At 51.6% G+C, this 281,411-nt stretch overlaps 6 protein-coding genes, 4 long non-coding RNA genes and 1 other non-coding gene across 29 annotated transcripts; 6 read left to right on the top strand and 5 right to left on the bottom strand.

Annotated features, from left to right (window-relative positions):
• The first annotated feature begins 24,655 nt into the window (after window positions 1-24,655).
• A4GALT (alpha 1,4-galactosyltransferase (P blood group)) lies at window positions 24,656-51,578 on the top strand. 7 transcript variants are annotated; one of them, XM_042247837.2, is made up of 5 exons: window positions 26,764-26,797; window positions 43,219-43,479; window positions 44,852-45,093; window positions 48,165-48,306; window positions 49,725-51,578. In XM_042247837.2, the coding sequence occupies exon 5, from the start codon at window positions 49,765-49,767 to the stop codon at window positions 50,830-50,832; it is 1,068 nt and encodes a 355-aa protein (XP_042103771.1). In that variant the 5' UTR covers window positions 26,764-26,797; window positions 43,219-43,479; window positions 44,852-45,093; window positions 48,165-48,306; window positions 49,725-49,764; the 3' UTR covers window positions 50,833-51,578. The 7 variants fall into 7 exon arrangements, with proteins under 7 accessions (XP_060269599.1, XP_042103771.1, XP_027823977.1 ...); XM_060413615.1 differs by lacking the exon at window positions 26,764-26,797 and adding an exon at window positions 27,715-28,329 and having other exon boundaries at window positions 37,374-43,479; XM_042247836.2 differs by lacking the exon at window positions 26,764-26,797 and having other exon boundaries at window positions 35,336-43,479; window positions 44,809-45,093.
• Window positions 51,579-73,998: 22,420 nt separating this feature from the next.
• Window positions 73,999-89,119, bottom strand: LOC132659506 (uncharacterized). Its single transcript, XR_009600044.1, has 2 exons — window positions 88,629-89,119; window positions 73,999-83,641 (listed from the first exon to the last, which is right to left on the bottom strand). It is a non-coding gene; the product is annotated as an uncharacterized LOC132659506 (long non-coding RNA).
• Window positions 87,261-112,542, top strand: LOC101106419 (NADH-cytochrome b5 reductase 3). Of its 3 annotated transcripts, none has more exons than XM_015095053.3 (9): window positions 87,261-87,334; window positions 96,871-97,002; window positions 100,771-100,843; window positions 101,214-101,320; window positions 103,441-103,570; window positions 104,020-104,103; window positions 104,306-104,391; window positions 107,728-107,827; window positions 111,425-112,542. In XM_015095053.3, the coding sequence occupies exons 1-9, from the start codon at window positions 87,314-87,316 to the stop codon at window positions 111,595-111,597; spliced, it is 906 nt and encodes a 301-aa protein (XP_014950539.2). In that variant the 5' UTR covers window positions 87,261-87,313; the 3' UTR covers window positions 111,598-112,542. The 3 variants fall into 3 exon arrangements, with proteins under 3 accessions (XP_014950539.2, XP_060269600.1, XP_027823976.1); XM_060413617.1 differs by lacking the exon at window positions 87,261-87,334 and adding an exon at window positions 89,229-89,339; XM_027968175.3 differs by lacking the exon at window positions 87,261-87,334 and adding an exon at window positions 89,600-94,383.
• Window positions 106,859-115,444, bottom strand: LOC114114089 (uncharacterized). Its single transcript, XR_003588951.3, has 2 exons — window positions 114,077-115,444; window positions 106,859-113,110 (listed from the first exon to the last, which is right to left on the bottom strand). It is a non-coding gene; the product is annotated as an uncharacterized LOC114114089 (long non-coding RNA).
• On the bottom strand, window positions 115,295-115,444 carry LOC114114287 (U12 minor spliceosomal RNA). Its single transcript, XR_003589113.1, has one exon. It is a non-coding gene; the product is annotated as a U12 minor spliceosomal RNA (small nuclear RNA).
• A 302-nt stretch (window positions 115,445-115,746) lies between these two features.
• Window positions 115,747-137,706, top strand: POLDIP3 (DNA polymerase delta interacting protein 3). 7 transcript variants are annotated; one of them, XM_004007028.4, is made up of 9 exons: window positions 115,747-115,885; window positions 126,786-127,176; window positions 127,929-128,015; window positions 128,999-129,094; window positions 130,883-131,062; window positions 131,649-131,726; window positions 133,248-133,377; window positions 134,447-134,513; window positions 135,483-137,706. In XM_004007028.4, exons 1-9 carry the CDS (start codon window positions 115,827-115,829, stop codon window positions 135,658-135,660), a joined length of 1,266 nt encoding a protein of 421 aa, XP_004007077.1. In that variant the 5' UTR covers window positions 115,747-115,826; the 3' UTR covers window positions 135,661-137,706. The 7 variants fall into 7 exon arrangements, with proteins under 7 accessions (XP_004007077.1, XP_004007078.1, XP_060269596.1 ...); XM_042247832.1 differs by lacking the exon at window positions 115,747-115,885 and adding an exon at window positions 116,064-116,334; XM_004007029.4 differs by lacking the exon at window positions 127,929-128,015.
• A 3,482-nt stretch (window positions 137,707-141,188) lies between these two features.
• Window positions 141,189-149,164, top strand: RRP7A (ribosomal RNA processing 7 homolog A). Its single transcript, XM_004007027.4, has 7 exons — window positions 141,189-141,280; window positions 143,170-143,312; window positions 145,281-145,406; window positions 146,088-146,205; window positions 146,389-146,486; window positions 146,765-146,963; window positions 147,647-149,164. Exons 1-7 carry the CDS (start codon window positions 141,208-141,210, stop codon window positions 147,730-147,732), a joined length of 843 nt encoding a protein of 280 aa, XP_004007076.1. The 5' UTR covers window positions 141,189-141,207; the 3' UTR covers window positions 147,733-149,164.
• Window positions 148,116-168,145, bottom strand: SERHL2 (serine hydrolase like 2). 2 transcript variants are annotated; one of them, XM_027968173.2, is made up of 12 exons: window positions 168,067-168,145; window positions 167,209-167,358; window positions 166,984-167,097; window positions 166,604-166,645; window positions 166,185-166,204; window positions 165,702-165,776; window positions 163,972-164,081; window positions 163,488-163,567; window positions 156,864-156,898; window positions 151,003-151,085; window positions 149,359-149,455; window positions 148,116-148,551 (listed from the first exon to the last, which is right to left on the bottom strand). In XM_027968173.2, exons 1-12 carry the CDS (start codon window positions 168,068-168,070, stop codon window positions 148,432-148,434), a joined length of 930 nt encoding a protein of 309 aa, XP_027823974.1. In that variant the 5' UTR covers window positions 168,071-168,145; the 3' UTR covers window positions 148,116-148,431. The 2 variants fall into 2 exon arrangements, with proteins under 2 accessions (XP_027823974.1, XP_027823975.1); XM_027968174.3 differs by lacking the exons at window positions 148,116-148,551; window positions 149,359-149,455 and adding an exon at window positions 149,726-150,260.
• Window positions 168,146-168,413: 268 nt separating this feature from the next.
• Window positions 168,414-215,923, top strand: LOC132659507 (uncharacterized). Of its 3 annotated transcripts, none has more exons than XR_009600046.1 (3): window positions 168,414-168,750; window positions 202,790-214,921; window positions 215,730-215,923. It is a non-coding gene; the product is annotated as an uncharacterized LOC132659507 (long non-coding RNA). The 3 variants fall into 3 exon arrangements; XR_009600047.1 differs by having other exon boundaries at window positions 179,901-214,921; XR_009600045.1 differs by having other exon boundaries at window positions 168,414-214,921.
• Window positions 215,924-237,659: 21,736 nt separating this feature from the next.
• NFAM1 (NFAT activating protein with ITAM motif 1) lies at window positions 237,660-274,055 on the top strand. The gene is made up of 6 exons (XM_027966003.3): window positions 237,660-237,784; window positions 256,775-257,104; window positions 258,260-258,372; window positions 263,642-263,740; window positions 272,145-272,231; window positions 273,597-274,055. Exons 1-6 carry the CDS (start codon window positions 237,679-237,681, stop codon window positions 273,654-273,656), a joined length of 795 nt encoding a protein of 264 aa, XP_027821804.2. The 5' UTR covers window positions 237,660-237,678; the 3' UTR covers window positions 273,657-274,055.
• Window positions 258,790-263,268, bottom strand: LOC121819237 (uncharacterized). 2 transcript variants are annotated; one of them, XR_006059495.2, is made up of 3 exons: window positions 261,221-263,268; window positions 260,032-261,067; window positions 258,790-259,305 (listed from the first exon to the last, which is right to left on the bottom strand). It is a non-coding gene; the product is annotated as an uncharacterized LOC121819237 (long non-coding RNA). The 2 variants fall into 2 exon arrangements; XR_009600304.1 differs by having other exon boundaries at window positions 258,790-261,067.
• Window positions 274,056-281,411: the final 7,356 nt, after the last annotated feature.

Below are 281,411 nucleotides of genomic sequence, written 5' to 3'. Positions count from 1 at the left end.
AGGAGCCGAGTGCAGGGAGGGGCAGGCCTGAGTCAGTCACACCCCAGCCCCACCTCCATCCTGGGACAGTCTGAAGGGCGGGGACAGTGACCTCCGGCTCACCTGCCTCCTGGGCTGACCTGTAGGTCAGGTGACGGGTAAGACTCCATCATTTCATGGGAGCAGCGTGGTTTCTCTTTCTTGGACACCTTGAAGTGAAATGAAGTGAAGTTGCTCAGTCGTGTCCGACTCTTCGCAACCCCATGGACTGTAGCCTACCAGGCTCCTCCGCCCATGGGATTTTTCCAGGCAAGAGTACTGGAGTGGGTTGCCATTTCCTTCTCCAGTTGGACACCTTAATGGGGGTCAAAACCAACCCACTTAGAAGTAAAAAGGCACTTTGAGCTGAGATTTTTGGAGAAGCCTTACTTCATTTATTCACTCATTCATTCATTTATTATTCAGTCGTCCAACACTGCCTGAGTGTCTAGCACCTTCCAGGCCCTGGGTTTGAATGAAACCTGGGCCTGCCCTCCAGAAGCCCTTGGTCAGTGGGGCCAAGAGGGAAAAAAGGGACTAAATCCCTACCCTGTCACCAGGCTGAGTTGGGGCAGGAAGAGGCCAGGCAGGGCAGAGAACCAAAACCCCTGGGGATCCCAAGAAGAACTTTGGCGCTGGCCCACTGCCATCCGCATATTGGGAGGCAGAGCAGGAACACAGAGCCAAGCTTCGCCTCCTGACCCAGAGCTGCCCGAGGCAGGGGCCTTCCCGGCACTGCTTCCAGCAGTGGCCCATCTCCCGGGGCCAGGAGCGCTCTGGGCAGAAGAGGATGACGAGGCTACGAGGCCTCAAGGTTACAGCAGAAGAGGAGTCAGGCTTTCGGGTCCCCATCTGATGGGGAAGCGTCCACACTAGGCAGCAGCCGGGACAGGGTAAGGGTGGAAGCTGCCAGTCCCCTGTGCTGCCCACTACCCTCCTCGGACAGAGCAAACAGGTGCCCCAGGAATGGGCGCCATCATCGTCTCTATTTCTGGGGTGACCAAGGTCAGCGTGAGCTGCGGGCAGGCTTTTGAGACCAGAGTTCATGCATGAGCGCTCAACCGCATCAGTCGTGTCTGACACTTCGTGACCCTAGGGACTGCAACCCACCAGGCTCCTCTGTCCATGGCGATTCTGCACGCAAGAACACTGCAGTGGGCGGCCATACCCTTGTCTAGGGGATCTTCCCAACCCAGGGATCAAACCCCCAGCTCCTGTGTCTCCTGCACGGCAGGTGGATTCTTTGCCCACTGAGCCACCTCGGAAGCCCCAGGCCAGAGCCCAGCCTTGCCCAGTGCCAGGCTGCTGACGCCGGTATGAACCAAAAGACCACTCCAGGGCTTCTCAAAATGGACTTCTCAGATCAGCAGCAGCAGCACCTCCTGTGGGAAATGCAGATTCTCAGGCCCTGCTCCAGACCTGCCAAGTCGGAAACTCCAGGGATGGAGTCCAGCCACCTGTGTTGTTACAAGCCCACCCAGGGATCCTGGTGCCCTCTCGTCCGAGAGTCCAGAGGACTGTCCACGGAGATGGTGATCAATGTCTGCTATGTGCTGGGCATTCTGCCTGCATCGTCTCATACAACTCCTCCAACAACACACGCAGAGGGGCCAGCATGGCCTGCAGAGGCTGGGGAGGGTCACGTAGTCAGCTCAGGGCTGTGTGATCACTCAACTCTGGTGGCTGATGGCTTCGACTTCCAGGCAAACTGTGCAGGACTCAGCACGCACGCAGCAATGGGCAGGCTTGCAAATGCCCTTTCCGTGCCTCTGCGGCTGTTCTCTACACCTCTAGGTGCTCCAGCGAGGCAGACACCTCTATGCTCTGCTGGACTGATTAACAAATTAGTCCTAATTAGGGGCTGCTGAGCAAACTCAAAAAAGGAAGCAGATAGATTTGGTACCATGTCTGGTACACTGTGCAGTCTCAAAAACAACAGAATGATCTCTGTTAATTTCTAAGGCAAACCATTCAATATCACAGTAATCCAAGCCTATGCCTAAACTAGTAATGCTGAATAAGCTGAAGTTGAACGGTTTTATGAAGACCTACAAGACCTTTTAGAACTAACACCCAAAAAGATGTCCTTTTCATTATAGGGAACAGGAATGCAAAAATAGGAAGTCAAGAAACGCCTGGAGTAACAGGCAAATTTGGCCTTGGAATACGGAATGAAGTAGGGCAAAGGCTAATAGAGTTTTGCCAAGAGAAGGCACTGGTCATAGCAAATGCCCTCATCCAACAACACAAGAGAAGACTCTACATGTGGACATCACCAGATGGTCAACACCAAAATCAGATTGGTTATATCCTTTGCAGCCAAAGATGGAGAAGCTCTATACAGTCAGCAAAAACAAGACTGGGAGCTGACTGTGGCTCAGATCATGAACTCCTTATTGCCAAATTCAGACTTAAATTGAAGAAAGTAGGGAAAATCACTAGACCATTCAAGTATGACCAAAATCAAATCCCTTGTGATTATACAGTGAAAGTGAGAAATAGATTTAAGGGACTAGATCTGATAGACAGAATACCTGATGAACTATGGACAGAGGTTCGTGACATTGTACAGGAGACAGGGATCAAGACCATCCCCATGGAAAAGAAATGCAAAAAAGCAAAATGGCTGTCTGGGGAGGGCTTACAAATAGTTGTGAAAAGAAGAGAAGTGAAAAGCATAGGAGAAAAGGAAAGGTATAAGCATCTGTATGCAAAGCTCCAAAGAATAGTAAGGAGAGATAAGAAAGCCTTCCTCAGTTAGTATCAATGCAAAGAAATAGAGAAAAACAACAGAATAGGAAGGACTAGAGATCTCTTCAAGAAAATTAGAGATACCAAGGGAACATTTCATGCAAAGATGGGCTCGATAAAGGACAGAAATTGTCTGGACCTAACAGAAGCAGAAGATATTAAGAAGAGGTGGCAAGAATACACAGAAGAGCTATACAAAAAAGATCCTCATGACCCAGATAATCACAATGGCGTGATCACTCACCTAGAGCCAGACATCCTGGAATGTGAAGTCAAGTGGGCCTTAGAAAGCATCACTACGAACAAAGCTAGTGGAGGTGATGGAATTCCAGTTGAGCTATTTCAAATCCTGAAAGATGATGCTGTGAAAATGCTGCACTCAATATGCCAGCAAATTTGGAAAACTCAGCAGTGGCCACAGGACTGGAAAGGGTCAGTGTTCATTCCAATCCCAAAGAAAGGCAGTGCCAAAGAATGCTCATACTACCGCACAATTGCACTCATCTCACACGCTAGTAAAGTAATGCTCAAAATTCTTCAAGCGGGGCTTCAGCAATACGTGAACTGTGAACTTCCAAATGTTCAAGCTGGTTTTTGAAAAGGTAGAGGAACCAGAGATCAAATTGCCAACATCCTCTGGATCATGGAAAAAGCAAGAGAGTTCCAGAAAAACATCTGTTTCTGCTTTATTGACTATGCCAAAGCCTTTGACTGTGTGGATCACAACAAACTGTGGAAGATTCTGAAAGAGATGGGAATACCAGACCACCTGACCTGCCTCTTGAGAAACCTGTATGCAGGTCAGGAAGCAACAGTGAGAACTGGACATGGAACAACAGACTGGCTCCAGATTGGGAAAGGAGTACGTCAAGGCTGTATATTGTCACCCTGCTTATTTAACTTCTATGCAGAGTACATCATGAGAAACGCTGGGCTGGAAGAAACACAAGCTGGAATCAAGATTGCCTGGAGAAATATCAATAACCTCAGATATGCAGATGACATCACCCTTATGGCAGAAAGTGAAGAGGAGCTAAAAAGCCTCTTGATGAAAGTGAAAGAGGAGAGTGAACAGTTGGCTTAAAGCTCAACATTCAGAAAATGAAGATCATGGCATCTGGTCCCATCACTTCATGGGAAATAGATGGGGAAACAGTGGAAACAGAGGCTGACTTTCTTTTTCTGGGCTCCAAAATCACAGCAGATGGTGATTGCAGCCATGAAATTAAAAGACGCTTACTCCTTGGAAGGAAAGTTATGACCAACCTAGATAGCATATTCAAAAGCAGAGACATTACTTTGCCAACAAAAGTCCATCTAGACAAGGCTATGGTTTTTCCAGTGGTCATGTATGGATGTGAAGAAAGCTGAGCACCAAAGAATTGATGCTTTTGAACTGTGGTGTTTGAGAAGACTCTTGAGAGTCCCCTGGACTGCAAGGAGGTCCAACCAGTCCATCCTAAAGGAGGTCAGTTCTGGCTGTTCTTTGGAAGGACCTATGCTAAAGCTGAAACTCCAGTACTTTGGCCACCTCATGTGAAGAGTTGACTCATTGGAAAAGACCCTGATGCTGGCAGGGATTAGGGGCAGAGGAGCAGGGAACGACAGAGGATGAGATTGCTGGATGGCATCACCGACTCGATGGACTTGAGTTTGAGTGAACTCCGGGAGATGGTGATGGACAGGGAGGCCTGGCGTGCTGCGATTCATGGGGTTGCAAACAGTTGGACATGACTGAGCGACTGTAATGAACTGAACTGAACTGGCACACTCACCTCAACACGTCCAGCAATTTCTTTGAGGTTCAATTTCTTCATCTGTAAAACAAGATGATAACCCTTCCTACATAGCCTGGCAGCAAGGTTCAGATCTTATGTTAAAGAACGACATCTACCTTCTTACAAATCTCAACCAAAATGACAGAAAACAGATGTTTTTCGAGGTGTAAATTCTCAAGGACAGAAGGGAAAATAGGAAAGAGATGGTGATAACACTTTGGAAGCTGAATGGCAGGTAGATGAGACGAACTCATTGAACAGACCCAGAGAAGATGAACCCTAAGCGGATGTGGCCGGGTCCGGAAGCTGTAGAATCCAGAGAGGTTGACACCTCAGAAGAAACTCAGGGGGACGGTGGTTGGAGGTCCACTTGACAAGGAGTTGTGAGGATTTCTCTCTCTAGCTCTGATAGAGAAGTTTACAGGGCATCGATGATCCTGCCAAGATCTGTGATCTGGAAAAGCCGGATGTAATGCCCAGTCAAACAAATGAAACCACAAAAGCAATGTGTTTGAAGGCATTAAAAGCTCTGGAAGAAATCGAGTTTAAGGGGGACTTTCCTGGCAGTCCAGGGGTTAAGTCTTTGTCTCCCAGTGCAGGGGGCCCAGGTTCATCCCCTGGCCAGGGAGCCAAGATCCTGCATGCTCTTAGGTGCAGGGGAACCGCCTTCGAGAGAAGCTTTGCCCTCTGGCTGTCTGCTCATTTGGGAGTCTGGCAAGAAGCCCAGAATTGGGACAGCTGGAACAGACGGCCTCGGCAGAAGGCTACAGAGAAGACAGCAAAGCTTCTGATCATCTTGTGAGGCTGGTGAGAAGAACCTGGAGCCACAAGGGCTAGGATCTCAGACAGAAGGGAAGGATAGAGAACTGAGCCCAACATCCCCTATCTCCCCCAGATATTTGCAGAATTCTGCATATAAAATACGAGGTGCAGAACCCCTGATAAGCAGAGTAGAGGTTGGGTAGGCAGGGGAAAGGAGACTGGATACTGGGGGAAAGGAAGGGAGTTAAATCCTCAGCTTCCGAAAGTTATCTGTAGCTTAAAAAATTAAGAAATGGCAGTATACATTTATAATTTTAAGTTATGAGGGATGTATCAGTTAGAAAGACCTTTGCCTTTTAAAAAAAATAACAACAAAATCATAAATGCTAATTTCAAAGGCTTAAACTGTTTCTCTTCCTTTCTCTGCTTCATATAACAAGAATTATGGAAGTATGCAGCTGCTAGGATTAGCTTAGAGGCTCAATGCTGTGACAGCCGTCGTTGAAATTCTCCTCGCCCTTTATGCTTGATACCTCAAGTTACAAACTGACAGGTGCAGCTCCAACCACCACATCCATATTCCAGCAGGAAGAAAACGAAGAGGCAACATCTGTATCAGGAAAGAAACCATCTTTTCAGGAACGTCATGGCAGACTTCTCCCTGTGTCTGCTGGCCGCTTGCCCACCCTAGCTGGAGTAGCGCGAAAGAAAAGAGAGTTAGAAATGGGAGTTGGGTGAGCCGGCCGCAGTATTTACCACAGAGCCTCAGAGATAAATATCAAAGGAAACAGTTGAAAACGTCTGCTTCTGGGGAGCAACTACAGAAGACTGGTGTTTTAAATTATAAGTCTTATAGGAGGAATTTCCTTTAAGCTATGTATACATGTAACTTATGTATGTAACATGTAACTTAAAAAATGAAAATTAAATTTCACAAAAGAAAGGGCACACACACACACACACACACACACACACACACACAAGAAAGAGTAAATTGTGTCCCAGGAAAAACTGATGCAGAATTCTCATCTTACCAAAGTTCAGTTCAGTTTAGTTCAGTCGCTCAGTCGTGTCCGACTCTTTTCAGCCCCATGAATCGCAGCACGCCAGGCCTCCCTGTGCATCACCAACTCCTGGAGTTTACTCAGACTCACGTCCATCGAGTCAGTGATGCCATCCAGCCATCTCATCCTCTGTCGTCCCCTTCTCCTCCTGCCCCCAATCCCTCCCAGCAGCAGAGTCTTTTCCAATTAGTCAACTCTTCGCATGAGGTGGCCAAAGTACTGGAGTTTCAGCTTTAGCATCAGTCCTTCCAATGAACATTCAGGGTTGATTTCCTTTAGGGTAGACTGGTTTGATCTCCTTGCAGTCCAAGGGACTCTCGAGAGTCTTCTCCAGCACCACAGTTCAAAAGCATCAATTCTTTGGCGCTCAGCTTTCTTCACAGTCCAACTCTCACATCCATGCATGACCACTGGAAAAACCATAGCCTTGACTAGACGGACCTTTGGCAGCAAAGTAACGTCTCTGCTTTTCAATATGTTATCTAGGTTGGTTACTGAACTTTAATAAAAGAATTCTTTGAACGTCCTGGCAAAAGGCTACTGTCACCCATAAGGATGACCTTAGAATTCTCCATAGCAACATCTGGTGCTGGACTGAGCTGACACTGTCCTCCAGGAGAGAAAGCCGGATCCAAGAAGATTCTAGCCAGCCTGAGTGATTTAAAGTATAAAGGCCATGGACACATATTTTGAAGCATGCTAGAATGCAAGGAGTATGGTTTCCATGGTCTCTTCTTGTGTGTGTGTGTGTATGTGTTTATTGAAGTATGGTTGATTTACAATGTTGGGCCAGTCTCTGCCATACAGCAAATTGACTCAGTTATACACATATATAGATGCTTCTTAAAATATTTTTTCCATTATGATATACCCCAGGAGACTGGATAGAGTTCCCTGGGCTGTATAGGAGGACCTTGTTGTTTATCCATTCTAAATGTAATAGTCTGACTTTCTATAATGGCTGCTTCCTTGAAGTAGGCACTATCACGTGGAATCTCTTAGCCTCAGCATCCGGAGCTGCTGGACGGGAGTCAGATAGAATTCAGTACCGCCTTCTTTGAGATCTTCATCCTTCAAGAACCAGCCACATCATGATCTCAGTTTCAGGGTTGTTCCTAGCCCTCTTTTCACCGCTTTTGGTGCTGCCTGTTGTTGAAGCAGTAGAAGCCGGAGATGCACCTGCTCTCTTGTTGGGTGTGATTCTCAGCATGACAGGCACTTGTGCTTGTTTGGGGGTGTATGCACGAAAAAGAAATGGGCAGATGTGACTTCGAAGGGCCTCCTGAATCAAACCTTCCTCTGAAAACCTTTGTGCTATTGAGTTTCAGAACTGAGCTTTGGTGTCTGAAAGTTCCCAAGAAACAGTTAATAGAGAAGTTTCCTATTATTGGTTATTTTCCTATAAAAAGGAACAAATTGATATAGTCTGTGAAAAGGAAAACAACATGTTTTTGTCACAACAGATAATGCGCTGGAAAATGCCATCTGTAATTTGCATTTGCTGAAATTTGCATAAGTAATGTTTCATAGTTTCAGAATTCTCAGTAGGAAGAAGGAAACTCTTGCCCAGAATCCTAGGAAATTGCCACTGTTCAGTTATAATCACTGCCTCCTGCATCATTGAGGAATTTTTTCTCCATATTTTTATTGGATTTCTGTTTTGTTATCTCCCAGGTTAGTACTGTACCTAGACATTAAATACAGTTGGTCAGAAATTAAAACTTATCTCTGTTTGGGAAAAAGTTCAGAAAATGTATTCAATGTATCTAACATTGAAATGGAGAGAGTTAATGTAAAAAAAAATACTTTATATTGACATTGAAATGGAGAAGAGATCTATTGTTTAACAAAAACAAAAAATGTTTATATTAACTGAGTAACATCTCCATAGTGAGAAGTACTATGTCAAGTATAAACCTATTATGTAAGTTAAAAGTAAATAAATAAATAAATGTAATAGTCTGCATCCACCAGCCCCAAACTCCAGGTCCACCCCTCTCCCTCCCCGCTTCCCCTTGGCAACCACACAGCTGATCTCTACGTTTTTGTTGTCATTCCATCAAGTTGTGTCTGACTCTTTGCGACTCCATGTTCCGCAGCATGCGAGGCTCCGCTGCCCTCCACTACCTCCTGGAGTGTGCTTAAATTCAAGCCCGCGCAGTCAGTGATGCTATCGTACCACCTCGTCCTCTGCCACCCCCTTCTCCTTCTGCCTGATCCCTATGAGCGTGGGTCTGTTTCTGTTTGGTAGGCACGTTCACTTGGGCCACATTTTAGGTTCTACCTATAAGTGATGTTGTACGGTACTGGTCTTTCTCCTTCTGACTTAGTTCACTCAGCATGGTCACCTCTAGCGGCATCCCTGTTTGTGCAAACGGCATTATTTGGTCCCGTTTTTGTTTTGATGACTAGTGTTCCACTGTGTGTACAGGCCACGTCTTCATCCGCTCACCCACTGGTGGACATTTAGGCTGCTCACATGTCTTGGCTGTTGCGGACAGTCCTGCTGTCAGCCTAGAGGCGTGTGTATCTTTTGGGATTAGAGCTTTAATTCTGTATAATGTGTACGTGTCCCAGTATATGCCCAGGGGTGGGGTCGCTGGATCATATGGCAATTCCATTTTTAGTTTTCTGCAGAACCTCCATAATATTTTCCATAGTGGCTGCGGCAACTCATATTCCCACCAAGAGTATAGGAGCGTTTCCTCTTTTCCACACCCTCTCCAGCATTTGTTATGTGTAGACTTTTCAGTGATGGCCATTCGTTTTCATTTTTAACTTTTTATTCTGTATTGGGACATAGTCGATTAAGGATGTTGTGATAGTTCTAGGTGAACAGCAAAGGAACTCAGCCGTACAATGATGGCCATTCTGACCAGCGTGAGCTGGTACCTCACTGTAGTTGTCATTTGCATTTCTCTAATAATTAGTGACACTGAGCATCTTTTCGTGTGTGTCTTCTTTGGAGAAATGTCTATTTAAGTTTTCTACCCACTTTTTGATTGAGTTGGTTGGTTTCTTTTGTTGTTATTGTTGAGTTGTATGAGTGGACTGTGTATTTTGGAGATTAAGCCCTTGTTAATCACATCATTGGGAGAGCGCAATGGCACCCCACTCCAGTACTCTTGCCTGGAAAATGCCATGGACGGAGGAGCTTGGTAGGCTGCAGTCCGTGGGGTCTCTAAGAGTCGGACACAACTGAGCGACTTCACTTTCACTTTTCACTTTCATGCATTTGGGAAGAACATGGCAACCCACTCCGGTGTTCTTGCCTGGAGAATCCCTGGGACGGGGGAGCCTGGTGGGCTGCTGTCTCTGGGGTCACACAGAGTCAGACGCGACTGAAGCAACTTAGCAGCAGCAGCAGTCATATCATTGGAAAAGACCCTGATGCTGGGAGGGATTGGGGGCAGGAGGAGAAGGGGACGACCGAGGATGAGATGGCTGGATGGCATCACCGATTCGATGGACGTGAGTTTGAGTGAACTCCGGGAGTTGGTAATGGACAGGGAGGCCTGAGTGCTGCGATTCATGGGGTCACAAAGAGTCGGACATGACTGAGCGACTGAACTGAACTGAACTGAGTCACATCATTTGCAAATGTTTTCTCCCATTTCTTTCCTTTTCTTTTTTTTTTATGGTTTCCTTTGCTGATCAAAAGCTTGTAAGTTTACTTAGATCCCATTTGTTTATTTTTTGTTATATTTCCATTGCCTTGGGGGACAGTAAAATGCATCCCTCAAAGGTCCTTTCAGAAAAGTTTAAACAATACTTGAGGGAAGCAAGGCCTTCTCCGATGACCCAGCAGTAGAGAATCCTCCTGCAATGCAGGAGATGCAGGTTCGATCCCTGGGTTAGGGAGGTCCCCTGGAGAGGGAAATGGCAACCCACTCCACTATTCTTGCCTGGAGAATCCTATGGACAGAGGAGTCTGACAGGCTGCAGTCCATGAGGTCGCTTAAGAGTTGAACATGACTAAGCAGATGATGGATGGATGGATGGATGAGGTAAAAAAGGAAATCAAAATTCAAGCTGCAGAACATTTAGGAAAAAAACAATAAAATCATATGTCAGAACCTCTGGGATATGGGATGAAGCAATGCTCTACACATATCAAAGGACAGGACTTGTTTATGTTAACAAACTAGAAAGAATGAAAGAAAAGAAATCAAAGCACAAAGAAGTTATAGAACATGCCTAAGATCACAGCCAGTACAGAGCAGAGGTAGGATCTGAACTCAGTCTGGCTTCAGTTCAGTTCAGTTCAGTCGCTCAGTCATGTCTGACTCTTTGCGACCCCATGAATCGCAGCACGCCAGGCCTCCCTGTGCATCACCAACTCCCGGAGTTTACTCAGACTCACGTCCATCGAGTCAGTGATGCCATCCAGCCATCTCATCCTTGGTCGTCCCCTTCTCCTCCTGCCCCCAATCCCTCCCAGCATCAGAGTCTCTTCCAAAGAGTCAACTCTTCGCATGAGGTGGCCAAAGTACTGGAGCTTCAGCTTTAGCATCATTCCTTCCAAAGAAATCTCAGAGTTGATCTCCCTCAGAATGGACTGGTTGGATCTCCTTGCAGTCCAACGGACTCTCAAGAGTCTTCTCCAACACCACAGTTCAAAAGCATCAATTCTTCTGCGCTCAGCTTTCTTCACAGTCTAAATCTCACATCCATACATGACTACTGGAAAAACCATAGCCTTGACTAGATGGACCTTAGTCGGCAAAGTAATGTCTCTGCTTTTGAATATACTATCTGGGTTGGTCATAACTTTTCTTCCAAGGAGTAAGCGTCTTTTAATTTCATGGCTGCAGTCACCATCTGCAGTGATTTTGGAGCCCAAAAAATAAAGTCTGACACTGTTTCCACTGTTTCCCCGTCTGTTTCCCATGAAGTGATGGGACCGGATGCCATGATCTTCGTTTTCTGAATGTTGAGCTTTAAGCCAATTTTCTCACTCTCCTCTTTCACTTTCCTCAAGAGGCTTTTTAACTCCTCTTCACTTTCTGCCATCAGGGTGGTGTTATCTGCATATCTGAGGTTATTGATATTTCTCTCGGCAATCTTGATTCCAGCTTGTGTTTCTTCCAGTCCAGTGTTTCTCAGTCTGGTTTAATATGCACAAATATTGTAATTACAGCTGTTTGTAAGAGCCACTCTCTCAGGGTTAAAAAAAAAAAAAGGAAAAAAAAATTAAAAGGGTGTCCAGCATAATTTAAGTAACCGTAACACAGCCATGCCAGGAGACAGGCACACAGGAGAGAGTGTGTGCCTCACCAGTCTCTAGCACTGTGAACATGAATTAGCTTCTCTCCTGGGCACTTAGAAAGTATAGGCTACTTCCCATCATGGGGACCATTGAGAAAGTAGCCCTCCACCTCACAGTCACGTCCTCAAATCTCAAATCTCTCAGTGAACCTGGCTGGGAACCTGGTTGTTCGCTGTGCCATAGAAAAGCCTCCAAGATATATTGTTAAAGGGAAAAGGCAAAATGCAGAACAGTGCATCTGGGTGTGTGTGTGTGTGTGTGTGTGTGCACACGCGCTAAGAAGAGAGGCCACTGGAGAGGGAACTGGGGAATAGGGGCAGGAAGGAGACTCACTGTTTCTCTCCCCTTCTTTTGCATTTTATACCATGTACAAGTATAACCCACCCCAATAAACCATCACATATATATTTTTGGCTTTTTTTTTTTAAACAGAATTTTTAACCCAACAGACTCTATTTCTCAGAGCAGCTGTGAGTTTTCTGAGAATTTAGCTGTCATTAGATGGTGTTTATCAAGATGAATCAGTTCCTGGGAATTCCGCGGTTGCCCAGTGGTTAGAACTGTATGCTTTCATTGCTAAACATCTGGTAGGAGAACTAGAAAATCTCCCAGAGCAGCCGAAAAAAGGAAAGGGGGCGTTCCTATGTATGCCGGTGGGTGCTGGGTTTTGCCAAGTGCTTCTCCAAAGTATTTAGATGCGATTGCATCTGATGTGATTGCGTGATTCTTTTCAGCCTGTTCATGTGATTATACTTTCCTGATGGCGTGAGCAGTAAAGAATCTGCCTGCCAATGCAGGAGACACAAGAGACATGGACTCAGTCCCTGGGCCAGGAAGATCCCCTGGAGAAGGAAATGGCAACCCACGCCAGTAGTCTTGCTTGGGAAGTCCTAGGCACAAAGGAGCCTGGTGGGCTACAATGCACGGGGTCGCAAAGAACCAGACATGAGTTAGCACGTGATAGATTGTAATAATTGATTTTTGAATGCAACCAGTCTTGCTTACCTGAAATAAATCTCACTTGATCATGGTGAATATGAGTTTTTCAAATTCTTTTCCATTATAGGTTATTGTAAGATAGTGAATATAGTTCTCTGTGCTATACAGTAAATCCTTGCTGTTTGTTTATTATATATATAGTGATGTGTAGCTGTTTATCCCAAACTCCTAACTTATCTTTCCATAGTAGCTGTATCAATTTACATTCCTACCAACAGAGCAGGAGGGTTCGTTTTTCTGCACACCCGCTCTAGCATTTATTATTTGTAGACTTTTTGATGACGGCTATTCTGACTGGCGTGGAGTGATCCTGACAGGAAGAGAATAGGATAGTTATACAGATAGTTGTAGCAGTCCCAGCAGGGGACTGTAGATAGAGAAGGAAACCTAGGAAACTTTTTGGGAACCACTGTAAGTTAATGATGGCTCAAGAAAGCTATTGGAACACTGTTCGGTGAAGTAGGCTTGCTTAATGATAAAAGCATAAGCAAAACCACAAGATACGCCTGAAGCCATTAGATGGAAGAAAAATGTCACCACCCTTCTACTAATATAATAATCCTAGTTTGACCTCATAGGGTCAGACACTTTCCTGCCTACTATGAAGTGGAAGCGAGTGATGTATGTCTATACCTGCGTCCACTTGAAAGTGAGACTGGAAAGAATTGGTGCCATTTCTTTTCCAGATGATTGGTAGAATCCACCAGTGATCCACTCTGGGCCCAGCGCTTCCTGTTTGGGAAGGTTAGGAAGGAGAAACTTTCTATAAGCTTTTATTTAAATCGCTATGGTTGTTGTTTTTATTTTTGGTAGGCCAGAGTCCCTGGGCTGTGACCTTCAGAAGAGTTTCATGGCCCGTTTTTCTTCCCTTTTGTAAGACCAGAAGGTTAGAGTGAGTGGAATTGACTAATTTCCCTTTCCTGGGTGGGATAAGGCTCTGGCTCCCCACCAAAGGCTGCCTTCTTACTGAAGGGGCTCAGGACATCCGCCCCGCCCGGCCCCCCCACCTCACCACCGAACTTGCCACACTGACATGCTATTTTGACTTCAAAGCTCTTGAGAAACAGCATTTGAATGAAGGGTACATTCTGACTTTCCTTTTCTTTCTTAAAACAGGAGGCAAAATTTCCAAGTGAAAGATGTCCTCTCTGTTCCAGGAAGAGAAAGCATTCCTATCACCAGAGGCAGGGAGTTAAGAGAAATCTGTGCAAACAGACCCTATTATCAATACAGCATCTCTCATCTCCCTATAGTCCTCCCACGTAATCTCGCTGTGCTTTGTCGCTCAGTCGTGTCCGACTCTTTGCGACCCCAAGGACCATAGCCCACCAGGCTCCTCGGTCCATGGGGACTCTTCAGGCAAGAATTACTGGGTTACTTGTCCGCAGTTGCTGCTCCTTCTTTAACCGAGTATGAAGAGCACTTGGATCTCATCACTTCTCTGGGCCTTTTTGCTGTGAGGGCTCCAACTCTGCTTTGCCGCTGTTACTCTGTTTTATGCCAGTTCAGCTGGCACCTTAAGAGGGTAGATGGACCGTTCTTACTTTCCCTACACTGCAGATGGAATGTATTTCAACATGGCTCGTGTATTTCAGAATGTGTTTCAAAATGGTTGGTTTCCTCTCTCCCTGCCCAAAGCACCGTGTGAGTTCCTCTGAGTCTTTAACTCCCAGGCTTGGCTACGCCGAGCTGTCTGCAGTGTCCGGCTCCAGCTGCAGGATTCTGCTCATGTACAGCTGGGATCCTCTGCACCTGCCTCTCCCTCCAGTTTTCAGGCCGCTGCTTTGCCCTGAAACCTCAGTTCTCTGACGGATCTGAGAAGAGCTACTGATTTTCAGCTTGTTCCGATATTTTTTTCTTGTTGTGAGAATGGGAATGATGACTTCGAAGTTCTTTACTTGCTTGACCCCAAAACTGGAAGTTCTCATTATTTCTAACAGAAAAAAAAAACAAAACAAAACATGTTATCACCCTGATGGCAAACATCTGGCAACTCTCCTGACGGACCTTGAACCTAATGCCCCTCAGGGCTCTGCCAAGGTGTCCATCACTCTAAGCCAGTGACCTCCGACAGCCCAGACCCAAGCTTGGGGCTCTAGCACCAAGGTCCCTCTGCCTTTGCCCCCCACCTGGATGGCACCGGTGCCTCAAACACACCTCACACACGCGTTAACTTGAATTCACCATCTTTCTCCCCCAGACTAATCCACAGCTTGGGTTTCCTGTCTCAAGTGGCCGGCACAAATCTCAGCTTCCTTTTGGATGCTCGTCTCTCCCCATCCCCACAGTACCTGCAAGCCACTGGGTTTCATGGAGTTTGCAGCGGCTGGCTCGCCGACAGCCGCTCCCAGGGGGCTCTCTTAGAGTCCTCAACACCTCTTCGGGGGATGTCTCAGACATCTCCTCATCAACCCCTCTCAGACATCCTCTATTGCTACTCACTGCTCCCTTCGGAGAGGGGAGATTTTCAGCGGAGATCTTCCCCCCAAAACGTTCACTGGGTGCCTCTCCTGCCTGCGCACAGCCAGTGGCCTCCAAGTATATGCGGGATAAACTCTGCTTCTCCCTGCTGGCAACACAAGGTCAGGTGACCCTTGCACCTGCTCGGTCCTCCCACCAGAATCCCTTCTGCACTCCCAGCATTCTTCTCCTCTGAAACCACTTACTTCCTTTCTAGGATAGACCAAGGGTTCTTGCTCACTTCTGAGTGAGCTGTAAGCAGCAGGCAGGTCGAATGTTCCAGGTGAATGTAACATTTGCCCACCCCTCCCCCCACTCATTCTGCCAGGGTCAGCTCGGATGTCGTCGCTTCCAGGAGGCTGTCTCCATCTCCCAGACCTGGGTGAGCTGCAGCCGCATGTTAACCACTTGCTCTGCAGGGAGTCCTGATCTGCAGCCTTTGCCAGTTTCCGTGGTGTAAATATTCCCAGCTTAGCCGATTTCACGCTACCAATGTGATATCACTGAACTTGAGCTGGGAAGAGATGTTGACATCCGTCAGCTCAAGCTCGTACCAAGTGGATGAGCCTCTTGGGGGCTCACATCACACCTTGTATAACCCTCCATCAAAGCAGGGCTCACGGGTTACCCCAGCTGCTCAGTGGTCAAGAATCCTGCAATACAGGAGACACTGTTTCCATCCCTAGGTTGGGAAGATCCCCTGGAGGAAGGTATGACAACCCACTCATTTTCTTGCCTGGAGAATCCCATGGACGGAGGACCCTCACGGATTACAGTTCACAGGGTCGCAAAGAGTCAGACACGACTGAGCAAATGAACATACATGCGTGCTAAGTCGCTCAGTCATGTCCGACTCTTTGCAACCCTGTGAACTGTAACCCACGAGGGTTCTCTGTCCATGGGATCCTCCAGGCAGGAATACACACACACACACACACACACACACACACACACACACACACACACGAAGTATGGCTCACAAGAAAATGCTCAAAAACAAAAACTATGGTGGTCCAACAGAAGGATAGGTCAAAAGGCTTAGCTCTAATCCCCACTCAATGCCTTCCTGGCTGTGTGACCAGAGGTAAGTAACCAAGCCTCTCCGAGCCTCAGATTTGTTGTCTATAAAATGGACAACATAACATGCTTTTCCTAAACTTGTATAGAAATTAAATGAATGTAAACACTGCAAAATCCTAAGAAGTTAGAGGGTCAGTCAAGGAGTAGGGAGGGACATTCACGGGGTGACGACCAGCAGGAGAGCAGAGAAGCAGGATGTACTATCTTAGATGGAGCCGACCTGGGAACCCTGGGTGGGAAGGCAGTGGGGAAGCCCAGGAGGGTGGTGTTTGGAGGGCAGTGTAAAGGGGCTGGGATTCATCCTTAGCCCTGGGAGCTTTGGGAAGCTCAGAAGAAAAATTAAATCGGCCGTCTTAGAAGCAGGAGACCATTCGGGAGCTGCTGGTGGGCGAGGGGCACAGGGCTGGTCAGGCCAAGGCCCTTTCAGAGGTTGGAGTGGATGCCATGGGAGGGAAAGGGGTTGAGGGCCGCAGTGTTTTTCCTCTCCGGAAATGGGGTAAAAGCCTCACGCACCTTAGTTATCAAGCTCAGGAGGCAAGAGGCTCACTAAGCATCATGGGAAATTCCCCTATCCAGCCTGGAATAGGAGAAGAACCCTGTCCTAGGGAAGATGATTTGATGAAATAACCCAGATGACTGCATTTGCCCTGGAGACCTTAACTGGGTCAGAAGAACTCTTCCCCCTGGGCCTCCATGGCCCTCTGCCCACACTCTTTAGCAAGACTCAAAACCCCTGTGTAACCCAGGACCTTGTTAGTCAAAGAATAGGTCTGGAATCACTAGCAGCAGCAGCAGTACCTGGGAGCCTCTTAGAAATGCACAGTCACAGGCCCCAACTCAGACCAGTAGCACCAAAATTTGCATTTTAACCAGTCCCCCGGAACTGGTGTGCTCCGTGAAGCTTGAGAAGGGCTGGCATAGGCTCCAAATGGCAGGGCCTGGTCCACCTTATGCTTCTAGGACCTTAAACACTCAGAGAGTACCAAGGGACAGACTGACAGCTGTCTGAGGGCTATTGTAGGGGAAAAGAAAGGAGAAGGCATGTTTGAAAGAGTGAGAAGGTGAGTTCAGCAAGACTGGGTGGTTGATTGGTGAAGGGAGTGGGAGAGACAAGACGAGGGCCCAAGAGGGTTGATGCTGCCGTTTCACGAGGTTGACCAAGTGGTTGCTCTGAGTACCTACAACTCCTTTGCAGTCTGAACAAAGTTTCAGCTTTGGAAGGAGGCCAGGGTGAGATGGAGGTCAGGCCACAGCTGTAGGAGACACCTGGGCAGTGTGCCGGGCCAAGGGAGAAGGGGCTAGAAAAGGGCCCAGGGGCTCCGGTGTGTGGCAGGGGTAGGTTGAGAAAGAAAAGTCCACCAGAAGATGACCAGTCCAAGGGGCAGGATGCCAAGGGCACGGATAATTCATGGTCAGCTGTCAAATGCCACCAGGAGAATCAGAGAGGCAGCCTATAAACCACCCGCTGCATTTACTGATGCAGTTGTTGCTATCAAGACGTCTCACTCCCCGGATCTAGGCAGACCTGAAAGCTCTTCTATCTCACAAATAAAATTTAAAAATCCAATTTTTCTTGAGTATCAAATGTGATTACAAACTTGAGTAAGTAACCCTCTGTCGATTTAAAGGGCAATTACACCTTTTTTTATGGCGGCATCCAAGAACACTGTTATAACAGTTATACTTAAAACTCTTGTAAAATGTCAAGACCACGAGCATCATTTCCATCCTGGCTTTTATTCTTCTTAGGGATTTTGCCATACTTGTGGTTTCTCTCCAGGGCTTTGCTGATGAAATCTGGATACCCTCTCATGTTTGTGATAATCTTCCAAAACTAACTGAGGTCACTGTATCCGGATATTTGACCTTGGTCTTTGGCTGGGACACTAGGGCTTGACTGCCTTTCCTGGAGAGTGTGCGTGTGTGCATGTGTGTGTGTGTGTGTGTGTTCAGTCGCCAAGTCATGTCCGACTCTTTGTGACCCCATGGACTGCAATATGCCAGCCCTCCCTGTCCCTCACCATCTCCTGGAGTTTGCCCAAGTTCATGTCTATTGAGTTGGTGATGTCATCCAATCCTCTCATCCTCTGTTGTCCTCTTCTCCTTCTGCCTTCAATCTTTCCCAGGATCAGGGTCACTTCTAATGAGTTGGCTGTTTGCAATAGGTGGCCAAAGTATTGGAGCTTCAGCTTCAGCATCAGCCCTTCCAATGAGTATTGAGGGTTGATTTCCTTTAGGATCGGCTGGTTTGATCTCCTTGCTGTCCAAGGGACTCTCAAGAGTCTTCTCTAGAATTCAAAAGCGTCACTTCTCCTCGGAGTTACACTTGGCTAATTAATCATTGTGGATATTTTCTGTGAACCCTTCTTTCCCGGGACAACTGAGACTGACCCCATGTTGTGAACCTAAAGGAGCCTCACCTGCCTGAGGTTCTGTGCGGTCACCATAAGTTACCCCTGTTTCTGCCTCCCCCATTCCTTCAAGATAATTACAATTACCTTGTAATTGCGCATACAAAGCAAACATGTCTCTCCAACTAGTTAACACTAATAAAAGAAAGAAGATACACAAAGTAACACATCCCATTTAATAAGCTCCATAAAAATCCAAACAAGTCATACAGCAGTCATCTTTCTTATACTACAAGCCCCTTTGAAGGTGTTATGGTCATGTTTCATTTTAAAGTGTCATTATAGCCATGGCTTTTCACGGAGTGAATTTATTCAAATTAACTATAATTGTTTCCATTAACAACTTTGATGCCTGTATTGCTACGGGTTGACTAGCACTGGGGGAGACTTCTAATTGTTCCTTCATCTTAGCCTTGCTTCCCTAATATTTCTGAGAGTGGCCTCCCTTCCTGCCACAACAGGGCGTTCTGGATCATTAATATATACATATATATATATATATATGTATACATTTACTTATTTGGGCTTCGGTTGTGGCTCAGCTGGTAAAGAATCCTCCTGCAATGCACAAGACCTGGGTTCAATCAATGGGTTGGGAAGATTCCCTGGAGAAGGAAAAGGCTACCCACTCCAGTATTCTGGCCTAGAGAATTCCATGGACTGTATAGTCCATGGGATTGCAAAGGGTCACATATGACTGAGTGACTTTCACTTCCATATATTTATTTATGTTCCAAGGAATCCATTTTCCTTTGGTGGAGAAGGTCTTAGAAACCAAAGTCTCAGCACTGGGGTGCCCCCTGAGACTTGGGGTTGGCAGACCAGAGGCTACTGTGGCTTTTGGGTCACTCTTGTCAGAAACAAGGCTGGAAATATTTTTTAATTTTGAGATCTTAATTTGACAGTAAATTCTTTCAGCTTGTTGTTTTGTGAACAAAAGTTAAGGATACTGTTGTTGATCCTGTCTTGATGGGACTGGGCCACAAGCAGGAGCCTCCATCCTCAGCAGGAGTTCAGTTCAGTTCAGTCGCTCAGTCGTGTCCGACTCTTTGCAACCCCATGAATCACAGCACGCCAGGCCTCCCTGTCCATCACCAACTCCCGGAGTTCACTCAAACTCACGTCCATCGAGTTGGTGATGCCATCCAGCCATCTCATCCTCCGTCATTCCCTTCTCCTCCTCCCCCTAATCCCTCCCAGCATCAGGGTCTTTTCCAATAAGTCAACTCTTCGCATGAGGTGGCCAAAGTATTGGAGTTTCAGCTTTAGCATCAGTCCTACCAATGAACACCCAGGACTGATCTCCTTTAGGATGGACTGGTTGGATCTCCTTGCAGTCCAAGGGACTCTTAAGAGTCTTCTCCAACACCACAGTTCAAAAGCATCAATTCTTTGGCACTCAGCTTTCTTCACAGTCCAACTCTCACATCCATACATGACTACTGGAAAAACCATAGCTTTGACTAGACGGACCTTAGTTGGCAAAGTAATGTCTCTGCTTTTGAATATGCTGTCTAGGTTGGTCATAACTTTCCTTCCAAGGAGTAAAGGTCTTTTAATTTCATGGCTGCAATCACTATCTGCAGTGATTTTGGAGCCCCAAAAAGTAAAGTCTGACACTGTTTCCCCATCTATTTGCCATGAAGTGATGGGACCAGATGCCATGATCTTAGTTTTCTGAATGTTGAGCTTTAAGCCAACTTTTTCACTCTCTTCTTTCACTTTCATCAAGAGGCTCTTTAGCTCCTCTTCACTTTCCCATAAGGGTGGTGTTATCTGCATATCTGAGGTTACTGATATTTCTCCCGGCAATCTTGATTCCAGCTTGTGCTTCTTCCAGCCCAGTGTTTCTCATGATGTACTCTGCATAGAAGTTAAATAAGCAGGGTGACAATATACAGCCTTGATGGACTCCTTTTCCTATTTCGAACCAGTCTGTTCTTCCATGTCCAGTTCTCATTGTTGCTTCCTGACCTGCATACAGGTTTCTCAAGAGGCAGGTCAGGTGGTCTGGTATTCCCATCTCTTTCAGAATTTTCCATAGTTTATTGTGATCCACACAGTCAAAGGCTTTGGCATAGTCAATAAAGCAGAAATAGATGTTTTTCTGGAACTCTCTTGCTTTTTTCATGATCCAGAGGATGTTGGCAATTTGATCTCTGGTTCCTCTGCCTTTTTGAAAACCAGCTTGAACATCTGGAAGTTCACAGTTCACATATTGCTGAAGCCTGGCTTGGATATTTTGAGCATTACTTTACTAGCGTGTGAGATGAGTGCAATTGTGCGGTAGTTTGAGCATTCTTTGGCATTGCCTTTCTATGGGATTGCAATGAAAACTGACCTTTTCCAGTCCTGTGGCCACTGCTGAGTTTTCCAAATGTGCTGGCATATTGAGTGCAGCACTTTCACAGCATCATCTTTCAGGATTTGAAATAGCTCAACTGGAATTCCATCACCTCCACTAGCTTTGTTCGTAGTGATGCTTTCTAAGGCCCACTTGACTTCACATTCCAGGATGTCTGGCTCTAGGTGAGTGATCACACCATCGTGATTATCTGGGTCATGAAGATCTTTTTTGTACAACTCTTCTGTGTATTCTTGCCACCTCTTCTTAATACCTTCTTAATATCTTAATATCTTAGGTCCATACCATTTCTGTCTATCGAACCCATCTTTGCATGAAATGTTCCCTTGGTATCTTTAATTTTCTTGAAGAGATTTCTAGTCTTTCCCATTCTGTTGTTTTCCTCTATTTCTTTGCATTGATGATAACTGAGGAAGGCTTTCTTATCTCTCCTTGCTATTCTTTGGAACTCTGCATTCAGATGCTTATATCTTTCCTTTTCTCCTTTGCTTTTTGCTTCTCTTCTTTTCACAGCTATTTGTAAGGCCTCCTCAGACAGCCATTTTGCTTTTTTGCATTTCTTTTCCATGGGGATGGTCTTGATCCCTGTCTCCTGTACAATGTCACGAACCTCCGTCCATAGTTCATCAGGCACTCTGTCTATCAGATCTAGGCCCTTAAATCTATTTCTCACTTTCACTGTATAATCATAAGGGATTTGATTTAGGTCATACATGAATGGTCTAGTGGTTTTCCTACTTTCTTCAATTTAAGTCTGAATTTGGCAATAAGGAGTTCATGATCTATGAGCCACAGTCAGCTCCCAGTCTTGTTTTTGCTGACTGTATAGAGCTTCTCCATCTTTGGCTGCAAAGGATATAACCAATCTGATTTTGGTGTTGACCATCTGGTGATGTCCATGTGTAGAGTCTTCTCTTGTGTTGTTGGAAGAGGACATTTGCTATGACCAGTGCGTTCTCTTGGCAAAACTCTATTAGCCTTTGCCCTACTTCATTCCGTATTCCAAGGCCAAATTTGCCTGTTACCCTAGGTGTTTCTTGACTTCCTACTTTTGCATTCCAGTCCCCTATAATGAAAAGGACATCTTTTTTGGGTGTTAGTTCTAAAAGATCTTGTAGGTCTTCATAGAACCATTCAATTTCAGCTTCTTCAGTGTTACTGGTTGGGGCATAGGCTTGGATTACTGTGATATTGAATGGTTTGCCTTGGAAACAAACAGAGATCATTCTGTCGTTTTGAGATTGCATCCAAGTACTGCATTTTTGCGGGGGGCGGGGAGGGAGGCTTCCCTGATAAAGGGTAAAGCGTCTGCCTGCAGTGCAGGAGACCTGGGTTGGATCCCTGGGTCAGGAAGATCCCCTGGAGAAGGAAATGGCAACCTACTCCAGTACTCTTGCCTGGAAAATCCCATAGACAGAGAAGCCTGGTAGACTACAGTCCATGGGATCGCAAAAAGTTGGACCCAACTGAGCGACTTCACTTTCTTTCAGTTTCACTGCATTTTGGACTCTTTTGTTGACTATGATGGCTACTCCATTTCTTCTAAGGGATTCCTGCCCACAGTAGTAGAAATAATGGTCATCTGAGTTAAATTAACCCATTCCAGTCCATTTTAGTTCGCTGATTCCTAAATGTCAATGTTCACTCTTGCCATCTCCTGTTTGACCACTTCCAATTTGCCTTGATTCTTGGACCTAACATTCCAGGTTCCTATGCAATATTGCTCTTTACAGCATCGGACCTTGCTTCTATCACCAGCCACATCCACAACTGGGTGTTGTTTTTGCTTTGGCTCCATCCCTTCATTCTTTCTGGAGTTATTTCTCTGCTGATCTCCAGTAGCATAGTGGGCACCTACCAACCTGGGGAGTTCCTCTTTCAGTATCCTATCATTTTGCCTTCTCATACTGTTCATGGGGCTCTCAAGGCAAGAATACTGAAGTGGTTTGCCATTCCCTTCTCCAGTGGACCACATTCTGTCAGGAGGAGAGGAAGCAGAAAACAAGCTAGGGAGACTGGGAAGGGCAGGATCAGAAACAGCATGAGGAGGTGACTCTTGGGACAAACCTGTTTGGAGGCAGGAGAGAACTGGAGGTAACGGCGCAAGGGGCGGGGGCAGACTTGGCTTTTTGTTTTCTGCTCCTTTTTATTAGAATGGGAGAGGCTCCGGGTGGAGTGGAAAGTGCTGCAGTGAGAGCTGTATCAACTAGGATTCTTCTGTGTTCAAGTGGAAAAGAATCCAGCCCATCTGGTTAAACCAAGCTGCATAAAGGGGAAGCCGAGGGCCAATCAGATCAAGCCCTGAAGGACGCAGAGGCGCCAGGGATGCTCCCCAGCCTGTGTCTAGCCTCCCTGGGGGTGGGCTCTGTTCTGAGACGGGCCCTCCCTTCTTGTGGTGGCCAGGCAGCAACACAGCTCTGGTCTCCCCACTCCTCCTGAAGAAAGAGAGTACACCACACACCCACCCTTCTCTCCCAGACTTCAACAAAAGTCCCTGGGCGGCCAGGCTGTGCTTCTCAGGTAGCACTTTATAGATGGGTAAACTGTGGCCAGCCCCCTCAGACTCCCCCAATAGCTGCGCCAGCAGCCAGGCCAGCTCAAATGAGAGGAGGCTTGGCCTCAGAGGCCGCTGAGGACTTGGGATCTGGCAAACTCAAATCCCAGTCTCTGCCCATCTTAATATGTCCTGTGAGCTTGGGCTGGCTTCCACCTCAGCCTCAGCGTTCTCCTCTATAAGATGGGGAGGTGATGACTACATGATCTCAGAGGGTTGCTGTTCAATTAGCCAAGCTGAGAGGCGGTAGATTCCCTGGGGACATCTGAGCACAGCACTGGAGATGGCTTCCAGGAGAAAGCCATTGCCCTCTCGATTCTGGATTTTTTTTTTTTTTTCCAGTTCTCTGCTAAGGTCCAGGTCCAGAGTTGGTCTCTACTGGGTGCTGGCCTGCCTTCACCACCTTTCTACACCTTGTGAATCTCACTCTTTCACAGGAAAAGGGCAGGAAGTGGCTCAGCCCTTAGACAGGCGATGGGACCCCCACAGCCTTAGAACACTTTCATTCTCATGTTTAAGCTAGTGATAGCGGTGCTCCGCCTAGGGCAGTAACATAAAGTTTCCTTTTAAAATACATTTATTAGAATCAAATAGCCAACATAAGGGGCTTTCCAGGTGGCGGCAGAGGTAAAGAACTCGCCTGCCAATGCAGGAGACATAAGAGACGCAGCAGGTTCTATCCTTGGTTCAGGAAGATCCCCTGGAGGAGGGCATGGCCACCCATTCCGGTATTCTTGCCTGGAGAATCCCCATGGACAGAGGAGCCTGGCGGCTATAGTCCATGGGGTCGCAGAGTCGGACACAACTGAAGCGACTCAGCGCACACACACAGCCAACATAAAGGGAAAGTATTGTAACATCAGCAGCAGTGAAGGGGTATGGGCTGATCCATTCCACAGATGTTTACTGAGTTGCCCACTTACTGTTCCAGACACTGTTTCAGGAGGAAATCATAGCAGGGAACAAGTATAATAAGTCAGCAGGAACCCCCTGCCCTGGGAACTCACATTCTAGGGCAGGGGGTTGGCAATAAAGTGAGTGCCCGAGAGAAACAAGAAGCAAGTCACATGCGGTGATGCTGATAATCGTGGGGGTGGGGGAGTCAAGGAAGGAAGGAGGTGGGGAGTGCAAGACAGGCATGTCTGGAGGCCATGCACGTCTCACAGAGGAGCTGAGCCCAAAGCTTGAACCTGGAGAGAAGTAGCTGCAAGGGTATGTGGTCAAGGCTGTTCCAGGCAGGGGAGTGGCACTAGCAAAGGCCCTGAACCGGGAGAGAGCCAGCAGGGAGGCCAGCGTGACTAACCCGGCCCACGGAGAGGAAGGGGATGCGGCTAGAGGACAGGGGTGAGGTTTTTCTTCTGAGTTCAGTGAGGAGCCTGAGTTTCCTAAGGAGACTGAATTCTCTGGAGCAGGTGGGGCAGAGGAGAGGTGTGAGCTGGATCTCGTTCTGCCTCCATCCCTCTGGCTGCTGTTTGACCATGGTGCTGAGGGAGACAGGGAGAGCAGGGAGAAGAGGCCCCTGCACTTGGCCTGGGGAGGGGCAGGTGGCTTGGACAAGAGGGAGGGGTGAGAATGTCAGTTTCTAGGTGTGTTCTCAAGGCGGAGCCCATGGGATTAGCTGTTGGAGAGGATGTGTGGTGTGCGGTGGTGGGTAGAGCGAGGAAGCCAGGGGTTTTGTTGTTCAGTTGCTCAGTCGTGTCCGATTCTTTGCCACCCCATGGACTGCATGCATCCCTATCCTTCACCATTTCCCAGAGCTGGAGTACCTAGAAAACGGGCTTCCCAGGTGGCTCAGGGGTAAAGAATCCTCCTGTCAATGCTGGAGACGTGGGTTCAATCCCTGGGTTGGGAAATGGAGAGGGAAATGGCAATCCACTCCAGTATTCTTGGCTGGAGAATCCCATAGACATAGGAGCCTGGCGGGCTCCAGTCCACTGGGTCACCCAAGAGTTGGGCAGAACTTAGCAATTAGACAACCACCACCTAGAAAATGGAGCTCTCATTAACTGAGAGGAAGATGCAGGATGCCAACTCTGGGGAAGGAAGACAGGGACATTGGATGGAGCGAGATAAGGGAGGTCTCCAGCACACAGATCTGTGAGCTTTGGAAGAGGGCCAGGCCGCCGGGTGTCCTCAGCAGATAGAAGCCGCAGGTTGGGGTGACATTCAGAAGCTGGGGGCTGCTACAGAGGAGAATGGGGGTCACCGAGGAGCAGGAGGAGAACCAGGCAAATGTGGTATTAGGGCAGCCAAGAGAAGAGGGTGCATCGGAGAAGAGGGAGTGGGCAGCAGCGTCACATCCTGCTGGAGGGACCAGGAGGACAAAACGGAGACTTAGCACTGTATCCAGTGACTGTATATCACCGGAGCCCCAGCATGACGGTTCTGGGGGATCAGTGGGAAGAGGGACAAGAGCCCGATTAGATGGGTTTTTAAGGAGAATGGAAGGAGGGAGAGTGAAGAGAGCCTGGAGAAACAGCTCTTGGAGGGCTTTTGCATAAAGGGAAGGGGAAATGAGACAGCAGTAGCTGGAGCGGGCAGAGGGATCCTAAGAGAGTTTTTGGTGGTTTTTATCTACCCTCCCTCTGGTTTGGGTTTTAGGATAGAAGTAACCTTGTGTGAACAGATGGGAATGACTGGAGAGAGGGAAAAGAGGGCAGAATCACGTGATCAGCATCGGCTTGAAGGGTGGGACCTTGCGGACAAGTGGAAAGGGCTTCCCCTGGCCCTCCAGAGTGAGAGGATGGGTGAGGAGGAAGTGAGCACACCTCGGCACGTGCGCAGTGGACCAGAGGGTGAGAGGGAAAAGGACAGGGCACGAAGGCTGTGCAACACGGGGTGGATGCAGGCAAAACGTTTAGCACCGGTCGCACGGCGATGGAGGAAGGAGGTCCAGAGGCAACAGTCAGGCCCGAGTTCAAATGCCGCTACTGCCCTTGCCCAGCTGCTTGACGTGGAAGTCACTTACGGCCCTGAGCCTCGTTTGGCTCATCTGTTAAATGGGGGGAAAGGGATCGTAAAGCCACAGACTACGCGGCAGGGAGGCACGGGGAGTGCTCCGTACCTGTGGGCCCGCGGGCTGATCGGGTCCAGCCCCGGGCGCTGGGAGCGGTGTGGACTCACAGGACCCCCTCGGGGCGGGGCGGGGCGGGGCGGCGCTGACCCCGCCCCGGGCTGAGGAGCGGCGCTCCGCCCGCCGGTCTCCCGGCCCTGCCCGCCCGCCGCCTGCCGCCCGCCTGCCGCCCGCGGGCCGCGTTGTCCGCCGGCCGGAGTCGCAGGAGCAGAGGTACGAGTGGCCGGGCTCCGCGGCACAGGCCGGGGGGCGCCCCGGGCCCGGGCGGGGAGGCGCGCTCCGAGAGAAGGCAGGGGTGGGGGCTGCGGAGGGCTCGGCCGCCGCCCGCCGGGACCACCTGTTCGGGAGGGTCGCTCGCGTGCGCACCGACTGTGCGCGCTGCTTCCCTGACCGCCGCCTCCGCCCCAGAGGCACCCAAAGTTGAGCGCGGCGGCTGGGCTGGGAGCCCAGCTCGAGAAAGGAGGGCGCGCCCCGCCCGGGAGCCCTCCGGGCAGCGCCGCCCGGGCGGGGGTCCCCATGGCAGGAGCAGAGCGGCCGTGGGGGCGAGAAGCCCGGGTCCGAGGGCCGGCTCCCCCGGCCCGCGCTGCGCCCTTGGGCGAGCCGCGCCGCTCTGCCTGGGGGCGCGTAAAAGTCCCGGAGGCCTCGCCGCCCGCCGCGATCGCCCCTGGCCCCGAGGGGCGCCGCTGGGGAGAGGGGTCGGGGGGAGCGGCCGGCTGCGGGCGGAGACTGCCCGGGGATGGGAGGCGTCCCCCTGGGCCTTTGAGGATGCTGAGGTTTTGGACGGCGAAGAGGGGAAAGGCTCTCTCCAGGTGGAGGGACCGCCCGGGTCGGAACTGGAAAGTGGGGAGAGCCGGGTCTAAGCGCTCCGTCCTGGGGATCCGGATCCGCAGACCACCCCCTCTTTCCGGCGTGCTTCTCTCCTCCAGATGGGAAGCGTCGAGTCCCAGCGGGAGCTGCGGTGCGCTGGCAGAGGCTCTTTCCGGGGATGTCCAGTCTCAGTCCACGCCCCTTGGAGTTAGCCGAGTCCCCGGCCTCAGTTTCCGCTTCTGACACGTGCCGGGCCGAGGTTCCCACCTCCCGGCCAGACGCAGCCGAGCCCCCAGCTCTGAGAGGGTTAGGACCTCCCCTGACCTCGCGGCCCTCTCTCTGGAGGACACCCTTTTGGTCTCCGCCAAATATGGAGTGAGCCGCGGCTCCGTGGTGGCCCTTTGAGGGTCTCTGGACTCCTTCGTGCCCTCCTCCGTTAAACCACCCGGGGCACCTGGTGTGCTACCCCTCTGGCAGCCCCTCCAGCCCCACCCCAGCTGCCCAAGGACTCCTCCTTTGTTACCACCTCCCCAAGATGGGGGAATCACCCTGCCCAGAGGGACAAAGCAGGGCCCAGAGCTGGCCCCGACGGTCCCCTCCTGCTCGCATCCCTGTTCCCACAGCCAAAGAGCCTGGCAGCCAAATCAGGCCCAAATGAAAAATAAGAAAGGAGAGTCAAGCTGGAACCTTCTCAGTTGCTCCTTTTCCTTCCAAGCCTGTTTCCAGTGCCCCTCGTGCCTGTCCCTGCTTGTCCGCTGTGGCCGCTCCATATTAGAGCGCAAACACCGAAATGGAAGTTCTTTACCATTTTGTTTTGCTTCCTTGTACCTGTTGAAGCCCTAGAACTGCCTAGGCCAGTGGACTTGCTCTGCTGTGTGCGAGGGCTGGCAGCATCTTTCAGAGTGACTTGTGCTGAGTCGCTCAGCCGGGTCCGACTCGTTGCGACCCCCATGGACTGTAGCCCGCCAGGCTCCTCTGTCCATGGGGATTCTCCAGACAAGAATACTGGAGTGGATAGCTTGTCCCTTCTCCAGGGGAGCTTCCCGACCCAGGAACTGAACCAGGGTCTCCTGCATTGCAGGCTGATTCTTTATCAGCTGAGCTGCCTTGGCAAGGTGACTTACTTGGAACTTAAGGAGCTGTGACACACCGCAGCATCAGGTTGGCCTCCGTCAGCGCCTTCCACGGGGCCATGGAGGTCTAGCTCTTCAGGGACCCAGGGCAGCCGAGAATGCTGTTCCCCGTGGGTCTGAGTTGGTACCAGGGCAGGGTGAGACAAGGTGGCTGCCGGGGGCATTTGTAACCAGATGGGAAGAGGAGTGGATGAGCAAAGAGAAGCTTAATCTGTGAAAACAGCTCCTCCCGGCCCCAGCTTCCCACCCTCACCCCCACCGGCTGCTGCACCTCCTGGTGGGGGCAGTTCCACCTTCAATCTGGCCACCCAAGCTGTGCTCATTACTACGCTCCTAGCGCGCTCTTACCTCCTGTTGACTGCCCTGCCCTGCATTCTGTTGCCTTCCTCCTTCTCTCCAGATTGGAAGCTCCTGGAGGGAGGAAACTTGCAAGCCTGACATAGTAGGTGTTTACTGCCTTTTGCTTGAATGAATGAACTGAAAGTGGGGGGGGGGGGAGGGATTTCATATTCACATCACTTGAAGATGTGCTGTGCTTAGTCACTCAGTCATGTCTGACTCTGTGACCCCATGGACCGTATATACGCCAAGCTCCTCTGTCCACAAGGATTCTCCAGACAAGAATACTGGAGTGGGTTGCCATGCCCTCCTCCAGGAGATCTTCCAACCCAGAGATCGAATGACTGTCTGAGCCACCAGTTATCACTTGGAGATAACTATTGTTAAAATTTGCCAGACTTTTTAAAAAACACATTGGAACATATTGGAATGGGCTTCTCTGGTGGCTCAGTGATAAGGAACCCACCTGCCAATGCAGGAGACTCAGGCTCCATCCCTGGGTCGGGAGGATCCCCTGGAGAAGGAAATGGAAACCCACTCTAGTACTCTTGCCTGGGAAATCTCACAGACAGGGGAGCCTGGTGGGCTACAGTCTATGGGGTCATAAAGAATCAGACATGACTGAGCAACTAAACAACAGCAATATATTTGGATACCTTGTTTATACAAATGTTGCAAATTCCTTGTCTTTCCCTAATTCTTTTTTCATATTTTTCAATGCTTAGACATTGTGACATCATATTTAGTTAATGAGTTTCATTTGACATTTGGGTTTTGTTGGGTGTTTTTTTTTTTAATATTTGGCTCTTTTAGATCGTGTTACATTGAGTTCATAGATAAGTTTATGCATTGCCGGATATTTTTTTCTGGAGAGGGAATTACCTGGTAGTCAGTGTAGCATCAGCTGGCTCTCCAGAGGAACTGTGCCGTTGTGTACTTCCTTAGGCTGTGAACGTGCATTTCCTGTTATTTCCTGGAAATGAAATTACTGGGGTCAAAGAGCATGAACATCTAGTATCTTTAAGTAAAAGTAAGTAAGTAAGTAAAGTCACTCAGTCGTGTCCGACTCTTTGTGACCCCGTGGACTGCGGCCCACCAGGCTCCTCAGTCCATGGGATTCTCCAGGCAAGAATACTGGAGTGGGGTGCCATTTCCTTCTCCAGGGGATCTTCCCGACCCAGGGATCGAACCCGAGTCTCCAGCATTGGAAGCAGATGCCTTAACCTCTGAGCCACCAGGGAAGATTCTTATTCATTTGTTTGAGTTCATCAGTGAGATGCTTGCCCCTTGTCTGGTCTCTTGGTGGCAAAGATCTTCTCCCAGGTTATGACTAGGCTATTACTATTTTTGCTGCTGATGGTGTGTGCATTTGAGCAACACATTTAAAATTTTTATTTTACTGTATCTGTGCTTTGGGATAAGGGAGACTTGGCTGCATTTATAAGCTGATGGGAAAGAGCCAGGCGAGGGAGTGGCTGAAGTCCCTGAAGAGGGAGGGGCAGGTCGGTAGATGAAGTCCCAGAGGATGCTGGAGGTGGGAGAGGGCTGGAACTGGTCTAGAGGGGGGCCTTCTGAGCTGGTGAGGACAGGAGGTGTGAGGGAGGGGATGGGAGGGCATCTTATGAATCGGCTTTGATCTTCCCAGAAAAGAAAGTAAAAAAAGCATCAGCAGGTTCTGGACCTGAGGCCCCCAGCACCCTATGCTGTTTACCAACCTCATTTCCCCTGAGTCCTCCTTGTTTCCCTGGGAGGTGGGAGGTAGAAGGTGTTATCACCCCCATCGACAGACTCCAGAGGGAGGGGAAGCACCTTGAAGAGTTTCCGCCTGCCCTTGAGCGTCCTCTCCGACCTCCATCTCTAGTAGCTAGCAAGAAACAGTACCCATCTTCTGTGTCTAGAGCTTGGTGAGTGAGCATCCCTTCCTCTCCTGCCTGCCTCTGTTTGTCTTCCCTCTGGACAGACCCCAGTGGGGCCAGGAGCTTCCAGTTCTGCAGAGCTGGCCGCAGGGACTAGGAGGGCCCCTTCCATTCAGGGCAGTGCCCCAAACACTCCTCTCACCCAGCAGGAACCAAGTGCTGCAGGGGCAGCAGGGCCTTCAGGATGTCACACCTGTGCAAAGTCTGAGTTGCTGGGTAGACGTGAAAGTAAAACAGAAAAGTGGTCCTTACATTCCATGAACAGCTTGATTTGAAAGTGCAGACGCCATTGTCCCAGATACAGATATGGAGCCCAGAGACACCCTCACCCTACCCTGGGTGTCTGTAGTCTTCGATTGCTTTTTTCCAGAAGCTTCCAAGGCAATCTCCTGATTTGAGGACGGGCTTCTGGCTCAGACAGTAAAGAATCCGCCTTCAGTGCAGGAGACCTGGGTTCGATCCCTGTGTCCAGAAGATCCCCTGGAAAAGGGAACAGCAACCCACTCCAGTATCCTTGCCTGGAGAATTCCATGGACAGAGGAGCCTGGTGGGCTACAGTCTATGAGGTCGCAAAGAGTCGGACACAACTAACACTTTCACTTTTCTTTCCATTGATCAAGCCCCTACCTGATTTCAGGGCTTTTGTTAACCTGATCTTTTTTTTTAAACCCCCTCAGCCCTCTTGAGCTGTCAGTCCCATCTTACAGATGAGAAACTGAGTCAGCCACCTCCTCTTGACCACAGCAAGATCTGAGACCCTGGCCACAGTGCAGTCCCAGTTGAATGGGACTGGGCTACAGACAGAGTTATTTCACCTGGCTATTTGAATCCCAGGGTGTTTGAATCCCAGCTGGGCCTCAGTTTCCAATCTTAAACTGTAATTGATAATAAGAGGACCTGCCTCAGGCAGCTACTGGGAAGATTACATGAGTTACTGAAGGAGAAACCGCTCTAACCAGTGGCTGTGCATGGTAAGCCCTCAGGAAATATGCACCGTTGCTGTTATTAAACCACATAGCTCCATTCCTGACAGGCAGCTTTTAATAAACGCGAACTTGGCCACACCTGTCTCTCTTCCGATGAGAGGATGGGAAGGAGGACCAGCCCTGATGCTGGAGAGAACTTGGACTTTTTAAGTTCTCGAGACCAGTGATGACCTGTATCGAGAACAGATTGGCATTTCCTTTGGCCTAAGCCGTTCATTTCTAGGAAGGGTCCTGAAGAAGTAATTAAGGATGTGTTGAGAGATCTAAGTGCTAAGATACCACAGTGTTGTCTATAAAAGCAAAAAGCCACATTTCCAGCAGTCAAAGTGCAAAGTGAAAGTCGCTCAGTTGAGTCTGACTTTGTGTGACTCCATGGACTGTACAGTCCATGGAATTCTCCAGGCCAGATTACTGGAGTGGGAAGTGTTTCTCTTCTCCAGGGGATCTTCCCAACCCAGAGATCGAACCTGGGTCTGTGCATTGCAGGTGGATGCTTTACCAGCAGAGCCACGGGGGGCTCAGCCACAGAGGGGCTCACAGGGGGAAGCCCCTCCAGCAGTCAAGGTGGGCTACCCTGGAGAGGTAGGGCGTGGCGCTGTGTCTGCTGACTTGATAGAGGCGCAGCGTGTGTTTCCAAAGAGTTTAATTTAGGTAGAATTTACAGCCTGTTGCGCACGTCCAGTTTGAAGAGTTTTAGGAAATGGGTCTGGTTATATAACCACCACCACCTGGTTTCAGGAGACAGAGGCCCCGCATATTTTTAAGTGAAAAATAAAACAAGGTGTAGAGCAGTGTGGGTAAGGATCACTTTCTGTGCGTCTCCTGGACACAGCCTGCGTAAACACTGCTCCGTGTGAGTGGAGGCGGCCGAAAAGGACTGGAAAGCGTATGCCAAAATGCTGACGCGTCACATACCCTCACCTCAGACCTTCAAGATAAGGAGCAAAGCAAGAGCTGTTCACTGAGAGTGGTGACTGGACGTCCCCTGCCCTGCCCCCCAGGCATGTACGCACACATACACACACATTCCTCTAGAAAAGCTGGGAGCCCCACCAACCATGATCCCACTGTTGGCTAAGTGTCTGTGTATACGCACTGTGGAAACACAGAGGCAATACTCAAAGGTATGAAGAAAACCATGACAGTATTTTGATGGATTCTTGGCAAATGGCAGCTCGTCTTCCCTACGATGACTGAGAGGTTGCTGGGTCGGGAAGGTGGAGGGACATTTTGGGAAGAAGGAAGAGCTTGTTTCAGAAACTTGGTGTTCCCAGAGCCTAGTGCCTTGAGCGAAAGAGAAGAGCTGGGTTTTCTTGAAGCTTTTAACCATCATTTTCAAAGGCATTGAGGATATATCGGGATGGCTGTCGTGTCATCACGCACTTATCGTGCACCTGCTGTATGCCAGGCCCTCCCTGATTTAATATCAGGCTGAGTGGGCAGCGTCTGGCTTGGTGCCCACTTTCCTGCAATCCCAGTTCACTCCAAGGCCAAATTCACCCTGGTGGATCCCCCATGGGACTTGCTCAGGGGCTCTGAAGGTCTGCCAGGGGTCTGGGCTAAGGGGAGCACAGGGTTTGGGGTGAGTGCTGTTCACACTCCTTTGGAAGGTAGCCACGAGCTCCTCCTGGTGTGAATGTGTGCAGAAATGGGGGCCCAGCCACAGTAAGCGTCAATATCTGGGTGGCTTCCTAGGTGAGGAGAGACTTGGGGGCACACATACCTGGGTGGTGCCCATCCCGCCTCCCCCCTTCACTAACCCAGCAGCCCCTTTGCTCTGCACCTGAGTTTTTCATTGGTAAGACGGGCCACCGCGGTGGACATGGAGACCCAGGGCCCGTGGTGTTCAGTGGGGTGCCTGGTAGGCAGTGTGTTCCAGACAGATGGCAAAACTTGCTTCGTACCTTTTCTGCTCAGGAAGTTCCTGGGCAGGGGAGTGTGGAGGGATGTTTTGAGAAGAGGAAAGAGTGGGTTGCAGAGGCTTGGAAATTCCAGAGCCTGGTGGCTTGAGCAATAGAGCAGACGTCAGCTCGGCTAGTCTGGCGGTCATGCGCCGGGAGCAGGCAGGGCTGGGGAGGCAGAGCTTGCCGGACCCCAGCACTAGAGGGTCTGCGGGCTTGTGTGGGGCTGCAGCAGAAGGCGGCTGGGGTGGCGCATCGCAGGACAGGGACCGAGACATGGAGAGAGCTGGGCTGGGCTGGGGGGAGGGAAGGAGGGGTAGAGCGGAAATCTGTTTGGCGGAGCTGTGCCCCCAATTCCCTCTCTCCGCTTCCCTCTCCCCAGATCATCACAGTAGCCTTGTAACACATTCCTGTTGCTTGCTACACATCCCCTGTGACTTAGACCCATAAAGCAGCCAGATCTTAAAGATTTCTTTAAGACATAAGTCACACTAGGGAATTCCCTGTCAGTCCAGTGGTTAGGATTTGGGGCTCTCACTGCGAAGGTGGGGAGCTAGGATTCCACAAGCCACACAGGGTGACCCCCCCCCCAAAAAAAAAGTCACGCTGTAACCTTTTCCTCCTCAAAATTGCCCACTGGCACCCCCTGCCAATCAGTTGTCAAGTCTTCCCTGTGGCCCTCAAGCCCGCTCCCCAGCCCAGCCCAGCGTCCCCTCTATCTCTCTAGCCTCTCCTGGTGGTGACTCCACGGTCAGTCCCTCAGGTACACATGCCTGAGGGCCTTTGCACTCACTGACTTTCTTCCCTGGGCACCCTTTCCCCAGAAATCCATCCAGCTGGTGCCTCACCTCCTTCTGGCGTCTGCACACATGTCAGCTTTTCTAGAGAAGCCATCCATAACCATTCCACACCCCCGCCCCTGGTCCTCCCAGTGCAGGGTCGCTAAAAGCAGATGTCTGGGTGTCCAGATCCGTGGTGAGTTATCACTCCCTGCCTGAGCAGAAGGTGACTTCACCCTGATCCTGAGAGCTGGAGCCCAGGCTCTACTGCAGAGTGACCTTGGGGGGCTGGGATGGCCTCAGGGAAGATAAAAGCCTCTGAGACTTTCAGATGCAGACATACCTGAGAGGAGATCCTGGCGCCACCCCCCTCGACCCCTCCCCCCCACCAGGTACTAGCCATGTAGTGTTGGGAAGGTCACCTTTCTCTCCCGGGCCAGGTGCACGCTCGGGTACTTGAATATGAAGGGACGCGGCATGCGACCATATTTTGTGCCCTTGGATGGTGAGGCGGGAACATGTCACTTACACCTTCTGACTGTTCTCGTCTGCGCGGGCTCAGGGTTTGCCGGTTTGCAGATGGCACTCCCCTAGATTAGTTGCTCATTTCATCCTGCCTTTCTGGGCAGTTTAGGGATGCATTTAGAATGCATTCTTTCAGAAAATATGTATTAAGCACCTTCAATATGCTAGGGTCTGTGCTGGCCCTGTGATGAGTCAGAGTGACCTTGTTCCTGGGCCCCTGGGAGCGGGCATTGTTTTCCAAGATATGAGTGTCACTGTGTGTTTAACCAGTCCCTTCAAGGAAGACCTTGGGTTGTTTCTAATCATTTGTGGTTGCAAACAAACCTGTGAGCAGTACAAATATCACTTATCTGTAGGATAAATTCACAGAATGAGACTGTAAGGCGAAAGGGTACGTGAATGTGTAATTTTGATAGATGTTGGTCAGTTACTCTCCACCCCTACCAGCACTGTACGGATGCCCGTTTCCTCAGAGCCTTGCCTAAAGGATGTGTCGAAGTTTTAGATTCTTGCAAATCTGATGGGTGAGAGATGGTATCTGACTGTTTTGACCTGCATTTTTCTTCCTTACAAAAAGCTCCCCCATCTTGCTTATCTGTTTAAGCATCTGTGTGTGTGTGTGTGTGTGTGTGTGTGTGTGTGTGTGTGTGTGTGTGTGATGTGACCTTGGCTCATTTTCTTTTGGATTGTTCATTTTTTCTCCTTGATTTGTGGGATTGCTTTCTAAGTTAGAAAAATGAGATGTCTGGTATCTGAGAGAAACAAAAGCCATCCCAAGTTGTCACTTGTATTTTTTACTTTCTCAGTATTTTGCGAAAGGTTGCAGGGAAATTTTTTCTTTTCATGACTTCTGGATTCCATGCATAATTAAGAAAACCTTCCCAACCCCGTTTACTAAGGAATTGACTCGTGTTTTGTCTGAAACATTTATTATTCCATTTGGGGTTTATCCTGGGCATATTCTGAGCTATCTGCTCATCTGGTTCTTTTTCCCTACTGGCTTCCCTGCTTGCCCAACAGCTGTATTAAAAGATCTGTTTTCACTCGCGCATTTGTAGATGCTGCCCGTGTTGGATATGCAAATACCATACTCTTTCTGTGATGTGTTTCATTGCCCTGTTTATACGCAACAACTAGGTTCTTTTAATTATTGGTGCTTCGTGTGTCAGTCTCTGAAAGACCCGTCCTTCTTCATGTCTTCCTTTCCTCAGAGTTTTCCTGTAGGTTTTTGCTTACTTTTCTTTTTTAAATTTAATTTTATTTCTCCACTTGGCTGGGTGAGTCTTCGTTTCTCTAGTTGCAGCGAGTGGGGACTGCTCTCTAGTTGTTGGGCTTCTCCTGTTGCAGAACACAGGCTCTGGGTGCACGGGTTTCAGGAGTTGTGGCTCACGGGCTTAGCTGCCCGGTGCTATGTGATCTTCCCAGACCAGGGACTGAATCTATGTCCCCTGCATGAGCAGGCAGATTCTTTACCACTGTACCGCCAGGGAAGTCCCTTGCTTATTTTTCTAAATAAACTTTAGAATCAGTTTGTTGAACTGCAGACCCGAGTGCAGTTTATACGTGGGCTAAGAGAACATCGACGTCTTTAAAAAGCTGAATCTTCATCCAAAAACACAGTGCAAGTTCCCACTTGTTCAATCGTACTTTGCATTGTCAGCGGCTTTAAATTGTTGTTCACATGAATGTTGAATATCTTTTGTTAAGTTTAACCCTAAGTACTGTGATGGTGGTTGTGAGTAGGAGTCTTTTCATTATGTCTTCTGCTTCCAGCTGCTTTTTTACATTTGTGTATGTGTCTGTCTGTTTCCTATCACCTTATGGTATTTTTTTATCAGTAGGAGTTTTTCAACAGTTTCTCTTGACTTTTCTAGGTATATAGTAGTATTGTATAAAAATAGCAGTAATTTTAGCTTTTTCTATTTGACTTTTGGTGGGGGTTGCCCCCTGTTTGGAGAAGGCAATGGCACCCCACACCAGTACTCTTGCCTGGAAAATCTTATGGACGGAGGAGCCTGGTAGGCTGCAGTCCATGGGGTCGCTAAGAGTCGGACACGACTGAGAGACTTCACTTTCACCTTTCACTTTCATGCATTGAAGAAGGAAATGGCAGCCCACTCCAGTGTTCTTGCCTGGAGAATTCCAGGGATGGGGGAGCCTGGTGGGCTGCCATCTATGGGGTCTCACAAAGTCGGACACGACTGAAGTGACTTAGCAGCAGCAGCAGCAGCAGCCCCCTGTTTGTATCATAGCTTCACTGGTAGCTCAGACAGTAAAGAATCTGCCTGCAATGTCAGAGACCCAGGTTCGATCCCTGGGTCAGGAAGACCTCCTGGAAAAGGGAATGGCAACCCACTCCAGTATTCTTGCCTGGAGTATTCCATGGACAGAGGAGCCTGGCAGGCTGCAGTCCATGGGGTGGCAGAGTCAGACATGACTGAGCAACTTTCACTTTCATTCAGTTTTTATAGCTCTAATTTCTCTTGTCAAGTTGCTTTGATGAACACCTCCAGTGCCCATGAGGGTGCTGGACACTTTGTCCTTTTCCTGTCTTCAGCAAGAGTTCCCTCATGTATGAAGCTGAGTGTTCACACTCCTGTATGAAGCTGGCTCTTGGCTTTGATGTTGATATACATAATTTTCTTAAGGAAGTATCCATTGATTCTTAAAATTTATCCAGAAAGTGTTGGAAACCTTGTCAAATTACTTTAGCATTTCTGGGGATAATAGTATGGTTTTTCTCCTTAGATGTATGAATTTGGTGAATTATATTAAAGACATCCTAATATTGAACCATCCTTGCATTCCAAGAATAAAACCCACTTGGTTTTATTTTGTTTTGTTATGACCAGGGACTGACCCAGGGCCCCCTGCGTTGGGAGTGTGGAGTCTTAGCCACTGGACCACCTAGGAAGTCCAAACCCACATGGTTTTGATTGTTCATTCTTTTGATGTGCTGTTGAGTTCTATTTGCTTTTTTTGTTTAGGATTTTTAATTCATAAGTGATATTGGTCAGTAGAGTGTCTTGTGCCATCTTTCTCAGGTTTTGATGTCTATATTATACTAATTTCAATTCTTTATACTTAACTTAGACTTATCGGTGGCTCAGTCAGTAAAGAATCCATCCGCCTGTGATGCAGGAGACCTAAATTCCATCCCTGGGTCAGGAAGGTACCCTGGAGAAGGAAGTGACAATCGACTCCAGATTCTTGCCTGGAAAATCCCGTGGATGGAGGAGCCTGGTGGGCTACAGTCCACGGGATTGCAAGAGTCCAATATGACTTAGTGAATAAACCACCATACTTAATTTTTTTTTCAAGTGTTCCCTCTAATATTTTGCTATTTAACACCTTTAAAAGCATTGAGATCTTCTGTTATGTAAATTCGTAAAATTCCTCTCTAAAAATGTCTTGTTGCTTTTGTTCCTTAATGATCTTGTATAATTCTATTTCTTATGTAAAAGTTGGCCTGTCTAGACTGACTGTTCTGGCAACAGTCTTGATTTATTACATTTGTCTAGAAATTATTTTTTTCAGGTTTCAAATGTTATTTGCAAAGTACTATCTTACGATTAAAAAAGTTTCCCTCTGCTTCTTTGGTTCCTTTCCCATTTGGCATGACTTAGTTTGCACTGGGTGCTCACTCCTCATCTCCTCAGTTCTCGTGTTTTCTTAATTAGGTTAATTGTGATTTATATATTTCATTGAATTTTTTCCAAAGAGCCCGTTTTTTTGGCCTTATGTCTTAGTTCTACTGCTTATCTGCTTCCTGACTTTTTTCTACTGTAATTTTTCTTTCCCTGGTCTTCTTGTTTATTTTCTAATATTTTAAGAAAATGTTTAGGTTCTTTTTCTACCATTTTTCGCCTGCTGGTTTCTTTCTTCTTATCAGTCCTGTTTTACTTGTCACATGTATTGGAGGCTATAAACATTCTTCTGATAAATCTGCAGCTGTGTCTTATAGATTCAGATTCTGAAGTATTTTGATATGGTTGTTTTCTAGAAATGCCATAGATCCCATTTGTACTTCCTTTTGACTCAAGAATTGTCCAAGAGAGGTTTTGTTTTTAAAAAAATCTTCCTAACTTTACGTTAATTTCTAGTCATACTGCTTTGTATTTATAAAATATATGTTTTATGCTTATGGGTTTTGTTGAGGTTTTCAATTTTCAGAAATGTTCCATCTGCTCTTGAAAGTGAATTATTTATTATTATGTCAAGAATTTGATATAGAGTAGTACTTTTTGATTATTTTGTAGATCTTCTGAATTATTTTGTGTTTGATCTACTTGTTTCTTGGACTCAGAAAGGTGAATTACAGTCTGTTATTAGTGTATTACCATCTGTTTATCCTGACATCCCTGTAATCTCTTCTTCCTGAAAATTGTTGCAGTGTGTTTGACGCCTTGTGAATTATACCACTTGGCATTATAAGTGGCCTTCCCTTGGCTCGTTTAGAGATGCCTGGCCTTAATTCCCATTGTCAGATACTAAGATTATGGCTTCAGCTTTGTTTTTGTTTGTACGTGTCTTTAAACGTTTGCTCATTCTTTTACTTTTAACCTTCTAAATCACTTTTTTGATGTTTGTGTCTCAAGTACAAGATAGAGTTGGAATTTGCTTGGATCTAAACTAAAAAAGCCTTTTCCTTTGTATAGATAAGTTAAATCTGTTTATGTGTATTGATATGGCTGATGTCTATGACCTGCTGTGTTCATATGTGCGCATGCCTTTGTGCTTGTGGGAGGGCTACATTCCTCTTTGTGTATAATACACACACATATGTACTTACTGTTTGGCTGTACTGGGTCTTAGTTGCAGCATGTGGGATCTTCCATTGTGACATGTGGAATCTAGTTCCCTAATCAGGGGCTGAACCCAGGCCCCCTGCCTCGGGAGCACAGAGTCTCAGCCACTGGACCACGGGGGAAGCCCCTGGGAGGGCTATGTTCTGATGAAAACAAACAAACAAACAACCCAAAACAAAAAATAGGAATCTTTCCGATATTTGGGAAAGCTTGTAATTTGTTCGAGTGGCTCCATTTTTTAATATTTATCCTTCATATCATACTCTGAGTCCCTTCTTTCTTGAGGTAGTGTCCGTTGTTTCTCTTCTATGAACAACAGTACATTTAACTTGCTTCTTCTCCATCCTCCCCGTTCTCTAGTCACTACTCATCTCAGCTGATACTGTGCTGAGTGCGGCGTATAGTGTTTCCATCTAGTGCTTCTGGAAGCGCTCCGTCAGGCAGTGTTCCTGGCGTTTGCCGCTTCCTGCTCATTCAGTGATATGACTACCTGAAGAGATGTCCGCAGCTCGGAAAAAACCTCCTGAGGCAGGAGCGAAGCGCTCTGAAGAAGGGCTGCGCCACCCGCAGTCGGTGCAAAGTGTGAGCCAAAGGTTAATACATGGTTGTCCCTTAGTATCCACGCAGGGAACCCCCACAGCTACCAAAATCCTCCCGCACTCAAGTTCAAGAATGTAAACTGGACTTGATGCTGCCGTGTAGGAAAACGCAGACAGTGACACTGAGGAGAAATCACTCAGAAGAGTCGGGCTTTACGTGTGGTGAACCTTCAGGAACACCTCACTCAATTTATTTCACGTATATTCCTTCCTAGGGAGTTCCTTCCTTCCTTCCTTGCATCCTATGTATACACAGACGTGATAGGTGATTTTAAAATCTAACTTTAAAAAAAATTCTTGCAAAAGAAAAATCCTACATAATAAGAAAGCAGAGTGGCTTTGCTTGATTGGCAGCGTTTTTATTTTTTAGTGGTTCATGATGGTGCGTCTTATTAGATGCAGTAACATTGGATGGTGTTACCCTTCTTCGTATCCCTTTGCACTCTAAATATGCTCAAGCTTTTCCCGCTTTAGTTTTTACCCCCAGCAGTTAGGGGTGAGGCCACCAGAGCTTGCTCTACTTTCCACCTTCTTTTTGCCTGTCCTACCAATTTTTTGTTTACATTTTTACGTTGTCTGACTAGACACCACTGTCGTTCCATCCTGTCATCCTTATTCCTACCTCTTTGGTGGGCGGAGAGGAGCTGAAGTTAAATATATTCAGTCCTGTTAATAAAGTTAGCCCAATCGCCATTCGGTTTTCTGTACTTATTACTCATAATCCATTATTGCCCAAGTCCTTATATTTTGAAACTTGGTGTGTAACCTTAATATTTAAAGAACAGCTTGGCTATACACTCAACCCTCCACATCTCTGGATTCCGCAGCCACAGAGTCAACCAACTCAGAGTCTAACTTATTAAAAGGAAAAGAAATTCCAGAACATTCCAAAAAGGAAAACCTGACTGTGCTGCACACTTGCAGCTATTAATGTAGCATTTACATTCCTGAGCAACTAACACTTTCACTTTTCCCTTTATATTGGGTATTATAGATAATCTAGAGATGATTTGGAGAATTTGGGGAATGTGTCTAGCTATATGCAAATACTACACCATTTTATGTGATGGACGAGCATCTGTGGATTTTGGTGGCTGTGGGAGTCCTGGAACCACTTCCCTTCGTGGACACGGACTGATGACATATATTAATTTTTGGCTCACAATTTCTTTCCTTGAGTATCCTGTAGGTATTGCTCCACTATCTGCCATTGAGTGTCTGCTGAGAAATCTAATACCAGCCTGACTCTGTTTCCTTCATAGGTCTTTCTGTGTGCGTGCTCAATCGCTCAATCATGTCTGACTCTTTGTGACCCTACGATACTGTAGCCCACTAGGCTCCTTGGTCCCTGGAATTCTCCAGGCAAGAATACTGGAGGGGGTAGCCATTCCCTCCTCCAGGGGGTCTTCCCAACTCAGAGGTCCAACCTGGGTCTCCTATATTGCAGGCAGATTCTTTACCATCTGAGCCACAGGTAGCTGCCCAAAGATTTACTTTTGTGTCTTTATAAAGTTCATTCATCTAAAAAAATAATAATAAAGTTCATTCATTTTGCTAGAAAATGTCTTGGGACTTAACCATTCTGGGTCACTAATCTCCAGTACTACATGGAGTCCTGTTTCAATTCATGAAATGAAATCGTCCCTTATTTCAGAAAAGTTTTCCTGCATTATAATTTTAAATATTTATTCTGGCCCATTGTTTCCACCTTCTTTAGAACCCCTAGTTATGCATTTGTTGTATCTTCTTTACGTCTTTTCTCCATCTTCTTGAATTCTTTCATCTCTTTCTTTCTATTTGGTTTTGTCCCCTTTCCTCATTTTGATCCCTGTACCTCTTACTGTACTTCATGCCTGCTCTCCCTGGGTTTCGTGTAGTTTGGTCTTCATTTCTGAAATGGTTTTGTCTTTTTCTTCTAGTTCTTTCCTGAGGTCTATCAGTTCTCACTTACTGTCTTCGTATCTTTTTCAAGAACTTCTCCCGTTCTTGTGTTTCTGCTTTCTGGTCTTCCTTCAAGTAGGAATTACTTTTTTCTCAGGGTTTTTTATTTTACTTGTTTTCAGTTCATGCTGCCATTCTGGATTAGAATTTTTGTTTGTTTTGTGGCGATGTTTTTATAGTGACTCATCTTATAAGGGAACACCAGTGCTCCTTTCCCTCTTCATTCATGTCGCATCTTTGGATGGATGTTGTGTTTATGCCTTTAACAATTTTTTTTCCCCCTCTATTTGAATTAGCAGGATTTTCCTGGACCAGCAACTAATAGGAGGTTTTGATGGAAATTGGGAGACAGGCCAGGATCGTTCTCTAGATTTCTCTCCTGAAAGACTCCCTCTGTTTTTGCAAGAATGGATTGTTCCTTTAATATACGGTCTTCCCCTGCAGCTTCCCTTCTGTTGCCTCTCAGAACCCAGCCTGACTGAAGAAGCCACCGCCTCCAGCCTTGAACCCTCCTGGTTCATTAAGCCCTTGGCTCCTGTCTTATTCGTCTTCCTTTTTTTAATTTGTTTATTTTTTGGCCACACCCCATGGCATGTGGGATCTTAGTTCCCCAACCAGAGATCACACCCATGCCCCCTGCATTGGAAGCACAGTCTTACCTACTGGACCAACAGGGCAGTCCCTCGTCTTCCTTTCAGAAGTGGTGATTGCTGTGGTCCTGCACTGCTGGGCACCCCCGGTCCCACGCTCTTCCCCACCCCCACTGCCGCATCTGCTGGTTTCAGGTGCCTTGTGCCACACTTGCATGTGACTTGGAGTTTATGAGTTTGTCCTGCTCCTGGTTTCTTTCCCTGATGCTGTAGCTTGTGGTTTATTTTTTTCCTTTCCCTCATGGCTCAGTCTGACATCAGTAGAAGAGGGGAGACTCAGAACTAAGAATGTGCCTCGTTCCGCTTGGAGACAGAGGGCTTCTCCTCCTATTTTTCCGTCTGTCGTAACCCCTCCAAGAGCAAGCCGCTGCCTGCTAGATTCTGGCTTCAGGAATTTCTGTCCTCGGAACAACTTACAGGCTTTGGAGGGGGAACATTTTGTAACCTCGGCTCTGAAAACAGCCACTTGTACCAGGATCGCTGCCTTTTAATATCCGTCAGTCTTAATCAGGTATGCCCTGAAAGAGTGGGGATGGGGTCCGTGGGAGGACCGGACAGCAGCTCCTCCAAGTAGGGTTTGGAAGCTGGAGATACTGATTTTTCACACCAAGGAGGGTCTGAATTCTAAGACCAAAAGCCCACCCCCCTTAATTTTATTAAGGTACAGGGCATGGGGGCAGGCCCAGGCCCAAGGTCACAGAGCCAATCAGTGGCGGAACAGAAGCTGTCAGCAGGGACCTGGGACTGAATTCTATACTCCATTTCCTGGCTGGGTGACCTGCCCCGGGATCCCTCAGTGTATAGCCTCCATATCTGCTCAGCCATTAACTTATCAGGGAGGTAGATCAGCACAGGCCCTGTGTTCCCACAGTTAGAACTTTCGGTTAGTCCGGCTCTCCCTTCCCCATGGTGCAGAAGGGATCTGAGGCCCAACAAAGGAAAGGGAGTTGCCTAAAGTCACAGAGCAATTCGAGTGGGGCTGGGCAGACCTGCAAGCACCCTCCAGCCCCCGTGCCACTAGCACGGACCCTTGGACAAGTCACTTATGTTTTCTGAACGTTAAACAGGGGAGCGGGTGCAGGAATGAGCTGGAATAATCCTACAGCCCTCACTGGGGATCAGGCTGAACTGAGAAACGCGCTGACCCCAGCCAGGGCCGGTCGGGGCCTCCTGACCCCCACGAGATGCGTCATCCTCAAGCAGGAGGATGCAGTCGACTCTCTGATCTTTTTTTTTAATTAACCATTTTATTTTATTTATTTGTATTTTGGCTGTGCCTTTTTGTCATGTGGGATCTTATTCCCCGACCAGAGATGGAACCCCAACCCCCTGTGATGGAGGGGCCGTCTTAAGCCCTGGACCACAAGGGAAGTCCTCCCCTATCTCTCTGTCACCCATGGCACCCCCACCTCCACCAGGTCCCCAGCCCTAAGTCTCCTGGTACTTAATGAATCCCTGTGTCTTTGACTTGATATGGGGCACAGGTGCCAATTGGGGCCTTTGGGTTCCTAGCTTGGGGAAGAGCTTCCTTGGGGTGAGGGGAGGCAGCTGCTTATCCAGTCCTTTGAATGCTGTCAACCTGGCCTTTGGCCCCTGTCTGTCTCTGTGTCCTCCCACTGCACCCCTGCCCCTATGCAGAATCATGGGGTCAAGGGCCAGAAAGGGCACCCCAGGGTTGTTTGAGAGGGAAGGAGATGGAGAGAGAGACAGACCTGGTGGGGCAGCAGGGGAGAGGAAGGGGTAGGAGGGGCCAGGGACAGAAAGGAGAAGAGAGGAAGAGGCGGGTGGGGTTGCAGCGTCGATGGATTGCCGATTGGTTGATTGGAGAAATCTTTGGAAGGTACCATCCTTTGCTTCGAGGCTCTTCTCTCCTCTCCGGTCAGGGTCCTCCCTCCACGTCTGAGAACAAGGTTCCGCCAGCTGCTACCTCTGCAGTCCTAGGGGTCTCCAGGAAGGAGAAGGACCCTCTGGCAGTGTCTCCTCCATCCTTCCTATGCATATCTGCGCACAGGCATTGGTTTCCAAACCCTACACTGCCCCCAGCCGATAGCAGAGCCAGCAAGGGCCACGTGCAGGTCAAGATGCACGCAGTACCCAGGACAGCCTCTGCACTCCCCTCCCACAGGTGAGGAAACTGAGGCCCCCGGTCTTACGTGACCTGTCAGGGGCTTCCCTGGTGGTCCAGTGGCTAAGACTCCACACTCCCGATGCAGGGGGCCCAGGTTTGATCCCTGGTCATAGAACTAGATCTCACAGGCCACAGTGAAGATCAAAGACCCCACACGCTGTAACCGAGACCCAGCACGGCCAAATGAATAAATGAATAAAATAAATCAATGAAAAGAAGAGAGGATTTCCCTGGCAGTCCGGTGGTTAAGACTCCTCACTTCCACTGCAGGTGACTTGAGTATGATCCCTGGTCAGGGAACTAAGATCCTGCAGGTCATGGGGCAAGGCCAAGAAAAATTATTTTAAAATTTTTAAACCATTTTTTAAAAATTAAGTGACTGTCACAGAGGTGGAGGACAGGTAGTTGCTCGCATCTGCTGAGTCCAGAGCTGGGTCCTGGCTCCCAGGGCCCGTGGGAGGGAAACACTGGAGAAATTGCAACCCTGACGTCTGGTTGCATGTGGGCTGGTGTGAGAGCTGAGTTCTAGTCCCACCTCGACTGTGATTCTCTGTGTGGGACTGGGCATCACTAAGCCTCCATTTCTTCCCCTCTCGTGTGAGGGGCTGGGCAAGTCGCCTCTAGTTTGGGACAGTCGGTGGCTCCTAAGCCCAGTAGTTGCCAGAGAGCTCCCGTCCCACGTTTACCAGGTCTCGTCTTCATCCTTCCCTGATGAGCAGGCCACCAGCATCCATGGTGCCTTCTGCGCTCTGGGAGCAGAGTGTGGGGCCATCACTGTGGCTGGCGAGCACTGCACAGCCAGTGCCCAGACCTGAATCCGTGCCCACCCCCAGAGTTACGAGTAGAGTGTATGCAAAGGAAATCAGGGTGCAGTTATCAGAAGTGGGAATGGGTGATGGACCACCCAGACCAGCAGACGGCCACCCTGTCTCCCCTGGGGACCCCAGTTACATGTGACTTATAACCCTTTTCTCTGCCATGGGCTGGACCCAGGAGCCCAGCGAGGGTCAGAGGTGGAGGCTCCCTAATGGGGGGCAGGGATGGGTGTAGGCCATGGTCAAGGATGAGGTCCCAGAGCCAGGTCCCAGCCTTTTCTAGACCTATGAGCTTGATGCCCTTGATGCCGTGCTCCTGAGGTGGGAGCCACAGAGCCAGTGCCAAGGGCCAGCTCGGAAGGGGACTGGCCAGACCTTCAGCCTTCAGTCTCTGCCAGCCCTGCACTTCGTACCCTTCCTTCCTCCCTGAGCTGGACACGGCGCGTCTTGATGATGGGAAGCCACAGAAGGACTTAGAGCGGGATGTGACTGCAGTTAGGTGCCAACAGGGAGTACCTCCCCAGGGCAGGGCTGGAGATGGTGGCCGGGAGACAGGAGAAGGTGGCAGGAACGTGCCAGTCTGGACTGACAAAGGCCAGGACTTGGGCTGTGAGGCTCTCCCGGGGACTGGAGAGTGCTTTGGGCCTGAGGTCACACGGCTACTGGGCTGCGGCCAGCTTCACGTCATAAACCGTTTCCATTCCCGGGTCTTGGGCTCCGGCACCAAATACGGTGCTGCTGCTCGCGTCTGGCTCCTTCAGCCACGGCCAGCACATCCTGCCTCCTCTACAGGCTCCTATCCCCACCCCAAAAGCACAGCCCATGGGAGAGCCAGGACCCTCCGGGCCCCCACACAGCCCCGGCCTCGCTCCATCCACCGCCCGTCTGTGTGCACTCAGCAGAGTGGTTCACAGAGGATTAAAAATACTCAGGACCAAAATAGCCTCTCTCCCTGTAGGGGAAAACCAGGGCCCAGGAGCACAAGGTTATGGGTTGACATCAGCGGCTCTGCCACTCACAGCCCGGCTGGGGCATCCCAGGCAGCTCTCTCTGACCCCCCAGTTTCCTCCCCTCATGTGCTCACTGACTATTTCCTCACTTGTTGACTTGCTAACTCATTCATCTGCTGATTCATTCATTCACTGATCACTCACTGATTGGCCCCTTCATTCACTCGCGTGCTCCTTTACGAAAGTACAGACCCACACGCTGAGTCACTCACTTACTCAGTATTTATTTATTACATATCAAGACCCAGGCAGTATCCTAGACACTGAAAAAATAAATAAACCTACACCAGACATACCTGTCCTCATAGGGGTTCTGTTCCAAATAAATAACCAAAACAGACAAGTACACAAACATACAGTGTATTAGAATAAGGACTAGAGCGAACAGACCAGAGGCGGAGGCTGTGGGGTGTGGGGGAAGCTGAGATCTTGGAGGGGCCGGGGCCGGGAGGACGTGGGAAGATGAAGGAGCCAGCCCTGCGAACATCTGCAGAAAGCATTCCAAGCAGAGGGAACAGCCAGTGCGGAGGTCCGGAGTCGGCAGCCTGGCGGGGTGGGTTTAAGGAAGAACCGGGAAGCCAGGTGGTGATGGGGAGAGAAGAGGGTGTGAGGTCAGGGTGGGGGGACGTGCCACCCCCTCATGAACTAGGCCTCCCACCTCACTCATCCTCTGAGCAGAGGAGCAGCCTGGCCAGATTCGCGTTTTTAAATCGTTACCTTGGCTGTTGCCTGAAAAATCCCATGGACAGAGGAGCATAGTAGCTTACAATCCATGGGGTCGCAAGAGTCGGACGCGACTGAGCGACTTCACTTTCTTTCTCTTCTCTTCTGGCTGTTGAGTGAGTGAATCAGGCCGTGAGTCCGTTTCCTGTGTGACTGCCGTGTACCCAGAGCTGAGCCAGGCCCTGGGGAGAGAGAGGTGTGCAGGTCTCCTCCACGCCCATGGCTGACTCCCTTCTCATTGAGTGTCACCTCCTCCAGGAAGCTGCCTGCTCCCGCTTTGCTGGCCCCTTGGCTCCAGTTCTGCCATCATCGGGTTGATTGCCTCTCTCCACGTGGTCTCCCCTTGAAGCCGAGCGCTCCTCCAGGGCAGAGCTGTGCCTAACTCTTCTCTTCTCCCCAGCATGTTCCCCCAGGGGCCAAGAGAGTGGAGGACAGAATGAGCAAGTGAGCTGCAGGCCCGGCCTGCCTGGCCTGTGTGGCTGGGAACCAGCCTCACCCTGTCTCTCGCCATCTTTTGCAGATGGATTTGCGGGCATGGAGAGCGTAGGGAAGGACCCGGTTCCTGCTGGCAGAGAAGGCTGGCTGCTGACCCAGGGCGTGTCTCCAGGAGGCCGGCCAGGCTGCCCGGTTCGCCACCTCGCCGCCATGGGCCACCCAGGCTGGTCAGTTTCCAGCCCATGCCGTGGCCACGGTTCCTGGCCTCAGCCTTGGGGAGGGACGGGCCCCACTGGGCAAGTCACAGCCTCCTGGGACCCTGCTGTGACCACAAGACCCCTCTCTGTCCTGGGGAAGGGTTGACTATGGCTCCCCCAGGCTGCACCCAGTGCCCCGCCACTTGCACCCAAGCTTCCTGGCCTCTAAAGTAGAAACTATGCAACTGTGCCCTGGCGTTACTGAGGCCTGGATGGATGTGGATTCAGGAGAGTAAGCACTGGCCAGGATTCTGTTCATAGGACTGTCTGGGTCAATGTGTCCCGAGTCCCCAGGCAGCATGTCTCAGTGGTGAGAGCACAGACCTGGAGCCAGGTGGCCTGAGTTCAAACCCCCTGCCCTGCTCCTGGCCAAGCAGAGGACTCTGCATGAGTTACTGGACCTCTCTGTGCCTCAGTGTTCTCACCATGTGAAAGGAGGATGATTCCCGCCCCACAGGGTGGCTGTGTTTAATGACTTAATATGTTTGAAGTGCTGAGAAGGCCCCCTGACATGAGCATGGTGGGCAGTCAGTATTCACTGAGTGAATGAATATAATCCTTGCTCCAGTATGACCATCCTGCAGCTGGTTCAGGCAGACACAGGTCCCAGGTGTCCCAGGATTCACACGGTCCCACCACAAGCCTCTCCTGTTCCTCCCAGCCTCCTGCAAGGCACCCGGGAATGTTCCTGCTGCCGGCCAGCCACAGCCTGGGCATCAAGAGAGAGTGTGGGTCCGAGGGCAGCCGTGCTAGTCAGCTGTCAGAGTGACAGCTTATATAGCACAACCTCCCTGTCCCCCTCCCTCCAAGCAAGGGCTGGGAAAGCCAGGGGCCCGGGAGATTCTGTCATGTCCACCCCAAGGGCTTGGGGACCCAGCAAGCATGCCCACATGCCTGGAGTCTGCCCGTCCTGCCTCTGAGTCAGCTTGCATGCTGGCACCCAGCCCCCCAGGCCTCCTGCTGAAAGTCCCTGTGGCTGCAGGCAGCCCTTCCTCTTATTCCAGCTCCAGGCCCAGCAGGTGGAACCGAATGGGGCTGAGAGATGCCTGCACTGGGTCTCACATCACAGGCTGGCAGTTCAAAGGAGACAGACCTTGCAGAGAGGCCAGAGCCTGCGCTGGGCCCATGCTGGCCTCACATTGTGGGTGGCACTGGCCCAGCCCTTGGGGAGCTCGCCAGTATATCACAGAGTGGAAGGGCCTCTGCCCACATCTCAGCCCATGGCCTGCTGCTCCCACTGTAGAGCTGAGGTCAGAGAGGGGTTCCTGAGCACCTGGCCGGCCCGTGGGGTCTGGAAGCCGGGCTCAGCCATGGCTGGTGTCTGTGGGCAGTGTTCTTGAGCCGGGGAACCCAGCAGGCTGCCTGAGTGTGGTGCTCATCTCTTACAGACCAGCCAATTCCTGCTGGAGGCTCCTGACATTTGGGGAGATGACGTCGGCGCCCCCCGACTGCCTGCTGCGGCTGCTCCGGGGCACCCCGAGGCAGCGGGTCTGTACCCTGTTCATCATCGGCTTCAAGTTCACCTTCTTCGTCTCTGTCATGGTCTACTGGCATGTTGTGGGAGAGCCCAGGGGCCAAGGACAGCTCTCTAACCTGCCTGTGGACGTCCCCTGCCCCCACGTGGTCCCCCCAACTCCCCCGCCCCCCGGCACCCTGCCTCCAGGCAACATCTTCTTCCTGGAGACCTCTGACCGGACGAACCCCAACTTCCTGTTCATGTGCTCCGTGGAGTCAGCCGCCAGGGCACACCCCGAGTCCCCGGTGGTGGTCCTGATGAAGGGGCTGCCTGGCGGGAACGCCTCCCGCCCGCGGCACCTGGGCCTCTCGCTCCTGGGCTGCTTCCCCAACGTCCAGATGCGCCCCCTGGACCTGGAGGAGCTCTTCCGGGAGACACCCCTGGCCGCCTGGTACGCGGCCGTGCAGCGGCGCTGGGAGCCCTACCTGCTGCCGGTGCTCTCAGATGCCTCCAGGATCGCGCTGCTGTGGAAGTTCGGCGGCATCTACCTGGACACGGACTTCATCGTCCTCAAGGACCTGAGGAACCTGACCAACGCGCTGGGCACCCAGTCCCGCTACGTCCTCAATGGCGCCTTCCTGGCCTTCGAGCGGCACCACGAGTTCATGGCGCAGTGCATGCGTGACTTCGTGGCCCACTACAACGGCTGGATCTGGGGCCACCAGGGCCCGCAGCTGCTCACGCGGGTCTTCAAGAAATGGTGCTCCATCCGCAGCCTGAGCGAGAGCCGCGCCTGCCGCGGCGTCACCACCCTGCCCCCCGAGGCCTTCTACCCCATCCCCTGGCAGAACTGGAAGAAGTACTTCGAAGACATCAGTCCCCAGGAGCTGACCCGGCTACTCAATGCCACCTTCGCGGTCCACGTGTGGAACAAGAAGAGCCAGGGCACGCACTTTGAGGCCACGTCCAGGGCCCTCCTGGCCCAGCTCCACGCCCGATACTGCCCCACGACGCACAAGGCCATGAAGATGTACTTGTGAGGGGGCCTGCCAGCTCACCTCCCTGCACGTGGCAGAGAGGAGCTCTGGAGCCCGCCTTCCCAGGGGAGGCTAGATGGGAGGGCTAGAGATGGGGAGGCTCGGCCTCTGCAGCCCCAGGGTCTGGGGCAGGTGGTGGGGAGGATAGGGAACTGTTGGCCAGAGAGCTGTTACTGGAGGGCGCACTGCGGCCCCTGGGGCCTGCTCTGGTGGGCCACCCCCTGGGCCCGCCTACCATCACAGGGTTGAGACGACCAGTGGTGGGGGGAGCGTCTCCAGACAGAATGAGCTGGAGTGAGCTGGCTGAGCTCACCTGGGTCTTGTTCACAATGGGCAAGCCTGGTGAATATGAAAGCACCTCGCAGAGTGGCAGGCTGGGCTGAAGTGCCCACGAGGTTGGGGGTGCGGGGCCGGGGGGGCGGAAAGGAGCGGGTAGGAAGGAGGGGGAGGAGGCAGCTGGTGGGGGAGCTGGGCGGCAGACCCAGTTTCAAGAGCCCAAGGGATGGGGCGCTTTCAGGGTTTGGTTTCTTTTTTCCAGGGTGGGCAGCCAGCAGAGTTGGCCTGGGAAGCTCTTTGGGGAAGGCCCTGCCTGTCCACCCCATCCTTTCTCCCAGAGACGTTGCAGGAGTGACACGGGCCAGCTGCCCACTCGGGCAAGGGGCCTGGAGTCCTTTTGGCTCAGGAAAAACATTTTAAAGAAAATACCCCCTACCCTGCCCGCAGTAAACAAATAAAGTGAGTCACCCACATCCAGCGCTTTCTGGTGGCTGAAATGCATTCATTCGCACCGCTCTTGTGAGCTCCACCCTGCAGCTGTGGGCAGGCATCTGGGCGGGCAGTGGTGGTGACTCGCCTGAGCGCACACAGCCTGCCTTGGTCAGAGGGGTCCAGGGCTGCTGGGTGGGCTCTGGGCCTGGGTGCTGGAGAATGACTGTGGTGGGCAAGGGGAGGAGCCTGTCTTCCCACCTCATTTTTCAAGGCTCAGACAGCCTTGGTTGGGTCCCCCCAGTGCCCCCACCTCCACCCCATAATCAGCCTGATTCTGTTCTGGCCTGAACTGAGCCAGATGAGGAACCCACCACCCGGGTATATGCCTCCTAGGTTAGAGGAGCCCCAGGGAGAGAGGTGCGAGGCCTATGGGGTCCTTCCTGGCTCACACTGGCTGGCTGGCTGAGAACCTTGGAGAGACTGCAGTGCCATGCTGGCAGCGCAGGGATGGGCCAGAGGAAAATCTCGCAGGGTGAGGCTCCAGCTGGTTTGTATTGAGGAAGAAGGCTTTCTGTGAGAGCTGGGCCTTCAGCAGGCTGGAGAACCCCTCCCTGTAGGGCAGAGGACTGGGGATACTGTCAGGAACTCAGGCTCAGCAGGCTGCTCTTTGGCAGCCAAGGCAGAGGTGTTTAGAGGCCTCTGGATCCTGCCAGTAGAAGATCGTGGGCAGCCTGGTAAGGAGGTGAGGTCCCTGGCTCTAGGGGTAATCAAGAGCAGGTGATGTTTTTGATTAAAACAATGATTGTATGAGGTAGTTCTCCAGCCACAGCATCATCTCACCTTTTTTTAAAATCTTTTGAAAATGAGTAGATTTTAGTTTAATGGTACAGCCTGGCGTGAGAGCTTGCCCTCATCACCTGTGGGTGCAACACCCACAGTCCAGAGCCCTTCCTGGGCCCCTGGGCCTGGACTGGATTCCAGAAAGATCCTCTGCTTCCTTCTGCCCCATCCCAAGTTCACCGTCGCCTGATGCCTGGCAGCGTCAGTCTGCTGACCCTGTCAGAACCTTTGTTGGGCATTCACTGTTAAATTCTCGGAAAGGAGAAGGAAGAGAGGGGTGGGCTCCCGTGGAAGCCTGCCCTGGCGACAGTAATCAGATCCTAGGAATCCTGTTGTTTGTTTCTGGCCAATGTTTTTACAGATATTTTTGTCTGGAGGAGATGAGGTCCCATCCCTCCACTGCGGGGCAGTGTGTGGTCCTGCAGGGGGCCCGTGGCAGGTTTCCTGTCAATTATCTAATGAGCCCTCCAAGCCGACCAGTCACAGGCAAGCAAGGAGGTAGCATTTCCAGCAGCTCTGGGGTAGGGGAATAATTCCCCCTTGCTGTTGTATCAATATTCGACTAGTTTAAACATTAAATTGGAATGTCCTCTATCCGAGAAAAAAGATGGAGGATAATTTAGGATGCTGTTCCTGGAAGTCTGGTTTCATGGTTCACTTGTTCCTAAATCTCTGTTTGCCCTGAAGTGGACCAGCCAGCGCAAGGCATGCTGGAAAGTCTGCTGTGAGGTGGACAGGGCTGGACAGGCCTTCAGGACCTGACAATGGACAGAAGACTCAAGTGCAATCTAGGCTCCACAGTGGGGGTCGGGGAGGTCATCCCCTTCCCTGGGCTAGGAGCAGGAGGGGAAGGTGGTAGGTGAGACTAGACTTGGTGGGATCTCGGGAGGAGGCACCCTCAAACAGGAAGACATTCCTTGCAGATATAGTCCACCACCAACAAAAACTGGAACTCAGCATCAGCACCCACCAACTTCCAAGGAAGAAAGATCAGAGAGGAGGTCCTGGCTGCTAGAAACAACTCAGGTGGCTGAAATCAGGAGGGCACTCATTTTTTTTTTTAACAGAGTGTTTATTTATTTGTCTGTTTGGCTGCATCAGGTCTTAGTTGCAACACTAGACATCCTCGTTGTGGCATGTGGGATCTTTCTCTGCCGCACACAGACTCTCTAGTTGTGGTACACGGGCTTTGCTGCTCCAAGGCAACTAAGGCAACTATGGGATCTTAGTTCCCCGACCAGGGATCAAACCCAAACACCCTGCATTGCCAGGTGGATTCTTAACCACTGGACCACCAGGTAAGTCCCAAGAGGGCATTTATTATCCCACATGATATATTGGCTAAGGTACTTGAGAAGCTACTGTAACAAAAAGACCCCAAAATAAAGTCACTTAAATAAAGTAAAAGATTGTTTCTCTCTCAAATCATTGCTCCAAGGTGAGCGTGCCAAGGCCGATGGGGCTTCCAAAAGACTACATGTGTGCTAAGTCGCTCCAGTCAATGTCTGACTCTGCGACCCCATGGACTGTAGCCCACCAGGCTCTTCTGTCCATGGGATTCTCCAGGCAAGAATAGTGGAGTGGGTTGCCATTTCCTCCTCCAGGAGATCTTCCCTACCCAGGGATCAAACCTGTGATTCCTGCATTGCAGGCGGATTCTTTACCACTGAGGTTCCAAAGGACTCTAGCTGTTGCAATCTTCCAGCTAGTGGGAACAAGGGAAGAGAGTGCCCAAGGCAAATGTCTTTTTTTCTTTTTTTGAAGTATAGTTGGTTTACAATGCTGTGTTAGTTTCTGCCTGCTAAGTCTATTCAGTGGTGTCTGACTCTTTGCGACCCCATGGACTGTAGTCCTCCAGGTTCCTCCGTCCAAGGGATTCTCCAGGCAAGAATACTGGAGTGGGTTGCCATGCTCTCCTCCAGGGGATCTTCCTGACCCAGGGATCAAACCTGCATCTCTTATGTATCCGCACTGGCAGGCAGATTCTTCACCACTAGAGCCACCTAGGAAGTGGTTTTACTGCGCAGCAAAGTGAATGAGTCGTATACATAAACAGGAAAAGTGAAAGTGATTCTTTACTGTCTGAACCACGAGGGAAACCCACATATACATACATCCACTCTTAGATTCTTTTCCTGTGTAGGTCATTACAGAATATTGAGTAGAGCACAATAGGTCCTTATCAGTTATCTATGTTATATATAGTCATCTGAAGGCAAACATCCTTAAGGAAATAGTACAGAAATTGTAGGTATCACTTCTGTTTATGTCCCATTGGCCTGGACTTAGTCACACGGCCACACCCAACTGCCTAGGATGCTAGAAAGAGTCATCTGCAACTACTGGGGCTCCCAGATGTCCAACTAAAACTCAATAAGTTTTATTACTAGAAGGATGACAAGAAGAATAGCCACTAGAGGACAGTTAATGCCAACCACAAGCAGCAAGGAGTCTGGTGATAGGGTTTCTCCAAGGTGGATTAATTCAGTAGCTCACCAATGTCTTCAAGGATCCAGTATAGTCTCAAGCCTGTTCTCTCATGGCCTCAAGATGGCTGCCACTACTCCAGCATCACACCCTTAGGCACTAAAGCAAAAAGGCAGAAAAGAGAATGTTCCTTCCTTGCATCTGTGAAAACTCAGAAATCCCCTTCTCCAGCTGACTTCCTCTAACTCTCCTTGGCCAGAATAGCATTACATGTCCATTTCTGCTCCAATTACTAGCAAAGAGAGTGGAATGACCAAAACTGGCCCAGGACCTGTTGAGAATCGCCCTCAGGGCATGCGATATTTCTGCTTCATAATCATTTCTAAGAACGGAGAGGACAACCTAACTAAAGGAGAAGCTGAACTGTGATGCAGTCTCTTTACAAGGCTCAGGCAACTCCCTGATGCTGAGATGGACTTGCACAGCTGTCCTGAGCTGGGGCAAGTTCCTAGGTCCTTATGGTCCACATTGATCTGTCACTGGAGACAGGCTGTCCCTGAAGAAATGACCTGGGATGAGCCGGTTTCTTCAGCCCAGGCAAATGAGCTCTTCTGGTGTTTCTGCCTCAGGAGCTTGGAGGAACGATCCCATTGTCTCAGCCCCAGGCCTCTGAAGATGGGCCGCCAGTCAGCTGAGGCCAGAGTCTCTGAGGAGGTGGGATGCAAAGTGTGGAGAAAAATCTGCAACTGGGACGAAGTGTCACTGCTGCCTGAAGAGCCCAGAAATAAACCCTTATACTTATGGTCAATTATTTTTACATGCGTAGCAAGACAATTCAATGGGGGAAAATAGTTTTCTCAACACGTGGTGCTAGAAAACTGGATATCCACATGCAAACAAATGAAGCTGGACCTCCCCACACACATCATATTTGAAAACCAATTCAAAATGTATTGTCATGTAAGGGTTAAAACTATAAGGCTCATAAGGAAACATAGGATTTACTCCTCACCAGTTTGGATTAAGCAGTGGTTTAAATATGACAGTCAAAGCACAAGTGACTAAAGAAAAAAATAGTTGAATTGGACTCCATTAAAATTAAATTTGTTTTTATGTTTCAAAAGGACAGCATCAATGAAGAGAAAAGACCAAATTCCCTGGTAGTCCAGTGGTTAGTCAGGACTCTGCACTTTCACTGCTGAGGTCCCTGGTCAAGGAACTAAGATCCCACAAGCTGCCGGGTGCAGCATACATGCAAAAAGAGAACCCACAGAATGGAATAATTTATTTCCTCAGTGGAGGTGGGGGCAGTGCTTGTAGGATCCTACTGCATGGTTTGTAGGATCTTAGTTCCTCGACCAGGAAGGGAACTCTGTGCCCTGTGCAGTGGAAGTGCAACTATTGGACCACCATGGAATTAATAAAAATTATTAATTTTTATCAATCATATATCTGATAAGGGACTTGTATCTGGAAGATATAAAGAATTCTTACAACTAAAAAGCAACAACAAAAAGCAATTAAAAATGGACAATGGAATTAAAACATTTCTCCAAGGAAGATATACAATGACCAAAAAGGACATAAAAAGATGTTCAGCATCATTAATCATGGGGAATGGAACCAAAGCCACAGTGAGACACCAACTTCACACCCACTTCAGTTCAGTTCAGTCGCTCAGTCGTGTCAGACTCTTTGCGACCCATGAACCGCAGCATGCCAGGCCTCCCTGTCCATCACCAACTCCTGGAGTCCACCCAAACCCATGTCCATTGAGTCGGTGATGCCATCCAACCATCTCATCCTCTGTCATCCCCTTCTCCTGCCCTCAATCTTTCCCAGCATCAGGGTCTTTTCAAATGAGTCAGTTCTTCACATCAGGTGACCAAAGTATTGGAGTTTCAGTTTCAACATCAGTCCTTCCAGTGAAGACCCAGGACTGATCTCCTTTAGGATAGACTGGTTGGATCTCCTTGCCGTCCAAGGGACTCTCAAGAATCTTTTCCAACACCACAGTTCAAAAATATCAATTCTTTGGTGCTCAGCTTTCTTCACAGTCCAACTCTCACATCCATACATGACCACTGGAAAAACCATAGCCTTGACTAGACGAACCTTTGTTGACAAAGTAATGTCTCTGCTTTTTACCATGCTGTCTAGGTTGGTCATAACCTTCCTTCCAAGGAGTAAGCATCTTTTAATTTCATGGCTGCAATCATCATCCGCAGTAATTTTGGAGCCCAGAAAAATAAAATCAGCCACTGTTTCCACTGTTTCCCCATCTATTTGCCATGAAGTGATGGGACCGGATGCCATGATCTTCGTTTTCTGAATGTTGAGCTTTAAGCCAACTTTTTCACTCTCCTCTTTCACATTCATCAAGAGGCTTTTAGTTCCTCTTCACTTTCTGCCATAAGGGTGGTGTCATCTGCATATCTGAGGTTACTGATATTTCTCCCGGCAATCTCGATTCCAGCTTGTGCTTCCTCCAGCCCAGCATTTTTCATGATGTACTCTGCATATAAGTTAAATAAGCAAGGTGACAATATATAGCCTTGACGAACTCCTTTCCCAATTCGGAACCAGTCTGTTGTTCCATGTCCAGTTCCAACTGCTGCTTCCTGACCTGCATACAAGTTTCTCAAGAGGCAGGTCAGGTGGTCTGTATTCCCATCTCTTTCAGAATTTTCCACAGTTTATTGTGATCCACACAGTCAAAGGCTCTGGCACAGTCAATAAAGCAGAAATAGATGTTTTTCTGGAAACCCACAAGGATGGCTATCATCAGCTGAGACAATGACAAGTGTCAGAGAGACGTCATACACGGCTGGGGGACGTAAAATGGTGCAGCCACTTAGGAAAACAGTCGGGCAATTCCTCAAGAAGCTAAGCATGGAGTTACCTCGTGACCCAGAAACTCCCTTTACCTGTATATATCCGAGAAAAGCATGTATCCACACAAAAACACGTATATGAATGTTCTTTTTTTTGGCTGTGCTGGATCTTAGTTGCAGCACGTGGGATCTAGTTCCCCAACCAGACATATAACCCAGGCCCCAGGCACTGGGAGCACAGAGTCTTAGCCACTGGACCCCCAGGGAAGTCCCACGTACATGAGTGTTTATAGCAGTATTATTATAGCCAAAGGCGATAGCAACCCAAATATCCACCGACTGATGAATGTCCATACAATGGAATATTATTCCGCAATAAAATGGAAGGAAGTACTGCCACATGATATAACACAGATGAACTTTGAAAACATGAGGAGTGAAAAGAGCCAGACAGAAACGGCTTTAGAATCGTTATGAATAGATTCATACGATTCTAATAGAATCACATGATACTATTTATATAGACTGTACCAAACAGGCAAATCCATAGAGACAGAAAGCAGATTAGTGGTTGCCAGGGGCTGGAGGGAGTGAGGAAGGGAGGGACTGCTAATAGGAACAGCGGTTCTTTTGGGAATGATGAAAATGTTCTAAAATTAGTAATGATGGCTGCCTAGTTCTGCGAATATACTTAAAAAAAAAACAATGGGGCAAATGCTATGGTAATAATATTTTTAAATATATAATTTATATTTTATATGTTATATGTGTTTACTTTATCTGTTTACCTTGGTCCCAGGGATAAGCAGACTAGCATGGCCTTGTGGCAGTCCCAGCTTCCAATTCAGTGAAACCATTGATCTGTCCACGGTTGGAAACATTCCCCCTCCAAGTTTCAGCAAAAGCAAACAAAAATTCTGTGAGCAATCGCCGGTACAGTCCTGATTCCTGGCTGTGTTTTGTTACAGGCTATGTTGGTCTCTGATTCACAGACAGTGTCGCCTCTAAAGTCAGGACACCATTTTTCAGGTGTTGCTTCCCAACTAGTCATCCCTTGAGTCTTCATGGTATGGGTCATGCCCCCACTGTCTTTGACCAGCTGTTTCTTTTATTTTTTTTTTTTTTAAATATTTATTTATTTTTGGCCATGCTGGGTCTTTGCTGCCGTGCCCGGGCTTTCTCTGGTTGCAGCGAGTGGGGGCTTCTTACTGCAGAGGCTTCTCTTGCTGCAGAGCATGGGCTATAGAGTATGCAGGCACCAGAACATGGCACACAGGTTTAGCTGCCCCCGGGATGTGGGATCTTCCTGAACCAGGGAGCGAACCTGTGTTCCCTGCATTGGCAGCTGTATTCTTAGCCACTGGACCACCCGGGAAGTCCCGAACCAGCTGCTTCTGAGTGGCAAAGCATCTTAGAGACAACAGGTTACTAAGGGCCCACTCCGCCCTGGCTTGCAGATGTCGTGTGCCCAGTCGTGGTCGCCCAGCTGTCAAGTAGGACAGGGGCAGGGGAGCGGCAGCTCTGACCCCAGCTTGCTTTAAAGTCATGAGTGAGACGGGAACCCCATCCCCACCTCACCCCAGCCCCCGCCCCAGCTGAAATGTTTAGGAAGAGTTCATTTTACTGGAAAGGAAACAAGGATTGAATAGTGATGGCTGAGAGAGAGAGAATTTTACCATCAAGATCGCTGCAAGATAATATTCAAAATGGAAATGATGAATGGACTGAAAACAATGTGAATGGACTGAAAAGTTATTGTTGCTATTGTTTGAAAACAATGTGAATGGACTGAAAAGTTATTGTTGCTATTGTTTGGTTGCTGAGTCGTATCTGAGTCGTTTGCAACCCCATGGACTGACGGCCACCAGGCAAGCTCCCCTGTCCATGGGATTTTCCAGGCAAGAATATTGGAGGGGGTTGCCATTTCCTTCTCCAAGGGATCTTCCTGACCCAGGGATTGAACCTGAACCTCCTGCATTGGCAGGTGGGTTCTTTACCACTGAGCCACCTGGGAAGCCTATACCAAAGACCACTGAACTTTATCCTTAAAAATGCCTGAGAGGGGACTTCTCTGGTGGGCCAGTTGTCAAGACTCCACGATTCCAATGCAGAGGTAGTGGGTTCAATCCTTGGTCCAGGAACTAAGACCCCCATATGCCTTGTGCCAAAAAAAAAATTATTTTTAAATGAGAGGATACTTTATATGTTATACATATTTTACCATAGTTAAGTTTTTTAAAATGATAATAAAAAGGAGATGGGAAGTGTGAGGCCAGGTCAGGAAGCACTATGGCAAAGTCAGTGGCTCGAATTTGAAAGCCATCCAACAGATATGTGTCAAGGCTGACTTGTGCTTAAAAGCCAGAAGTCCCAAACCAGAAGGTCCTCAGACTTCAGGGAAATTGAAACAGCTCACTATTTGCCTTTAGCAATTCACTGTTTTTAAAGCAGCATGGACCTCTCTCATGACAAAACTTTCTTGGTCTGAAAGGCCACAGCTGACTCCAGTGAATAACCGTCTGTTTAAACGGGGGCAGGGGGAAGGAAGGATGATGACAATGATAATGGTATGATTGACGATGGTAGTGGCAGTGGCTGCTAACATTTTCCAGCCCTTATTCTCAGCCAAGCACTATCATGGCATGCTAAGCCACTTCAGTTGTGTTCCGACTCTGTACAATCCTATGGACTGTAGTCCTCTAGGCTCCTCTGTCCGTGGGATTCTTCACACAAGAATACCGGAGTGGGTTGCCAATCCCACGGACGGAGGAGCCTGGTGGGCTGCAGTCCACGGGGTCGCTACGAGTCGGACACGACTGAGCGACTTCACTTTCACTTTGATGCATTGGAGGAGGAAATGGCAATCCACTCCAGTATTCTTGCTTGGAGAATCCCAGGGACAGGGGAGCCTGATGGACTGCCGTCTCTGTGGTCGCACAGGGTCAGACATGACTGAAGCGACTTAGCAGTAGCAGTGCCACCTAAGCACTTTTTATACGCTAACTCATTTACTCCACATTCAGCCTTTGAGGAAAGGTGTATATTGACCCCACTTCGCAAGATCTGGAAACACCTAAGTCAGGATGATTCGTTTGTAGTCAATGTCATTTTGACATTGGTCTTTCCACTTCCGTGTTTGGCCAGTCTGACTCCTGATGAAGCATGCGAGGTGAGTCCCCCTGGATAAGATCAGAGAGAGGCCAGCATGGGGACTGTGCCCCTGGAACCAGCCACCTGGCTTCCCTGCCCTCAGACCTCTGTTCTCAGCCAATGCTTCCCGGTCACCCTCTCTTCCGTTTCTGCCTCTGCCTTAGCCTCACCATGCTGGGGCTCCAGGCTCCATCTCCTGGCAACCCCGCCTCCCCTTTCACGTCTGTATTTGTCTCCCCCAACCCCTGAGCCTCCCCATTCTGTTCCCTGTCCCAGGAAAGCCCCCGCATAACCAGAAGCCTAAGAGAAGCCAAATAAACCTGAATTATTTCTTCACCTGGAAACTCCACATCCTAGCCATACTGGAAAAACAAGCTTTTTTTTTTTTTAATCAGTGTTCATGAAACCTCCAATTACTTTGCAAGTGGCAGAGAACAAAACAAACAAAAACCAGCATTTCACGAAATGGATTTCTGGCTCTTGCAGAATGATCATCAACTGTCCCTACTTCCCAGAGAGACTGAAAGGAAGATTCATTTGCAAACAGCTTCTTACTTTCCATTTGGGTTTTAAATATATTCTGACCCCTAGTTCAATTACAGAAGGTCAGAACTGAGGTTGGAAAATATTCACACAAAGAAAAGGAAGACAAGATCAGCATCCAGTCCAGAGCCAAGAAACTGCTGGAAGCCCTCAGCCCAGCCCAACCCTTTTCCATCAAAAAGCCACAGAATTTCAGGACTGAGAGTTACTGTAGACCTACTGGCCCAGCTGTTACATCCCTGGACAAGCATTTTCCCTTCCATTTGGATTGTCTATAAATTACCATGATTTGATATGTGAAAACAAACACTGGCGTTAACAATGGCTTAAAGAAGGTAGACTCTTGAGAAACACTGGGACAGCAAGGAGATCAAACCAGTCCGTCCTAAAGGAAATCAACCCTGAATATTCATTGGAAGAATTGATGCTGAAGCAGAAGCTCCAATACTTGGGCCACCTGATGTGAAGAGCTGACTCACTGGAAAAGACCCTGATGCTGGGAAAGATTGAGGGCAGGAGGAGAAGGGGACGACAGAGGATGAGATGATTGGGTGGCATCACCGATTCAATGGACATGAGTTTGAGCAAACTCTGGAAGATGGTGGAGGACAGGGAAGCCTGGCATGGTGCAGTCCACAGGGTCACAAAGAGCTGGACACAACTGAGTGACTGAACAGCAAATGAAGGCAGAATTATTTCTCTTTTCTCTTAGGTAAGACGCCAGAGGTGGGAAGTTAGGGCTCAAGGATTTATCCACTCCCGAGACTCATTCAAACACCCCAGGCTTTGGCTACTCTGTCTGTCCATTCACACTCAGTTTTCACTCATGGTCCAAAGCAGTTGCTCCAGCTCCTGCCATTGCACCCATACTCAGCCAGCAGACCTGACCCAGAGATCACTTTCATCACGTCTGCTCTCAAGGGGAACTGGGGGGAAAAAAAACACAAAAACAGTTGTTAGTTGGGAAGCCAGGTGCCCAACCAAAAAATCTGTTACTATATAAGACAGAGAAATGGTTATTAGGGAGGAACTGGCCATGTCTGCCACAGAGGGCTCCTATGGAAAAATGCAAGTCATTTTGTGACACAAATTTCCAGAATTCATTGTGCTGAAGCATGAAGAATGTCACATTTTGTTTTATTTGGAACTCGCTAGCATCTTGGGCACAGTTCCACTTTGTTGTTAATGCCAAAATCACATCTCAAGAAAAAAATGTAATGGCTTTTGGACTTGGCTGCTGGTGGACTCTGGACTGCTTAGGCTTGATTCTGGGCTCTCTTCTCACAAGGCAAATGGCTTTGGGCAAGTTACCTACCTGCTTGTGACTCAGTTTCCTCATCTGTAAAATCAGGGATGTGGTAGTCTCCAAAGATGACCCCAAACAGTCCCAGCCCCCTATACACACAGGTCCCTCCTCCATCAAGACCTGAAGCTTACATCTAACCCTTGAGTCTGGGATGAGACTAGGACCCAGCAAAAGTGCTGGGCGTGCCACTCTGGGCCTGACGTTTAAGAAAACAGGCAGTTTCTACTTCTTCCCTCTTGTACCTGAATGCCATGCTGTGAGGAAGCCTAAGCAGCTGCCTGGACAGGCCCACATGGAAGATAACTAGGCTCCTAGTTCATCCAACAGTTTCCACTGAGCTCCCAGCCTTGTGAGGGAGCCCTGTGGGAAGGGAATTTTCCGGGCAGCCAGCTATCCCTGTTGATGCCATGTATAGCTGAGGGATGATCCCGCTGAGTCTATGAAACTGCAAACTGTGAGCAAGAAATGATAGTTGTTTTAAGCTGCTAAATATGGGGATGGCTTTTAATGCAGCAACAGATGTCGTTTAAGTACTAAGTTGTGTCTGCCTCTTTTGTGACCCCATGGACTGTAGCCTGCCAGGCTTGCCAGCTTGCCATTTCCTTATCCAGGGCATCTTCCTGACCTAGGGATCGAATCCCCATCTCCTGCATTGTAGGCAGATTCTTTACCACGGAGCCACCAGTGAAACGCACAGCAGTAGATGACCAGAAGGCAAATTGATAGGTACAACTAGGAAGCTGTTGAAATAAAAACTTTATACATGTGGCACTGGTTTGGGAACCAGATGGTAGGAAGGGCCTTGAGGAAACTGTTAGTGAAGCTTAAAGAACCGTGAGGAGATTGCTATTGGATGCTGAAGAAAATAGGACCCCAAGAAAAATAAACATCATATATTAACACATACATGTGGAGTCTAGAAAAAAGATGTAGATGAACTTATTTGCAAAGCAGAAATAGAGACACAGACATAGAGAACAAGCATATGGACACCAAGAGGAAAAGGAGCAGGGGGAAAGAATTGGGAGATCGGGGTTGACAGATATACAATACTGTGTAAAAAACAATGAGTAAGAACGGACTGTACAGCATGGGGACCTCTACCCAGCTCTGCGGTGACCTCGATGGGAAGGAAATCCAAATAAGGGGATATATGTATACGCAGAGCTGTACAGCAGAAACTAACACACTGTAAAGCAACTATAATCCAATAAAAATAAAAAATAATTAACTGAAAATAAAGTTTGAAGAAAAAACTGGGACCCCAGTAGGTAGCCAAGGTTGGATAAAAGCAGGCACTTGTGAGTAGACACTGGGTGAGTAGGTGGCCTGCTTCCTCATCTGCGGAATGGTGGTGATACAGACATCTCCCTCCCAGAGTGGTCGAAGGAATGGATGAGTTACGGTGTGTGCACAGTGTCAGGCAAATAGGAAACATTCTCCTTTCATCATCAGCTGAATCATCTAATGAACAGATGAACGGAATTCATTGTAAAACCATAAGGTAGACAGAAAAGGCTATAATTAACCTCATTTTACAGATGAGAAAATTGAAGCTCAGAGGCATTAAAAAGGTTGCCAGAGACAGTTCAGTTCAGTCGCTCAGTCGTGTCCAACTCTTCAGCCAGAAACAGAATGGGTACAATTATTCTCATTTTACAGGTGAGGAAACTGAGGCTCAGGAAGTTAAGTAACAAACTCAAGGTCAAAGGCAGTGTCAAAGGCAGGCCCAGGCTTCCTCTCTGTTCTCAGTCACATCCCCCTCTTTAGGACTCTGCCCTAACCCAGCAGGATTTCACAGAAGGCACAAGTGGCCGCCGTCACCAATGGCCAGGAAGACAAGTGGCCTGAGATAATGGGAGGTTCTGCAGTAGCTTGAACCTTCCGGTTCAGGTCTCACCTGCTCAAGCTGCAGGGAGTCCCGTGGGAAATGCTGGCTCAGGAACGCCCCACCCCCCTCCCAGTGGGCTCAGCACCTGAGCCTGCCTAGGAGGATGGAGGTGGGGGCAAGGGGGAGGGCTGGACTTGGAGACCCTCAGGACCTCACCCCCAGCTGGCTGGTGCACCATTATTGGGTCCCTTGGGTTTAAGGTGCTATGCGGCTGGAACTTCCTCAAGAAACAGAAATTGCCGGGAAGGGAGTGTTAAGAGTTCCTAATGGGTGGCAGACAGCAAGGGCTGGGTGTCTTTCTGGATTTTTAGTCAAAGGATGTAGTCTGTTTGGAAGGAAGGAAAGTGGGAAAGCATGGAAGAAAAGTCCAGAGTGTGGAAGTCAGAGGCGGGGTGGACTGGCACCTACGGGAGGTTTTGGGGCGGGGGTGTAGACTGCAGTTCGTAAAAGCTCACGCGGATGAAGAACGTTCTTTGTGCCCGGCTCTGAGCTCCATGAACCCACCAGGTGGGGACGCCCAAAGGCGAGCCGTCCGCGGACCCCAGCGAGGCCTCCATGCAAGCTCTCCATCCCACCGACCTCTGGAGAACCAGGGGCGCAGGAGAACTAGGGGGACCCGGCTAGACGAGCTGAGCGCAGCGGGGCAATAAACCGGAGAAAGGCCAACGCAGGAAGGAGCTGGAGGGGGACAGGAGGAGGATTTTTGTCTTGAGCGCTGGGGGGCTCGGTGCTGCCTCCTGGGAGGCAGATGAGGGGTTTCGGAGGCGCCCTCGACGACGGCCGCGGGGCGGGGGACGCAGGCCTAGGCAGGTGGACCCCTGCCCCTCACTGGCTCCCCAGCCGGCCTCTCCCACCCTGGCTTAGGGTCCCCCGACCCCCAGATCTCGCAACCTCAGGGCTGTGCCCCCGGCCTGGAACCCTTCCTCCACGCATTTAACCCGCGTCCTGCCAGGCCTCCCCGCAGCCTCCCTCGGCAGTGCACCCCGCCCAGGGACAGTTTCCCCAGAGCCCCAGAGCCCCACAGCCCCACAGCCCCACAGCCCTCGGGTCCAGCGTCCTATCCCCTCCCCATCGAGGGGTCCGCAGGCTCCTACAGACAGACGCCGAACGAACCGGAACAGCTGGAGCGGCGGGGACCCGGGGCGTGGCGGGTCAGCCCCCTCCCGGGCCATGGACCCCCCACGCCTGCCTCCCAGGGGAGGCCACGTGGGTGAAGGCAGAGACCGCGGGACCGGCGCAGCCGCGGGGACCCCTTTCCTGGCCCGAGGCCGCCCCCTGCAGACCAGAGCCTCCCAGCGGGCACCTTCCCTGGCTCGAAGCGCCCCCTAAGTCTGATCTCTGGCCGGGTGCGCTCCTGAGAGTCCCCCCCAACCTCTCCCCAGAATCCACGACTGTAGGTCTCTGAATCAGACCGGGCGCCCCCTGGTGAACACTGGAGAGGAGCGGCCCGGAGGGCAGATCTGAATCCGCCAAGACCCGGCCTTTCGTCTCTGACCGCCCCCCCCCCCCCCCCCCCCCGCCCCCCGCCCCATTCCCCTGGGTGACAAGCGCACACCCTGGGCACCCACAACTCGCGCTCACACACGTTCACCTGAGCCTGCTCAAACTCGCGTCCACAGCGCCCTGTCTGGAAGTATGGTCCACCCTTCTGCCCACCTCACCTCCCTGAGTCATCCCCAGATGGTGGTACCCAGGTCTGGCCTCCCCCCTCAATCCCTCTTGCTGCCCAGGTTAGCTGCAGGGCAGGGGTGCGTGGCTGCTCAGTCCCTCTGTCCTGTCTGACCCCAGGGACTGTAGCCCACCAGGCTCCTCCAACCAGGGGATTTCCCAGACAAACATACTGGAGTGGGTTGCCCTTTCCCCCTCCAGGGGAATCTTCCTGACCCAGGGATATCATCAGTCTCCTGTATCTCCTGTACTGGCAGGTTCTTTACCCCTGAGCCACCTGGGAAGCGAGGGCAGGGGTAGTGTTGGTATTTCCCAGAACCCCTCAGGGATGCCCAGCTTCCAGACGAGGCCCTTCCACTGCCTACTCACACATAACCCACTCATGAGCCAGGCCCCTGGGAACAGACTACGGAATAAGTTAGCACTGCTCTAAGAGTGGGGTTGATAATGACTAGCGAGAGGGGCTATGTTGGGTGGAATTTTAGGTCATGTGACAGACGGTGGTGGGGGAGGAGATCTCAGTAATCTCCCCCAACCTCGTTACTGACTAACTCATCATCTTTCCTCCTCGATTTGAAATGCCACCTGTATCCTTTGGTCTGTTTCTGGACTCTCAAATGGTTCCATTGATGTCCACCCTGCGCTGGACAGGGCTTCCCAGGTGGCGCTAGTGGGAAAGAGCCCACCTGCCAATGCAGGAGACGTAATGAGACGCAGGCTCGATCCCGGGGTGGGAAGATCCCCTGGAGGAGGTCATCGCAACCCACTCCAGTGTTCTTGCCTGGAGAGTCTCAGGGACAGAAGAACCTGGAGACCTAGAGTCCATAGGGTTGCAAAGAGTCGGACACGACTGAGTGACTGAGCATGCGCACACACACATAAACACAATTTACAAGAGTCCACACTTGGTGTCGCACAGGGCTGAGCTAGACAAACGCACGTCAGGGGGCCACCATTACGGAATCACACGGAATAATTTCACTGCTCTGAACATCCGCTGTTCATCCTCCTCCCTGCTCCCCTAGGACCCCAGGCATTGATCTTTTTACTGTCTGTGTAGTTTTGCCTTTTCCAGAATGTCATATAGCTGGAATCACACAGCCTTTCCAGACTGACCTCTTTAGCTAATTGATAGTTTGAAGTTACTCAATATCTTTTTTGTGGCTTGATAGCCACATTTCATTTTAGTGCTGAATAATATTCCGCTTTATGGGTGTATATTTCACTATCCATTCACCTATGGAAGGACATCATGGCTGCCTTTTTAGGTTTTAGCAATTATGAAAACATTATGAAAGTAATCATTTAATATTAATAAATTATGAAATCATAAAACTGCTATACATATCCATGTACAGGTTTTTGTGTGGACATAAGTTTTCAAGTCCTTTGAGTAAATACCTTGGAGTGTGATTGCTGGGGCTGCTTTGCATCTCCACCAGCAATGAATGAGACTTCCTGTTGCTCCACCTCCACATCGGTATTTGGAGCTGTGGGCTTTGTTTTGTTTTTCTGTTTCCTTGGATCTTAGCCATTTGGATTTTAATAGGTATGTAGTGGTATCTCACTATTTTAATTTGCAATTGCCTAAACTGAGCGACTGAGCTGAACTGAGCATGTATTGTATTGGCCATCTTTTCCTCTGCTTATGTGCTATATGTATACGTCTTTGGTGATGTGTCTGCCTAGATCTTTAAACCATTTTAAACTGGGTCATTCTTTTTTTTTTCTCATTGCTGAGTTAGAAGTGTTCTTTGTATATTTCGCATATAAGTTATCAGATATGTGTTTTTCAAATATTTTCTCCCAGTGTCTGACTTGTCTGTTTATTCCCTTGATGGAGTTCTACTTTGAAAAGCCCCTGGTGGCTCAGTGGTACAGAATTCGCCTGTCCATGCAAGAGACAGGGGTTCAGTTTCTGATCTGGGAAGATTTCACATGCCGTGGAGCAACTAAGCCCGTGAACCACAACCATTCAGCCTGTGCTCTCGAGCTCAGGGGCTGCAACTACTAAGGCCACACGCCCTAGAGCCCCCACCCCACAAGAAAAGCCACCACAGTGAGAACCTCAAAGAAGAGTGGCCCCCACTCGCCACAACTAGAGAAAACCCATGCACAGCAACAGACACCCACCACAGTAAAAGAAAAACATATCTTAAAAAAAAAAAACCCAAACGCCGAGACTTCCCTGGTGATCGAGTGGCTAGACTTCATGCTCCCAATGCTGCCTGAGTTCAGTCGCTGATCAGGGATCTAGATCCCATATGCCAAAACTAAGGCCCAGTGCAGTCACATAAATAAATAGTAAAGAAAAAAGAAGCCCATTGTTGGCCCTGCCTCTGCCTTAGCCTCTAATCCAGCTTCTATCAGTAGTAAGGATATATTGATCCCTGACTTCCTTGTCTTCCTCTCAGTGGATCTGAACCTTTGCAGGAGAAAAGGGTCGCTGTATTAAGCCCCTACTTCCACAAGTGTTGTAATGAAGATTGAATGCTTTTGTTAACAGGGCCTGAAACATATTAAGTGCTCAACTGCTGTGGAAAATTACAATAACAAGCACCGCATCTTTTAACAGCGAATAGAGTCAGTCCTTCCCTTCCTCATTACTCTTCCTTTTCAGAATTTTCCTAGCTATTTTCATTTACTCTTCTAGGTGAGTCATTTGACTAGTTTTTAAATATCCTATTTAGATTTTTTAAATGAGTAAGTGATTCAGGAAAAGGAAAAGGGCATTTAAACAATGTTGATTAGATTTCTCATTCAAGAATAAAGGCTGTCTTTTTATTTAAGTCTTTCTTCACATAGGACTTACACAGTCCTTACCTGGGGTTATCCAGGGGGGTGGTGGTGAAGGAGGAAACAGAACAGGCTCCCTCTTGAAAGCAGGACTCCAGCTTGGGCCAGACTGTGGACTTTGAGCTATATGCCCAGTATCCATGGAAACGACTTACCAACGGGAAAACCAGAACCCCCCCTCTCTCCTGCAACATGGAAGAGCCCCAGGGCTCATACCTAGACTCTCTGTCACCTATAAGAATACCCTAATTATCTGCGTAACTGAATAGAATCATACATTCTATTATGCTTATTGGGGTATGACCACAGGCCTATTGATAATTGTCCACTGTTAACTACCTGGGCTTAAGGCATGTGAATCACAGGTTAACTTTGTATCTTTCTTTTCCTTTGTTCAGATTAGTTTCAGGGAATTTGGGGAGGTGGGTTTGGGCACGTACACTTAGGGTATATAAGCTTTTCACAAAAACTGGGGTCCTTGGCTAAGAGGAGACTCTGCCTTGGGCCCGCCAGTGTAATAAACTGCACTCGCTCTCTGCATTGTCCTTCTGAGTGAGTTTGTTTCCCTGAACACGTGGCTACAACAGTGTCAGGGGTGTTAGTATTCCAGCCTTCTGCAGACTTTCTGGGACCTGAAAGGTCACCTTTTTCGTCCTGTCCACACCAGTGAAAACACGGTGTCAGGGGGCGGGGAGGGATAGCCAATTATCTGATGACCTCCTGGGATTGAATCCCACTTTACAAGTGACAAAACTGAGAATTCCAGTGGGCTGCCTAAGACCCACAGCAGGTAAGAGGTGGAGGGATTCAGATGGGGTTGCCTGTGGCTGTTCGACCTGGGAAGGGAGGGCAATGCTGGTTTCCTCGCCTTTATTTTTAGGATTTTCTGTCATTCTCATATTGTCCACCTGGGGGCGCCGGATAACAAGGTTGAGAAAGGAGCTTGCAGAGAGCTCTGGGCACCCCCTGTTCCCTCTTGCTTCCGCTCACCAGCTCCTCCTCCACGCCGCCTGCCCAGACGCCCCAGGTGACATCTTTTGCTCGCCCTCCCCAGCCGTGAATGCGAGAGGCCTGGCCTGTGCTGCTCAAGGTCACACATCAAGACGCGGGCGGTCTAGCTCTATCACTGGGCTCTCAACGGGCCAGCCAGGCCTTGGGCCCTGCCCCCTCACCTCCTGCACCACCAGAACTCCTTTTTCTTCTCCCCTTTTCTCCTGCCGTTCCTTCTCCATCTTTGCCTTAAAGCCGAGGCCCCACACAGGTGGCCTCCCGTGGCTGCCTGGCCTTCCCTCCTCCTTGGTGCCCCCTCTGCCATCTCCCTCTGCCACCCCTGTTTCTGGGCCTGCACCCCATCCCTGCAGCTCCCGAAGGCAGGCCCGCAGGGGCCGCCATGCAGTGTGCAGGGCACACCAACAGCACGAGGTCCCCTGGGGTAGAGAAGTGTTTTCCCACAGGACAGGGCTCTGCAGGACCATACCTCAGGGGGGCTGCCCTGGGGTCCTCTGCCCCTGGCATTCCCGGCAGGGAAGGACTATGGGACTTGACTTTCTATTAACCAGACCCCAGGCAACTGACCAAGAACCCAGAGCGGCCAGGTCTTAGTCTACAGAGAGGACACACCTTAGTTTACACAGAGGGACTCACCTGAGTGGGGGCGTGTCCCACTGGGGCCAGGGGGTCCTTGAGTCAGAATCTAAACTGTGTATTAAAAAGCAGAAACATCACCTTGCTAGCAAAGGTCCGTATAATCAAAGCTATGGTTTTTCCAGTGGCTATGGATGGATGTGAGAGTTGGACTGTGAAGAAAGCTGAGCGCCGAAGAACTGATGCTTTTGAACTGTAGTGTTGGAGAAGACTCTTGAGGGTCCCTTGGACTGCAAGGAGATCCAACCAGTCCATCCTAAAGGAGATCAGTCCTGGGTGTTCATTGGAAGGACTGATGCTGGAGCTGAAACTCCAATACTTTGGCCACCTGATGCGAAGAACTGACTCATTGGAAAAGACCCTAATGCTGGGAAAGATTGAGGGCAGGAGGAGAAGGAGACGACAGAGGATGAGATGGTTGGTTGGCATCACCGACTCAATGGACATGGGTTTGAGCCAACTCTGGGAGATGGTGAAGGACAGGGAGGCCTGGCATGCTGCAATCCGTGGGGTCGCAAGGAGTCAGACACGACTGAGTGATTGATGGACAGGGAAGCCTGGCGTGCTGCAGTCCGTGGGGTCGCAAAGAATCAGACACGACTGAGCAACTGAACAACCACAAGGTGTGGCAGGCATTCACTAATGTGGACTGTCAAGGAGAGAAAGCGCCCGCCTTTTCAAGTCTCTTTCCCACCTTTTCTGTGGAGAAGAGAGCTCAGTTCAGGGCAAGGACACCTGGCCGCCTCTGAGCACCTTCTGTCGAGAGGACAGTGAGCCCCCATCGGGCCTCTGGTCATCCCAGCGCACAGCTAGAATGTGGTCCCATAATCTCCACTGTGCTTATCTTTATGGTTACTTTCTATTTCTGACAAGAGATCCTTGTCCTCTACTAGTGATGACATAGTTTCTTTTATAAGGAAAAAGTCAGTCAGTTCAGTTGCTCAGTCGAGTCCAGCTCCTTGCGACCCCATGAACCTCAGCACGCCAGGCCTCCCCGTCCATCACCAACTCCCAGAGTCCACCCACATCCATGTACATCGAGTTGATGATGCCATCCAACCATCTCATCCTCTGTTGTCTCCTTCTCCTCCTGCCCTCAATCTTTCTCAGCATCAGGGTTTTTTCCAATGAGTCAGTTCTTCACATGAGGTGGCCAAAGTAGTGGAGTTTCAGCTTTAGCATCAATCCTTCCAGAGAACACCCAGGACTGATCTCCTTTAGAATGGACTGGTTGGACCTCCTTGCAGTCCAAGGGACTCTCAAGAGCCTTCTCCAACAGCACAGTTCAAAAGCATCAATTCTTCAGCACTCAGCTTTCTTTATAGTCCAACTCTCACCTCCATACATGACCACAGGAAAAACCATAGCCTTGATTAGATGGACCTTTGTTGGCAAAGTAATGTCTCTGCTTTTTAATATGCTGTCTAGGTTGGTCATAACTTTTCCTTCCAAGGAGTAAGCTTCTTTTAATTTCATGGCTGCAGTCACCAACCATCTGCAGTGATTTTGGAACCCAGAAAATTAAAGTCAGCCACTTTTCCACTGTTTCCCCATCTATATGCCATGAAGGAAAAAAGCGAATGGATTTAAGGACTTAACAGAGGAGGTGGAGCTCAAGGGAGCAAACCTGTCACCAGCCCTGGGATGGCTGGGGTTTGGGAAATCCAAGGCATGCTCTTCTGAGCCTCCCAACCACCAGGTAGGTGGTGTCATCCCCTTGCACGGATGAGGAGACTGAGGCCCGGAGCAGGGAAGTGACTGTGACAGTGAAAGTCCTTTGGGTGGGAGTGTGCTCCCCTCTTTCCCCCACTGCCACACCTGGCATCCCAGAGCCTGGGCCCCTTCTCATGGTGCCAGGAGCCCACACCTTGGCTGGTGCCTAGGCTTGGGGGCTGGGATGGCAAAGCCCTGGGGCGTCGAGGGCCTGAGCAGCAGTTCTGTTACCAAAGCCCTGGGCTCCTGAGAGGTACCCCTGGTGGAGGAGGGAGCACAGACCCACGAGAGAGGTGTGTCCCACAGAGGATGCGTGTGTATCATTGTCTCCATGCTGCAGTGGGGGAAACAGACTCCAGCCTGGCCACGCAGCCAGTGCGTGGAGAGGGCGGGCCTTGAAGCCGGGTCTGTTGGACGCCAGACCTGAGTTCTTTCCTGTGCCCAAGCCCCAGCTGTACTGAGGCTCTGAATCCTGGAGACCATGTCCTGGGGGACCCAAACCCCTGGGCTTTCTCTAGACTCATTTCTAAATTTTTTTAAAAATTTTATTTCGTTATTTATTTATTTTTGGTTGGGCTGCGCACGGGCTTTCTCTAGTTGTGGCGAGTAGGGTCTGCTCTTCGTCGCGGTGCGACGGTGGCCTGGGCTGTGGGTAAGCGGGCTCCAGTAGCTGCAGCCCTTGGGCTCAGTAGTGGCGCATGGGCTTAGTTAGGTGGGATCCTCCCGGACCAGGAATCGAACCCGTGCCCTCTGCACCGGCAGGTGGATTCTCAACCACTGGACCACCAGGAAAGCCTGGACTCATTTCTTTATGCCCTGCTTGTCCCCATGGGCTTGGGGCCAGACCCAGAAGCATAAAGAGCCCCGAAATCCAGTCCACACACTGGCCGTGGGGCCACTTCTGCCCCGCTGTGGGCATGTCATGGCCTCCGGGAAATGGGGCTGTTAACTCTGCCTGGAGCCCGCCCAGGGCTGCAGTGGGGGCCCAGGGACATGGTAGGCAAGCTGAGACTGAAGCCCGGCCCTCGCCGAGCTCCTCCCCTCTCCCGGACCTTGGGTGTCTCCCGTCCATCTCCCCACACAGGATGCCGTCATGTGGTCAGGCTCCCTCTTCTCCCTGGTGGGACAGTTATGGTCAGTTAGTGAAGGAGCTCGTGGACTCAGAGGCGCATGCGTGCCTTAAGCAGCTTGCCTTAACTGCTGTGAGAGGACATCCCCTCAGAATTTGCTGATGAGGAGCCCAGACGTCTCTGGAGGTTGGAGCTGCTGCCTGGAAACAGGCCCTTGCTTTTGCCCTAACCCACCCCCACCCAGTGGGCCTCCCTGGTGACTCCGTGGCCGAGAATCTGCCTGCCAGCGGAGGAGATGCGGGTTCAATCCCTGGGTCAGGAAAGTCCCCTAGAGAAGGAAACGATAACCCATTCCACTATTCTTGTCTGGGAAATCCCACGGACAGAGGTGCCTGGCGGGCTACAGTCCGTGGGGTTGCAAAAGGGTCAGACACGACTGAGCAACTAAGCAATAACCCCCACCAGGCCGTATCTGGGGCTTCCGGGCTTGGCTCCCAGGGAGAGCTCGAATCTTCAGAGATTTGAGAAGCCATCCGAGTGCAGAATCAAGCAGTCATTTCACCCACCTAATTTGCAGGGTTTTGGTTTTTTTTTTTCGGCTGCACCGTACAGTGTCTTCATTCCCCAAGCAGGGTTCGAACCCACGCCGTCTGCAGTGGAAGCATGGAGTCTTAACCACTGGGCCAGGAGGGAGGTTCCCGTCCTGCGGAAACCTTTTAAGCAAGTTGCCTATATCAAACTTTTACATGGGATTCAAGTTCGTTTTCACAGAAACTCCCACAATTCTTCTGTTAGCCCTCAAGTTTCAGCAGCTTATGTAACACTGTATTACTTGAAGGGTTACAGTAGAAAGGACACAACAGGCACAAACCGGTTTGGGGACAAACACCCTGGAGCTGGCTCAGCTGGGGGTGACCTGGGGAGGCGCAGAGCAAGGCTCCTGCAGGCATGGAGGGACAGGGGTGTCGGAGAAGCGAGCAGGTTGTGCCTGTTTTATGTCAGCTCTTCAAGCCCAGATACCCTGATAGTTCCCACTCCTTTTCTAGGGGCCAAGCAAGCCCTCCAGTGCTCCTGACCCCCACACCCACCAGGGCATCCAACCCCACCGGAGTTGGGACGCCTCATCCCTGTGGCTGCCACATTCTCATCGTACATCTGATAAGCAAAACTTCTGGGAATTGATAACACGCCCCCTCACTAAAGTCCACTGCCCCCCATTCATTTCTTTAAAACTAAGGTCAGGACTGGGTGAAGCCAGAGAGGCTGTCTCCTCAGGCCCCAAAATGAAGGGGTGCCCAAAAGCAGTGATTAAGACAACCCAATTAACAGTGGGCAATTCTCTGTAGCTCATGTGGCAAAAAAATCTGCCTCCAATGCAAGAGACCCAGGTTCAGTCCCTGGGCTGGGAAGATTCTCTGGAGAAGGAAATGGCTACCCACTCCAGTATTCTTGTCTGGAGAATCTCATGGAGAGAGGAGCCTGGCGGGCTATAGTCTGTGGGGTTGCAAAGAGTCAGACACGACTTAGCAACTAACACCACCCATAGGGTCTGAATGGACATTTCTCCGAGGTACACAGAAGTCCAACAAGCATATAAAAAGATGCCCTTGAGATCATCAGCTCTTAGGGAAATACAAGTCAATACCACATCACACCCACTAGCATGGCTATAATCAAAAAGACAGATGATAACAAGCATTGGTGAGAAGATGGAGAAATTGGAACCCTCCTACACTGCTGGTGGTTGTGGAAAATGGTGCAGCTGCTTTAGCTAACTGGTGGCTCCTCAGTAAGATAAACCCAGAATTATATGACCCAGGAATTCTGCCCCTAGGTATGCCACCAGGGGAAATGAAAACATGCCCACACACAAATTTGTACACAAATCTGTACACAGATGCTGCTCATAGTAGCATTACTCATAATAGCCAATGAGTGGAAAACAGCCCAAATATCCATAAATAGATGGATGGATGTATTTATCCATACAATGGAGTATCATGCAGCCAGATCTTGGCTTCTAATGCCATTCTCCAATAAAAGGAACCTGGTCTCCTTGGAGAAATGCCTGATTCTAGAACTAGGGCAGGGATTATACAGAATGTCTGGACTTGTCTGGGCTTCCTGTGTAGCTCCTGTGTCGGCAAAGCATCTGCCTGCAACGCGGGAGACCTGGGTTCAATTCTTGGGTAGGGAGGTTCCCCTGGAGAAGGAAATGGCAACCCACTCTGGTATTCTTGCCTGGAGAATCCCAAGGACAGAGGTGCCTGGCAGGCTACAGTTTATGGGACTGCAAGAGTTGGACACAACTTAGCACTGAATTTCTTCTTTCTTATGCAGAATGAGCCTGGAGCATTTTGTAATGCCAGAAACTTCGGAAAGACTCACACACATACACACACGTATACTGTGTTAAAGGGACATGGACCAACTAACTGACAGAGCTCCCAGTAAGCAAAGGTTTAACAATCTGAAAGAAGATAAGAAAGGAAGAAAGGGAGGGAGGAAGTTTGAAGAGGAGTTGGGTGGGGCTAGCCTCGGTCACCAGTCCTCAGAGGCTTCTGCTAGTCATGTGTCTTCACAAATCAGCATGGGGGGCTGAAACCAAGCAGCTCTTTGCTTCTCCCCCACCTCTGTGTGCCCCAGAGGCTTCTCTGGGAGACTGCCTGGGCCCCAGCGGCCCATGAACACCGGGAGGACCCCTGTGCTATGGCAATATAGCCCACTGGGAAGCAGGTGCAGTCAGAACCACCTTGTCTTGTTGTGCAGGAACCCAGTAGAGGCGCGAGTGGACACCCAGCTCGACACCCAGTGTGGTCACTCACCAAGCCCTGGATCCCAGCGTGAGGCCGAGGTGGGGGCCTCTCCCAAAGAGGTGCCTTTCCCTAACTCACACAAGGCGTCCCGTGGGCCGGCACTAGTGCTGGACGCAGACCCCTCGGCCTTTAGCCTCTCCCCTCTTGGTGCAGCCCTGGGTCCATCTCTCCAAGCAGGGTTGGGAGCCTTCCCTCCTCCACGTGTCCTCAGGGAGCCCTGTGCATGCCAGGAACCCTCCCCCTGGCCCAGACTGCTGGCTTTCCGCTATCCCGGCCTTTCTGCTGGGGCAGTGAGCACATGAAAAGGGAAGGAGAAAAATGCAGGGGAAATGAGAGAAAGCAGAGCCCCGATCGACGTCTCGGATCCTGTCTCTCCACACAGGCAAAGTGCCTGGCACTGGGGGCTGGCCCCCTTCCCCCTTGGTTTGCACAAAATCACAGCGGTCTTTGGTTTTTTAATTTACTGACTGATTGTATTTGGCTGTGCTGGGTCTTTGCTGCTGTGTGTGGTCAGTCTCTAGTCGCAGCAAGCAGGGGCTACTCCTCACTGCAGCCTCCAGGCTTCTCGTGCCGATGGCTTCTCTTGCTTCTGATGGATGGTGGGCTGTAGGTGCTCAGGCTTCAGGAGTTGTGGCCCGTGGGCTTAGCATATGGGATCTTCGCGGATCAGAGCTCAAACCCGTGTCTCTTGCACTGGCGCTGGCGTCTTTACCGCTGAGCCACCGGGGAAGCCCAACAACAATAGTCTTTTAATTTGCTTATGGATGTGAAATTTGAGCAGGGCTTGTGGGGGGCGGCTCATCTGCTCCCCAGGTGTCAGCGGGGGTTGGGGGGTGGGGGCTGGAGGTCCTGCCTCCGGGATGACACACTCACACGGCTGGCAAATTGGCAAATCGCTATTGACTGTTGGCTGGGGAGCTCAGCTGAGCTGAGGGTCAGAGACCTCAGTTCTTCTCCACAAGGACCTCTCTATGGACTGCTTGGGCTTCCTCACAGCAGGGAGGCTGGGTTTCAAGAGCTAGCTCCCGAGGGGTGGTGGCAGGGGTGGAGGGATACATTGGAAGATTGGGATTGACAGAAACACATGATTATATATAAAACTTATAATTAATCAGGACCTGCTGTATAACACAGGGAACTCTACTCAATACTCTGTAATAGTCTATATGGGAAAAGAATCTTAAAAAAAGTGCACGTATGTGTACGCATAACAGACTCACTTTGCTGCGCACCCGAAACGAACACAAAGCTGTAAACCAAGTAACCGAGATAAGAATCTAAAAAAAGAGCAAGCATCCCAAGAGACTGGAAGTGGAAGCCACCAATCTCTTATGGTCTGGCCCCCACCCAAACGGCAGCATGTCACTCAGTCAACAGAGCTTCGATTGGTCGAGAAGTCACAGAACCCAGATTCAAGGGGAGGGGACACACTCCCATCTATCAACGGATGGAAAATCAAAGAATTTACAGATCCGTTTTAAAACTGCTTTAGGGCTGCTACGAGAATTGAGTCAAATCATGTAATCACTGTCTCAAAAGACCACTCCATGGATGACATTAAATACAAAGAAGGGGGGGAAAAAGACCTTTATAGGGAGAAGCCTAGTAGACATGGCTGGGCAAGTGATCAAAGGTGGCCTCACAGTCAAGGAACAAACTGACATCATTGCTGCTTCTTAAAGGAGCCAAGCACCCTCCCGCCGCAGGGCCTTTGCACTTGCTGTTCTCACTGTGTGGAATGCTCTTTCCCCCTTTATCCACAGGGCTTACTTGTTGAATTCCTGCAGGTCTCTGCTTTAATAGCATCACCTCTGGAAGGCCTCCCTGGCTCCTAAATAAAACAGCAACTCTCCTGCTACTACCTGTGTCCCTGTGACTCTGGTCTGCTGTTCCTTTTCCCAGTGAAGTCACATGTCTATTTTTAAAACTTATTTTTTATTTACTCTCCACCTACCACCAATGTCAGCTCTTCCAAGGCACTTTTGTCTGTCTTGTTCACTGCTCCAGCACCTAGAATAGTGCCTGAAACAGAGAAGGGACACAGTAAAGATACGGGGAAGGAGGGAATTCCCTGATGGTCCAGTGGCCCAAAAGCTCCACGCTTTTGCTGCTGAAGGCACGGGTTCAATCTCTGATTGGGAACTCAGATCCTGTAAGCCACACAGTATAGCTCCCCGCACTCAAAAAAAGATATGAGAAATGAATGAATGAATCTGGTGGCAGCAGCTCAATGTCACCTCCTTGATGAGGTCTCCCTTGATTTCACTCATAAGTGAAAGACCCAGACCCAGGGTTCCTCCCCACTGTTCTCAGCTCGGTCCTTCTGTGTCTCTCAGGGGACGAAGCCTCATTCAGTTGGGATTCTTCAGCCTAGTGTTCAGCATAACATAAACACTCAGGTAATGATGCTTCTAGTTTCCACCTGTCGATAGAACTTGTTTTGTAAAGCAGGTTGACACCTGACACCTCAGTTCACCCTTCCCATAGACTTCTGAGATGGGTGTGTCACCCCTGTTTACAGCTACGGCCTGGAGAGGGCTGCTGACTGGCTCAAGATCAGACAGCTGATTAGGAGCTGAGCCGTGCCTAGAACCCATCTCCCGGTTCCCCGGAAGTAAAGAGTACTGAAATTACACTGTGGGAGCACCTCGGGAGGATCTTAGAATCAGCTGCACCAGAGGTTGCGACCCCAGCACCTGCAAGGCCTGCAGCTGGGAGCTGGTGTGGCAGGAGCCTCAGATTTGTCACAAGAAGCCAGAAATCCTAACTTGGCAATTGACTCAAATGAAGCTCAAACCCAGAGCAGACTCTTATGTGGGCAGGATGCCGACCTTCAGCCAACAATTTGCAACCTTTGCTCTATCGGATTCTACTAGATTTTAGATAATCCCTCACTTTACAGCCGATAAAACTGTAAGGCCCAGAAGGGAGAGGAATTTGCCCAAGGTCACACAGCAAGAGTCAAGATTTGAAAATCTCTGATCCGGAGAAGGCAAGCTTTGGAGGAAGTAACACAGACCCCGCAACCCCTAGTCAGTCTCTGCCCTTCTCTGGAAGATGGCTCAGGCCAGCAGGGAATAGGAATACAGATGCCTGATTCCAGGGGCGGGAGGCTGTGGGGAGAACTGAGCTTCAGAAGCCAATAGACTTGGGTTCAAACTCCATTCCCAACCCTTGCCAGCTTTGTGACATCGGGCCAGGCTCTTCCCTCTCTGAGCCACGGCCTCTCCTCTGTAAGATGGAGACAGGATGCCCTGATGACTCACTCTCAGCCTCGCTGGTCCAGGGGTGCTGACCAGATGCCACTGGCTCTGTGGGGTTTGGGACCCTGCCGGCGGGGCCTGTGCTGTGAATACCTCTGGAGAACTTGGCGCGGTTGCCACAGCACACGCAGGGCACCAGTTCCTGTTGCATCAACATTCCAGCTCCGCTGGCACAGAGACTGCACCAGAGCAGACTGTGCGGCTTCCAGAAAGGCCTCCGCAGGACAGACTTGGTGACACCAGAGCCGCCTTCCGGTCCCAGCGCCCCCTCCCTGCTGAAGCCTGTTCGCAGCCTGAACAGGTGATTAATTCTACCAGTAAAGCCTCGGTCACTGGCTAAAAAGCGATTCCAGTCCCTGCTGCTCCTTCCATCTTTAAAAAAAAAAAAAACACCTCTCTCCATGGACAGAGGAGCCTGCGGGGCTACAGTCCCTGGGGTGGCAAAGAGTTGGACACGACTGAGCGACTGAGCCCCCACGTTCTCTTCGGATTGCGAAATGCGCAAGGGGATTAATAACATCAGCTCCCAACATATCTCACCGGTCTCTCCAGGCACTCAGCTCTGAGTGCAGATAGGCGGGTTGTGAGGCTGGTTCTGGCTGCACCCGCTCCCGCCTCCAGGAGCCAGGAGACACAGCCCTCCTCTCCCAGGGCCCTTAGGTCCAGCCAGCTCCTCCCATTGCAGAAACGTGGCAGGGGAACACTTTGGGCAGAAATGCTTCCTGGGCAGTCACTCCACCGTCCACTACCTGCGCTAGCTCCGTGTCCCTCCTTCCCTGCTGCAGGGCCACTCTCTCCTCCTTCTGAACTTCGGATTCTGGTCTCTACTGCCTCTCAGACTTTCCCCGCCCCTCCCAAAGTCCCCCCAAAACTTGCCCCCTTAGCATGCCAGGCCAGATGCCTCCTGCCTACTTGCCCCAGCTGGGGGACCCCAGGCCCCATCAGTCCTGCCTCCTGAGTGTTCTCTGCATCCACTGGCCACTGGCCTGGGCCTCACAGCATGTCGCCAGCCACTGCAGTCTCCCCTGACTGGTCCTGGACTTTAGTTTTGCTCCCCTCTGCCCATGCTCCATAGTCAGAGAACTTTCTAGAACTGTTTGGCAATGGACCTCCAAGGTTTCATCCTTTCTTTCAAAGCTGTCAGCTACTATCAGAAGCGCAGCTCAGCCCAGCATTCAAGGCCCCCACTGACTTTACCTGCCTTATTTCCTACACGTGGTAACAAGCGCTATACATTTTTTAAATTTACTTATTTATTTTACCAAAATTTATGAGATCACCTTCTGCCCCTTTTGAAAGTGCTGCTTTTTTTTTTTTTTAAAGGAAAATAAATTTATTTGGCTTTCTTGGGTCTTAGTTACAGCACGTGGGATCTTTCATTGCAGCGTGTGGACCGAGCAGTTGTGGCAAGCAGGCTTGCTCCTTCACAAAATGTGGAATCTTGGTTCCCCGACCAGGGATTGAACCTGCGTCTCCTGCATTTCAAGGCAGGTTCCTAATCACTGGGCCGCTGGGGAGGTTCCTTGAAAGTGCTTTTGACTCTGATTTCTTCCTGATGATTTTCTTTCTTTCTTTCTTTTTAAACTGAGGTATTGTTGCTTTACAATGTTGTATTCGTTTCTGCTGTGTAACTAAGTGAATCAGCTCTAAGTGCCATACAGTATTTATGTATTTATTCATGTGGCCATTTCACCCAGCATGTGGAACCTTACTTCCCCATCCAGGGGTCAACCCATGCCCCCTGCAGCGGAAGCCTGGAGTTTTAACCACTGGACTTCCCATATGGGCCATAAGTAAGTAAAGTCACTCAGTCGTGTCCGACTCTTTGTGACCCCGTGGACTGCAGCCCACCAGGCTTCTCCGTCCATGGGATTCTCCAGGCAAGAATACTGGAGTGGGTTGCCATTTCCTTCTCCAGGGGATCTTCCCGACCCAGGGATCGAACCCTGGTCTCCCGCATTGGAGGCAGACGCTTTAACCTCTGAGCCACCAGGAAAGCCCTCATATGGGCCATATGTTTTTTAAATTCCCCATACCCGGGTGAAAAAATTATTCACTGTTTCTTTGAAATTAAATTTGAACTGTGTCCCATATTTTACCTGGCAACCCTAATGTTAGTCCACACACCCTGGACATCTTGAGGTTTTAGTTTAATTTTTTTTTAATATAGGTATGTTTAAGTGCATAGGTATGTATAGGTATGTTTAAGAATTCCCAGGTGGTGCTAGTGGTAAAGAACCCGCCTGCCAATGCAGGAGACATAAGAGACTCAGGTTTGATCCCTGGGTCAGGAAGATCCCCTGGAGGAGGAAATGGCAACCCACTCCAATATTCTTTCCTGGAGAATCCCATGGACAGAGGAGCCTGGTGGGCTGCGGTCCACGGGGGTCTCAAACGAGTCAGACATGACAGCGACTTTCACTTCACGTATAAGTGCAATATCTTGGAATACTTGAACCAAAAAATGACTCATCCTGTCACTGAAATTCAAATCTAACTGGGCATCCTGAAATTTTATTTGCCAAATCTGACAACCTAGGTCCTACATAGGTAACAGAGACCAAGGGGGCTGGCAGGGGTTGGATAGTTCCAACCTGGACCCTGATGCTCTGCCCGCAGTTGGCCTGAAAGCCTCCTTTCCAGACTCTTGCCCTGGTCCATGGAACGGACGGGAACCCAGAGACTCTTGGGAGGAATTATTCCACAGCTTCCCACTTCTCTCCTCTCTCTGGACCTAGTTTCCTCCTATATAAAAGGTTCCTTCTATACAAAAAGAAACTCATGGTTTCTCTGCCCTATTCCCCCGCTTCTCCCAGGGATCTGAGACTTGAGTAGGCAGGGGATTCTCAGCCTACCCTAAAGGCAAACAGGCTTGTGGGAGTTTCTGTTCTTTGACTCACTGAAGGGCCTTGAGGAATAACTAAGACAAAGGTCTTCCCCCCCCCCCCCCGACCTCGCGCAAAGTACCTTGTAGACCTGGCTTCCCAGGTGGCTTAGTGGTCAAGAATCCATCTGCCAAGCAAGAGTCGTGGGTTCGATCCGTGGGTAGGGAAGATCCCCTAGAGGAGGAAATGGCAACCCACTCCAGTATTCTTGCCTGAGAATCCCATGGACAGAGGAGCCTGGTGGGCTACAGTCCATGGGGTCAAAAAGAGTCGGACATGATTTGGCGACTAAACGACAACCTTGTAAACCAATTAAACCACCTTGATGAGAATTGTTTCAGACAAAGACCATCAACGGATGCTAAAACCATTGGATGGAAGTTTGTTGGGAATTAGGACATTCATACGGCATCAAAGGAAAAGTTACTTTAACAATAGGGAGACCAGGCAGGCGCCAACAGAGCCATCGCCTGCCCTGTGATCCAATCTGTCTGCTGGTTAAAGGAGACTAAAGACACCTGCCAAGTAAACTTGCCAAGCCTGACCTGCAGTTAGAGCCTGGGCCAGAAAAAACAATGGCTAGAAAGGACAATATGGAGCAACTGGGACGAGTGGAATGCAGACTGGAGATAAGATATCTGCGCTGTTTCAGTGTTACATTCCCTGAATTTGATGCTTGCATAGTGGTATGTAGGAGAATGGCCTCGTTCTTGGGAGAAGCATGGTGAACGGTTCAGAGGTGAAGGGCCATTTGTCTGCAGCTAACTCTCCATGGTTCAGCCAAAGCAAACAGATAGACAGGGAAGAAAGAAGGAAGACGTCAGATGATGTTGTTGTTGTCATTCAGTTGCTAAGCTGTGCCCAACTCTTTTTGACCCTGTAAGCTGTAGCACACCAGGCTCCTCTGTCTGCCACTATCTCCCAGGGTTCACTCAAATTCATATCCATTGAGTCAGTGATGGCATCCAACCATCTTATCTGTCACCCCTTTCTTTTCCTGCCCTCAATCTTTCTCAGCATCAGGATCTTTTCCACTGAGTCAGATCTTTGAACCAAATGGCCAAAGTATTGGAATTTCAGCTTCAGCATCAGTCCTTCCAATGAACATTCAGGGTTGATTTCCTTTAGAGTGGACTGGTTTGATCTCCTTGCAGTCCAAGGGACTCTAAAGAGTCTTCTCCAGCACCACAATTTGAAAGCATTGATTCTCTGGCGATCAGTCTTCTTTTGGACCAACTCTCACATCCATACACGACTACTGGAAAAACCATGTAATAACAGTTGGTGAATCTGACAGTTCATCATACTGTTCTTGCAACTTCTCTGTACAGTGGACATTTTTCCAAGTACAAAGCCTGAAGGAGGACTTCCCTGGTGGTCCAATGGTTAAGGATCTTCCTGCCAACACGGGGGACATGGGTTTGATCCCTGCTCCGGGAAGATTCCAATTGTCCCGGGGCAACTAAGCCAGCGTGCCACAACTACTGAAGCCAGCTTTCCCTTCGTGCTCTGCAGCAAAAGAATCTGCTGCAAGGAAAAGCCTGCGCACCACAGCGAAGAGTAGCTCCCATTCACCTCAACTAGGCAAAGTCCATGTGCAAAGTAAAGACCCAGTGCAGCCAAAATCAATAAATAAAAGAAAAAAATTAAAAGCCTGAAGGAACACCGACCCAGAATAAAATATCAGAAGTCGCCCTTTCCCAGAAAGAGAAAGGTCTTGGCCTGTGGTCATATAGTGAATTGGCTGCTGAACCCGCCCCACTGGGTCTGAGTCCCCAGAGTAGGGATGGGCCACCTAATCAATGCCACCCCTCGTTCTTCACATTGCTCCTTCTCACTTGCCAACATTCTGTCACTGAGGCCACCCTACAGTCAAGCAAGAGGTGAACAGCCCCTTTGGAGTCTGGGGAGAAGTTTACCCTGTAATCCTACAAAGAAACTGGGCCACAACTCCCGCCTGCAAGGCCAGGCCTGGCATGCGGGTTACTTTCTAGAGAAGCCTTCAGATGTAAACAGAAGTGATATCCCCTTTTGCACTGTACAAATAGAAGTGAGTCAAATAGGGTGAGGTGTAAACACAACAGGTTTTACTGCGGTGAGAGTAAAATGCTTCAGTAATTTATATTGATTGTTATCTGGTTGGATGACATCACCGACTCAATGGACATGGGTTTGAGTGAACTCCGGGAGTTGGTGATGGACAGGGAGGCCTGGCGTGCTGCGGTTCATGGGGTCACAAAGAGTCGGACACAACTGAGCAACTGAACTGAACTGATCGTGTAAATTTTATATGTCAAAACAATTATGAAAAGGCTCAAAAAGATAAACAGGAAAAGAAATGGGCAGTTAATATGAACTTAAGAGAGGCAACAACAGCAGTGATAACTTTAAGAGGAAAGCTATTTCCTTTTTGAGCCTTCAAGTGCATATAGTAATTGAAGTGAAAACATAAGACAGAAAAAGAGATTCAATCTTAATTGTAATTCTGTAGGATTTTTTTGGTTGGACTTGTGTCTATAGCTTTGATCTAAACAGGATTTAAGTTTTGTTGATTTAATGCCATTTAGGTGATGAGTCTTTAGAAGAAAAGCCCTCTGGGAATTCTTCACGGTTTGTGAGAGGATGATTAAAAGGAGAAAGCCAACTTAGTCACCTCCAAATTTCACAAGGAGAAGAAAACCCAGCATCACACATCCACATTCGCCAGAGGCATCATCGGTCCAGGAGTGACAAAAAACGGAGAAAATTCGAAGTGACTGGGGGAGACGCAGAGGTTGGGGGAGACCTGCTGCTCTCCCGGCCTCCTAGAAGGTGGCTCTGGAGAGGGTAGCCCAGGAAGCACCTAGCACTGGGAACTCACCGGCTGCACACGCTGACATCAAGCTTTCCTATTGGTAATATGAAAATCGTGATCGTTAAAACTGAAAGAACACCTCACCGACCTGCGGTGACATTCACCCTCATGTTCTATGGTAAGAGGTCTCTCTCCCTGTCCTCTCCATGCTGCTCCCTTCTTAAAAATGACTTGCTCATTCATTCATTTATTTTTGACTGTGCTGGGTCTTTGCTGCTGAATGCTGGCTTTCTCTCTTTGTGGCTGGTGTGGGTTTCCAACCGCAGTGGCTTCCCTTGTGGAGCGCGGACTCTAGGCGTGTGGGCTTCAGCCGTTGCAGCACGCCGCCTCGGTGGTTGCAGCTCATGGGCTTAGTTGCTCCATCGCATTATGGAATCTTCCCATATCAGGGATGGAACTCGTGTACCCTGCATTGGCAGGCGAACTCCTAACCACTGGACCACCAGGGAAGTCCCAGTTTTCCCTTTCAAAACCAGCTGGTCACTCCCCCATCTGCCTAAATCCTCCAGTTAGTGAGTTAGTTCATGTTAGTTGCCCAGTCATGTCCGACTCTTTGCCATCCCATGGACTGTAACCTGCCAGGCTCCTCTGTTCATGGGATTTCCCAGGCAGGAATACTGGAGTGGGTTGCCATTTCCTCCAAAATCCTCCAGGGCTCCCCACAACCCCCTACATCCCAGTTCCCTCTACCTGGGTCCCCACACTGCCTCACCCTGACGTCACATCACACCAGCACCTCCAGGTCCCACTGTATCAGCCCCTCTGGTCTTGCTGACCCTGCGTCTGTCCACTTCTTCCCCAGGCTCTGCCCAGCTCCTTCTGCCAGGAAGGCCCAGCTGTCCTGTGCCTGGCCAGCTCCACACTGCAGGAACACACTGCCTGCCGCAGGCTGCTGATTACAGTACCAGGAGCTCACGTTCCAGTCCAAGACCATTCCAGAAGAGCAAGGCTAGAGAGTCACGTGGGGCCAGCATGGGTTTATACAGAACAGGTGCCCACTGCCTGTTTTTAAGTCACTCATTCAACAAGTATTTATTGAGCACCAACTGTATGCAGCTGGGCTTCCTAGGTGGCTCAGACGGTAAAGAATCTGCCTGCGATGTGGGAGACGCGGGTTCAATCCCTGGGTTAGGAAGATCCCTGGAAAAGGGAATGGCTACCTAGTCCAGTGTTCTTGCCTGGAGAATCCCTATGGACAGAGGAGCCTGGTGTCCATGCGGGGGTCACAAAGAGTTCCACAGGACTGAGGGACTAACACAACCCTTTCACGTTTTTTCTGCCCGCAGCCACCCCACCCCACCTCCCCGCTTTGCTACCATATGCTCTGTGCTAGGCTCTAGGCATGCAGGCAGCCCAGAGTTCACTGTGATGGGGTAGGACAAGGGGCAGGCCGCCCTTAAGCAAACACATGGGATGACTTCAGCTCAATGCTAAGCGCTGGGAAGACCACGAGGGGCGGCCTGCAGGGGGCGGGCAGGTTAGGGCATGTCTTACTGAGGAGGGAACATCTGACCTGATGCCCAAGCAATAAGGCGGGACTGATCCTGAGGCAAGTGGGGATGGTCTTCCAGGGAAAGGGCAAGGCCTGGAGGTGGGAGCCAGCCAGTTTGAGGAACGAGAAGGCCCCGGGGAGGCTCAGGGGCGCGAGCAGAAGTCAGACCAAGCAGGAGCTTCCTCCTGCCAGCCTGGGAAGCCACAAAGAGTTTTCCGGATTTTATTTTAGAGCCCAACAATGGGGGGGTCGGGGGGCGCCATCTTCTCCCCTTTGACGGCCAACGAGGCCCAGAGACCGCCAGCGTCCTACTGGAGGCCGCACAGCGGGTCGGTGGGTGGGCTTTGGGGCGGGGGGCGGTAGCCAACAGCGCCGGCCGCCCACGCGTTCCGCCGGCCCCTCGCCGGGGCACCTTCTGGCCGCGGACGGAAGCGGGCGGGGCGGGGCCTGGAGGCCGGCCTCCCGCCCCCCGCGCGCCGCCACTGGGCCGGGCTCGGCGCGCCCCTCCTCCGGGGTGACGCAGCCGCGGGCGGGCCCGGGGCGCAGCGGTGTCGGCGGCGGAGCGAGCGCAGCGCGGCGGCAACATGGGGGCCCAGCTGAGCACGGTAGGCGGGGAGCCTGGCGCCGGCCGTCGCGGGCCGGGGGGCGTCGCTGCGGACCGGAGCCGCGGGCGCCGGGCCTCCATCTCGGGCAGCGCCGACTGCGGCCGGCCTCGGGGTCGGGGCGGGGGCCCGGCTCGGACGTGGGACGCAGGACCCCACCCGGCCCCGCCCTGCCCGCCGCGCCCCGGCCGTCCCCTGACAGCCGTGACTCAGGCCCCGGGCTCCTGCCCTCCGGCCCGGCCCTCCCGGCCGAGGGGCGTCGCCCGGAGCCGGGGTTGGGGTGGCGGGGGTGGCCGAGCTCCGGGGGAGCCCCGCCCCTCTGCCCGGCCCAGGAGTGCGGGTGTGCGCGCCAGGGATGGGCGAATGCGGGGTGGGGGCGGTGAAAGAGACTGGTGACCCCGCGTGAGTTCATGAGCGTGAACACGTGTGAAGTGTGAACGTCGCCTCTGTGCGAGTGTGAGATGTGTGTGTGACCGGGGCGTGGGTGTGACGTGTGTGCATGTGCAACTGTGTGTTTAGGGGTGTGTTTAGGTTTTAGGGACGGTGAGTGAGTGTGCAGCTGTGCGGGAGTGTGAACAGGTGCGTACCTGCGAGTGTGTGCGTGTGGAGTGAGTGTGTGTGTGTGCACACGTGAGATGTTGCTGGATCACGGAGTGGTTTTTTTTTTAACCACCTACCACCCCTGAGCCCTGTACTGGGCTGCATGCTGGGCTCTGGTTTCTTTTAACCCAAGAAACTGGCGAGGCCCCATTTTACAGATATGCCGCTGGGGACCTTGGCCACCCGCCCGGCGGGCCGAGTCTGAACTCTTGGGGCCGCAAAGTCCACTGTCGCGCTGTCACGTTGGCCGGGCCCAGGGCCGCCTCCTTTGGGATTCTTCAGAAGCTGCAGTGGGGTGGGTGGCCTGTGTTCCCCCTCCAGGCTGTGGCCAGGTCTGCCCCCCACACTCTGGTCCCTTGGGCTGGCTGGGGTTCTCTGGGAGCAGGAGGCCCAGAGCCTCTTGCCTGGCCTCCTCCCCCACCTCTGCCCTCCGGCTCTTTGCAGCTCCCCCTTGGGGATGAGGCAGAAAGCCTCCTGGCCTGGCCAGTTTGCTCTGGGTGAGTGGCCCAGCCTGGGACTCGGGGCCATTCAGACCGAGGGGCAGCTTCACTTAGGGCAAACCTGGGGGCATCACCCCAGCTCAGTGGAACATCCTGACCGTGTTCCCAGAAATTGCCTTCCTTCCTTACCGCTCAGCCTTCTACCCCCCAGCCCAGACACCCCCCACCCCTTGCTGTTTTCCCACAGGGCTTCTTACCTTCTAGCCATACACGTTGCCTGGATTTGTCTCTGCGTCCCTTCGATGAGCTTCCCTCGTGGCTCAGACAGTAAAGAATCCACCTGCAATGCAGGAGACATGGGTTCCATCCCTGGGTCCAGAAGATCCTCTGGAGGAGGGAATGGCAACCTACTCCAGTATTCTGGCCTGGAGAATCCCATGGACAGAGGAGCCTGCTGGGCTGTAGTCCACGGGGTCGCACAGAGTCAGACATGACTGAGTGATAGCACGCACCCTGGCATGTGGCTGCTCAGTATTTTTGCTGAGTAGCCAAGGACCCCTTGTAGCCCCTCTGTGAGGGACAGAACCCCATCTGAGCGTCAGGAGACCTGTCCTGACTCCTGAGCCTCCTCTCTCCAAGGGGTGGTGGGATGGTCCCTTCTTCGGTCCCTGCTGGGGTCCCCGCTTGACCCAGAATACCCGGAGCAGACCCCAGCCCTGCCTCCGGGCACAGAGGCTCCACACAGTCTGCCGGAGGCCCGCTCGGGCTTGGGGCACCAAACTTTTTATCTGGGACATGCAGGCCCTGCAAGAGGCCTCCTCCCACTCACAGAAGAGGGGTTAGCTCTGGAGTCTGCCAGCCACTTGGGGGTACATGCTGGGGGTTTAGCTGGCTGGCCCCAACCCTGACTCCCCTGCCGCCAGCACAGACGTGAGCGCTCAGTGGACCTGGACAGGCCGCCACCACAGGTAGAGGCCAAGGCTTGCTCCTGCCCCCGGCAGCCCTGTGCCTAGTCCGTGGTCCCAATCCCCCTGCCCCTGGGCAGCAGGGCTGGGCCTCCCTTGCGGAGGGCGAATTGGGCGGATAGGCTCTGCACCCGCTCCTCCTCCTGGGTTCCCTTAACCCCGAGCCCCGAGCCAGGAGCCCGGCTCCAGGAGCCCTTCGCTGCAGGACTTCCTCTGTTCCCTCCCACTTCCTGAAAAGGGGGCTTTGAGGGAGGTGGACGCTCAGATCCCAGCCGGACAGCTGACGGGCGGGCAGCAGGCAGGTAGGCCTCAGCACAGGGGGCTGGCACCTGGGGAGGAACACCCCTGCCAGGTGGAGGTCCTGGCAGGTCCTTTTGCCCGCTGAGACCTGACCTGGGTAGAGAGGATGGCAGGGTCCCGGGGTCGAGGGGAGCTGAATTCCAGGGGGTGAGCAGCTGGCAGGGTGCCGCATAGGGGTGGTAGGGCTACCCCGCCTCTCTGCTCTGTTGGGCAGGCTGGGGGCTCCCTGGAGACACCCTGGTGCCCCGTTTTCCTCTCCCCGTCCTATGTTATCAGAGGTGGGGAAAGGGAGGTGGGTTCCATGGTGGGCAGAGTGTAACCTTTGGGGCACCAGGTCAAGGCCTGGGAGGCAGCTGTCCCCTAGCCCCCTGGGTGGCCAGGGGGAGGTGGTGTGTGTGTGTGTGTGTGTGTGTGTGTGTGTGTGTGTGTGTGCAGGCGCGCGCACATGTATGTGCAGTGCACTGAGGAGCTGAGGTGGGGCCTTAGCCTCGTCCATCCTGTTTACTCTGCCCACTGTTTGCAGGGGTGGCAGGGCGTCCCAACCCCTTGTGAGTCTGGTAAAGCCTCCCAATTTCCCAGAGACAAAGCTTTGACCTTTCCACGGCACCCTTTTCTCTGCCAGCTGTGCCCACTGAGGTTTGTGTCCTGAAGGACCGACTGACAACGAGCGTCTGCCCATAGCTGCCTCTTGGAAAGGAATTTGTGCAGAGTCCACCCCTGCTCTCTTCAGTGGCCACACTGTCCGCGGGGGCAGAGTTGTGGTGGCGGGGCTCAGTGCACAGACCGAACTGGCCGCCAGTTCTCACCCTGCCTCAGTGTCCTCACTGAAGTAGGGTGGCCGTAGTGCCCGCGTGCTGGGCTTGAGGACCTGTGCTCACGTGGAGCAGCTGGGCGTGGGGACTGGAGGAAAGACCGCTAATGTTTACCCATCAGTCCCAGGTCAGCTCCTTCCAGCAGCAGCTCCAGCCCCACCTCTGGGAGGCAGGTGTGTCCGCCAGGAATTCAGGATCCACCCATCTGGCCAGTGCCTGGTGGAGGGTCGATTCTTGCCCTCCCGCTGTGGGCATCTGGTCTCTTGTCCTGGTTACTGAAACATTCAGATAAAGTAAGAGAAGTCAGACAGACTGCGGGGTAGGTGCTGGTGCTTGTCCCCATGTGAATTTATCCACAGATATTTACCAAGTCTCTGCTCTGACTGCTGGAAATGAGACACCAGGGCCCCCACCTCCCTGTGTCTGCCATTCTGCATTGTGATCGCGCGTGGGGAGTTGGCCTGGGCGTGTGAGCCCCAGGCTGGCATCCAGGGCACATGGAGCTGGTGCCTGGAATGTGCAAGTTCTGTGCGAGGGCCAGGGTCAGTGTTGAGGGCTCGCCTTCAGAGCTGTTGACGAATGAGCCTTTTTTCATGGCTCAGCACCTGCCCTGGCTTGGCATTTGGGGCGGGTGAGAGATTGGAGGGGAGAGACAGGGGATCCGGAGTGCAGACTCTACCCGGGGCCTTGCCAAGCCAAGGAGGAAGGCAGCTGGCCCGTCTCCCACGGTGGAGGGTCAGTGAAGAAACGCAGAGGAAGGTGCTTTGCAGACTGCGCAGCGAACTGCAGGCCAGGGGTGTGTGTGAGTTGCTCAGTTGTGTCTGACTCTTTGTGACCCCATGGACTGTAGCCTGCCAGGCTCCTCTGGTCCATGGAATTCTATAGGCAAAAATTCTGCAATGGGTTGCCATTTCCTTCTCCAGGGATCTTCCCAAACCAGGGATCGAACCCGGGTCCCCTGCATCTCGGGCAGGTTTTTTACCTGCCAGCCAGGGGTCTTAGTTATCAAACCTGGCTGTGCATGCGCTGAAAACAGCTGTGCTGGGAGGAAGGAAAACTCCAGGGAGCACAGCTCCACTTGGCTCTTAATGTCATTTAAGTTTATTTCCAGGGCTGCCGACAATAGTGATTTCCTGCAAATGTAACTTGGCTCAGTTTTTTTCCTAAACAATGTTCCCGGTGAATATGCCTTCCCTGATAGACGTGGAAGGGGCCTGGAACAGAGGAATCATCAGAGTGCCCCACCCTCATCCCCGGGGAGTTGGCAAAGGGCAGTGGGGGCTCCGGAAGTCTGCTAAGGGCTTGATTAGCCAGGGAGGGGCCTGGCAGGTGAGATCTGAGGTTTGAGCTGGACTCTTGGAAGCTAAATAGGAAAGGAATGTGCTGGTTGGATGAGGGAAGAGTGTGCAGAGGCCTGAAGCAAAAAAGGCTGGTGACAGGATGGTAGGGACCTTGAGTGTAGGCAGTGGGGAGCCACGGTGATGGGTGTCGAGGGGAGCAACCCGTTGCTTTGGGCTGCTGGGGCCTGGCTGAAGGAGGTGGGAGGTGGGATTTCGGTAGAGCCGGGGATTTGGGCTGTGGGCTCCAGGGCATCTGTCTTGGGAGGCGCCTCCAGAAGAACCAGACTACACAGGGCTGGGTTTCATGGCCTTGGGCAAATCTCTTAACCTGTCTGAAAAACGGGGACCGCAGTCTCACTCGTTTTGAGCCTGGCCCCTTGAGGACAGAGTTGGCTTATCCTTAACTGTGTGATAGTCACGGTGCTGCAGCCGGGGGTTGAAGTGAGGATTAGCTCAGAGGATTCGCAGCCCACTCGTGGAGCAGTGCCAGCTCGGGGCCATGTGTGCTTTTGGGCCATGTGTGCGCAAGGCCTTTTCCAGCCTCGATTCCCACCCCCCCCCCCCCCCCCCCACCCCCGCCCGCCCACCGCTGCCAGCATTAGGTGAGACCTTCCTGAGGAAGGTGGAGCCTGGAGAGGTGAAGATTTCTCTCCTAAAGTCCTGAGCTGGGTCTCAACCTCGCGTCCCCTGGAGTCCTGGGCTGCCAACAGAACTTTTTTCAACATTTATTTTATTCATTTATTTGTTTGGCTGTGTCCAGTCTTAGTCGTAGCACGTGGGATCTAGTTCCCCGACCAGGGATTGAACCTGGACCCCCAGCATTGGGAGCGAGGAGTCTTAGCCACTGGACCACTAGAGAAGTCCCCATAATGGGCCCCAAATGAAGTTCAGGGTGGGAGAAATAGCACGTGGTGGTCGGGACATTGTAGGTGGTAGGTAAATGAGCAGGAGACCAGAGACCCTTTGTGTGGCCCTGTGCAGGCCAGGGGTTGGGGGGTGTGTGTGCCAGGGTGTGTGCTGAGGCCAGCTCCCTCGGGCCTTCCCTTTACACCCACTGGTACAGACCAGGGGCCCCGTGGGATGAGGCCTTGGTTGCATGAAGCCCGGAGGCCCTGTCTGCCAGAGAGGCACTAGGCACTGTCGATGGTATTCTGAGCCCAACAAAAGGCCTGTAACCAAAGCTGCGGCTGGGCAACTTGAAGCTGCTGGGCTGGTTTGGGGGGCAGGGCCAGGCCTGGTGTGGAATCCTGGTGTCTGTGTTCTTCCTTCACTTGTGGTGGGGGCCCCATGAGGGTGGTAGAGAAAGCTCCTGTGTGTGTGTGTGTGTGTGTGTGTGTGTGTGTGTGTGTGTGTGTGTGTGTGCAGGCACGCACACGTGCCCGCACTCCCCAGGTTATAGACCCCTCCGTGACCTCAGCCCCCTACCTCATCTCATGTCCCAGCTCCCCTGGGTGGTAGGCCAGTCAGTGGCCCTGACCTTCTTCCCATAGATAAGAACACCAAGGCTCAGAGGCCTCAGGTACTGGCAGGGCTTCCAGGAAGGGAGGGAGCATTGAGGCTGGGCCTAGAGAGGGGAGGATCTTCTCAAGAGGTCTGCAGAGGAAGCAGAGAGGCCTCCCCGCAGGCAAGGAACTTGGCTCTGAGCTTCCTGGCGGCCAAGGAAAAGGGGGAACTTGCGCGGAAGAACGTGCACGGTTGTCTACCGTGAGAACCAAGCTCAGGGAGGTACCCTAGGGAGGACGAGTGAACAAGCTGTGAGACCGTTTCCTTGAGAACCAGTGTTTGGGGAGAACTTTTGGTTCTTGACCTTGCTGTTTGAACTGCTAGTGTGGACTGCCTTCTTCACTTTTAATTTTGAAATAATTTCAAAGTTACAGTAAGTTTGGAAGAGTGTGTAAAAGAGCCCTTATATACTCTTCACCAAAATACACCGGGTGTTCACATTTGTTGTGTTTACCTTATTACTGTATGTGTGTATTTTAAACCGTTTGAGAGTAAATGACATTATGTTAATTCTTTGCCTCTAAATACTTGTGTCTGTCTCCTAAGAACAAGGACTTTCTTCTGCATAACTGCAGGATGATCAAATCAGAAACATACAGTGCTATTGTCTAATCCGTGGGCCTTAATGCAGATTCCGCCGGTTGTCCCAGGATTGTCCCTTACAGCTGTGTTTTCTTCCCCCCGGCCCAGAATCTAATTCAAAACTGCCCATTGCATTTTTTCCGCAGTTTTTCTGTCCCTTTGGCCTCTGTACAGTGAGTCTCCTCCATACGAACCTTGTTCCTATTCCTCAGGGGAAGTGGAGGTTTTCCCAGTGACTCAGAACGCAGAAACACAGGGGTGTAGAGTACGTGCCTTACACGTGACCCTGCACGATGCAGACTCTCAGAGATGCGAACACGTGTCCATCGGCGTGAGGCGCGGATGGAATCACACTGTCTTGCTCGGCCTCCGTCTGCTCTTGCTGACAGTCCTTCAGTTCCACCGTTTCCCACCTCTTCTCCCGCCTCCAGCCCGTAACTCTTCTCATCTGTTTACTCAATGCCAGACCCTGTGTGCCAGCTGTTGTACTGGACTACTGTATTTATCAAGGTACTCTCCTGCAAGATTTTAAATGTTGCCTTTATTTTTTTTATTTGTGTATCATTTGTGTGAGAAGTACTATAAGTCCATTACAGTACAGTACAACATAGCCGATTGTGTGAGTTGGGTGCCTGTGTCAGACTTACGAGCAAATTGGACTTCACAAAAGTGCTCTCCGGACGGAACTTGTTTGTAGGTAGTGGGCTTCCCTGTCTTCATTTTCTCTGACTGCATATAAATTGTCACAAACTAGATAGCACAAAGCAATTGAAATTCCTTCTCTCACACTCTGGAGGCCCGAAGTCTAGAATCAGGGTACTGGCAGGGAGCGCTCTGGAGGCCAAGGGGAGGGTCCTTTCCTCCTTCATGCAGCCCTCTCCCCTGACTCTTCTCTCTCTGAGAAGGACGCTTGTCATGGGATTTGGGGCCTGCTGGCCAGAATCCAAGAGGATCTCACGTCCAGATCCTTAGTTTGCTTTTTTTTCCTCCCAGTTAGTTTATTCCGGCGGCACTGGGTCTTTGTGGCTGTGAGAGCTTTCTCTTGTCGTGGTGAGCGGGGGCTACTCTTCGCTGGGGTGCCCAGGCTTCTCATTGCGGCGACTTCTCTCGTTGTGGAGACGGGCTCTGGGTGTGTGTGTTTCAATAGTTGCGGTGCGGGGACTCCAGGAGGTGCAGCTTGTGGGCTCTAGGGCACAGGCTCAGTATTTGTGGCGTTTGGGCTTTCCTTACCCTGCGACGTGTGGGATCTTAGTTCCCCGACCAGGGATTGAACCCCTGTCCCCTGCAGTGGCAGGCAGATTCTTATCCACTGTACCACCAGGGAAGTCCTCCTTGGTTTAATTACAGCTGCAAAACCCCTTTTACCATCCCGACGATCTGGGTGAACAGGTCTTTTGGGGGCCACCCTGCAACCCACCAGAGCCTCCTTTAATCTGGAACCCGTTCCTCAGCCTTCGTTTCTCCTGGCCTTGATATTTTTGAAGAGTGCCAGTGGTCCCAGAGGACGGCCCCTCGGTGTTTCCTCGTGTTGGAGGTGGGTCCTGAAGAAGGCATGGGCAGTGCTGGCCCCTCTCGCTCCATGTCAGGAGTCGCCTGGCGAGCCTGGCCCCTTTCCTATGCTGCTCGCTGCTCAGGGTGGGGTCTGCCAGGTTCTCTGCTGCAGGATTGGTCTGAGCGGTCTTGAGGCCGTTCTTGTCTTCTCCTTGGGTCTTGCTTGTGGTCCTGTTAGTGAAAGCTACCAAGGACACGACTTCCCGATGGCCCAGGGTAGCCGCTGCACCCACATACATGCCCAGTGAGGTCATAGGCCTGCTGGGGGACAGCCTGGGTTAGCCACTTTCCATGGCTGAGTTCCGTCTCGACAACCAGGAAGTGTGTTTTCTGATCCCCATTTCACAGATGGAGAAGCAGGGCAGAGAGGCTCATTGGTTTTGCTTCCCAGGGACAAACACAGCTAGAAAGAGGAGCAGGCTAGTTGCCTTTCTTTGCAAGGATGTCCTCTCCAGGTAAAACCTGAGCAGTTTTATCTGGCCATGTGATTTGAGTTTTCTCTGTCTTCAAAGTATCCAGACCACCTCTGAGGGTCTTTGTGAGGCTGAGAGCATGGGGCAGGGGGTGCAGGGGGCTGACGAAGAAGAGCCCCTTAGAGCCACAAAGCAGGGTGAGCGTGATGTTGAGGGCGAGGACTGATGTCATAAGAGAATGGCTGGGGAGGGAGGTGGACTCGGGCTGGAATCCCAGCTCCCCACCTGCCAGCTGTGTGCCTTTGGGTGAGTTGCTTCACCTCCCTGAGCCGTTCCCTTGTCTGTAAAGCAGCAGTGACGTCAGCACCTGCTTCAGAGTCGTCGTGAGGTTAACCCCCGTGTGGGGCTCAGCACGATGCGGAGAGCTTCAGGGGGCCTTGCAGATCACCTTTGTCCAGTTCAGTTCAGAGGAGGGGAGAGGACTCGACCAGGGCCACCCAGCCAGCAAGGAGCAGAGCTTCCCAGCATCCGGCTCAGTGCCCCGGCTGCCCCTCACATCTGAAAGCAGAACCCCAGGGCTCAGGGGTTTGTCTGTAGAGAGCTAGCACTTGACACCACTTAATGCAGTCAGGGAGATTGACTCGAGGAGGGAGGAAGGGAGCACAGATATGCAGTACTCAAGGTTAAGCACAGGTACTTGGGAACTTTGTGCTGAGCTTCCTGGCAGCCATAGTGAAAAGGGGCTACATGCTCAGTTATGTAGCTTTCTTTGTCCCTGTTCCTCAGGTGAAATGGAGCTTTTCCAGTGATGTAGTAATACACTGATGAGTTTCATGAGTCTGAGTTTTGTATTAATAGCGTCTCCCAGCTGGCACCAAGATGGAGTCGGGGTGCCTGGATGAAGTGGAGAGAGGGTGTTCATGGCAGAGGAGCGGTCCAGAGGTGTGGACCAACTGGTGTGTTTGGGGGAAGTGCAGGGGGTAGACCCTCCCTGGGGCCGAGCTGACCTCTCGTGTCTGCCCTGTCGTTTCAGTTGGGCCACGTGGTCCTCTCCCCAGTCTGGTTCCTGTACAGCCTGATCATGAAGCTGTTCCAGCGCTCCACCCCGGCCATCACACTCGAGAATCCAGACATCAAGTACCCGCTGCGGCTGATTGACAAGGAGGTCAGTGCGGGGCCTGAGGGGTCATGGGGCACAGGCACCTCTCTCTCTTTCTCAGCATCAGAGCATTTCGTGGGCATCTACTGTGTGCTTAGGGTACGGACCCTCTTGAAGTAGATCCCATTATTTGCCCATTTTACAGATGGGGAAAGTGAGGTGATGTCCATTTCTAAGGTCTTCCCAGGTGGCACTAGTGGTAAAGAACATGCCTGCCAATGCAGGAGACATAAGAGATGCGGGTTCAATCCCCTGGAGGAGGGCCTGGCATCCCACTCCAGTATTCTTTTTTTTTTTTCACTGTTTTTCAAAAAATGTATTTTCGGTGGTTTTACATCAAATTTATTGTAAGAACAGTTGGAATAATTAAAATACAAGCTTCACTTTTATTTTTTGCAATTGACTGTCTTTATATTTTGGACTTCTTTATACCATGACTATTTCATTTTTTTGAGTTAATCATTGAATGTATTTTCAGCATAATTTATTGCTTCTTAAGAGTATCTTGGCTCTTCAGCATAATTGATTTCCTCTCTAGAACTGGCTGTGAAGGCTTTTATAAATGTTGACACTAACTTCAAGTATATGGCTGGTCATTCGTGTACACTCCAGTATTCTTGCCTGGAGAATCCCATGGACAGGGGATCCTGGCGGGCTACAGTCCATGGAGTCACAAAGAGTCGGACATGACTGAAGCGACTTGGCATGCATGCACGCATATCCATTTCTAAGGCTACCAGTAAATTACTGAGGGATTTGAACCCGGGTCTTTGACCACAGAGCAGGTTCTCTGAGCCACACTTACTATCCCACAGAAAATCAGAGTGGGAGCGATGCTGTACTTGGACTTTTGGGTCCAAGTACCCATTTAACAGATGTGAAAACAGAGGGCAAGAGAGGATTAACTCAGGTCACATTGTGAGCTAGGGGTTGGGTTAGGACTCAGGCATAGGCCTCGTGGTCATCCAGGGTGCCGCATCCCAGGGCCCGTTCCTTATAGATAAGGTCTCCTCCCCTTTCCTTCCCTCTCTCCCAGGCCCACCCACCCAGGGCCCCTAGAGTCCTGATTCCCTGCGTGTCCCCATGGTCTTGACTGTGGCTGTGTCTGCACAATGCTTTTCCTTTTTCAAACCTCCGATCGTGGCTTTGATTTAAAACCATCCTCTCCCCATCTTTGCCCAGCCGCCCACCCTATAGGGCCGCTTCCCTCGTCACTCCCCCCATCAAAGCCTCCCCCGTGCTATTTCTGGCCACAGGCAGCTGCCTCAGAAGGGGTGTGGCAGGGAGGAACTGAGTCATGGGGCAGAGAAAGCCAGTCACCTGCTGCAAGCCTGAATCCTGGGCTCTGGTCTGTGCCCTGGGCTCCACGTTAGAGCTGCAGCGCCTGTGACCGTAATTGTACCAGGAGTTCTTCTTAGAAGTCGAAAACCAGAAAGAGGCCAAAAAAAAAAAAAAAAAGACCACTTCCCAGATGAGACCAGACTTAGTCCTTTCAGTATGTCCTGTACACAATTTTTTCCTACTAAAATGAAATCACAATGTTTTGAATGCTTTTCTTTTCAGAAAGTTCTTTTTCCTTGTTTTTTTCACCACGTGGCTTGTGGGATCTTAGTTCCCGGACCAGGGATTGAACCCCAGCCACGGCAGTGAAAGCCCAGAATTCTAACCCCTAGGCCACCAGGGAACACCCTTGTTACTGTTTTTTAATTCCAGAAGTAATGTATGATTTACATGTGCTCGCTGTAAAAATTGTACTTTTATAAAAAAAAGGCACATATTTATACGTGCTCTGTTCTCAAGGTGCGAATGTTCCCCTCCCCTGCACCATGACCCCTGTGCAAGAGGGTCCCGGTCACGGGTCATCGTGAGCCTTCCCTGGCGTCACATTTGTTATGTACATGACGTGTGGACGTTCAGGTGTGTGTATACTTAGTTTCTCTTTTTAAATAACCTAACATTTTTACCTGGCTGTACGACATGGACTTCCCTGGTGGCTCAGACGGTAAAGAATCTGCCTGCAGTGCAGGAGATGCTAGTTCAATCCCTGGGTCGGGAAGGAAATAGCAATCCACTCCAGTATTCTTGCCTGGAGAATCCCCGTGGACAGAGGACCCTGGCGGGCTGCAGTCCAGAGTCAGACGCGACTGAGCGACTACCACTTTCACCTTCACACATCGCACAGACCCCTTTTCATGTCTAACCCAAAGCCGAGTCATCCCGTTTGACAGCTCTCTGGTGTTTGTCACAGGGATGTCCGCAGTGGACCCTGCAGGCCCCTGTGATTGAGCAGGCGGCGAGTGTCCAATGTCCTAGCAGTTACCCTCCCCCATTGTAGCCTCCTGGTGGCTTTGCAGGGTCAGCAGGTGGACTTGCTCTCGCTACTTGCTGTGGCTCAGGGAAGGGTCCCGGACGCCCGCCCTTCCCCTGTCCGAGCGGGCCTGGACCAGGTGATGGGCAGGGTCGCCCTGAGCTCTGAGAACCTACTGCTCAGCTTGTTGTGGCCAGGGGCTTCTTGGAAGCAGCAGCATGCCAAGCTCTCTCAGACGTCAGCCTCGTGAGTTTTGCTGTCCTGGGCTGGAGGTCGTCAAACACAGTAATCTTCAGGGACTTTGCCTCATTTCTGTGCTTCCTCCAAAAATGTCTGGCATGTGGATTTCTGACCTCGAACCCCAGGACTGGTTGATAATCCTGGAATCCACTTGCAGGAGGCCTTAGGCCTCTGTTTGCAGCTGGACTGTGGGGCAGAGAGACCCGCCGGCCTCCAATAAGCCCTGCATCCTGAGTGGGGGCTGGGTGCCGTCTTTCCTGAGATCCAGGCCTCCTGCCCCAGCTTGCTCACTCCAGTGATGCTTTGGCCCTTTGGAGGTCTCTTGAGCCTCCCTGGGTGGTAGCACTGTCCATTACTGGACCTTGCCTCCTGTGAGCATGAACACAAGTGCAGACAGCTAGCTGCCTGCCTTTCCAATGGCCCCTCCACAACCACCGTCCTGCAGCGCCTGGTGCAGGGGAGACCCCCCCAGGGGCCTTCTGGAGCCCAGTCGGGGTCTGGGCACTGGGTTCACGTCCTAGCTCTGACACTGTGGGACGCTCACCTCCCTGGCCTCTTTTAAGACCAGGCCCCGTCCTCAGCCCAGCCTTGGTCCTGAGCCGCCTCTGCCCGCCCTGGAGGGGAGATGGCCTTTGCCTGTTGACCGTGCCCTGGGCGTACATGGCCATGTCCACCTCCCGGGCGGTGAGGCTGCCGTGCCTCCAGCCCCATGTAGCCCTGCCACAGTCATGCCATCCTGCCTACTGGGGGCTTTTGGTTTAGTGGCTTCTAGAACCCCTCTCTCAAGTCCCAGCCCCAAGACTCACAGGAGCTTTGTCTCAGCCCTCCCCCACTCTGTGGTCAGCCTCCAGGCTGTTCCCACCACCCCAGGACAGGACACTTCTCAAGCTATGGCAGAGGTGGTTCCTTCCCTCCTGCCCCTGGAAGCCCTGGAATTTTCTGGGCCATTTGGCAGCCTCCCTTTGGGATCCGGAGCTCCCTCCCTGCCCAACCACCTTGCTCTGTGGCTCTGGGTGGGTCACTGCCCTTCTCTGGGCCAACGAGAACAGAACACTTGCAGTGTGTGGCTGGCCTCTGTGCCCTCACATACACACGTGTGGGCAGGGCGTGTGTCCGCCTGTCAGTGGCATCTCTCAGTGACACCCTGGTGCTGGGGCAGGGTGGCAGCTCTGGGTCTGGTGGCCCCTCTGCCCTGGGTGTCGTCCAGCAGCTCGGCCTCCTTGCAGGTCATCAGCCATGACACCCGGCGGTTCCGCTTTGCGCTGCCATCGCCTGAGCACATCCTGGGCCTCCCCGTCGGTGAGTGCAGCCCCGACCCAGCCCACACAGAGCCAGCGCTGGGAAAGGGAGGTGGGGGCGGCGGGGGGGTTTACATTTCAGTGAGAGCAGGGAGGGCTTCAAGGAGGAGGTGTCAGCCATCCCAGGCTTTCGAGGATGAGTGTCAGAACAAGAGGGCAGAATGCCCTAGTGTCCCTGGCAGTGGCCCCAGCACGAGCAAAGGCAGAGAGCTGGGATATGATGGGAGTCGCTGGGGTGGGAGGCGGTAAGGGGTACAGCAGGAGCCGAGGTCAGTCCAGGCTGTGGTGGGGCACAGGGAAGTGGGTTGACAAGACCCAAGGGATGCTGCAGGGATGATCCCGGGCCCAGACTCACCCCCGCCGTCCTGCAGGCCAGCACATCTACCTCTCGGCTCGAATCGATGGGAACCTGGTTATTCGGCCCTACACGCCCGTCTCCAGCGATGACGACAAGGGCTTTGTGGACCTGGTCATCAAGGTGAGACCTTGGGGCCACAGCTGGGTGGGGCAGGGGTGACCATATTGCAGCCCAGGCCTCCACGGGGCCCACACGCCCCAGAATCTGGCCCCCGAAGGCCCTGTGCTCGCTGAGCCTGGCCTCAGAGTGAGGGGCACCCTGTGGTTCTTAGCGCAAGCCAAGCATGGGGGTCTCAGCAGAGGGCGGGTGGTGGGATTCAGGCTCAGTGTCTTCAAACCAGGACAGATGGTCTGCCGGAGAGGAAGCAGGCAGGCCCACCAGCTCATGCAGGGCCTGCCTTCCCACTCGCAAACAGGGGAGGCCCGGGGAGCTGGGTGCCTGCTCACCCTTGAGAAGCACCCCACAGGCACTCTGGCGGTGCGGTGTGGGGCTCATGGGTCCTTGTGTGGGCGCTGTGGTGAGGGGCTGTCTGGGATCCGCCACCAGTCGGGGTGGATGCACACCACGGGGAAGATAGAGCCGTTAGAAGCAACAGACCAGAGAGACACAGACCACCCAGAAAGGATCTTAAAAAACAAGACACTGAGCAGAAGGAGAAGTGACACCTCTAACCCAGTACATCTTTGTGAAAATGAGAAACATAAGCTTTACAGCAGTGAGTCACTTTCTCTGATTACACACCCCTAAAAAGTGGGAACCTGCCAGAGCTGGTGGTGGGTGTGGGGTGTTAGACACCTTCTCCAGTCAAGGCCCAAACCACAACCCCCACCCACAGCCACCCTGGCTCAGCACCCCCCGGGGACCAGGCTTACTGTCCCAGCGCCGCCGTGCAGGCCCCTGGCCCCCTCACTGGGCCTCAGGATGGAGAGACAGAAACAGACCCCCGCTGGGCTGCAGTTTCAGCCCTGGGGGTTTCAGGGTCCCGGGCTGGGCGCTGGGTCTGTGAGGGCAGGAAAGGAGCTGGCCTGGCAGTCCTGGCTCTGGCCTGGGTCCCTTCTTTGCTCAGTGTCACTCAGGCCACACGCTGGGTGCCCAGCCCACCTGGCCTTGGGAGCCTGTCTTTGGCTGGAGAGTGGACACTGAACAGGTGGGCACACAGAGGTCAGTGTTTGTTCCGAGGACCCTGGAGCTGGGGCAGGGTGATAACAGCTGTGCCCCCCACCCCGTCCCTCTGAGCAGGCAACGAGGAGGCGAGCAGGTGGAGATGGAGGGAAAGGACCCTCCCTGTGCAAAGGCCCTGGGGTCAGGAGGAGGCTTGAGGACTTGAGGGTCAGTGGGGCTGGGCAGAGCCTTGGAGGCCCTGCAGGGAGGGGGCTTTGTCCAGAAGGAACGGGAAGGTGGTGAGGGTTCATGCATCTCTTCTTGCTGAATTCACCCCAGCCGGATGTAGAGGAGGTGTTGGGGGTGGGGATTCAAGTAGAGGATGAAATGCTTATGAGGACCAGGTCCTTCCTGGCTTGGAGACCTCATGGCCCCCTTGGTTCACCCTGGCTAAAGGTCAGAGCACTGGCCTGGCACACAGTGGGCTTTGCCCACTCTCTTCCCTGACCCCAGACACACAGACACGCCGGCTGTCCTGCCGCCACGAGTTCTCCCCTCCGCAACCCAGAGGTTCCAAGCCCTGTGAGGCCCCTGGCCTTGGCACGCCCTGCCCCTGCCCCCTCTCTGCCCATCACTCCTGCTTGCCCTTCAAGGCCCAGCACAGATGCCCCTCTGTCCTGGAGCTCCTCCTCTGTCTGCCCATCTCTTTGTCGAGGGTTGTAGCTGCATCCCTTTTTCCCAAAGCTGAAATCCCAAAGGGCACAGAGAAGGGAGTTGTTCCAAGAGTGACGTTTTCACGGCAGCGCAAAGCGGAAAGAACTGAACAGCCACCAGCAGGGCCCGCACTGGGCTGACAGCCGTGGGAATCTCTTGCTGGGAGGGGCCACGGACACGGGTCTTGGCAGAATGTTACACTTCAGGCCCTTGGGTCAGCTGCCGTGGACACCAGGCTGGTGCTTTGCCCTCCAAGGGGACATTACGGGGAAGGCAGGCCCCCGGGGGGGACAGGGCACAGACAGGTAAGTTCTGATGGGTGGGAGGTGCACCGAGTGAGCAGGCCGCACGCAGCCCCGGAAGACCCCGGAGCTCACCCTGGCGGCCTGGGAACGGGGGCTGAGGACGGTGCACGTGTCTTGCAGGTTTACTTCAAAGACACCCATCCCAAGTTTCCCGCTGGAGGCAAGATGTCCCAGTACCTGGAGAGCATGAAGATTGGCGACACCATTGAGTTCCGGGGCCCCAACGGGCTGCTGGTCTACCAGGGCAAAGGTGATCCGGGTTGGACTCCCCAAGGACCCGGCTGGTGCGGTGGATGTTGGTGCAGGCCCTGCCCCTGCTGCTGCCTGGAAGGGTGACTCCTGTAGGGCAGGCCACCTCCTCTCTGGGGCCTCATTTCCCCAGCTGTTAGGGGTCAAGGTGGTCAGTGCAGGGGTTGCAGACCAGCCTTGGGGGGCACTTCCTGCCCACAGACTAGCTCTGTAAGGCTCTAAACAAACCAGGGGAGGGTTGAGCTGGGACCCCTGCTCCTCCAGCCTCCTGCTGCTCTTGGCATTTGAGCTGGCCCTAGTCCCCTCTTCCCATCCTCCTCACCTGACTGGCTGGGCGGGTATGGTGGTTGCCACACCCAAACTCTTGAGATGGGGCAGGGTTTCCAGCCCGTCTGACCCCCAAGCATGGTCTGTTTGAGAGCTGGACCTCACCCCGTCTGCTCTCCCCAGGAAAGTTTGCCATCCGTCCAGACAAGAAGTCCAACCCTGTCATCAAGACGGTGAAATCTGTGGGCATGATCGCAGGAGGAACGGGTATGTGGACCTGGATCCCTGCCCGAGTCCCTGGAGGGCGGAGGTGTCAAGTTGGGGGCAGGGTATGGGACGCCACACAGGTTATGAGTGCCCGGGAGCTGTCTGAGGTCACGGTTGTCCTGGCAGCTCCCTGGGCATCTGCCTGGCGCTGTGTGTATGCAGCAGGCGCTCACACAGTGTGTGGGGGTGGCTTGTTTTGCAGGCATCACGCCAATGCTACAGGTGATCCGCGCCATCATGAAGGACCCTGATGACCACACCGTGTGCCACCTGCTCTTTGCCAACCAGGTCAGTGGGCGGTCCTGAGGTCTGCAGACCCGAGGGTGGGGTGCCGGGCAGGCACTGCTCAGGGATCTGCAAGGCGCTGCGGGGATGCTCACAGTGGCTGGAAGGTGTGTTGAGTTTTGTGCACAGCAGCCTTGCAGCAGCTGGTGAGGTTGGGCAGAGCTAGAGCGTCTGACCCAAGCAGGGCTGCTTGGTTGGGGCCCCTGGAGCACCCCCACACCGAGACTGGCTCCCCTGGCCGCTTCCTCGGCACCTCAGCGCTCCCTCTACCACACATGGAATTTGGGACCCACCAGGGATGCGGAAGAGCCTGAGGTGCATCTGCACAAATGAGGTGCAGAGGATGCACCCCCCCGAGGTCCCCGAGCCGGGGGTGTTGGGGTCACGTTTGGACCTGGGCTCTCTGGCTCCCAAGCACATGTCCTCCTCCCCATGCCTGCTACTTGCCTGCCTGCCCTGGCCTGCTGTGTGGCCTTGGACAAGTCATTCTCCCTCTCTGGGCTTCCCTGTCTCCTTGAGGAATGAGCTGACAAAGCCAGGCCATCATGAGGATCTCTCCAGGCTCAGCGTTTCATGACTTAATATGTGGATTTTGTAGTGAGGCCCCTTTGTGGGGAGGCTCATATGGGACGCCCCCTGCGTGCGTGGGGGGGCGTGCACCCGGCCCCCCTCACCTCTCAGATACGGTTCAGGTCAGCCTGCCCTGGGTCCGTCTGGCCCAGGCTCTGCCCCATCCATCTGCAAGGACGCTGAGCCCAGAGGGGAAAGGTTGGCTTGAGGTCCCTGGACTCCCACACAGCTGCAGAAAACTGCCCTGAGGTCAACCAGCGCGGCCTTGACCAGGCCCAGGGGTGGGTGGAAAGAGCCAGAAACTCCAGGCTGGCTGGTGGAGTGAGCGGGTGGGCTGCACTCGGCTTGGTGGTGCTGGGCGGTCTCCGTGGAGGCCCTCTGTCGCCTGAAACAGCGTCGTTTTGCCTGTCGGCGGGGGCGGTGGCTCCTGTATTGTTTCTGCACTTAGTCAGCGTGGTGTCACAAGTCACGTAGCCTCTGAAAGTTCCACTCCACGCTGGCGAGGGAGCGAGGGTGAAAAAAGTGCAAAAAAGTATCGTGTGAAAATCGTTCTGACCTCAGGGTCCCACTAGAGGGTCTCAGGGACCCCGGGGGTCCGCAGGGAACCCCACACGGGATACCGCGGCTTTGCTCCAGTCGGGTTGTTGGCTCTCCCTGCTTCCCCCGAGTGACGTGTGTGCTCGGCTTGGACGGGGGCTGCAGCCCCTTCAGTTCCCCATCTGCAGTGTAGGGGGACAGGGGCCCACCTCTCAGGACCGTGTGAGGACTGAGGCGGCCTGGGACAGGAGCGCTCAGCGTTGCAGATGTGTGCGCTCTTCCTGGAGGTGCCGGGTGGCGGGGGTGGAGGCCAGTGGGGACCCAGGGTGAAGAGGGAAGCCCCGCTTTCAGAAGGGTGTCAGGGAGATAATAAACAGCAGGGCAGCCTGGCTCTTGGGCAGGGAGACTGATGTTCTGAAGGCGTTGGTTCTTCAGAAAATAATACTCAGAAGTCCCCGTAGGATCATTGTTTTCCTTTTATAATGTGGCAAAATGACACACTGTGGCCTGGAAGACAAAGTACACATGGGCAGCCAAGAAAGATTTGAAAAGAAGGGTGGCAAGGAAGAGCACCAAGAAGTGCCAGTGATAAAGAGAGCGCAGCTCTGCAGCCGCACGGGAGACCTGGGTTTACTGGACTGGCTGTGATTCCGGGTAATACAGCGGGAAGTCTGGACTGTGCTGGAACATGCCAGAATATGTGGCTATTTACGCTGAGGTTAGTTAAGATTAAATAAATAAACACCCTTTCCCAGTCTCACTAGGCACATTTTGTTGTTCCATAGTCTCCTTGTTGGACAACACAGATCTAGAACATTCCCATCATTGTAGAAGGCTTGGTTGAACAGCCCTGACCTAGAAACAGACCTGAGTGTAAATGAGACTCTGTATCTGATGCAGGTGACATGTCAAACCTGAGCAGACGAAAAGGAGTGTTGGGTTAGTTGCTGTACACTTGGGAAAAATGAAGTAGATCCCTACCTTACCTTATAGAACAATGAAGTGTAGGTTAAGGATATATGTGCGAAAAAGTGAAGCTTTAAAAGTAGAGGGCAAGCATTTTTAAATACAAGAAGTATTACTGAATGAATGAACAAAGGTGGTCAGGCTAAGCAAGACACTGGAGGAGAGCCCATCAAAGAGAAGACTGATGGAGCCATCTGCTTAAAAATGAAAAGCTCCTCTGGGGAAAAAGGTCACAAAGAGTTGGACACGACTGAGCGACTGAACTGAACTGATACATAAGGTAGAAAGATAACTGAGGATGAGACACATAATGTATCAATAAAAATTAATATCCTTCATATAAAAAGAGTTTTTACAAACTAATAAGAAAATATGAACAGACCAGTGACAAGCTTACTAATAATAAAAGATAAAACACAAGCTTTATTTTCCATCAGTATGACTGGCAAAGCTTAAATGATCATTACCCAGTCCTGGTGGAGGTGTAGAGGACTCCCTGCAGGCCTGTGTGTTGGTTGTAACCTACGTGGGGAATAAAGCAGCGGCTTGTATTAGAGGCCCTAACTATGTGGAATTTTCTGCCCTGGACTCCACTTCCTCAGGTTGATCCTAAGGAATTGACAGGGCACTTAGGGTGGTCAGAGAGGTGTTGTTCACAAAGGAGGATGTTCAGAACAGTTTCCTTGCCTCTCTCGCTACCTGCCTGTCCCAGCGGGGAGCTCAGGAGAGGTCAGTGAGCGGGTGACCTTTGCTGGCTAACGGCGCTCTTTGGCCCTGGTTTCACAACAGTCCTGTGAGTCAGTTGTACCCCTCACTGACCGGAGGAGCCAGATCTGTGAGTGACCTGCAAACATTCCAGGCAAAGTATGCTTAGAAATGGAAAGAGGGAATGTTTCTGGAGTAGATTGCTAACACTCCCTGGGGGTCTAGGAAGGCTTCCTGGAGGAGGTGAAACAAGCTGAACTCTACAGGGCCACGTGGGGCTGGCTGAGTGAAATCAGTGGGGGTGAAGGTGGGGAGCTGCAGGCCAAGCAGAGGGATCGATGTGGGCAAGGTTGCGGGTTGTGTGATTTGGGGAGTTGCATCTATATTCCTTAAATTATGGACCTGTTGATACAGCCTGAGATGCCAGAACATAGAAAGACTTGGACTTTGCCTGGAAACTTTGCCAAGCATGTGGCCCACGGGTGGGCGGGATGAAGAGGGTCTCCAAGGGCAGTCCCTGCCGCTGTCCCTCCTGACCACTGGGCCCTGTCCGCCCCCCAGACCGAGAAGGACATCCTGCTGCGGCCCGAGCTGGAGGAACTGAGGAACGAGCACTCTGCACGCTTCAAGCTCTGGTACACGGTGGACAAAGCCCCTGAAGGTGAGCGTGCCCGGGCGGGTAGGCTGCGGTGGGGGTGCTGGCCCATGCCCGCCTGTGCTGCAAGCCCTCTGCCAGGAGGAGCCTTCTGTCTGCGTGGCCTCCCTTGGTCCAGCTCATGGCGGTCCTGTGAGGGGAGGGCAGTGAGGAGAGAGGGGTGAGAGGGGAGGTGAGTGCCCCACGGCGCACAGCGAGAAAGCCCCAGAGCCAGGACTTGAGCTCGTGTCCGCCTCTTAGGGAGCCCTAGGCCTCCCCCTGCCTGCACTGCTGGACATAGAAGGCCGCCGTTCTCCCCCCGAGCTGAGGCCAGTGTTGGGGGCGAAGGGGGATCGTTTCCTCAGTGCCGTCATCAGCCCTGCTGATGGAGTGGGCTGCACTGATGTACAGTTACCTTCACTCTGCCTGTCCAGGTGTTTGGGCTGTTTGCCAAGGACACACAGGAGGCAGGGAGTGAAAGCTGCCCCAAAACTCGAAACAAGGTTGTCCTCTGGGAGCTAGACCTTGCTCCAGTCTCCTGCCAGCAAGAGGCCTGGCCACACTGTTAGTTGGAGGAGGGCATGGCAACCCACTGCAGTGTTCTTACCTGGAGAGTCTCATGGACAGAGGAGCCTTGTGGGCTACAGTCCATGGGGTCGCAAAGAGTCAACTGAAAAAGACACGACTGAAGCGACTTAGCACGCATAGCATGCATGCACTGTTCGTGGACACCGCCCTCTGGTGGTGGCACCTGGCAACGCCGAGACCAAAGTGCCGCCTCCCAGGAAGAGTTTTAAGAGGAGCCAAGTAGTATGGCCCAAGAAGAGAGACAGCTGGGTAGTTTTCTGGTATTTTACACTTATGTTTATTATTACCCTGACCACGACTCGAGAGTAGTTGGAGGACTGCTGTACCATGAGGAATAAACTGGAAAAGGTTGATGCTGAAAAAGAACATGGTACCAGGCCAGCGCGGCGACTGTGGAGCTAGAGGAGTCGGGGGAGGGGCCCGCTGACCACGTTTCCCCCACAGTCTCCTTCAGTATGCACGCAGAGAAATACTTGCCTAAAAAAAAATACTTGTAAAACTGAGATGTATCTTATACACCTGTACATTTCATATACTAGCAGATAGGGTTTAATCCCATGGAGTTTTTTACAAAGTACTTTGAGATCTGTTAATAAAATGTTATCTACCTGCCTATGTGCCGCCCCATTCCAGAGGGATTTTAGGCAGCTTACAGAGACTTATGGAGTGAGTCAGAGTGAAAGGAAAACAAGGGCTGGCCCATAAAATGGAATCTAGAGAGGTTTGTACAGGAGCACGGGCTGTGGTGCGGCCTCACCAGGACTGACCATGCATATCACTCTGAGCTTCCCAGCAGCCAGTGTGAAAGGGGAGGTGTGGTCAGTCACTAAGCACAGTGCCTGTGAGGTAGAGAATATACCCCATTGCTCAGCACAGTGGAGGCTTCCTCATCCAGGACCAGCTGAGACCGACTTACCTGCCTCCCTCAGGGGACACCCCCCGTCCCTCGTCACCTCCCCCCCCCCCCGCCCCCGTGGAGTGTACAGGGTGTGACGCGGAGCAGTGTCCGTTTAGACAAGGTCCCTTGGTGACCTCCAAGTGACCTTGGACTTCCACAGCTGCGTTTCTATTGGTGTCAAAAGCTTTAGTGAGGTTCTTCCAGATCGTGAAGGACAGAGAAACCAGATGATTGGGTGTTTGGAGCCGGAGGGACTCAGGGTGCAGGGTCCTCCCCCAGCCTCAGGCGGGCCTGGTGGAGCCCTGCTCATCTGATAGACGCAGTGATGCTCTGCTGCTCGCGTGGCCCTCGGCTGCTGTTTCGCCAGAGCCAAGCCAGAGGGCTGGCCTGGGTAGGCCCCCACTCACTGGCCGGGGCTCAGAGGCTGGCCTGGGGTCAGGCGCCCACCGTGGGATCAGGAGGTGGCTGAGGTTGGCTTTTCGGAGGGGAGGGAGCGGGCAGCAGGTGGCGGGCATCCGGCAAGTCCCTTTGTTTGTCCCTCTGGGGTTGAGATCCTGCTGAGCTGCTCAGCACAGGGGTCATTTGAGGGGCTAGCATGTGCCCTCAGTCCCCAAGCAGTGTTTGTCCCGACTGACCATTGAAGAACTGCGGAGCAAGGTGAGCTTCAGACTGGGTTGCTCCTCACGCATCTGCAAAGGGGAGTCACGTTGTTGGGCAGTACAGATGATGGGGGCAGGGAGCCGTGCACCAGGACTGGCTGGTCCCCGTCCCTGAGCAGCCCCAGTCGGTGGGTCAGTCCTGAGGGTCCATGTGGGACTAGAGTCCTGCCAGCCCCAGGGTGCCAGGTTCTCACCATGGGCACTGGCAGTCACTGGGAGGAATAAAAGGCAGCTCTGGATCTCAGGCGAAACCCGGAGATACAACCGCGCATATGTGCGTGCGAGACAGGGAGGCAAGCAGGACTTCAAGGAGGCTGCTGTTTTGAGGATCCTGCGTCTGGAACTTCAGCCTGTGTCCTGGCCTCGCTGCTTTCTGGCTCATTTCAGTTCAGTTCAGTTGCTCAGTCGTGTCCAACTCTTTGTGACCCCATGGACTGCAGCACGCCAGGGCTCCCTGTCCATCACCAACTCCCGGAGTTTACTCAAACTCATGTCCATTGAGTCAGTGATGCCATCCAACCATCTCATCCTTTGTCGTCCCCTTCTCCTCCCGCCTTCAATCTTTGCCAGTATCAGGGTCTTTTCCAGTGAGTCAGTTCTTCGCATCAGGTGGCCAAAGTATTAGAGTTGCAGCTTTAGCATCAGTCCTTCCAGGACTGATTTCCTTTAGGATGGACTGGTTGGATCTGCTTGCAGTCCAAGGGACTCTCAAGAGTTTCCTCCAACACCACAATTCAAAAGCATCTAATGCTTATTTGGGACACATTCCTTTGTTCATTATTTATTGAGCAACTACTCTGTGCTCGGCTGTCTAGGCACTGGGACTACAGCTGTGGACTAGAGATGGCTCCTCGTGGGCCAACACTCCATGGAGGGAAGAGTCAGACAGTAGGCATGGGGCTGGTAGGTAGCAAGAAGAGGAGCGGGGGGTAGGCAGCATCACCCTGACCAGACTGGCACTGAGCACTGGCTGGGGGATCTCTGGGACCTGGGGTTAATGTCCCAGCCCTGTCCATGCCTCACTGTATGACCTGAGACAATCCTGGGTCCTCTGGGCCTCAGTTTCCACATCTGTAAAATGGGATCAGTAAGCCCCGCCCTGTCCATCCACCAGGGTCACACAAGAGGCCAGTAGAAGTGAAAGGCTTTGCAAACTATAAAGTGTGGTTAGGGAACCTTGACAGGCTTGCATTTGTGATCCAGGTGAGCCAGGCATGGGAGCAGGGGATCAGGGCCAAGGTCTGCTCCATTCTTCCTTGTTGAAAAAAAAAGTGAAGTCACTCAGTCGTGTCTGACTCTTTGCGACCCCATGGACTGTGGCCTATCAGGCTCCTCTGTCCATGGGATTTTCCAGGCAAGAGTGCTGGAGTGGATTGCCATTACCAGGCACAGCAGCTTTATCACGGAGGAGGGGGTGGTGGGCAGTTCGTGGTCAGTCACACGGGCACCCTCAGGCTCACCTGGTCTCCCGCCCTGCAGCCTGGGACTACAGCCAGGGATTCGTGAACGAGGAGATGATCCGGGACCACCTGCCGCCCCCAGAGGAGGAACCGCTGGTGCTGATGTGCGGACCCCCACCCATGATCCAGTATGCCTGCCTGCCCAACCTGGACCGCGTGGGCCACCCGAAGGAGCGCTGCTTTGCCTTCTGATGGACGGGCCCTGCTGCCCGCTCTCACTGTGCCCTGGCCGCACCCACCCCTCCTGCCACTGTTCATCAACATCACCCGCCCCACGTCTCCAGCTGCGGCCGGGTTCAGCCTGGCCTGCCCGTGCCTGGGAGGTCACCCCGCTGGGCTGGCCCCTGAGGGGCCCCTTTGGGAGCAGGTGTCTGTTACAGGTGGGCCACCGTTGGCCACCTTTAAGACAGATTCCTGTCTAGGCCTCGCCGGAGATGTTCCTTCCCTCTCTGCCCATCCCAACATACACACTACTGGGTGGAGGCTGCGAGCACCACGCTCCCCAACCTCCCCAGAGCATCCCACACCCTGGAAATAAGCAGAAATGTACAGGCAACCCTTAGCTGCAGGCCGCAGGCCCTCACCCAGGCTGCAGACCCTCGCCTGCTTCAGGGCCACTGCCAGGCTTCCACAGCTGACACTACGTGGTAGCTGACACCAATAAGTCCCCGTGGCAGGGGCTGCTGGGGTGAGAGGTTGGCCAAACCACCCAGGGCCCAGCAGGTCCAGTCAGCAGGGAGGTGGGCTTGTCCCTGGGGCTGGTGTGGGAGGAGGGGGCTGGCCAAGGGCCCTTCCAGCTGGCACGTGGGCCCTCCCAAAGCCTCAGCAAAAACACCCAAACATTTGGGCAGCTTTGGAAGTTCCAAGCAGTCCACCTCCCATCGACTGCCTTAGCGTCCCAGGCAGCCAGCCCTGATGGCAGAGCTGAGATGGTGTGCATTTATTTATCCGTCCCAGAGCCCCCTTGCTGCCCCTGCCCCAGGTCAGGGAGATTTCGAGCAGAGCCCCTTGTCTGAAGGACATTCACAGTGGCCTCGACGTTGCCTTAGACACAGCGTGTTAGCCTCTTGCATATCGGCTTTTTCAGAGTCATTTATGAGCAAACATAACATTGAAGTAAAACTTTGCTAGTTTAAACCCTTTTGGAACTCCTGGAGGCTCTGTGACCTACGTTGTTGGGGCAGGAGAGGGGAAGGGGCTGTGCAAGACCTGGCATTTATTTCTGAGGTTGGTTTGTGTTTTTAGTGGAACTTTGGGGAACTCCTTGGCTGTTCTTCCACTCCATGCTTCCACTGCAGGGGGCACGGGTTCTATTCCTGGTCAAGGAACTAAGATCCCACAGGTTCTGCATCACGGCCAAAAAAAAAAAGAAAATTTGTGGAGAGTACAGAAAAATATACACAGGAAAAGAAATAAGTCACAGGAAAAAAATATATATGCAGGAAAAATAAAAACTATACCCAGGAAAATTGTGGACATCCAGAGGCAAACACTTACAACTGAGATGGAACCACACGGTCCACTGTGTGGCCACTGCTCACCCTGATGGCAGGTATGCTTTCTCTGTGTGGTCAGAAACTCGCCATAAGCCTGATAGATCATGACTTTTTATGTAGCAGATCCCTGCTGTTGGACAGTTTGGCTGTCGTAAGTCACAATGGATATCTTCAGCCTCCTCTCTCGTGGTTTCTTTTAGGATAGATTCCTGGAAAACAGAGTGTGGACCCTGGGAGTCAAGCATCCCTCACACTCAGTCTTGCACAGATCATCTCCGTTGTGTCAGAAAGTGTGCCCAGTCCTAACTTAAGACAACCCCATGTGACCCCAGTCTTTTCCATTGTACACTCTCCTCTGGACACCCTGAAAGAAGCAGGAAAAAGTTAGTAGCCCCCCTCTCCCACAGAGAGACTGAGGCTGAGGGCAGTGAGTGGTTTTCAGGGTGGTGAGGCGGGGTGGCCCAAGGTGAGGCAGGTGTCACCTTGTCCTGTGGAGGCTACAGGTAGAGAAGGGAGTTCCTTCATTCAGGGTCCAGATAAAGAATCTGCCTGCAATGCAGGAGACCTGGGTTTGATCCCTGGGTCAGGAAGATCCCCTGGAGAAGGGCATGGCAACTCACTCCACTATTCTTGCCTGGAGAATCCATCCAGGCAAGAATAGTGCCATGGACAGAGGAGACTGGTGGGCTACAGTCAATAGGGTTGCAGAGTCCAGCCAGACTGAGCAACTTCCACTTTAACAGCCCCTTTACTCTCCTGAAGTGAATTCACAGGTGATAGATATCACCTACCCATACAGAATTTTTTAGAAGTCAACGCAAAGCTCCAACCATATTATAAAAGCAAAAAAAAAAAAAAAGTAAAAGGGGCCATCCAGTAGGTTAAGACAGTGCTATCACTGCAGCGGGTAAAGAATTTCATCTCTGGTCGGGAAAAGAATATCTCACATGCCGTTGGGCCATTAAAAAAAAAAAAAAAAAAAGGAATGTATAAAGTGATGCACATTTCAGCGTGTCAGTGCTGGGCGCAGGACCCGGAGGAAGCACCGGTCTGAGCCCAGGCACAAGGGATCCGCCCGGCGCAGTCTCGCCTCCCGGGCTTTGCCTCCCCGGTGCGGTTCTCCCAGGCCCGGGCACAATCCTTGCTTAGTCTCCAAGGAAAGCAGGAGTCAGTACCTTTGGCTACAGCGCAGCTTCACTGCTGGCAATCCATGTGTGTCCTCACCGGGCAAAAAGTCCTGTGTGTTCGTGCAAGAAACGGAGCGAAACCCCGACCCAGAGAATCATAACCCGCACCTCCAGCCCCGGGACGTCTCCGGCGTAGGAGGGCCAGCGGGACGCCCCACCCTGTGCACCCTTCACGTGACCGGATCCCCGCCGCCCGGGCCGCCAAGTGCGACCCCAGAGTTACGAAATCTTCCTGGTGGAGAGCCATCCCGCTCACTGTCAGATATAGTATCAGTTAAGGACCCTACTCTAGTAGTTTAGGGGGCCGGCACCCAGTCTCGGCAGTGCAGGGGCGATCTGGATTTCCCCCCTCCTTCTGAAGCCCAATCTCAGACCCCCTCCGGCTTCACCAGCTCGTTTTTCCACAGACCTTCCGACGCCGGATTTTTTATTGTGTTGTGGTGCTGTCAAGAGTAACTAACTCCACTCGCCGGACCTAGAAAAGAATAACAGTAGTGACTCATAGGGCACTTAGTCCGTGCCTGGCACTGTGCTCAAGGCATCGCCTGTATTTTCCATTGATTGTGTGTGTTAATGTCTCAGTCGTGTCCGACTCTGCGACTCCATGGACTGCGGCCCAGCAGCTCCTCTGTCCTTGGGATTCTCCGGGCAAGAATACTGGAGTGGGTTGCCATGCCCTATCCCTCCTCCAGGAGAGCTTCCCAACCCAGAGACTGAACCCGCGTCTCCGGCATTATATGCAGATTCTTTACCATCTGAACCACAAGGGAGCCGGGTTTCATTAACTCCTCAGATACGATTGACTACCCATCTCATGCCAGGGTCAGGGCAGGCGGTTCAACGAAAAGGTAATTCCACATGTTACATACTTAGATCGCAAAAAGTCTGTGCTGTTTGCCCCCCTCTCACAGTACAGACCAGGAAGACACAGGTACATATATACACAGGAAGGAAAAACCGCTGGCTTCTGAACGTTATACAGCCTGGAAGTAAGACACGTGAGACTGGGAGCTGCTTGACCCCGTGTGCTGCATTCAAACACAAACAGCTAACGTTAAAAATATTAGCCGTCCATACAATCCCCTTAAAGAACACAGGAGCAAATTGTTGCTGTAAATCCGTAACAAACGTACTACCGATAATTACTTTCAATCAATCCCATACATACACACCCAAACCATTCTACTTTTTCGAGTATAAGGGGGACGGGCAGATCGCAACTCCCAGGCATCCCGCAAAGTAGGCGGGTCACCTTAGGGGCAACCTTTACCCGCTCAAAAATTCGTCTCACATTAGCAGTGAGGATTCGGGCGTCACCCCGAATCGTTATTTTCCTTACTCATAAGTTTAAGGCATAAAGACGTAACTGGCTTACTTCCTAGGTAATGAATCCCAATCTCATTAGCAATACGGTGAGTATAAAAGTGGAACGTTAAAGCCTGTACTTTGTTCGTTGAAGGCTGCCTTATTCATTTCATTGTTCTATGTCGCTTTTCATTTTACTATTTTTTAGTTGAGAGAGGGGGGGAAAGGTAGGGCCACAATATGCAGATAAGCAACCGGCTCGCAAAGGTTCACGGGGAGAGCCCCGCCCCTTCCGGTTCCTTTCTCAGTCTGAACTGTCGCGAGAGTTCATCTGCCGAACGCCGGAAACCGCTAGTCGCTCCACAGCGGCCGAAGGGGCGGGCTCGAAGCCTGAGGGAGCCTAAGGTGCTCTCGGCTTGTTCGGCGGTGCAAGATGGCCGACATCTCTCTGGACGAGCTCATCCGAAAGCGAGGAGCTGCAGCGAAGGGGCGGTGAGTGGCCTTTTTCCCCTTCGGGTTTCAGGGTCCTAGTCTTAGTGGGGCTTGAGGCGGAGGAGGGAGCGGCCCGGGAGCGACGCGGAGGGCCAGTCTGCGCCCGCCCCCTACCTCAGCCGCGCTCCTCATTGGCCCGGCCGCCGCCGCCGCCGCGGGCCGGGTCGCCCGGCCGCCCACTGGCTGTAGGCGCGGAGGCTGGTGGGGCCGCCGCCGATGAAGGGGCAGGACTGCTGGGCTTGTGCTCGCGGCCCGCGGGGCGGCCCGCCGGGGGCGGAGCTGCGGCCGCGGACCGGACACGCTGCCCCGCGGCCTGCCTGGAGTCCGGAGGGTCTCCCCGGCGCAGCCCCCTCCTCCTCTGAGGAGACGGGCGCGGCGCCAAGGTCTCCGCGCGGCCTTCGAGTCAGGACTGGAGTTTCTCGGAGAAGTGATTTGCTCAGACTCTCCGGGTCTGTTGCTGCCGAAACCGCGACCCAAAGTCAGACCTTTAAGATTTCCAAATCCTTCGCCCGGTTCCCCGCTGTTCACACTCGCAGCCCTTTGTGAGGCATTTCAGGTTCTCGGGGGCGCTTCGCCGGCGCGCAGTCCTGGCAGCCAGCTATTAATGTTTTCCAAGTGAGGGGCTTGAGGTGGAATTTGCCCGCGGCCGCGGAGAGCTCAGAGCGGGGCCGAGTGCGCTCTGAGAGTTGGCCTCAGGCTTGGGCAAGACAAACTGGCGGGACGGGGCGGGAGGCCGGCCGTTTCTTGATGACTCTCAGAGAACCCTGTTCTGTGTCGGGGTGGAGAGTCGCGTAGTTGGCTTGCAGTTTTGTGACCCAAACTTCCTCTGGACTCTTAAAATATTGGTAGTCATTTCCAGACTCTATAGGGCTCCAGTTCATCTATGTGAAAGAGATGGGAAACCTGGGCCAGTGGTTTTCTAGCACGGGTTAGATTAGTTCAGATGTCCTTGTGGAGAAGCGAGGCTGTAAAGAAGGATGTTGTTTTCTCCGGCAGTCGTTCACTCGGCAGATGTTTATTAATACCGCCTGTGTGGTGGCTGGAAAATGGATTCTTTTCACTGTGCGAAAGGTATCCCTCACCCTCAACCTGTACACACAGATCCACCACAACTGCTCCCGCCCCCCCCCCCCCCCCCCCCCCATTCCCCAGCCAGCCCTTCACGAGGTTTCTGGTTCATAATAGGCACGCAGCATTGATTTCCTCTATCCTTGTGCTTGTGTTGTGTGCTCAGTCGTGTGCGATTCTTGGCGACCCCATAGACTGTCGCCTGCCAGGCTCTTCTGGTCCATGGGATTTTCCAGGCAAGAATATTGGAGTGTGTTGCCACTTCCTCCTCCAGGGGTTCTTCCCCACCCAGGGATCGAACTGGCATCTCCTGTGGCTTGTGCCTCAGCCAGCAGGTTCTTTACCACTGCGCCACCTGGGAAGCCCTCTTTTAGGTCTACCCTCTAGTAACTGGCAGGAAATTGGTACTGGGTCCTCTGGTGACGTCTGAGCCCATCCAGGTTTCACAGGTTTGCTGGACAGTTGCTGAGGGAGCCAGCTTCCCAGGACCTGAGCTTCCTGCAGGTGCTCCCCTTGGTTCCCAACTGCAGGCAGTCTGTACCTGCAGTTGGTGTTGATGTGTGTAGTGTCTTGTGATGGGCCTTGGATGGGACTGCAGGGAAGGGAGTATTTGTGGATCCCCCACAAGAGCAGAGACTCTGCAGCCAGGCAGACCTGGTCCCTTGGCGGGCCCCATTGTGGGGTTCTTTGCTTCTGTGGCCTGATGACCTCTGATTTAGGCAGTTTCCTTGTTTGTAATAACGGTTCCAGGTAGGTGGTTGATGGAGAAGACTCTTGAGAGTCCCTTGGACTGCAAGGAGATCCAACCAGTCCATTCTGAAGGAGATCAACCCTGGGATTTCTTTGGAAGGAATGATGCTAAAGCTGAAGCTCCAGTACTTTGACCACCTCATGCGAAGAGTTGACTCATTGGAAAAGACTCTGATGCTGGGAGGGATTGGGGGCAGGAGGAGAAGGGGACGACCAAGGATGAGATGGCTGGATGGCATCACAGACTCGATGGATGTGAGTCTGAGTGAACTCTGGGAGATGGTGATGGACACGGAGGCCTGGTGTGCTGCAATTCATGGGGTCGCAAAGAGTAGGACATGACTGAGCGACTGAACTGAACTGAGGTGGTTGAGAAGATTAAATATGAGGATGTAAGAGTGTATGTTTTAAACTTTGTACCAGATAGTAAGTGTTCAGCAGATGGCTTTAAAGAAGTAGAAGCCCAAATCCCTCCTTTAGGGGACATAATAAGTAAGCATTGGGGTCCTAGAGTCAGACTGCCAAGTTTCAGTCCCACTTGTCATATGAAAGTTACTTAACCATGCCATGCCTCTCTTTTCTTATCTGTAAAACATGGGTAATATTTACTGGTTATTGTCAGGACTAAGTGAATTAATGTATCTAAAGTACTTCAGAAAGCATCTAGTGGGTACTAAGTGCCCAGTAGATGTTAGCTCTCGTCATTATTGTTAATGAAGGCTTTTAAGGAAAGAAGTAATATTCAGTCTTCAGTGTGAGAATATTGCGTTGCTATTATGTAAAGATTGATTTGGGGGAAATGCAGGCAAAGAGACAGTGTGAAAGAAACTGGACCACATGCTGGGTTTGGATTAAACCTACTGGAAACTCCATTTTGCTTGCACAGCCAAAAGAGAAAAACTAGATCGGGGGTTAGAGTTCTTGTCAAGAGCTGTGAAAGGTCTGAACAAATGGTATTTCCTACAGTAAATAAATGCTGTTCTACTTGCTCCTTAGAAGAAATCTCTTTACTGGCACCTTGGTGTAGTGTAGGGATGTCACAGAGAGAACTTTGTGCTTAATAATTTAGGAAGAGCCTATGACCATCTCAGAAAACTTCTTTTCTCTTCTTTTAAAAAAAAAAAAAGAAAAAGAAAACTTCTTTTCTCTTCTTTTTAAAAAAAAAAGCAAGAGAAAGAAAACTTCTTTTCTCTTCTTAAAGGAAATAGCAAAGGACTGAGCCTCTGCAAGTGTAAATAAACCGATTCTCAAAAGTCGTGGAATGTGCTTGTTCTTCAGAACAGCTATTCTGTTTTGTGTTCATTGTACTGTGTAAGTCAAGAAAGGTGTCATTACCATCATTATTATTTGGCCCTCAATTAATCATCAGAAAGTTCTTTGATTAATATGAGATTCAAGAAAGTGGGGGATTATTTTATGATACTTCATCCAGGCTGTGGTGAGGTGCTGTTCTTCCCCCAACACAGCATGTCTATAGTGGTTTCAGTTGTTCAAGACCCATAGATGAGTCTCCTCAGGGTAGCACTGGGCACCAGCTGCAGTGTGGGCCTGCCTCTCTTGTCAGTTTCTTCCTTTGGACGTAATTGGTTAGTCAAGTCACCCTCCTCTTTGGTTTGCTTAGTTCAACTGTCAGAGGATAGCTGTCACTGCTTCCATGCAGGTAGATGGTGACTGGCAGTCTTAATGGAGAAGTTGGGCCTAGAGTGTGCTGGAGGTGAGTGGCTCTGAGCTAGATACGTATGTGGAGAATCCTTGGAGCTGTGGGGAGAGGTTAGGGAATTTTCCAGTTGCGACCAGGGCTCTGCTCCCATACTCTCTGCTGGTTTCTTTACTGAAATAAGGTAAAAGAAATTAGACCTAAAACAAAGAGGAGGGAAATGAGTTGTTAGGTTAGCTTGGAAGGGAAGAATTATAATTTAAAATGAAACATCGGCACAAAGGTAAGGGGATCCTGTCTTGTTTTTCTTTGTGTCTCTAAAGTGCATAGTTCAGAACTGACCCTCTAATTGTTAGAACTGAAGTCTATTTTCTAAGATGACCTCAACACGCACATTCTAACCCAGAGATCCCATGGGTTAAAATCCACTTTGAACAATTTAGGGTCCCTCCAAATCCTTTGGACTGGACATCTGTCCAGAGCCAGGGGCCACTGTGCCCTCCACAGGCAGATCCAAGAGGGTGAGGCATTCCTAGCCCCAGACAGACCTTCCCTGTGTCTGCCAGGCTCCAGTGGAGGGAGGGTGCTGGGGGAGAGGGCTCAGGCCCCAGTAAGTGTCTGCTCTCTTGCCCACACCGCTCTTCTAGGACCTAGTAGAGTACCTGGTGAGCATCTGGAACCAGTGCACAGTTGCCCTGTTACAGGTATCATGAGGCAGGGCAGTAAAAACACTCCTCTCTCCCCCTCCCAAACGTTTACTGAGGCCAAAACCCCAGAATGTGTTCAGGAACATCAGACAGTCTGCAGTGGGAAGGGAAGCTGCAGTCAGTGGGAGACAGACTGGGGGTTCCACTGAGGGGTTGCGCTTTTTTAGGGAGTCCTTAGCAGTTATTGGAGCCACGAGGGGAACAGAATTGGCTCGATATATTAGAGACCTGCTCCTAGCAGGAGTGTTTACTTGAAAAGTTCCTGATGACTAATGCCTGCCATATAAGCAGTACCACTGCCTGCTGGGATGAATAGCTGTCTTCTCATGCAGGAAGAGGAGCAGTAATTAGAAAAATCCTGAACACTGAAACCCCCTAAAGCTGCTCATGAAAGAAGTTGAGAAGTGATGTAACCAGAGAACCGAATATATGTAATTGAGTGAAAGTAGCTTACTTAGGCTCCTACATCCACAACTGTATCACCTCCCTCCTGAAAGTGTACCTTTTGTGCTGTTCAAGTAGATAAAAATAGCAGCATGGGCCACCATGGTGGTATTTCTTGCCAGACAAGCAGTATGGTGTGCGGGTTTCTGGTGGGTCCATCCTTAGTGTGTGTGTTTTCACCCTCTGGTCACTAGAGGGTGCACTGTTTCCCTGGATGTAACTGGAGTCCTCATTTTTTTCTTAGTTTGAGGACAGTATTCACCCTTCCTTAACTTTTCTAGTCTTGTTCTTTGTTTTTGACCCATGCTGGATTTATTGGTATTTTAACTAGGTGTGGTGGTGGTGGTGGTTTTGTCGCTAAGTTGTGTGTCCAACTCTTGGGACCCCATGGACTGTAGCCCACCAGGCTCCTCTGTCCATTGGATTTCCGAGGCAAGAATATTGGAGTGGGTTGCCATTTCCTTTTCCAGGGGACCCAGGGATTAAATTAGCATCTCCTGCATTGTAGGCGGATTCATTACTGACTGAGCCACCAGAGAAACCCTTAATTAGGTATGAGTGAGTGAAGTCGCTCAGTTGTGTCCGACTCTTTGCGACCCTGTGGACTGTGTCCATGGGATTTTCCAAGCAAGAGTACTGGAGTGGGTTGCCATTTCCTTCTCCAGGGGATCTTCCCAACCCAGGAATCGAACCCGGGTCTCCCGCATTGAAAGGCAGATGCTTTACCATTATCACTCTGTGATTTGAAATAGTTACTCTCCTTGAATCTCAGTTTCCCCATCTATAAAATGTGGATAATAATCTAATTCTCAGAGTGGTGAGGGTTAAAGGAGGTGAGGCAAAGTTTATGGATCTGCAGTTAAGTGCTCAAAACGATTAGTTGAGAGTGCTTCCACTGTAAAATCTTTTCATAAACCGTAGTAGCTAGTTGCCCCTTATGTGGCCATGGTAGACATTGCTTATCAAGCACAAACTCCTGTGAATTCTCTATACTGACATTTCAAACAGCCATTACAGTTTATCAGAGAAGGGAAATTGTTGAGGAATATGAGTAAATTAAGGTTGCAGAGACCTGATCTCCCTTGCTCCTCCTACTGCAAAGGTTTACTGTTCAGACCCAATTGGAATGAACCAGAAAACTTTTGAATCTGCCCCTTTCCTCATTTTTTGTCCAGGGATATGAATTTTGTTTTCAAGAATTTCATTGTTCCTTTAATTATTCAAAATAGTTGCTTTCAACAGCTTTTTCTTTTCCTTTGTTTCTTTTTTTGGCCATAATGTTTAATTGATTAAATGGTGAAATTGGGTAAGTAGATTTTTTGAAAGCATAATTTATGCCACGGGATCTAGATTTGCCCAGTTTTACAGTGTGGTAAGATCATTTGGCCACCTGATGCAAAGAACTGACTCATTGGAAAAGACTCTGATGCTGGGAAAGATTGAAGGCAAGAGGAGAAGGGGACAACAGAGGATGAGATGGTTGGATGGCATCACCAACTTGATGGACCTAAGTTTGAGCAAGCTCCAGGAGCTGGTGATGGACAGGAAGGCCTGGCGTGCTGCAGTCCATGGGGTCGCAAAGAATGGGACATGACTGAGCAACTGAACTGAAGATATGGTGTATTACAGGATAAGATCACCGCACCTCCTATAGTTATAAATATCAGGAGCCTGTGGAAGGGGTACCCTGGTGATGAAAGAAGACAGATGAAGATAGGTGATCTTCATTCAGGACCTGCTCACATTTCTTTGTGGATGTGTCTGACCCCTCCTGTGTGGTGGACCTGGTCATCAGTGATGCCTTCATTGTCAGTGTTTATGTAGCTTGGTTCCCTTTGTAATGTCCACTCAGTCAGAGACCAGCTGCTTTCTCTTCTAGAAGGCCTTTCCTGAAGCACCTGCAGTTCAACAAGATCCTTGTGGGTCCACTTTTGGGGTAAGGGCCGGAGGAGCCCCTGTGCCATGGCTCTGTGGGTGCCCTTTCTCAGCTGGGAGAGCAGTTGGTGGCCAGGATCCTAGGGCACGGTGGAGGACTGCGTTTGCAGAGGCAGTCTTCTCTAGGAGAAGCCCTTCCAGGGCAGCCATCCTTTCTCCCATCTTAACTCCCCTGAGGCTTGGAACAGGAAAGAGGAAAGCTTAAAATCTGTTATTGGAATGACTGTGCTCTTTGATTTGGTTTCTCCCCTGTAAGGTGGAACTGATGGCAGGTAATCTCAGAGATGGTGAGCCTAAAAGGAGAAGATAAGATAGAAACCCTGTGGGGTCCCTTAGACAGAGCTCTTAGAGCCTTTGTCATTCCCCTGGGGCAGTATTGATGTGGAGGAGGAGACATTGGATCTACCCTCAGAAGCTCTTAGTCCTGTGGGAGATGCGGGCTTGTAAATAAATCATTGTGATGTTGCATGGTAAGTGCTTTGATAGAAGCTTTGTCCAGTGTTTTGAGGGCTCTAACAGCAAAGAAGCTGCAAGCTGTGGGCTATTGGGGGTGCTTTCCATATTTGGAAAAGGTCCGTCTAGTCAAGGCTATGGTTTTTCCAGTGGTCATGTATGGAGGTGAGAGTTGGACTGTGAAGACGGCTGAGCGCCGAAGAATTGATGCTTTTGAACTGTGGTATTGGAGAAGACTCTTGAGAGTCCCTTGGACTGCAAGGAGATCCAACCAGTCCATTCTAAAGGAGATCAGTCCTGCGTGTTCTTTGGAAGGACTGATGTTAAAGCTGAAACTCCAGTACTTTGGTCACCTTATGCAAAGAGTTGACTCATTGGAAAAGACTCTGATGCTGGGAGGGATTGGAGGCAGGAGGAGAAGGGGACGACAGAGGGTGAGATGGCTGGATGGCATCACCGACTTGATGCACATGAGTGAGTGAACTCCGGGAGATGGTGATGGACAGGGAGGCCTGGCATGCTCCAGTTCATGGGGTCACAAAGAGTTGGACACAACTGAGCGACTGAACTGAATTGAGGATGTCCTTTGACACTACTCTTTCCAGAAATCCTGAAAGGCTGCCCACAGCCCACAGACCTTGGCCCTTCCTCTCCTAGAGCGGGAGCATGCTGATTATTTGCTGATCTGTATGTCCCATCTGCTCCATCCCACCCCATAGTTTGGCGTCCCATTCCTCACTTTGCTCCTTTTGGTACCCAAGGCCTCTGCCTTCAGAGAGTTCCAGTTCTTGACAAGTGAGGAATTTCATCTGGAATGCTTTCCACTAACTCAGGTTTCATCTGGATGTGCATGTAAATGTTGATCCAAATCTTTTTCCCACATTTTATGAGTAGACTTTCAGTAGTAGACCCTGGTCTGAACTGACAACCTGTTGCTTTTCTTTGATGGGCATCATCAACAGATACAGGGAGTTGAAAGCATTTTTTAAAAAAACCAAACAAACCTTAGTGGAGGCCTTACCTGCCAGTTGGTCCTGGGGACAGGGCTTTGTTAGAAAGTTTCTCCATAAATACCAAGGGCCCCTCTGCAGCTACAGGTTTCTGTGCTTACCACAGAGCATAGCCTCACTATTTCCCATGGCTTCACAGGCACAAAGCCTAGGGTAGCCCAGTTCAGGGACAAATAGATGCTCCTGCACACAACTGTTTCCCTCTCCCTGATGGCGCTTACTGGTCTCCCTAAACACCTCATTCCTTTGGGCCTTGCTTTTTCTAGCACCTCAGTCTCCCAGAGACTACATGGGAAAATAGAGCAGGGATGCACAAGCAGTCCCACCCACCTTCAGCCTAATCTGATCGATTCTGTAAATGACCCCTTCCACTCTCCCACCTGTTTTTTGTGTGTAAACCCACTGGAAAATACTTAAATCCTAAAATAATTTGTTGATTTTCAAAGAAAAACAGTACTGTGCATCACCGCCTCAGGTCTGGCTCTGGCCTGTTAGAGGCAGCAAGTATTTTTCCACTGTGCTTGGATAACAAGATGAAGGTCCAGATTTTCTTTTACTGGTGCTAGGAAGACTCACCTTTGGGTGTGCTTCTGCTGTTAGCAGAAGAGCTGAGAAACAGTCTCGCTCCAGCTTCCAGCTGAGGAAGCATGAGGCAGTAGGAGAACCCAGAGGCTTGCTGGTGATGAAGAATGCCTCCTGGGAGGCTTGGGCTGTGATGTGGGTAGGACATGATGCAGCAACTTGTTTATTCAGCAATTTTGCCTTAAACTCCAGGCCAGCGATTCTCAGCACTGCTATCCTCCAGGATCACCTGTGGAATGAAAAATGCATATGCCCAGGCTTTTACACAAATTTTGAACTCAGTAGCTCTGGAGTGGGGTTTGGAGAGCTGTATCTTTTTGTTTTCTTTCTTGCCTTTTTTTTTTTTTTTTAAAGAGAGAGCTGTATTTTTAAGAAGCTCCTTAGACGTTTCTGATACTGAGCTAGGTCTGAGCAACACTTACAAAGCACGGGGCTCTGAAACAGGAGTGATCCCCATCTGCCCCTTCCCTCCTAGTCCAAGGTGGGGAGAGAAAAGAACAACACAAACAGTCATGATAACAGGCACAAAGGAGGGCCGTCCTGGAAGGATCAAAGAAGGTTTCCCAAAAAGGAGGTGTTGCTGTGGGAGTCTGTGTCCCCAGCCAGGGCACCTGCCACAGGAGGAGTGTATGTATGTGTGGCTGGAGGCTTTGTGGTGGGGTGGGCAGGTGGGGTGAAGCAGAAGCCCGAAGACCCCAGGGAGGACTTTAAGGATTGTACTTGAAGGGCTCTTCTGTTTTACTCTCAAGTCATTGAAGAGCCAGCAAAGGAGCCCCAGAAGAGAATGGGGCTTGTTTAATGGAGTTTTGTTCCTTTCCAGTTTTAAGTTTCTGAACTTGATATTTTTGTTGTTTCAGAGTGTAATAAATATATATTTGGTCTTTGTCCCTGGCATACAGTTTCTAAAACCCTTGGAATTTCCTGAGTGGTAAGGGTGTTAGGAGCATCTTTTGTTCCAATGAGGCAGCTCTCAGTGGGCCCCTGGACAGAGGCTGGCCTCCAGAAAGGTGTAGGCCTGCTTAGCTTGTTGAAACTTGCATCTCCACCCCCACTCTCTGTCCTGGACCTCCAGGGGGAAAAGAGGATCTAGAGATTAAAGCTATTATCATCTGTGGCCAGTGATTTGATCAGTTATCCTAGGTAATGGAACTTCCATAGAAACCCTTATACAGTTGAGTTTGAAGAAATTTTGGGTTGATGAACACATCCATGTGCCAGGAGGGTGGTGTTACCATACCCTTTTCCCATACCATGCCTTATACATCTCTTCTATTTGGCTGCTCTTGAGTTGTATCGTTTGTAATAAATTGGTAATAATAATAAGTAAAGTGTTTTCCGGAGTCCTTTGAGCTACCCTAGCAAATTATCTAACTTGTGGGGAGGGTCTTGTGAACCCTCAATTTTATAACCTTTGTCAAATGAACAGGAAGCCTAGGACTTGAAACTGTTCTCTGAAGTGAGGGCAGTCTTGTGGGACTGAGCCTTTAACCGGTGGAGTCTGTGCCAGCTCTAGGTAGGTAGTGTCAAATTTGGGCTGTCAGACACCCAGTTGGTGTCTCGAGAGTTGGAGAATTGGTTGGCATGAGGAAAAAACCTACACATTTGAAGTCACAGTGTTATGAATAAAAACAGTTCAGACAGAGTGGTTATTTTTCTTTTCTTCCAAGTCTTTATGTCTTTATTAGACCTCAGACTCCGAGACAGACCCATGTGTTGACTTTCTTGGTCCCAGCCCATTGGGGTGTCTACCTGCCCTGGAGGCACGAGACTGTCATAGGCCAGCTGGGCGCCCTTTGTTGATCATTGGACCTCTCTAGGCCTGTGTCTTCCACTGTAAAATGGGCATAATATCGCTTGCTTCACAGGGTGTTGAGAGGGCTGATAGAGAACAAGGATGTGAAAGAAATTTGGAAACTGAAGTTACTCTTTCACTGTGTGGGGTTACGATATCTGGGAAATATTCTTATTTCATTTGGTATTGTTTAGAGGTTATTATCCATGATAGTGTCTCAAAACACCTGGTCTGGGGTGCAAAGCAGTCTTGCCTAGTGATAGAAACCACCAGGCCCTCCTCCCTTACTTTGTTTACCATGCAGACTTAAAAGGCATAAAACTGTGAAAGAAGTCTCTGTATAGACTTAATTGTTTTCTCTACTTAATTGTTTTCTCTAAGAGGAAGCAGCTTTCTGGTTTCTCCAGGACCTCCTTTGTTCCCAGTATCACCACAACTCTACTACTACCACAGGCTATTGTTGATATCCAGATCTTGTTAACATTGCAGTTTTTATTTGCAGGCTCAGTGCCAGACCAGGAGTGGGAGGTGTCCGATCGCGTGTTGGGATCCAACAGAGCCTTCTTAGCCAGCCAGCACGCACAGCCACCTTCCAGCAGAGGTTTGATGCCCGGCAGAAAATTGGCCTCTCAGATGCCCGCCTCAAGCTAGGAGTCAAGGATGCCCGGGAAAAGCTTTTGCAGAAAGATGCTCGGTTCCGGATCAAAGGGAAAGTGCAGGATGCCAGAGAGATGCTGAACTCGCGCAAGCAACAGAGCACAGCACCCCAGAAGCCCCACCAGGTTGCTGATGCCCGGGAGAAAATCAGCTTGAAGCGGAATTCCCCTGCTGCCTTCATGAGCCCACCCATCGGGACAGTGACCCCTGCTCTGAAGCTCACTAAAACCATCCAGGTAGGTTGAGACTCCTGCCAAAAAACTCCTCGAAACCAGTAACAACTGTGGAATCAGGCAGAGACCAGGTGTGTTTAAGCAAAATGACAGTCCCCCCAACTGTTTGAAGAGTAACCATATGTGGAGGCAAGATATCATCTCAGTTTCATGTAAAAGAAAATGGGTGGGGTAGTGGTGGGGATTGTCCAGAGAAATTAAGTGACTCTGCAGGTGAAATAGTGGTAGAAGGAAGAGAGAAGAGGACAGACTAGTTGAGCTAGTGCTATGTGCAGATGCTGAGTATCTATTCCTCATGCAACCCCAGTTATTGCCACAGTTTATAAAAGAAGAATCCAAGTCTCAAAGATGTGAATCTTCGTGCAGTCACACAGCTGGTCAGTGGAAGCATCAGGATAGAAGCCTTGTCATACCTGGCTCTTAGTGCAGAGTCCTGGCCACCTGCAGAGCCACTGCCCCCAAAGGGAATAGAAACAGAATCATTTAATCTTCACAGCAACTTTGGTAATAGGAACTGCTGAAGCAGTGAACATTTATTAAGCCAGATTCATTGAGCCCTGCAGGTGCATTGTTACATGATCTCTGGGATGATGAGTCTTCCTGTCGCTTTCCTGCTTTGCAAATGAGGCACTCTGTAGGACCTTTTACCACAGACCAAAACTGAATGCCCACCATATTAAAGTTCATTTATCCCCTACTTGTAGAGAACGCATGTAGGCCAAGTGGGATGAATTATGACCACTGGGTGTTTCTAGGTTCCACAGCAGAAGGCCATGGCACCAATTCATGCTCACCCTGCTGGAATGAGGATCAATGTCGTCAATAACCACCAGGCCAAACAGGTGGAGTGTGTGTGTGTGTGTGTGTGTGTGTGTGTGTGTGAGAGAGAGAGAGAGAGAGAGAGAGACTGCACACAAGTGTGTGTTTTGATGTGATCTTCCAAGTGGATTAACTGATGCCTGGCCCAGGGTTCCGATTTGAAGAGTTGGAGATTGACTCTTATTGCAGTTTATGAGTTTTAAGAAGAAATTTCTTAAATGCATAGAAGCAGAGAGGCAAGTTGAAAATCTTTTTATTTTTTTAAAATAAAAGTAGTGTGTGCTTACTATAGAAAATTAGCAAAACAGAAAGATTGGGGGGGATGGGGGTAGTTCTTATGCTATGGCTCTCGATAGTGAGCCCCTGTTGAAGCTCTGCCCTGAATTCTTCTTGTGTTTTTCTTGTTTGTGTGTGTGTATATGTGAGAGAGATTATTTAATGCATAGCTGTAGTTGTGTATGTTATTATCCAGTTTCATATTGTTCTGTTTTCACTTTATAACTCAAGCATTTTTCTGTGGTTCACATTTACTGTAAACATTTTAATAACTGCTTGATCCATTGAGTAGACATTTAGTTAATATCAACCATTTTCCTATAATTTTCACTGTTAGACATGCTTCTATGAACATCTTGGAGAATAAAGCTCTTTCTACAGTTTGAGTTTATTTCTATAGACCAGATTGCCCGGCACAGACTTTCTAAGCCAAAAGGTATAAACAGGCATTTTAGGAATCTGTAATAGATATTGCCCACCTGTAGAAAGGTACTTCTGATGTACCTGAAATTTCACAGCATTTGCATTCGGCTCTTACGGGCAGGGAGCCTGCCAGAACTGAGCCCCAGTCACCCAGGCCAGTTTGCCCAGGCACTCCATTCTACTTCAGGTGTACGCATTTCTGCCTACACCTCGCTTAATTAATTCAGCTCTCATCTCCTGCTGTCCTTACTCCAAATGTGTGCTGAGAGCCTGCATGCTACTTTAGCGTGTATTTCTTTATTTTCAGAATTTATATGACCTGGATGATGACGACGATGTTATAGCTCCCATTCCTACTAAACAGATGAAATTTGCAGCCTCAGGCAGCTTTCTCCACCACATGGTATGTGATCTTACATTCTTCTTAAACTCTGTGTGTCTCTGATCAGGTGCATGGGAGATGTGGTGGAGAGTAGGATCTTTCAATTCAGAAATATTTCCTTATTTGGGTCCTAAGATTATCAGAACTGGAACTAATCCAGCCCCTGGTTTTTATAAATACTGAGGCTTAGCATGTCTGCAGACTTGTTCAAGATCTGACAGACAGTGAACTGCAGGCTTTAGTTCCCAGTTGCTGGATTTGGAGACTTCAGGGGAAATGTAAGTGATCCCACAGGACAGAGTCACATTTTATTTCCTTTAGGGAAGGACATTCTGCCAGTTCCCTTCCTTCTGTGGTCATCAGCTCTGGCCCCATTCTTGAATCTGGATTCCATTGGTTGATGTGTTAGCAAGAATAAACAACCTTTCCTGAAAGCTCCACCAGGTGCCGCCTGCGTGGAGGGAAAGTCTGATGGATGTTCTGCCATGCAGAGAAGGAAAGAAAGCAGTATATCTGGGAACGTCAGGGAGCTCTGCACTGCTCGGCTCGGTGTGTGCAACCAGATCACATACAGGAGGCGAGTGGGTACCCAGGCCTTAATTTGGTCTTCAGGCATCCAGAGACTCGGTTTTAGTCACTGCACTGAATATGTGGACCAATTTCCTGGTTATCCTTGAAGCTCTTTGAAATGTGAAGCTGAATGATGCCAGTTTGTTACAAAGGGGCTGAGCCTTTCTAGTCATTAGAGTGCTTGTGTCTGTTACCAGGGGGACTGTCAGCTAACTCAGTTAGTGGCTAACCCTAATTGGAAAAATCAGTTTATATTAGCTTATTTAAGAGTTCCCTTTCTCCCCACCCTGTGACATGGGTACTGTTACTACCCCTGTTGTATGGACTAGGAGTTAGACACAGAGAGGTTAAATAAATCTGCTCAGCTTGTAAGTAGTAGATTAGGATTTAAGCCTCAGCAATCTGGCCCCCAGGCCATGTTTTAACCACTGTACTCTGCTGGCTCTTGAAACTCAGGAAACAGCTTGAGAAGTGTGGGATCCACACTGAGTCACCTGGGTTGGGAGAAGCTGGTGAATTAACTCTGTTCCATCATCTGTCTCTCTGGCCGCTGCATTCCTCCTTTCTCCCGGAATCAGTGCTTGGTAGACAGTGTCCTCAGTGAGCAAGACCACTAACCATTTCTGCCTCATGCATTGTTTTTTCTCCAGACACATTAAAACCAGGCAGTTTGGTGGTTTATATTTCTAAGGGATCACTTCCCCAGTTAAGGGTAGCAGGGGAGGGAGGGAGGGAATGGTTTCTGCTGGTTTGCATGTGCTGACTCTGCTAGCATGCACCTGACCATCCGGGAGCTGCAAAGGTGAGCTACTTGTAATTTCTCTATATGACCAGAACAGGGACCAAAAAGCGAGGATCTGGGCCTTCTTAAGAGTAACTTCCTAGTCCCAGTTAGGCCATGGTGATAGAAGCATATCTGGGAATGAACTTGACTCCAAGCTTTTGGACTCTGACTAACTCCAGATTGTAGGTTTTTATCAAGTCTAAATGGTATTGCTGAGCTGTGGCTCCTGTTCGGGAACTGCCTGGATGCTTCTTGCCAAGGGGTCCCTACACTGGAACGTGGCTTCTGTGAGCACGTGTATCCTCCTCCTGTCCCTTCCCTGGCAGCTGGTACCTTTCTGGCTTTAAATTAGTAATGGAACTGGGGCGGTAGGAGGCCTTGAGATTGGGGGTTGTCAGTCCCCTAGGGTATCTGGGTCCCTGGCTTCTCAGATTCCTGTCTGCCTCTTTGTTTAGGCCGGGGTGAGCAGTTCCAAGCTGTCCATGTCCAAGGCCCTTCCTCTCACCAAAGTGGTTCAGAATGATGCGTACACTGCTCCTGCTCTCTCCTCCTCTGTTCGGACAAAAGCCTTGACCAACATGTCCCGGACATTAGTGAACAAGGAGGAGCCCCCCAAAGAGCTGCCGCCTGCAGAGGTGAGGTGAAGGCGAAGGAGAAATGTTCACACTAGTCAAGAGTTAGCCTGAGCTGGGTGGGCAGTGAGCATCTCATTGGGTCCTCATAGTGCCTCTGTGAGGTAGGTGTTGCCATCCCTGTTTTACAGATGAGCAAACCAAGATCCAGTAGACCCTGCCCTCAGAGAGCCCACAGGCAAGCGAGTAGGAAACACAGCTGCAGACAGAGCACCATGTCTGCTGCAGCACAGGGCTGCCAGGAGCACTGCTGAAAGAGCCCCTCATTGCACCGGGGACACAGGCAGTCTTTAAAGAGAAAGTGCCATTTGAGCCGGATGGGTCTTGAAGCATGAGTGGCATCCTGTGCAGAGGTTCAGGCCTGAAAAGGCCTGGAATATTTGGGAAACATGAGAAGTTCCATTCCTTAGCATAAGGTGACTGGGACATGATTAGAGGGGCCCAGCTGTGATAGGAAACTCTCCATAGAGGTTTCCTCTGGGCCTTCCTGGTCATTGGCTGAAGTGAGTTCTGCCGTTCAAGCGCAGCTGTTGTCTGGTAACATTCTGTTCTCTGGTAACTTCTGGTAACGTTCTTCTATCTGTGGCAGCCTGTCCTCAGCCCTTTGGAAGGCACCAAGATGACCGTGAATAATCTGCACCCTCGAGTCACCGAGGAGGACATTGTTGTGAGTACTGTGGCCTGCCAGAATTTCAGATCTCAAGCCACTTCTGTTCCAAGGGTCCCCAAGACCACCCCCAGGTTAGCTGATTGTCTAAGAGGACTCACAGGACTTAGCATAGAGTTGTGTCTGGGCTGAGATGCATTACAGGATGCAAAGCAGTATCAGCAGAGGGGGACAACTTGTGGAGGAAAAGCTAGAGGAAAGTAGACTCAAACTGCTGGAGTCCTCTCCCAGGGGAGTCACACAGGCTGCACTTCCTCCCCCAGCAGTCAGTGGTAAAGACCAGGGAAGCTCATTAGAGACTCAGTCCCCAGAGTTTTTCTCAGGGACTAATCACATATGCACCGTCCGCCTGCCACATACCAAAATTCCAGACACAGAAGGAAATCAAGTGTTTGGCATGAACCACATTGTTGGCACAGTTTAGTTGCAAGTTGCCACTCTTACCAGTTATGGTGATGAGCGCCCTCCCAGAATCCAGGATCCCAAACCCAAGCTAAGGGTCAACCTTAGAAGCAGTTCTTCCAAAGGAGAGCAGGCAGGCCAGATATGTTAACCTCTTTTCCTTATAGCCTGTAATCCAGAGCCAGAGGAATTCCCTGGTGCCCAGTGGTTAGGACTCGGCATTTTCACTGCTGGGGCCTGGGTTCAATCCCTGCTTGGAGAACTAAGATCCCACGTACTGCACAGGCTAAAGTAGATGTTTAAAAATGATAATAATAATAAAATTAGGATCACACTTGGTATTCAGTTTTGTGTCTTGGTTTTGATATGTACATTTTCCCTTTTATCGTTGGAAATCATTTCAACGACCTTTTGACAGATCTTCCCTTTGTCCTCATTACAGCCTTGTGAAGGCAGTTGCAGGTGAAGAAATGGAATGGTTGTTAGTTAGCCTTTGCAGTCTGTATCCATACTGTGTTCCCTCTCTGACTTCAGTCTCTTCATCTGAGAAGTGAGGGATTGGAGTAAAGGATGATGATGATATGTGTACAAAGCCCTGCCTTGAAAATGGTTTTAGTTGAAACCCCTCAATCTTGCCAACCAGGATGATTGGTCACCCTGCATTGAACTGCAGAATTTGTGTTTCTAACTGATTCCCGGGTGATATATTAACCACTCTTTGTCCATCCATGTGGACATCCAGTGGAGCCCTACACGTCCATCCATTTTCATGACACAGCACTCTTTTGACAGAAATAACCATATTCCGTAACTATTACCCTTGGTGAGGAAGTGGGCACTGAGGCAGGAGGACTTCAGGGGTGACTTGAGTCATAGGGATCACAAGGCTTATGAGCCCAGCGCAACTCGTTCCCTCATCTGGCCTCAGGTCGAGGCCTCTGGATGTCCCAGGAATACTACCATGACATGGAGCCTTCCTGAAATCTTGGCTGCTTGGCATGTTCAGTCAGAGTGAAGCCACCTGTCAACCCAGAGCCCTGTCTGAAATGTGTGAATTGCAGGCAGGGAGAACAACCGCCTGAAATTCTTCCCCAACCCAAGCCCTTTTGCTCTTCATAGGAGCTTTTTTGTGTTTGTGGAGCCCTGAAGCGAGCTCGGCTGGTCCATCCTGGGGTAGCAGAGGTGGTGTTTGTAAAGAAGGACGATGCCATCACCGCGTATAAGAAGTATAACAACCGGTGTCTGGATGGTAAGTCAGAGAAAGCAGCCTCCTCTCCTCGCTGCTCCTCGCTGCTCACAGCAGGCCTTCTGGGGAAGCCCTCCTCTGGGATGAGTAGGTGGGCATCTGCCTAGTGCTCTAAACTCTCCAGGGCCTCCTGTGTACTAAGAATAAGCAGTGATGTTTTGTTTTTAATTGAAGTGTGGTTGGTTTACAATGTTGTTTTAGTTTCAGATGTACAGCACAGTGATTCAGTTGTATAAATCTTCCTTTTCAGATTCTTAACCCTTAAGGGTCATTACAAAATACTGAGAATAGTTCCCTGTGCTATGCTATGCAGTAGATCCTTGTTGGTTATCGCAGCCTTTGCCTTTTGATTGTATTATTTAATCCATTTACATTTTATGTGGCCTTTTTTGCATTATATAATTATTTTTTAGTGTAGTGTTTTAGTTCCTTTAATGATTTTTTCCAGTATATTTTTTGAGTCACTTTCTTTTCTTAACAGTTGCTCAAGGATTTATAGTATATATTGTAGGTTATCAGAGTCTATTTCAGATTAATATTAATGTAGCCACAGTGAAATTTAGAAATGTTACTCCAATAAGGCTCTAGTCCCACTTTCCCCTTTTTTTGTGCTGTTATTGTTATACTTACTACATAAAATGCAAAGTGGGATTCTGGTACTTATAAGGTTAATCTTTCATGGACAAAGTAGAAATGTGAACATACGCTTTCGAATTTTTTTCACGTAATTTTGTACCATAAACATTTCCCCTTTCTACTTGCTTCACAACCAGTTTGGGTTGTTTCATGCTGTGTGTACTTTCTCCCTTACTTTGATTCTCATCTCCTCCTGCACGAAGCAGGGTGTGTTGCCAGTTTGCTTTTTGACACTGTCATTACCAAAGTTTCATGGACCTCATAACCCTCATAGTCTCTGGGCTTTGCTGAAACCTGACAGCCCCAGCCCTAGCTGTGAAGCCAGAGCTGCCAGCGGTGGGTGCTTTGACTCCTGGTAACAAAAGCGGCAGTCCCTGTCCTTCCATGTGAGGAGCTGAGGGCTCATGGCAGAGCTTCTTCTTTTTTGGTTTTTCAGGGCAACCAATGAAGTGCAACCTCCACATGAATGGGAATGTTATCACCTCAGACCAGCCCATCCTGCTGTAAGTTCCAAAGGCAGAGGTGCTGGGGACCATGTGAGGCTTTTCTGCTTGCTTACTGGGCATGATCATCTCTTTGTTGTGAGGAGTGAAATGTTTGCATCACAGCTCCATTCCATTTCCTCTGCTCTGAGAGCAGCCAGCCGATGAGGAGGCTTAAATTTGTACAGAGTGGGTTGTTATATCATTTCTACAGGAGATTGACCCCACAGGGGCTAACTTAACCTCATTCCCTGCCTTATAATTTAGAAAGTGGAGAGCAGGCTGGTTGTGTCCCTGTTTGCATGATTGGGTGTGCATTGTCAGATGAGCAGAAAACCCACCTCCTCATGATTGACTCTGGGGACTATGCTGGGTGCTCCCCCTTATTTTGTTACATACCCAGTGTACATGCCTGGCTCAGGACTGAGGACTTTTTGAAGCCTGAGATGCAGAAAATGTCTAGATTGATATGTAAAAGGAGGTCCTTTTGAGGCGGATACAGAGATCCAGGGAGAATATTAGGCTTGTCAACATGGATATAGTGAGGGGCAGGCCTGTAATAGACTTTGAAATTTAGAAAGACTGCAGTTTGAACCCTGAATATTGAATTGTGTGGTTTAGATGAGTTTCTTAAACTGTTCCAGGATTAAGTTGTATTCTGAAAAATGTGGGTTTTATGACCTAGTGGATTTGGGACCACTGGGCTAGACCCAATTAAATCTACTGAACTTCTCAGAATGTGTGATATGCTGATGGGTGTTCGGCTATCCCTTGAGGCTTAAACTTAAAACCCCAGATCTTAGCAGGCTGCATCTCGACTTTCTTAGCAAATTTAAAGAATGGTAGGTTTGCTATAAGAAATAGGGTAAAAGGGTATGGAAAGCATTGTGTTTGGTGTCTAGCTTACAACAGATCTCCAGCTAATGGTGGGACCCTTCTCCACTGAAGAGGGACCTGACGAGGATTTTGACTCTTCTCTGCTCTCTACAGACGGCTGAGTGATAGCCCCTCGGTGAAAAAGGAGAGTGAGCTGCCTCGCAGAGTGAATTCTGCCACCTCATCCAACCCTCCAGCTGAAGTGGATCCTGACACCATCCTGAAGGCGCTTTTCAAGTCATCGGGGGCCTCTGTGACCACACAGCCCACAGAATTCAAAATCAAACTTTGAGCTGGGGAGCGAGACAGCCAGAAGCAGGGGCAGAGGAGGGTGGCTCTGTTTCCCTAAACAAAAGTTGTGACCAAGGGGCCATTGGCTGGGGTCCCCCGAGTGCAGGAAGGGCCACTGGGGGTAGAAGCCTCCTCACTGGGCAGCAGCCGCCTTTCCGTGTTGTGTTCTGCCTTGTGCTCTTCTGTATGCTCACATTTCCTGTAGTGCATTTCTTCTCTCTCCACCTCATCACCAAGGTAGACTTGTGTTGTTCAGAGTGTTTCCCCCTAAACTCAGCCCCAAATAGATTTTTTTTAATCTGGAAATGGTGCCCGAAATTCTCTGAGTGGCCTTCTTGTGGCCCCATAGAATGCAGGGCAGGGGCTGTTTGAAGGATACTGCTTTCTTCAGGGTGTGGGTTTGACTCCCCTTTCTCTTTTTAAAACTTTTCAAACAAAGTAGGGAATGGAAGCCCCTGCCATCCTAATAGGAACCACATCAGCTCAAAAGCTTTGCCACTCACTCTCCTGGTCAGTGGAGATGGCCTGGGTGGGGATCAGGTCGCGGGCTCCTTGTCCTCTCCTCGCAGTTGGCTCCAGACCAGTGCTTTCTGGAGAGAACCCTGGCAAGGGCAGGGTGAGGCTACTGCTCTGCCAGAAAGAGTGTACCCTAGCTCTTGATTTAGGGGACCCTACTGTCTCAGTCAACCCAGAGTAAATTCTCGAGCTTACATTTCTTCTTCCCCTGAGTTGTGCCGAGTGGCCTAGCCCAGCTCTCTTGGCCTTCTGAGTGTAACTGCTGGGCAGGGCTGCCTTGTTAGCCCCCCATTTCTCACCCAGCCTAGCACTCGTCACACTTGGTTTTGGTGCAAATGCCAGCTCTCTGATAGTGGGGTTTTCAAAAGGTCTGCTTCCTGTTCTGTGACACTGAGGACCTTGGGGTGGTTTGAATAGGGATGTTGGCTTGCTCCAAGATGTTTTTTTCCTGGCCTCAGGTTCATGTAGTAGTCAGGGAAGCTGAGAGGTGGCAGATATCCAGCAGCCACCAGGGGCCACTGTCTCCACTACTGTGAGTGACCCATTCATCCTGACCAGAGGGGCATTTTCCTGCCTTGACAGGTGGGGAGGGAGTTGAGAGAGCAGAGCAGCCTTTCCAGGCAGGTGGATAGGTTGTCCCCTCAGCGTGGTTCCAGGCATTGGGGGCACAACTCTAGAACCAAGGGGGAAGCCCTGATTACACCAGGACAGCATTACTCTAGGGGCATTCATCCTCAGTGTCTTGCTGGTTTGTTGGGACTGTAGAGGGAATCCAGCCTAGCAGAGCTGGCGAGTCTTGGGGAGCAAGATTCTGTAAGTAAATAGTGTGAAAGGCACAAGCCTAGAAAGTGTAAACAGAGTCTTTCATGACCTACTTGGGGCCATTCCAGCGAAGAAAAACCTGGAAACTCACATTTCCACAGAGTTAGATCAAGCAGCAAGGACCTAGGTTTGAACTCAGCTCAGTTCTCCAGCTCTGAGGTTGCCCAGGCCTGGGAAGTCCAGGGAATGTGCCTGATGGTGGTCACTGTCCAGTACTTTGAAGAAGGCTGCTTTTGTTCTCTTCTCCCTCTTTGAATGGGTGCAAACTAAGTTCTCTTCGTCAGCTAGAAGACATTCCTCCTACACTCTCCCCTTCTTGACCCCAGAGAGTGTCCATAAGACACTAGGAGCTGGCTTCTCAGGTCTGGAGACAGTCAGATCACTGCTTGGACTCTGCGTTCAGTAGGGAAGGTAACTACCCTGCCTGTATGCCTTTATCGTCCCACTGGCCCTCTGGACCTTGTCCTCTGGGTGGCTGTGTGGTCCATTGCAGGGTAGAGTCCGTTTTCCCCCTGTTCTACAGGTGTCATCGTGGGCAACGAGAAGGTGGTAGGCCAGTCCTTGTGTCCCTCTCCACCTCCCACTCCCCTACATTCCCCGTCTGTCTCTTTTTTTTTTTTTTTTTTCCAAAAGGAGAGGAAGAGGCATTAAGGGATGGAGGAGACTATGTGTTACTTACCCATTTCTGAATAAACGTTTGTTATTCCTACTTTTGAGCTGTCATTTCTTAAAAGATTATGTTAAGGGGCCTCTTGGAATTTGGCACCAGAAAAAAGAGATCTGCCTTTGCTTTGATGCTCACCAGCTGTGACCTTCAGGCAGTTCCTCACAGGACTCTTTGAACTTCTCCACAATTGAGAGAATATGAGCATGAATGTTTGGGAAGGACCTAGCACAGAAACTCAGTACCTCCTGGGCCTAAAGTGCGTCATGAGTATAAGCATGGTCAACTCGAACATAGGTCTGTTCATAGGGAACAGGGGAGTCGCTGCCTTGAAGTTACACTTGGGGGTAAAATTTACCTCTTAGATCAACTATGTACTAGAAAAAAATCAGTTGGTAGGTTTTTTTATTTTGTGATAAAATATGTGGTATTAAATACATTCACAAAAATTGTACAACCATCACTACCATCCATCTCCAGAGCTTTTTCATCGTATGGAGCTGAAACTCTCCATTAAACACCAGCCCATTCTCCTTCCACCCTCCCCCAAGCCTCTGGCAACTACTAGTCCGCTTCTTGTCTTCATGATTTTAACTACTCACGTGGGTGGACTCACAATATTTGTCTTTCTGTGACTATTTTCTTGGGCTCCAAAGACACTTGCTCCTTGGAAGAAAAGCCATGACAAACCCAGACGGCATATTAAAAAGCAGAGACATTACTTTGCTAACAAAGTTCCATCTAGTCAAAGCTATGGTTTTCCCAGTAGTCATGTATAGATGTAAGACTTGGACTCTAAAGAAAGCTGAGCACCGAAGAATTGATGCTTTTGAACTGTGTTGGAGAAGACTCTTGAGAGTCCCTTGGACTGCAGGCAGATCCAACCAGTCCATCCTAAAGGAAATCAGTCCTGAATATTCATTGGAAGGACTGATGCTGAGACTGAAACTCCAATACTTTGGCCACCTGATGCCAAGAACTGACCCATTTGAAAAGACCCTGATGCTGGGAAAGGTTGAAGGCAGGAGGAGAAGGGGACAACAGAGGAGATGGTTGGATGGCATCACCAACTCGATGAACGTGAGTTTGAGCAAGCTCTGGGAGCTGGTGATGGACAGGGAAGGCTAGCGTGCTGCAATTCATGGGGTTGCAAAGAGTCGGACACGACTGAGCAACTGAACTTAATTGACTTTCACTTGGCATAGTGTCCTCAAGGTTCATCCATGTTGTAGCATGTGTCATTTCTTTTTAAGGCTAAATAATACTCCACTGTGTATACCATATTTTGCTTATCCATCTGTTGGACACTTGGGTTGCTTCCATGTTTTAGCGATTGTGAATAATGCTATGAACATGAATGTACAAATATCTCTTCAAGACTCTGTTTTCAGCTCTTTGGTATATACCCAGAAGAGGAATTGCTGGATTGTGTGGCAGTTCTATTTTTAATTTTTTGAAGATGCAACTATTTTGATTTCCACAGTGGCTGCACCATTTTACATTCGTTTATGGGAAGATGGAATTCAAGTATTTTATTCCTATCCTTTCCACTAAATACAACCTTGTCTATTTTACATAAAACATAAGACTGGAAGGTGGAAAGAAAAAAGACTGGCTGGGGACCCAGTGAATGACCAGCATTGAGTTCCCTGGGTTTCCTTTTTGCTTCATATATGCCAAGCTGGGTGCTGAATAAGCAGACCAACAAACAACCAAAACCCCAAGTGAGGACCTGAAAGGGGATAGCTTAACAAGACTGAAAGAAAACTAGTGAAACACCACAGGAAAAACTGCAGCCTCACCTTCACTAGCAAATGCCAAGTTGAGTCCTAGATACGTATGCATGCTCACTCACTAGGCTGTATTGGGGGCACCCGCAAATCTGGGAGCTGGGACTTTTAAGTCGATGTCAGTGGAGGCCACAGGAGGAGAAATGGGCACCTCCCCACAGCTCCTCCCAACCAGGGTATTAGCAGAGGGTCTAGGATGATGGAGCTCACTGCCATCCATAACCTGGTAGTAATGACGCAGTTTCTTTCCATGCCCATTAGAGGAGGTATGCTGTAACATTTAAATAAGGTACAGAACTTTCATAATGCCCATGTTTCAGTCAATAGTCAATCATACTAACTGCCAAGTCGCCTCAGTCGTGTCCGACTCTGTGCGACCCCATAGACGGCAGCCCACCAGGCTCCCCTGTCCCTGGGATTCTCCAGGCAAGAACACTGGAGTGGGTTGCCATTTCCTTCTCCAGTGCATGAAAGTGAAAAGTGAAAGTGAAGTCGCTCAGTCGTGTCCGACTCCTAGAGACCCCATGGACTGCAGCCTACCAGGCTCCTCCGTCCATGGGATTTTCCAGGCAAGAGTACTGAAGTGGGGTGCTGTTGCCTTCTCCAAATCATACTAAAGATCAGGAAAATTTCACCCTGAAGGAGAAAAGAATGGATGTTAACTCCATGATGACAGAGATGTTAGTTACTGATAAGGATTTAAAAGCAACCATTAAAAATTCGTCAATAAGCGATTAACACAAAACAATTGATGGAATATTTGAACTTCAAACAATTGAAGAAGTAAAGAAAAACCACTTTAAGTTGGTTTCAGAAGTAGAGAAAAACCTTTTCAAGTTGAAAATACACCAAATTCCCTGGAGGTCCAGTAGTTAGGACTTTGCACTCACTGCCAAAGCTGTGGGCTTGATTTCTGGTTAGGGAACTAAGATCCTACAAGCCGCACGGTGCAGCCAAATAAAATTGAAAATTACAAGTACCATTCTCCCCCTCCCGCCCCCCCAAAAAAGTAATAGAGAGGAATCTGTGAACTTGAAGGTGAAACAATAGAAACTACCCAATCTGAACAATAAGGAAAAATAGACTTAAAAATAATGAAGGACTTTGGGGGCCTATGGTACTGTAACAAAAAGTCTAAAATCTGTGACATGAGTCCCAGAAGGAGAAAAGTAAAAGTCGAAGAAATAATGGTTGTTGGGAGTTCTCTGGTAGCCTAGTCGTTAGCAAAAATAATAACGATGTTCTCAGTGCATGTAAAGGAAATATTTAAAACAATTATTTTATAAATGGGAAAGGGCTGAGGGATATCTAGAGAAGGAATGTTTCGGCACTTAGAAATATCAACACTGATAAAATATCAACAATAGTATACTGTGGTAACTTTTTAATATATATATGTATTTACATAATAAACATTTACATACAAATGATAAATGTTTGCATATCCATGTGTTGTTTTACATACACGATATAATTATGTACTTTAATATAATTCCTTATTCCAAGAACTGGCGATGGACAGGGAGGCCTGGCGTGCTGCAGTTCATGGAGTCGCAAAGAGTCGGACACGACTGAGCGACTGAACTGAAGGTTGGGCCTTGGGAGGACGGCGGGACCGGGCAGGCGGGAACTAGGGGTCGCAAGAGGCGGGCCTGGAACCGAGAGGGCGGGGCCCCAGGAGGCGCCGTCGTCACGGAAACGGCTACCAGCGACCAACTACAACTCCCAGCATCCCCCGCAGCTTCCGGTCGGCAAGATGGTGGCGCGCAGAAGGAAGCGTGCGGCGCGGGAATCTGATTCGGGGGTTCCAACCCTGCCCGGCTACTCAGGTAAGGGGCTGCGGGGCGCGAGGCTGGGGAGCGGCCGTGCTTCTCCACGAAGAGCCTGGGGGGTCGGCAGTGGGTCAGGACCCCGAGGAGCAGTCACACGCTTGGACGTGAGCCCCAGAAGGTTCTGAAGCCCCGGGCCCCCTCAGCCCACGCGGCACCTGTTCTCGTCTGGGTTCACTTGGCTCGGGACGAGCCTAGTTTGGCCAACGCTTTCCTTGAGTGAGCGCACCTTCGTCTACACTTTTCCAGGGCGAACTTGTGTCTGTCTGTATTCTCCCCCCTGAGAGGCACCCATCCACTTATCAGCCCCTTTTTGCAATTTCTGGTCCAGCCGCGTCAGCGCTCACCTCGCCTGTTCCCCTGCCTTCTGTTTTTCACTCAGCTGCCAGAATGTTCTTTCTAAAGTCAGATTTAACTCAGATCTTGCCTCACACGCCCATCCCCGACGAACTCTCTGCAGTGACTAAAGTTAGCACGTAAAACAAAATCCAGACATCACATCCCTCCTATCCTGGCTCTAGCTGACCTACAAGCTCTGTCTTTCTGTTTCTCCGAGACAACAAGCTCTTTACACCCACAGAGTTTTTGTACTTACTGTGTCTTTTTCCTCTGAGTTCCTCAGACAGCTCTGCCCCGTTACAGGGCTTCGTGTCATTCTGGTCGAAGCTTTAATGTTACTTCCTCAAAGAGGTGGTCCTGATAGATGTCTAAAGGCCTGTGTCACCCAGTACCCTGCACTACTTCACTCTGTTTCCTTCCTGTTTGGAATTTTATTTATTTTTGGCTGTGCTGGGTCTTGGTTGGTGCTCCGGCCTTTCTCTAGTTGCCAGGAGCGGGGCTGCTCTCTGGTTGCAGTGCGCCTCTCATTGCAGTGGTTTCTTTAGTGGAGCCCCGGCTCTATCTAGGTGGCATGCCGGCTTCAGCAGTTGCTGCTCCGGGGCTCTGGAGCACAGACTCAGTAGTTGTGGTGCCCAGGCTTAGTTGCTCTGTGGCATGTGGGATCTTCCCGGATCCAGGATCCAACCTGTGTCTCCTGCATTGGCAGGTGTATTCTTTACCACTGAGCCTCTGGGGAAGCCCCTGGTGGAGGCTTTAATGTTACTTCCTCAAAGAGGTGGTCCCCAAAGGCGTCTGTCACCCATTAGCCTGCTCTACTTCACTCTGTGTTTTTCCTTCCTATTTGATACCACCTTGTTACATGCTGACTTGTTCTGTCCTCTCACTTCACTACGTGAGCTTCCTGAGTGCAGGGTTGCAGCTGGATCCTCTGGATCCTCTCCGTGCTCTCCGTGCCCCAAGAGGTGGTGTCTGGAAGTTTGCATCTCTTGTGACAGGATTAAAGTTTATGGGAATGCCAGCGATTATCCAAATCATCACACAGCAAGGGGCTTAGAGACCGAGAGAGATGTTAAGGCACAAAGCGGGTAGCTCTAACCTGGCATGTAAGGCTCTCCTGAGGGAGTAAGGACCTGAAGAATGGGTGGAAGGATGAGGGCTGATGTTTCAGAGCAGCATGGGTGAGGCCCTGGCTGATTGGAGGAACAGAGAGGAGGTATGTGGTGTGGAGAGGGGAAGATGGGGTGAAGAGAGGCTACACGGGGGACCGTGGTAAGGATTTGGGGTTTACTCCCAGAGCAGCAGAGTTTGAACCTCTCTCCTTTCGCATCCCATTAAAATTCTCTCTACTGCCGACTGGAGCCCCTCCTGGGCAGATGGTGTTCGTTCAGCTGTGTAGCCTGCCGAAGCATCTTGCACAGGCCTTGCCTAGGAGAAGAGCTCAGTGAAGGATGGATGGGTGGATGGGCGGACCAACAGGCACACAGGACTAAAAAGGGACAGCCTGAACCTGACTCGTGTGTCGTCCCTCCCCGTTCCCACGTTCCTTCCAGCCATTCCGATCAAATTCTCTGAAAAGCAGCAGTCTTCTCATTACCTCTATGTGAGAGAGCACAAAGTTCGAGAAGGCACCAAGTCTTCCTGGCCTCAGAAGCGGACTCTTTTTGTCCTCAACGTGCCCCCATACTGCACAGAGGTAAACGGGTGTCTGGAAGGGAACCTGAGCCTGGGGCAGGGGCTCCTGTGGGCCCCCCACCCCCCAGTCCTCAGTGATGAGAGGGAAGCAGCTAACTGAAGTCCCGAGGGGTGGTGTCTGGAAGTCTGCATCTCTTACAACAGGAAGTTGGCATTTTAAAGATGTCCTTTTTTAAATATAATTCTCTAGGGAGCCCATAGCTTCTTATATGTTACCCAGAATTGTTTGAGTTACGTGTTTTTTCCCCGATTATAAAATTGATACATGTCCATTGCAGGTAGTATTATAGTACAGCTAAAGTCTTCTGTTGCCTAAAGTAGTTGTTGCATAACTATGTCTGCCAAGCATAATTCCACCTGAAGACAGATACACTTGAAACCAAAAGTGTTAGTCATTCAGTCGTGTCCTACTCTTTGCAACCCCATGGACAGAGGAGCCTGCCTGTCCATGGGATTCTCCAGGCAAGAATACTGGAGTGGGTTGTCATGCCCTCCTCCAGGACAGACACTTGTTCTCACATTTTTTCTTGAGTATTGTGAAGGTTGTGCCAACTACTTGTGTGAAGTCTGACAACATAAACATTGTTTTGTTTTTTTTTAATTGATCCGCATCCATAGTAAAAAAAAAAAATAAGAAAAGTAGGAGAAAGTAAAATTACCTCTGAGTCTACTATTCAGAGGTTTCCCAGGTGGCGCTAGTGTTAAAGAACCTGTCTGCTAATGCAGGAGACACAGGTTCAATCCCTCCAGGAAGATCCCCTAGAAGAGGGCATGGCAACCCACTCCAGTATCCTAGCCTGGAGAATTCCATGGACAGAGGAGCCTGGTGGGCTATAGTCCATAGGGTTGCAAAAAGCTGAACATGACTGAAGTGACTTAGCATGCATGCAGATATGTGTTACTTTTTTTTTTCTTCACAAAAGCTATTAAATTTAGTATTTCTTTAATTTACAGAAGAGAAACTAAAGGAATTGCTGGATTTCCAATGAGTTTTTTTTTTTTTTTTTCAGAAAAGAAATATTAATTTCTAAAAGATTCCTCTGTAGTTAAAGAGAGAAACAGTGAGAGGGGAGAATGTCATTTTTAATGTTTCCTGAAGACTAGTGTATGAACAGAGAAGCACCTGGGCCCAGGTGTAGCACTCACTGCACTTTACAGATTGAGCAAATCTGTGTCATCTGCGCCCAGACTGAAAAACAGCATCGCCCACACCCCAGAAATCCCGCTGCGCCCCCTCCCCCTGCCAGCGATAACCACCAACCTGATTCCAACAGGGGAGATTTAATTATTTCTAAACGGCGATTCAGGTAGTAAAATTTATAAAATCAAAATACAATTAAAAACATCCCCACCTATTCTAAGAGACTGGGTTCAATCCCTGGGTCAGGAAGATCCCCTGGAGGAGGGCATGGCAACCCACTCCAGTATTCTTGCCTGGAGAATCCCATGGACAGAGGAGACTGGAGGGCTACCATCCACGGAGTCGCAAAGAGTCAGACATGACTGAAGTGACTTAGCATGCATGCATTCTTGTAATAGTGGGAAAAGAAAAGTTGAGAACCCACTCCTCCTTTGGAGATCCCTCAGAGACATTGACAGGGGAAAAGCGATCTTTCAGCCAGGTGGCCTTTCAAAGGGAGCAGTCCCTTTCCGGAACAGACGGAGCATACCCTGGGCACATGCTTCCAGCAGGGTTAGGTCATAAAGCCAAAAAATTATACCTGAATTCCGTCTCCCCTCTGTCTCCTCCTTCTGGAGTCCCCTTTTACCCACAGCTTTGAACACAAAGTCAAAAAAGGTGGCCCCCTTGGGCCGTGGGGGGCTGGGGTTGTGACCTCGGTGTTGAGGAGGGGGTGGCGTGCCCAGGCCCTCTGTGCCTGCCCAGGCCCTCTGTGCCCGCCCCGCAGGCTGGACTCTGGGGCTCCGGTGTGGCGGGAGGCTCACCCTGCGCTTCTCTCTGCCCTGGCAGGAGTGCTTGTCCCGCCTCCTCTCCCCCTGCGGGTCCGTCCAGTCGGTGAAGTTACAGGAGAAGCCAGAGCTTGCTGAGAGCCCAAAGGAGCCCCGGTCGAAGTTCTTTAACCCCAAACCAGTTCCCGTAAGCCTGCAGGACCGGGCCGCAGCAGTGAGGGCGTGCGCAGGGCCGAGCGGTGTCCCCGGCCTGTGAGGGGAACGTGGCATCAGGGGAGGCCGCGGCAATTAGGGTGTTCCTGTGGTCAGGCCCGTCCTGACCTGTGGTCTAGGAGGCCTGTCAGCTGAGCGGCCTCCACCCGAATTTGCCACATCCTGGAGCCTCCCTGTCCAGCTCTTTCCATCGTCCTGGGGGGGGAAGCTCAAAGACATCTCTGCTCCCTGCCCGAGGGGCCTCCCCTAGCACCCCCACCGCTGGCTTCCCCCCGCGGAAGTTGATTCTCCCTTAGGCTTGGTGGCCCTGGTCTCCCTTCTCTGTGTCTGGGAGCCCACACCTCCTCCTGTTGAGGGGACTTTGCGGGCGCCCCCTGCCCCGTCTGTCCGTCCACTCCTGGCCCCGGGAGAGCACGCCCTCCCCTGAGTCCCTCCCGCAAGTGAAACAGGCCCCAGGGTCCACCGCTCCCTGGTGAAGACGCTGGATCCGGTCACTCTTAGCAGAAGTTGTGTAGCTAGGAGTGTGGGCACCCCACCCCTGGGTTAGTACAGCCCTTCTCCCCTGGTCCCGCGGCAGTCAGGCTGAGGGCGGGTGGGGGGCCCTGGGGTGAGACGCCCCTGGGGAAGGCTCCTGCCGCTGACCTCTCTCCTCCAGGGCTTCCAGGTGGCCTACGTGGTGTTCCAGAAGCCAGGCGGCATGTCGGCCGCCTTGGCCCTGAAGGGCCCCCTGCTGGTCTCCACTGAGAGTCACCCTGTGAGCAGCGGCGTCCTCAGTCAGTACCGCGGCCCCGGGTGGGGAGGGCAGCTTTGGGGGCCGCGTCTGCTCGTGTTGCCTGGCCCTCAGGGTGTGCATCCCGGCGGCCTGGGCGAGGAGATCCCGCCCCGCTGCAGGTCCTGGGGGGCCCCTGAGAGGCAGGCCTAGGAATCCCCGTCTCCTTCGCCCTCTTCCCCCTCAGAGTGGATCCGAGACTACACGGACTCGGTGCCGGACCCCGAGGCTCTGAGGGTCGAGGTGGACGCCTTCATGGAGACCTACGACCGGAAGATAGCAGAGGTGGGGCTTCTGCACGGGCGGCGGCTGGCTGGGCCTCCCAGCTGGTAACATCCAGCCGGAAGCACCCCTCTCGCTGGAAATGGTCTCTCGTCAGGGCAGACGATCAGGGCTGGAAGGGAGCAGCGTGAGGGCACACGGTGCTGGGCGCGGAGGGAGCGGCCGAGGCGGTGGGGTGGTGCCAGGCGTGGGAGGGAGAGCGGAGAGGAGGCGGCGAGGGGCTCCTGGGGCCGCACGGTGGGTCCCAGGCGCCCGCCCATCACGGGCCCTGTAACCTACAGGAGGAGGCCAAGGCCAAGGAGGAGGAAGGCGTCCCCGACGAGGAGGGCTGGGTGAAGGTGACCCGCCGGGGCCGCCGACCAGTGCTCCCGAGGACGGAGGCGGCCAGCCTGCGGGTGCTGGAGCGGGAGAGGCGGAAGCGCGCCCGCAAGGAGCTCCTCAACTTCTACGCCTGGCAGCACCGCGAGACCAAGATGGAGCGTAAGGCGCCCCAGGGCCCTGTCCTTCACCCCCCTGCCGGGGTGCTCGGGCCGCGGTCTTGTGGCCGCTCTGCCAGCCCCAGCTGCGTGGAGCTCCCTGGTCTGTTAAGCTGGGAGAGGGGTCCCGGGGATCTCCCAGCAACCCCAAAGCCTTCTTCCTTCACCTCGGGGTGTGTGTTGGAGGTGGAGGGGATAACAGAGGTAGTGTGTTTTTTTTTTGGCTTTGTTGGGTCTTAATTGTAGTGAGCAGGCTCTTAACCATGATGGGTGGGTCCCTCTCTAGTTGAGGTGCCTGGGCTCAGGTAGTTGTGGCATGAGGGCTGAGTGGCTCCGCTGCGTGTGGCATCTGAGTCCCCAGCATTGCAAGGTGGAGTCTTAATCCTTGGGCCACCAGGGAAGTCCCATTGACCTGGTAAAGTTTCTGTCTGAAACCTCAGGCATGTCATCTCCACTTCAGCCTGCATCCTCTGACTGGGTTGTGGCCCAGTTCCATTTCCTGGCAGCATCTGCACCGTTTCCTAGCACAGAGGCAATGGGGGAGGCCGTGCTGAGCGCCAACCAACCGGGGCACTGGTGGCTGACGGGAGGTGCTGCCGTCCTCTCGAGTGGGGCCACGGGGCATAGCTCCCGCCCGGCCTGCCATCTGACCCCGGCCCCGTTTCCCCTCCTGCCCCCTCGCCCCAGATATCGCGCAGCTGCGCAAGAAGTTCGAGGAGGACAAGCAGAGAATCGAGCTGATGCGGGCCCAGCGCAAGTTCCGACCCTACTGAGCCTCGCCCACCCCCACGGGCCCCGAGGAGCAGGGTGGTGACTGGGTGGCAGTGTACAGCCAGCAAGGACCCGGGGTCCTGGAACACCCGTCTCAACGGCTGTGCCCAGGCCAAGGGGCCGCTGTGTGAAACCCCGGAGACCTGAGCCCACGGGATGGGGTGAAGTACAGAGTCACCCATCGGTTCCTGTGTGCTTCGGCCGTCCTAGGCCCCGGAGCGAGGACTTGGCCTCCGGAAGCCCCTGGCCCAGAGCTGGCTCCTTCCTTGTCCTGGGTCCCGTCCCCGTCTGGCTCCGGACTCTCCTTTCAGGGCTGACTGACTGCTGTGTTCACCCCTTCCTCCTGATAGAGAAGCCCCTGTGGGCAGTGAGACGGCCTCACAAGCAGAATACAAGAACATTTTATTTTTCATGCAGCTGGGTGGCAAGAAAGGACTATAAAAGCCAGCTGGGCCTATCTCAGGCCTCACACATACCCTCTGCCTAGTCATAAAACAGACACCATCCCACCCCCCAGAAGTCACAGATGTTGAAGTCAGAATCTTAACACCCCTCCACGCCCCCACCCCCAGCTCTGCCTTAGCACTCGCTTCTGGCTGTGCTGGTCTTCGGGACCAGGGGCCTGTCCCCAGCATGCTGGTCTGGGCTTGGGAGCTGGGAGTCTGGTGCTGAAGCAGGCAGCTGTAGCCCCAGGCCCAGGGCTACAGGGGGGCTGGGGTTCCTTCCTTGTTCTGTAAAAAGGAGCTGATGATACCAGCCACCTGCTGGGGTTGGTTCATGTGGATGTAGTGATTGCCTGGGACTTCCACGTACTGGAACCTCTGGGGAGGGAAGGGAACATGGGATGAGGTGACCCAGTGGAAGGCCGCCTCCCAGCAGTTCCACGTGTCCACAGCTCTGCAGGCCCTAGTCAGTCAGGGAGGGGGCAGACGGGCCTGGCTCAGAGCCAGTGGGAAAGGCCTTCCTGGGAGGGAAGTGCCCAGCCCTCGGGTTTTAGGCCATTCTGAGCTGAGGTGGTAGAGCTTGAGAGTCCAGGGGCTGCTCCTGGGTCTGGTCATCAGATAATATTCACTTGAAGAAGGAACAAGCAGCTTTTCCATCTTGCCTGGGAGAAAGGCCCACAGAGCAGGAAGGACTGAACATTGCCCGGCACACAGGGGCGTCCCCGTTGTGATGATGCCCAGCTGTCTGCTCAGGCCCCAGGGTCGGCTGTCTGTACTAGGTGATGCTCCCAAAATGCCAGGTGCTCCCAGGGGCCCAGGCAAACATCAAAGTCACAGCGCACGTGCCAGCCCTCCAACTTGGAGCCTGGCACCCACTGGTGGGCCTGGTTATCTGTTCCCATTTGAGACCCCAGGAAATTGTAGAACCATTCAGTTGGGCATGGCCCAGGAGTACAGGAGGACAATAAAACCAGGAGATTGCCAATGAAAAGCCTGCTTTCTGTGCTGATTTATATGTATTCCAGGGACCACAGTGGAACATGAGGCCTGGTAGCTCCTGGGGTTACCTGTTAGACCTGGGCCCAGAGCAGGGGTCCCAGCGCAAGAAAAGAGATGGACAGGTGGAGCTCAGGGCAGCCTGGCAGCCCCTGCTGACCCCAGCTGCCCTGAACCCTGGGCACACACCTCTTTCAGGACAGACTTAAGTGAGCTGCTCACGAACATCATGGGCTCCCTGTTGCCGTCGTTCTCTCTTCTTAGGGCATAATATCCTTCGGTTGCTCTGTAAGATGAGAAGGAAGGTTCACCTGGGACCACTCCCTGCATGCCCTGCCTCTGCCCTGGGCTCTAGGCTCTGAAACCGTCCCAAGCCTGAGAATCCCTCTAACCTTCCCACCGCTGGGCCCTTCAAGCCCAGGTTTAGTTCAGGGCTGAGTCATTCAGTCCCCACTGGCCCTCACAGCTCAGCAAGGCCTGCACAGGTTTCATCTCGGGATCTTCCCAGGGTTACAGCCACTGAATGGTGGAGCCAGGATCTGAACAGGCTTCTGAGTGTGCTTTTTTGAACAGCTTTATTGAGTTAACTCCACCCATTTAAAATGTACAGTTCCATGGATTTTGGTACATTCAGAGGTGAGCAACCATCACTACAGTCAATTTTAGATCCTATTTATCACCTCAGCTGAGCCACAGGGGATCCTACAATGCAGGAGGTCCAGTTCCTGCGTCGGGAAGATCCCCTGGAAGAGGAAACAGCAGCCCACTCCAGTATTCTCGCCTGGGAAACCCCATGGACGGGAGCCTGGAGGGCTACAGTCCATGGGGTCGCAGAGTTGGACACGACTGAGCACATGATGGATGTGGACTTGCAAGTGAATGCAATCACACAGTACACGGGCTTTCCCGACTGGCTTCTTTCAACGAGTCTGTTTTCAAGGTTCCTGCCTGTTGTAGTGTGACCGCGTCATTCCATCTCATCGTGTGGATGGAGCCTATCTGCTTGTTGGTGAGCTGACGGACATCGGAGTTGCCTCCCACACTCAGTTCATTCTGTTCTGAAGGACACCGCTGTGAGCCACCAGCACTCACTGTGATGTGGACAGATGCTGGGATTACACCGAGGAGTGGAACTGCTGGGTCACACAGTGATTTTAGGGCTTGAAAAATTGCCAGACCTTCCCAAAGTGGCTGCACCGTTTTACAGTTGCACAGCACCCTGGCAGGGTTCTAGTTTCTAGCTCCTCCACACCCTCAGCAGCGCCTGTTATCTCACCTGTAAAGTCTAGATGTCCCAGAGGGTGTGCAGCATCCCTCCCTGGGGTTGGGATTTGCCCCCCATGAGTCCCTGCCTTCTGAACCCCTGTGCTCGGCAGACGTGTCCCTGGAAGTCACAGTTCCTGCCAGGTCCCATGTCCAGGCTGAATGCAGTGGAGCAGGGTGGCACCTGAGCCCCCCCGAAGGATGTTCAATGGGCTGTGGGGCCCAGAGGCGGCTGAGGATGGCGGAGGGGGACAGCAGATGGAGGCCCAGGGCTGGCCTGGGGATGCGCGGGGCCTGGCATGGCTGGAGGACGGGGCCAGGCGGTACTGACTGCTGGTCCCTCTACACCTGAGTGTTCCCCGCCCTCCAGACACAGACACCCGTGGAAAGATGTGGTGCCATCCCTGCCCACCCTCAGCGCCCTCTCCCCATCCCCCTCCCCTCACCTGCTTTCCACACACCAGCGACCAGTCGGGGGCTGCCCAGGAAAGATGGCAGAGTGGTCTCATACCAGGAGACCTGGGCATTCCTGAAACTCGGGTCTGTCTGGGGTGCTTGGTTCCAACTTACTTGATGAGCAGGACGTGGGCCTGCAGATTTTTGATGTAGTGCACGAACAGCTCCCTGCTGACGAAATCAAAGCAGTGCTCCGGCTGCGGAGACAAAAAACCCCAGTGAATTCTTGCCACGAGGCCCCAGGCGCTGCTGTGGGTGGAAACCCAGCTCTCTTGGGAGCAGCGGACACCCACCTCGGGCACCCAACCAGGACCAAGCCTGCTGCCTAGCCACATCACCACCTCAAGAGAGGCTTCACCTCACTCAGACTGGAGACTCTTGTCCCTGTAATCGTTACTCCTCCTCCTGGGCTCACGGCTGCCCAGGCAGACGACATGTCCAGGCCCCCCTCTGCCAGGTGTGGCCACGCAACGACATGCAGAGAAGTGACCCCGGGCCACTTCACACCGAGGTTTTAGGACTGAGGCGTGACACGGTAACCATACATGGCTACTGAGGGCTTGGCTTGGGGCTCGTCCAGCCTGAGACATGCCGTCTCACTAGATTTTAAAGACTTAGTATGAAAAAATAATGTCAAATATCTCGACTTTTTTTTATGTTGATTCCATGCTGAAGTGACAACATCTTGGATACACTGAGTTAGAAGGTATTATGAAAGTTGACTTCACCTGTTTCTTTTCACTCTTTTTCTATGGCCACAAGAAGGTGTGACTTTAACATGAGCGCACGTCATACTTCTATTGGACTGCGCTGCTCTGGGCCGAGAGCCCACTGAGGGCAGGCGCTGGGGATTTTCTGTGTCCACAGCTCTCAGCACGCGTGTGACAGGCACGGGGTTCAGTGAGTGTGTGCCGAGTGGGTTAATTCAAGAGCGCCCCAACATGGACTGATTGTTAGTGTCCGGTTCCCCTGCAGCATCTCGAGGAAGCTGCACGCACGCACGCACAGCTATCTGGCCAGCCAAGAAAACGCATCCTGGTTCTGCTCTGACCCCTCCCAGCTATCTCCTCCTCAGGCTGCAATGTCCGGAAACAGAGGTCCCCCTGTCAACCACAGGCCTGCTGGATGAAGATTTACTGAGGACCCAGACATGCCACATGTTATTGCCTCCCCGGAGGATCAGAACGGCAAAGCAACTGTGTCTCAGTCAGCAGCTGACCGGCTTCCCAGGTGGCTCAGCGGTGAAGAATCCATCTGCCAAGGCAGGAGATGTGGGTTCCATCCCTGGGTTGGAAAGATCCCCTGGAGAAGGAAACGGCAACCCACTCCAGTATTCTTGCCTGAAAAATCCCATGGACAGAGGAGCCTGATGGGCAGTCCATGGGGCTGCAAAAGAGTCAGACGACTTAGCAACTCAACAACAATAAATTCAAGTGTAACTTATAATGAAGTGCACAGACCTGAGTGTTACCTCATCATGGCTTCTGACACATGGGTACATGTGTCACGGAAGGATGTAACCATGACCCCGGTGGAGGTTGGACCTGCTCAGCAACCAGCCTGCTCCCTCTGGGGGTCTTCTCCAAGGACACCACCTGTCCTGACCTCTAGCTCCCTAGAACGGTTTTGCTGCTGTTTGAACTTCATACACGTGGAGTCGTGGTGCTCTTCCTGGGTTCGGGCTTCTTTTGGCCTGTATGTGTGTTTTTCACACTCCTGTATGAATGCGTGGCAGTTATGCATTCTATCCTTGACAGACATTTGCGTGATCTCCACTTTGGGGCTATTATGAATCAAGCTGCCGTGTCTTCTGGAGCACACAGCGTTGGCGGGTGTGTATCTAGGATTGAGATTGCTGGGCACAGAATTTGCATTTATTTTCCTTCAGTAGTTACTGCCAGTTTTCCAAAATGGCCGTATCAACTTACACTTCCTCCCGCAGTGTGGGACAGCTCTGGATTCTCCACATCCCCACCGAGACTTGGTACTTACTGTCATGACTTCGGTTTTAGCTGCTCTGGAGCGGGTGTGAAGGTCTCTTGCTTGGGTTCTTTTTGCGCTGCCCTAATAACTAATGGCACCCAGCACCGTTCATGTGCTCATCGGCCACCAGGATGGCCTCTTTCAGAAAGGGCCTGTTCAAATCTTACGCCAGTTTTTAAAAATGAGGTTGTCAGCCTCTAATCTTATTGATTTGTAGAAGTTCCTTACATATTCCAGATATGAGTGCTTCCGCAAGCCTGTCTATTTATTTATTTATTCGGCTCTGTCGTGTCTTAGTTGTGGCATGTGGGCTGTAGTTCCCTGACCAGGGATCGAACCTGGGCCCCCTGCATTGGGGGCGCAGAGTCTTAGCCACTGGACCACAAGGGAAGTCCCCTTTTTCATTAATATTCTGGTTTTTTAAAAAATATTTATTCATATTTATTTATTTGACTGCATTGGGTGTTAGTTGCAGCGTGTGGGATCTAGTTCCCTGACCAGGCATCAAACCCAGGGCCCCTGCATTGGTGGAACAAAGTCTTAGCCACCAGGGAAGTTCCTCTTTTTTTTTTTTTTTTTTACTATTCTATTTTGATGAATAGAAATTCTAAATTTTAATAAAGCTGTATCTATCAACATTTTCATTGATTCATGGTGTGTGTGTGTGTATTTGTCTACTTAAAACATATTTGTCTACCTCAAGGTCATGAAGCCATTCCCTAATTTTTCTTCTAGAACATTACTGTTTCACCCTTCATATTTGATCTATGATCCACGGTGAATTAATTTTTTGTATATTGTGTGAGGCAGGGACCTGGGGTCATACTTTTCCATCTAGATAACCCACTGCCTGCCCCTCACTGAACTGAGGTGGTGCCTTTATTATAAGTTGGGAGAGCCCCATTCATAACTTTCATAATTAAATTCCCAAAGTATTCTACAAATTCATCCCAATATAATTTTTAACAGAAATCAATGATTCTAAACTTCACTCAGAAGTGAGAATATGCAAGAAAAAGCAAGAAAATGTGTGAAAGAACAAGGGGAGTGGACTAGATCTGCTATCAAAACGTATTAGAAAGAAACGGGAATTAGAACGCGTGACTTGATGTGGACAAAGAGATCGATGGGACATAAAAAGGGACAGGCCCATCCTAGAATTTGTCTCTTTGGTGATTTAATTTCTGCCCCAAGGGGAGTCTTCCCATCTGTGAGTGGCCCTCTCCCTTGGGCCCTGTGATGACCACATGGCTGCCCCTGCAGAGCAGCTGTGGGCACAGTCCCCGAGGCTGGGAGGGCATTTCCAAACACCCTCAAAAACAAACAATACGACTTCCCTGTGGTCCAGCGGTTAAGAATCCGCCTTGCAATGCAGGTGATGCTGGTGTGACCCTGGGTGGGGAACTAAGACTCTAAGCAGAGCAACTCGGCCCACGCACCCGGATGACTGAGCCCCCAAGACACAGTGAGGACTGCTCGTGCCACAGCTAAGAACTCACGCAGCCAAGTAAATAAAAAAGTAAATAAATAGTCTAAAAGTTAATAAACTGGCAGGAGTAGCTCTACTACAGAAACTTAAAAACCCCAAACTGTGCTCTCGGAAGCGGACAGCTGGGACAGCAGCCTGACTCAGGCCTGGGGGGCCAGCCAGGAGACTCTCCCTGGAGGAAGATCTCTCCATCAGGGCCTCCAGGACCCTGCTGATTGGGATTGAGCCGTAAGCTCCGCCTCCCCCACCAAGAATGGGCACCCAGAAGACAAGACACAGAGAGTGAGCCCCGTGGTAGGGACAGCCCTGGATAACTGGTGGTGGACCCACTGGTGTTCCTCTGGGGAAAATGAAAATGGATCCCTACCCCTCCATGGGCTTCCCCAGTGTCTCAGCAGTAAAGAACCCACCTGCCAATGCAGGAGACCTGGGTTCGATCCCTGGGTTGGGAAGATCCTCTGGAGGAGGAAAGAGCAACCCACTCTGGTATTCTTGCCTGGGAAATCCCAAGGACAGAGGAGCCTGGCGGGCTACAGTCCATGAGATCATGAAGAGTTGGACTCAACTGAGCAACTAAACAAACAAACAACCCTTCCTTGCTTGAGAACAAATTCCAGCTGGATCAAAAACAAAACTCCGAACATTCCCATCCCCTTGGCTGATGCCCTGGTTCAGGCCTCGGGTCCACGCCTGGGCCTGGGCGACAGCTCTCAGCAGGCTCCATGGGGCCAGAATTTCCCTCCTCTAATGCTAGCATCTCACAGTGTAGAGCATTTAACCCTCTTACACGGTCGCAGAAAGAGCCTCGTCTGTGAGCGCCGAAGTGACAGCACGGTGCCTGGTCTCTCAGGACGTGACCTTGGCTAGTCTTCACAGCCACCCCCCAGGAAGGCATGCACAGGGGCTGGCACCTCCTGGCGGCTCACCAACTGGCTGCGCGAATGAATAAACGAACGAATGCCTTTTTTTTCTGCACACAAGACAGCCGAGGCTCAGAGAGGGTAAGTGCCTTGCCCAAGGTCACACAGCCTCTCTGTGGCAGAGATGACTGAGTTTCTAGAGTACTCCTGTCACACACCAGGCTGCCTCCAGGCTGCCTGCCACTTTCTGAGGCCTTTAGTTGGCTTGTTTTTTGGCCACACCCTGCAGCATGCAGAACTTCCCCAGCGAGGCATCAAAGCTGAGCCCTCAAGTGTAGATTCATAACCACTGCACCGCCCGCGAAGTCCTCTAAGGCCTTTTGTTAACCAGTCCCCCTCTCTCCTCTTTCAGTCTTCACACCCTCCAGCAGGAATGCCCCTCAGATGCCCAGAACCGACTCCAAGGCCTCACCTGTATGGTCACAATTACCTGAGCGTCCTTCCCTTCTCCATCCCACTCCTGGGGCCCGGCACGGCCCACCTGCTCTAAGGGACTTCTGACCACGCCCTCCCCCAGCTGTCGGCTGCCTTGCCCTGGAACTCCTATTGCCCTTCCAGTCATTCCAAATCCATCTAAGCATTTGTAACCATTTGGCAACCCACTCCAGTATTCTTGCCTGGAATATCCCATGCACAGAGGAGCCTGGTGGGCTACAGTCCTTGGGGTCCCAAAGCAGCAGACACGACTAAGCAACTAAACAACACGTAAACGCCTAAACAATGAAAAAAAAAAGCCCTAGAACAAAAGTCTGTCTTTGTAGAATGTCTGTGTTTGTCTGTGTAGAGTGTCTTTCTTCCAGACACTCGTAAGGAAAGAGATGGAACTGCAAGCCTGTCCACAACACGGCCGACAGCAGGCCTTGCCTTCACGGATGAATGGTATATCCATATTTGTTGTTGTTTAGCTGCTAAGTGGTGGTGACTTTTTTCAATCCCATGGACTGTAGCCCACCAAACTCCTCTGCCCACAGGACTTCCCAAGCAAAAAAAAAAATCTTTCTCAGGCAAAGATCCCATGGACTGTAGCCCACCAAGATCCCCTGTCCACTGGCATTTCCCAAGCAAAAATGCCATTCCCTTCTCCAGGGGATCTTCCTGACCCAGGGATCGAATCCGTGTCTCCCGCACTGGCAGGGGGATTCTTCTGAGCCACCAGGGAGGCCCACGTCCAAGTTACTCAGACACAAAAGGAATGAAATTCCGACACATGCTATAACATGAGGGAACTTTGAAAACATTTATCTACGTGAAAGAAGCCGGACACAAAAAGTCACACATTGTGTGATCCCACTTATATGAGGTGCCTGGAGGAGTCAACTGGGAGAGACAGAAAACAGTCTGGCAGTTTCCAGGGGCTGGGGGAGGAGGACGGGGGAGGTGGTGTTTAGCGGGTGCAGGGGTTTCATTGGGGATGATGAACAATTTTGGGTTGGTGACAACTGTACAACATCGTGAATGCATTTAATGCCACGAATGGTTTGAAAATGGTTGTTTATCATGCTATACAATATATCTCTTACTACCATAAAAAAGGAAAGAGGTGGACAGGCACTGTGAAGGGTCGGGAAGACAGCAGCACTCACCCAAGTGATCCTCTGATCTCTGTTCAGCCACACACCTGGGAGGAAGCAGAAAGACGTGAACTCAGCACCGCTGGTCGCAAGTGGAGGGGGGTGGAGACACAGCTCAGTTCTCCAGGGACCCTGGGTCCTTCCAGCCAGGGCTCATCACTTCAGTCTGGGCCCGCAGGGACCACCCTGAGTATCCTCTCGGGCTTCCTCAGAGCAGAACTTGCCTGTAGCTGTCCTGCCACGGACTAGAGTGGCCCAGGCAGGTACCTCCAAGCTATCCTGGAGGGAGCAGAGTGACGGTGGTGGTGGAAACAGCTACCCACCTGGCATCACAATCTCATCTCTGGGAACCCCGAAATGTTCACTGGGATCTTTATGTACCAGGAAGCACCAAAAAGCTAAGAGGAACGTCATCACTTGTTGGAGAGAAACTGAGCCAAAAAAGAAAGGTTGTGTGTCAGGGGGAGGTCTGGGTGGTCCCAGGCCCATCTGGGTTCTCTGCCACAGTCCCTACAGGGGCCACCTATCCTGTGTGGCTCAGATGGCAAAGAATCTGTCTGCAATGCATAAGTCCCGGGTTCGATCCCTGGGTGAGGAAGATCCCCCGGAGAAGGAAATGGCAACCCACTCCAGTATTCTTGCCTGGAGAGTCCCATGGACGGAGGAGCCTGGTGGGCTACAGTCCATAGGGTCGCAGAGTCTGACACGACTGAGCGACTAGGCACAGCACAGCACCGTGACATACGGCCCAGCAATTCCCGCCTGGGCAATGTCCCCTCAAGAAAGGGCGGCAGGAGTCAGGATGGCAGCCGCCATCAGCTCATATAGCCGAACACTGCCGTCACCAGTGCCCATGTCCCCAGGGTAAGTCACAGCCACCTCATGCCAGCCTAGGAGACTCTCCAAGACCAGTAGGAATTAAATCAACAGCTGAAAAGAAAGAAAGAAAGAAGTGGAAGAACGTGAAAAGAGAAAGACAATTGCTGAAGAAAAGCACGAAGGATGGGTTCAGAAAAAGAACCCATTTTTTACAGTGGGGATTCTTATCCAGAACCAGCCTTTTATAACCCAATTCCATGGAAACCAACTCCTATGCCTCCCCCTAAAGGAGTGAAGGATCTCTCAGGAAAGAAGGCTAAGAGGCCGTGATGAGCCAGCCACACGGGTCATCCACTCTGGTAGGGCATAAAACTAGAAGTAATCTTTGCCTTGGAACTCTTGTGCAGAATACAAAGATAACAGATGTGGGAAATTACATGGCTTCACCTGGAGCTATTTAATTTAAAAATCAGAATTTTTTTTTTTTTTTTTACCACTCAGTTATTAGTAGGGCAACATTTTGATGAATCATTGATAAGTTCAAGTTTTCGAATTTGTATACAGAGTCCTTAGAGTTAATTGAGGACTCTAAAAATGAAAACATTTTCATTTGTATAAATGCTTCAAGGTTGATCTTGGCATATTGCTTGGCAAGAAAAGTGACTGAATATCTAACAATCATTTGTATTTAGCTTATATTAAAACTACCCTCTAATACCAATAAAACCAACAGTTTTTCCTGTATTCTTTCGTACTTAAAAAAAAAAAAGAGAGAAAAGGCTGCAGGGTGTCAGGGAGGGTACAGAATCTCAGAGCCTGGAGGCAGCCTGATCTGAGTGGTGCAGGGCCTGAGTAGGGGAGAGAATGCAGTGACGCGGTCACCCTGCAGACGTGCTGCCTGAGAGAAGCAAGGCTGCTCCTTCCTTCGCACCTGCCTTTGCGCAAACACCACACTCCCAGCCAGGCCTCCGGGACCTTCCTTCACGCCCAACCTGCACAGATGACCGCAGATGACTTCTTTCTCTCTGTTGTCCCCAGAAATTTCTAATGCCTTCTGTCATCTACCGCCTGTGCTTCTTTCCTCTGCTAGGTCACAGCTTCCACGAGGACAAGGGGATTATCTGGTCTCTTTTTTGTCCACAGCTGATTTTTTAAAGTATTCTTGCCTGCGCTGAGTCTTCGTGGCTGCACTTGACTTTCTCTGGTTGCGGGGCCTGCTCTTTGCAGTGGTGTGGGCATCTCACTGCCGTGGCTTCTCTTGATGAGGAGCGCAGGCTCATGGGCTCAGCTGCCCCTCGCCAAGTGGAGTCTACCAGGATCAGGGATGGAACCCGTGTCTCCTGATTGGCAGGCGGATTCGTAACCACTGGCCCACCAGGGCAGTCCTATAGCCAATTGTTGGTGGGGGTTCTTAGGCATTCGTGACTCAAAATGCTTGGAAGGAGCATGTAATCCGAAGACGCTCTGGTCACTGCACTACTAGATCACTGCTGCCTGATGCAACCACGGCCGAGGCCGCTGGGCCGCCTTCAGCTCTGACCACGACCTCCCTGCACAGATGACCGGCTCCGCTGCACGTGCAGGGCTGGAGCTGACCCTGCGTCTCCTGGCCTCCAGGCTCACTGCCCTCCTCCCTCCTCCAAGCCTGAGCTTCTGCTGCTCAGAGGATGTGAAAAGACTTAAAAGGGGGGGTTTATCTTGGGGGTGGGGTGACCCCCAAGGTGTTGAGGACCCCACAGTGCTGTTTTCTCTGCCCTGAGGCCCTGCCCCGCCCTGAGGTCGTCTTCCGTCTCTTCCAAGCCTCGCCTCCAGCTGACCCCCGCCCCACCTGGGCACTCCCGCCCCTGTCTGCTTTCCTGCCTGCCTCTCCTGTGACAGTGACCTTTGTGAGGGCAGGAACCGTGTTTCTCAGACCGGTGGGCCACAGCAGATGTCACTTAAATAAGAAGTCCAAGCTCCAGGTCCAAAAGCAAGTGGCCCTGGTGCTCCTGGTCGTGAAAGAGACTGGCGCGTGGTGTTTTCTCAGTGAGATTCCAATCCCACAGTCACCGCGTGCCAGCAGCCATGAGCAGGGCTTTGTGCCAATTCACCTCATTTAATTCCCTCAACAACCACACAGAGGCAGACGCCAGCATCTGTTTTACTGGGAAGGAACCAGGGAGGGTTGAGGTTGAGGTCAGCCTGGCGGCTGGGACCCCTCAGGCTGGCCCAGCCCCTGACTTGTGAGGGACGCCTCCTCCAAGGGTTTAGAAATCCCTGGAAAGTTGCATGAAATATGCATTTTATAAGAAAACAGTTTTGAAGGCAGATGTTATGAGAACCCTAGACTCCCCCCTTTCTTGGAACAGCCGATTGTGCCGTGGTGATATGATGCAACGTATTTTTGAGTCCTGCTCTTTGGCTCCTGGCCAGCGCTCCCCAAAACTGTCCCTTCCTAAAGTGTCATCTTTTGTCCTAACACTTGGTCTCTGACAGAGAACTCCTAAATCCCTTGGGATTTCCTGGGCAATAGGAGTGTCTTTTGTTCAAATGGGGTGATCCTGAGTGGTTCTTGGATGGCTTTAGGGTGGGGGCTGGTCACCAGGAAGATCAGGCCATGATTAGGAGCTTGGAACTTTCAACCCCACCTTGGTCCTTTGGGGAAAAGAGAGGGACTAGAGGCTGAGTTGGGAGAAGGAAATGGCAACCCACTCCAGTATTCTTGTCTAGAGAATTCCGTGGACAGAAGAGCCTGGTGGGCTGCTGTCCCTGGGGGCGCACAGAGTCAGACATGACTGAAGCGACTTAGCATGCCTGTATGCACTGGAGAAGGAAATGGCAACTCACTCCAGTGTTCTTGCCTGGAGAATCCCAGGGAGGGGGAGCCTGGTGGGTTGCCGTCTATGGGGTCGCACAGAGTCGGACACGACTGAAGCGACTTAGCAGCAGCAGCAGCATGCCTATGGGGTAAAGCCCATAGAAATCTCTGCCTTTGGAGAGCTTGTGCGAGGTGTTGGGAAGGTGGCACACCACTCCCCTTCTCTGCGGGGACCTGCCAAGCTCACGGACGCAGACACCCACAGGAGCTGGGCAGAGTGGGTGCTGCACCCACCAGCACATGGTGGGGTCTCCGTCCAGCTGCTATTGCCTGTGGGGTGGGTGTCACCAGCTCTTTGCGTTTTTCAAAAGAAAACCTCCCTGATGGTCCAGCGGCTAAGACTCTGTGCTCCCAACCCCGGGGGGCCCAGGTTCGATCCTCAGTTGAGAAACTACATCCCACACTCCACAGCTAAGACTTCGCAGGCCACAACTAAACATCCTGCATGCCATAACTAAGACCGGCACAGCCAAACAAATGAACAAAAAGAAACTGGAACTCTGCATTTTCACACACAACCTTTCTATTCTAAACACAAGCGACCTGTTCAAAATTCCCCTCGTGTCCAATATTTGTGTTTCAAGTGTACAAGCCAAAAGAAATCACGCTTGCAGCCCCAGGGCAGCCCAGCTAGTGACCAAGTCAGCACCGCAGTGGCCGGGTGCTGACACGGGACTGTCCATGGTCACGAAACCACCCGGAGCAGGGCTCTCCCCACCTCACGCCAACAACTGAGCTTGCTTCTAGACAGCCTGGGCCACGACTATGACAGGAACGCGGATAAGAAGCCGATAAAATCGGAGTTGACCTCCCTCCTCGCCCTGCTTGCTGCCTCCTGCTTTTCCCAGAAGCCCAATCAAGCTCCTGCCTCAAGCCTTTCCTGGAGGTTTCCCTGCATCGCTGGGTTCAGAGGTCACCTTCTCCACGAGGTCAACCCAGGGCCTCCTATTGAAGACAGCAAAGGACAAGCTCGGCCCCAACTCTGGCCTCCCTTACTTGATGTTTTTTTTCCCTAGAGTGCTCTCATCTCAGACTCTGGGAAGACTTGGGGAGAACGACAGGGCCACACATGGGCCACAGAGCGCCTGAGGCCACCAGAAGCTGGGGGAGGCTCAGATGGCCCGCCACAGCCCTGCCAACACTCTGATCTTGGCTTCTGGCCTCAAACTGTGAGAATAAATATCTGCTGTGTGGACTGCCCCATCTGTGCGGCTTTGTATAGGCAGCCCTAGGAAAGAAACACACATCCTAGGGGGTTGGGTTGGATGATGGGGGTGTGACCTGCTCCAGAATGCAGTGGAGGGCTGTCAGGGGGTCAGGACTCAGGAGAAGCCTGGAACACCAGCTCCCTGGGGTCACCCTGTCTGGTTGGGTCTGGGAGGCTGCTTGGTCTGCTTGTAGGTTAACCCCAGGCCTCAAAGGGCCACACTGCCACAGAGGGGCTTGTCCTGACACAGCCATCCAGCCGCCTGCCCACTGCCCAGGACGCCTCTCTCCTCTGCTCCCACCCCCTTGACACCTGGCTCAGCGTCTGCTCACCGTCTCACGTGACCCCGGGCTGCCCTAATCGGCTTCTCCAGCCTCGCCAGGCACCCCGTCTTATTCCAGATTAGCCCACTTCTGCCTTGGGGCCCCTCCAGTCTGCCATCAGGGGAGCCGGAGCCCATAGGCCTCTGTACTCCACCTCCCTTCTCCATGATGGAGTTGCAGCGGGGGCAGATATGGTAACTAAGACAAGAACAGGTCACCAACCCACTCAGGGATATTCCCCTTGACCTAATGGTGGTTTGGCAACTTCTGAGAAAAACTACAGCAGAGCAGGCACTTCCCCGGTGGTCCGGTGGTTAAGGCACCGCGCTTCCACTGCAGGGCCCCAGGTTCTATTCCTGGTTGGCGAGCTAAGGCCCCACATACCCCACCATGTGGCCAAAAAGAAAAGAAAAAAAAAAAAAAAAAAAGACAGCGCAGCCGAACTTTGGCTTCTCTTGAACAACTAGAAGTTCTGGCCACCTGAGTCCCCACATGATGGCCACTGGGGGCTGCCCTACTGTCTCCAATCAAGGTCCCCATCACTTCCCAAGGCCCCACCCCTAGCAGCGGGGGTAATTTCACAACTCCTTCAGCTCCCGGAGCGCACTTGGACTTTGGACTCTGGCCTCATTTGGTTCTTCATAAACTGAAGTCACCTGGGAAGGTCTAGGAGTCCAGAAGAGCTTGCCCACGCTCTCTGAGCTCCTCGGGGAGTCATTGCCAGCAAGGGCACTTGTGGATGGCGTCCCCTGGGGTCGTGCCAGCCAGGTATCGGCTCTGGCTCACCACCCTCGGGGCTGGGCACAGAGCGGACTCTGGGTGGAGATTTCCTGATTGAATATATTGGGAAATAACATGCAGAAAACACATGCCTGATGCTGCCCTGAAACCAAGGTGCCACCAACTCAACTTCTCCATTCTGAAAAACATCTTCAAAGTCGCCTGCCCCGTGGGGGTCCTCTAAGCCTCGCCTTGGACACTGGATGCCCAGCACACCGGGTTGGCAGAGCAGGGCAGCGTTGTGCCTCGACAATGAGCCCCCAGACCCCGGACTAAGTTCCCCATAGGATGTGACTTTCTGGGATGTGCGGCAGCCGTCTGACCTAGCACATGCTTGGCCCATCTGAGTCTCCATTTCTCCTGCTTTAAATGGGATGAGTATAGGGCAGTGGCATGGCAACCCACTCCAATATTCTTGCCTGGAGAACTCCATAGAGCCTGGTGGGCTACAGTCCACGGGGTCGCAAAGAATCAGACATGACTGAAGCAACTTAGCATGCTTAAGTCAGTAGGAGCATTAAAGGAGGTACTTTTGCGAAGCGCTTAGGATCACGCCTGGTCCAGAGCAAGCAGCGGTAAAGCTTAGCCACTGTCATTCCTCAGAAAGGACAATGCCCATAAGCAAAGGCCTTGGACAGCGAGCTCCTTACCCGTGGCTCCCTGTGTGGTTCCTCTCTGCAGGAGATGCTTCCCGCACGCCTCGCCCACGTGGCTGTTGTTTTTCAGGAACCTGGGGAAGAGGGGACACTGGATGCCTGGGGCGGGGGTGGGGGGCCAAGCAAAAGAAGAGGAAGGGGGGGAAAGGCCACCCGCCAAGGACATGCGCCTGTACCAATGGGGATGTTTGTGTCAGTGTTGTGTGAGTGTGTGTGTCTGTGTGTGTGTGGGTACCGGGAGTGGCAGAGAGCTTGTGGAGGGGTGGGGCGAAGGGCACAGCTACAGGGTGGGGTGAGTGAGGGCAGACAAAGTCCCAGCCGGGGTGGCTAAGGAGCGCCAGGTGAGCACACAGAGAAACAGGTGTGCTGCAGATTTGGGACTAGGAGACAGAGCTTCCTCCAGGCCCGAGACTTCCCCCCTCGGTGGTCCATAGCTTCCCCAGGTCTCCGACTCCCACTGGTCCCACCCGCCACTCACCCCTGCAGCATCTCTTCCGGGCTGACCGCCTGCGCGGGCTTCCTGGAGGCCTCCACCTGTAGCACATGCTCTATGGCCCTCCGCTTGCAGGTCAGCAAGTTGTCTACCTCCTAAAGGAGACGTGGGTTCTGCTGGGCGGACAGGGACCCACTTCTTCGCCCAGCCCCACCCTCCACTCAGCGGCACACCCTTTTAGCCCGAGAATACTTTGAACCCGAGAGCGGCAGGGCACCGGATCAACCCCTGCCAGTCAGCCCTGTGACCTGGAGCAAGTTGTCCGCCTCGGTCACAGCTGCCCAGCCCAGCCTGCAGCCCGAGAGAGCTGGAGGGGTCGGGCTGAAGACGGAGGGGAAGAGAGAGCTCTGTTAACTGCCAAGTGCTTTGCAAAGGTGCACTATTAGGGTCCAACTGAACGGCAAGTTCATCTGTTCTAATTGACACTCTCACGCTACATGGTGGAGAGGAACTTGCGGAGGGGGTACAACCTGGAGGGAGCCTCCAGTGCACCCATTTCCAGCCCAGCTCACTCTCAGCACGGCCTGGCCTCGTCCAAGGCCCCCTGCCTGGAGCAGCGATGGGAAGTGACACCTCCATCCACCCCGGGAGGAGCAAAGGGTCACCAGAAACTCCCGAGGAACCCCCCTGGGGCACAGTGTTTGTCAGCTCAGTGGGTGAAACCAATAAAGACGCCAGAGTGGTGGTTACCACGGTCTCGGAGATCCTCACTGTAACCCATGAGCTCTCCACTCACGCAATGCACTTATTGAGTGCTTACTGTGTGCCAGGACTGGGTGTGTGGTGGTAAAGAGACAGCTCTGGTTGTTGCGCTTACGGAATCTGTGGACATCTTATGGACAAGAAAACTGAAGCTGATAAAGGAGCTGTGTGAGGCTAAGCCCTCGGGAACAGAAAGACTCTTGTCAGAGCTGGAGGGTGCCTCCACATCATCGAGGCCGGGGACCCCAATCTTCCTGGTACCAGGGACCAGTTTCGTGGAAGACAAGTTTTCCTTGGATCAGGGTGGGGGAGGGAGACGGTGTCAGAATGAGTCAAGCGCTTTACACTCACTGTGCACTTTATGTCTATCATTATTACAGCAGCTCCACCTCAGGTCATCCGGCATTAGGTCCCAGAGGCTGCGGACCCCTGCCCTAGTCCAACCTCCTCATTTTACAGGTGAGGAAACTGAGGCCCAGAGAGGCAAAGTGACCTGCCCAGAGTCACACAGCAGAGAAAATGGCAGAGCCAGGACTCAGATACAGTGACAACCCTGGTGGTCGTCATTGGTGGTGCTGGCGAGAGGGGTCAACACTTTGCCCACCAGTCCACACTCAGGCCTCATGTGTGCAGTTGTGCAGTGCGTGTGCACCATGAGGGCACTTGAGTGCCGGTGCGCCCGCCCAACTGCGCACCCCTAGGGCCTCCTCAGCCCACTGCCCTCCCCTCTCCACCCCTGCCGTTGTGATCAACCTGGCCTTTTGCAGACTCCAGGCCACAAGCAGGGCCTCTGAGGACGACACAGGCCAGTGACCCTGTTCCCTGTCCAGTCCGAGGGAATAGGTAGCACCACTCTGCCTTTGGGGGCAGTGGGGGGTGGATCCCTGAGCCCTCTTGTCCACCGTCTGCCACCTCCTCCTGCCTCCCTGGTATCCGCCAAGGCGGCAGGGCTGAGGACACTATCTGGGACCCGGGTACCCCAGGGACACCATGTGCGCAAGCCCCATCCTTACGTTCGTGTCCAGGGCAAGTGGTGAGGAGTCCAGCAAAACGAGTTTATCCACCATCTCAGGGAAGATACAGGAAAACTATGATGCGACACCGAAGAACGGAAGCATGAAGAGGGGAGGAAAAGGAGACGGTCTCAGACTGTCCCCTGGGGACACTGGTGTGCGGGTGGGGACAGGGTACTGATCACTGGGCCACCGGGAATCTCCTATCCTTTCAAGGCACCTTTCTCTCCCCTCCTCCCCACCCAGCACCGACCCCGGTGATGGCTGGATGCTCCAGGGTTCTCTGCAGAGGGGATGGGCAGTGGAAACACTTAACTCCATCAGGAATGTCCTCACAATAGTGATTATCATGGCTGCTTCCAAGGGAAGCTGGCACAGGCCACTAATGCGCTGCCTGGGACTCACTACCCCTTCCTGCTCCTACTCTCCCCATCCCACCGGGAGGAGGGGCCAGAGGTGGTCACTGCAAAGCCATCTACTCACCATTCCACCCACAGTGCCACCTGGGGGGACAAAAGAGTAGTTGGCAGATATTCCCCAGCTCTCCGAGTCCTACCTAGACTCCTTCCCAGAGGTGGACCTACCCCCAGACAGGCCACCCAGCTCCTGTCTCCCATCAGTAGTCGGGGCTCTGCATTCACCATCAAACTTGAAGCTCCCTCTCTGGGGCTACGTGGCCCCTGCATCGGACCTGACTCTGTTTCCCTTCTCAAATCAGGAGACAACGGCCATCCATGGGGCCACCTGTCCCTTAGGGGGTTGCCTGAGGCCACTGGGCATGGTGCCCATGGGTCAGTGTCTAACGAACTCCTTTATATCTCCTTGCAGTTCCCAGGGGCTCAGGGAACCTATATACTAGTCCTCTCCCTCTCAGCCCCACTGCTGGAGACCAGTGCACTCACCAAAACTGTGGCCCAGGATGGAAAACCGGTTCCATTTCAGGGCTGAAAACACATGGAGCCAGGTCAGGGTGGGGCCAGCCTCCCCCACCTGCCCTCGCCCCGCAGTCCCTGTGCCCTGGGATGCTCCACTCAGGAAACACCCTGAAAGGGCCCCCAGTGCCACTGAGGGGTTGGAACTCATGGGAAGAAGCGATCTTTCTCCAGCTTGCACAAAGTCACCCATGAGTTGCTGGCAGAATTAGGGCCAGACCCCAAGGCACTCTCAGGCCAGCGTTGCTTCCTGGCCATCACATCCCACTCACAGAGCACCTCCCCAATTCCCTACCCCACCCCACCCCCGACCCCTACAGACAAACACACAGGCTCTGTCTCTTGCTCACCTGCTGCAACTCTCCGGACCTCACTCACAAAGTTCTGATGGTAGTATGGGAAACCTGGGCTGTAGTGGGATGAGAGCCCATGACCCCCGAAGTCCATGGCAACATAATAAAAGTCTGAGACAGGGAGAGAGGGGGGGGCATCCAGGTCAGCCATCTCCCCCACTTCTGATTCTCCTACAGACCCGATGCCTCACCCCATGGTTTTCCTTCAGCCCCCAGACCCACCTTTTGGGAGAAGAGGGATGAGTCTGTCAAAGGAGTTGGCATTGTCCAGCCAGCCGTGAAGGCAGAGAACGGGGGCAGCTTGATGGGAGCCCCAGGCTCTGGCCGCAATGTGGCCCCATGGAACAGCAAGCTTCAGCTTTGAGATGAGACCTGAAATAAAGAGCCGGATGTGGGTGTGTGGCTACCTGGAGGAGGGAGAGGTAAGCTGGGTCCACTGGGTGAGGAAAAACCTTGGGAGGGGTTCACAGTAGAATTTTCTAGAATAAGTTGGGGTGGGGGTTAGCTAGGCCTGGGCTCTGTAACTTATGGCTATGCGACCTGGAGCAAGTTACTAAAACCTCTTGACCCAGTTTTCCTTCCTGTAAAACTGGAGTAAACAGAGTAATAAGCAATGGCCAAGGTTTTCTAAGCCTTCGTGGAGGGCCCAATGGGGTGGCCCATCTCCCCACATCTTCACAGTAAGTTGGAGCACTCTCGCCCTCCCTTCCCAAACCCAGAGGCCTGAGGCACAGGGAAGTGCAGTCCACGCCCTAGGTCACACAGGGGCAATCAGGTGGAGAGAGCATTCAGCGCGGGTGGCGCGACCCCAGGTCCCTTGCCCTGACCCCCGGGGCACCGGCCCGCTCAGGTCCGGCTGCCTCCTCCATCGCCAGGGCTGACCTTTTCACCCGCAGGCGCTCCTGGCCAGGCCTGAGACCCGCGTGCCCCCAGAGCCCCCGCCAGTTTGCTTCTCTAACTTGGGGCCCCCGGAATCCTGAGAGACCACGTGCGACCCGTTCTCGGGGCCCCACCCTCGCGCCGGTGGGTGGCCTCGCCCATCGTTCGGGCTCTAGGGAGCCCGGGACTGCGGAGCCTCACCCATCGTTCGCGTCCCAAGGTTGCACGGAGGCCTTTACTCCAGCTAAGTCTCCGCCATGGGACAAGACACTTCAGTTCTGGCTCTGGCTCCTCGGGAGCCGGCCCCGCCCCGGCCCCGGCCCCGCCCCGCCCCGGCCACCAATGGTCGTGGCCCGCCCCGCCCACCAGCTGTCGTCCCTTCCCCAAACCCGCCCTCGGCCCCGCCAATAAACGTCCTGTCTGCCCTGCCCCGCCCCGCCCACCAGCTTCCGTTCTCCCGTCCCGCCTTCGTCCCCGCCCACCAAAGGCCTGCCCACTCCGCCCTCGGCCCCGCCCCCGCCCCCACGTGCAGGACTTCCGGCGGGCTGGCTGGATTCTTGCGGAGACCTGATCCCCGATCGTGCTTACAATGGGAAGCCCGTACGCGCCCACATGGGGCTGAGCGCTCAGCTGTGAGCAGAGCGGCCGGGGAGCCCGCGGGCTCTGGCCAAACGACCTCCAAAATCTTGGGCTGCACCCGGGGCCGTGTCTTAGGTAACAGATCCGGCTCTGCCTGACTCGGGGGCGATGGGACCAGACCCTTGCTCAATCCCCATGGCCATCCTTACCCCTGCGCGGGATCAGGAGCTGGAGAAGGCCCAGGAAGCTGCCCCAGCGATCGGGGCACCCCCTGGGTCCTCACGGACCCCCACTGGAGGGCTAAAGGTGAGGAGGCTCTTTATTTAGTGGTTTAACGTTCTCCTGGAAGGCGGGACTGCCTCCATTGTGTTCTCACGGTGTCCTGGGGTCTTCAAGGTCTCTGGCCCGAGCTAGCCTTGATATTGGTTGTACCAGTGAACCAATGAATATGTAAATTGGGAACATGGAGGAACCCCCAGGTGAGGGAGGATTATAGACAATGACATTGAGCTTGGAGAGGATCAAGAACTCCAAATCATGAAGGGGATATTTGAGGTACCAAATCCTATAATAAAGGTGCAAAAGTGCATCTTTTGAACCTCTGAAAGTGACAGGTCTAGGACAAATAAGGGGAAATACTTCCTCTTTGCTTAGCACCATTTGCTAGTTGGAAAGCCTAGGACCCTGAGGGGTCATGGCCCAGCAGAGCCCGTAACTGGAGCCCAGAATCCAGGCAGCTGAGGGCTAGAGAGAGAGCTGTCCAGTGAATTCTCCCTGGGGTGTGGGTGTGTGTCAGGGGGAGGGGATCAGAGATCAAGGCTCTGAAGACAGGGCTGGTGGGGGACACACTGGCAGCGAGTCACAGTGCAGGGAAAGGTGTTGGTGGCTGGACAGTGTGCATAAACGTGAGGATGGGGCCGAGTGTGGAGTTAAGGAGATTGGACCTTACTAAGTGGTGAGGGTCAGCTGGGAGCTGGGGTTGACAAGACCGTCTCTCAGTGGGTACATGCATGGTGGTGTCCGTGAGTTCCAGAAATGCTGTGGCCTCCTGGACAAGTTAAGCAGGGGTCATAGACCCTGAGGTATAGAAGCCACAGGGAGGGACATGGCCCCTGTGAAGAGGCTCCTTCCTCCACTGCCCTGGGTTCCACCTCTTTGTCATGGATGATGCCGTATTTATACCTGGCACCAGGCTCCAGCCTGACCTCTGAGTGGGGACTTCTCTAGCTAGCACATTGACCTCAAATTCTGTTGGTCCAGGTGGCTCAGTGGGTAAAGAATTGGCCCACAATGCAGGAGACACAGGCAGATGCAAGTTCGATCCCTGGGTCGGGAAGATCCCCTGGAGGAGGGCATGGCAACCCACTCCAGTGTTCTTGCCTGGAGAATCCCATTGACAGAGGAGCCTGGGGGACTGCAGTCCATGGGGTCCCGAAGAGTCCGATGTGACTGAAGCGACTGAGCATGCATGCACCCCTCTGCACTCCTCAGTCCAGTCGGCCCTTCCCTCACAGACCTTATCCGCTGCCTCACCTATGTCCGTCAGGCTCCCCTCAGTCATCCCACCCCATCCTCTTCCTCATCCTCACATTCACATCTTGACCGGGATCCACGGCACCCTTTCACTGCCTGCCTCTGACCCCTCCCATTCCAGTGACCCCCTGGGCTGGGTGCCCATCACCCCAAGAAGACAGGACTCCCTTCAGCTAGGCCCCCTGCTCCAACTCACACATCCTGCCGCCACCAGCTCCCCCTGCTGCATGGCCACAGTTCTGGCCTTTGGCATCACTGCCTGCTGGAGAGAGGTGGATCTCCCGCCTAGCACTAGAGACTGTCTCTGAGGCCCGTCTTCCCTTCTTCTTTCTAACGTTTACTTATTTGACTGTGCTGGGTCTTAATTGTGGCATGCAGGATCTTTTTTTTTTTTTGACTGTGCTGGGTCTTCGTTGCTGGGCATGGGCTTGCTCTAGTTGCAAAGACTGGGGACCGCTCTCTAGTTGTAATGTGGAGGCTTCTCTTATTGGGGAGCACAGGCTCCAGCTTCATGGGCTTTGGTAGCTGCAGAACGTGGGCTCAGTAGTTGCAGTTCCTGGGTACCAGAGCTCAGGCTCACCAGTTGTGGCACACAGGCTCAGTTGTTGCCCAGAGACACGTAGGATCTTCCCAGACCAGGGATCGAACTGGTGTCCCCTGCATTGCAGGGTCAATTCTTAACCACTGGACCACCAGGAAAGTCCTGCATGCAGGATCTTTGCGTTGTGGCGTGCAGACTCTTAGTTGCAGCATGTGGAATCTAATTCCCTGACCAGGGATTGAATTCAGGCCCCTTGAGTTAATTGGGAGTCTGGAGTCTTAGCCACTGGACCACCAGGGAAGTCCCCTGTCTCCCTGCCCTTTGGGGCACACATCCAGCTGCAGGAACCCCAGCCTATGGGTTCTCTGTTTGTGGTTTGGTCCAGAATACACTTCCCTTTTGCCTTGCCATTGAAACCCTACCCTTCTTTCAAAGCATGGTTGGAAAGTCACCTGCTCCAGGAAGCCCTCTTCAGTCCTTGCAGGTGAGACATGTATCTCCCCATCTCTTGTTTTTGCTGCCGGTACACCACCTCTCATCCCCTGTATGGTGTTGTGTTCAACTGGGTCCAGTCCGTAGATGTCAGCTTCTAAAATTAGGAAAAGGTCTTACTCAATTCTGTTTGCCCCTTTAGCACCTACCAGAGCCCTTGGACACAGCAGAAGCTCAATCAACTTCTGCCAATTGAATTGGCTGAGAATTACAAAGAACATTTCCTCCCAGCCTGTCCCTCTGGACTCACAAAAGCAACAGCCCAGAGTCGGGGAAGTCAGGGAGTAATTCTTAAGGTCTTGTGTCCTTACTCCCTTGGTTACATTCCTCAGAATGCTGTCCACATCCAGAGAGGTAGGAAGGTGTTAATAAGTGAGAGGCAGAAATGTTCCCAGGAGTTCCTAGTCCATCAGCAAGGGGAAATTTCCCTCGGTTAAGTTTATGAAATAAAGGCAACCTCTGACACTAAATGTAGTGTGGTATCCTGGATCGGATCCTGCAACAGGAAAGGGACATTCTTGGAAAAAACTGGAAAAATCTAAAATCTAGGGTTTAGTTCATAGTAACATCCTAATGTTAATTTCTACCTTTGTATCATGGTTATTCGAGGTGTTTACATCATAGGGAGCTAGGTGAAGGACATAGAAGAAATTCTGTACTATCTCTGCAGCTTTTTCTGTGAATTAAAATTATACCCAAACTTAAGAGTTCCACTAAAAAACCAAAAACCTGACAAGAACCCTTGATTTATAATTTAGATATGATTAAATACATGAGGGAATAGCAAGTATGTTGCACTGTGAAATGTTGTCAGCCATTATTAACAAGCCTGTTTTGCTCTGTTCCAACTTGCTTTAACTTAAAAAAATTTTTTTCCTTGTATCCTATTCACTGAATTTAAAGCTTTAAGCAGTTTTTTTTTGGGGGCGGGGGGTAGGGGTGTGGGTGGGTGTGGGGAGTTGCATCTCAAGGCATTCGGAATCTTAGTTCCCTGATCAGGGATCAAACCTGTGCCCCCTAAAGTGGAAGCATGGTGTCTTAACCACTGGACCACCAGGGAAATCCCCTAAAGCTTTACACTTCTAAAGGATGACTTTAGCTAGGTCCTATACAATTTGACATTGTGCATTTTTTGTCTCATTAAGTTATGCATATTTGTTTGAAGTGATAAGGCACTCCTGTTGTTCAAAGAAGGCACACGCAAGAAGGTATGCATTGGGGCATCTTGTTTTTACCCCATTCTTGGCCAACTCACTCTTACCACTCAATTCAGGAAACTTGTATTAATTTCTTAGTATTCCTCGGTTTTTTGTTTTTTAATGTACACGTGGACAAATCTCTCCCACTTTTCCCATGATGTTGCTAGAGTTCCACATTGCCAGACTGTCCCATGCTGCACTGCACCTGTGCTGGACAAGCCTGCCTGCTCCCCTGTGGTCTTGACAGAGGAGGCCAGTTTCCAGCTTTTGAATTTGTGTCAATCTGCTAGAAGAGAAATGGTTTCGCAGGGCGCTTATAGTTAGAATTTCTCTCTTGATTTAAGTGGGCTTGATTTTTTTTTTTATGAACCTCAGGGCCATCTGTGTTTTTAAATGTCTTTTCTCTATTAGAGAGATTAGTTCTTTCTCTGTGACATGAGTTGCATATGTTTTCCCCAAATGTCTTTCATTTGACTTATGAATGTACTCATTGCCACACAGAAGTCTTTTTGTTTTGTTTTGTTTCTAATGCAGTTAAATCGGTCAGTTTTGCTTCACTTCTAGTTTTGAGTCATCTCCAGAAAAGCCCTTGTCACCAAGTCTTGGTGCGGACAGTTACACAGTAATAGGTTACGAGAACAGCTATGGCACGTGAAAAGAGCTTGAAGATTTGTTTGTTGAATGAATTAATACAGGAAAGAATAAAGAATGGTGCATAACCTCAGGAAACAAGGGCCCCTGAAGAACTGTACTTTTCTTTTTGGCTCCTTAGGTGCAGTGCCCATGGGACTGCTCCCATGTTTGGGGGCCTCTGGTGTCCAGTTTTATGGGTCTGTCTCTGGGGGATGCTGCTCATATCTTATTTTCAGTCCCCTGTGGGTCAGCTTAGTTTCACACTGTTAGAGATGTCCCCGCTGTACACAAATGCAAGCCAAGGCACGAGGGCCCTGACTGAGGGTGACCTGCATGGGCTCAGCCTCAGAACAGACCTCTGCCCTCTCCCCCACCGCCCCACCAACCCCTGCAGACAGGGAGGGCAGGAGTGAGTGGACACAGCTCCAGAGGCTTCGAGAGAGCAGATCCTCTTTGCTTGGGGCCTGGATTCAGGACTTAGATGCTGACTTAGGGGACAGGGGGTATATCAGAGCCAACTGAAACAGCGATGGGCAGTAGCCCAGGCTGATCGGCCTGGGGGGCTGGTGTGCTGGGGTCTCAGCGAGGGGGGCTTGGTGTACGGGAGTGCCAGGTCCCGGTGGGGTGCCTGGCCCTGGACAAGCAGCCTCAGGGTGAGTGAGGTGGCTGAGGGCAGCTGACTCATCCCCGAGGCTGGCCATGCGCTCTGGCACTTCACGCCACGCAGTCACAAGAGCTGTCTGTGCCCTGATGTCCTCAGCCCTAGCTGGCTGCCTGCCAGCCCCTTCCTGCCTGAAGCACAGTGACCTCAGCACCCTCTGCCGGGCCAGCTGTTCCACCTCCCCTCTCGCTTCTGCCGGGGGCCAGGCCTGACCTGTTTCCTCGGAGCCCGCAGGTGACTGATGAGATGGAAGGAACCGGCCCGCCTCTGCTTCTCCTCCACAAACAAAACCCCTTCTTTGAGGGACTAAATAGCCAGTTCCTTCTGAGAAAGACCCACAGCTTCCCTTTTAGGTCTTTTGGCCCAGGGATTTTGGGTTTTCACTTCATTTCATTTAGACCTTAAAAATCACAAAATAAACATTTTGCTCTATTTATTTATTATTATTATTTTGTGGGGGTTTGACTTCATTTCATTTAGACCTTAAAGTCACAAAACAGACATGTTGCTACATTTATTAATTATTATTATTATTTGGGTCTTTGTTGTGGCATGTGGGCTTTCTCTAGTTGTAGCATTTAGGGGGTTCTCTCCAGTTGTGGCACATGGGCTTAGTTGCCCTGTGGAATCTTAGCTCCCCATCCAAGGACTGAACCCGTGTCCCCTGCATGGGAAGGCAGATTCTCAGCCACGGATCCACCAGGGAGATCCCTGCTTATTTAAAATAACCAACAAGGACCTACTGTAAAATTAATTAATTAAGAAGTCATAAAATAGAGCTCACCCAAACCATCAGTTGTTGTTTTTTTTAGACCGGTAGACCTTGACTCAGTAAAGCTAACTCTCCTTCCACACCCACCCTTCTGGAGTGATAGTCAAAGTGTGCGACCTCTTGCCAGGCTGGAGTCCGCCTTAACCCTTTGTTTGCTGGGGAGGTCTGCAAACCATACGTGGAGGGTCTTGTGGAGGCTCCTGACCATTAGGTGTAAGAAGATCTCGGTAGCTCAACCAGTGGTCCAACTGCACTGTCCTGTCACCACCAGGGTCTTCCTGTGGCCTCAGGTGAGAAAGGGAAGCCGCTTTCTTTATCCCAGAATGTCTAACTGAGGGGGTCTCAAGGTTCATGTGCCCCCAACACTTCTGTTTTCAGATTCATCAAAGAAACATTTTGTGGACAGATGGTTTTCCCCAGACCCTGTGCTGGGAGCCAGAGCAGAGAAGCGTGTCAGGAGGCCCTCGGCTGGTGATGACAGGAGGGATTAGACAGGGAGGTAGTACAGCCAGGCTGTGGGTGGTTGAGAGTGGGGAGGAGACGGAAGAGGCGGAATCAGGATGACTAAGGATTCTGACCGTCAAGATACATGTGTACAAATAGTATTGCTTGTGAAATTCAAAAGCCGAATGATCTAAATGGCCATCAGTGAAGATGAATAAATAAACCGTGGTGTGTGAATTTGAGGGGCTACGATGTAGCAATGACAAAAAATGAATGATACAACACACAGTACCGTGGACGAATGTTACAAACGTAATGGTGAGCGAAAGAGGCAAGACACAAAAGCGAACGAGAGTGTAATACACTTTACGAGGAGTCCAAAAAAAGAAAATCTATAAAGTACATTGTAGTAGGAAAAAAACCTCCCAAAGATGTTTGCGTCCTAATATCTGGAGCCTGTGGTTGTGTTACTTTACATGGCAAAAGAGATCTTGAAGATGCGATTAACTGAAGGAGCTTGAGGGACTTCCCTGATGGTCCAGTGGTTAAGAATCTGCCAGCCCTGGTCCCTGGAAGATTCCGCATACTGTGTGGCATCTAAGCCCACAAGCACAACTACTGAGCCCTCATGCCCTAGAAACCGTGCTCTGCAGCAAGAGAAGCCGGCGAAATGCAACTAGAGTAGCCCCCTCTCGCCGCAACTAGAGAAAGCCCGTATGCAACAGTCATGGCCCAGCGCAGCCAGTAAGTAAATAAAAAAGTTTATAAGGAATGGTGGAATGAGAATTACAGAAGTTTTAAAAGCAAATTAATAACCAAAAATTATACACAACACAAGACACAGGCGTCTCTTGTTTTGGAGCCCAGCCACAGATATTTTGGGATAGGATGATAGCCATGTGGGCCTCTGCAGTGAAGTACATAGGGGCTGATCCAAATAGAGTCCTTCCACAGGGAAGAGGGGGTGTAGCCAAATGCACCAGAAACACATTCTAGGTGTTAAACAAAGCCATGTCAGGGCATTTGTGTCATTGCAGTATCAGCGACAGACTGCATTACCTATAGACACTTGATGTTACCCAGAGACCCTTGCATTTTCCAGGACTACATGACCCAGAGACCCTTGCTGCCACCCAGGCATTACCCAGAGACCCTTGCTGCCACCAGGGTATTACCCAGAGACCCTTGCTGGCACCCAGCCATTACCCAGAGACCCCTGCTGCCACCCGGGCATTACCTAGAGACCCTTGGTGCCACCCGGGCATTACCTAGAGACCCTTGCTGCCAGCCAGGCATTACCCAGAGACGCTTGAGTTGCCTAGGACTGCATTACCTACAGATCTTTGCTGTTGCCCAGGAAATACAATCCTGACAGTCAGAGATCCTCTCACTTTGGGCTTCTCTTTTTTTTCAAAGGTTACAGTTAAGGAAACTGCATTCTAGGTTGTCCTTGCTTCTTTGAAAGTCATTACAGCTTAGGCTCATATACAGTCTTGCTGTGGATAACTGCTTTACCTTTTTAATCACAAGAAGAGTAAGTTCTTATTATACAAATTCAGATAGTATGGGTTCAGTTCAGTTCAGTTCAGTCGCTCAGTTGTGTTCGACTCTTTGCGACCCCATGAATCACAGCATGCCAGACCTCCCTGTCCATCACCATCTTCCGGAGTTCACTCAGACTCACGTCCGTCAAGTCCATGATGCCATCCAGCCATCTCATCCTCTGTCGTCCCCTTCTCCTCCTGCCCCCAATCCTTGCCAGCATCAGAGTCTTTTCCAATGAGTCAACTCTTCACATGAGGTGGCCAAAGTACTGGAGCTTCAGCTTTAGCATCATTCCTTCCAAAGAAATCCCAGGATTGATCTCCTTCAGAATGGACTGGTTGGATCTCCTTGCAGTCCGAGGGACTCTCAAGAGTCTTCTCCAATATCACAGTTCAAAAGTATCAATTCTTTGGCACTCAGCCTTCTTCACAGTCCAACTCTCACATCCATACATGACCACAGGAAAAACCACAGCCTTGACTAGACGGATCTTAGTCGGCAAAGTAATATCTCTGCTTTTGAATATGCTATCTAGGTTGGTCATAACTTTTCTTCCAAGGAGTAAGCATCTTTCAACTTCATGGCTGCAGTCACCATCTTCAGTGATTTTGGAGCCCCCAAAATAAAGTCTGACACTGTTTCTGCTGTTTCCCCATCTATTTCCCATGAAATGATGGGACTGGATGCCATGATCTTCGTCTTTGAAATGAATGTTGAGCTTTAAGCCAACTTTTTCGCTCTCCACTTTCACTTTCATCAAGAAGCTTTTAGCTCCTCTTCACTTTCTGCCATAAGGGTGGTGTCATCTGCATATCTGAGGTTATTGATATTTCTCCCTGCAATCTTGATTCTAGCTTGTGTTTCTTCCAGCCCAGCGTTTCTCATGATGTACTCTGAATAGAAGTTAAATAAGCAGGGTGACAACATACAGCCTTGATGTACTCCTTTCCCTATTTGGAACCAGTCTGTTGTTCCATGTCTAGTTCTAACTGTTGCTTCCTGACCTGCATACAGATTTCTCAAGAGGCAGGTCAGGTGCTCTGGTATTCCCATCTCTTTCAGAATTTTCCACAGTTTATTGTGATCCACACAGTCAAAGGCTTTGGCATAGTCAATAAAGCAGAAATAGATGTTTTTTCTGGAACTCTCTTGCTTTTCCATGATCCAGCAGATGTATGGGTTATCTTTTATTAAATCCCATTGTCTTATCAAGAGGTAGGGGGAAAGAAGATAAGCAAGCCAGCAAATCTCTAACACCTGATTCCTAGGGTAGACTAGATAAGACAGAGAAGTTCAGTTCAGTTCAGTTCAGTTCAGTTGCTCAATCGTGTCAGACTCTTTGCGACTCCATGAATTGCAGCACACTGGGCCCCCCTGTCCATCACCAACTCCGGAGTTCACTAAAACTCAATGTCTATCGAATCAGTGATGCCATCCAGCCATCTCATCCTTTGTCATCCCCTTCTTCTCCTGCCCCCAATCCTTGCCAGCATCAGAGTCTTTTCCAATGAGTCAACTCTTCACATGAGGTGGCCAAAGTACTGGAGCTTCAGCTTTAGCATCATTCCTTCCAAAGAAATCCCAGGATTGATCTCCTTCAGAATGGACTGGTTGGATCTCCTTGCAGTCCAAGGGACTCTCAAGAGTCTTCTCCAACACCACAGTTCAAAAGCATCAATTCTTTGGCACTCAGCCTTCTTCACAGTCCAACTCTCACATCCATACATGACCACAGGAAAAACCATAGAGATGGACCTTAGTTGGCAAAGTAATATCTCTGCTTTTGAATATGCTATCTAGGTTGGTCATAACTTTTCTTCCAAGGAGTAAGCGTCTTTTAACTTCTTGGCTGCAGTCACCATTTGCAGTGATTTTGGAGCCCCCAAAAATAAAGTCTGACACTGTTTCCCCGTCTATTTCCCATGAAGTGATGGGACCAGATGCCATGATCTTCGTTTTCTGAATGTTGAGCTTTAAGCCAACTTTTCACTCTCCTCGTTCACTTTCATCAAGAGGCTCTTTAGCTCCTCTTCACTTTCTGCCATAAGGGTGGTATCATCTGCATATCTGAGGTTATTGATATTTCTCCCAGCAATTTTGATTCCAGCTTGTGCTTCTTCCAGCCCCGCGTTTCTCATGATGTACCCTGCATATGAATTAAATAAGCAGGGTGACAATATACAGCCTTGATGTACTCCTTTCCCTATTTGGAACCAGTCTGTTGTTCCATGTCCAGTTCTAACTGTTGCTTCCTGACCTGCATACAGATTTCTCAAGAGGCAGGTCAGATGGTCTGGTATTCCCATCTCTTTCAGAATTTTCCACAGTTTATTGTGATCCACACAGTCAGAGGCTTTGGCATAGTCAATAAAGCAGAAATAGATGTTTTTTCTGGAACTCTCTTGCTTTTTCGATGATCCGCCGGATGTTGGCAATTTGATCTCTGGTTCTTCTGCCTTTTTGAAAACCAGCTTGAACATTTGGAAGTTCACGGTTCACGTATTGCTGAAGCCTGGCTTGGAGAATTTTGAGCAATTGTGCGGTAGTTTGAGCATTTTTTGGCATTGCGTTTCTTTGGGATTGGAATGAAAACTGACCTTTTCCAGTCCTGCGGCCACTGCTGAGTTTTCCAAATTTGCTGGCATGTTGAGTGCAGCACTTTCACAGCATCACCTTTCAGGATTTGAAATAGCTCAACTGGAATTCCATCACCTCCACTAGCTTTGTTCATAGTGATGCTTTTTAAGGCCCACTTGACTTCACGTTCCAGGATGTTTGGCTCTAGGTGAGTGATGAAACCATCGTGATTATCTTGGTCATGAGATCTTTTTGTACAGTTCTGTGTATTCTTGCCACCTCTTAATATCTTCTGCTTCTGTTACGTCCCTACCAGTTCTGTCCTTTATTGAGCCCATCTTTGCATAAAATGTTCCCTTGGTATCTCTAATTTTGTTGAAGAGATCTCTAGTCTTTCCCATTCTGTTGTTTTCCTCTATTTCTTTGCATTGATCACTGAGGAAGGCTTTCTTATCTCTCCTTGCTATTCTTTGAAACTCTGCATTCAAATGGGTATATCTTTCCTTTCTCCTTTGCTTTTCACTTCTCTTCTTTTCACAGCTATTTGTAAGGCCTCCTCAGAGAGCCATTTTGCTTTTTGGCATTTCTTTTCCTTGGGGATGGTCTTGATCCCTATCTCCTGTACAATGTCAGGAACCTCATTCCATAGTCATCAGGCACTCTATCTATCAGATCTAGTCCCTTAAATCTATTTCTCACTTCCACTGTATAATCATAAGAGATTTGATTTAGGTCGTACCTGAGTGGTTTTCCCTGCTTTCTCCCAATGTATGGCACAGAGTCAGCATTCAGTGATATCACTATCCTCAAGCCGCAGGGCAGAGCTCGGGGAGAGGCACGGGCGGGAGGAGGGCTGACAGATCATCCATTGTCAACTGCCGTGGTCAGCTGCCAGAGTCACAGGTGAGCCCAGGACTGCAATCTTCCCTGGGGCATGGAAGGAGCACAGAGCAGGAAGTCCAGGTGCATCTGGTTCCTCCAAGTCAGGTGTGGGACACATTTTCTTGCTGTAAAATGAAGCAGTGGTCTCAGAGTTCTAATGTTTTGGCATTCCCCCAGCCAGGTGCAGGGCACGCCCGTGCCCCGAATCCTGCATCCTGCCCACCACGGTCTCCACAGTCAAATGAGGTAGGCTCTTCCTGGTTTATTAAGCAACCAGAGCAACACAGACTAGAATGCCTCAACTGCTACCATATAACAGAAGAAATGGGGTTTTCTTTCTTCTTGCTCAATGACCATGATAAAGGTCAACTCAACCTCTGCTACTTTATACATCAACGTCTCACCAAAACATCTCGGGGAATTATTCTAGTAGGTTCTGCTTTCAGCACTGCTGGGAAGTGCTCTGGGGACGGCCGCTTACGGCTCTGTTGTCAGTTTCCCAGTTTCTTCGCAGTTGTATTTCTAGCGTGTAATTACATCTGGTACATAGCAGGTGCTCAGTAAATGTTTGTCAAATGAATAAATGCATGAACTCTCGGCAATGGCGTACTCTCCGCTCTCCCATGCCTTGGCATATGTTATTACCTCAGTCTAGAAGCTCCCACTCATTGCTGTGCTTACCTCTGGATATATGCCTAATTCACAAGAATTTTCCGTTGGGGAGATCTGTCCACCTCCCATGCACATTGTCGCCAGGGTGGGTCCTGGGCAGCCTTGTTGGTATCTTAGACTCTAACCTGAGACCATAGCTAATTACTGGGTGGGCACACTGACCCAAGTTGAGCCAAGGTCTCTGCCCCACAAATCTGGAATTGGGTTTGAGATTCCAGCCTTAGTCTAGGTTTGTCTTCAGAATGGAACACATTTTTTAAAAATTAGGAGCAATGGTGTGACCATCATCTATCATTGAAACCTAAGGAGCAGGAAGAGAAAAATCCGACATACAGAGAACAGAGAACCAAACAGGCTGCCCTTAAGAAGTGAAGGGGAGGCTTGGTGCCCAACCGGCATCCTCCGAGGTTCCTCCAGCCATCAGCTGTGAAAGCTCACAGCTGAGTTCTTCCCTGAGACTTGCCCTTTACTTAAGGGACCTGCCATGCCCAAGGATATGACCTCCCTGGGTAGTTCTCTGCTAACATCCAGTCCATGCTGGGGTCAGTCCCCTACCTTGATTCAGGACCACTCTGAAAGTCCATCCCAGCTCTTCAGCTCCCTGTGGAATTAGGTGAGGCTCCAAGCAGGGCTTCCCGGGTAGCTCAAACGGTAAAGAATCTGCCTGCAAAGAGGGAGACCTGGGTTCGATCCCTGGGTTGGGAAGATCCCCTGGAGAAGGGCATGGCGACCCACTCCAGTATTCTTGACTGGAGAATTCCATGGACAGAGGAGCCTGGCAGGCTAACACAACAATGACTCCCAGCTGCATCAGAGTTCAATTTCTGCCCAGCCTGTCTGATTTGTTCAAAGGCCATTTCCTGAGAGGCTCCCCAGTTAGCTGTCTGAATGCACCAGTAAGAGACTCCAGCTCTGTTTCCCAGGGCACCCAACCTAAGATAAGAGGCTTTCAGTTGAAAGGGACTGCTGGCATAACCCGTGGTTACTGTGATGATACAGTGGTTCCTCCCAATAAGAGTAGGCTGCTTTCTTGCTGGGAGTGCTGGGCCTCCCTAAATTAATGTTTACTAAATGGAACAGAGTTTGCGGGAGGTCAGGGTGGTAATTATTTTGGCCTCTAGCATACCAGGGCAGGCCCTGGACAGCTTCTCAAGGGAGGTCAAGTTTGGCCTCGGCGCCTCCTCCTATCTCTGAGCCTCACTCACTCTGCCCATCGGGTTGTCCCCTCCCCAGCGCCCCAGGGTGGAGATGTGGGGTGCTCCACCCAGCCCTGCTGGCTTCTCTCTTTCAACAGGGACTGAGGGTCCGTGAGAAGCCGGGCTCCTCATCTCACTCATCTCGCCATCACAGGGCTCTGGAGCACTCAGAGACTGGATCCTGTCTTGGATCCCTGTGGTGGGCGACACCCACGTGCATTGACAATCACCCGCTGATTTTACCCACTGCTTCCCTTTGGCTCCTGTTCCTGGCCTCAGGATATTCCCACCTCTGGTGAGGCCGCAGTTCAGTCTCCATTTAGATTGTGAAAAAGTCTCAGGTTGAAGGCGGCATAGATGCTCAGAGGCCCTCAGATGGGCTCCAGAAAAAATTTCATCCAAGCCCCTTGTGTTGCAACTGAGGAAACACAAGTATTTTAACCAATCCTGCAGGCCAGGACTCACGGGTGGGAAAACTGCTTTCCACCAAGTGAGGTTCGACTCAATTTGATTCTCTTGCCACCCAGCACCGGCTGCCTCCCACCCTTTGGATGGTTTCCAGGAGCGAGTTTGCTTCTGAGAGAGACAGAAAGACACCCCCACACACAAGAACAGTGTCTCATCCTCATCGTGCCCTCCAAACCCCGTTCTCCCTCCTTCTAGAACCCCTTCTCGGGCGGGGCGCATTTCCATCCTGGCCTGGAGACCTGTGTGACGCTTTCTTCTGGTGAAAGAGAGCGTCCTGAATTGGCGGCATGCACCTATGCCCTGAACCTCAGGCTGATCCCACTGACCTGTCACTAGCTTCGTATGTTGTTTTCCATTATAGAATTTTACTTTAGAAAAAAAGAATTTAGTTTACTTTTAGTATTACAGTTTTGAGCTTCTTGTTTAATCTCGGCTACTCCTCCTTTGATCCCCCCAACTCAAAAAACCTTCAAGCATTTGCTGAGGGTCTTGACCCATGTGGGATACACAAACACAGTGACATGAAGTTTTCTGTTGCAGAGAATATACAGTATATTATATATAATATAATGCAGTGTATGTAATACTATATACAATATATGTAATTCTATTGTGGCTGCTAATTTTCCAGACTCTATCAAGTGCCAAGAGTTCTAGGACAAATAATTGTCTTGTTTGCTTTTTATTTTATATTGAGGTATAGCCAGTTAGCAAACTGTGATAGTTTGTGGTGGTTTCAGGTGAACAGCAAAGGGACTCAGCCATACACACAGGTATCCATTCTCCAAACCCTCCTCCCATCCAGGCTGCCACATAGCATAGAGCAGAGTTCCCTCTGTATACAGTAGGTCCTTGCTGTTATCCGTTTTAAATGTAGCAGTGTGTACACGTCCATCCCAAACTCTCCAACTATCTCTGCCCCCCATCCTTCTCCCCAACAACCATAAAATTGTTCTCTAAGTTTGTGAGTCTCTTTCTGTTTTGTAAGTTCATTCGTACCATTTCTTTTTATATTCCACTTTTAAGGGATATCCTGTGATATTTCTCCTTCTCTGTCTGCCTTGCTTCGCTCAGTGTGACATTCTCTGAGTCCATCCATGTTGCTGCAAATGGCATCGTTTCATTCTTTTTAATGGCTGAATAATATTCCATTGCGCGCACATGCGCGTATGTGTGTGTGCGTGCGTGCACACACACACACACACCCTTCTTTATCCATTCCTCTGTCGATGGACATTAAGGTAGCTTCCATGTCTTGGCTATTGTAAACAGTGCTTCAGTGAAGATTGGGGTACATGTATCCTTTCAGAATATGTTTTCCTCTGGATGTATGCCCAGGAGTGGGATTGCAGGGTCATATGGTAGCTCTTTTTAGAACCTCCGTACTGTTCTCCATAGGGGCTGTGCCAATTTACATCCCCACCAGCAGTGTAGGAGAGTTCCCTTCTCTCCACACCCTCTCCAGCATTTATTGTGTGTGGATATTTTGATGTTAACCGGGTAATTGCTTTGTTTTTAACACATGTCCTGGAAACCTAGAGGAGTCAGAATCTTCCAGGAAGGAGGAGTGGGCTTGAGGTAGGTCTTCAAGGATGCTTAGAGTTCAATCAGTGGCCTTGGCGGGAGATGGCTGTTTGGGGAGAATAGAGCCCAATTTGCCTGTGGGGAGAGAATTCCTATTTGGGGTTGGATGGGTTGGGGTAGGACCAAATTGTGGGGAACTTCGGAAACTAATCAGCTTTTTGGATGTGACGAGAGAGGAAATGGAGAGGCCCTGTGTATCTGAAGCAAAGTCTTAAGATAATTACAGTCCCTACTAAAAGAGCCTGCGTTAGGATAATAAGATCAGTGGAATGAACGGAGCCTGGGAAATTTCCTTGAAAAGCAACTTTTCTTTTGTTGTTTTATGTCTTTGTTTTTGTCCTTAATCAGTAGAAATTGTGGATGGAATCGAGATGGTGACATGTTTTATTTTCTCTCCACTTCATGAAAATAATGTTAACCACTGATCCCAGTAACACCTGGCATTGATCTTTGTTTTATGGTGACATTTCCTCCATGGATCAGGAGCCTGGTATATTCTCCCTTTTGAGAGCACAGCTAAGCGTTTGCTCACTAAATACTGAAATTCTGCTGCATGCTGGATACAGTATTAAGGGCTATCTTTTTGATAGACAGGAAGTACAGCATATTCTTGTTTTTATGAGTTTAATGTCTTGTTGAAAACTGACATATAAATACATAAACAGAGCAGTCCAGGGGCCGGCAAATGTTTCTATAAAAAGCCAGGTGGGGCCTCTCTTGGTGGCCCAGTGGTTTGGACTCTATGCTTCCACTGCTGGGGCAGGTGGTTTCAGTCCCTTGTCAGGGAACTTAAGATCCCACATGCCATGAGGTGAGAGCACAAAAAATAGCCAGCTAGTAAATATTTTAGGCTTTTCGGTCATGGAGTCTATTCAATTCTATCATTGTAGCGTGAAAAGCAACCATGAACACTCATTAACTAAGTAGAGAAGTGTGGCTTTGTTCCAATCAAATTTACTTATGGACTGAAATTTACATTTCATATAATTTTCATATGTCATGAAATGTTCTCCTTTTGATTTTTGTTCACCATTTACAATGTAAAAGACACACTTGGTTTGCAGGCCAACAAAAATCAGTGGCAGGCCAGATTTGACCCACAGGCTATGGTTGTTTTTTTCTTTTTTTTTGATTCCTGAGCTATAACTGACCTCATAATGTACAAAATGCTACAGAATACAGAGCAGGCAGAGGGTAACTATTCCTGCAGGACTAAGGTAAGATTGAGAATGCTTCCAGGAGGAGGGGAATTTTACACAGGCTTTGACAGTTATATATTTGTTTGCCTGGGATCAGTACTTGGGGGTGAAGGATAAGGACCAGTGTGGAGCTGATCCCAGGCTCCTTGAGCAAAGGTATAAGGACCACAGGGCCTACAGGGTGTGGCATGTTTGGAACCCTGAGCAGTTTGGTGTGGTTTGAGCTTGGGTAATGGCAATCAGGAGAATGGCCCCAAGTGGGCAGGGACATTGTGCCAAGTTTTGCAAAGGGCCTTTATTGCCCTGCCAGAGCACTTGGATTTTATTTCACAGGCAGTGGAAACCTTGGAAGTTTCCCAGCAGAGAAGCACTTCAAAGTGTATCAGTGTCTTAGACCTTCCAGGACATGGGCATGGGGGCCGGGTTAGAGAAGGGGGCCCAGGAGCAGTGGGTGGTCAGGTTAGCCTGGTGGGGTAGGATCTGGGGGTGAGGGCCGTCTCCAGATGGCAGACTGTGGGCACTGCCAGATGGAAAAGAGGCTTTAATGGAGTCCAGGGCATGAAGCCAAAAGCTGGGAGCCAGAAGCAGCCTGGCAGGGCATTGCCTGGCAGGACTAGAGGAGCAAAGCGTTGGGAGAGATAACAAGAGGTGGAGGGTGCGGGGAGGGGCAGAGATGTTTCTCCAGCTCCTGCAAGAGCTGGACAGGACCTGTGGGGGGAACAGATCTCATTTTTTACTATAAAAAGAACACAATAATTGTTAAAAAAAAAAAAAAAGCAACCAGTACAGAGTATATATGGTCCTTTTCACCCTCTGCCCTCCCACACCTGGGGAAGTTACCAATCACAGCGGTATGCAGCCTCCCAGCTCTCTGTTCTAGGCTCATGCACATGCTTTTTAATTTTATTTTTTTAGTTTTACCAGTTTATTGCTGCCAACCCGTCTCCCTCCACCCTCATGCACGCATGCTCAGTCATGTAACCCCGTGGACTGCAGCCCGCCAGGCTCCTCTGTCTATGAGCTTTTCCAGGCAAGGATACTGGAGTGGGGTGCCATTTCCTTCTAGATCATGCTTTTAAAATAAAAATAGAAAGCATACATATTTTCATGCACTTTATTCATTTACTGACAGTGTTGATGTGGCAGACATCTTTCCCATCAGCCCGTATATTTCTACCTCCTTTTTAACAATTGTGTTAGTTTTCAGAGTCTGGGTGTGCCATAATTTATCTACGAATGGGCATTTCCATTGTGGCCATCCATCTAGGCTTTTATTTTATTTTTTTAAAAATTTGGCTGTGCCATGCAGCGTGTGGGACCTTAGTTCTCTAACCAGGGATTGAACTCGTAGCCCCTGCACTGGAAGCAGGTGTCTTAAACCACTGGACCACTGAGGAAGTTCCTATCTAGTCTCTTAAATAAGGCTGCAGCACACACTTTGAATGCACATGAACACTTGCAGTGGAATTGGAGGCTCAGGTTTGCTTGTACAGTTAGCTCAGTGCTGCCAGATTAGGGCAGGAAGTCGGTGCAGCCAGTGGGGTTGCCCTGACCACTTAACATTTGGGCAGGAAAATGGGTCTTGACTTGAGTAATGCATATGAAACAGAACCTTATCTACCTGGCACAGTAGACAAGGCAGTAGCAGGGATTTAAACATTGGGCAAAAGTGTCCTAGTTCATCAGCAAATCCCACTGACTTTATCTTCAGAATTCATCCAGAGTTGATCCACCTCTTCCTCCACCCACCACCGCCCATTCTGACCCAAGCCATCCTCTCGCCCTTGCACTGGGGAAATAGTCTCCATAGCAAATGAAATGATCCTTTTAGAATGTAAGTGAGGCCAGGCTATGCCTCACCTCTTAATCCTTCACCAGCTTCCCCAGCACTCAGAATGAAGTCTGGGTCCTCACCAAGGCTGCGGGGGCCCTGAGGGTGATTCCTGTGTGACTCCTGGACCATGAACTAACTAGCATTCCTCAGAGGTAAAAATGGACGCTAATTTTTAAGGAGAGGGAAAGGGGGTCAAGGACACTGATATGAAGGTGTCCTGCAAGCTGAAGGCGTGGCCAGGTTCCGCGTGATTCCTGGTGTTTGAAGAAATTCGACAGCAGCTTGTCATGTTTGGTGAAGGGCTCTGGCTTACTGTGTAGTGGAACAGGGGATGAATCTTACTCTCTAAAATGTAAAATCTTATTATTATTATTGTTTTTTTTGCACTGCACAGCTTGTGGGATCTTAGTTCCCTGATCAGGGGTTGAACTCATGCCCCCAGCAGTGGAAGCTCTGAGTCCTAACTACTGGGCCATCAGGAAAGTCTCTAAAATCTTGTTAACATGTGTCCAAGTGCAGCACATGTCTAATTTTGCAGGTATGTATTAGAAGGACGCACCAGCAGCCACCTGGGGCTTCCCAGATGGCGCAGTGGTAAAGAATCTGCCTGCCATTGCAGGAGACGAAAGAGATGTGGGTTCAATCCCTGGGCGGGGAAGAACACCTGGAGTAGGAAATGGCAACCCATTCCAGCATTCTTGCCTGGAAAATCTCGTGGACAGAGGAGCCTGGTGGACTATATAGTCCATAGGGTTGCAAAGACTCTAAGCACACAGCACACACACACACACATCAACAGCCACAAAATCCCCATCTTGCCTTTTCAAAAACTATACAGGAAAAAAGGAATTACTTTGCTAAAAGTAGAGCCACAAGCCCTCCATAGGGACTGCAGTAGGGGACCAGAACCTTCTATTTAGGATGGTCAACCTTTCCTTCTAAAACTACAGCCATCACTGAAAAAAAGAAGAAAAAAGGAAAAAAGAAAAACATCCTAGATGGGGCACTTAAGCAGGATGAGGTTACCAGCAACTGACTGCTAATATATACCTGCAAAATTAGGCACAGGTCAGACAAAGAGAGGGAAAACTTGCATTTAAAACTCAGTCCGTAGTTGGTATATCTCGTTTCCCCATTATTGACAGGTCCTCCTGAGCCTTTCTCGCACAAAAAGAGCAGATCTGAAGTGAGACTGCACTGGGAGTGTCAGTTTCATGATAAGCCTTTGGTGTCAGTAGAAGCACACAGATGGCCGTATGGGCTTTTCACCTCCCCACTATTCCTCTCTCCTTGGCTCCTAGCAATCTCTGCAGTCAGCCCCAAATAGGAAATTACAACATGTATTAATGCATAGGTAAAAGAAAAGAAAGCCAGATTAAGTTAAAAGCCCAATAAATATCCTCTTTCGTGATTGTGCTTTAAACAGAGATGCCTGTTCCTGTTTCCTCCCAACAGCGCCACATCATTTGTACTTTTAGGGGCATTGATTCATTTAGCAAAAGCGTGTTGGGCCCATGTGGAGCAGCCTTGCAGCTGCGGAAGAGGCCCGTGGTATGAGGTGGAAGGCCAGGTCACAGATCTTGGTGTGAGCTGAACCCTGAACCTCAGGGAGCAAGAGATCAAGACCTGGAGACATGAAATCAAATGATTTGCCAGGACCTCCTGACTTCAGGGGCTTCCCAGATGGTGCTAGTGGTAAAACATCCACCTGCCAATGCAGGAGACTTGTGTTTGATCCCTGGATCGGGAAGATCCCCTGGAGGAAGGCATGGCAACCCACTCCAGTATTCTTGCCTGGAAAATCCCATGGACAGAGGACCCTGGTGGGCTACAGTCCCGAAAGAGAGTCAGACACGACTAAAGCAACGTAGCACACACACATCCTAACTTCAGCCTGTAAGATTTTCTTCTAGACTATGTCCACTGTATTCTTTATATATACACACACACATAAAGGAGGACTTTATCTATTTATTTTTTTATTATCTTTGTTTGTTTCTTCATCTTTATTTATTTATATCATCTTGGGTGACCCTACACGGCACGGCTCATAGTTTCATTGAGTTAGACAAGGCTGTGGTCCATGTGACCAGTTTGATTAGTTTTCTGTGATTGTGATTTTCATTCTGTCTGTCCTCAGACAGATCAGGATAAGAGGTTTGTGGAAGCTTCCTGATGGGAGAGACTGACTTCAGGGGAAATTGGATCTTATTCTGATGGGCGAGGCCATGCTCAATAAATCTTTAATCCAATTTTCTGTTGATGGGCGGGGCTGTGTTTGACAGGGGTAGGGGTCATGACCTGAAATGGACTGGAATGGGTGAATTTAACTCAGATGACCATTATATCTGCTACTGTGGGCTGGAATCCCTTAGAAGAAATGGAGTAGACATCATGGTCAACAAAAGAGTCCAAAATGCAGTACTTGGATGCAATCTCAAAAATGACAGAATAATCTCTGTTTGTTTCCAAGGCAAACCATTCAATATCACAGTAATCCAAGTCTATGCCCCAACCAGTAACGCTGAAGAAGCTGAACTTGAACGGTTCTATGAAGACCTACAAGACCTTTTAGAACTAACACCCAAAAAAGATGCCCTTTTCATTATTGGGGACTGGAATGCAAAAATAGGAAGTCAAGAAACACCTGGAGTAACAGGCAAATTTGGCCTTGGAATATGGAATAAAGCAGGGCAAAGGCTAATAGAATTTTGCCAAGAGAACACACTGGTCATAGCAAACACCCTCTTCCAACAACACAAGAGAAGACTCTACACATGGACATCACCAGATGGTCAACACCAAAATCAGATTGATTATATTCTTTGCAGTCAAAGATGGAGAAGCTCCATACAGTCAGCAAAATAAGACTGGGAGCTGACTGTGGCTCAGATCATGAACTCCTTATTGCCAAATTCAGACTTAAGCTGAAAAAAGTAGGGAAAACCACTAGACCACTCAGGTATGACCTTAATCAAATCCCTTATGATTATACAGTGGAAGTGTGAGATAGATTTAAGGGACTAGATCTGATAGATAGAGTGCCTGATGAACTGTGGATGGAGGTTCGTGACGTTGTATAGGAGACAGGGATCAAGACCGTCCCCATGGAAAAGAAATGCGAAAAAGCAAAATGGCTGTCTGGGGAGGCCTTACAAATAGCTGTGAAAAGAAGAGAAGAAAAAGCAAGGGAGAAAAGGAAAGATATAAGCATCTGAATGCAGAGTTCCAAAGAATAGCAAGAAGAAATAAGAAAGCCTTCTTCACCGATAAACAAAGAAATAGAGGCAAACAACAGAATGGGAAAGACTAGAGATCTCTTCAAGAAAATTAGAGATACCAAGGGAATATTTCATGCAAAGATGGGCTCGATAAAGGACAGAAATGGTATGGACCTAACAGAAGCAGAAGATATTAAGAAGAGGTGGCAAGAATACACAGAAGAACTGTACAAAAAAGATCTTCAGGACCAAGATAATCATGATGGTGTGATCACTCACCTAGAGCCAGACATCCTGGAATGTGAAGTCAAGTGGGCCTTAGAAAGCATCACTACGGACAAAGCTAGTGGAGGTGATGGAATTCCAGTTGAGCTGTTTCAGATCCTGAAAGATGATGCTGTGAAAGTGCTGCACTCAATACGCCAGCAAATTTGGAAAACTCAGCAGTGGCCACAGGACTGGAAAAGGTCAGTTTTCATTCCAATCCCAAAGAAAGGCAATGCCAAAGAATGCTCAAACTACCCCACAATTGCACTCATCTCACATGCTAGTAAAGTAATGCTCAAAATTCTCCAAGCCAGGCTTCAGCTATACGTGAACCATGAACTTCCAGATGTTCAAGCTGGTTTTAGAAAAGGCAGAGGAACCAGAGATCAAATTGCCAACATCCTGTGGATCATGGAAAAAGCAAGAGAGTTCCAGAAAAACATCTATTTCTGCTTTATTGACTATGCCAAAGCCTTTGACTATGTGGATCACAACAAACTGTGGAAGATTCTGAAAGAGATGGGAATACAGACCACCTGACCTGCCTCTTGAGAAATCTGTATGCAGGTCAGGAAGCAACAGTTAGAACTGGACATGGAACAACAGACTGGTTCCAAATAGGAAAAGGAGTACGTCAAGGCTGTATATTGTCACCCTGCTTATTTAACTTCTATGCAGAGTATATCATGAGAAACGCGGGGCTGGAAGAAACACAAGCTGGAATCAAAATTGCCGGGAGAAATATCCATAACCTCAGATATGCAGATGACACCACCCTTATGGGAGAAAGTGAAGAGGAGCTAAAAAGCCTCTTGATGAAAGTGAAAGAGGAGAGTGAGAAAGTTGGCTTAAAGCTCAACATTCAGAAAACGAAGATCATGACATCTGGTCCCATCACTTCATGGGAAATAGATGGAGAAACAGTGGAAACAGTGTCAGACTTTATTTTGGGGGGCTCCAAAATCACTGCAAATGGTGACTCAGCCATGAAATTAAAAGAGGTTTGGCTCCTTGGAAGAAAAGCTATGACCAACTTAGACAGCATATTAAAAACCAGAGACATTACTTTGCCAACAAAAGTCCACCTAGTCAAAGCTGTGGCTTTTCCAGTAGTCATGTATGGATGTGAAAGTTCAGTTAAGTTGCTCAGTCGTGTCCAATTCTTTGCGACCCCATGAACCGCAGCACTCCAGGCCTCCCTGTCCATCACCAACTCCTAGAGTCCACCCAAACCCATAACCATTGAGTCGGTGATGCCATCCAACCATCTCATCCTCTGTCATCCCTTTCTCCTCCTGCCCTCAATCTTTCCCAGCATCAGGGTCTTTTCCAATGAGTCAGGTCTTCGCATGAGGTGGCCAAAGTATTGGAGTTTCAGCTTCAGCATCAGTCCTACCAATGTACACTCAGGACTGATCTCCTTTAGGATGGACTGGTTGGATCTCCTTGCAGTCCAAGGGTCTCTCAAGAGTCTTCTCCAACACCACAGTTCAAAAGTATCAATTCTTCAGTGCTCAGCTTTCTTTATAGTCCATCTCTCACATCCATACATAACCACTGGAAAAACCATAGCCTTGATTATACGGACCTTTGTTGGCAAAGTAATGTCTCTGCTTTTTAATATGCTGTCTAGGTTGGTCATAACTTTCCTTCCAAGGATTAAGCGTCTTTTAATTTCATGGCTGCAGTCACCATCTGCAGTGATTTGGGGGCCCAGAAAAATAAAGTCTGACACTGTTTCCACTGTTTCTCCATCTATTTCCCATGAAGTGATGGGACCAGATGCCATGATCTTCGTTTTCTGAATGTTGAGCTTTAAGCCAACTTTCTCACTCTCCTCTTTCACTTTCATCAAGAGGCTTTTTAGCTCCTCTTCACTTTCTCCCATAAGGGTGGTGTCATCTGCATATCTGAGGTGATTGATATTTCTCCCGGCAATCTTGATTCCAGCTTGTGCTTCCTCAAGCCCAGCATGTCTCATGATGTACTCTGCATATAAGTTAAATAAGCAAGGTGACAACATACAGCCTTGACATACTCCTTTTCCTATTTGGAACCAGTCTGTTGTTCCATGTCCAATTCTGACTGTTGCTTCCTGACCTGCATACAGGTTTCTCAAGAGGCAGGTCAGGTGGTCCGGTATTCCCATCTTCAGAATTTTCCACAGTTTATTGTGAGCAAAGGCTTTGGCATAGTCAATAAAGCAGAAATAGATGTTTTTCTGGAACTCTCTTGCTTTTTCCATGATCCAGCGAATGTTGGCAATTTGATTTCTGGTTCCTCTGCCTTTTCTAAAACCAGCTTGAACATCTGGAAGTTCATGGTTCACGTACAGCTGAAGCCTGGCTTGGAGAATTTTGAGCATTACTTTACTAGCATGTGAGATGAGTGCAATTGTGTGGGAGTTTGAGCATTCTTGCATGTGAAAGTTGGGACTATAAAGAAAGCTGAGCACTGAAGAATTGATACTTTTGAATTCTGGTGTTGGAGAAGACTCTTGAGAGTCCCTTGAACTGAAAGGAGATCAAACTAGTCAATCCTAAAGGAAATCAGTCCTGAATAGTGATTGGAAGGACTGATGCTGAAGCTGAGACTCCAATACTTTCGCCAACTAATGTGAAGAACTAACTCATAGGAAAAGACTCTGATGCTGGGAAAGATTGAAGGTGGGAGGAGAAGGGGACGACAGAGGATGAGATGGTTGGATGGCATCACCAACTGCATGGACATGAGTTGAGGAAGCTCCAGGAGTTGGTGATGCACAGGGAGGCCTGCTGTCCTGCAGTCCACGGAGTCACAAAGAATTGGACGCGACTGAGCGACTGAACTGAACTGTTGGGTTTTCGTTGCACCAGCAGGATCTTTTCCTATGGCCCACGGACTCTCTAGCTATAGCACAACGGCTCCAGAGTACACAGGCTTTGGTCGCTGCGGTGTGCAGGCTTGGTTGCTCCACAGCATGCGGCATCTTAGTTCCCTGACCAGGGATGGAACCCACATCCCCTGCATCCCAAGGCGGATTCATAACCACTGGACCACCTGGGAAGTCCCATGATCACGGTACTCTTGATTTGATTTTTTAAACTTTGGAGGAAAAGGAAAATTTTTTCATACTCTTAAAACTCATTGGATTTATATGAAAACATGATTTTCCAAACTGTATTTCATATGATAGTGGTTCTATGAGATATTATTGTGCTCAATTGCTCAATTGTGGCTGATTCTTTTTGACCCCATGGATTGTAGCCCACCAGGCTCCTCTCTCCATGGGATTTCCCAGCAAGAATACTGGAAGGGGTTGCCATTTTTAAACAATAAATCAGAATTTTTTTAAAGTTTGCATTTAGTTACTCCCGGGTAGCTCAGTGGTAAAGAATCCAGCTGCAATGCAGGATATCCCGGTTTAATTCCTGGGACGGGAAGTTCCCCTGGAGAAGGGATGGCCTACCGACTCCAGCATTCTTGGACTTCCCTGGTGGCTTAGATGATAAAGAATCTGTCTGCAATGTGGGAGACCTAAGTTCAATCCCTGGGTCAGGAAGATCCCCTGGAGGAGGGCATGGCAACCCATTCCAGTATTCTTGCCTGGAGAATCCCCATGGACAGAGGAGCCTGGCGGGCTACAATCCACAGGGTCACAAAGAGTCGGACATGAATGAAGTGACTGACCTCACATGCTTATCTAGAATCTGCTGTCCTACAGACAGACAAGTGGGTGGATGTGGAGCCCTCGAGGACTGGCTTCTTGGTGGGAGAGAACAGCTCACAAGCTCGTGAGTGATTCTATCACAGGCTCCGTGTGTGACCTCTGTGCTCCAGTTCTTTGGTCTGTAAAGTGGGCATTGACCAAAGAACTTCCCAAACAGAAAATAAAAGGGACCAGAAACACACCATGGAGACAGTTAGGTATTGAGGGATGACTTATTCTATCATCTTTACCCAAAATGTCTTTTGAAGGTAACAATTTTATACAGTTGAGCCCACATTTAATATAATTACACAATTATTAGGCATAAGTGTTCTGGAAAATGTTTGTGAGTGAATATGTTTTAAATTTTAAAAAACAAACATATGCCCCATATAGTTTGTCTGTGATGCATAATTCAGTGGACTTAATGATTTTCCCTTAAAGACATTTAATAAATATATTGTAACTTGAGGGGGAAGCTCAAGTTTAGTCTTGGTAAGAGTCTTGGTCTTAATTCAGAATTCATTTTTGACTCAGTGAACTTTTCTGAAGAACTCTGAATAACACAAGTGAGGCTGAGTTCTAAACATTCTTAGAAAGTCCTAGCTGCAAAGCACATTTAGTGAGAGTTGGTCAAAGGTTGTGGTTAAAAGATTTTTCTGGTGTTAGGAACTTTATATTCTGGGTAAAGATGTATTGGCTTCTAAATAGCCAAATATTGATTAAAAAAAAAATTGATCAGTTGGTCTTGGTTTTCACAGATTTTATTATATTTTTATTTAAATATTATTGGTTTATTATACTATTTTATAAGTTTAGTTAATGAAAGAAAAATTTTCTTTACTTGAGGGTCTTGGTGATAAATACTGCATCTTCATTCCTCCTGGGTAGTGACAGAAGATAAATGATTTACTTTGGTCCTCAACTGTGTCTGTTTTTTTAAACATTTACTTATTTATTTATTTACTTTTATTTGGCTGTGCCAGGACTCAGTTGCAGCATATGGGATCTAGTTCCCTGACCAGGGATCGAATCCCAGCTCCCTGCTTTGGAAGTGTGGAGTCTTTGCCACTGGACCACCAGGGAAGTCCTCAACTGTATTCACAGCAAGAGTCAAACCATGCAAATATGACTGATAGGGGCCTGCCCCAAATTTCCCTTCATAAGACCTTTCTTTACAGTATGCATGAAGAATTATAAATAAAGATTGTAAATAGATCATTTAAAAGGCATACATTTTATTATACTTGGTCTAATTCATAACTTTCCCTGACCCAAATTGGCCTTTCCCCTCAAGTGGGCCAAATCGGCCAAACTGTCACACACCACTGTCAGCAGCACTAGGAGCAGAGAGGATTCCTGACCCAGCAGGGATCAGAGGGACTCTGCGGGTTTAGCAATACGTTCAGAGCTTGTAACTTCAAGCTCTCCATCTCTGAAGTTCAGGCTGGCTGGACTCTTCCGTGACTACAAATTTTTTTTTTTCCCAAGGAGAATTTTTAAAGCATGGGAAATTGGTGTTCCCTTGGGAACGTCATGCAGGAGAGTGGGTAGCGACCCATCGCTCAGGCAGGTCCTCTGCTGTGCACCACCGGTACGGGTCTGTCCAGAGGGGAGAGAAGAAAGGGAAGACGGCTTTCCGGGGCTTAGCTGTCGGGGTCGTCCTCTGCGGCGGGCGGTTCAATCAATGGGAAGAAACAGAGATGCCTTCAAAACCGAAGGGGACGTGAGCCTTTGCAGATAGCGACTGCGTTTAGCGAGCGCATCCCCAACTACAGCCGCTGGGAACGGGCGCGGCCTCGGAGACCTTGGGCGCGGGGAGCTGAGCCGAGGGAGGCGCACATGGCTCCGACCGCCCGGCCTCGTTTTCTTTCCATGTACATTGAATTCCCAAAAGGGTTCCGAGGCTTTTGCTTGGCAGCGCACTGGGGAAAAGACATTTCAAAATGTATTCCATTGTCTCTGCTGGTGCTGGAGCGGCCGCCCGACCCCGAGGCAGTCTCAGAGCGTCTCTTTGGATCCGGGCGAGAGCGGGACCTCCCTGTGCCTCTTAAAGCGCAGCAATAATGAACAGGGAGAGAAAGTGCTTGTTGCAGATCGCGGCTTATTATATAGGTCTCCAAGCGTTCCGCATCCCCCTGCTGAGAAAATCATGCCTTTGCCTGTGCCGGGATTTATGGCGCGGTTCATTTGCAAGTGGAGAAGACCCGACAGCTGGGAACGGACCAGCGCTAGCTGCTGAGACAGATCCTGCAGGGTGTTTGAAAGGTGGGTGCAACATGGTGTGGGGGCCCCGCAGAGGATGAGATGGTTAGATAGCATCACCTACTCAATGAACATGAATTTGAGCAAACTCTAGGAGATCGTGGAGTACAGAGGAGCCTGGCTGTGCTACAGTTCATAGGGGTCGCAGAGTCAGACAGGACTCAGCTACTGCAAAAGCAACATGGTTTAAACATCTGGTAGGTTCTTCCTCTGGGTTTCCACCACCCACCCCAGGGGCAATAATATCCACAGGCCTTTGGCTGTGGCCCTGTGTAGCACAGTGAGCCTGGCACATTCCCTGAGACCTGAGCTAGCCGGAGGGGGGACCCTTGGCTATTACACGCACCATGTGTAACTGTCTTACACAAGCAGATGGTGGCAAGTCCTTCCAAAACTTGGGTGCTGACAGGTGGGAGATTGGGTAGAGAAGTGGAGGTGTGACTCCAGAACCTTCTCCCCCTGCCCCAATCTAGACATGTTATATTAAAACTGCTGAAAACCAAAGATAAAGTGAAAAATCTTGAAGGCAGCCAGAGGAAAAAAATACATTACACTCAGAGGAACAAAGATAAGAATTGTATCTTTAAAGAGAAGAAAACAAAAAAATACTGTCAACTCAAAAGGCTATACCCAGTGAAAATATCTTTCAAAAATTAAGGCAAAAATACAGATGTTTTTAGAAAAACAAAAGCCAAGAATCAATTCTTGTGCTATTAGAAACATTAAGGGAAGTTTTTCAGGCAGAAAGTGTATGATACCAGGTAAAAATTTGGATTTATATCAAGAAATGAATGACTCCAGAAATGATAACAATGAGGACAAATATAAAATACTTTTAGGGCCTTCTAGGTGCACAGTCATATCACCTATGAAGGATACATTTGCTCTTTTTCTCCCTTGTTCTTTTGCCTGATGGCTCTGAATCACAGGCTCAGCAGTTGTGGTTCCTCCTCAGCGTGAGGAATTTTCCCAGCCCAGCAACTGAACCCATGTTCCCTGAATTGGCAGGTGGATTCTTCACCATTGGACCAGCAGGGAAGTCCTCTTATACCTCTTATTGGTTTATCTTCTCTCACTGCTTTGCCTAATGCCTGCAGTACTATGTTGGATAGCAGAGGGCCTCTTTGATTTATTGTTGATTTATGGTAATGCCCTTATTTGTTGCTGTTCAGTCGCCAAAGTTGTGTCCAACTCTTTGTGACCCCATGGACTGCAGCACGCCAGGTTTCCCTGTCCTTCACTATCTCCCGGGGTTTGCTCAAACTCATGTCCATTGAGTCAGGGATGGACTCAACCATCTCCTCCTCTGTCACCCCCTTCTCCTCTGTCCCTCAGTCTTTCCCAGCATCATGGCCTTTTCCAATGAGTTGGCTCTTCATATCAGGTGGCCAAAATATTGGAGCTTCAGCTTCAGCATCAGTTCTTCCAGTGAATATTCAGGGTTGATTTCCTTTAGGATGACTGGGTGGATCTCCTTGCAGCCCAAGGGACTCTCAAGAGTCTTCTCCAGCACCACAATTCAAAGGCATTAGTTCTTTGGCAGTCAGCCTTCTTTATGGTCCAACTCTCATATCCGTACATGACTACTGGAAAAACCATAGCTTTGACTAGATAGACCTTTGTCTGCAAAGTAATGCCTCTGGTTTTTAAGACGCTGTCTAGGTTTGTCAAAGCTTTTCTTCCAAGGAGCAAGTGTCTTTTAATTTTGTGGCTACAGTCACCATCTGCAGGGATTTGGGGAGCCCAAGAAAACAAAATCTAATTTCCCCATTAAGTTAGACTCTAGGTTTAGGAACAAAGTATATATATATATTTATCATCTCAAAAAACCACTCATTTGGTTTCCCTGGTGGCTCAGTGGTAAAGAATCTTCCTGCCAATATAGGAGACTTGGTGGGTTCAACTCCTGATCTGGGACTATCCCACGTGCCGCAGAACAGCTAAGCCTGTGCACCGCAACTGTTGAGCACAACTCTGCTCTAGAGCCTGAGAAGCCGGTGTGCCCCACAATTAGAGAAAAGCCTGCCCAGCAACAAAGACCAGGCACAGCCAAATAAACAAATTAATTAAAAAATTAAAAAAAACACTCATCAATTTCACTCCAGAGCCTTCTATCCCTCACATACTTGTGGCTTTAAGGAAGTCCTGTAAACCTTTGTCTGGGACCCCAGTTTCATCCTTTCCCAAACAGAGGACGGTCAGTGACCTCCTTGGATTCTGAGGTCATCTGACTAAGAGGACACCGCAGCGGGTGTCCACTGGGAGATGATGGAGAACAGTATTCTGCCTCCGGTATCATTCAGCTCCTCTCCCTGAGCCTGTTCGGCACAAACCTCCTTTGTACTGTGGCCTGAAGTCAGCCAGCAGCTCAGGGTAGCTGTAACCATTTAGGAGAGTGAGCCTGTGTATACTAATTAGTTGATATAAAGATCAAACTCAGATTCTTCCCAGATTTTCTAAGATAAGCACTTTGCAGTGAGAAATGGACCTGAAAGCAGGTGTCTGGAGGATTAAAATGGCATTCAGTCTGCTAGGCAACTGCATTGTAGAAAGACTTATTGATAAAAGAAAATAAATAGCTGTGGCTGCAGTCAAGCTCTGGGGAAAGGGTGAGAGAGGATGGGGAGGAGGTAACTTGTATACAGACCCACAGACAGGAAAGTCTGCCTGAGAAGGCGGCTCCAAGCAGGGTGGCTCAAGGAGAGGGAGCTGGGGTGGCCTGGAGAGTCTTAATAATGGGGGGTGAAGGTGTCCTGGGTTGGACGGTGTCCCTCAAATATTTGTATCTGCCTGGAACTTGTGAATGTGACCTTATTTGGAAACAGGGTCTTTGCAGATGTAATCCAGTTTAAGGTGGAGCCCCACTATCTTAGGGTGGGCCAGAATCCAATGGCTGATGTCCTTATAGGACGAGAAAAGCTTGGACACAAAGGGAAGCTGGGCATGGGAGGATGGAGGCAGAGACTGGAGTGATGCTGCTACAGCTGAAGAGCGCCAAGGATTGCTGGTGTCTTAGTCCCAGCTGATAAAATAAAATATCACAGATTGGACTTCCCTGGCAGCACAGTAGATACGAATCTGCCTGCCAACATGGGGAACATGGGTTCAATCCCTGGTCAGGGAAGATCCCACGTGCCAGAGAGCAACTAAACCCGAACACCACAACTACAGACCCCACACGCTGCAACTGGTGAAGCCCAAGTGCCTAGACAGAGCCTGTTCTTCTCAACAGAAGAAGCCACCACAATGAGAAACTCCATGCCCTGCAACTAGAGAGAGAAAGCCCAGGTGCACCAACAAAGACCCCATGCAACCAAAAATGAAAATAAGTAAATTAATTTTTAAAATAGCACAGATTGGGGGCTTAGATGGCTGCCTTCTTCCTGTGTTCTTACGTGGTAGAGAGAAAAAGAGACAGAAAGATCTTGTCTTTCTTCTTATAAGGGCATTAATCCCATGATGGGGGCTCCACCCTCATGACCTCATCTAAACCTGATTACCTCCCAGAGGACTCAAGTTCTAGTACCATCACATTGGAGATTAGGGTTTCAACATTTGGATTTGGAGAGACAGGTATTCAGTTAGTTGATAACAGAAGCTAGAAGAAACAAGGAAGTATTCTCCTCCAGACCCTGCAGAGGGAGTGTGTTCTACGGATGCCTTGATTTCAGATTTCTAGTGTCCAAGACTGTGACAGAATAAATTTCTTTTCTTCTCTTTGGAGGGTGTATCAGTCAGTTCATCAAGTTTAAAAGATGGCCTTATCAACGGATAGCAGTTATCTGCTTTATACTGTCAGATCTCAACTTCGTAGAGCAAATCAGCAAGAATCACGTATTATGAAAATGCGCTGTCTCACACACAGAACCAACAGCATGGAATCATACATGACCTAGACTGGGAGACAAAACCACGGCATCCTCACTAGTATCTGACTCCTGCCTCCCTCCCCAGCCTCACTGGGAACCACTCTCCCCTTGCTCAATATACTGTAGTCTCTCTGGGTAACATTCTGCTTCTCGATAAGCATTCTAAGCTCTTCTCTGCCTCAGGGTCTTTGCACATGCTTCTCCTGCCTGGAAAGCTCTTCTGGCGGTTCACATGTTGAGCTTCTCCTTGACCTTCAGACCTTGCCTTCAATGCCAACTCTTCTGAGAAGCCTTTCCTGACCACCCTATACATTAGGGCAGAATAATACCCCTCCTTCAAAGATATCAACATCCCAGTCCCAGGAACCTGTGAGTTTCCTGCAAAGGGGAATCAAGGTTGCAGATGGAATTATGTTTGCTAATCAACTGATTTCATGACATCATCCTGGATTATCTGGGTGGGCCCAGTGTAATAGTAAGGATCCTTAAATGTGGATGGTGACTACAGCCATAAAATTAAAAGATGCTTGCTCCTTGAGAAGAAAAGCAATGACAAACCTAAGCAGCATATTAAAAAGCAGAGACATTACTTTCCTAGAAAGGTCCGTGTAGTCAAAGCTATGGTTTTTCCAGTAATTGTGGACGGATGTGAGAGTTGGACGATAAATTAAGCTGAGCACTAAAGAATTGATGCCTTTGAATGGTGGTGTTGGAGAAAACTCTTGAGAGTCCCTTGGAGAGCAAGATCAAGCCAGTCAATCCTAAAGGAATTCAACTTTGAATATTCATTGAAAGAACTGATGCTGAAGCTGAAGCTCCAATGTTTTGGCCACCTGATATGAGAGCCAACTCATTGGAAAAGACCCTGATGCTGGAAAAGACAGAAGGCAGGAGGAGAAGGGGGCAACACTGGATGAGATGTTTGGATGGCATCACCGACTCAATGGACTTAAGCTTAAGCAAACTCCAGGAGATAGTGAGAACGTGAAGCCTGGTGTGCTGCAGTCCATGGGATCGGAAGGAGCTGGACACGACTGAGTGAACGACAAAAACAGGGATGAGACAGGCAGAGGAGTCAGAGCTGAGAGATGGCACTGTGAGAAACTCTTGACTGACCATCGCAGAGTCTGAAGATGGAAGCAGGTGCCAAGAGCCAAGAAATATGAGTGACCTCTAGAAGCTGGAAAAGGCAAGGATGCTTATTCTCTCCTGAAGCCTCTAGAAAGGAGTACGTATCTGCCAACACCTTGATTTTAGTGCAGTGAGATGCAGCTTGGACTTCTAACCCCCAGAACCATCAGATAATATATCTGTGTTGTTTTTTTTAATTTATATGTAGTTATTTGACTACACTGTCTTGGTTGTGGCATGCAAGATCTTTAGTTGCTGCATATGAACTCTTAGTCGTAGCGTATGGAATCTAGTTCCCTGAACAGGGATTGAACCCAGGCCCTCTGCAGTGGGAGCTCACAGTCTTACCACTGGACCATCAGGGAAGTCCCATATCTGTGTTGTTTCAAGTCACTAAGTTTGTAGCACTTTGTTACAGCCGCCAGAGGAAACCTATACAGACCTTAACCTCAGTGCCAACCCCTGAGAAGCCTCCTCTGACCACCAGATCCAGAGTAGCGCCCCCTCCCTCATCCAGTTACTCTCTCAAGCATCTCTGTGTGCTAAGCACTGTTGTAGGCACTGGGGATAACAGCAGTGAGCAAGACATTAAAAATCCCTTCCCTCAGGACTTCCCGGGCAGTCCAGTGGTTAGGATTCTGGGCTGCCAATGCAGGGGGCCACAGGTTCAATCCCTGAATGGGTAACTAAGATCCCACATGCTAATGGTAAGGCCAAAAAATAAAATAGAAACTGAAAAAAGAAAAAAACAAAAACAAAAACCTTGCCCTCACAGAGCCTGCACAAGGGGGCAGGCAGGGAAACACAATAAACAAATGAGAAAAATAACGGGTGTGGTGAGAAGCCTAGGGAGGAAAGCAGACCCAGGAGGAAGGCAGGGGAGGAGGGGTCCCGGGGTCAGGGGAGGAGGGCAGGGGAGGAGGGGTCCCGGGGTCAGGGGAGTGTGCTGCGTAAATGGCTTGGGGCCTGACGGCAGCGGCTCTCCAGGGAGGGAGGGGCCAGGCAGAGGAGAAAAAGCAGGATAGCAAGTGAGTGGCCCGCGCAGCCAACTTCATCATGCAAACCGGTGCCTCTGAGAGTGGAAGTGACACCATTAACAACCGTGCTGGCCAAACAGGCACCAACCTGCTGCGTCTCGGTGCAGGGTCGCTGGGAGCTGGACCACAGTGGCTGAAGGAGGGAGTAGGGGTCTGGAGGCAAGGACCGGGTGTGGTGTGGCCTTGTAGGTCAGGGTGAGAAGGCTGGCTTTTACTCCAGGAGAGGTGGAAAGTCATGGGAGAGTTTTGAGCAGAATACTGTGGGTTTATGTTTAAAAGGGTTTCCCTCGCTAGCATGGTGAGAACTGACCCTCAGGGCAAGAGGGCAGAGGCAGGAGGCTGGTAAAGACTCCTGGGATGCCCAGGGGCCACAGAGTCTGATGACAGAGATGAGAGGCTGTCTTCAGACCGGAAGTGGGGTGAGGGAAAGGGAAGCCGAGGATGACAGCTCGTCTCCTGCAGGGACTTCCCAAGTGTGTGAGTTTCTGACCCCTTTGTCTTCCCCCTCTGTGTAGATGGAAGATCCATGGGGTGGGGAGCCTGTCTGGCGTGCTCAGCATCTAGCTGTCAGGAGTAAAATACCATGCTTTTGTGCCAATAAAATAAATGGTTTGCCCAAATCATTGTTTTCTCAGGAGCAAAGTCCAGGTCGTCCAACACCACATCCATAGCACCTGGCTGTAGATTCATTGCCTCCCTGCTTCACATCCTTGGGCCGTTTGCTTGCCTTTGTTTGAAACCTGGTGCATGGGGAAGTAAGAGCCTTGGAAGTGCTGGGGTTAGAAAGCACAGTTACAAGTGATCGGGAATTAATTTCACAAGGAAAAGCTCTGAGTGCTCCTGATGTGAGAAAGGGCACTGCACTGGGTTGGACCCCAAAGAATCAGGAGCATCACCTCTGTTCCCACCATCAGGACTGATGGGACACCGAGGACAAGTCTTCTGAACTTCTTGCTTTCATCACCACTTCACAAGGGAAGACGGTCTTGCCAAGCAGTTATTTGTGCTAATAATTCAAGAGGAAAGCAGGCATTTTCTGAATTGCCTTACCAAGCTACCTTTTTCCTTGCCTGAATTTTCTCTCCTCCCTCGGAATCCATCCAGTAGCACTGCCTGGTGAGACGCTGACAGCGGAGCTGGGTCAGGGAAGGTTGGACGAAGGAGCTGCCTGCAGTTTTCTGAGAAGACATCTTGGTTTTCTGTCTCAATCTAGGTCATGGATGATTTCCACGCTACCGCCAGACGCGAGCTTGGTTCTGTGTGTGAGGCAGCTGCATTTGAATCCTGTGTGATTCTCGCAGGTTTGCTCATTGACGTTGTTGGAGATCTCACAGAATCAATCAGATGAATCGCTGCTCATTAATAAGGTCACACCTTTTAAACTTGCTGAATGGATGGGTCTACCCTTCAGAGAGAAGGGATGGACTTATCTGACCAATTCTTAAATCATCCTCCTGAGAGACTGAATATATCTCATGAGAGACAAACCAGGTGGCTCAGTAGTAAAGAACCTGTCTCCCAATGCAGGAGATGTAAGAGATAAGGGTTCGATCCCTGGGTCAGGAAGATCCCCTGAAGTAGGAAATGGCAACCCACTCTAGTATTCTTGCGTGGGAAATCACATGGACAGAGGAGCCTGGTGGGCTACAGTCCATGGGGTTGCAAAGAGTCAGACACGACTGAGCATGCCCACATTTGCTTTCATTTTTATATCATTATTACAAGAGACTGAATATATAAAGGCAATAGCCACACCACATATAAAAATAGAGATTTTTACCCACAGCCTGCCTCCACCTGCCTGGGAAACTGCCCCCCTCCCTGCAATAAACAGTCCAGGAAGCCAGTCTGCTGTAAATCAGACTTTCTGGAAGCCAGATTGTCCTATCCCTGTGACAATCCAAGAAGCCAAACAGCAAATTCTAGAGCAATTGACCCCAAATGACCAGATTTAGATTAATAACCAACAGCTTTCTTATTCCTTGTCCTCTCTTCCAATTTAGGACCAATCAGAGGAAGCCAACTCTGTATGCTTAACCAATCACGTAGGACACCCGCGTGTAGTCAGCCTGCCTACAGGTTCCCCAGGCCAACAGCCTCCAATCAGGGCACACCTGAGCCCTTGCCTTTTTTCCACTTTAAAACTTTCCAGTCTGCCTTTGAGTCTTTGCCAAAATGCAGGTGACACCGCTCACTCCTTCGCTATAGCAAGTTCGGAACAAATAGCCTTGTTTTTCTCATTTGGTTGGTCTTTTTCACCATTAACTGAGGACTAGGACTTCCCAGGTGGCTCTAGTGGTAAAGAACCCACCTGCCAACGCGGGTAGACAGATGCAGGCTTAGTCCCTGGGTTGGCAAGGTCCCCTGGAGAAGGGCTCACAACCCACTGCAGTATTCTTGCCTGAAGAATCCCATGGACTGAGGAGCCTGGCGGGCTCAGTCTCACAGAGTTGTATGCAACTGAAGCGACTTTGTATGCATGCAACGGAGGCCTAAAGAGGCTTAACTATGCATGCATGCACGCATAAGATACACATACGGGCAACACAGAGTTAAATATTCTTTTAAAAGTTACGTTTTCATTGGCAAATGACTGAATTTTAATTCCGGGATTCTTTGGCAAATATCTAGGTAAAAGTGTGCCTACACAAGATTCGGGCAGTTCCCCAGAAACTACTGTATCCAAAATGTCATGGTTCTGAATTTGCAGAGAGTTACGTTCAAAGTGTCACCTCCACTCCGTTGGAGAATGGTGGCCAGTCATCCAGAGCGGGCAGTGTCTGCCAGCTCCAAGCCCACTTTTGTATTAAGACAAAAAAAAAACCAAAAAACCACAGGGACAAACACCAAAGGCTCCAGGCTGGAGAGGACACCCAATCAACCTTGGAGATGGTGCGGATCTTTATCTGTTCCTAGAAAGGGCTGTGACAATCAAAACCCACAGGGGGACGGAAACACCAAAGGCTCCAGGTGTCACGGGAGGAGAAACTGCCATCCGACAGCCCACGTTCCTCATTCCAGCCCTCCCTCCTGCCCTCTTCCGTCCCAAGAAGGATGGCCAACTTCACTGAAGCTCCAAATTAGACGGCTTGCCACTCTCAGGTTAATGAGCCAGTGTGTCCATTTTGCTGGTAAAATTCCTTTCTGGCAGTTTCCAGCATGCCATCCCAGGTGTGACTTCTCTTATCATAAAATTATCATCGTTTCTGACATGCGTGTTAGTCTCTCAGTCATGTCCCATTCTTTGTGACCCCGTGGATGATAGCACGCCAAGCTCCTCTGTCCATGGAACTCTCCAGGCAAGAATACTGGAGTGAGTTGCTATGCCCTCCTCCAGGGGATCGAACCCAGGTCTCCTACATTGCAGGCGGATTCTTTACCATCTGGGACACCAGGAAACCCATCATTATTTCTGCCTGAGTTCAAATCCTAACTCCATCGGTTACTGGGTCTGCTTCCTCTGTGACTCTGTTCCCTCATGCAGGAAGAGGCAGTATGAAGTGCATGCTTGGTCAGGCTGATAAGAGGACTCAGTGAGTCCAGTGCTAGAGGGGTCCCTGGCTTATGGCAGGCACAGCAGATGTCCGAGCTATTCATCACTCATCTGTCAGTGGGGACCGGAATCAAGGCACTCAGTGAGGGGCAGGCTTTGAGGGCTGCAAGCAGCTCCAAAGGCAGCCATCCCAGGAGGGAGAGAAGGAATAGGGCAGAAATCATGGACAAGTGAGAGGATTGTGCTTGAAAAAAAATGAGATGCTCCTGCAGATTCAGAAATATTTGACCAAAAGGTTCTTGGAGATGCCGCTGGTGGGGCCAGAATTCCACCCTGGAGTTCCTGAAACCAGAGCCCCGCTTTGGTTGTGTGGTTGGGGTGGCCTACCAGGCGGGGTGATGCCTTTTGAGTTTGGACTGTCAAGGAGGCCTGCTACTGGGAGGGCCGTCTCAGAAGGCCTAAGACCCAGCAGACTTCCTCCAGGTGAAGCTTCCCTGAGGCCAGAGCCAGCTGCAGGATTTGTGGGGCCCAGTGGGCAATGAAAATGCAGGCCTCTTGGACTTCCCTGCCAGTCCAGTGGGTTTAGACTCCGAGCTTCCACGGCAGAGGTGGGTACAGGTCAATCGCTGGTCAGGTGTGGCCAAAAAAAAAAAAAAAAAATTCAAGCCTCTTGTTAGAAAAGTAGGAAATCTCACCATTAAAGATATTAACCACACAGCGCCTTTTCTTCTGAAGCCTGTCATGATGCTTTTATTTGCTACTTAATGTCATGCTCCATCAGGCAGGAGGACACTAGAGGCCAGGTTCAGAGGTTGCCAGGGTCCCGTTCTCACAGTTACTGACCCTGACTGGGGAGGGAGCAGTCTCCCCTTCCCATGGGCCTGCCACCCGAGCTCATGGTGGAGGGGGAACCCCCAAGGAAATGCACCTTCCGTGGACACACCTGGTGCCTGGATAAGGGGTGGGCCCCCAACAAGCCACCTGCTAAACACGCCACGGCACAGCCAGCCCTGAGTGAGGAGCGCTGCCTGCTCTGAGGCTCCTGCTGGGAGCTGAAGGCGCCAGGGACACGCTGACCTCCCTGCCACCCGCTACCCTCACCACCCAGTCCCTGGCCCCGGGCGGAGGGTAATAGCAGGGCGGGGTGGGCAGGGTGAGGCTGGGGAGCAGGTGACTGAAAACTGTCTAGTCGCTGGCCCCAGGAGGCAGTGGGAGGCATGACCCCAAGCCCCGCGCTATCTATTGCCCCATTAGACTTCACTTACAAAACACAGATTCAGAGGGAAAATTATTAAGCATGCTCCACAATCACGGAGCATGAAACCCTAAGGATGGGGCCCTTCTGAGCCTGGCACCCTGTGTGACCGCCCTGATGCAAGCCAGTGCCCTGCCCCCTGACACCCACCCCCCAGCCCTCTGGCTCCTCAGCACCCCATGCATGCCTCCATCATCGGATAAAATCTGTATGCAGTAAGCAAAGGCACACAGAAATGCAACTGAAAAATGGTCTATAATTGATTCTGTCTTGCTCCCAAGTCCCCACTCCTGCTAAGGGCAAAAAAAAAAAAAAAAAAGAAAAAAAGAAAATTTAAACACCATGGACTTGCTAATCAAAGCTAGCTCAGTCTCTCCAGGCTTCAAAAACTCCTTCTGAGTTAAGTCAGACACATCAAGGCAAGAGTTCAAGTGCATTAAGTTTCAGGTTTCCTCTCAGGGCCCTTCTCCCCACGCCTTCCCAGATGGGATCCCGATTCCAATTCCTGCCTCTGAGACACGTGCTTGAGGTGGCACCAGGCTGCCTGTCCTGCACCCAGTGAGTGGCCATCCGCCTGGTTCTCGGGCTGCAGCCCAGAGTCTGGCCACAGGGTCCTCTTACAGCACCGCTCAGCAGTCACGCTCCCCTCGGGCCTTCCCACTGCTGTTTTGACCCGGAGGAGGGTCTGATCAAGCTTCTGATCTCTTGCTTCTTCCTACCTGATGGGAACTTCCCTAAGTCATATCCTCTGACCTTGTTATGGGTCCAAGTCCACCAGATTTGGTCATAATTTCTTAAAGGGAAGCCCATGGAATTTAGAAAATCCCCTTCTTCCCTGAACCAAATTCAGTTTCAAGACTGTTATCTCATGTACACTCAAGAGTTGATCTTAACACTCAAAGGTAAAAGAGTCTTTTTCCCTCTTGTTATATTTCTACTATGAAAATCACCATCCTCCCTGAGGCAAACAGGTAGCCCTGGTTGAATAAGAGAGGGAAAAATATTAATATTTTAGAATTTTATTTCTCTCTTACCTCTAGCATAGCACTTAGCACAGAGGTATTGAAACTGTCTCCTTGTCTGTCTTCCCAAGTAGTGCATTCGCTTAAAGGCAGGGGGCAAACATTGCTCATTTTCTGTATCAAGCACCTAAATATTAAGTCTGGCACTTTACAGACTGTCAGAAATGGATGGTGGGATGGATGGACAGGTGTGTGGGTGGGTAGACAGGTGGACAAGGGGGTGGATGGGTGAGTGAGTGAAAGGATGGGTGGTCGATGAATGGATGGGTGGATGGATTTTTTAAACCTTAAAAAAATATACCCAGCAAAAAGTGAAAGTCGCCCAGTCGTGTTCGACTTTACAACCCCATAGACTGTAGCCCGCCAGGCTCCTCTGTCCATGGAATTCTCCAGGCAAGAATATTGAAGTGGGTAGCCTTTCCCTTCTCCAGGGAATTTCCCAACCCAGGGATCAAACCCAGGTCTCCCACGTTGCAGGTAGATTCTTGACTGTCCGAGCCGTCAGGGAAGCCCAAGAATACTGGAGTGGGTAGCCTATCCCTTCTCCAGGGGAACTTCCCAACCCAGGAACTGAACCAGGGTCTCCTGCATTGTAGGCGGATTCTTTACCTGCTGAGCTACCAGGAAAGCCCCATACCCAGCAAACTCTTACTTACATCTCATTGACCAAATGGGGTCACATGCCACCCTGGGATGCAGAGGAATCTGGGACTGAAGTACTGTAGTTGTGATTATTTAAATGGGGCATTTTATTATCCGGAGCATGGTTCTGTTGGTAAGGGAGAAGGGTAGAGTGGATAATGGGTAGATAAGAACGGCCAGGGGAGTGGCATTTTAGCAGAACCTTCCAAGATGTGTAAGAGAGAAAGGGTATGTTGAGCTGAGGAAACAGCGTAACCAAACGGATGGAGGTGAGAGCCCAGGGCAGTTGCAGGGGATCCTGGCAGATTCCGTACGAATGCCAGTACATCACTGTTACTACACCCAGGCAGAAGGTTCTGTAGAGAGGATCTGTGGGTCAGCCTAAACTGTAAATAAATATTCCTTTATAGATTGAGGTATGGAGACTGACTTGTAAATATGAGCTCTCATTATGGCTGAACCTGTATTCCAGCTATGTTCTCTTCTTCTTGTTCATTCCGAACACGCCCCATCCCTTCTCCTTTATATTCCTAGCCATTCTTGCCAGAGACCTGCTTGTTTTATCAGTCTTCTCAAAGATCCAGCTGTGGTTTTATTGATCTTATTTTTTCCTTAATTTCTGTTCTTATTCTTGTTATTTCCTGATTTCCTTCCTTCTATTTTTGTTTTTCTTGCTTTCTTCTGTTCTCTTTCTTCCTTCTGGACTTGGACACCAAACTCACTCAACTGGAGTTTAGGAAAGTCTCTTCTAATGTGTGCATTGGCAGCTCTGACTCTCCCTCTATGTAATCCTGCTGTGGGATTCTTCTAGTTTAGTACAAAGTGATCTAACTATCTTTCAGTTCTCAGTATTTTCTGATTTCCCTTAGGATACCTTCCTTGACCCTTATATTGGGTGCTCCATGAATTTAAAGTTTAAAATATATGAGTTAAAATTCAGTTTTATCTCAAAATAGAGTGGACATATAATTCAGCGATCCCACTCGTAGGCACACATCTGGAAAATCTAGAATTTGAAAAGATACACACACGCCCCAGTGTTCATAGCAGCACTATGTATAATAAATAGCCAAGACACAGAAGCAACGTGCATGTTCATCGACAGGTGAGTGGATGAAGAAGACGTGGTGTGTGTATGTCCCACTCTATGTATTAATGGAGACACACAAAACTGCGGTTCACTTATTCCTACTGCTTTATGTAACCAAGATGTAATCTGTTTATTTTCTCTGCCACTAAAGGATATTGAGCTTATTTCCGCCTTTTCTCTATCATACACAATGCTGCTATGGAATTCTTACATGTAGTCTAGTGCTCATATTTTCATGTATGAGAAGCAAAACTGGAAGTAGAGCTGTTGGGTCACAGCATCACCAGATAACGTCAAATTGCACTCTAAAGTGGCTGTCTGTCCTCCGTGTCTCTCAGTCTCTCTTGAAGGGTTTTCTACATTTTCCCCTCTGCTTTGCATTCTGGATTTTTTAAGAATATCTTCCAGCTCGTCCATTCTCTCGTTATCTCTGTCCAATCTGCCATTAAACTGGTTGTGAGCTTTAAATTTCATTATTTGCATTATTCACTTCTAGAAGTTCTGTTTGGAGCTTTTAATGTCATTTGTTTTTAATTTTTATTATGGACATTTCAAACATAAAATTAGAGACAGCAGAATAAGAAATCCCTATGACTTATTCTTATTCACCTTCCACAAGTATCAACCTGTAACTAGTCTTGTTTTATACACACGCCTTCCCATAGCTGTCTACTCTGAGATTTTTAAAAATATTTGTATTTATTTATTTGTCTGCTCTGGGGCTTAGTTGTGGCCTGTGGGATCTAGTTCCCTAGTGATCAAACCTGGTCCCCCTGCATTGGGAGCATGGAGTCTTAGCCACAGGACCACGAGGAAGTCCCTACTCTGAAATTATTCCGAGGCCCATCTCAGTTACCATATCATTTCACCTAAAAATGTTGTTCAAATCTGCCTATTCTTGTTTTCATAAAGTATTGCTATTTTCTTGAGAGTCTGAATCCTTCATTTTGGCTTTGACTCATTCTAAGCGTTCTTATCACATCATCTCTCTTGGCCCTGCTGTCCTGCTGTCTCAGAGTCTTACGGCCCTATCCTCCTGACTGTGGCATCTGCTGTATTCAGCATGACCTCTCTTCATAAGGTGTACACAGGTGTACCTTGGAGATGTGGGTTTGCTTCCAGACCACCACAATAAAGCAAATACCGAAATGAATGAGTCACGTGCATTCTTTGGTTTCCCAGCGCATGTAGAATTATGCTTACTCTGTACTATAGTCTCAGTGGGAAAGAATCCACCTACCAATGCAGGAGACACAGGAGATGTGGGTTCAGTCAATCCCTGGGTCAGGAAGATCCCCAGGAGAAGGAAATGGCAACCCACTCCAGTATTCTTGCCTGGAGAATCTCATAGACAGAGGAGCCTGCTGGGCTGCAGTCCATGGGGTCAACGGAGTCAAACAGGACTGAGCATTCAAGCACAGCAATAACATAGTCTATGAAGCGTGCAATAGCAGTGTGTCTATATAAGCAAGGCACATTCCTTAATTTAAAAATACTTCTTTGCTAAAAAATGCTAACCATCATCTGAGCCTCCAGCAAGTCATAGAAGTAACATCACAGATCGTCGTAACAAGTATGAACAGAATGAAAGGGTCTGAAATGTGAGAATTACCTAAATGTGGACTGAGACACGTAGTGTGCAAATACTGTTGGAAAAATGGTGCTAAAGATCCGCTCGATACAGGGTTGCCACAAACCTTCAACCTGTAGAAAACACAGTACCTGTGAAGGGCGATAAAGCAAAGTGCAATAAAGTGGGGTATGCCTGTCCTGGGATTCGCTATTGTGACCTCATCTTGGGAGGAGCTTGTTTTTCCCATGAGAACTCCCTGCTGTCTGAGTTGGAAGAGCGCTCCTCTACAGTCAATTTTTTTTTTTTTAATTTAATCTCACCACTCGGCACGTGGGATCTTAGTTCCCCAACCAGGGACTGAATCCACGACCCCTGCACTGGAGGCTAAGGGTCTTAACCCCTGGATAGCCAGGGAAGTCCCTCAAGTCATTCTGCATCTGCTTTGCCAGATGGTCCAGGGCCATCACCAGCCTGGGACCAATTTTTTCTTCTGGCATGAGAGCCTGAGACCATGCAGACAACACAAATCCGGATGTCAAATCCACTCACAGCGCATCTGTGAGGTTTCAATTTTGCTGAAGATCATGTTTGAAGCCCCCCCACTGCTCTTGCTTGTGCAGTAATAGCAAGCTTCTTATCTCCTTGTTAACAAGGAGATCAGGGTTTCTTAGTTCGTCGCCCCTTCACTAAGAGATCAGCCTTCAGTGGAGCCTGGCTTTGCAAGGAGTCAGAGTTCGAACCCTCCACATCCTGTTAATGGAAGATCTTACCTCCCATCTCCAAATCTCATCCCAGTCTGAAGGCCAAAGCCAGGGTCCCTGGGTTACTGGCTCTGATTGCATCCCTCCCTGAGGCAGCTGTGGGGTCAAATCACGTGATCACCACTCTGGTTTTTCCATCTTTGTTCTGTCCCTGGGGATATCCCTTGCTTGCTTGCTAACTCAGCCTATGCGCACCGCAGGTGGCTCAGTGATAAAGAATCCACTTACCAATGCAGGAGACTCAGGAGACATGGGTTCAATCTCTGGGTCTGGAAGATCCCCTGGAGAAGGAAATGGCATCCCACTCTGGTGTTCTTGCCTGGAGAATCCCATGGACCAGAGGAGCCTGGTGGGCTACAGTCCGTGAAGTCGCAGGCAGTCGGTTATAACTGAGCACGCATGCACAACTCAGCCTTACAAGGTTTATTTATGTGGTTGTACTTTATCACTGGAGAAGGAAACGGCAGCCCACTCCAGTATTCTTGCCTGGAGAATCCCATGGACAGAGGAGCCTGGCGGGCCATGGTCCATAGGGTCTCGAGAGTCGGACACAACTGAAGCAACTAAGCATGCATACTTTGTGATGCATTTCTACGTTTTTGTACGAAGAGTTCTTTCACATTTCTCTGATCAAGATTTTGTTAGAACTGAGTTTCCTTTATTGTGAAAGCTGATATAATTTGTTTTTGCTTTTGTTTCTTACTTGCAATTAAAAACAAATAAACCTAAAATAATTACCGTAGCATCACGCTCAGATCTGACTATCCTGCCCCCAAAGTCACTGCCGAGGCGCATCCGTTTGCTTTGGTCCTTGCCTGGCTAAGGACTCTGGGTGTGAATGGTCCATCCACGCTATACAGAGGAAGGCCTGCTCACGACCCTGGCTCACATGGCCACACTTCAGTCACCCTCCAGAGCCTTCCAGGACAGAGCCCCCGCCTTTTCTGGCTTACGGACCAGCTGTGGATTTTGGTGCATGAAACACATGAGCAGCGCTATGTTCCTCCCATTGTGCAGACACCCCAGAATTCTGGGTTTTCCTGTGATACCTACGGCTCTGTCCATTTTTCTTTGTAAATGGGCCACAGTCATCAAAAACACTGATTTGTATCAGTGCCACTAAATAGCCAGCCAGTAAAAAATGGCCTGAGTGTTCATAAACCTAGTTCTTTTCCTGTCAAGGAAGAAGAATCGAAGAGATGGAGTAAATTTCACCTGCTGTTGCCACAAAGCTTTAGCCTTGTGCTCAGTGCCTACGATGCTCCTTGCTTACCTTCTGGGCTCGAGGAGGGAGGGGCGGGGCTTGCCCCTCCAAATCCCTTTCTGCCCTGCTGCCAAATAGATGTGAGGCTAATTTCTCCAGGCCCCTATCAAAACCCCCACTTAGAAGGTTTCTTTTGGTGGTGAAGAAAGTGTTCTAAAATTAGATTATGGCGATGGGTGTATGACTGTAAATATACACAAATATTACTCTTTAAACATACAAAAAAAACAAAACCACTGAATTGTGCACTTTAAGCAGTGAATTTATGGAGAATAAATTAAGTCTCAATAAGAGATTTTTTGTTTATTTGACTGAGCTGGGTCTTAGTTGTGGCCCGCAGGATCCAGTTTCCTGACCAGGGATTGAATCCAGGTCCACTGCATAGGAAGCATGGAGGCTCAGCCACTGAACCACCAGGGAACCCCCCCCCCCATATGACTGATTTTTTAAGGGCTTGAAATTATATGGGGGAACCTATTTGGGCACCCAAGCCCTGCTGTAAGCGTAACCTCCACATGACATTGCCCTCCTCCCATGCACCATCCTCTTCCAGGCACACAGACTGCCTCCTCCAGCTGGGGTACCCCTGCCACTGACCCCTAGTTGACCTATATGGCTGAGCTGCAGCGTGGTTTTCTCCAGAAGTTGAGGCTCTGTGCATCCCGAAGTACCCTGGCCACGGCTCTGGTCACATGGAAACTGATGTCCCCAGTTTTATCGGTTTGTCTCCTGCGACAGCATCTTAGTCGTCTCTGGGGCCTCTCTGGGCGCCTGGCACCTTGAAGATGCTCGATTGATGTTTTAAGCTGCCCCAGCTGGCTTCCCAGGTCTCCCTAGTGACTACTGAGCCCTCCAGAGTGGAGGGCACTGGAGCTACGAGCGTGCAGGTGGTAAATCTCCCTTGCAACTACTGAAATGCCTGGGCACCCCAGCTCCTGGCCCTCCTCTTCAGCTTTTTTTCTTAACCTCTGATTTAGCAGTGATCAATTAGCAGTCATGCGAGAACCTCCTTCCTTGTCCTTCTGGAATGCTTCTCTATAAGGTACTTTTCCTTTGAGGGGTTGGAAAAAAAACTAGGGGACTGAATGTACTCACTGTACGAAAGAACTGGGAAAGGCCAATTAACATTCCGCTAAGAGAGAAAATGATTTCTCCCATCAGCAATAAAAACTGACAGCTCTATCAGAAAATGAGCCGGGGAAAACCTGCAGAGCCTGGCGGGGCAGGTGGGGCGGGGAGTGTGTGCCCTGCTCACTGAGGGGTAAGGATGCTGAGTGCAGAGTCAGGGGAGCTCAGGCGGCCAGAGGTGTCGCTGTCTGAGGAGGTGACCCACGGCTCCCGTCCTCACTGATCTGGCCCCCAGGCAAGAAGACGAGCCCTGTTCAGGTTTTATCCCTGGAACTCAGAGCTTCGACTCTCCCAACGGCTTCTCCCTGTACACTCGTTTCCTCTGACCTTATCATAAAAGGAAGCCACGTGATGTCTATTTATGGCAGCAGCGTGGTCTGGGGAGAAGAGGCTCTCAGCCCTGTGAATTCCACGGGCTGATGAAATTGCTCCTCTGCTCCTTCTCTCTCCCTGCCAGGAATGAATAAACGGGTGCGGGGGCGGCCGGAAGAATCAAATGCCAGCTATCTGACAGACAGGTGCCTTCTTGAGTGCTACGGGTGGGTAATTTGGTTTTCTAAATCAGAGCTTATAAACCAGGATAGGAGTTAATAGAGCTCAAATGCGCTAGCTTTAATATGAGGAAGTGCAGAGGAAGAAAGAGGTGGGGAGGAACCCTCATTTGGCCTGGTGGGGAAGACATTTAGCTTTTAAAAAGTAACCACTCACTTTCTATTTTATTTTTCTAACTTAATTTTTTAAAAAAATCTGTTTCCTGGCCACCTCCTGCAGCATTCAGGATCTTAGTTCCCTGGGATTAGAACCCATGCTCTTTGCAGAGGAAACACAGGGATTCCTAACCACTAGACCGCCAGGGAAGTGTCTCTATTTTAAATATAAGTATGTTTTGCTTTGGAAAAAAAAAAAGAGGAGGCCAGTAAGACAGATAGAGCAAATGATACCAAAGAGATCTGAGATTAGAGCAGTTGTTTATTTTCACTGGAAACATGTCAACAGGCAGTTTGGGACCATGTTTTGTTCGGAACCATGTCCTCTCTGATTTACAAAAATGAAACAGAGACAGGAGACCAGGGTCAGTGTCTAAGAGCACCAGCTCTTCCTCAGGCATCTGTGTGACTCTCATGGGGAGGCAGAAACTGGCTGGTGAGACAGCAGGGATCTCATTTCTCCAGACACTTGTCTTCAGCAGACATTAGTGGGGGGAAAGCAGAGGTCTGGGCCAGCACTGTCAGAGATGATGGCTCTGGGGCTATGTGGTTCTCTGAATTGCTCCCAAATGCTTTTGAACTGGGATTTCAGGTCTCATGTCCAAAATGTTCCCCTTTTTTGTGTGTGTTCTCTGTATAGCAGATACAGCAAGGCAATAAACTGAAGACCTTCCATACCCAAGAACTGATCCTGGATGAAATCAATAACTTCACGTACATTTATGGATGCCATGTCCTCAATGGGTTATTAGAAGGTGTCTTTCAAGTTCCGTTGAGGTTAACAGCACGGAAATGTTAGTTGTTGTTCACAAATAAATCCCAAACTATTAATGAGTTGTGTGTGCGCTCAGTCGTGTCCAACGCTTTGACCCCATGGACTGTAGCCTGCCAGACGCCTCTATCCCTGGGATTTTCCAGGCAAGAGTACTGGACTGGGTTGCCATTTCCTCCTCCAGGGGATCTTCCTGACCCAGGGATCGAATGCACATCTCCTGTGTCTCCTGCATTAGTAGATGGATTCTTTACCACTGAGCCACCTGGAAAGCCCACAGTATTAATGGTAAATTTAACACAAAAAGACACGTCTCATCCGTGTAACAAACCAGTGTGAGTGTTCATGATTGGTGGGAGGCTTTCCTCCACACAGTGACTCAGGGACCATGCCCTTTCTATCTTTGGCTCCACTACCCTCTAAGGCTTCCTCATCATTACCTGCCTCTGTTTTGGAAAGGGAGAGGGTGAAGAAAGAATGTTTATTTCTCAACTGCATTGGCTTGGCAGTGACATACAGTACTTCTCACACTCCAACGGGCAGAACTGTTCATATTGTCTTACTAGAGACAAGGACAAATTGAGAACACAGTCCCTGGTTGGGCAGCCACTTCCTGGCAACCCGTCTGTGCTGTCTAGGGGAGGAGCATGCCTTTTGGTAGATAGCTGTCTTTGTCTCCTCCAAACATCTTCAGTTCAGTTCAGTTCAGTCGCTCAGTCGTGTCCGACTCTTTGCGACCTCACTAATTGCAGCACGCCAGGCCTCCCTGTCCATCACCATCTCCCGGAGTTCACTCAGACTCACGTCCATCGAGTAGGTGATGCCATCCAGCCATCTCATCCTCTGTCGCCCCCTTCTCCTCCTGCCCCCGATCCCTCCCAGCATCAGAGTGTTTTCCAATGGGTCAACTCTTCACATGAGGTGGCCAAAGTACTGGAGTTTCAGCTTTAGCATCAGTCCTTCCAAAGAACACCCAGGGCTGATCTCCTTTAGAATGGACTGGTTGGATCTCCTTGCAGTCCAAGGGACTCTCAAGAGTCTTCTCCAACACCACAGTTCAAAAGCATCAGTTCTTCGGTGCTCAGCTTTCTTCACAGTCCAACTCTTGCATCCATACATGACCACAGGAAAAACCATAGCCTTGACTAGACGGACCTTTGTTGGCAAAGTAATATCTCTGCTTTTGAATATGCTATCTAGGTTGATCATAACTTTTCTTCCAAGGAGTAAGCATCTTTTAATTTTATGGCTGAAGTCACCAAGCATCTTAGTGCCATGTTAAAAAAAAAAAAATAACCCTCTAGGGCACCTCCCTGGTTCAGTGGCTAAAAACTCTGGGCCCCCAATGCAGAGGGCCCAGGTTTGATCCCTGGTTCAGCTCAGTTCAGTTCAGTTCAGTCGCTCAGGCGTGTCCGACTCTTTGTGACCCCATGAATCGCAGCACGCCAGGCCTCCCTGTCCATCACCAACTCCTGGAGTTCACTCAGACTCGCATCCATCGAGTCCGTGATGCCATCCAGCCATCTCATCCTCGGTCATCCCCTTCTTCTCCTGTCCCCAATCCCTCCCAGGATCAAAGTCTTTTCCAGTGAGTCAACTCTTCACATGAGGTGGCCAAAGTACTGGAGCTTCAGCTTTAGCATCATTCCTTCCAAAGAAATTCCAGGGTTGATTTCCTTCAGAATGGACTGGTTGGATCTCCTTGCAGTCCAAGGGACTCTCAAGAGTCTTCTCCAACACCACAGTTCAAAGGCATCAATTCTTCTGCGCTCAGCTTTCTTCACAGTCCAACTCTCACATCCATACATGACCACTGGAAAAACCATAGCCTTGACTAGACGGACCTTAGTCGGCAAAGTAATGTCTCTGCTTTTGAATATGCTATCTAGGTTGGTCATAACTTTTCTTCCAAGGAGTAAGCATCTTTTAATTTCATGGCTGCAGTCACCATCTGCAGTGATTTTGAAGCCCCCAAAAATAAAGTCTGACACTGTTTCCACTGTTTCTCCATCTATTTCCCATGGAGTGATGGGACTGGATGTCATGATCTTTGTTTTCTGAATGTTGAGCTTTAAGCCAACTTTTCACTCTCCTCTTTTACTTTCATCAAGAGGCTTTTTAGGTCCTCTTCACTTTCTGCCATAAGGGTGGTGTCATCTGCGTATCTGAGGTTATTGATATTTCTCCAAGCAATCTTGATTCCAGCTTGTGTCTCTTCCAGCCCAGCGTTTCTCATGATGTACTCTGCATAGAAGTTAAATAAGCAGGGTGACAATATACAGACTTGACGTACTCCTTTTCCTATTTGGAACCAGTCTGTTGTTCCATGTCCAGTTCTAACTGTTGCTTCCTGGCCTGCATACAGATTTCTCAAGAGGCAGGTTACGTGGTCTGATATTCCCATCTCTTTCAGAATTTTCCACAGTTTATTATGATCCACACAGTCAAAGGCTTTGGCATAGTCAGTAAAGCAGAAATAGATGTTTTTCTGGAACTCTCTTGCTTTTACCATAGAGGAACTAAATCCCACATGCCACAATTAAGACCTAGCACAGCCAAATAAATAATAAATGTTTTAAAAGATGACCCTCTACATAGAACTGAAAATAAAGGCATGTTGAAAGTTTGTGGGATGCAGGTAAAGTGGAACTGAGAGGGAAATATACAGCATGAAGTGCTTACATTCGAAAAAAGGAATGTCTCAAATCAGTGACCTAAATTCCTACCTCAAGAAACTATAAAAAGATGAACAAAAGAAACCCAAAGCAAGCAGCAGGAAGGAAATGATAAAGAGTAGGAATCAGTGGAATTGAAAAGAGGGGAAAAAAAATCAATGAAACTAAAACTGGTTCTTTGAGGGGAAAAAAAAAAATTGCCTCTGGAAAAACTGAGGATGTGAGAAGGGAGAATACACAAATCACCACTATCAGGAATGACACAGGATATCACCACAGATCCGACAGCCAGTAAGAGGACAATAAAGGAATATTATGAGCAACTTTACACTCATAAATCCATCATTTAAATGAAACAGACCAACTTCTTGAAAACCAGACTACCAAAACTCAACCAAGGTGAAATACAGAATCTGAAAAGTCCTATAACCATTAAAGAAGTCGACTTCATAGTTTTAAATCTCTCATTAAAAAATACCTCTAGGTCCAGGTGGGTTCAACAAAAAATTCTACCAAGCAGTTAATGAAAAATTAACACCAATATTATGATGCAATTGCTTCCTGAAATAGAGAAGAGAATACTTCTCAAATCATTTTATGAGGCCAGTATTGCCCCGATACGAGCTTCCCAGGTGGTGCTAGTGGTAAGGAACCCGCCTGCCAATGCTGGAGACATGAGATGCGGGTTTGATCCCTGGGTGGGGAAGATCCCCTGAAGGAGGGCCTGACAGCCCACTCCACTATTCTTGCCTGGAGAATCCCATGGACAGAGGAGCCCGGAGGGCTATGGTCCATGGGGCCACAGAGAATTGGACTTGAGTGAAGTGACTTGGCATGCATGCATGCACTGTCCTAATATAAAAACCAAGACAGCATGAAGAAAACTACAGACCAATATATTTCACAAACACAGAGAGATCCTCATCAAAACGTTAACCAATCAGTTATAACAAACATTAAAAAGAATTATACACCACAATCAGTGGAACGCATTCTATGTATGCAAGGCTGTCTCACTATTGAAAAATCAGTTAATGTAACCCACCATACCAACAGGCCTGTGAAGAAAAATTTTACGAACATAACCAAATAATGCAGAAAAAGCATTTGACATAATCCAACATCCACTCATGATTTTAAAATAACCCCAAACTCTCAGTAGAATGGGACTAGAGGAGGATTTCTTCAACTTGATAAAGAGCATCCACAAGATATTTAAAGCTAATAATCCCACAAAACTTGACATGCTGTATTTTATTTTTTTCAGTCAGTTCAGAATACTTCCGAGTTTCTGTTTTGACTTCTTTTTTGACCCATGTGTTATTTAGAAGTGTGTTAGTTTCCAAATACCTGGGCATTTTCAGAGATCTTCCTATTATCAATTTCTAACTTAATTTCGTTGCAATAAGAGAGCATACTTTGTGTGACTTGAATCCTTTTAAATGCACTGAGACTTGTTTAATGGCCCAGAATATTGTCTATCTTGGTAAATGTTCTGTATGAACTTGAGAAGGATGTGTATTTTGCTATCATTGGGCAAAATATGTTATAAATGTCAGTTAGGTCAAGATGGTTGATAATGTTGTTCCAAGTCTTCTAAGTACTTACTGATTTTTGTCCACTTGTTCTACCAGTTATTAAAAGAAGAGTATTGAAAATTTCAACTATAACTGTCAACTTGTATATTTCTCTTTAGAGATCTATCAGTTTTTACTTCAAGCATCTTGGGACTCCTTGAGACCCCATGGACTATATATAGCCTGCCAGGCTCCTCTGTCCATGGGATTCTCCAGGCAAGAATACTGGAGTGGGTTGCCATTTCCTTCTTCAGAGGACCTTCCCGACCCAGAGATTGAACCCATGTCTCCTGAGTCTCCTACATTGGCAGGTGGGTTCTTTACCACTGCACCATCCGCAAACCTTCTTTTTTGTTGTTATGTGGAATGTTCCTTATAATGACTGTGGAAGTGGTTACACAACTCTATACACTTGTCAAAACCCAGAGACTTATTTAGCCAAAAGAGTGGATTTAACTGTACATAAATTTTAAAATAAGTTTAAAAATAAATCTTTTTAAAAGTTAAAAAAAAACACAACTCATTGTTTCCAAATAAAAGGGAAGGAATCTAGACAGATGGTACTGATGAACCTGTTTTCAGGGCAGCGATGGAGATGCAGACACAGAGAACAGACTTTCGGACAGAGCGGGGGAAGGAGATGGTGGGGATTGCAAGAGTCGTGTACTGAAATATACACATTAGCATATGTAAAACAGATAGCCAGTGGGATTCACTGCATGATGCAGGGAGGGCAAACCCGGTGCTCTGTGACAGCCTAGGGGGTGGAACGGGCTGGGCGGTGACAGGGAGGTTCAAGAGGGAGGGGACATATGTATACCTGTGGCTGATCTATGTTGATGTATGGCAGAAAACACAACACACATTGAAAAGCAGTTATCCTCCAACTTAAAATAAATTTAACTAGAAGGAAAAAGTGTAGAAGGAAGGGACAAAAAAAGAAGGAGAAAGTTGTGATACGTCCACATTTAGGGCTGATCCAATACCTTGGCCACCTGATGTGAAGAGCCGACTCATTGGAAAAGATCCTGATGCTGGGAAAGATTTAAGGCAGGAGGAGAAGGGGACGACAGAGGCAAGGTGGTTGGATGGCATCACTGACTCAATGGACATGAGTTTGAGCAAACTCAGGAGATAGTGGAGGACAGAGGAGCCTGGTGTGCTGCAGCCCATGGGGTCGCAAAGAGTCGGACACGACGGAGAGATAGAACAACAAAACAGAAACCCAATCTCATCATGTTTGGGCTTTTTATCAGAGAGGGAGAGGAACTGGTAATCAACAAGCACCTTGCTGAGATGTGGTGAGTAGCCAGGGGGGTCATGCTCCTGCTGGAGGTTCTGGGGGAAAATTCTTCCTTTCCTCTCTCGACGTCTGGGGGGCCCCAGCATCCCATGGCTTTTAACTACATCACCCCAGGCTCTGCCTCCACCTCCAGACAGCCTTCCTTCCTGCATCTCTGTGTGTCCCATCCCCTTCTTACAAGGACACAAGCCAGTGGATTTAGGGCCGACCTTAAACCCAAGATGATTTCGTCTCAAGATGAAAGGATCTAATTATATCTCCAAAGACCCTATTTCCAAATAAAGTCTCATTCACAGGGGGTTAGTCCTTGAACGTATATTTTGGGGGAACGCAGTTCAACCCAATGCGTTCAATAAGAGTTTCTCAGGGAGGGCAGAGACAAGCTGGAGCCTGGTGCTCGCTGATGGCCCTGTAGCCTTTGTGGTCCTTGACCATCACCCTCAGATCTCGGGCTGGGATGTCCCTCCATCTCCCCAGCTCCTCTGCCTAGCAGGCGGGGTTGGGGGAGGTATCCCTAGAGTTGCTACTTAGCAACAGGAAACTCACGAGGTCCCCATTCCGAATAAACTCCATGCTTTTCCTTCTTTCACTCTCCCAGCAAGTCCCACAGTGGTGTCTGTGGCGGGAGGGAGGGGAGCATGGATTAGAAAAGGGCTTGACAAAAACATATCCTTTTTTGTTGATCGTGGTCATATCCTTTTGTTGCCAGTTTTTGCCGGTCTAGCATCCTCCGCCTCTCTCTCCCCAGGAACAGCCTTGATTTTCCTGTGGTGACTTCGGTCCCCCACCAGGTCTTCTAGCTAGGCAGGGCTGTCCCCACCCCTAGCTGACTTCTTTCAGCTCCCTGCCCTCTGCTTCCTTCCCCAGAGCCAGTACCCAACCCCGACCCCATCACCCAACCCCCACCCTGGGCAGAGCAGATCCTTGCTCTGCTGCAGCCTTGCCTGGTCCTCCTTTCCCACAGTTGACTAGCCAGGTGCTGGCTGGACCTGCCCGTCCCTGGCCTGCCCGCCAGCCCGAAGCAAGATGCATTCGAGCAGAAAAGGTGAAGGTGGCCCCACTGCAGTACAAACCAGCAAGTCCAGCTTCCTGGGGGCATGTGGCTCTGTTGCTTTATAGGTCAGAAGAGTGAGGAGGTTGCAGGTGGGATAAAGGTGTAGACACCTTTGTGGGAGAGGGACTGGGTGGGGGAGAGTAGGGGTGACTGCCTTTCTCTTTATAGATTTTTTTTGAAGATTTATTTATTTTTGTGTTGGTGGTAGGTCTTTGTTGCTGCACACGGGCTTTCTCTAGTTGCAGCTTGTGGGCTGGGTAGTTGTGGTACAAAGGCTTAGTTGCTTCAAGGCAGGTGGGATCGTCCCCGACGATCGAACCGCCATCCCCTGCATTGCAGGGTGGATTTTTCACCACTGGACCACCAGGGAAGCCCTCTTTACAGATCTTCGATTGTTATACTTTCTGAGCTCTGATTTCACTCTCACAGGTCCTTGTTTCTGCCCTGCTCTTTTTGGCCTTCTCACCCTTGGGATGGCACGGCTTCCATCCTGAGCCCTGGTCCAAGGCCCACCCCCATCTCCCTGGCTCCCTGCCCTGACACCTGCGCAGATTCCCAGATGGGTGCCCCTGGCCTTTCTGACCTGTGAGCATCCTTGACAGTAACTTATGAATGTGGCACAGCTTCTCCAATCCCCAGCTCCCGTCTCTGAAAACTTGGGGAGCTGCTACCTCACAGGGTTCTGCGCACAAGGGGGAAAAAATGGTTGAGAAAGTGCTTTTGTAAAACAATTCGCTGTCAAATCAGAAAGCTTATTACTAAAGATGTGAGATGCAGAAACTTAGCCAGCACTGAATCAGACTTTTCCCTTACCACCAGGAGGGCTGAGCAGAGGGACCAGCACAGAGATGCCACCTTAGTCTGTACTACACCACCGCCTCCCCACCCTGTCCCTCCTGTCCGACCTGGGGCAGGGGTGGATAGAGCATCCCTACCCAGGGTGGCCTCTCCCACAAGCATTCAGCTCACTGTCTGTCCCTCACGGGGGCTCTGTCAAAGGGCAGAGAGCCAGGGTTTGTGGGGGCTGTGGCGGGGTCCTTGAGGGCATGAAGGGGCTCCCAAGGAGCAGGCCAGCCATCCAACCTAGTTCAGGGGCTTCGTCAGTATCTTGCCAGGATGCAACGCGAATAGTCCTGCAAGATTCAAGACAGCCCCAAATCACGCTTTCAGAAAATGGATGAAAAACTGATCAAACAGACGTTTGATGCCAGGATGAAGGGGAGCCGGGGCCTGCACGATCGAGTTGCAGGCAAAGTGTGGGCTGGAGTTCTTGACAGTTGGAGGAGGAGCCTTCTGTCATCCATCAAGCCTGAAAGTGAAAGTGAAAGCCTTCGTCGCTCAGTTGTGTCTGACTCTTCCTGACCCCATGGACTGTAGCCCACCAGGCTCGTCTGTCCATAGAGTTCCCCAGGCAAGAATACTGGAACAGGTACCCATTCCCTTCTCCAGGGGATCTTCCCAACCCAGGGATCGAACCTGGGTCTCCTGCATTGCAGGTGGATTTTGCTTTACCACCGTCTGAGCCACCAGGGAAGCCCATCAAGCCTGAAAGGAAAAGGGGGAAAAATAGGCTATCTTCTGCAGCCTGCCCGCGGAGGTGTCCATGTGGGCTGGTGGAGTGCTAGGGTGAGGGTAGACCGGGGCCAGGGTGAGCTTTCTCCAATCCCCACAGGGAAAGCGCAGCCCAGTTGGGCCTGGTTCTGAATCCTGATCAGAGTCATCACCCCTTTCTCCACACCTAGGAGACAGCTGAGCTCCCAGAACCGGCCTCTGGGGCCCCCTGTTGCTGTGTTGTGCTGTGCTAAGTCGATTCAGTCGTGTCTGACTCTTTGTGACTCTATGGACCGTAGCCCACCAGGCTCCTCCGTCCATGGGATTCTCCAGGCAAGAATACTGGAGTGCGTTGCCATGCCCTCCTCCAGGGGATCTTCTCGACCCAGGGATCGAACCCGCGTCCCTTATGTCTCCTGCATTGGCAGGAGGGTTCTTTACCACTAGCGCCACCTGGGAAGCCGGGGCCCCCTGCAGACCCCTAAATGGCAGGGTCCCCGGACAGAAGACAGCAGCCCCACGTTCATCCACGGCCTCTCACTGTCACGGCACTCGCTCTCCTTGTGGCTGCCCTTCTCACCGGCCTGGAGGAGGGGAAGGCTGAGGCTCAGAGGACCCTGGTGACTGGCCCAGGTTCCTGCAGGCAGGACGTGGCGGAGCCGGTCCTTGCAGACCTCGGCAGGGGCTCGGCTGCTGAGTCCTCTCTGGGCCGCTTCCTCGGGAACAGCCAAGGAGTGCCTTGGCTTCACTCGCAGGGATGTACCTGCTCAGTCGGTGCCCCTCAGTAACAATGCCGTCTTTGTTTCAGCCGCTGAACCGCACTCTGTCACTGCGTTGCGTTTACGTGATCATAGGTTTCTGCAGACATTTAACCTCACTTAGCTGAGCCTCTTGCCGCTCTGCCGGCCTCCCCGCCCCTCTCCCAGGCGGGTGGTGTCGGACTGGCCATGGCTTATGTGGCTCCCAGTTACCTCCACGTGGAGGCCGGTTCTTGGGCTGCTGAGGGTCTGGATGACTTCCAGGAATTATCCTACCGATGAAGGAAAAAGAGGACATCCAGTGAAAACGATGAAATAGTATTTGAATTTCTTAATGATTTGGCATGAAAAGCTGACAGTGACGGGCTTCCCTGGTGGCTCAGATGGTGAAGAATCTGCCTGCAATGTGGGAGACCCAGGTTTGATCCTTGGGTCAGGAAGATTCCCTGGAGAAAGGAATGGCTGCTACCCACTCCAGTATTCTTACCTGGAGAATCCCATGGACACAGGAGCCTGGCAGGCTACAGTCCATGTGGTTGTGAAGAGTCAGACATGACTGAGAGCTAACACTTTCACTTTCTTACTTTCTTGACATCAGTAAACATAACACAGGGACTTCCCTGGTGGTCCAGTGGGTAAGACTTCGCACTTCCACAGCAGGCGGCGCGGGTTCGATCCCTGGTCAGGGAACTGAGATCCCACATGCTGTGCAGCCAAAAAAACAAATAAAAATATATAAACGTAACACAAAACTCAAAATATGTCCCTGCAGAGAGGCCATCGAGGCTACACTAGGTATTGAGGGTTGTCCATCCAAGAAGCAGGTTGGTCTCTGCGGAAGGAAACAACATGCCCTGAATTCTTCCTGCTCATCTGCAAAGGAATTGATCAAAAATTACATTCTCTGTATCAGTTCAGTTCAGTCACTCAGTCATGCCCAACTCTTTGCGACCCCATGGACTGCAGCACGCCAGGCCTCCCTGTCCATCACCAACTCCTGGAGTTTACTCAAACTCATGTCCATCGAGTCAGTGAGGCTATCCAACCATCTCATTCTCTGTCGTCCCCTTCTCCTCCCTCCTTCAATCTTTCCCAGAATCAGAGTCTTTTCCAATGAGTCACTTCTTCGCATCAGGTGGCCAAAGTATGGAGCTTCAGTTTCAGCATCAGTCCTTCCAATGAATATTCAGGACTGATTTCCTTTAGGATGGACCAGTTGCATCTCCCTGCAGTCCAAGAGACTCTCAAGAGTCTTCTCCAACACCACAGTTCAAAAGCATCAATTATTCAGCGCTCAGCTTTCTTTATAGTCCAACTCACAACCATACATGACTACTGGAAAAATTATAGCTTTGACTAGACGGACTTATGTTGGCAAAGTGATGTCTCTGGTTTTTAATATGCCATCTAGGTTGGCCATAGCTTTTCTTCCAAGCAGTAAGTATCTTTAAATTCATGGGTGCAGTTACCATCTGCAGTGATTTTGGAGCCCAAGAAAATAAAGTCTGTCACTATTTCCATTGTTTCCCCATCCATTTGCCATGAACTGATGGGACCGGATGCCATGCATTCTCTGTATAGAGTGTGGCATTCCAAAATCCTTGTCGGACAAAGAGGTGATGAGCGTACAAAATCACAAGGAGTAGTGTATAGAGGTGGTCGGGCAGTTAATACAGAAATTTCCGGTTATGTTCCTGAGTTGCTGGATGTTTATGGCTTTGTCAGCCTTTTAGGATTCTTAACTTGTGAGTTCTGTTCTCACTGGAAAGGGAAGTTACTATTCACTGTCACACCTCATATTGGTTTTGCAATTGTGGAGATTTTTTTTTCCAAAGAAAATCTGGTCAAAACTGTAAGCCTCAGCCCCCAGCTTCCTCTGAAAGCAGGCAATTTACAGAAAAGTGGTGGGCTTGGTCCTGCCGCTGCCTCTCTCCAGATCCTGGCTACCTGGGCTTCCCAGCTCGGCTCTTTCTATATCACTAGGGGCAGCGTGTCACTCCTGGGAGGTATGAGATCACCTGTGTGATGCGCCCGAAGGCCTCCAGAATCCTCATAGAAGCCAGTTCTTGCCCCATCCCTCTCTTTCCTGGTTCATATCCCACAAAGATGGTTGCCGTTCCCCCCATGGGCCACACTAAATGGGTGATTTATCTTTGCCTGCACTATGAACTTCCCCACAGAGAGTGGATCACAGAGCCTGAGAAAGCCTTTTTCAAAATCAAAATGACCTGTGGGCAACCTCAGCTAATGAGGTGAGGGGTTGGGAATCAGAGTGTCAGAGGGGACAGAGAAGGGGGGCTTCTGAACCAGTGCCTCCCCTATGAGCCCCGCGGACGGGCCTCGTCAGGGAAAGCCAGGTTTTTGCCACGTGTGACGCAGACGAGATCCAACCAGTCCATCCTAAAGGAAATCAGTCCTGAATGTTCATTGGAAGGACTGATGCTGAAGCTGAAACTCCAATACTTTGGCCACCTGATGTGAAGAACTGACTCATTTGAAAAGACTCTGATGCTGGGAAAGATTGAGGGCAGGAGGAGAAGGGGACGACAGAGGATGAGATGGTTGAATGTCATCACCGATGCAATGGACATGAATTTGAGTAAACTCCGGGAGTTGGTGATGGACAGGGAGGCCTGGCGTGCTGCAGTCCATGGGGTCGCAAAGAGTTGGACACGACTGAGCGACTGAACTGAATTGAACTGAACTGAGGCAGACGATAGTCACCATCACGAGCCACTTCAAAAGAGGACCCACGTGGGGGTGGCTTCCAAGGACATAGAGGAGGCCCAGCAGAGGGTAGACCAGCCGCTCGGGGCCAACGGGGGACCCAAAAGGAGCTGAGGGACTCTTGGGCAGCACCTGTCCAGGATACAGGCAAGGCCACACTCCCACTAACCTCAGCCCTGCACAGAACCCAGCTGGACACCAGGGAGGTGCAACTGGAGGAGTTGGAAGCTGGGCGGGGGAATGAGCAGGACCAGGGATGTCTTGTCCTGGCGGGAGAGAACCACAGCCCCATCCTCACCTATGGGAAGGAAATGGAAGAAGTTCCTGGAGGTGGAAACTCCTAAGGAAGGACTGTTCATCCAGGGCAGGGGCTGAGAGCCTCCTGTTATAGGTGGAACACTAGTGGGGGGGAGGGGTGGCAGGGCGGGGGAGGGAGGCAGGAAGAGGAGGGGCAAAGCCACAAGGGCTCTAGGGAGAGGTAGCGGGAGCCCCAGGTCACCTGCAGACCCCAGGAAGCCCCTGAGCCCATCCCCCTCACTTCCTCCTCCCCCATCAAATTCCCCAAACAGCCAAGGCCTCCTGCCCCCACCCCTGCTCTGACATCAAGCACAGCTGTTGCTTCGGCTGCCTGGACCCCAGGACCATCTGTTAGTCCCCTCCCCTCCCCCTCTGCTTCAGCAGCATGTCCCAGGGAGCCTGTGATGCAGGCATCTGGGATTCCCACAAGGGGAAGGGAGTCATCTGGGAGGGGTCTTATTTTCCCATGATCTCGGCACCAAGCCCAAGGCCTTGTCCCCGGGAGCACAGTTTAAACACCTGAGGAACTGATTTGAAGGAGGAACTTGGTTCTGAGGCCAACTTCCTAATACTTTATAATTCTACATGTTAGCCAATTCTTTCCTATGAAGGGCCAAATTCCACGTTTTCAGATTCTGACATCCACTTTCTACAAGTTGGTAGCCAAAGTCATATGCGTCTACTGTTAATTTGATTAAGGCTTCCCTGGTGGGTCAGTGGTAAAGAACTTACCTGCCAATGCAGGTGACACAGGATCGATCCCTGGGACAGGAAGATCCCCTGGAGGAGGAAATGGCAGCCCACTCCAGTATCCTTGCTTGGGGAAGCCATTGGCCGGAGGAGCCTGGCGGGCTACAGTCCATAGCGCTGCAAAGAGTCAGGCACAACAGAGCGACTAGACAACAACAAAAATGTAATCAGAACTCCCTGGGGGCCCCTTTTACCTCTGCATTCATAAAAGGGCCTCATACAGGACTCCTCTCCCAGTTTCCCATTCATTCATTCAAGAGATACTTGTGCTTGTTCTGAGCACCTGCAGAGACAGAGGTGTCCTGCCCCTGGAAGGGACGGCTGCTGCAGGCAGGGCAGGTGAGGACCCCAGAGGAGGTGCGGCCACAGAGAGCTCACCACCTAGCCAGGGAGGGCAGACACCCCAGAGGTTGTTAAGAGGCAGCCCGTGCGGGTGGGCAGAACCGGATTCAAACCCCAGCTCTGCCCTTGCCAGCTGTATGGCCTTAGAAAAGTGACTTCCCTTCTCTGAACCTGTTTCCTCACCTGCAAGATGGGGATACCTGCCCAGGACGGTGGCTAAGAGGATGGATGCAAGTCCAGCATCTGGCAAAGACGAGTTCTATTCCCGCCTGGGGACACCCTTCCCACACCCTCCCCCCTACCCCAGACACTGGCCGGACACAGGCAGGCAGGTCAACGCTGGGGCAGGGGGTGGGCGCAGAGTGGTGTCAGAGGGCCCTTTGCCTGCTTCAGGCCCTGGGTTTCCTGCCCACCCTGAGGTCAGCTGCATCCAGCCTGGAGCCCAGCCCCGGCCCCACGGGCGGCTCAGGGATGTCCATGGCCTGTGCACGGCTCATCTTCCAGAAGGTGGTGACAACAAAGATTGGCAGATAGATTTAGGGAGCGGAGAAAGGAAAAGGAATGACCAGCAGGGCGCAGAGATTCGGGGACTCAGGCCTGGGCTCTCCGCCAGGCTAGGCTGCTGCTTAGGAATACTTTCACCCAAGCCAGATGCAAGGAGCCTGAAAACACTCCTCCAGGCTCCGCGGGGGTGGTGGGGGGTTTCCCGGGGAGGAGATTTCTGGGGGCGTGAAATCCTCAGGCCCTCACGCCCTCAGCCTGCTGCTCTTCTGTGGGACCTGATAGATCACAGCATCTGATGGTCTAGACTCAGCTGACTTTCTCCCTTCCTTCTCCTATCTGGACTCAGGGCAGGCTGTGGTTCTTGTCAATCAGCACACCCCCTGCAGATTTCCGGTCCTAAAAGCCACAGTGTGGCAGGCATTTTGTGCAGAACGGGATTTTCACTCCAGGGAACGCAGGAAGTCTCTTTACTTCCAAATGAGCTGTCTTCCAGAGAAAGTCTTTCCACTCAGAAACCATATCACAAATGATGCCAGGCTTCCAGGAACAGCCAGCAAGCTGCTTAACTCGGAGTGTGGCTGAGAATCTGTGCCTGTGAAACGAATACAGCAGAAATCGATACCGGTTGCAACACCAGGAATTTTTTAATAGAAACATAAATGGTTTTATTCATCTGACTGTTGACCCTGGAGAGAAGGTAGCTTCATCAGAGGATCGGGGAAGAGGGGGGGCTGTCTTAGTCCGGCTCCCATGGGCCCCCTCTCCTGTCTCAGCTGCATAGCCTGGAGCTGACATCTCAGTCCCTCCTGCCCGCCATCTCTCTCCTACTCCTGGGAGCTCCTTACCAAGACTCAGAACGCTGTGGCCATGGTTTCCATGGCGGGCTCAGCCTAATCTGGGCTTACGTCCCTCTCATACGGGGTTCCTACTGGGCTGTGACTTAGATACGTGGGCATGAAGCTCTGTCCTAGAGAAAAGGTGCCCAGGACAGCTCCTGAGCCAGAGCAAGGCTCTGGAGACGTTCATAGAATGAATGAATGAGCGAACCAAAGTTCCCTGTGGCTCCTCCGAAGGATTTCCTCAGGAATTAGAGGTGCCAGCCTTGGATCTTTGCCATCTGTGGATTGAAGGCCTTCTGGCCTTCACCCAGGTCCCAGGCATGAGGGTTTGAGGGAGCAGGCCGAGATGCAATTCAATGGACAGATAGGAGAATGGAAAGCAGAGCTTTCCGGAGAGGTCAGTGGTGAGAGAGACCCCGGGAGAATCCCCTGCCGCTGCCCAGGCCCCAGCACCCTGCTTCTGGAACCTACTGGGGCCATGGGCACCTGGAAGGCCCTCCTCCCTTTCATGTATGTCACCCTGCTGCCCTCCCAGACCTGTCCCCCACGCAGACTTCCCCATCCATAACTGCACACCCTTGGGGGCTGCACCTGCCTCTCTCCCGGTGCAGACCCTTGTTGTTCTCTGCAGAACCTCCCCCAACAACCCACCCTCTCCACCCAAGCCCCTGGCCCAGCTCCTGTAAAGAGACCTCCTTGAAAGAGGCTCAAAGGTTTAAGTCAAAGCAGCTACTTTCAACCAACACCTCATTCTTTGCAAAGTGCTCTCACTTCTGTTACTATGACTATTCTTCATCAGATCCTTGCAAGGTGGATATTTCACCCCCATATTGTAGGTGAGGCAACTTCCCCCACTGGCCTGGGACGCAAATGAAGGGGGGTTGTTGCTTGAGCTTCACCAACCGGCCGTCTAAGAGGGAGGAGGAGGGAAACGGAAGGGAGCAGGGACGACCCAGTCTTTTTGAAGGGCTCCTCCTGGCCAGAGCCTCCTTTCAGAGCTGGCTCCCTCGAGAGCCGTCCATCACTGCCCACAGACCCTTGGGAATCCGCCTTGGGAAGCGCGATGGGCAATTTCTCAAGTGTGACCACACAGGTCCTCTGGTCTCCCAAAGCCTCATGGAGCTGGATCTCCAGGGTGGAGCCAGAAATCTTTGCAATTAGTGGCTGCCACCCCCTCACCGCCCTTCCCTCCCCACCGCATGCCCTGCCCACAGGGGACGGAGGTCCTCAGTCTTAAAGAACCTTGAGCGTCGAGGGGTGACAGTGCATGACTCAGCCTCAGGGGAGGCTAATTGCTTCCTAATTGGCTGAGCTCTCTATGGGGAGTCCTGCCTGGAAAGTCCCTGGTTGTCTCTGCAAAGCCACGGACTGGTTTGCCTGGAGCCCGAGAGCTGGCTCCTGTGAAGCTGCCCCAAGAGGAGTTTCTAAGGTGTTCTCAGCCAAAGCAGCTGTCAGGATGGAGCAGGGTGGGCTCTGAAGGAGGTTCTCGTGGGTGCTGCAGAAAAGCGTCAGAGAGGCAGGCAGGTTGGGGTCCTAAGGCCTCACTCCCTGCCTTCTGTTCCCACGGGCCCCCAGCACATTCCTGGTCCTGCCTGCCCTGTCCTCCCCCCTCCCCCCGCCACTTTATCATGTGGCCTCTCAAGCTCTGGTCTGCCCCGTGCTGACTGGCAGCCTCTGGGCACCCCAAGACCGCTGGAGAGGGAATAAGCGACTTGGAGAGGCAGGCATCCCAGGTGAGAGAGGGCCACGTGTGCCACCAGGTGGCGCTACGAGCACAGGACAACCCAGGGGCTGCCCTCCAGGCTGGAGGGGAAAGGGATGGAAGCCTTAGGATAAGACCTTCAAGCTCTGCACACACCCCTCCCGCCACCCGAGGACCTCCAGTGATCAGCCTCCTGGTGGGTGTTTGTCTCTCCCAGGGACACAGTTGTACCAAGAGTCTAAACCTAACAAGGCCATGGCACATGGTGAACATGCAATAAAGGTTGAAAAACGATGCCACCTTTGCTCTTCAGATCCTCAGGATTACTTTCAGTCTGGCAGGGGCGCGGGAGGGGGCACTAGCTCCTTGCTGCCTCTCCCAACGGTGTTAGCAAGGAAAGTCTTATCTAACTCTGGGTATACATCCAATAGGAAAACCCTGGACTCTGTCCCCTCTGTGACCCCAGGCAGGCCACTTACTCTGTTTTGCTGCATCACTAAATGAAGGTTGTAATGCTAGCTCCCTCTGGAGAATCAAATGAATTGCAGGACAGCATAGTGGTTAAAGAGCTTCCCTCGTAGCTCAGATGATAAAGAATCTGCCTGCGAAGCAAGAGACCCAGGTTAGATCCCTGGGTCAGCAAGATTCCCCCGGAGTAGGGAATGGCTACCCACTCCAGTATTCTTGCCTGGAGAACTCCATGGACAGAGGAGCCTGGCAGGCTACAGTCCATAGGGTCGAAAAGAGTCGGACACGACTGAGGGGCTAATACCTTCACTTCCCTTTCCATAGTGATTAAAACCAAAGTCAAGGAATGCGAGTCCTTGTTCCGCTGCTTCCTAGCTGTGTGGCCTTAGGGAAGTGACTTGCGGTCTCTGAACTACAGTTTCCTTGTCTGTAAAATAAGGGCAATAATAACACCTACACACACGAGGTTTCTGTGGGGACTGAAGTATTCAATACATAAAGAGCCTTTAGAATCGTGGCTGGCATGAAGCAAATACTTCATAAACAGGCCAAATTTGGGCTGAGAAGGGACTTTGGAGATGGGCCAGGTCAGCCTTCCAGGCCAGGCAGGTGTATTTCAGCAGTGTGCAGGGCGGATGGTTTGCACACATCCAGTAACAGTGAGCTCATCCCGCTGAGAAAGGAGGCTGGTCCACTGTGGACCAGTCTAGTTCACGATTGGATGGGTCTCGTTCAACTGAGTTGCAGCCCGCTCTCTCCCCTGGGCTGGGTGGTCAGGGCCACTCTCAGAGCAAGGAGTCAGCACCACCCACCTGCCGGCTGCTACATGGTGCAGAAAGGGGCCCCAAGGCAAACCCAGGTGTTGCTAGGACGGGAGGGGGCCGCCCCGCACACCACTCTCTGTCTCTCTCCAGTGTGCAGGGTACCCGAGGCAGAGGATGGACGAGAACAAGGAGCCGATCCATCTGCCCCTGGTGCCCTGGGCAGTGGGGTCATGGAGCCCAGAGGAGGGTGACACTCTCCATCCCGACTCCCAGGCTGCTTCTCAGGGGGCCCTAGCAGGCTCCTTCTGGTGCTGGGGTCTACAGGAAGGAAATGACTTCCTGCGGGTGGGAGAGGAGGAGCGTGGTCCCCTTTCGCTTCCTGTGTCCCCGCGGCCCACGGTGCAGCCTGGAGAGGAGACAGCAGATCCTGAGCATCAGGGCCAGATGCGGCTCTGGAGCCTCACCTCGCTCGCTCACTTGGGGCAGCTGGAAATACTGTCTGGGGGTTCTGTGTTCCTCCCTAAATGGGGAACACTTTGAGGACAAAACTATGACTTTTGTGTACCCCCACTGCCTGGCACACAGTAGGTATTTAATAAGTGTATGGAGGCCAACGACAGTGATCTCATTGGGAAAGCTTTAGTCTTTGTGTGAACAAGGCACTCTAGGACTGCAGGGGACTTGTGTGCTTCCCCATGTCCTCCTTCACAGCTGCCACCTCCTCCATGAAGTCCTCCTGGTCACCCCTGCCTCCCTCTTTGCTCTGTACACACTGTGCTATTGAGGCAGGCTGGAGCAGAGGCTGGAGTCATCCTGAGTCACTTCCCCTGGACGCATTTCTTAGCAGTGTGACCTTGGGCAAATTTTAACTTTCTTGTGCCTCATTGTCCTTATCTGTAAAATGGGAGTGACTATAAAATCTGTGTGTGAGTGTTAGTTGCTCAGTCATGTCTGACTTTTTGCAACCCCACAGACTGTAGCCCGCCAGGCTCCTCTGTCCACGGGATTCTCCAGGCAAGAATACTGGAGTGGATTGTCATTCCCTCCTCCAGGGGATCTTCCCAACTCAGGGATTAAGCCTGCATCTCAAGTCCCCTGTGTTGGCAGGTGGGTTCTTTACCACTAACACCACCTGGGAAGCCTGATTATAAAACCTCCCTCATGGAATTGCAGTGAGCATTAAATAGATGTGTAGATTAAAACTGTCTCATACGTGTGTCTGGCGTTGGTTGAGTAACTGCTCTGAACTGCCACGCGACTGTGTGATTGTGCGGACGGCTGCTCTCCCACCCGAGACGTGGGCTCCTCGAAACGGGTCTTTCACTTTTGCGTCCTCCTGTTGAGGCCAACGCCTGGGGAGGAACAGGTGCACAGCAAAATGCGAACAGATGACGGATGGAGAGAAGGATGGATGGACGACTGGACGACAGCCGGAGCTGGAGTGAGCGGGCCCCGGGGCCCTCGCCTGCAGACTCAGCTGCGGAGGCCTGGCCCAAAGGCTGCGCCCTGGAGAGGCCAGCGGAGCCTTACATGGTCTGCTCTGCCTTTCACCCACTGATCGCAGCTCCCCCCAAAGGCAGGGGAGAGGAGAACCCTGGCCCCAAGTCCAGCAAGTTCACCGCCCGGCAGCCGCTTCAGGGAGAGGAGGTGGAGTCTCGGGGAAACTGTGGTTCCTGAATGTGCCGCGACTTCTCTTTCATCACCATCGCTGAGGCCCAGACGGCAGGGCCTGGACCCCTGGCTCCCCACTCAAGGTCTGCGCCTGCCTCTCCCCAGGGGCTGGGTGGCCTCAGACTATCTAGGAAACTCAACAATGACCCTGGACTTCTGGCCACTTCCTTTCACGTCACGTCTGCCTGGGGAGGGTGCCCGCCTCCTCCCGCTCCGCCGCGGAGTCCAGTCTGATGCCCAGAGGCACCCACCTCCACAGCCAGCCTTGGAGGGAGGCACTTGGGCTCATTCATCCTTCATTCATGCACCAGGATTTATTGGGCACAGACCAGGTGCCAGCCCTGTGCTAGGCTCAGGGGAGTCAGAGGTGAAAAAAAAAAAAGACAAATGGGAGACCCCCAGGAAGGCAAGAGGCTGCAGGCTAGACTCGGGCCCAGAGGTGGCAAAGTTCCTAGGACCCAGGGGCGTGCAGACCCAGGGCGCAGGCAGCACCATTAGGGGACCGCAGGCTCTGTGTTGGTGGTCGCAGGGGTGAGGGGGGCAGAGCGGCCCCAGAGGGGACAGGCAGGGGTCCCTGCTCCGAGGCAGCCTGGCACTCGGCTGCCTCCAGATGCCAAGTCATAAAGAGACTCCTGGAGGCTCAGACCGATGCCTTTATAACGCTCCCTCCGTGCATGGAGGCATTAACATGACGTCTATCACCATGGCATCGAGGTGCTTAGACAACCTGCTCCCCCCAGGAGCTCGGAGACAGCGTGAAGCCGATTATCTGTGTCTCACCGCGACATCTGTGATCATGTATCACGGTGATGGATCCACAGTCAGTACCACTGGGGTCCTGCCACCCCCCAGCCCGCAGAAGTGTCTGCGGTTCATCTGTCTTCCTCACCTGGCGGGCGGGCCCTACTGCCTGCCGTCCTCCCGGTGCTCCTGGAGTTGGTAGGAAACAGCTTTCTGGTTTTCACTGTTCGTGTGCTCAGTGGCTGAGGGGAAAGCATTTAGACCAAGGGCAGAAGCTGGACCCAGTGTTGCCATCCCTGGAGGCCAGTTAGGGATGGGAAGAGAGGCTCTGGCTTCACCCAGCCGGGCTGCCCCTATCATGGGCATATTGCTTTGCCTCTTGGGGGCAGAGTTCGTCAGATTGGGATAAAAGCCTTGATCTTGAGGGTTGATGGGGTACTAGGGGCTTCCTCGGTGGCCCTAGGAGATCCCTCGGTAAGGAATCCGCCTGTAATGCAGGTGATTTGCAGGAGACTCGAGTTTGATCCCTGGGGCCGGGAAGATCCCCTGGAGTGGGGCATGGCCACTCACCCTGGTATTCTTGCCTGGAGAACCCCACGGATGGAGGAGCCCGGTGGGCTGCAGCCTGTGGGGTTAAGAGTCTGACACAATCAACGACAGAGGACCACCCACAATGATGGGGGAAAAGGGAGCGTGTTCAGCTTGTGCTGGAACTCACCACCTTCAGTGCCCCCCGCCTTCCTCTGCGGGCCGGCTGGCTGCTCACCTCCACCCCAGACCCCTTCCCTCTGCCTCTCTGGACAGGCAGGCATGCAGCTGTCCCCCATGCCATCCGGCTCTGCCTGGTGCGGGGCTCCAGAACGCCAGGCCTGCACCGGCTCCCAGTCTGCTGGGGAGAGGGACCCAAGAGGCAGGTAGTCACTGACCTGTGTTGGGGGCCTTTGGAGGGGAGGACAGGGACTGAGGTTCACTCCTGATGGGGAAGCGATTCCTGGGCCTCCTGGTGGCGGAGGGGCAGCACGAGTTTAGGGGAGCGGCAGCAGGTAAGACATCTGAGGAGGGTCTGAGGGGAGGTATCTGCTGGGCCTCTCAGGGGGACCCCCACGGTGGCTGTTGCTGGGCTAAGGAAAGACAGCAGGCTTTTTGGTCTCTGTGAAAGGCTGGAAACTTGGGGCTCTTGCCCACCCCCACCCCCAAATGCCTGTCCCTCCCTCATCCCCCTAGCCCCTTCCACCCCCACATCCCAAACCATCCTCTTTGAGGAGTACCTTGATCCAAGGGGCTCCTGGGCTATTTCCAAGAGGCAGTTTGTGTGAATGGGGTTGGTCCATTGTGTTTTTAGAGTTTCAGGCCTGAGCAGCTAGACCTGCCCTCCTTTGGGCTAGTTTATCCAGCAGAAAAGGGGCTGAGAAGGGGAGAAGCCACCGCCTCAGGGGTGAGGGTGGGGCGGGAACGGGAGGCCTAGCCCCTCTCTGTTTGGCATGTCCTTGTTGCTGTTGTTCAGTCACTGAGTCGTGCCCAGCTCTTTGCGATCCCATGGACTGAAGCATGCCAGGCTTCCCGTCCTTTGCTGTCTCCCAGAGTCTGCTCAAACCCATGTCCATTGAGTCAGTGATATCATCTGACCATCTCATCCTCTGTCACCCCCTTCTCCTCTTGCCCTCAATGTTTCCCAGCATCAGGGTCTTTTGCAATGCGTTATCTCTTCGCATCAGGTGGAGCTTCAGCATCAGTCCTTCCAATGAATATTCAGGGTTGATTTCCTTAAGGATGGACTGGTTGGATCTCCTTGCATTCCAAAGGAAGGTTAAGAGTCTTCTCCAGCACCACAGTTCAAAAGCATCAGTTCTTGGCGCTCCAAGTCACATCTGCACATCTTGGACGGCTGGGAGCCCCAGATCCTCGCCTGGCGGCGTCCTGGCCTGAAACTGTTCCCACCAGGAAAGTCCGGGGTCATTGAGAGGACAAGGCGGTCAACTGAGACCTGGAGGAAGCAGAAGGCCGGCCGGGGAGGAGCCTGTTAAGGACGCCAAGGGCAACCGTGGCTACCAGCAGGCTGTCCCCGCCCGCGACCTAAAGAGGAAGGAGGCCCCGATGGAGAGCTGGCCTCCTCGGCCTAGGGCCCGGCCGGGCCCCCTCCCGGCCCCCGGGCTGCTGGGCTTGATCCTGCTCCCCTGGACCCTGCCGCTGGCAGGCGCAGGTACGCGGTCCTCCCCTCCTCCCGAGCTCTCTGCCTCGCGCACATCACAGCCGCTTTCATCCGCCGCGCGGCTAATTCCCCGGACCCGTCTCCGGGGATTTGCTGGTTGCGTTTGAACATTGCAGACTTCACAGGGGAAGCCTTCGGGGACCAGGAGATGTTTAGCTAATGCCTTGCCGAGGTGGCTTTTGAAGAGGCGGGGCCGAGGCCCCCTCTCGCTGCTGGAACAGCCTCCCTCTCGGCTCCTCCTGACCCCCTGGCCCCTCAGCGAGGTGGGTGGGCGTTGCTGTGGGCTGGGAAGGGGGGCCATCCGGTGGGGTGTGGGATCTCTGGGGAGGGGCAGCTCACCCCCAAGGTATCTGATTGCGGAACCCACGCCTTGAACCTGCCCATTGGTGTTGCAGTTCCCCGTTGGGAGGGGTGGGGCTGAGGGAGGGAGGCCACCGCTGGTCATAGGGCAAGGAGCCTGGGAAGCTGAGGGGATGGATCCAAGCCTGGCCCTAGGATGGGTGGCCTAGGGGCCAGTTCATCCAGACCAGGGAACTCCCAGGAGTGTCCCCCACCAGGGCTGCCCACCCTGGCTCTGGGGTCTCTGAGGCTGTCTCACCTGGGCAGTGCCCACCCTCCTGTAGCCCCAGCCTCTGCCCATCCCGCTGGGCAGGCTGGGTGCAGGCTGGATGCTTCCCTTTTCATTCACCTTGATTTTTATGAGCCTTCTAGGAGCTGCTCCCACCCTTCTGCTCCATCCTCTCCCTTTCACTCATACCATAAGCAATAACAGCTATATTTGTCCATGTATTTTTTAAAAATGTATTTATTTGGCTGCGCTGGGTGTTAGTTGCGACATGCGAGATCTCTAGTTGCAACATGTGAATTCTTAGTTGTGGCATGTGGGATCTAGTTCCCTGACCAGGGAATTAACGCGGGCCCCCTGCTTTGGGAGAGCAGAGTCTTAGCCACTGAACCACCAGGGAGGCTCGACATCTACTCTTATTATCATAAATTAGCCTCTCTGCGCACATAAGCTGGGCTTTACACTTGTACTCAGGCCCCTTCAAGGTACCCTTGGGGTGCTGTTCCCACTGGCACCATGTAAGCACCGAGAAATTGAGGCCCAGCATAGCTGGCCCACAGCCTGGAGGGTGAGTAGAGGCCAGGTTCAGCTCTGAACTGACCCTTAGAAGTGGGCTCCAGGGATCCTCTTGCCTTTCTTTGTAAAGAACATCCTTCACAAAAAATCTACCCCTTTGGGAAGGCAAGACTCAACTGGGTGTACCCACCCCTACCGCAGGCCTGACAGCCCAGCCCCTGTGAGGTCATCTCCTGTGCACCTCACACCCCCCACCCCATCACCAACCACCACCCCCAATTCAAGGAAGGCTGAGGAAATGCAGCTTCTTGGTGACAACGTGTTGAAACTCATTCGTTTTAATTTTTCCCCCAGTTCCATCATTTCTCTTTGCGTGGTCCCTCTTCCCCAAAAGGGACCCCCGCACACCCCAGTAACTGAGTAGAAGAGACTTTTGGGGGTGCTGCTGTGAAAAGTGCCGTTTGTAACTGTCTTGACCACAAACAAACAACATATTCCCTGCCCCCGCCCCCCAGGATTGCAGGAAACATTGTACACAAGAGAAACTCTGCTCTTTTGCAAGAGGTGGAAACACCTTGTGGTCTCCTCTCGGAGCAGCAGACAGCACCCAGTCCTCCTGGTCCTTCCCCTGCGGGTCCTGGGTTCTGTCTCTAAGCTGTGCCACGCCCCTCCCCACCCTCTTGTCTCTGAGCTTTGAGAGTTTGATGGAGGGAATCCAGTTTCTCTCACATCCCCCAAACCGCCCCTGACCTCACGCACCTGCCTGGTGCAGCCAGCTCCATCAACCACCAGCACCAAGACCCAGCCTGCAGCCTCAGCAGTGTCCCTGTGGGACCTTGGAGAGCGTCGTCGCTGAAGCCTGGGCTTGATGAACTGTTTACCTGGACCACCTGATGTAGGGTTGTGTGCAGGCCAGGGAGTCTGGATCTGAGCTCTGCTTTGGACCTGGGCCCCTGGGCAGGTTCTGTCTTTCTTTCTTTCTTTCTTTTTTTTTTTTTTTTGATATTTATATTTCTTTACTTGTTTATTTGGCTGCAAGGGGTCTTTGTTGTGTCACGCGAGATCTTCAGCTGTGACATGAGAACTCTTAGTTATGGCACGTGGGATCTAGCTCCCTGACCAAGGATCGAACCCAGGCTCTCTGCATTGGGAGTGAGGAGTCTTAGACTCTGGTGGTGGTTGTTGTTTAGTCACTAAGTCATGTCCGACTCTTTTTGCGACCCCATGGGCTGTAGCCCACCAGGTTTCTCTGTCCATGTGATTCTCCAGGCCAGAATACTGGAGTGGGTTGTCATGTCCTTCTCCAATGCATGAAAGTGAAGAGTGAAAGTGAAGTCACTCAGTCGTGTCCGACTCTTAGCGACCCCATAGACTGCAGCCTATCAGGCTCCTCTGTCCATGGGATTTTCCAGGCAAGAGTACTGGAGTGGGGTGCCATCTCCTTCTCCGTTGTCTCCTACATTGGCGGGCAAATTCTTTACTACTGAGCCACCTGGGAAGCCCTTTAGCCACTGGAGTACCAGGGAAGTCCCCTTGGGCAGGCCCTTGATGTTGCTCGATGGCCTCACCTGTCAAGCGGCTGCAGTAGTAATGCCTGAAGGTGCACGTGATGAGAGCTCAGAGAATGTTAGGCACCTGCCTGTCTAGCAGAGCCAATCAAGATGCACGATTCAGTTGGCTGGCTCTACATCTTGGGGAGCCCCCGGGCTCCTTGGGGTCACTCTGACCTTTCCAGGGGTCTAGCAACACCCTGGGATGGCATCTCAGGACCATTCTTGCTCCCAGCCCTCCTCCCCTGCTCTCCTCTGATCTCTCTGCAAATTCTACTTTTCTCAAAGGGTCTAGCGGCTACCTCTGGTCTGAAGGGCACCTCTTAGAGGAGAATCATCCGAGTCTGAGGCTCAGCTTTCCTGAGAGCAGCTACACGCCTGCTCTAACCCTGCTTCCACCAGGCTTTAAGTCACTTCCAAGGGCTTTGAAGCCAGACGGAGCTTGTTCAAATCCTGCCTTCTTCTGTTGACTGCTGTGTGACCTCAGGCAAGTTCCTTAACCTTTCTGAGCCTTGGTGTCCTCAACAAACAGTCTCCAGTCTCTCCCTGGCTGTGTTTATTTCTCAACTGTTCATTAAAGAGGACTAGTTCCAGGCACTGGGGGGGAACTGGGGGTGAATAAGCCGCAGCCCCTACTCCCAGCCTGGCGGAAACCATGAGACTCACCCGCAGAAACACGACCCCAGGGCCAGAGTCCTGATGCAGGCTCGCCTCCCCTCCCCCGTTAGCTCTGGACTCAGGTGTCACCGCTTCCTTTGTTGTCCAAAAGATGTTCGGGAGCCTGCTGCCTCCCTCCCCGCAGCTCCAGGCCTCTGTCAGGACTGGCTTCTGCTTTTGATCTTCGTCTAATCCCAATAAAGAGCTTCCGAGGCAGGCGGAGGAGAAGACCTCCCTGTTGGAGGTGGGGCAGAGCGGGTGCTGGAGGGGGCGGGTGGGTGGGTGGCAGGCGCAGCAGGAATGAAGGCTGGGAGGCCAGAAGGCAGAGCCCGGGGCGGGGATGGCGAGAGGTTCAGACTCGCTGGGGAGGAGGGTCTCTTAGTAGAGCTGCGGGATACGATTCCCACTGGGATGTGGGTCTGGGTGGGTCATAAACGCCTGTCAGGTAGGAGTGCAGATGCCGTTCCGATGGGGCATTGTCAGTGCTTTCTCTTTTAAAATTGTGAAATAGAATACATACGCAGAGAAGTACCATAAATATTATAAAGCCAAGTCTGGCGTGTCTACCATCCAGGTCAAGAAAGAAAACATTCTAGCACCCCAAAGCCCCTGGACACCTCCCAAGACACCCCCTCTCCCCCACTCAGAGGACACCATCCTAAGTTTAGGGCAATTGCTTCCTGGCACTTTTTGGGTACTTTTATCCTTTGGTTTGTGTCCCTAAACGATATAGATTACCCTGGCTTTGTTTTTGAACTTTGTATAGTCAGAGTGATGTTGTGGGTGTTCTTTGCGACCTACTTCTTTCACTCAACATCTTTTAAAAATTTATTTATTTATTCACTTTTGGCTGCACTGGCTCTTTGCTGCTGTGTGCAGGCTTTCTCTAATTGTGGCACGAGGCACAGGCCCTCTTTAGTTGTGGTCCACAGGCTTCTCATGTTGCAGAAAACAGGCTCTAGAGTGTGACGGCTCAATAGTTGTGGCACACGGACTGAGTTGCCTCTCTGTATGTGGGATCACCCCAGACCAGGGATTGAACCTGTGTCCTCTGCAATGGCAAGCAGATTCTTAACCACTGGACCACCAGGCAAGTCCAAACATGTTTTTTAAGCTACATCCGGTTGACAATGTGGCTGAAGTTTGTTTATTTTGGTTGGTAAAGAGCAGGGGTCCCAAACCCTGGCCAGTGGGGGGTAAGTCCAACCCACTGCCTTTTTGTATGGAGTTATGAAATGTATTTTTCTAATGGTCAGAAAAACATCAAGAGAAGAATACATATTTCACAGTATGAATATGAAATTATACAATAAAGTATAATTTTATACTTAAGCCCTCTGTATCTGCCAGTTCTGCATCTGTGGATTTAACCAATACCAGATCGAAAATATTCAGGGGGAAAAAAATTTCCAGAAAGTTCCAAAAAGCAAAACTTGAATTTGCAGTTCTCATGGCAACTATTTATATAGCTTTTACATTATATTTACAACTACTCACATAGTACTTACATTGTATTAGTCTTTTTTTTTTTTTTTGGCTGCACTGAGTCTTAGTTGTAGCATGTGGCATGTGCAACTCTTAATTGCATGCGTGAGATCTAGTCCCCTGACTGGGAATCAAACCCGGGCCCCCTGCATTGGGAGCACAGAGTCTTGCCCACTAGACCACCAGGGAAATTCCTGTATTAGGTACTATAAGTGATCTACAGACGATTTAAAGTGCAGCTAACCTTTGGACAGCATGCATTTGAACTGCTCAGGAACATTTATACACAGGTGTTTTTCTGTAGTAAATACTACAGTAGTAAATACAACAGCTACACTGTTGGTTGACTCTGAGGATGTGGAACCTTGGGTGCAGAGGGCCGCCTGTGAAGCTACACTTGGATTTTCAACTGTGTGCGGTTCAGTGCCTCTAACCACCGTGTCGTTCAAGGGTCAGCTGTATATGGGAATCTTATGCCATTTTATGAATCCTATGTCATTATATTATGAAATATAACTTTTGTGGTTGTCGTTTAGCCGCTAAGTCCTGTCCTACTCTTTGTGACCCCATGGACTATAGCTTGCCAGGCTCCTCTGTCCATGGGATTTCCCAGGCAATACTGGAGTGGGTTGCCATTTCCTACTCGACAGGATCTTTCCGACCCAGGGATCAAATTCGAGTCTCCTATATTACATGTAGGCAGATTCTTTACCACTGAGCCCCAGGGGAGCTGCATAAAATATAATACAGACACAGAAAAGTATGATACATATTAAATAAATATAGCCCCATGTGTCTACCATCCAGGTCAAGAAAGAGAACATTCCAGTGCCCCAAAGCCCCTGTATAGGCTTCCCAGGTGGCTCAGTGGTAAAGAACCCACCTGCCAATGCAGGAGATTCGGGTTCAATCCCTGGTCAGGAATATCCCTTGGAGAAGGAAATGGCAACTCACTCCAGTATTCTTGGCTGGAAAATTCCATGGACAGAGGAGCCTGGTGGCCTACAGTCCACGAAGTTGCAAAAGAGTCAGACACGACTGAGTGACTGAAAAACAACAAGCCCCCTGTACCCCCATCACTCTCAAGATACCCTGTCTCTTGAGCATCTGTGGATTTTGGTGTCTGTAATGGGAACCAGTCCTCCATGGAGAGTGAGTGATGACTGCATTCCCATTCCCATGTCCATAAATAAAGTTTTATTGGAACACAGCCATGCCTATCCATTCATGGCTCATTTATGGCTGCTTTTGCCCCCACAACAGCAGAGTAGAGTAGCTGCGATAGAGACCATATGGCTCACAAAGCGGAAAATACTTACTCCCTGGCCCTTTACAGAACACGTTTGTCAACCCCTGCTGTGGAGCGCCCCACTGAATGAACATACTGCGATCTGTTTAGTTATGATTGACGCTGCAGGTGTTCCCATCTCGGGACGCTCATGTGTGGTCTCCAGGCACACGTGTGTTCAGTGCCTCCAGCGGGTATGTTCCCATTAAGACGGCTTCTGTCTCCACTCCCCTCCTCCCTGTGTGAACTGCGAGCTTCACAAGGGCAGGACACATGTGGACTTACTTGGCTTCAAATCCTTGGCTCCCAGCACGGAGCCTGGTGCCCAGAGGATGCCCAGGAAATACTCACAGTAACAGGAAGAATTCAGCTCCCAGACAACCCCCTTCGGAACGCTGAGCAGCATGGAGATGTGATGCCACCAGGAGAGGAATGACAAAACCTTCCTGACTTGTGACCGAGGGAGCGGGTGCCCGAGAACCCCGAGACAGGATCTGACCCCCTCCAGCTTCCCTGCCCGCTCTGAGCCCCAGCTTCCCTCCTATGCAGGCCTCTTGCCCGGGGCAATAGGAAGGCACATCTGGGACACCCAAGACCCCAGGGCTGGCACCTGGGACCGCGCAGGGAAGGTCTATGGGCCTCAACCATGGGGACAGGCTGTCTGGAGGAGGTTGGGGGCCTGGCAGGTATCTGCTCTCACCCTCCCTGCCAACCCCGTCCCAGGACTGTGTGGGCTGCAGCTGAGATACAGCAGAGCCAGGGCGGGGGCCCCTTGGAGGCTCTGGGCTCGTCCCTGTTTGCTGCTGATGGGGAGGTTGTAGGGCAGTGGGCAGGAGGGAGGCACCAAGTGGGTGCAGCCCAAGCCCAATGGCAGGCGTGCCCTCCCATGGGCAGCCCGTCCTCGGACAGTCAGGGGAGGCACTCACTCCAGCGTTGGACATAGGGTCCAAGGACGCATGTCTGAAGGCAAGTTCATACCTGGCCACACACACCAGATTTAAAACATTGGTTGTTCAGTCGCTCAGTGTCCGACTCTTTGCGACCCCATGGACTGCAGCACACCAGGCCTCCCTGTCCCTCACCTTCTCCCAGAGATTTAAAACAGGCACACCGTTTAAATCAGAGCCTCCCCTTCTCAGAGCTATCCTAAGGAGCTGGGGGCCTAGGAGACAGCCCCTGGTCCCTTGGAGCACAGCTCAGGCTCGCTGCCAGCAGCTGGTTCACTGCAGAGCACCTCGATCTGCCCTGCCCCCTGCCCCCGGCCCTGGGCTACCCTTTCTTCCCGCCCCCGCCCACACCCCACTTCCCAGCCGCGCTGATGACTGCCTGCCCTTGAGCTTTTGGTCCTGCTGGTCCCTTGGCCTGAAAGGTGTCCTCGCATTTGCCCACCTGGTGACTCCACCCTGTTGTTCAAGGTCGAACTCTGGTGCTCTCTCTGCGGTGTCCCTTCGGGTCCACTCTTCCTGCCCTGACAGACTCTGCCTTGCTCCCCACGGTGTTCACCCCTGGTTCTGAATGTGCAGGAGCTCAGAAGTGTGGGACAGGACTGAGCTTACCTGCAGCAGGGGAGGGTAGGGGCGACCCAGGAACCGGTATTCAACCTCTGGGGGTGGGCTATGTAAGGAAGAGGGCAGGGGAAGGCTGGAGAGGAGGGGTCTGCAGGGTCAGGGTCAAGGCTGGGAAGGAGCCACAGCTTAGTCTCAGGGTCTTGACTGACCTCCAGCGTGGAAAGCATCAGGGGTTGGGGGTTGGGAAGGGTGGGGTGGAGGGCGGGGCTGAGATAGGGTGGGAGGGGCGGGGATGGGTGGGAGGTGAGGGATGGGGATGGGATGGGATGGGATGGGATGGGATGGGATGGGATGGGATGGGATGGGATGCGATGGGAGGGGCGGCGGGGGAGAGCCCGGCTGGCATACTGGCGGATGCGGAAGGGGAGGGAGAGGAGGAAGGAGCGCGCCGAGTGATTTTGTGCCCGGAGCGGGTAGGAGCTTTGGGGAGGTGGAGATTTAAAAGAAGTCGGGGTAAAGGTGATCGGCGCAGGCATCCCCGCGAAGAAGTTAGTGAGTTATCAGCCAGAAGCGTTTATATATTAAAAGGAGGCTGGAGCTGGTTGGGGGCGGGTAGTGAACCCCATAGAACAAAACCACGGATGCGAGGGTTTCAGGCTGCTGAGGAAGCCTGTCTGGAGCTCACTAGTATTTCTCTCTGTCCTCTCTCTAACAGGAAGTGTGATCAGGTCACTTCCCAATTTCGAAGCCTGCAGAGGTTCCCCAGGTTTCTAGGTCAACATTCAACCCCCAATCTCCTCCTGGCCCCCACCGGAACCATTTCTTTCAACTCCACCAGGGCTCTAGAGCCCCCAACTCCCTGCCCTGGCTCAAGGCTTGTAGAAGCTTCCTGTGCTTAAACCCCCTCGCTTTGACTCTCCCCTTTAAACCTGGCTCCTGCTCTTCCTTCAAAGTTCAGCTCAGTAAAGAGGTGGGAAAGAAAGATCAAAACGCTCACAGCTGTGATTCCAGTGGGGCAGGACTGCACACAAGCTCCCGGCCTCCTTGATCCCTCTCTGTGGCTTCCAGAGTGTGCACAGGGAGCGTGTTGCACGCTTTCATAATGGAAGGGGGTGCCCTGAAGAGTTCTAATTTAAAAAACAAACTGCCGCTCCCAGGGTTCCCTCTCCAGGAAGCCCTGCCTGCCGCTGGGCTGGCTGTCCACTGGGTTTCGGTCGCCCCTGAGACTTCCCTTTATCTCACGCCTTTCAGTTTTGTCAGGCAGCCCCCTTCCCAGCGGCAGTGGGACCTCGAGAGGCCACAGACGCCTTGCTGAAGGGGGTGTCCTGGTGGGGTCTCTCCCCTCGCTCCATTTCTCTCCTTTCAGACACAAGGGGCAGCACCTACTCCACCCTTTGTCTCTACCGCACCTTCGCCCCGTCCTGACAGCCTTCTCTGAAGACAGAATGGGTTGTAAAGGGAGAAACAGTCCCACGTTCCCCCAGTCCACACTCTCAGATGAGTCCCCAAGTTTGAGCAACTTGCCTTTCAAAACAAGCCGGAAGGGGAGTGACTGCCGTAAATATACCAGTTCACACCAGTGAAGCTTAGACATTTCTGGACTAAGCACTTGACGGTCTGCCCTTGGTTTGTGTCCCCACGTGGCCGCTGTGCACCCAGGGGCCAGAGTCTGGAGGCCTGAGAACAAGATGAAGCAGACGTGGAAGGGCCCTCCCCCTACCTCCAGGCAAGCCACATCCGTGAGCGTCTTTGTCATTCGGAGGTGCTGAAAGATGTGACAGCCAGTCTGATGGCAGTGTTCCGGGGGCATGAGCGCTAAAAAGCTCCAGGATACACACGCTCTGTTCAAAGACTGCCTTCCAGCGCCGGCTCCGAGCTTCTCCCTAATCAGCCGCTCGGTCCACGCACTGCGGTGTTTGATGCGCGTGCCCCGAAGGACTTGCCCGTTTTTCCAGTGGTGTCCTGGGATTCGTGCTCGGGCGAATGGCCAGAGCCCCATGATAAAGCCAGCAGTCCCACACCTGCAGCCCTTCAGAAGGGCCTTGAAAAAGAGGCCCGGCTCTGAGAGATGCCAGAACTAAATTGGAGGGCAGAACTCCTGCCTAAAATAAAGACCGTGGGAACAGCTTTCTTCTGTAGCCGGAGAATCAAAGTGTTTTCATTTAAAATCGACCTAAGTTGGAATGGCTACCTTTGATCACCACCTCTGGGCTACAGAGCCTTGGCTCGGTGCCCTAGAAAGGATGGCGTTCCGGGCAGAGGGGGAAGCTGGGGCCAGCGCTTGGCTCAGGGTTGGTGGGGGAGAGGCGCAGAGAGTGGGCCAGGGCAGCTGAGGCACAGGCGGTGCTGGGGAGCGTGTCAGATCCTGGGGGGGAGGGGATGTCACTACTGCAGTGCGGGGGCGGAGCTGGCTCTGGCTGGCCTTGCCACAGGACCAGCTATGCAGGGCTCATGGGGCCCGCTGGTTTCCATTTCCTTCTCCAGGGGGATCTTCCTGACCCAGGGACTGAAGCTGGGTCTCCAGTCACTCAGTCGTGTCTGACTCTTTGCGACCCCATGAATTGCAGCACGCCAGGCCTCCCTTTCCATCACCAACTCCAGGAGTTCACTCAGATTCACGTCCATCGAGTCCGTGATGCCGTCCAGCCATCTCATCCTCTGTCGTCCCCTTTCCCTCCTGCTCCCAATCCCTCCCAGCATCAGGGTCTTTTCCAATGAATCAACTCTTCGCATGAGGTGGCCAAAGTACTGGAGTTTCAACTTTAGCATCAGTCCTTCCAATGAACACCTGGGACTGTTTTTCATTAGAATGGTCTACCTGTTAGATGACCCAAATTTAGGGGAAGGGCCTCTGAATTTTTATCTCCCTTTAAAAGGGGGCAGTTCTTTCATGCGAAAAGTGTTTTCTGTTTTGCTTGCTCTGAGGTTTTAAAATGCTTGCCTCGAGTAGTGGTTAAGGGGTTAGGGCTTTGCTGGTGGCTCAGTGGTGAAGAATCGGCCTGGAGAAGGGCACGGCAACCCACTCCCATAGTCTTGCGTGGAGAATCCCATGGACAGAGGAGCCTGGTGGGCTACAGACCATGGGGTTGCAAAGAGTCGGACACGACTGAGCGACTGAGCACAGCCGGTGCAGGAGACGTGGGTCTGATCCCTGGTCCGGGCAGATCCCACAAACCAAGGAGCAGCTGAGCCTGAGAGCCACAACTATTGAACCTGTGCCCTGGAGCCCAGGGGCTGCGCTACTGAGCCCGTGTGCCACAGACGCGCGGGTGCCCTGGAGCCCGTGCTCGGCCACAGGAGAAGCCACTGCCGTGAGCAGCCCGCAGGCTGCAACGAAGAGCAGCCCCTACGCACTGCAACCAGGGCAAAGCCCGAGCAGCAGCGAAGACCCAGCACAGCCAAAAGTAAATAAATAGATTCACTAAGTCAAAATAAGAGAGACAGAGTTGGGGGGTTAGGGACTTCCCTGGCGGTCCAGTGGCTAAGACTCTGAGCTTTCTTTCACTGCAGTAGGGGACAGGTTCCTTCCTTGGTTGGGGAACTAAGATCTCACATGTTGCAGTGCGACCAGTTAAAAAGAAAGACAAAAATAAAGAGAGTAGGGTTATTGGCTCAAAGAGACTCAGCCTAAAATCCCACGTCCACCACCAGGCTCCTCTGGTGGCGCAGACAGTAAAGAGTCTGCCTGCCATGCAGGAGACCCGGGTTCGATCCCTGGGTTGGGAGGAAGATCCCCTGGAGAAGGAAATGGCTACCCACTCCAGTATTCTGCCTGGAGAATCCCATGGACAGAGGAGCCTGGAGGGCTATATAGTCCAGGGGTTTGCAAAGAGTTGGACATGACTGAGTGAGTAACCCTTTCCACCACTATTAAGCACTTTGCTGATTGGACAAACCTCTCCACTCTCTGAGCCTCAGTGGTTTCATCTGTGAAAGGGAACAGGCCTAGTGGAGGTTGGTTCTTAACACAGGCTTGACTGCCAAGCCTGAGGGTCTGTGCTGTATAAACAGAGAGTGTGCGCACAGGAGCCGCTCAGGGAGGGGCTGAGTGAGTCCTGTCCACCTAGAGGCTGGCTGCACAGTCTGTGGAGGAGAAGGGCACAGGGGGATGTGCTGGGCAGCGGGAACAGTGTGGGCAAAGGCTCAAGAGCCTGGCAAGCTTGGCATATGTTGGGGAGCGAACAAGTGAGAACCGAGGACAGCTGAGTTGGGCTGCACAGCGCCTGGAGGAATAGGCTGGATCCTCCAGGCTAGGGAACTTAAAAAAAAAAAAAATTCCTTAACAGTGGCCCCAAGTTAAGGGATACATGGTTATAGTGTGACCCTGTCTGAACCCAGTTGTACCAATGTAACAAGCCAGAAGGTCATAAACAGCGACCTTACTACAAATGAGATGCTCTCTGTTCTATTTCTTTTTTTTTAATTGTGTGTCTTGACCCTGTAAATTGATTTCAGACTTATTCCTGGGCCTCCTATGGTTGGTTGGGGAGGGTGGGCGTTCAGACAGGGTCAGGCAGGGCAGGAGCAGGATGGCAGGTGGCTCCCTCGGGGGCAGTGCCAGGCTGGCCGGGCAGGGGAGGAGAGAAGGCTGGATGCTGGAGCTGTCAGAGGAGGATGTGCTGGGAGCGGGAGGTCTGATGGGGTGGGCACCCCTCTCACCCCCGGTCAAGTTCCTTGATTGCAAATCTGCACCCCCCCCACACCCCCAGAGGACTCAGCTTGGAGTCCCTGGGCCAGAGGTGGGAGTGAGGCGCCGACTGCCAACCAGCTCTCAAACCCACAGTTCAAGCGCCCACAGATTCAAAAGAAGAACCAGAATAGGAAGGAATCAGGCACCAGCGGGTGGTAGATAAAGTCTTTCCCAACCAGGGCGGCAGACACACGGGCAGGATGGGGGAAGAGCAGCAGGAGGCTCCTGGTGGGAAGGGCTCTTGGGCACACACTGCTCAGCCCACAGGACAGCCTCTAAGGCCAAGCCCAGGATCCATGCCCCAAGGTGTCTACCCCCATGTCCAGCCCAGCACAGGGCCTGAGGTGTCAGAGAGGCTTGGGGCAGGAGGCGCAAGGCCTCTTAGGGGATCCCATCATGCCCAGAGACCACCCCATGCTGCGGTGCCCCGTGCTGAGGGCCTGTCACTTACATGGGCAGAAGAGTCAGGCTGGCATTTGCCCTTCCAGGTTCCCAGCGAGGACTTAGGACTGGTCTGGCTTCCCTGCCTGCTGTCACTGGGGAGAGGCAGCCCGGCTCTGTGGCAGGCATGCTGTGTTCTTGGACCCATTTTATCACATGACAACCCTGTGAGGTTGGCCTTGTTCTTCTCCCCTTGCTTCAGGAAAGACACTGAGGTTCAGAGAGGTAAAGGCACTTGCCTAAGTTTGCACAGCTTTATAAAAAAATATTTATTTATTTGGCTGCGCTGGGTCTTAGTTGCGGCGCACGAGATCTTTGATCTTTGGTGGGGTGTGTGGAATCTTTTAATTGTGATGTGCAGGTTCTAGTTCCCTGACCAGGGGTCGAACTCAGTCCCCTTGCAAGGGGAGCATGGATTCTTAGCCACCCAACCAGCAGGGGACGTCCCAAGCTTGCACAGCTTCCAATGGCAGAGCCAGGATCTGAACCAAGGCTGGCTGCCTCCAGAGACTGGTCTTCTCCCAAACACCTCCTGCCCCCTCATTTCTGGCCAGGCCCCTGGCTTTCTAGCAGTCCTTGGAGCTGCCAATAAGCGAGGGAGGAGGAGGTGGTGGTTGTTGTTGAGCCGCCAAGTCCTGTGCGACACTTTGTGACCCGAGGGACTGTAGCCCAGGCTCCTCTCTCCATGGGATTTCCCAAGAATACTGAAGTGAGTTGCTATTCCCTTCTCCAGGGGATTTTCCTGACCAGGGATCGAACCCACATCTCCTGCATGGACAGGTGCGTTCTTTACCACTGAGCCACCGGGGAAATCCGATGGTGGAGGTACCATACCGTCTCCTGCAAAGCAGGAGTGGGTGGGCTTCGTGGGGGTAGCTTGTGCTCCCCAGTGCAAGCTTCTGTCCATGCAGTTGTGTGGGGGTGGGGAGAGGAGGACTCAGGAATTTGTCATAAGCAGCCAAGCTCTCCAGCAGAGCTGGACTGGGGTGGTGGCTCTGGGGATCAGGGCCCTCCCAGACACCCCACTGCAACTGTTTCCAGTCCCTCCCTGGCTGACCCTGCTCCCATCTGGCTCCCACTCACCGTGGACCTCACCCAGCAGGGGCGCCCCTCCTTCAGCCCTGCACCATCCACACTGACACAGGCTCACAATTCTCCCTCCAGAAAAACTCCCCCTGGACCCGACCTGCAAATTCTCCCTGCGCCTCCTGCTCCCACATTTCAGGTCTGCTCTGGACAGAGCAGTCGCCTCCAGCCCCTCTTCCCTTCTGCCACCAAGCTGTCCCCCCTGCAGAAAACGCCAGACTCCTTAAAGCACTTCCCTCCTGGTGCCTGTCCCAGCCTAGGCTGCACTGGGGATGCACAGAATAATCCAAAATCTACGCTGGGATGCTCCTGCAGCCCAGACCTCTTGGTGTGCGGAGATGGTCCTGGAGCTGCGCCAGCCGTTCTGAGCGAGTCGGAGCGCTGCGGTCATTTACAGCCGCAAATGAGTCCTAGTTCTTCGAGTCCCAGCCAAGATTCAGAGCCGGTTCCCACTGAACTCATCCCTGGTGCCATCTGGGGTGAGAGTAAGGGGTGAGGGCCCTGTTGGCTCTCTCTCTCTCTCCTCAATCCCCCTCTCCAACCTCCCCCACCTCTGCTCCAGGGTCTGCCAGCTGGAGGCAGGAGCCTGGAGGAGCAGGAAGAAGCAGAGAAGCCTTGCCCATCAGGTGCTGCAGACATGGGGCTCTGTCTCTGGGCAGTTGCAGGGGTGTGGAATGGACGCCCGTGGGCACTTCTGTGGCCACTCAGGGGCCCCCAGTTGGGCTCTCGCAGCTCTCCCTCCTGCCACGGCCTCAGGAATCCGAGGTCCACCCCCATCCTCTTCTCTGGGCCCTTTGCCCCTCTTGGCCGCCCGTGAATCTAAGGGAACCCCAGGCTGGCTCACGCGGCCCCGGCCCACTTTGCTGGGAGACACACTCCCTTTGCTGAGTTAAAGGCAAAGCGGGAAGCAGCTGACACCAGGCTTGAGACAGAACAGACAGCAGCCAGTATGCCATCCCTGCGGCACTCAGTGTCACGCCTCAAGCTCAGTGAGGGTCCCCAGGATCACCCCCCTGCCTCGCGCACTGCATCTAGGGTGAGAAGCAGGGCCCCACAGGGCAGGCTGGGTGCCCTGGGCAGCTCTGTTCAAGCCCCATTTCACCCGTGCTTTCTGGCCCGTGATTTCCATGTAACCTTGCAGCCTTGCAGCCCCTTGTTAGCCTCCAGCTGTGAAAATGTAGGCCTCCTGCCAGCAACCCCCCCACTCTATCATCTGATAGCACTCACAGCCCAGCACCTGTCACACTTGGCTGGGTCTGACCTCCCCTCCTAACCTGGCAGCTGGCTTTTCTTCCTTAGCACGGTCACACAAACCTGGGTTCAAATCCCAATGCTACCGCTTAGGAACTATGGGGCTTTGGACTTCTAAGACCCTCTGTTTTCTTTTCGTCTGCAAAATAGGGTTGGGTTAGTTGCCTCATAGGACTGCCATGATGTTTAGTTGACGTGGGGCCTGGGTCACACCCAGCCAGAGGACATTTTCTACACGTTTCTTTTCCCTCTGTCCTCGGGCCAGTTCTGGCCTCACTGTACGTGTGTGTTTCCGTTCCCACACTCTGGGGGATATCACTACCCCTTCCTGTCCTCCCCAGTCTCAATTAGTGGTTCCCTCCCCTGGCTCCGTCTGCTGCCCTGTTAGACTGGGAACGTTGCGAGGGCAGGGAGCTCCTCCAGGCCTTAAGGCACTCTTTTTAATTTTTAATATTAATTCATCTATTTGGCTGCTCTGAGTCTCAGCTGCGGCGCGTGGGATCTTCGAGATTCATGACACAGGCGGGATCTTCAGCTGAGGCATGTGAACTCCTAACTGTGGCACGTGGGCTCTAGTTTCCTGACCAGGGATCGACCCCGGGGCCCGCTGCATTGGAAGCACAGTCTTAGCCACTGGACCACTAGGGAAGTCCCTAAGTGAAAGGAAGAAAGAAACTGAAGTCGCTCAGTCGTGTCCGACTCTTTGCGACCCCATGGATTGTATAGCCTGCCAGGCTCTTCCGACTGTGGGGTTTTCCAGGCAAGAGGCCTGGAGTGGGTTGCCATCTCCTTAGGTACTCCTAAATGTTTGTTGGAGGTGTAAACAGATGGTAGCTGAAAAGCCGTCGTGGACTCGGAAATCACTCTGAACCTGACTGTGGCTCTGAGCCTGAACTGTGGAATGCTTCAGGTGGCTGCCAACTGGAGCAGCCTGGACCCCAGAGGGGCTGCTTGGAGGCACAGGTCCAGGAGAAGTGAGGGGAGCTGGGCTGCTATGGTCCAGGCTTCGGGGTGCTGACACCCAAGTAAAAAGAAGGGACACTGGAGGCAGTTAGCGCCATCGTCGGGTCAGAACCCTGTTGCCTTCCTCCAACAGCAGGCTCTCCTCCTCCCTGTTCTTGGCCCGCCATATCCTGACTGGCCGCCCTCACTGGTCCACAGAGATGGCCTCATCCTTCCACATTTTTGGAGACAGATCCACCCCAGATCTGAGGTTCTTTCTGCAGCAGACCTGAGCCAAAGCCATCCCCTTTCACAATCCCATCCCTCTGACCTTGAAATAACGAATCCCAGAAGAATACAGAACAATGGTCATCTATTTTTATAGATTTCCCCAGAATTGTAAAGTCAGGCTTAATTGCACTAGCAGATTTCATCATTTTCTAGAAGCATCCCTCAAATGGGGATCATTTTTAAGACACCTGGATGGATGTCTTCCTGCTGGGACAAACAGGAAGGTGGCCCCGACTTGATGACAGCGTGACCAGCCTCCCCGGGCCTGGCATGGCCTCTTGGATACGGGACCGGAGGAGGTGCTGGGGGAGGGGGAGAGGCCTCGGTGCGGCCACTTTCCTGGTGGTTTTGGTTGGGTTCTGGGCTTCCCTGGTGGTACAGATGGTAAAGAATCTGCCTGCAATGGGAGAGACCTGGGTTCGAGCCCTGGGTCAGGGAGATCCCACCCAGGAGAAGGGAAGGGAATGGCTACCCACTCGAGTATTCTTGCCTGGAGAATCCCATGGACAGAGAAGCCTGGAGGACTACAGTCCACAGCGCAGCAAAGAGTCGGACACCACTGAGCAATTACCACTTCCACTTCACTTTTGGTCGGGTTCCAACCTCCAGACCCCCATGAGGAAACGCCAGGCCATCACTGTGCTTGCCAGGCTTCCTTGAAGCTTCACTGTGAGACCCAAACGGGAGGGGATGCGTCAATGTTGCAAGTGGCCCCTGAGCTGAGATCTGGGGACTAGGGAGGCGTTGGCCGGGTGAGGGGATGGTGGTCGGGGCAGAGGGGACAGCAGAGGGGGCTGCAGAGCTGGGCAGTGGCCTGTGTGTGCAGGAAGAACACGGGGTGGGCTCGCTGGGGGCGGTGAGCACTGTTCATCTCACCTCCTGTCCTTCCCGGCCCAGCTGGGACCCTGGGGGATCACTGACCACCCCTTCCTTCAGCCTCTGCACCCACACCTGTCCCTGCTGTGCCTTAAAACTCAGCCCTGACTCAGGCTCCTTGTTTTATGACAAAATTAAAATATTGTTATAGTTAAACAGTCACCACCAGCAGCCCAGAGATATAAAGTGCAGTGTGACGTCCTCTCCCCACGTCCTCTCCCCTCCCCCTCTCCGGAGGGAGAATCCCTGGGGCCAGCTCGGCGGGGTCTCCATGCATGAGCATCACGTGTGACAAAGCCGACCCACTGTGACATCCAGATGTGCCAGTCGATCCCCTGGGACTAGCCTGAGTCCTTCAGAGGAGAGGGTGTCTAGCTTCTTCCCTAGAGCTCCAAATATCAGTGTGGCCCGAGCTTGGAGGAATTATCCGGTGTGGAGGGCCGTCGTCCCTGTCCTGGGGTCCCCCAGGGAACCTGACCTCACTCCCCTGGGGACCCGGCCCAGGGCTGAGCTGGAGCCCCCAGAAGAAACCAGGCGGGCGGGGGGCCCACGCCTCACTTCCGCAACCAAATAAATCCTGCTGCTCGCTCCAAGTGGCTCCAGTGAATGATCTTCTCCCGATTAGCAACCCGGCCAGCATGTTCTCGGTGGCTCGCTGCCGACCTCAATTTAGAACTGTCTGCTGGTCGGCTGCGGGAGAAGGAAGGTGCAGGGCGGGCGGGGGACAGGGCGCACTGAAGCTGGGGGGCTTGGGCAGCTGAAGTCCGGGGGTGGGGAGGTGGCCACTGACCCAGCCCAGAATCTGACGGGCACCTCAGAGCCTGCAGGAGGGTGGGAACCCCAGCCAGGCAGACTCCTGCCTCGGGGGAGCTTTCAGACTGTGTTCCTAGGTGCCTCTGATGACAGGCCCTGGAGAAGGAAATGGCAACCCACTCCAGTCCTCTTGCCTGGAAAATCCCACGGACAGAGGAGCCTGGTAGGCTACAGTCCCTGGTGTCGCAAAGAGTTGGACACGACTGAGCGGCTTCACTTTCGCTTTACTTTTCTGATGAAAGGGGCGCTAGGTGGGGGCCGGGAGAAGACAGCTCCCCCAGAACTGCCTCAGTCATGGTCACGGCCATGCGGCAGCCCATGGAACTCCTCTGCATTGCCCGAGAACTGCTTTAAGGGGTGCGGTTTGCTACCCACTCCAGTATTCTGGCCTAGGGAATTTCATGGACTGTATAGTCCATGGGGTCGCAAAGAGCTGGACACGACTGAGCGATTTTTGCTTTCACTTGCTATATTTTATAAACACTCTACAAGCTCTTCTCTAAGCTCAGATTCAGGGAAAGGTTTGTCTCTCCTCACTGATGCCTCCTCCAGGCTGGGGAGAGCGTGCCTATGCCCGGAAGGGCTTCTTCCTGCCAGGAAGCATTTCTTCACTTGGTTTCTTGCCTCCTTCCTCTTTGCTTCTCCTCCTTCTCCAGCTTTGGGTCATCTCAGGCCTGTGCTTTTTATCCAACGTGGCTTCTTGACCTTTGGGAAGGAGGGTAGTTGGGAGTGTGGAGTCTGGCGTCTTCCAGCCCCTGGGGAGGAGTTGCAGCTGCCCTCCACGCCTGCTGAGAAACTGAGAGTTAGCAGCTGGACCCCCTGAGCCCAGACTCTTCCTGCTAAACGAAGCCCTCACGCACTCGGCTTTGGGCGTGTTGGGAAGTGTAGAGTCATGTGTGAAAAGCACTCGGCATGCCACCTGCATCCATGCATCCATGGAGTACGTGGTGAGCGTGAGCCCCGGTCCTCGTGGGGGCATGGGGGCACTGAAGCATCACTCTGTCCCTTTCCTTCCCCGGCAGAAGAGCGGTCTGTGACCCACACCGGCCTCCCCATCCTGGTCTCTCTGGCCAACAGGGCCGTCTCCTTCAGCTGCAGCATCACCTACCCCTACACCCCCAAGTTCAAGGACTTCATAGTCAGCTACTTCTACGTGGACCTCCAGGGCCAGACCAGCTTCGTGGAGAAGATCAGCTGCCAACCTGGTACAGGCAGTGAGAACCAGACCCACACCACTGTCTGTCCCATCACCCTCAAGCCGCGTAACGCGTCTGCCACGGGTACCTACTACTGCTCCGTGTTCTGGCCGGACACCAGGATGACAGGCAAGGGCACGTTCATCCTGGTCAGAGGTGAGCTTCCTCTGCAGCTCTTCTCTGGGCACAGGGTCCGGCAGGACTTGGGGGCACAGGAGCAAAAGTGGGGAGTGTTTGCCTCCCCGCTCAGCTTTGGCACAACAGAGCTGAGCCACCTCCGGAAGCCCCTGGCCACACAGGTGTGCCGAGATGCCCACCTTCGTGTGGAAAGGGCAGAGTCTGGGGTATGGATCGGCTCTGGCCACCTCTGGCAGGCCCTTGTCCTCGGGGTCCCTTTCGCACCATGGGTCATGTGAGTGCAGAATGGAGCCCGGGGCCCGTGTGTGTTTGTGGAGACCTGTGAGCATGCACGCAGCTCGTGGACATCTTTCTGGGGTCAGATTCCTAGTTTTCATCACATTCTCAGAGGAGTGAGTAATGACTCCCAGAAGTTAATAAGAACAGCCCATCACCGAAGTCATGACCCTCTGACCCAACTCTGCCATTCCCACTGGTCGTGCCAGGGTTTCAGAAGGCCAGGGACCTGGGCTTGGCACCCCCATCCTGCGGTTTGCCAGGATGTGGCCTTGGACTTGCTCTTCATGGCGACACCCTGCCTGTCAGAGGCTTTCCTTGGGATGAGAGGGATCCTGAATGCAAGGGCTGGGGCCTGGTGGCAGGAGGACACACATGTGCCTGCCATGTTGGTTGGCACTCCGCCGTTTTTTGGTCCACCATATGGATGGAGGGATAGAGGGAGAAGAGGTGGATGAAGGGATGGGTGGCTCAAGGGAAATGGCTGGACTGTGCCCTCGCCCACCCCTGGCGCAGGGCAGCACCTGCCAGGCCTGGTACAGACTCTGCCCAACCCCTGCTTCACCTCACTGCTCCTGCCCATGTGAGCACGACATCACAGGTGGAAAGGAGGAGACCCCAGGAGGTGACGTGGCTCGCCCAGGCCCCGGAAGCGCCTTTTGGTGGAGCCAGGCCTTGAGGCAGGGGCACCTAAGGAGCAAAGGATGTGGTCCTTGCCCTTGCCAAAAATCAAGGCAGCGAACGCATTAAGGGGCTCGGCCAAGGCGAGTGTGGGGTGGTGGAGGACCTCAGCAGAGGTGGGGTCCGGGGGTCCTAGTTGGGGAGAGTTGTAAGGAGGGCTGGGGGTGGGGTGTGCCTCTCCAGACAGCTGACCTCTGCTTCCCTGCCCTCACCCAGACACAGGGTACCAGGAGCCCCCCCAGAGCCCCCAGAAGCTCCTGCTCTTCTGCTTCGTCGGCATCCTGGCCGTCCTGAGCATCCTGGCCACGGCCCTGCTTCTCTGGAAGAAGGTAGGGGATGAGGACCCAGGGCAACCCCGCCCCCACCCCACTCACTGTGGCTTAGGGACAGCCCCTCCCAAGCAGGGTGTTTGGAATAGGTGCTTCTTGGGGCCATTTGCCCCCAGGACCCCTGCCTCGCCTCACCTCCACCCCCACGGCCACCAGATCCTTTTTGATCTTGTTGCGGGAGATCAGGACTCTTGAGTCTTTTCCGGGGCTCAGGTTCCTTCGAGTGTCTGATGGAAGGTGCAGGCCTGCATTTGTACCATTTCTAGCTCTCTAAGTTTCCAAAACCTTATCTCATATTTTCTGTGTGTGCGTGCTAAGGCGTTTCCATCTCATGTTCAACTCTGTGCGACCCTATGGACTGTGGCCCACCAGGCTCCTCTGTCCATGGGGATTCTCCAGGCAAGAACACTGGAGTGGGTTGCCATGCCTTCCTCCAGGGGATCTTTCCGACCAGATTCGACCCAGGGATCAAACCTGCATCTCTTATGTCTCCTGTGTTGGCAGGCAGCTTCCTTTTCCACTAGCACCACCGGGGAAACCCATATTCTCTGGATCCCTGGCAACCCCGAAGGAAGGAAGGAAGGTTTCCTCAGGGCCGCTGGGTGCTGGGCACCCTCCCCTGCGTGCTCTGGTCAGTTGACCTCCGTTACTTCTTCCCGCTCTACAGCTCTGAACAGTGAGGTTTCTTCCCCCCTGCGGCTCTTCCAAGGACAGGGACAGGTGGGAAGGCTCTGAGTCTGTCCTCAGGAGCAGCCCCCGGGGGGCCGCCTGGGTGCAGGACACAGTAATCTGAGGCAAGAGTGCCAAGGGACTCACCCCCGCCTGCGGACCCCCAGCCCGGGCACAGCTGTGTGAGCACACAGGTGTCTTCCACGGGCGGGATGAGGCCCGAGCTGTGTCCGGGCAAGAACTTGACCTACTTCAGCCCTTGCTCTGCAGAAAAAAAAAAAAAAAAGGATTTTAATGATTGGATCTCAGTGTCCAGTGAAGCCAGGGAGGCCATGGGGCAGAGTAGGAAGTCACGAAGGAGGTCACTACCTCCTTCCCCGCACCCTTCCGCCTTCCCTCCCCTCCTTCCCAGGAACAGCTGCTGAGTGTCTAGTGTGTGCCAGGCTCTGGCCTAAGTGCCAGACCTAGTGGAAAGCAAGACAGAGGCACCCCCTGCCCTCTTGTCAAGTTTCCACCCTCTCTGAGCCTCAGTTTTCTCCTCCAGAAATGGGGTTAAGGACAGATCCCCTTCTCCATCTGAAAAGGTGGGCGAGACCTCATTGGTCAGATGCCAGTGGGTGCCTGGCCCCGTGGGAGCACAGTGCAGGGCACCTCTTGCTGTCGTCCGTGCCCTTGGGGCACTGGGGTGAGAGCCCAGCCTTGAAGGGGAGAGGACTCGGAGGGCCGGGAGCTGCCGCGGGGTTTGTGCCGCCGAAGAATTCCCCAGAGTTCCCTGGAGCTGCGTCTAAATCCGGATGTGGACCCTGTAGACGCTGCCCCAGAACTGGATGGCCCGCACGGTTTGAACCCTGAGCTGAGTACAGGAACAAAGCACGCAGCAGGGTCCCCGGCCAGATAACAGGCTACCCGGCCCGCCTCGGAGGCCGAGGAGGAAAAGGGACAGAGGACCCCAGGAGCACATCTGATAAACGCATCAAAGCTGGGACCTACCGACTCAGAAGAGGAAGATGAGTCCTGTCCTGAAAGCGGGTTCAAGGGCTCCCACTCAGCGTGAGGGCGAGGTGGGCTTCCCGGAGCAGGCAGCCTCTGATGTTGGTCCGTCCTTATCCTTGCGGGGCTTCAGACACAGCAGGTCTCCCTCCTCCATGGCGCACTCCATCCTTGGTTCTGGACTCCCCAGGGGAGCCGTGTGCTAGGTCACCCACATTTCTGTGGCCTCTGTATGTCGGCACGTCCCAGGCCCCTTCCTCAGAGCTCCCCTCATCTGTCTATACTCTTCCATGACTGCTACGCTCTAGGGATTACAACCCCACCTAGTGTGGCTGCCCTGAGCCCTCCCCGCGCTCCAGATCACATCTTCTCCGTGCAAGTGCCCACGGGCATCCGCACCCACCTTGTCAGGGACAGCGCTCCTTAGTCCCCAGCAGCTAACATCATCCCAACAAGTAGCACCACGCCCCAGATGTTCAGACTGGAAGCCCTGGTGCTGTGCCTGTCTCCCTGCCGCCCCCACGGCTGATCCCTGGACCCGTCCCGCAACCCCCAGCCCAGGCCTCCATCACCCCTCGCCCAGAATACAGGTCTCCCTGTTTTCTGCTTGCTTCTTCTCACTCTGCCCCACACAGCCTTGTTTCTGTGTCACCGCCTCTCCCCCCACCAGAGTGGAAGCCCCAGAAAGAAGCCCCAGACTTGGTGTCTGGGGGAGCCTGACTCACAGAGCTCGTGAAAGGGATGATGGAGTGAGTGAGCGCTGAGACCTGAGAGATGAGCCCGCGGTGGCCAGGCTGAGAGGTGGGCAAGGTGACAGTGTCGCTTCCACCTTACAGAGCAGGAAACGGAGGCTTTACAGATTTCCGGAGCAGCTGAACGGTTTATTCGTTTGAAAATCACGGTCAGAAGGGTACATGCTGATGGTCTGGGACGGGGCACCCGAACGGGGCAAGGCTGGCTCCAGGGAGCGTCACTTCCACCATAACACAAGGCACTGTCTCCAGGACCTGGATTCTTTCTCACGCTCCACTCCTGTCTTTGGACAGACAAGCAAGCTCTGAGAAGTCCTTCCCCGGCCCTGGCAGACTTGGACTCCTTCTCGTGACCCCACGATGTCTCTTACCTTCCTAGTGGCCTCGCCGCCCTCCCCACCCCCAGCCTCAGTGGAGCACCACGAGGCCAGGCCTACCTGGGTCTTGTCACCAAGAAGTCCGGCAGAGCCCCTGCCCGTGAGCCCACACCCACCAGCTTTGGCAGTGAAGCAGGTGGTACAGAGGAGGGGCACTTGGTTTGAGAACAGGGCACCTGGGTTTGATCCAAGCAGTCACCGACAAGCTGGACAAACTTCAGTTTCCCCCTCTGGAAAGCGGAACTCCATGCCCACTTCCTCAGGCAATTATGAGAATTAAGTAACAATGAGAGATGGTTAGACACCATCACTGACTCAATGGTCATGAATCTGAGCAAACTCCAGGAGACAGAGAAGGACAGGGAAGCCTGGCATGCTGCAGTCGATGAGACTGCAAGGAGTTGGACGTGACTTACTTAGAAACTTAGCAAGAATAAGTCCTAGAATTCTTTGTAAACTGTAAAGTGCTGCCTGAATGTCTGCCCCTGTCTGTCTGGGAGACTTACACATCCCAGAAGAGCCAAAACCCCAGGTATTGTCAGGGCAGCATCTTGGTCAATCACACAGACCTGGGTTCAAATCCTGCCCCTGCCGCTTCTGGCTCTGTGGCCTCGGGCAAGTTGCCAGCCCTCTCTGAGCTTTCACAGCCTCCTGTGTGGAACAGGGATGCCGTGTGAAGACTGGTCTTGCAGATTTGTCGAGGGGCGCAGGAGGGCAGGCAGGTCATGCATTTAGAGCCCCACCTGGCACCCAGTGAGGCTCCATCCTAGTCCTGAGCCATTATGCTGTGACTGGGGATGGCGCTGGCTTCTGCCTGAGAGTTAAGTAGCTCTCGAGAGCTAATCCCAAGTAAATGGGCTGGGGACTGGCAGGCGGCCAGGGTTTTTAATTAGCTCCTGCCCCGAGATGAGGCTGTTGTTGCTCCACTGTTGGCAGCACGGTGCCTGCGATGAGAGGGGGGCGTGTGGACAGCCTCCTCCTGCCTCTGCACGGCCTCCGGCTCCCAGAGCCCCCGCCTCCCGGAAGGCCCCCACCCACCCCACCGCCGCCGCATCCTCGACCACTAGAGTTTCTTGCAGCACCCAGCACAAGCTTTCTGAAACCACCTTCTGATCCTAGTGTGTCCTGCTTGCAGCCTTCAGACCTCTTCCACCATCCACCCTCTGCTCGCAGCCCAGCACAGCCGCCCTGATCCATCCCAGGCAGGTTTGCGTCTCTGATCACACTGACCATCTTTTCATTTCTCGAGACCTTCAGGCCCCGGCACCTGCTGCTGCCTCTTCCTCTCCTTCCTCTCTTCCAAACTAAGAGGACTTAAAAAAAAAATCTTTGGGTGCGCTGGGATTTCGTTGCCGTGCTTGGGCTTTCTCTAGCTGCCAAGAGCAGGCTCTAGGTTCAACGGCGTGTGCAGCACTTGGGTTCTTCCGGCGTCCCCTACATTGGCAGGTGGATTCTCAACTCCTGGACCACCAGGGAAGCCCCAGCCTTCAGGTCTCTAACAGCCCTTTCTGCCGGGCGAGGCACTTGTTTCCTCTCCTGAGCCAGAGGCTCTGTCTCTGTCGGTCAGCGCAGGAACCACGCTTGGGAAAACTGCTGGTTCATCGTCCACCTCTCCACTGGGTCCTAAGCTCCGGAGGGCAGGGATGGGGCCCCCGTGTCCACGCTGCCTGGTTCACTAGAGGTGCCTGGCGAGTGTGTGATTGCACAAGGGCCACCTAAGCAACACCCACGTGGCAAGCACTTACTTCCTCGTCGGTTCCCTGAATGTGTGCAACATTCTATCAAAGGAGGGTGATTGCTGGAGAAAGTGATGTCCAGACTGGGGGCAAAGGCAGAGCCTATGAGGGACAGAGAGGACTGCACACCTGGTCTGGCTGGTGCTCACTCAGCAGCCCTCTTCAGTAGTCGGCCCTGTAGCCGGGGACCCTGTCTCCCTGCTGGCCCTGTGCCCTGCAGCACCCACCTCCCCAGAACCAGGCCCTGTGTGGTGGGCAGGGTGCCTCGACGGAATCTTTATCGTTTCCAGTATCCTTGGGCAGGTGAGTGATTTGATGTAGGTCTTGGGTGTCCCAGTTGGCACAAGTGGTTAAAAAAAAAAAAAAAAAGAACGCCTGCCAATGCAGGAGACATAAGAGATGGAGGTTCGATCCCTGGGTCTGGAAGATCCCCTGGAGGAGAGCATGGCAACCCACTCCAGTATTCTTTCCTGGAAAATCCCATGGACAGAGGAGCCTGGGGAGGCTGCAGTCCACAGGGTCGCAAAGAGTCAGACACAACCGAAGTGACTTAGCATGCATGCACGCATTAAGGGTATTTGCCACGCTTCTCGGGAGAAGGTGGGTGGAAGGCGCTGAGTGATCAATTTCCAAGTGGCCTCATGGGTATCTGCCATCCTTTCCTCTGTGGGGTCTGGTGGGGTCTGGGGAGGAGGGGAGCTGCTGGTCCCCGCCCAGCTTGATGACCCTGATTCCTTTCCCCCAGAGACAGATGTGGGCTCTGTGGAAGCACGTTGCCAAGAAGTGCCCGGGCCCCAGTGCCACCAGCAGCCCAGGGCAGCCTCCGTCAGACTCCGTCTACACGGTGAGTCCTCCACCCCCTGAGGCCTGACTCGGGGACTGGTTCCCTGGCTCAGTGAGAGTTCCAGCTACGTGACTTCTCTGTGAAGTCCGAGCCTCCGCTTCCTCATCTGTGAACTGGGGACCTATATTCCCGCCCTGTGGGATTTCTGTGAAGGTGAACCGGGGTTACAGGTTTGTGGCCCTGGCCCCTGGCAGACACGTAGATGGGAGTCGCCTCTGGGGTGCCCTCCTTGGCACGCCCCTCCACTTCTGGAACAAGGGGGCGGCCAGGGCACAGTGGTGAGGAGTGAAGAAATTTCCTCCGTCTGACCAAGTGACAGTGACCAGCTCACCAACTCCTTCCTGTTTTTATTGCACAAACAACATTGGAGCAACAAGAAGAATCACAAAAAGAGGAAAAGGTCGGGCCGTGTCCCACACCCTAAACAGAGCAAGGAGTTTCAATTCTTCACCATCCCCTTCCCCACCACACACACACACACCACGCACACACACATACACAGGCACACATGCACGCGCATTGTTTTATGTCCTTACAGCCAAGCAGAGGTGCTGTTTGTTGCCCAGCAGGGCCTGCCCACCTGGTCTACACATGGCCACTCTGCCCGGGGGCTGGGATGCCGACAGGCATTCCTTTTCAGTTGCGTCTATTTTAGCTGAATGAGGAACATACGCTCATTGTCCAGAAAGCGAAGAATAAAGGCTACCCAATGTCAGCTGCGGTCTCAACTCTACGGGACCTTCAGGTCCCGCCAGGTGCGGGTCTTGGCTCCACACCTGGGAGGTGCACAGCCATGCCAGGGGTCCTGCAGGGGCCCCCAGGGGATGTTCTGGGACTCTGCCTGTACGAGCTCCAGCTGTTCCTGTACCCACCACCCTGACCCGTACATGAAACACGGATCTTTCCTCAATGTCCAAAAATCCCCACACAGAGGGTGTTCAGAATATGACCATGATTATCAAGGATGAGGTAGATGGGGACGAGGCGAAGACAGGGTTCCTTCAGGGCAGCACCGATGGCCCCAAAGGGGACACAACACTGCCGGCTTTCCCAGGGCCTTGCCCCCACTCCCACTCCAGGGGATTTCCAGCAGCCACTGCTTCCCACGGGGCCCCAGACTTCCCCATAGTCTCTTTTCTCCCGCCAACTTATCATGGTATTTTCCCTAGGAGGAATTCTGAAATCAGCTGTTAAATAAAAACATTTCTTTCTCTCCATACACACACACACACACACACACACACACACACATACACACACACACACGATCTTTCTATGTATATCAAATAGAAGAAAATAACCATCATCCTAAACCTATCTTCTTCCAGGATAAATACTACTAACATTGACTTCTATACCTTGCAGTCTTTTCTGTAAACACATACCGAGAGACCCATACACACGCTCACACACACACATTTTTTTAAAGAAAATTGGAGTAGTACCGCTGCTTTTGTTCATGTTACAGTATCTCATGAACATCTTTTCACATGAATAAATATCCTTCTCCAAGGTTATTTTTAATGGAAGAGAATCACTTTTGCATGGAGCATCTTTCTTGCCTGTGTTTAGACTTCTTTGAGACTCAGGCTGACTTTGCTGGAGTGTGGGGAAGAGGTCTGATGGCCCTGCCAGGTTGCTGGGTGGTTCAAGAGGCTTTAAGGCTGGAAAGGAGCTGGGGAGAGGGTCCACAGACTCTGCTAGCCCTTGAGACCTGTCCCTAGTGGCTAGGGTTGGACCTGGGCAGGTAAGAATGACATGGACAAGCATGACGATGATGTCAGGGGTCGTTTGGTGAGTACTCCCTGCATGCCTGGAGCTGTGGTACACGTGTCATCTCATTAACACTCATAATGGGGCTCTGGGCGTGTTGTTCCCATTTTATTTTCTAACTGTCTATTGCTGGTAAGTTGAGATATGATTGGTTATTTTTTATATGATTTATTTTTGTATGTTGACTATATAAAGAGTAACCTTGCTGAACTCACTAATTCTAATCCTTTCTCTGTCCATTCCGTTGTATTTTTTGTGGACCCAGCCATGCCATCTATGAATGATGGAAGTTTCATTTCTTTCTTTTTAACCTTCAGACCTTGTATTTCTTATTTTCTTGTCTTACTGCACTGCCTCAGACAGTGATGGTGAATAGGAGTGGTGGACAGGGAGAGACCTGTGTGTACGTCCCCTCTCTACTTTCTTTCTCTCTGTTGTATTTATTTATCTGGCTGCACTGGGTCTTAGCTGTGACATGCAGGATCCTTAGTTGTGGCGCTCGAACCCTTAGTTGCAGCAGGTAGGATCTATTCCCTGACCAGGGATTGAACTCAACCCCCAGGATTGGGAGCGTGGAATCTTAGCCACTGGATCACCAGGAAAGTCCCTCTAATCCATTTTGTTTGGATACTTTGATCACTGATTTTCAATCTTCCTTCTTTCCTAATTCATGCACTTAAAGCTATGAACTTTCCTTTAAAGTGGCTTTAGCTGCATCCCACAAATTTTGATATGCCACGTTTTCATTATTGTTCAGTTTAAATTTCCCACTGAGATTTCCTTCCTCCCCCATGAGTTATTTAGAAATGTTTTGCTTGATTTTCAAATGTTTAATTATTTTCTAGTTTCATTGTTTTTTATTCCTTACTAATTCTGTTGTGATCAGAGAATATCTTCTGTATGATTTCAATCCTTTGAGGTCTTTAGAGATCTGCTTTAGGTCAGCTTACATTTCAAATGCATTTGAAAAGAACTTGCATTGTGCATGGCTGAGTGAGTGAGTGTTCTGTGTGATAGAGAGGTCAAGCTTATTGATTGTGTTGGTAAAGTATGCCATTTCTTTATGGGCTTTTTGTCTATTAGATGTTAAGTGAATCAAGTTAAAATCTGCCCATATGATTGTAGATTGTATATTTCTCCTTCTAATTATGTCAATTTTTACTTTTTATTCACGTGAAAAAATGCTCATGATATATTGTGACCAAAAAAAAAAAAAAAAAAAGGCTATCCTGCTCCAATTCGTGTGTGTGTGTGTTTGTCTGTGAAAATTGACCAATTAAGGAGCATGGATTTAGATTTAGCCAGAGAGACTGGGCTGCAAAGCTTAGTTTTTTCGCTCATGAGTTCTGCGACTCAAGCTTTCCAAGCCTTGGTTCCATAAGCTGTGGCACAGGGCTGATGTAGTTTTCCGTTTACAGTCTGCAAACGCGTTCCAATTTCCTCTATCTGCAGTTTCTCATTTTGAGCCCACAGCCCCTCCAGTGACCCTGCTCTTTTTCCATGACTCCTGTTAACACATCTGTCAAAATTCTGTCTTCAGTTTCTCTCTCTCTCTCCTTTCTGATCCATTTAGTCAGGCTTTCTGCCCACCTGTTCTCTCTGCCCACCAAAGCCTTCCTTCTCAAGGTCGCTGTTGGCCTCCATGATATTAAACCCAGTGGCCCGCTGGGTCCTCCTCTTCCTTGGTGAGCTGCGGTGTCTGAGGCCAGCAAGCGCTCCCTCCTCCTGGACACACTTTCTCTACTTGCTTCCGGAACATTCCACCCTCCCGTGATGCCTCTCTGACTCACGGCCATACGTCCTCAGCCTCCTTCACTGGTTCCTTCTTAGAAACCAGGAATCCTGACCTCTAAACGTTGGAATCCAGGCCTGGAGCCCTTTCTCTTTGAGCTTCTCTCCCCTCCCCGGGTGATTTCATGCAGCCTCAACCTTTTGAGACTGTCTACACTCTGACAGCTCCCTCATTTCTATGTTCAGCCCAGACACCTCCTCTGAACACTGGAACCAGCTCTATTTGGACCCCTCATCAGCTTCTCTCTCAGACCAGTCTCCGGTTCTTCACCCGTGGAACTGCCTCTTCCCGCAGTCCTCCTGATGCAGAGGATGACCGCGCCACCCTTCCTGTTGCTCAGGCTAAACATTCGGAAGCTGTCCTTTCCTTCTCTCCTTGCACCACTGCTCCCGTCAGGTCCATCAGCACAATTTAACTCCAGACACATCCGGAATCTGAATCTTCCCACCCCTCCAGGGCTGACGCTGGTGGGAACCACCACCATTTCTTGCCTGGAGCCCTCCATTTGGGTTCTCCTTCTTTCTCCCTTCCTTTCTCTCTCTCTCTCTTTCTTGTATTTGGCTTTGTCGGGTCTTAGCTGTGGCATGTAGTACCCCGACCAGGGACTGAACCTGGGCCCCTGTGTTGGGAACATGGAGTCTTAACCACTGGACCACCAGGGAATTGGAACCCCTGGAACCCCTGCAATTGGTTTCTGATCAGCTGGCCCGTGATTACCCTAGCCCCACTGTCTGTGCTCCGATCAGCAGCAGCGGAGTCACCCCCTCCAAACATAGGTCCCATCCCTCTCTGCTCTGAGCCCTTGGTGAGCCTCGGGCCTCTGAGAAGCAGACACCAGGGCAGGAGTAAATGTGTGATAGTGGTATTCGGGGACCACTTGTGAGAGCAAATGGAAATGACTGGGAAAGCTGATGTAGGTCTGGTTCTGGGTAAAGGAAAGGGCGAAGGAAAGCAGAGAGGACGTGCTGACCTGCGCGCAGCCTACGGACGCTTCAGCAAGGCCCCTGGGAGCCCGGTCACGGGAGAGGCAGGGATGGCATCCCTGCCGGGCTCAGCCACTGGCTGGGGCAGCCCACGGGGCTGTGGCCTCTGTGCACACGAACACTGGGTCTCAGAGCCCAGCAGCCGGGCCCTGGGTCAGTGCTTTTGATCTCTGGAGCTGGAGGTCTGCGGATCACACTCACGACCGTCTAGTGAGGTGGATTCCTGTCTCACTCAGAGTGGGCACTGGAGCGCTAACTCTTCTCTGAGAGCTCTGCCCACAGGCCCTCCCGCCGGGGCACTCACTTGCTCCGACACACTGGTCTCCATGCTTTTCTGCAGACATACCAGGCTTGCCCTGCTCCACCCTGTGGTGGGGCCTTGGTGTTGGCTGTGTGTGCCCCCCCCCCCCAATGCTCAGGGGTTCTGTCTGGAGCTGTTGTGGGGCCCCTCCCTCGCTCCATCTCCCTGCTCAGGGGGCACCTTTGCAGGGAGGCCTTTCTGACCTCCTCACCCCCACCCCAACCCCCCCACCTGTCCCCGCCGTGACCCAGCCTCCTTCCCTTCCTTCTCCAGGTCTCTCTGTGGCCCTTACGGCCACTGTTTGCTTTCTGACTGTGGTCTGTCTGGGACCCCAGGGCCCAGCACATAGCAGGCACTCAGCAGTCAGCTGAGTAGAGGCCCGCTCTCAGCTCCCGGGTGCCTGGGGTTCCCTGGGGGCTCCGTGCTGGGCAGAGTGGGCACTCCATGGTGAATGTGGGGCATCAGCATTGTAGTTTCACATGTCCCAGGAGCATCTGGATGCCTCCGCTCAGCTCTGCTCCAGCTTCCGTCTGGCCCAGCGCCCTCATTCTCGCGCTCAGCCTCCAGCCCTCCTGCTCCTCCTGGCAGGAAGAGGGGCCTTTCCAGCACACCCCTGATGCCGTCGCTTCCCACCCAGAAACCTCCAGTGACGCCCCACTGCCAGCTCCTCAGCTGGCACGTGAGGCCTTCACTGGAGGCCTAGCCCAGCCCTGCCTTCCCGGACTCTGGTTAGCACCATGGGCCGTTCGCTTCAGACATGCCAGGATCCTAACCTAGAGCAGAAGTGCTCCGTCTCTCCTGAGTATCCCTTCTTGCTGAACAGGGCTCCCAGATCTGCCCCAAGAGTGAAGTGAGTGAAAGTCGCTCAGTCGTGTCCGACTCTTTGCAACCCCATGGACTTTATAGTCCATGGAATTCTCCAGGCCAGAATACAGGAGTGGGTAGCCTTTCCCTTCTCCAAGGGTTTTTCCCAACCCAGGAATCGAACCCAGGTCTCCCGCATTGCAGGCGGATTCTTTACTAGCTGAGCCACAAGGGAAGCCCCCAGAGGGCATCAGGCAACTCTCAGGTGTCCATGAGACATAGCTCTTGTGTTTCCTTGATGACAGGTGTGGGTATTACTAGGGGAATCAATGTCCAGGACCCTCAGATTAGGTCTCGGCCCAGGGCCGCTGACTGCAGACCTCAGCCCACCCGGACAAAGGCCTCGGTGCTGACTTCACCCCTCTGCCAGGGCTGATGACCACTCAGCTCAGCACCACCGTCCATAGAGGGCGGCAGGAGACAAAGGACTCGGGGAGCCTGGATCCCAGACAGGTGGCTCAGCCCGGCCCAGCCTCAGCGCAGAGCACAACACAGCAGTGTGGCCCACCCAGTGCTGTCCAGGCCAGCCGTGGCAGCACAGCGTCAGCCTAGCCCGGCCCGGCAGCCAGTTCAGAGGCCTGGCCCTCTCCCCGCGGACGGAGGCGGCCCCCATCACCCCTCCCTGGAAGGCCAAGAAGGAGTCCTGTTGACAAGGTGGCCTGCATTTCACAGCCTGCTGATGCAGGTCACAGCCGGCATGCAGATGCCGCCCAGCAGGTCAGGGCTTGTCGAAGGCTTCTCTCAGCAGCTGCTAATTGGCAGCAGCTCCTGCAGCCGCCCTTTCCCCAGCCCCGCAGCCGCTCCTGCCCACAGCCTGACCACCGCCAGGGTGGGTCAGAGGCCTGCAGGGCCCCGGGTCAGGATGCTCTTCTCTGGCTTGGAAATCACTTAGCCGCGTGCCCAGGCCGGTGGGAGCACACATCACAGAGGGCAGGAGGAGCTGTGAGACCTCAGACAGCTCCAGGCGTCTCTGGGCTGATATGTGGTGGGCGGCCCATGGGCACTGGACCTGAGGGGACCCTCTGAGGGGCCCGAGATCTGGTCTTCTGCCAGCATATCGGCAGAGAGGTCCTTTTTCTTGCTTCTCTCTGTGACCAGGAACATCCAGCTTGGTGGGAGGGCAGCTGTCAGATCTTCAGAGATCCAGGACTGGGTGGATGGAGGCTGGGGGCCCAGGGCCACTGGGGAGACCCACACCCCATGTGTCAGGCTTGCCGGCGGTGGCTGGTGCTTTGGGCAGGCATGAGAGCCCAACAGGCCAGAGCAGGTCTCAGAAGATGCCTTTCACTGAAACTGGGGCTCCTCCCTGGGGCCTCCCTGCTCCCACAGGCAGGTCAGAAGCCCCTCCTCCAAGACCCTCCCTCTTTCTGACTTGGAGGTCTCTGGGCAGCCTTGCCATCCCTGTGTGTGATGCCCTTGAAGTGAGGGTCTCCCAAGTGCCAAATGGTTTATTACACAGGTTTTCATGCCCTGCTGCGTTGGAGCCTCCTCCCACCCCTCTTTACCTCCCCTCCCTTCTCTTGCCTCAGAGTACCACCTGTCTCTCCAGCCTTCCTCAGCAACCCCTGCTTGCCTGTTGCCAGGGAAACCACCTCCTTGGCAACGAGCCGGCATCCATATGACATGTACACGTGGGAAGGAAAGGTTCCTGCCTCTTGCTTAGGCTGTTGGTGGCTCTGCTCCAACAACCCCCAAGGAGTAGCATCCACCCTGGTGCCCATCAGGGTCTGAGCAAGGGTCTAGGCTGTGACTGCAGAGAGGGCAGGGAGGCACCAAGCCCCCCTTGATGATCATTCAATCGTTATTAAGCACATGTGACTCACTAGACCCTGTGCTGGGCCCTTTGTGCACAATATCTCATATAATCATCCACTGAGCCTGCAAGATGAACAGTTATCCCCATTTTACAGATGAGGAAACTGAGGCACAGGAAGGCTCCCGGTTGCCTCTGGCTGGTAGATGTCAGAGCTGAGAGTTGAGCCTAATTTTGCCTGATTTCAAACAAGAAATCGTTTCTTTTTATTAATACCATCCTGAGGCCTCTGGTCAGGCTGTTCATAGATGGACCAAGAGTCAATGGGGCCCTAAGACACACACCCAGGTGAGTGAGGAGCCCCCTCACCACAGCTCATTCAGGGCTGTTCTCCAAGGGTCCCAACCATGGCCACGGTGACCTAGAGACAGATCAAGCCCCTCTGCGGGAGATGAGTGTGATTCCAGTGTGAGCCGAGGTCCTCTGTGAGCACAGGCTGGCGGGAGGGGTCAAGGGAGACCTAGAGGGGTGGAGGGGTGAGTGGGACCCTCCCAGGGGCTTTGGTCCAGGGAGTGAGGGGGGGTGTTCGCAGAGCTCCTGTTGCAGTCTTGGCCGTGGGAGTCACATCGGGGGACTGCTGGCTGCCAGGTGCCCGAGGCCCTAAGGACAGGCAGGGACAGTGTGTGTGGGCCTGGGCCCTTCCTCTTGCCAGCAAGCTGGAGGCCTGGAGAGCCCACCGGGCTGAGCACAGGCTCCACGAGAGGCTTGAGGTGGTGGGAGGGTGTGGCAGGGAGCACCCAGAGGTGTGGCACTGTGCAAACGGGGGAGGGGTGAGATGGCTCCAAGAGGGAACGGTGGGTGCAAAGGTGCGGCTGTGTGACCGAGAGGAGTGAGACTGGGCGCCGTGGGCGTCCCCTGACCTCACGGGTCTCCTGCAGGACCTACAGCGCCGCGAGTCCGAGGTCTACGACTGCATCCAGGGTGAAGCCAGCAGCCCGCCCACCTCCCAGGGCCTGCTCTCCCAGGTACGCAGGGTCGGGGCAGCGAGCCTGGCTCCTCCTCTCCTTCCACGTGTCCTCCTTCCACTTCCCCTCCTCTGGGAAGCGCCCGCCATGTGCCGGGGGTGGGGCGTGAGCCACCCGCTGCTGAAGCAGAGCCCTCCCCCGAGGCGGCTGACCTGGTACTTAGGAGGCCTGGTGGGTTTACCCCCTACCCCGGCACCACCCCTTTCCAGCTCTGCCGCCCTGGCCAAGGGGCTAACCTCTGTGCCCACATCTGTAAACTGAGGACCCTGAGAGCATTCACCTCCTAGACTTGCCATGAGGATCACAGATGGTACTGCGACCCAGTAGGCGCCATGCAAGGGAGCAAGCGTAACCGCCACTGGACACGGTAGAGAGTCTACGCCCGTCAGTCAGGCAGAGGCGTGAGGCTTCTCGCTGTCCCCAGGCTGAAGGTGGCTGGGGACTGTGCTGGCGGCAGCCGGGGCAAGCCTGGACAGGGCTTTATTATTATCATGAAGGGGGCTAAGGCACATCCCTCGATCATGAGTCTCTCTTAAACCTCAGTCTGCTCATCTGTCAAGTGGGTGCATGACACTTTCCTGCAAAACCAACTGCCCATGAATTCAAATGAGTTCCAAGTTAAGTAGCATCTATACCAGAGCTCTGGACACCATCAAGTACAAGGGTCTCAAGGACCGTGGCTGGGCACCTTGGAAGAACCATCAGGAAGTGAGGGGGCAGGTGCTTGGGCCCCCTAGCAGAGGCTGACTCTGTTGAATCTCCTATTCTCAAAGCTCTTTCTACGGTCATCTCTGAACTAGGCTGTGACTGGAGGCAAGGCTTCCCCACCCTGGGACCCCCAAGGTTGTCTGGGCCATCCCAGGGAGTGACCACTGTATGGCAGGCCCTGAGGTCCTGACCAGGACAACTAGACGCTGTTCCAGTTCCCCAGCAGCCTCGGGTCTGCAGGAACAGGGTCACGGATTCTTACAGACACACAGAAACATCTGTGAACAGTGGGCTCTGGGGAGGGACTAGCCCAGAGTTGAGGAGAGGGCTCTTGGCGTGCTGAGCTGAGCTCTGTAGAGTGAGGAGGAGGTCATCGGGGAACAGATAGGGTCCTGGGAGCACCCCAAGAGGAGAGATGACCATCTGGAGGGGCCTAAGGCAGGAAAGAAGAGGCCTGTGGGGCTGGAGGGCAGAGAGCAGGTGTGGGGTGGGAGGACAGGAAATGAGGCTGGTGAGGTGGGCCTGGGGACAAGAATAGGGCTCCCGGTCAAAGCTACTTAGAAAGCCATCTATTTGTCTGCCTTTGCCCAAAACTAAATTAGTGCAAATTTATCTTTCCCCTCCCTACTGTTCATTTCTTTCTTTTTTCCTTTCCAGGAGAAACAGCATAAATTTGAGGGTGATGGTGAATTTAACCTGGTCTATGAAAATCTCTAGGACGAGCTCTGCCTGCCCACAGGTCTTGCCCTGGATCAGAGGCCCTGGGGAAGCCTCTCCCTCCAGGGAACTTGATCTGTATTGGAAGTGCGGCTGCAGGGTACCCCATCACCTCGCCCCCACATTTACGAGGCTGGCCCCCACGCCTGTTCCACAGCCCAGTCATGCCCCTCAAGTGTGCCTCATCTCCAGGCTTTTGCCCAAGCTGTTCCCTCTGCAGGTGGGCACTCCCTCCATCTCCAAGGGCTCTCTTGGACACCTCCCATCCCTGGGGCCCTCCTCACCCTCTAGGGACGCTCGGGCTCTCTTACACCAGCCTGAGCCACCAGGAGGTTCCAGCGGGGACCCAGTACTGTGTGCACACACAGAGTAGATGAATAAAAGAGCAACTATACAAAAGGCCCCCACCCCTTACCCGCTGCCCTGTTGGGCCAAAGACAGAGCAGCTGTGCAAAGTGGAACCGGGGGCCAGCGCGGGAGGTACGGGGTGTGAGCAAGAATGAACCATGCGGAGGCTGGGCTGGGAGACCGAGCTGGAGGCCCAGGATGTGATCATCGGTCTGGGGGCCTGGGGCTGGGAGGGTCAGGGCACATGCAAGTGAGGAAGGAGATCTGGGCATCAGGGGGCAGGGAGGAGGGTGCTGGCAAGACAGGGGCCAGACAGACTGACGCTCTCTGCCTCCCCCTACGGGGACCCCAAGGTTATTTACCCTTCAGCCTGCCTCTGACACTCAGCGTGCCAACTGCTGCCTCCCAACGCCCCCCTCCTCAAAGCTCCCCACCCCCAGGGCCTCAGTGGTGCCTCCATCCACCCTGCAGCCCTGTTCTCCGGAGCCCCGCTCCGCCTGGCCTGTCCCCACCCCACCCTCCTCCTCCTCTTCAGCTGCCTTAGGCTCCAGCCCTGCCCCCTGTGGATTGGGGCAGACCAGTCCCTTCCTTGCTTGCCCAGCTGCCCGAGGCCACCCCTGTCCATCGCTGCCTAGCTGCATGGCTTGGTTCCTGGAGCTGTCCCTGGGGAGCACAGAGGGGTCCCTTTGTGCGGCAGAAGCTCAGGCCTGCGGCTCCTCAGTGTCTGATCCTGAGCCCTTTCTGCTGCCCTAGCGTGTGTTCCTGTGACCCCTCATTTCACCTTCAGCACTGCCCGCGGCACCCTGTCTCGCGGGCGGACCAGGGCTGAGGCTGGGGAGCACCAGGCTGCCAGGCTCGACGCCCTCCTCCCTGCTCCCCCCAATCCTCTCCTGACCTCCTCTGCTTGCTCGTCCTCCCTCCCCACACCCAGGGCTGCCCCAGAGGTGCCCAAACCCCAGCCTGCCTGCGAGGGTGGTTATGGGCAACACCGACTGCTCAGCAGGCCAGTACTCACCCCGGCCCAGGGCCTGCAGGGATAGTTAGCGCTGGGGGAGTGGGGCCGGGGCCACAGACTGACGTCCAGAAGAAGCCCCAGCCCCTCTGCTAGGGCAGCAGGGGCCCCCACCCCGGGCTCACAGGACCCCCGTTCTTGGCTCATGGGACCCTCCCCCCCGGGCTCATGGGGCCTCTCAGGCTCACAGGAACCCTCTGGGCTCACTGGACCCTCTCCCCAGGCTCATAGTGCCTCCCCAAGCTCACAGGACACCCCCTGGGCTCACAGGACCCTCCCCCCGGGCTCATGGGGCCTCCCAGGCTCACAGGACAACCCCTGGGCTCACAGGAACCCCCTGGGCTCACAGGACACCCCCTGGGCTCACAGGAACCCCCTGGGCTCACAGGAACCCCTTGTGCTCACAGGACCCCCCATCTGGGCTCACAGGAACCCCATGGGCTCACAAGAACCCCCTCTGGGCTCACAGGACCCTCTCCCCAGGCTCATAGTGCCTCCCCGAGCTCACAGGACACCCCTTGGGTTCACAGGAACCCCCCTCTGGGCTCATGGGACCCTCCCCCTGGGCTCATAGCACCTCCCTGGGCTCACAGGAACCCCATGGACTCACAGGAACCCCCTGGGCTCACGGGAACCCCCTCCTGGGCTCATGGGACCTCCCTGGGTTCGCAGGAACCCCCCCCCCGGGACTCATGGGACCCTCCCCCCAGACTCATGGGGCCTCCCTGGGCTCACAAGAACCCCGCCCCCAAGCTCATGGGAGCCCCCCCCAGGCTCACGGGACCCCCCTCCTGGGCTCACAGGACCCCCCCAGGCTCACAGGAACACCCTCCTGGGCTCATATGACCCCCTGGCTTCACAGGACCCCCCACAGACTCATGGGGCCTCCCTGGGCTCACAGGAACCCCGCCCCCAGGCTCATGGATCCCCCCAGGCTCACGGGACCCCCTGGGCTCACAGGAACCCACCCCTGGGCTCAAAGGGCCCGCTGGGTTCACGGGACCTGCTGGGCTCACAGGACTCCCCTCCGCCGGGCTCATGGGACCCCCTGGACTCACAGGAACCCCCCTGGGTTCACAGGATCCCCCCAGGCTCATGGAACACCCCCTGGGCTCACAGGGCCCGCTGGGTTCACAGGCCCTGCTGGGCTCACAGGACAGTCCACAGCCTCCTAGCTCGGCTCCCAGCCTCCGAGCTCATGGGACCCCCTGGACTCACAGGAACCCCCCTGGGTTCACAGGATCCCCCCAGGCTCATGGAACACCCCCTGGGCTCACAGGGCCCGCTGGGTTCACAGGCCCTGCTGGGCTCACAGGACAGTCCACAGCCTCCTAGCTCGGCTCCCAGCCTCCGAGCTCATGGGACCCCCTGGACTCACAGGAACCCCCCTGGGTTCACAGGATCCCCCCAGACTCATGGGACCCTCCCCCCCGGACTCATGGGGCCTCCTTGGGCTCACAAGAACCCCACCCCCAGGCTCACGGGACCCCCTGGGCTCACAGGAACCCACCCCTGGGCTCACAGGGCTTGCTGGGTTCACGGGCCCTGCTGGGCTCACAGGACTACCCCCGCCGGGCTCATGGGACCCTCTGGGCTGACAGGACCCCTCCGGGCTCATGGAACCTCCCTGGGCTCACAGGGCCCGCTGGGTTCATGGGCCCTGCTGGGCTCATAGGACAGTCCACAGCCTCCTAGCTCGGCTCCCAGCCTCCGAGCACAGCAATGAGAGCTCTGAACTGGATTATGGGGCTGGAGTGGGCTGGGGGACGCAGAGGCCCCTGCCCCCCAGAAGGCAGTTTAATGAACTGTTTAAGGAAGAAAACTGCCTCGAGCAAAGCTACCCTCCAGTCTCCTGACTCCCACGGCCCGAAGTAGAGGCCGGAGCTGGGGTTGGGGTGAGGCAGACACACTGTCCAAGGGGCTGCGGAGCCGCTCCGGGAAAAGCCAAAGCCTGTGAGAGCAGGAGGCTTTGTGCCTGGCCAGGCCCAGGGCACCACAGCCCCTGGCCCCCAGACCCACAGGCTGGCAACCAGCCTTTTCCACATGGCCCCGGGGATAATGCGGGGAGCCAGGAGGGATGGCGACCTCCCGCCCTGGCCCAGGTCCCGCAGTCCCCTGTCCACGAGGCAGCTGAATGATCCTGGTGAGAGGTATGTGGGACCTTGAACTTCCTCGGGCTCAAAACCTTCCACGGTCCCCACCTCACCTGGAACAAAATGACAGCTCTTCTGGGTAGCCCGTGAGGCCCTCAGGGACTGACCTGTCACTTTTTTTTAATATTAATTTTTATTTATTTATTTATGTGGCTGCTCTGGGCCTTAGTTGTGGCATGTGGGATCTAGTTCCCCAACCAGGGATCAAACCCAGGGCCCTAGCATTGAGAGATCAGAGTCTTAGCCACTGGACCACCAGGGCAGTCTCCCGTCACCCTTCTTGTGGACACACATGTTGTCAGTGGTGGCTGAGCTGGGTGCTCGCTGGGGTCTTCAGTGAGCAAGGAGAGAGGCAGGGAGGGGGAGGGGGCACGCTCAGAAGAGAATGCTCTGAGACCCCCTACTTGGGGCCAGGAGGACCAAACCCCAGTCCTCCGGCCCCCAGGACTGAGCCAGGACTGCGGAGACAGGCCGGGCAGGCGTAAGGGGCAGCAGGTGTCTGCAGGGCGGGGGGTGCAGGGGGCCGTGGCGGGGAGGAGGGGCAGAGGGGCCTGGAACTGAGCTTCTGGAGGGCAGGCTTGAGTGGACGCTGAGTGCATGGAGAAGAGGAGGGAGGAGCCGCCTTCGGAGGTAGCCTGGGGCTGGGTGGCCGCCGACTTCTCTTGAACACCAGCTCCAGCTCTGAGCAGCCACGTCCACCTGAGCCCCGGCTTCAGTGACAATCAGGACGTCGGGCGCTGCTCGGAGAGGACAGATGGGGAACTCCCTGCTCTGCGGAGGCTCAGCGGGTGTGTGTTTCCTTCTCTCAGCCTTCAGGAAAAACCGGCTGCCACTGTGCAGTGCGGCGGCGCGGGGGGCGGGGGCTGTTAAATGAGGGGCGGGCCTCCCTGGGGGTGGGGACCCCCTCTTTGGTTCCCCCACAGGGAGGACCTGGGAGTGGGGACAAGGCAAACGGAGAGGAGTGTGTGTATGTGTGTATGTGTGTGTGTGTGTGTGTGTGCCAGGCCCAGGAGGGGCCTTGAGAAGGGGGACAAGGCAAACGGAGACGTGTGTATGTGTGTGCCGGGCCCAGGAGAGGGCTTGAGAGGGGCCAAAGAGGGAGAGAGGCTCTTAATCAGCAAGGAAGATGCCCGAGGGGAGGTGCCGAGGAGCCACAGTGAGCCCACCTGAAGGGGAGCCTCAGAGCAGAAGAGTGGGTGGCAACCATCCTGAGCGCGGACCCCGGGGCCTAGAGCCGGTAGGAGAAGCCCTGGCAGCCCCTGATGGCAGCCGCGGGCACTGCCTCCTGCTGCCCGGATGGTACCCTGAGCCCCCGCACAGACGGTGGGCAGACGTGTGCCAGGGCCTCAGCTACTGGCCTTCTCTCTGCCTGACCCGCCCGGCTCCGACCCAGGGTTTCCTGCCAACTCTAGGTCACAGCCCCGTCACCCTCTTTGGCACCTCTGGGCGTTTGAAACCTCTCAGTACAGCCCACACCCTCAGCCTCCATGGCCTGTCCAGGGTAGTGGCTTTGAAACGGTCCGTTCAGCTCCTTTGGGCCGCTTTGGGCAGCTTTCAGCCTCCAGCCCTCCTTCGGCTCCTGTTCCTCGCAGCACTTAAAATCAAGCGTTCCTGGAAACCAAGCCCAGGAACACAAAGTGGGTGTGAGAAGTGCTTTCCCCTCCTGGGGAATGATTTCCAAAGGATTCTGCAAAGCAGAGTTTCCATGGGAACCCTTGCTGTTTACACTGGAAGCCTTGGTGGGGCTGGGGTCTCCTTCACAGCAAGCGGCAGGACACTGGTGTAGGGGGGCAGGACCCCGGTGTGGGGGGCGGGACCTTGGTGTGGGGGGCAGGACCTTGGTGTGGGGGGCAGGACCTTGGTGTGGGGGCTGCAACCAGGCACGACTGTTGCCTTTTAGCCACCAGCCCTCACTCACCTGAAATCAAGCTACAGGCAAATCTGCCTTCCCCCACCCCCCTACATTCTAATTTAAAGGCCACACTCCGTTCCAAGGATGCCTCTGGGATTTCCAGGATGGATTTTTATGTCGTTCACTAGTTTTCTTGGCAGACCGCTCAGCAGGGAGGGGTGGGCTGTGGCCTTGGTCCAGCTAGGCTGACAGCATCCTCTCTCCAACCCGCCAGGGGATATCATTTGCCCACCTGAGGGGCTTCCCCAGTCAGAACCCAGACTCTGAGAGCTGGGGATGTTGGCGGGAGGCACTGAGACGCCTTCCTCCCCAGGGTGCCTCCCTTGACCTACATTCAGAATTGTGGCCTCTGAGCCTTGATGGCACGTGGGTCAGCCCTCTTTGGTTGTGTGCTCAGCCCTGTCTGGCTCTTTTGCGAACCCATGGACTGTAGTCCACCGAGCTCCTCCTCTGTCCAAGGGATTTTTCCAGGCAAGAATACTAGAATGGGTTGCCATTTCCTCCTCCAGGGGGGTCTTCCCAACCCAGGAATCGAACCTGAACCTCTGGTGGCTCCTGCTTTGGTAGGCGGATTCTTGGAGCACTGAGCCACCTGGGAAGCCCAAGGTTAGCGTGGGTCAGGCTAGCCATCCCGACTGTCTGCACTTGGTGCCGGAGGGTATTTTGTATGAGTGTATCTCCGCAGGGGACACAGGCATATCCTACAGTGAAACACTTAACACTCCCGCAAAGTGAAATTCTCTTTGTTGTTCTTGCCACCTCCCAAACCTCCAACCCAGTCCCCTCCCTGGAAGTAACCACTGGCTCATTTGGTCATATGCTCTTCTTCCAGGGTGTGTTTATGGCATCCACACGCACAGGTGCGTACATACGAACATAAACTATATAGCGCTTGTGTGGGATTCCCAGAAGCTGAAACGGAATCAGCTGTAGGTGTTGTTTGCTCCTGCTTCGTTTGCGCAGCCCCACGTGGCAGGGATCTGTCCTACGTGACAGCAAGTAGGAACTGCCAGCCTCTTTAATTACAGCGAAGCGGTGTGCAGGACTGAGGGACCCTAGTTCAATCAGGCCCCGATTAATGCCCTTTCCAGTTGTTTATGATTTTCCAATCTCACAGGAGGTATTGCAGGAAGCACCCTCAGACGTATCTGCAAAACTTTCTCCACGGGAAATGTTGGGAAGAAATTGCTGGGGCCCAGGGCGTGGACACTCACTGTTTTAACAGACACTGCCAAATCGCCATGCGTGGAGGTTGTCCTGACTTCTACTGCTCAGGCTCTATATCTACAATATCTCGTTTAATCCTGAAAACATGCCAAAAAGGGAGGGGGCTTGTCTCCCCATTTTACAGAAGTGGAAGCTAGGATTCAGAGCAGCTGCCTGGCTAAAGGTCACTTAGCGCAGAAGGGTAATGCTGGGCTGGCTCCAGCTGTGTGCAGGGGAGTGGGCAGCAGGGAAAGCAGAAAAGAGCCAAGGAGGCACTCTGGCCCCCAGGGCTGGGCGGGGGGTGCCCATGAAGGGACAAATTTCCTTAAGAATATTGCTCAGAACTCGGGGATACAGGGGCCCTTCTGTCCCTTCCTGCTCTATTTCCTTGGGGCAATGAAGGCAGGTCAGTATGGGGAGAAGCCGCGCCTGTCTAGCAGCGGGTACCCAATGTGGGGCCTGGTTTTCAGGTAGCCTGCATGCTTGGATCCCAAACCTCCCCTGGAAATTTCCAGGCACAGCCTGCCTGGAGGTATGAGCCGCCTCTTGGAAGCCTTATAATCTGGGGTAGTGCTGCTGTAATTGGCATTGTTTTGCACTTGCAATCCTCTCGTTACCTGAAAACTCACTCACAGTGGCTATATCTGGAGAGGGTTTAATTTTAGCACTTTGTGGATCTCAAGAGGCTGAGGAGCCCAGTCTTTTTCCTCCGTCATCCTCTCACCCCCATCCCCATTCCCTAGTGTATGCTACATTCCGGCAGATCTCTGTACCTGGCTCCCCACCAAGGTGCCCCCACCCCACCCCGGCTGATCTGGGAACTGCTTTTCTCCCCAGTTCCCCCTCTCTCCCTCCCTCAAGCCCACCTGTAGAGTCTCCATCCCTCCTCTTTCCAGCCCATCCCGGTCTCTGCCGTCAAATTGATCTTCCTATAGCACGGATCTGAACGTGTGCCTCCCCTCTCCAAAACCCTGCAGTACTTAACATGTATGGTCAATTCATTTCAATAAACAGGCTAAGATAATTCAATGGGAAGAACAGCTTTTTCAATCAACAGTTCTGGGAGAAATGGACATCCACATGAGAAAGGATGAAGTTGGAGCCCTGCCTTACAACCTGGAAAA

Source organism: Ovis aries, chromosome 3 (genome assembly GCF_016772045.2).
Source record: "Ovis aries strain OAR_USU_Benz2616 breed Rambouillet chromosome 3, ARS-UI_Ramb_v3.0, whole genome shotgun sequence".
NCBI classification, from domain to species: domain Eukaryota; kingdom Metazoa; phylum Chordata; class Mammalia; order Artiodactyla; family Bovidae; genus Ovis; species Ovis aries.
Note: the sequence above shows the minus strand (reverse complement) of the source record. Positions and strands in the feature narration are given on the sequence as shown.

Coding starts and splice junctions, on each gene's coding strand:
- A4GALT (XM_060413616.1), top strand. CDS start 49,765: ATGACGTCGGCGCCCCCCGACTGCCTGCTGCGGCTGCTCCGGGGCACC.
- LOC101106419 (XM_027968175.3), top strand. CDS start 94,333: ATGCCAGACCCTGTGTGCCAGCTGTTGTACTGGACTACTGTATTTATC. Junction 100,844..101,213: donor CATCCTGGGCCTCCCCGTCG/GTGAGTGCAGCC, acceptor GCCGTCCTGCAG/GCCAGCACATCTACCTCTCG. Junction 104,392..107,727: donor ACCTGCTCTTTGCCAACCAG/GTCAGTGGGCGG, acceptor TCCGCCCCCCAG/ACCGAGAAGGACATCCTGCT.
- POLDIP3 (XM_042247832.1), top strand. CDS start 116,102: ATGAAGGGGCAGGACTGCTGGGCTTGTGCTCGCGGCCCGCGGGGCGGC. Junction 116,335..126,785: donor GATTTGCTCAGACTCTCCGG/GTCTGTTGCTGC, acceptor TTTTATTTGCAG/GCTCAGTGCCAGACCAGGAG. Junction 131,727..133,247: donor TCACCGAGGAGGACATTGTT/GTGAGTACTGTG, acceptor TGCTCTTCATAG/GAGCTTTTTTGTGTTTGTGG.
- RRP7A (XM_004007027.4), top strand. CDS start 141,208: ATGGTGGCGCGCAGAAGGAAGCGTGCGGCGCGGGAATCTGATTCGGGG. Junction 143,313..145,280: donor TGCCCCCATACTGCACAGAG/GTAAACGGGTGT, acceptor CTGCCCTGGCAG/GAGTGCTTGTCCCGCCTCCT. Junction 146,206..146,388: donor TGTGAGCAGCGGCGTCCTCA/GTCAGTACCGCG, acceptor CTTCCCCCTCAG/AGTGGATCCGAGACTACACG.
- SERHL2 (XM_027968173.2), bottom strand. Junction 166,646..166,983: donor GGTCCGGAGAGTTGCAGCAG/GTGAGCAAGAGA, acceptor ATGTGTTTTCAG/CCCTGAAATGGAACCGGTTT. Junction 164,082..165,701: donor CACTTGCCCTGGACACGAAC/GTAAGGATGGGG, acceptor CGTCTCCTTTAG/GAGGTAGACAACTTGCTGAC.
- NFAM1 (XM_027966003.3), top strand. CDS start 237,679: ATGGAGAGCTGGCCTCCTCGGCCTAGGGCCCGGCCGGGCCCCCTCCCG. Junction 263,741..272,144: donor CGTCAGACTCCGTCTACACG/GTGAGTCCTCCA, acceptor GGTCTCCTGCAG/GACCTACAGCGCCGCGAGTC. Junction 272,232..273,596: donor CCCAGGGCCTGCTCTCCCAG/GTACGCAGGGTC, acceptor TTTCCTTTCCAG/GAGAAACAGCATAAATTTGA.